The sequence below is a fragment of the Ictidomys tridecemlineatus genome, chromosome 8 (genome assembly GCF_052094955.1).
Source record: "Ictidomys tridecemlineatus isolate mIctTri1 chromosome 8, mIctTri1.hap1, whole genome shotgun sequence".
NCBI lineage: Eukaryota > Metazoa > Chordata > Mammalia > Rodentia > Sciuridae > Ictidomys > Ictidomys tridecemlineatus.
The window spans coordinates 43,897,935-44,186,292 of NC_135484.1; the positions used below are offsets into that span (position 1 = coordinate 43,897,935).

General features: G+C 35.2%; 2 protein-coding genes across 2 annotated transcripts; one reads left to right on the plus strand and one right to left on the minus strand.

Annotated features, from left to right (window-relative positions):
* Positions 1 to 62,765: 62,765 nt before the first annotated feature.
* On the plus strand, positions 62,766 to 223,571 carry Cep85l (centrosomal protein 85L). The gene is made up of 13 exons (XM_078019330.1): positions 62,766 to 63,217; positions 84,499 to 84,660; positions 116,698 to 117,485; positions 157,485 to 157,606; positions 162,273 to 162,390; positions 178,920 to 179,099; positions 192,804 to 192,956; positions 194,634 to 194,788; positions 198,458 to 198,575; positions 199,103 to 199,153; positions 211,571 to 211,678; positions 213,547 to 213,787; positions 218,933 to 223,571. The coding sequence occupies exons 1-13, from the start codon at positions 63,145 to 63,147 to the stop codon at positions 219,094 to 219,096; spliced, it is 2,433 nt and encodes an 810-aa protein (XP_077875456.1). The 5' UTR covers positions 62,766 to 63,144; the 3' UTR covers positions 219,097 to 223,571.
* On the minus strand, positions 121,455 to 131,688 carry Pln (phospholamban). The gene is made up of 2 exons (XM_005336092.5): positions 131,561 to 131,688; positions 121,455 to 123,254 (listed from the first exon to the last, which is right to left on the minus strand). Exon 2 carries the CDS (start codon positions 123,159 to 123,161, stop codon positions 123,003 to 123,005), a length of 159 nt encoding a protein of 52 aa, XP_005336149.1. The 5' UTR covers positions 123,162 to 123,254; positions 131,561 to 131,688; the 3' UTR covers positions 121,455 to 123,002.
* Positions 223,572 to 288,358: the final 64,787 nt, after the last annotated feature.

Sequence of the window (288,358 nt, forward strand, 5' to 3'; positions counted from 1 at the left end):
GTGCTAGTAATATAAACCTACCATATTTGAGCACTCACTGTATGTTAGGCACTGTACTAGTTTTTTTATACACATTGTCCAATTTTTCCCTCATAGCACCTTTTAAAAAATATTATTATGGCCAGTTCAGAGATGCTTAAAGAGAGTCTAGCAGAGGCTAAGTAACCTACTCAAGATCATTCAGTGGGATTCAGAGCCAATTCTGTCTGAGTCTAAACCCTGTGTGCTTTTGTATACCACAAGGTGTGGCTAATACTTTTTTAAAAATTCACATCAGGGGCTGGGGATTTGGCTCAAGTGGTAGTTCGCTCGTCTGGCATGCGCGGGGAAATGTGTTCAATCCTCAGCATTACATACAAATAAAATAAAGATGTTGTGTCCACTGAAAACTAAAAAATAAATATTAAAAAATTCTCTCTCTCTCTCTCTCTCTCTCTCTCTCTCTCTCTCTCTCTCTCTCTTTAAAAAAATTCACATCAGACCATTTATTGTTGGCTGCTGAGGGCCATTATCCTTCCAAAGTACCTTAGGCTTATGTACATTTTTTGGATACATATGTCTTTCCTGATGAACCCAAATTTTAAAAGTTTTGAGTAAAAAAGGGTTATTTTAAGTTTATCTTTGGGGGATATATACCCCTTTCCAATTCCCTCTTTTTGCTTTAATAGGTACGTTTTAATAGTTTGATGAGCTCTTTCAACTATGCCTTGTCCCTGTGGATTGTATGGGATTCCTGTTATATGAGTAATACCAAATGATGAGCAAAATTGTTTAAAAGATTTAGACGTATAACCAGGACCGTTATCAGTTTTTAACTGTTTAGGAACACCCACAGTGGCAAAATTTTGTAAGCAATGAGCTATAACATCTTTAGTTTTTTCTCCAGCATGAAGGGAGCCCATCAAAAATCCGGAAGAAGTATCAACTGTAACATGTAAATATTTTAATTTTCCAAATTCTGGCAAGTGTGTGACGTCCATCTGCCAAATATGGTTAGGTATCAGTCCTCTAGGATTGACTCCAAGATTAACTTGTGGTAAAAAGGTCACACAATTTTGACATTGTTTTATTATATGCCTGGCTTGTTCCTTAGTTATTTTAAAACGCTTTTGTAAAGTATTAGCGTTAACATGAAACCTTTTATGAAAATTTGTAGCTTCTTCTACAGTAGAAAAAATATGTATATCATGTGTAGTTTTATCTGCTAAATCATTGCCCAAACTAAGGGCTCCAGGCAATCCTGTATGTGCCCTGATATGTCCTATGAAGAATGGATCTTTTCTATCCCAGATTAGACTTTGTATAGTGGAAAACAAAGAGAAAACAGTAGAGGAAGGGGAAATCCTACCAGCATCTTCAAGGGATGTTATAGCATTAACTACATACTGGCTATCAGAGAATAAATTAAATACAGAATCTTTGAACATCACAAAAGCTTGTAGAACTGCATTAAGCTCTACCTTTTGAGCTGACTGTTTGGGAACTAAAAATGTAAAAGTTTGATCAGGGGTAACTACTGCAGCTGTACCATTATTAGACCCATCAGTGAATATATTTGGAGCATTCACGATAGGTGTTTTTCTTGTCATTTTAGGAAAAACTACAGGATGCTTAGACCAAAAAGACAACAAAGGATTAGATGGTAAATGATTATCAAATGAAACATTCGATTTACACATGATTATTGCCCAAGTATTTAATTCATTAGCTAACTCATCAATTTGCTCCATAGTATATGGAGTAATAATTTTATTGGGAGAAATTCCAAACACTGTCTTTGCTGCTCTTATACCTTTGAGTATTAATTGTCCTACAGCCTCAGGATACCTAGTAAGAATAGTGTTAGGAGAATAAGATAAATGTATCCACAATAATGGACCTTCCTGCCAAAATACTCCTGTAGGAATATTTCTTGTTGGTAGTACAATAAATAATAAAGGCAAACTTATATCAATTCTATCTAAATGCATATTTTCCATATATGTCTCAATAATTTTTAATGCCTTTCTAGCTTTAGGAGTTAACATTCGGGGTGAATTTGGATCTGATGGACCTTTTAGAATATCAAATAAAGGTCCCAACTCTCCTGTTGGTATGCCTAGATAAGGCCTTATCCAATTTATATCTCCCAACAACTTTTGAAAGTCATTAAGTGATTTGAGTTGATCTACTCGTATTTGAATTTTAGGTGGACGGACCATGGTTGAGGATAATAGAACTCCTAAATAATTAATTGGAAAATTTAATTGTACTTTGTCTATTCCTATCTCTAGATTATAATTTTTTAATAAGTTTGTAAGTGTGGCATAACATTCCAGCAATATGTTTTTATCTTTATGTGCCAATAATACATCATCCATATAGTGAAATATTTTTAGTTCAGGATTTTGATTTCTAAGTGGCTGGATTGCTTTATTAACATATATTTGACACATAGTTGGACTGTTAGCCATTCCTTGAGGGAGTACTTTCCATTCATATCTCTCATCAGGACCTTCATGATTTAATGCAGGGATAGTAAATGCAAAACGTGGACTATCCTCGGAATGAATTGGAATCGAAAAAAAGCAATCTTTAATGTCTATAGCTAAAACATGCCACGTTTTTGGTAAAGCAGACAATTGAGGAATCCCTGATTGAGCAGGTCCCATAATGACCATTTCATTATTAATTGCTCTTAAATCTTGTAATAATCTCCATTTACCCGATTTCTTTTTGATAACAAAAATGGGAGTATTATGGGGAGATACGGAAGGTTGTAAATGTCCTTCCGCTAATTGTTGTTTGACCAGATCATGGGCTACTTGTATCTTTTCTTTAGTCAGGGGCCACTGAGGAACCCACACTGGTCTTTCTGATTTCCAAGTAATTTTGATTGTCTCAGTGGCCCTTTCTGAAAATCCAACCCATGTCTGTCTGTTCCTTGATCTATTTGAATTGGCGCTGCTATACCTTGTTCTTGTTTTCCTAATCTTTTTTCTTTCCTGATACCTTGTCTAGCCCTAGTAGTGGGCACATTAGGATTGATGTTATTTGTTAACATCAAACCTAGTTGATCTAGGACATCTCGTCCCCATAAATTAATAGGAAGGTGATCCAAAACATATGGCTGTATAGTTCCTTCACATCCTTCAGGATCCTTCCAATCTAATACCATAGCACTTCTATGGGGATTAGTCGCCACTCCTAGGCCTCGAAGCGTTTGAGTGGCTTGTTGTAATGGCCAATGTTTTGGCCATTCTTGAAGAGATATGATGCTAAGGTCAGCACCTGTGTCCAGCAGTCCATTAAAGTCACGACCCTGAATATTTAGTTTTAACATTGGGCGAGAATCTAAATTTAAAGACAACATAGCCCAATCTACACCTGTGGAGCCTAATCCCTTGGAACCTCTTTCTACATTAAGACTAGAGAACTTATTATGTAGGCTGGGTAGTATTAACAACTGTGCTATTCTATCTCCAGGTGAAATTACTGATATACCTCCTGGAGAACTAGCTATAATTTTTATTTCACCTACATAATCGGGATCAATTACCCCAGGACTTATCATAAGTCCTTTTAATGTAGATGAACTACGTCCCAACAATAAGCCTACTGTTCCTTGGGGAAGAGGTCCTTTTACTCCTGTGGGAATGATTTGAACTCCCATCTCTGGAGTTAATACTGCTCTGGCAGAGGCGCAGATGTCCAACCCTGCGCTCCCTCGGGTTTGCCTGATGAGGGATTTAATGGACAATGTGTCCTGGGCACCACCCTGATGGGGTTGCTGGGTTCCTCCACTGCCCCGTATATTTGTGGTTGTGGGCCCCGGAGCATTGGGCCCCCCGGTCCGTTTTTTGGCAATGAAGCCTGGTGCCTTTCTCCACGATATCGTGGGTAAATACCTGATCCTTGTCCGTTTTTTGATAAGGGAGTACCTTCTATGGTGGTTTGAGAACGGCATTCATTAGCGCAATGTCTCCCTTTACGGCATCGTGGGCAAATACCCGGTATTCTATTCCTTTGATTTCTAGTTTTGTTAAACCCTCCTCTTATGGGGCAACTCCTTTTAAAATGTCCTGTTTGTTCACAATTATAGCATGTTTCTAGCCTGGCATCTAAAGCCTGTTGTACTGCAGCTGCCAAGACTTGCCCTTGTTCATTAACATCTCTACATAATTTAATATATGTGTTTAAATCTTCATGTCTCCATGGTCTAATAACCTCTCTGCAGCAACGATTTGCTTGGTCATAAGCCAGTTGTTTTATTAATGGCATTGCTTGTTCTGTGTCACCAAAAATTTTGGCAGCCGTTTGAATAAGCCTATCTACAAAGTCAGCGTAAGGTTCATTAGGTCTCTGTATTACCTTAGATAGCTGACCTTGTAAATCTCCATGTCCTTGTAAAGTCTTCCATGCCCTAACTGCGTCTGCAGCAATCTGTACATATACAGCAGGATCATATTCCATTTGTTGCCGCTGACCCTCATAAGGTCCCTTTCCTAATAACATTTCAAGACTTCTTTGAGGGTAACCGGCTGCTGCATTTCGCCTAGCTGTCTCCATGCAAAATTCCTCATTGGCAACCTTCCATAACAAATATTGTCCTCCATTTAGCACAGATTTACACATGCTAGCCCAATCTGCTGGCGTCATGTCCAAGTTAGTAATGGACTCCACCATGCTTACCGTGAAGGGGGCTTGAGGACCATAGGTTGTTACAGCCTCCTTTAACTGCTTCACTGTGTTAAATTCTAAAATACGGTGAATTCGCCGCCCTCCTGCCTGTTCAAATACAGGGCATGCTAATCTTTGAGGTCCTGTCTCAGGATCCCATCTATCAACTACGGGGTTTGAGGGCCACTCAGCTGTCTCCATCGGTGGGGCTGTTGGTTGAATTACACCCTCTGGTAAAACGGAGTTAGTGACAGCCTCTTGTTGTGGCCTTTTTTCTAATAACCCCTTTTCCTTTAAATTTTCTCCCTTTCTCTGACTAGCTTGAGAGACCTTCTCTTTTGCTTGACCTAAAATGTCTTCCTCCATGGTCTGAATCTCTAACAATTTACTTAACACTTTTTCGGCTTCTTTTTTAATAATTTCTAATCTTCTATAAAGATAACGCAATCCAATAAGATAACACAAAACAAAACCACAACTGAATGAAACAAAAACTGAATAAAAATTCACTGTATCAATTTTCTCTTTCTCGGGGCTAACAAACTTCAAACCTTGAGCCAACCATTTTTCCCAGTTTGCCTGAGAAATTTCTAGGGATAGGCAGCTTGAAACAAAAATGAAATAAATCAAAACAAGAACACATTGTTTTTTGAAATGGTCACCCATTCTCTCGCCTTCCCTCAGGGGGGAGCGATTTTACTCACCTCCAAATTTCAGACGTTCCGCGTACGGGCCACCAAAATGCCAAGGCCAATGTCTCGGCTTGGCACCAGAATCACGAGGCACTCACAGCTTTGTAGGTTCAAACAGCAATTCTTTATTCCAGCTCTCACACCACCTCCACCCAGGTCCAGGGGCAAACGCGTTCTCCCGTCTCCCGCACCAACAACCTACTCCACGAGGCTCTCTCCAAATCCCATTTTAATCTTACGAGAACTCAACGGGAACAAGCAGCAGGAACACCCTAATCCCGGCAATAATCTTCAACCGCCAACTTCCCTAAAACCCATTATCTTAAACTGGCAACGCCTTAAACTCAAGGAGCCGGTTACTTCCTCAAACCTGATCAGCTCTAAACCCGAATCCGCCTTGGTCCTTGAGCAAGGTCACCTTATTAAAGCATGCATGCAATGTTCCATCAAATGTCCTCTAAGCAGCATGGGGTACGCTTGGCAAGGAAATTTCGATGCGTCATTCCTACTTGGTAATGGCCCTCAGCAGTGCTCCTTTGCTATTTTCTCTGTCAAGGAGGGGCAGGGAGGAAAGATCTTTTTGTTGGTGTCTGTAACATATGCATTCTTTACAGAAGATGTAGGTCAAGGATAAGCACAACCTTCATAAGTATATTTTCTGCCTGTTATATATGGGAAAAGCAGCTTCGTGATGAAAAAATAGCACAATATTCTTTTGCTCCAAGTTCTGAATTTAATTATATTTAGCTTTGATTTTGCCTCTGGTGGAGTTGGGGTCATATGTTCATTGATTGCCACCCACAGATAAATTTTGTAGACAAAATCAGTTTATTTTCATCCTTATTCTGGTTATAAACCCTTTCCAGATCCGAAGGTTTCTCTTGTCAATGGCTACGTATTTTGCCAGCCTTCTATGTTCCCAAACTTGCTAAACCTTTTCTGGTATAATTTTGTCCAAAAAACATCACCAATGCCATGATTCCTTGCTCTATAGTGTTTCTCAAAGCCATTGGATGTCTTCGGCCCCATGGGTTCTGAACATATTGAAAAACTGATGTGACTCCATTTTTCAGAAACCAGCCTCTACCTCAGAGGAAAGCCTGTTCAAGGAAGGGGGCGTGACCCTTGTCCTTGGAAAAACCCACAGAGCACTCCTAAGCACACACCCACCCTGCTGAGTTGTTTATCTACAAATAACAGGAGAGATCTGCGGTGCCAGGTGTCCCTGACTCAGTTAGGCTAGGTGAGGACCCCTAGCAACCTCCTAGCAACCACCAATCAGCATGAGACAGGGAAAATACCTGGGATGCCAGATAACCCCAGTTTATGGTGGTTGATAACATGTTGGGAAACCATGTAGTTTAGCACGTACACCCCTTGTGGCTTAAACCAATCAGTTCAAAGAATTCCCCTCTTGGACTAACCAATCACCCTTACCCAACTTGTTCCTGCCAGTGAATGTGCTAATCAATGTTAAGAGTTGTTGTTTGACTTTCCCGTGGTATGGAATGATTTGCTGTGTGATGTTGTGATGCATAGAGTATCCCCCGCAAAACCTATAAAATCTCACTGAACAAAGGACTGGGATTGACTCCCTGGGAACGATGTGTTGGGAACAGTTGTGAGTCCAGGCTCAAGCTTGCAATAAAGACTCTTATGTGATTGCATCGGATTTGGCTCCTGGAGGTCTATTTGGGTCCCACGAATCTGGCATTACAATATGCATCTGGAGAATGGGTTAATTCAGGGTTGTTTGGCAAATGTTCTATCAGCATATTTCTCGCTCATTATCTTGTTTGCCTTACTGCAGACATCAAACCCTTTGCTGTTGTTCCCTCTTTGGCTGCCTTCCACCTCTGAGCCATTCTCCCTGGCATGTTCCATCCCTTTCCAACAGTGCTCCAGGTTGTCCACTGTTGTAAAGTTTCTCAAGAGTAGATGTGAACTCCCTGTTTAACAAAAGTCTTCAACATCCTTTTATCCCTTAGGCACTGAGTGATACATTACCACCAAGGATGGAAATTAAAAATTTATCTGGAATTTTATTTGGGTTTCTGCCCTTCTCCATAAATTTTTCAAACTTCTTTTGTACAAAAGTCAAGTCTCCATTCCAACACCTCACCCAGGTCAGGCCTGAGGGAGCGGGAGCCCAACACAGGGCAGGTTTCCATCAATGTCACACTCAGTCTAGGGCCATCTTTTAAAAACTCCTCCTCTTCCTTCCACACACTAGAAAAAGAAGATTATTTTCTGTGCTATACAATGAAAACTTCTCTTGCTTGATTTCATCAACCCCACTCAACAACTTTGATCTCATTCTTAAAGAGTTTTCTTTGCAGAAAATCACTAATTCTAAAAGTTGTGCTTAAAAAGAATTATTCCCCCTTTTCAAGCCTTGTTTGCATGTGGTGTGGCAAGGAAGGGTTTGAGATTTTTGGAAAGCAATTTCTGTCTGCGGATGACAGGTTCTGAGACTACTGGCCTGTAGTTAAGATTCCTATTAAGTTGTTCAACTAGGAAATGTTTATTTTTATAAGTACTTACTACTTGTTAGGCAAGTACTTACTACTTGTTGATATACTACTTGTATATCAACTTATCCTTAGAATAATCTTCAAGATGGATTTTTTTATCCACTTATTAGAGACAATGAAACCAACTCTCAACATGGTTAAGCTGTGTGTTCAAAGTCATCAAGCTACAAGTGTTAGAGCAGGATTAGTGCTTGGGTGATGTACCATTCAAGCCTTATGCTATTTCTTACTCCTAGGTGTTCAATGCCCAGAACTTGTGGTGGTTAGTACCCAGCCTTCTAATAAGAAGGAGGCAAAGCACCATACTGATGCTAGTGAGATCAACAGACTCACTGGAAATGTGCTACCTTGACCAGATATTAAATTCCCAAATGGATCTGGAACTATTTCTTGGTTTTTAAATCAGTTCCATTGTCTGTCTGTTTTTGTATAGGCTAGTACCTCACTTATTTTACTTATCAAAACTTTATATTTCAGCATCTTGTAGGGCTAATTCCTTCCTTATTACATTTCTCCTCTCAGATTTTTTCCCCATGTTTTCAAATCAGCTTATTTAATTCAAATCATAATTATAAAATTTATTATTTCATATAAAATTTGTAGATTAAATTGAAGAATTGACATCTTGATACTATTTTGTGTATTTCTTAGATTTTTCCATCTGTACTCGTATTCTTTTGTGTTTCTCAATATTAGTGTCTTCCATCTTTACTAGATCATAAAGCTTTTTATCACTTTTTGGATAATCTCCCTCTCAGTTTATTCTCTGTGCTTTTTTTTCCCCCTCTCTCTTCCTTACACAGCACATCTGGGCACACATATACCAGCTTCTTCATTTATAGAATCATGGAGGATATTTGAGAGAAATTGAATAAAAGTGTCCAGACCCTTCAATGATAGGTACGTGACAAAGTATTCTTTCTCCCTAGAAGAGCATTGTAATATGAAGCACTCAGGTGGTCATTGGCCTTATGATGGAGGAACTTTTGTCTGTTTTGTTTGTTGTGGTTTTCCAAGTACTTAGAACAGTAACTGGCACACAGTGGCACTCAATAAATATTTGTAAGAGTGAATGAATGAAAAACTCAGTACATACTTCACAAATCCTGTTGCAAGGCAGCTATGTTCACTACTAGACCACCAATGCACTACAAAGCCTGGTGAAACAAAGCCCTTGGTTTATGTTTTCTGGCAGCTGAAACCAACTCTGGCATTTTGTTTGTAGAAAATCTGTCGAGAAGAGAAGCGGCATAGAGAATACAATTATCTTCCTGTGTATGCCACACTTACCTGTTTCTTCATTAGCATATTAATAATAAATACAAAAGCCTTTACTGAAAGTCAACCTCCATATTCCTTTTTGCTTCTTAGTAGCCAAAAACCTTAAAATTCACACTTGTACAATAATGATTCTAAAACGGCATCCTGACAGATGGGCACTTCTTGGGTTGTCACAGGCCCTATGGAGAAAATCTAGTTGATGTGTGGGTTAAATCTCCAAAGAACAATGATCATTCTTCTGAACCATGTTACACAGCAAAGTGCTGGGTCTCTTCAGGGCTGCCGTGTTTCCTGGCAGTATGGATGCAAAGTATGTGCAGGAAACACAGCCACACTGTGGTTTTACACAGGCGCTCAGGTTGCCTCTTATGAATATGCATGATGGGGCTGGTGCTCTTGAGCTTAACTTCACCCCACAAGTCCATTTCCTGCCTATCATTTGAAGACGCTCCTTGAGGAGGTTTGAAAAAGTAAGTTGTTTCTCCAATTCTGGAGCATTTTACTTTTTTTTTTCTTCTTCTTCTTGTTAAAGATGACGACAAATTGCACCCTGACTTATTTTTATGTGCTGTGAGTCACTTGCTAGTCTTATTTTATAAATAATATTTTTCTGCACTTACTTAGAAACAGATGGGAAAGTGCAAGGAAACACCCTGTGGGACAGAGGAAAAGTGCCCTGGTCTGGATTGGTAGGATGGTGCCATTACTGGAGTCCAGATCAGCAGCACTGCCACAGGACATGAACAGATGGCAGATGCTCCTTGCAAAGCAGCAGTTAGAGTGGTTTTTCTTTGTTTTAGGAGTGGCTGTTCTCTTACTGTGAACTCTGCATACTCCTAAGAATGCAGAAAACAGGCTGGAAACTCTTCCCTATTATTCATAAAACAGGTCACTGGATCTGAAGGGTACTTGGACAGTTGGGAGCTTGCACACACATACCTGCTAATGGTTGTTACATGTTGTCTTTGTGAGAGGAAGTGGGGGAGGGGAGAGGAGCCCTGGCTCCTCTGTGAGCCAGGAGGCAGAGCTCCAGGGACCACGTGGTGAACAGCGTGCTCTGGGAAATGCCAGCCTGCATCCCCCCTCAATTTGGCATATAGACTCAATTCCTGCTTGACACACTTTACACAGCGGACAGGGAGTAGCAAGAGTGTCATCTCTGTTGGAGCAGTCATGAGTAAGGAACCAACCAAATGCAGGTTGCTATGCAGTTGTTTTGCTGTTGATATGGGAGCCATGCCAGGCAGTGCTTAGACTCTGGGAACATTTTCATTATTCTGTGGAGGTCCCAGCCTTTCCGTGACAGAACCTTGCTAATGGGTTTCCCTGAAATGACAATAGTTAGAGAGTAAGTGGACCTTGTAGATAGGCTGCCCTTGCTCCTCTGTGGGCTAGCAATCCCTTCTGGAGATCTGTTACCAAAGGGGTTGTCATACATCATCAACTTCTAATGAGCTGTTATGTTTTATTTTGTTTGTTTTTTCATGTTAGCCATTTTTTTCCCCTATATAACATTTGTGCTTTTAAAATTGCTCATCGCTCTCTTTTGGCATTTCAAGTCTATTATTTAAGAGCTGGTGGTTTCACTTCATTGTTAAATAGTGAAATAATGGGGTCAAAGTGAGGTTAACAGGATTTAGTATTTCAATTTTACTGAAGTCTTTCCTGAAAAATGGTGGAGGAAATGAATGGAAGAAGGGGAGGGAGAGTGGGAAAAAGTAGAGAAAGAGGAGGATGAAAGGAAAAAAATTATGCTTTATTCCTGGAAATCTTGAACAGGCGAGATTTGACTGAATCCAGTTTATGTGAGCTAAACTTTTATAATGCTCTTATGTCTTATTGATTCAACAAATACTTTTCAAGAAAGTACTCCATACCAGGCATTAAACAAACCATCATTTAGTCTGTTATTCTGTTTGTGAAAAAGCAAACCCCTTTTTCATAGTGCATCTCATATTCTGGCTCTACTTACATTAGAAAAATTAGAGCCCACACTGTAATCCCCCCAACTTGGAGGATGAGGCAAGAGGATTACAAGTTAGAGGCCAGCCTTAGCAATTTAGATCCTAAGCAACTCAATAAGACCCTGTCTCAAAATATCAAATAAAAAGGGCTGGAGATGTGGCTTAGTGCTTAAACTCCTCTGGGTTCAATCCCTGGTACCAGAAAAAACAGAACAAAACAAACAAAAAAAACCCCAGAGAACCTGTGACTTTAATTAACACAATTGTTTGATGGCAAGTTTATGTTTTCACCAGATGTGAAGTGTGCTTTATTTTGTAGTCATGTACATCAGCTTTTCGGTGAACTCTGTGGAGCTCCACCTTGGGCCCAGCTTACTTCCCTAGAACCTCTCTTGTGAACTCAAATTGCTTGTGCATGTACCTAAAGGTAGAGCCTGTGCTTTGTCCATCCCTGAAGTGATGGCAATATGGGACTTAATACTAATATTTTAAGCAAAAAAACATGTTGACAGAAATATCTTTGTTTAGGTATTCTAATTTTTTTCTTTTTTAAGTCCTACTTGTATGGCATTGGAGTCTAAGAGTTAGCAGGTTCATTGGTTGAAACCTATATGTATTTTAAATTTTCATAGATGTTCACAACTCTCTCCCATATTCCCACCAGTAACAGGTTTTATTGATCTTATAAAATTTTGATGGTTTAATAGCTATAAAGTAAAATCCCATTGTTTAATTTTGACACATAAAAGTTTATATTTCTTTCAATATATATAAAACACAAAAGTACAAAGCTTTTTTTTAAAACCTAAAAATTCCAATTTAAAGTGTGCTATGGAAATACTTAGGTATATAAATGAAAATAACTGCATAATGAGATCATTAGGGAATAGTTTATAATAACAACAAAAAAAAGAACTTTCATAAAGTAGTTTAGTAAGTTATGGCAATTCTTTAATATAGAATAGAATAAGAAGTTAAAAAGAATGAGATAAATCTATATGTATTACATGAAAAGATTTCAACATATCATTAAATGAAAAAGCAAGTCTTCAAATATATAATGCAAATTCCTACCCAAAGTATGTTATGTGTATATGTACGTTGTGGAAGAGAGTGACTTTCTTTTTGTCTTTAATCTTACAAACTATTATTTGATTCATGGCAACAAAGAGACAACAATTATAAAAGCTAGGTCTAATTCTAAATGCACTTTATTTTTATAATATGGGATATAAATGACTTTAGTTCTAGGCAGAAAAGAAAGCTCAGTAGGGGTAGTTCCCTGTAAGTTCAGCTATTTCTGATGAGTAACATGAGGTGCGATTTATTATCTATTGATCCTACCTGTATTAGCCATGTGTATGCCTTTCTACATTATTTAAAATGTGTTTTGAAAACGTTGACATCAATAGCCCCAAATCGTTTACACGTCAGATAGGAAATTACTGAGTCTGCAGTGAAAGCATTTTGGAGTTGTTATCTGTTGTATTTCCTAACTTCCAATATAATTTGTTGCCAAAGTGTATAACAAAATGACTTTTTGAAATCTTCACTCAACCTGATAAGCCAGCAATTAAATTCTTTGTTATTGTCTTTAATCTTACAAACTATTAGTTGACTCACTGCATCTTGTTCCTGGATCTCTCTATCATTTAGTTTTCTTCTCAGCTTATACCTACTACCTGAATTTAAAACTTAAGTTTAGGTCCAGGTGATTTGTTTTGTAGGGAAGTTTATTTCAATCTAAAGGAAGAAACACCTTTGAATATTTAATATCACCCCCATTAGATGATTTATTATGTAGTTTTCACTGGCTGTGTGTGTATGTACATGTCTGAAAATATTTTTATGAACTTAAACCCACAGAAATAAGGTCTGTATGGATGCATGTCAGGTTCCTGACAGGGCTTATATGCAGGGAGAAGGCCTGGCAAAGGGGGAGTTGAGACAGCCCACTTTTATTCCTAGTACTTCTGTAATGTGTGAATTTTTTAAAAAAGAGAATGTTTTCATTACTTCTGTAATATTTAAAAAGAAAATAACTAGATTTTAGCAAAAATCGATATTTTATATATCTCCTAGAACAATATACAAGGCGACAGCTTTTTGGAGTGTGAGGCTCCGCTTTAACTGCTAGAATTTAAGCTTCAGTTTCAGTCTTCCAGCCTGGACTCTGGGGACTAGGACTTGCCTGACTTTCTGTAGAGATCACTCGGGACCCACATGCTGCTAAAGTGGGCATTCAATAAATACTTGGGGAGTGGGTGAGTGAATGAATGAAGCTTTGAAAAAGTAGGTAAGGAGGAATATGACAGTGAAGTACAGGAGCGTGGCTGGGTAGCCCAGAGGAACCCATGCTTGGTGACATGGGGTTGGAAGATCATCCATGGCAGAGCTGCACTGTCTTTCCAGGAGACCTCAATGGCCTGGGTATACACAGGAGGCCATAAAGATGATTTCATTCAAGGATGGGGATTTGTCAGGCCAATGAGGGGCAAGGGGCTTAAGATACTAAGAGAGAGATGATGATGGGTCCTGGGTGCTCAAATAGGAGAAAAAGGAGCAAAGAGAGAAGGGAAACTAAGAGGGAAAGAATGCCTGGACACCACTCACCAAGCAGAAATCTGCAGGGGGTGTGAAGAGTCGCTAACTGAGAGCTGGGAGAAGAGGGGATTGTGATGGAGAGAAAAACATTGACCTATAGGATTCAGAGTGAAGCAGACCCAGGGGAGGAGGCGCTGACGGAGGTTGTAGGTAGAAAGGAGGAGGAGTTATTTGCTCTGAGAGGCCAAGAAAAATGAGAGGCCTCTAGGGCACTGGTTATATTACCAGTAGAGGTTTCAGGTGGAAGATTAGTCTGTTTTCTGGCATGGATGCCACTGTTTTCAGTGACAGGAAGCACTATGAGACTATAGACCATATTGATAGCATGGGATGGAAGACAAAAAAGAATTAATTATAAATAAATGTGGAAAAAAAAAGAAATTAGCATAACTTGGCAATGTTGACCAACCTCAAGAGAATGAGAAGTGAACGTGAAAGTAGACATTTTATACCATTCTCAGTTGTTTACAATAAGCAGGACATCAAATATAAATCCCAGGAAGATCATATACATGTTTCAATAGTTGAGATAAAAACTGTAAAATCATGTTAGAACTTTCTGAACCTCTCAGAAGACCTAACATCTCCTAGGGGCTGGATTCTAGAAGGAAAATCGTGATAACTTGCCAGTTGTAGTTCTGGTCAGGCATTCTTAGAATACCTTGGAGTGGGTTTTAGTCTCACAGGGATTCCACTTTCAGAATATCAGTGGATTCTGACAAAAAAAAAAAAAAGTTCTGGACCTTTTTCTCTACTGTCTGAAATACTCTGTCTGAAAGTACATGTTTCATTTCTGTTACTTTGCTGATGAACTTGATTCTTAACATGAAGAAAACAACTGTTCCTTCTCCTCTCCAGAAAATGAAACTAAAATATCCTCCTTATCTGAATATCTGTGTTCTCTGATTACATTTAAGGCAGTTTATTGATCACTTGTTACAGGCAGGCTCTGAGTCCTTCTTTCACAGAGAGCAGTACTCAGAAGCCAGCAAACATATGTACATGAAAGGCTGGGATACTATCAGCCAAGGGACTCCTAACGCCGCCCAATTAGTGCAGTGCTAACAGTGGGCAAAGAGCTGAGAGCAACTGTGTGGTGGCAGGCTTAGCAGGGAAGGCCTCTCAGGCATGGCATCCATGCACAAAGACAGAGAAAGAATTCACATCAGGGAGGGAAATTATTTATGGTATTGCAAGGGTGAAAGGAGATTTCTTCAAATCTTGTGGTATCTGTTCCTCTGCCCTAGTGTTTGGACATATGGAGCTACCATTCCCATTAAAGTATTAAAGCGTGCCAGCAGACTTGGAATCCATTAAGAACATGTTGTGAGACGGGCTGCCACACCTCCAATTATGCCTCCGGCACAAGCGCCATGTCAGATTGATGCCTGGAAAAGGACTTAGATTTGGAAAACAGCACAATAAATTTCTGTATTGTTTTTATCCTTTAGTTTGTGTAGACCACACTCAACATGCTGTTAGCAGCTTCCTCACAATTTGACAAGATGAAGGTCTGTAAGAGGGACTTGTCAGCTAACTTGATCCTCAATGGAAGCCTCTTACTAGGGAGGGCTGGATTTGATTCAGAGATCTATACAAGAGCCCTGAATGAGCCCATGCCAGGCCTCAAAACTAAATTTCAAGTATTTTCTCTTTCATTGTTTCTTTGGTAGGAATTATATTTCTTCCTGGCTTTCATAATTTGTGTAGCTCAAAGGGCACTTTGTGCTGTATCTCACAGCCTGGGGCAAGTTATCAATAAATCAAGAAGCCAAAAATCTAATGAGAGGAGACAGATGTGATAGGGGGCACATCCCCGAGGTATGAAATAGAACAGCAGCACCCTTCATTTTCTTTCTTTCTTTCTTTTTTTTTTTAATATCAGAAGAAGAAATGAGAGTGGAAAAGGGTGTGTGTGGGTGATGTGGTTTCTTAGCAACAGGGAAGCTTCTGGCTGATATTCTGAATTGAACAAAGAAAAATAGGACAGCAGGGAATGCATGAATGGGGAAAATATGAAAGGGAGGAAAGCATATGTGGTGGTGAGAGAGGTTAAGAGGAGAATGCACCGCAGAGCTTCGAGGGGGAAACATGAAAATGGATGTGGTAGGTATTTAAAAGCCAAAAGACTGTGAATTAAAAATAGTTGGGAAAAAAAAAGTAGCTGAAAGAAAGGTGAAAATAGCCATCAGGGTAAGAACATCTGCAGTGGAAGCTGCCAGGCAGATGGTGGGATAAAGTGCCCTAGTACAGAGAACACTCCACTTGAAACTGGGCTCTTTCCTGGTGTTTGAGGTCACACCAGGATGGACCTGGAGCAAGATGGCCAGAACAAACTCCACACCACTTAAGTCTCATTAGGGCCACTCAGAGAATGACTCAGGAGGCAGGGTAGCTACAGGGGTATTTTTATAACATTTTTTAATAGGTATAAACCCTTTGAGTGACCCTAAAATAACTTTAAGATTTTTAGACCACTACATCAGGTCTGACCCAAAAGGGAAACCCCAAGAGAACTGGATATACTTTAGGCAAGAAAACTTCTAATTCCATCTTTGATTTTTCCAAACAGATTATTACAGGGTCATAGCACAGAGCAGGTCAATAAATATTTACTCTGGATAGACGTGCCTTGAGATCTTCCCAGTGTCTTTGTATGGTGGTTACATGATATCTTGTAGGCATGCATGAGTTTATTTATATTCCATGGCAGGTACAGTTCTCTTCTATATTTGTCTCCTAAAAGGGCAAACATGCTTCCTGGCCCAGCCTCCACATGTTTTGATCCTTACCATGTGTAAATATTTAAAATTTGAGCATTTGCTTATCATATGCACAATTTTTTTCATAATTATGTCCATGAGGTATCTAATGAAACACAGATCAATAGAATATGATAGACTTATTAGGAATAATGAGATACAGATAAAATTAGATGCATATTTTAAATTTTATCTCACTGTTTCAGGGATTTGCTTATTAACAGAACCTTCACCTCTCCATCTTCACGATCCGTTCCCCAAACAACCCTCAGCCTAAAGTGCCTCCTACCATAAGGCATCCTACAAGGGCATGGAGTACGGGCTCATTAGGTATTGTAGTACTCAGGACTGGAATGGCATTTTCCCAATCTCTGCTCTGGGCTGTCATATCACATTTCATAGGGGTGTAAGAAGTTACTTAGGTTATCACCTCCCATACAGTTCTAAAATTTAGTTTTGTTTTTCAGCAGATAAAACAGAAAGAGATGAGGGAACAATGATAGTTGTGAAAGGTTTGGTGCATCCATTATCTATCACAGCATGAAACTTGCCTCAAAACTTACAAGTCTGAAATAACAGCCTTTTATCATTCATAGTTCTTGGGGCAGCAATTCATGTAGGACTCAGATGAGGTGACTCGTCCTGCTTCAGATGGAATTGATTGGGTTTACTTGCAGTTGCAAGCAATCTGAGGTTAAGGACCTGGGTACCACAATTCTCCTCTTCTTGGTCTCTCCAGCAGATGGGCTCAGGCTTCTTTAGTGTAGAGACCCCAAAAGGGCAGAGCAGAAGCTGCTCAGGCCTCTTGAGGCCTGTTTATAAGTCATAAAATGTCACTTCTGCAGCATTCTGTTCAAAGCAAGTAACAAGACCAGTGCAAATTTAAAGCATGAGAAAAAAAATAGGCTTAATATCTTGATGGAAAGAATTGCAAACAAGACTGTAACCAATTTAATCTACCAGATTCGGAAAGTGTCAACCTGCTTTGGAAGGCACAGGTGAATCAAAAGAAATACTTAAAGAAGTGCACATATTACTATTTTTACCCACTTTTCCCATTTAAACTACATTAGAGCTTAAATTGTATTATTGTTGTTGTTGTTGTTATTATTATTATTATTGGTTTCCTACCTCTATAAAAATGTCCTATGATTGATATTGCTCTTTGGATTTTAGAAGCAACATATACCACATTTTGTAGGATCCTCAGCTCTTTCTCCTAAGTAACTTGACAACTTTAAGTAGGGCTCAGAGGAAAACTGTGCAGCTGGTCCAGGCTGGAAATGTCCCACTTGTCCCTTAGGACCTAGTGGGACCAATGGTTCTCAAATTTAAATGAGTCTGTGAAAAGACTGATTATGAGGTTCAGAGAAAAAACATCAGGGTTTTAGAGCAAAGCTATACCTTCTTTAGTGAGCAGTCATTATTCTTTGGAGGAATAGCACTTGATTTGCGACTGGGACCTGAAGGTAACCAGGTGACCATGAAATGCAAGCTGTTTATCATGAACTGAAAGTTACCTGATCTACCCAGTTACAAAGTCAGAGGCATCCAAGTGGAAATAGTATATAAGTGAGTGAATCTGAGCAGGTCCTTAGAGCTCAAGTTTCATGTGCTGATGGCTCATCTTCCTAGTATTCCCGGTCATGCCACACTGCCACCTCTCCAATACCAACAAGTATACTTTTGTAAATAATTCTCTATTATCTACTTTGGTTAATGGGAGAAAAAGAAAATTTTAGCACAGCTTTATCTTTGAATAGTGAGTGGGCACAATAAAAAATAAACTCACAAAATATATTGTGATAGTCCATTCAGTTCCATTCAGTCCCACCAAAGTGAAAAGTGGAGAAGTAAAATTCTCCCAGTGGGTTAGAACTTTGCATGGCATATCATCTTGCCTTTTCCTGGAAATATACAGCCTAATAGACAGTAACAAATGGTTTAATTAGGTTGTGATGGAAGCAGAAAGAACAAGACCAGAGAGGACTGTTAACAAGTGGGTCTGAGAAGTATTTGCATGCATAAACAAAATGGGCCCTTGATATAAAGACATTTTCATTACATTGTCAATCTAATAGCCATTATTCTTTCTTGTGAATAGAACTTCAGTTTTGTATAGGTAGCCAAGATCTTCCCTGTGATTTCATGCATGCTAGAGAGTGGAATGACTATGTCTCTGCCCTAGCAATGAATCTAGGTATTTCTGGTGGTTCTATTCTCCTTATGAGTGGTTGACTTAGAAAGGGCTATGAGACCCCATTTTGGTCAATGAGATGTTTGAGGAAGTTTACTGTGGAATTATTTCCATGAGTTTCTTTATCACAGTAAAAATAGGAATCACCCCTTCTACAGCCTCTAGATGTAGTGTGTGAAGATGTGTTGTTTAGAATAGCTGTGGCTTTCTTACAACCATGAAATAAGTCAAGGTGATATGTTTGGGATGGCAAATCAAAAAGATGGAAAGAACCTGGATCCTTGATGCAGCTGCTGAACCATCTAGTCAACCAACTCTTAAGCTACCATAATACATGTGAAATAGTAAATGCTTTATTGTTTATACCAACTATCCAGGGTTTTAATTTCTTTGCAGCCAAAAATCTATAACACTCAATAAATAACCTTCTAGTGGAAGAGATTCAATAAGCAGGTGGAGAAGATGACTCACCTTGCACATGTTAGTCAGTGTCCTTCTCCATCTATCCCCATGTTCACTCTGTGGGCTTATGAACAAAAGTTTCCATAGAAACATAGATATAGATTATGCATAGACTCCGTGATATGGACCTTCCACCACCAGCGCTGACTGTCACTGCTGTATGTCCAACTTTGCTATAAGCAACAGTGAATCTTGAACTTTTGATATGGTATTATACCCAAAGGTACCAGCCAGTCAGCTGTAGGGCGGCAGGTTAATTTATTTATCTATAATCATAGAAAAGACAGAAATTTGTCCTCACTGTACCAGAAATTTTTGAGGGGTTTGAAATTTATTTTTCTGACTAACATTCCTTCTCGACACTTGCTAGTATAATCATCTGGGCATATTAAATATCTTATACACTGTGTGATCATTCCAATTTGCTCAAGAGAGTCCCAGTTTATTGCCATTGTTCTGGTATGATTAATAGCACAATTACTCTCAAAAGTGGATTACATTGTTCAAGTTCATTACCACCACTCAATATAAAAGAATGGAGAGGAAGAAGAAATTTTCAAACTAGTTAAAATATAAATATGAATCATACTTTACCAATCTAAATATATATATATATATTTATATATATATATAAATATATATATATAAATATATATATAAATATATATATATATTTCCTTATAATTTACCATGTGTGGAATGTTTGAATGACAAATTATAAATTTCCCCTACTCAAACCACCAGTATGGTATCTTGCAAACATTGCTTCTGATCTGAAAACCCATTTTCTAGTGGAATAAGCAGTAAAGCTTATTCTTATGACTTACCATATGTCTATTAAGCAGAAAGAGGTGGCTCTGAGACAAATTATAAAATTGGGATTCTGTTACATAGAAAGCAACATAGTTTCTGAACCAATGGTTTTCAAAACATAATCCCAAGACCAAGATTTTCAGCATTACCTGGGTACCTGTTAGAAATGCAAATTATATGGCCATGTCCTAGAGACTTTGAACTGGAAAGTCTTGGGATGGGCATAGCAATCAATGTTTAAGCCCTCAAGAAAATTCTGATGCACACTGAAGTATGAGAACCCCTACTCTTAAATATCAACCAACTCCTTGACCCCATAAGTACAATATACCTACCAATCAAGTTGTAGAATATCTCCCATTATTGCTTCAAATGATCCAGTTGCAGTAGTTTACCACATATTTTATATTTATATTTCCTTCTCATCCATGTAACTAAAAACCCTGCTATTTTAAAGAGAAGAATGTTTTTACCAAAGTATGAAACTGAAAATGTCATTTGGCCATGTTTGTATCCTCTTATCACTCAATAAATAGAAAAGAATGCATTATGCTGTTTACTTGAATAATTGACACTGTCTATAGAGAGTAAATGGGGTTGCTTGTAAAGATTAGGGAAAGGAAAGAGTATGAATGGAACAAAGAGGGTCTCTTAGGACACCTTCCACCCTGTCATATGAAACAATCACATTTCTTTAGGACAGTGCCACAAGATGGCCATTTATCTCAAAATTTGCTTCTGTTTCTGGATAATGGACACATGGTAAGACACAAGCTATAAGCTCTATTGCTTATTTCTCTGTAATGAAAGACTAAAAGAACCCTCCATACACAGGACCAGCTATTGGGCTCTTATTCCTCAGAAATAAAGATCTGGACCACTCTACCAGGCAAAAAACACTGACCAACTGAGGGTGAGTCCTGGAAGAAATGGGAACTTTAACTACAAATTTTTAATCATTGCATAAAGGTACACTATACATAGTATATATAGTATATACTCCTACTTTTTTCTTATGTACTATTTCATTGACTCTACAAGGCCATAAATCATAAGATGTACACTTATGTACTAGTGTTTACGCACACACACACACAAGTGTACACACTTCACATACACACCACCTACTGCACTATGATGTAATTCCTGCTTTTCACTTAGAATTTTTACTTCATACTTCTTAAGTATTTTAGATGTTTTTAGATCCAATTTCCATCATATATTACTCTATTGCACAGGTTAAAAGAAAAATGTTTTTAAAAGTCAGTGAAAATACAATACCATAATTGTCACTCAGATGTTGTTCCATTGACTGATTCCACACATGGTAAATTATATATATATTTAGATTGGTAAAGTATGATTCATATTTATATTTTAACTAGTTTGAAAATTTCTTCTTCCTCTCCATTCTTTTATATTGAGTGGTGGTAATGAACTTGAACAATGTAATCCATAGTTTATATCATAATGAATTTAAGTCAGAACTAGAAAGTGAATAGAAATCAAGTTTTTGAACTTGAAACTGGATGCAGTAATAAATTACATTTTAGTTCTTCTTTGGGGAGTATGTTTTGCTGTTTAAGATATATCTGCAGAATATTGGGCAGACATACTGAGTTAACTTAAGTAAAGAATATATGTAGCTGGGCAAGCAAAAGTGTGGACTATAGTGGTCTTAGGTTGTTTTCTTGCTTCTATTTGGGCAGTTCCTCATCTTATAAGTCTTGCTGGGAGTCAGAGCTCACTACTCACTGCAGAAACACAAAATGTTGGGTATTTGCTTTCCAGGTTGCCTTAGAATATGGGCATATGCTCTAGACTCAAACAATGGACTTTAAATTGGGAGCAAATTTTGCAAATAAGAAGAGGGAACACCTCAAGGATAGCATAGTCAGCCACATCCACAGTAGTAGCCAAGGTATAGCACCAACAATGTCAACTGTGAAAGCTCACCCTATTTGACACTAAGTGGCAGCAGTAGCAATGTCTACACAGGACCAGTATTGTGATGTGATTTTGGTTGTATTCCCAGATGCACTGCCTCTGAGCAAGGTTGTTATCTTTGACAATTTTTTGAGCTAACCAATATATTTCCAATAACTCTCTTTTCTGACCAAATTGAGCAGAGCCAAGTTGTATTATTTGCAGTGAGCTTCCTGGTTGACATTGATCTTCTGTATCAAATTATGAGATGTTGTTCTAAAAGAAAAAATTGCATTTTGTAGCAATAACACTATTTTTAGAAGTTTTACTTTTTGATGATATTAAAAGTTAGGAAGACAAATGTTTTTCCACCTACTAGTAATATTGTTTGGGTCAATCTCCAGCTGGTACACAAATAATTAAAGAGGAAAACATCTCTTTTTCAAAGTATAGAAATTTTTAAAAAAATATTTGACTCTATGAAATCCAAATCTCAGATTTAGAAATGGAAAAGAAAGGCAATGCCTTCCATGTTGTTTGTGGTGCTAGACCTGGCTTGTTATTGCTCTAGAGGGGCAAATAAGAGAAACCCTTTTTCTTACAAGGATTTAAAAATTTAACATTGAACTGGCCTTGAATGGAATGTAGTAATTTCAGCTGTTTTTCCAATCATCTCAGGTAGAGGTCTCTGTTTTCCTTCCACCTCATCTCAACAGTTGGGGACACAAGATTCCCACCTTCAGAATCTGTTTATGCCTATTTGTTAGACCCAATCCAAAGAGAATTAAAAGGGTTTAAATAGCCTTAACCTCACAATTTGGTATCCCATGAGCTGGGCATGTGTCTAGCATGTGTACTAAGGATGCTCTAATGTACAAAAAAGCCAAAGTTCAAACTTTAATGGATATTTTTTTCTAATGATTTCTATCCCTACCTCCAGCAAAAGTCCCACATGCCCCCTACTATCAAGGTAGCTTCACTTTATCTTATTTCCTCTGTAGTGGTACAGCTCACAGCCAGCTGTACCATGAGCCTAGGAGTGTAGTGGGAAGTTTTAATAGGTCTGTTAAAGAACCTGGGCATTGTTGCCTTTTGTATTCGGAAGGTTTATTTTTTTTTTCACTTCTGACATCTAGTTTTATGCTTTCATGTAATTGGTGTAATAAATAAATTATTTTCTTGAAGAAACAAAATCCAGATGCTTCAAAGTAGTGAATGAGGGTGAATCTCCTCTTGGTAGGGGAGATGGTACTATATAGTCTCAACCCTTAGCTCTGAATACTATCCTTGGAGATTATTTTAATGATTGTATTACCGCTGGTTTTGGAAGGCAAAGATTGGTTGTCTGCTTTCATTTTTTTGCCCCTTATATGAGTACACGGCTCTTTCTTGAACACCATTTAGTTCAGCTGAGACCCTTAGTGTCCTAGTTAAGTTTTACTAAAGGTTAGAATCAGCCTCCTTATATCAGAGAAAACATTCAGCATTTGGGTTTTTTGGATTGGCGTGCTTCACGTAACATTATATTCTCCAACTCCATCCATTTACCTGCAAATGTCATGATTTTATTCCCTTTTATTGCTGAGTAATATCCCATTGTGCATCTATGCCACATTTTTTTTTATCCATTCATCCACTGATGGGAATCTAAGTTGGTTCCACAGCTTAGCTATTGTGAATTGTGCTGCTATAAACATTGATATGGCTGTGTCCCTATAGTATGCTGTTTTTAAGTCCTTTGGGTATAGACTGAGGAGTGGGATAGCTGGGTCAAATGGTGGTTCCATTTCAAGTTTTCCAAGGAATCTCCATACTGCTTTCCATATTGCCTGCACCAATTTGCAGTCCCACCAATAGTGTATGAGTTTACTTTTTTTTTCCCACATCCTCACCAACACTTATTGTTGTTTGTCTTCATAATAGCTGCCATTCTGACTGGAGTGAGATGAAATCTTAGAGCAGTTTAGATTTGCATTTCTCTAATTGCTAGAGATGAAGAAAATTTTTTCATGTATTTGTTGATTGATTGTATATCATCTTTTGAGAAGTGTCTGTTCAGGTCCTTGGCCCATTTATTGATTGGATTATTTGTTTTTTTTGGTGTTTGCTTTTTGAGTTCTTTATATACCCTAGAGATTAGTGCTCTATCTGATGTGTGAGGGGTAAAGATTTTCTCCCAGGATGTAGGCTCTCTATTCATCTCATTGATTGTTTCTTTTAAAGAGAAGAAGCTTTTTAGTTTGAATCCATTCCATTTATTAATTCTGGCATTATAGGAATCTTATTAAGGAAGTTGGGGCCTAATCTGATATGATGGAGATTTCAGCCTACTTTTTCTTCTATTAGATGCAGGGTCTCTGGTTTTCTTCATAGGTCTTTGATCCACTTTGAGTTGAGTTTTGTGCATGGTGAAAGATAAGAGTTTAATTTCATTTTGTTGCATATGGATTTCTAGTTTTCCTAGCACCATTTGTTGAAGAGACTATCTTTTCTCCAATGCATATTTTTGGCACCTTTGTCTAATGTAAGATAACTGTAATTATATGGGTAGTCTCTGTGTCCTCTATTCTGTACATTGGCCTACCAGTCTACTTTGGTGTCAATACCATGCTGTTTTTGTTCAATTGTTTAAGGTCTTGTATAGTGATGCCATCTGCTTCACTCTCCTGCTAAGGATTGCTTTAGCTATTCTGGGTTTCTTATTTTTCCAGATGAATTTCATGACTGGTTTTTCAATTTATATGAGAAATGTCATTGGGATTTTGATCAGAATTGCATTAAATCTGTATAATGCTTTTGGTGGTATGGTCATTTTGACAATATTAATTCTGCGTATCCTGTTTTATCTCTTTATTATTGTTTATGTCTCCTTTTTTTCATATTTATCCTTCATTTTCCCTTCTAATAAGTCAATTTTCTTGGAAAATGCCCCACATTTTGGCAAAATGGTCACCAGCAGTTTTGGAGTTATGTTAAATAGCAATCTTAATAAAAAGATTTAACCTCTTCCTATTGGTTTTGAAGAAAATTACAAAACATGACTATGATTGACCTAGTCTGTATCCCTGAACCAATTCTGGAATTGATGGGTAGACTACTGTAAATTGGTCAGCCTGGATAATTTTAATATGAAATTTAAATTTACCAACTACTAAGCAAGTGTTAAATGATGCCTTGAGATTAACAGTCCCACCAGGGAGCATACAGGTATTCCCTGAAAGAAAAAACTTTAGTGCATTCAAAACTTAACAGATTTGGATATAATGTGGTATACTCGACATTCATTCTGAAGATATAGGTCCAAAAGAGCAGTAGAGTATTAGGGTTACAGTGAGGCATGGTACCTTGATAGGGTTTACATGCCAGACACAGAATTGGGAATCCCAAGTTACAAGATTGGTTCAGGCATAGCAAGGTGATGCATTGTATCATCACAGGCATAGAAAATGGTCTCCAAAATAGCAGGCAAGTCTCTATTCTAAATAAGATCAAATGCTAGTGTCACTTCAGACATAAAAAGTTGCTTTTAAGTAAACTTAACAAATCAGAAGCAGGGGATAAGGAGATATAGCTACACTTGGGACAAGAACCACAATTAGGTGACTCTACTGGAGGTGGGAAGATAAAGAGTGTGCTCTTAAAAGCAAACATAGTGTGCAAAGGTGAGAAAAATGTATCACTATTGTAATTCATTAATTACAAATACTCCAATGAATGAGTGGTACTCTTGGGACTTAAAAAAAAAATTCTGATTCCTTTGTTGTTCACATGTTACAATTGCCTTAGCCTTGAAGCCATACATTTGAGCTGTGTTAGTAAGAAAGAAGATATACTCACACGCACTGATCTGTTGTTCATTTTAGCACTGAGGTTACTAGTTGCTTGATTTTCCATTCCACAGGAAATCTAATGAAGTGAAGAACTCCTTAATTTTTTTTGTGGGGGGGTGGGCACATTCAGTAATAGAAATTGCTCCCTATATCCTTCCATTCCTAAGAGGTCAGTTCCTCACAGAACAGCCGAAATGACCTATTAACAACTGAAGGTTGAAGGTTTGAAAACAAACTAATGTCTATATATATGAATTGTAAGTTTCCTTAGCAAATAACAGCCATAAAAATTATGATATGTGAACTAACTTACAGAATACTATGGTATAAATTTGAAAACCCAGAATTTAATATGAAATAGTTTGAGCCTTAAATTCAGATTATTTACATTTTTCTAAAACTGCAAGTCATAGATCTAATCTGGCTTCCCCTGAGAGCAGAGGAGAAGACAAAGATGTGGCTTCAGGTCATGAGATTGGGAGGTGATTCCAAGAACCAAAAGTAAGGGAGTAGAGAGAATCAGGAGAAGAGAAGGCAATCCAAAGGATCTTATCTAAATCTCTACTAAAGGTAACGGGACTTATTTTTCCTGGAACATCTGGGAAGTATAAATGTCTTCCAAAACTTTCTGTTTGAAGAAAGAGTGGATGAAATACGGCTTCCATGTTGGTTGATGACTGACATTTGTCCTAGGGAACATAATGGCCCTGAAGAGCATCCCTTTCCACTACCATACTCACATTACTGATTTCAGAATATAGGAGATGCCCTGAGGCAGAAAACAGAAATAATTCTGTACCTGTGACAGGTGGTATACTGTCAATGAGAAGGTGAACTTGAGCTCTTAGGACAACTGTTATGGTTTAGATATGTGATGTCCCCCCACAAGCTCATGTATGAGGCAATGCAAGAATTTTCAGAGGTAAAATTATTAGCTTATGAGAGATGGGAACTCAGTGGATTAATCCACTGATATGGATTAACTGAGTGATAACTATAGGCAGGTAAATTGTGGCTGAAGAAAGTAGGTCACTGGGATGTGCCTTTGTTGTTTATACTTTGTCCTTGGTAAGCAGAGCTCTCTGTCTGCTTTCTGGTTGCCATGTCTGAGCTGCTTTCTTTGGTCACACCTTTCTGCCACAATGTTCTGCCTCACCTCTGACCCAGGGCTATGAATGTGGCCAACCATAGACTGAACCTCTGAAATCGTGAGCCAAAATAAACTTTTCTTCTAAATTGTTCCTGTCAGATATTTTGTTCACAGTGGTGATAAGCTAACTAAAGCAGGAACTCTCCACTGAAGCTGCAAGTAAAACAGAAGTGAGTGAAAAATATTAGCTATATGGTCCCAGTTATCTTCTACATCAAACAAACATACTTGAGGACCAAATCAGGCACATGACTTGTCATTGTTTGACCTGTGGTGCACTTGACTTAGCAATTCACACTGAATTCATAGCATGATCTAACTGATTTTTTGGAGATTCTAGAGGTAGAGCATAGAAATATTAAAAAGAAGGGATAATTCTGCTTTATTTATTTATTTATTTATTTATTGGTACCAGGGATGAACACAGGGGTGGTTAATCATTGAGCCACATCCCCAGCCCCATTTATTTATTTATGTGTTTGTTTGACAGGGTCTCACTAAATAGCTGAGCCTGGCTTTGAACTTGTCAATCCTCCTGCCTCAGCTTCCCAGGTTGCTGGGATTTCAGGCATGCACCACCATGCTCAGCTAATTCTGCTTTTAATTTGTACATTAATTTGAAAAATTAAAGAAACATCTCATGCTAGGTGCTGGAAATTTATTTTAAAAGATTGATATACATGTCTTTAGATTGTACTCTGGTTGGGGGATAGTAAACAATAAGTAGTTTCAGAATTTGAGTTGGCAAACAGAGCAAGGGAAAGTAATAGAAAAACATGGCTGCTACTTTAGATAGGGCACTCACTGAAGACTTCTCTACATGAATGACATTTCTAGAGATAACTGAATGAGAATCAGTTAGCCCAAAGAACATTAGGAAAGGGTATTACAGGCTAAAGGAATAACCGAAGAGCCCTGAGGTTAAAATAAGCCGTAATGTTTGAGGAGCAAAAAGCTCAATACAAGTGAAGTTGAACAGGAGAAGAGAAATGGTAAGAGGTGAAATGAAATGTAACCTGCAGGCTATGTCAAAGAATAAAGGCTTCATTCTCAGTGTGATGGGAAGCTCCTGGGAAATGTTATCAGAAGAGGGATGTGATCCTATATTCTGTCTTAAAAGTCCACTGTGGCTGCTGTGAGGGAAGTGTGTTCGTGCAGTTGTGGTCCCTGTAGTTGTAGAGCAGAAGATGCCTAAGTCTTTGTATGTTCTATGAACAGATAGATCTCTTGGCCAACAATTTGCATAAAATGCATGTAGGCGTCCACACAAAGACCACACAAGTGTTCTTAGCAGTATTGTTCATCATAGCCAAAAAGCTAAAACAACTCAAAACCAAAATGTGTTTATCCTCAAGCATACTGATTTCTTAGTTTCAAAAATGTAGAAGAGTGAGATTTTAAATTCCATTAAAATCAGCTGAAAGAAAACATGTACATCATAATGCCCTGCTCTGTGAATTATGAGGCTATGGGTTACTATTAGTCCTATCTTAAGGGAGATGGATACACACAGACATGCCATTCAGAGGTATGAAGAAACTTCAGCCCTATTGGGATAAGTACAGGAAGAAACAATACTTAGGCTTCATTTCCTTCATTATGAGTACACTCTTAATTTTTTGATATTTTTTACAGATATTTTTCAAAATATCTTTAAGCTTTACACATGCTTGTTAAAACCCCAATAATGAGAACCAAAAATCATGAGGAGCAAAAATTCCATATAGAAGTAGGGTGAAATTTATAAATGTAGTCTAGGGGAACTATATCTCAGTAGAAAGGGTTTTGTTTGATGTTTTGATTTTTAATTGCTGTTTTTTTTTTTTTTTTAAAGGGTGTGAGTTTGTTTTAGCTTTGGTCTCCACTTCCTGTGTAAATCCTTTAAGATGGATGTTTAGTATAGATATGAAATCATTGGGGGAAAACTAAACAAAAAGAATTTGTTATTACTAAAAGTTAAACATTTGTTTTCCACTCAGTGTTTTGAAAGGAAAGACCGTTTGGCAAGGCAAAAGGGAACTTTGGCAAAATAGGTTGCTTTGGGTCCTCCACCTAGGCTCCCTCAAAACAGGGCTCAGTGTTTAGAAAGATCCCTTTCCAGTGTGGAGCAGCCTATGAGCCAACAAATGCCTCTTTACTCTGCAGCTGACATTTGCAAGAAACAGCTGATTAAGTTTAGGGCATTTACTGAGTTGATTATGTTTTTGAATCCTGCCCTTTAATTAACTAGTATAAGGGTTATGAAACTAGGCAGCTGTAGAAGACTACACCCAGATACATCCCTTCTTATTTCAGTAAGAAAAAAAAAAAAAACTGAATCTACGGATGGACATTGATCTGTCACCATATGTTGACCAGAAAGTGTGATCGTTGTCAAACTCACCAGGATGCTGCACCGATTTACCAGCATTACTGTTGGAGTTGAGGAAGTAAAAGGAAGATTGGTTGCAGTCTGCCTTGGGGAAAGTTACTTTTCCTGTCCTCCTGGGCCAAATGATTCCGTGCAATGGATCTAGTAAAAGGCAAAAAGGGTTTCATATAGAAATGTATACAGTTCAGATCCTTTCACAAAAATGTTCAAAGGCAGGAAGAAAACTCCACCACCTTGGCATGAAAAAGGTTAGATTCCTCCCCAGACACTGGTTTGGATGTCTTCCCCAAAGAAAGCTGTCTGATGAAATTGCTGCCATCTTAAATGGCAAAACCACAATGCACTATGTTAAAAAGTAGTTATCAGATTTTTGTAGTCATAGTATGAGATCTCTCAAAATCATCTTGCCTGCATGCTTCAGAAATTTGCATACTTTTGTGATTCAGGATCAATGGCTCCTTGGAGGCCTCCAGGAAGAACTAGTCTACAACATCTCTTAGTAGTGACTTGATGGCTCCAACTTCCTTAATCTTAATGCCTGATAAAAATTGGTACTCTTTCAAATCCAGGCAATATTGCCCAGTTTTGATTGTTCTGTTGTTTTCCTTGTATTCACTGTGGTTATTATTAGCACTCTGGAACTTAAAAGAAAGACATAAATTTCTAGATCCACATCCTAGACATATTTCTGTATTGGAACACTGAACTCTAAAAATAGCATTTTGGTAGGAATTACTTGCTACTTAAGAGCAACACTTTAGAGCAAGCCAAGTGTGTGTGTGTGTGTGTGTGTGTGTGTGTGTGTGTGTGTGTGTTGAGGAGACAGGAGGATTTTTTTATTCTAGCTGGAAGTTTTAGGACATATTGTTTGAAATTTCACTTAACTGAAACGTAAGAAAATATGGCTAATTTAGCAGTAGAGAAGAGACACTGTGCTCCTTGTGCTTTAGATGACAAATTACATGTTTCCTTAATCCATGGTGAAACATCCCTTCTTTAAAATTTCTTTATGGAATTAAACTACGGACCCTGGAGAGGAAGCCTGTGTCTACCTACAGAGAGCCCCTGTTTCCGAATTCCAGTGTCTAGTATAACCTGGGTTCATAGCGTACAAAACCCATGGCTGGGAAGTAAAAGGAATAAATGAATTAGTAAACCTGTGTTTAGAAACTGCTGTGACTATGAAGTGAAAGACTTATTAAGTCAGTTTATGATATTTAGCTTGAAAGAAAAGCTGCTTGGTTTTGTTATCTAAACTCTTAGATTCAATACAATATTCTTCCTTGATCCTTTTTGTTTTCCTAAGAGCAAAAATTTTGAAGTGAATATTAATGTAGATAAAAAACATTTTAAAGCAACATGGTGTTAAGTGAAATACAGAGACAGGCATGATGGTGTATTACTATAACCTCTGTGATGTGGGAGGTTGAACTTAGTGAGACCCTGTCTCAAAGTGAAAAATAAGGGTTGTAGGTGTACCCTGGTATCAGTGATACCATGTCCCTGGGTTCAATTCCCAGTACTGCCAAAAAAAAAAGTTCAATGCAGTTTTTATATTAAAGTAAGTTTGATCTATATTTGAAACATATTTATAATGGATTGAATCTTTTTTTTTTTTTTTGTACCAGGAATTGAACTCAGGAGCACTTGACCACTGAGCCCCATACCCAGCCTTATTTTGTATTTTATTTAGAGAAAGGGTTTCACTGAGTTGCTTAGCAACTCAGCTTTTGCTGAGGCTGGTTTTAAACTTGCAATCCTCTTGCCTCAGCCTCCCAAGCTGCTAGGATTAAAGGCATACACCACTGCACCTGGCTGGATTAAATTTTCTAATCCCTCATCTGAGATATTCTTAAAATTCTGTCCCCAAATATACCAGTTATGTTGCAGGAAAATTTTAAGGGATATACAAAGTACTATTAAAAGAAAAATTGCAAGAATATAAAAATACAGCAACTTTAGCTATTTTGAAATCTGTTAAGTCTTTTTCTTGAAAATATTAACATTGGGTCTGATTACTATTCATAATGAACACATGGAGTTTCTTTTTATTCCAGATCCCTGATAATTAGTATTCTGACCTACCTAATTCCTTCTTTCTTAACTCCTGTCTCCCTCACGATTTTACAGATGAGCCAGAGAATACCTCGGCACCAAATGCTCTAAATAAAACCACAACACGGTTCCTGATTTAAAAATTAAAAAAACAAACCATGGCTCTGTTAATTGTAATTTTCTTGTCAAGAGGTATCAACATTTTTCAATTTTAACATTGACTGCATTCAGTTTTTTAAGGTCAAGAACTGTAGTTTTCTATGTTAAATTACTGGTAAGACACTGGCAACCAGTGAAAGTTCTTTATGGACTGGACTCAAAAGCTCTTGTGTACTGTCAATCCAGTATTCATTACTCAAAGCAAATGTCATATGCACAATAGTTCTGTTGTGGATACAGAACCAAGTTCCATTTCAACAACAACGCAGCGGTAAACTCCTCCTCATCTGGTCCGATACTGTGGACATCTGGTTTTAGTCAGGCATTTTAGAGTCATCTCAGACATCTTTATTAGCTTTGTTGGATCATAAGTTTTTACAGAAACCAGACTCTTCAGGAGCAAACTATTTTCCTTCCTATCTGCTACCTAGTTCTGAGTATGCATGACAATTTCACAATCTCTCCTAGTACCTGACTCATAAACTAATATTCTGATAGTTTTTCTCCTTAGAGGTAGAATTTTGATAGATTACCTCCTAACTTTTTATTTTCTCTATTTTCTAAATATTTTATACAGAGCTTTCATTAGTTTTTAGGAAGAAAATAAACTTGGGGGGGAAAAAAAAGAGTAGTGCCAAAGAGTGCCAAGTGTTATCTATGCCAGTGAAATTCTGATCTACTTTCCTGTTGCATTATGAAACTATTTCAGAAAGAATTTTACTTCTAATTAGAAATATGCAAAGTACCTCTTTTTCTGCAAGTATGAAAATGTTGTCCATATCTCTCTCTGCTCTGTTCCAATGTAGTTTAGAAAATGAGATTTCAAAATGTGTAGACAGGTGGTTTGCAGGCCACATCAAGCCCATGTCTGTGTTCTGTCTGATGACCACAAGATTTAAATTGAATTAAATATATATCCAGTGGACTCTTAGTTCTCCACTGGCTCACCGCACATTCAGGTAATTTTTGTGACCCCCTGAAGGCATTTGATTTTGACGCTTTTATGATGGAATTGAATAAGAAATAAATTGACATGATATAGTCATATGCCAGGCAAAACAACCATCTTATACTAAGGCTGTTATTCTGTTCTTCCATCTTGCACATGGAAAAAATGAATTTTTTGGGGGAAATAAGAAGCTATATTCAATTCAGAATCCACAGCCACATGCCTTGTGTATAACCTAATAATTTTCTCTTACAACTCCCTTTTTAATCCATTCTCAAAATAATATTCCTGGAGTGTGTGACTTACACTTTTCATCATTGTCATTTTTTTGTTGTTGTTGTTTTTAACTGTGTGACCCAATCCCCTTCAAGTGTTAAGGAAACAAAAATGGATACTGCTGAAGGTATTGTACTACCAGAAAGAGTGCTGACATGTAAATTAGAGCAGGAGTGTGAGAGTTGATACAAAAACGTTCTGTGGAAAGCAGAGGATGAGGATTGGGATTGTGCCTGGGAAAAAGTTTTTCAAAAGTGACAATGGAGCTGATTCTTGAAAGAAAAGTAGACACTCAGCTGGTGATCATGTCAGACAAAAGCATTTCAATTCAAAAGAAGAGCAAATGCAAAAACGTGGATTCAAAGGAAGTCTTGTGAAATTCTGGGAAGTGCAAGCAGTTTGGTTTGACTGGTCCACCAGAGAATAAAGAATGGGGAGAAATGAAATACACATTCATTGGCTTAATGGCTCATTTGTCTAGTGACTTGTTGTTTTAAGCATTAAGGATGTAACAACAATTTACATCCTTACAGGATTTATTGCACAGATTTCACAGTCTAATGTGGAATATAGAGTAGTAAGGAGGGAAAAAAAGAAAGTGTGGTGTGTGCTATGATAAAATAAGTCCAGAGGGCCAAGAAAGCCGAGGAGGATGTGTAGAGATAGATAAGTGTGTGGTAGAATTCCTGATAATGCTGTTCAATTCTACCTTTTGAAATGAAGAACTTGTTTATCTAGCTTCTGCGTGTGCTGCCAGAAAATAATCTGCAAAATATAGTATTGTCAAAAGCCATACTTCCTTTCAGAGATATATTGCATCCAATGCATGATCCATGAATCCCTGGCCCACTTGGTCCAACCTGGAACAACTCTGGATGGCCATTCCAGCTATAGAGCTACATATGCGGTGGGCTGAGAGGCCATTGTTGGGGCTGGATCACAGCTCAACTTGTACCTCTGCCCACCCCAGCCTCCTCCATTCTTTCACAGGTTTTGATCCATGGGGAATTCCCTAATGAATATTGTTTTAGGATGAAGTGTCATTCTATGTAACTTGGATTTTGTGCTGTAATCAAATAGAGCCAGAGAAGGTGTTTAGCAAGGAAACAACTTGGTTGTATGTATAAGTGTACGGGGGCAAAATTCAAGAAAAGGAGATTAATTAAAAGGATGCTATAATCATCCAAGCAATAAATGTTTGAATGTAAATAGAGGCAGTGACCATGGGGTGGAGAAAAGAGATGAATGAAATATGTATTTAAAGCAATATCAGGAGGATCTGGTGATTAGTTAATTATAGGTGGTGGGCATGGTTAAATCATCTAAGTGTCCTATGTCTTTGGCTTGGCACAGAGAATAAATTTTGGTGCCACTAATCAAAATAGAAAATATAGGGGAAGAAGCAGGGTCATCAATAAATATGACAAGTTTACTTTGGCCAGGTCAATGCAGTAAGATCAGGTGATGCTTGGCAGATGGTTAAAATTATGCATTAAGATAACAAAAGCAAGGTCAATGCTAGAGATAAAGGTTAGGGAATTGTCAGCATATATGTGGTAGTTAAATTCATAGTTGTGAAAGAGCTTAGGATGTCACTGTTCTGCTCTAAAATGGTCAGATCTCCATATTGCTTATGAAAGCAATTTCTGACTCCTCCAAATGGCATTCAGACACAAAAATGATGGTTAAGCACTATGGACAGTGGCAAGATTGCCTGTATCTCCACCCCCTCTTCAGCCCACTCTCATTAAATGGTTCCATCATCTCCCCTGTCTAGATTTTATGCCTTCCCTCCTATTTCTCTCTTGGACCATATCTAATGCTTAAAGCAACTGTGCTTAAAACCATCTGGTTCAAACTTTTCTCTTCCTTTCTCTTTTCTTCTCCCTTATTTTTTTAATCTGATGAAGAACTTGAGGCTTAAGAGGCTAAATGATTTGTTCAAAGCCACCTTCCCTGGCAAGCAACATATGTGAGACCCAGATTTCCAGGATCATGACATAACGCTCTACTGAAATAAAATACAGAGTAGAGAGACTCCACAGTTCTCCAAGCAACATATTTCAAGCTAACAGACATTTCTCAAATAAAGACATGCAAATGATCAACAGACGTGTGAGGAAATGTTCAACATCTCTAATCATCAGGGATTGCAAATTAAAACCATAATGATATATCATCTTACACCAATTAGAATGGCTACAATAAAAGGGTGAAAGATAACAAGTACTCATGAGAATGGGGAATAAAAGGAACCCTGGTGTACTTTTAGTGGGAATATAACTAGTACAGCCAAACAGTAAGTAAGGAAATTAGTTTAAAAACTAAAAATAGAATTATCATATGCTTCAGTAATCCTACTTTTGAGTATATAACCAAAAGAATTGAAATCTATCGTTTAAAGAGGTATCTGTACTCCCTCATTCATTGCAGTATTATTCATAAGCACCAAGATATAGAGACAACCTAAGTGCATGTCAATGAATGAATGAAAAAATAGTATAGAATACTCTACAGCCTTAAAAGAAGGATATTCTACAATTAACTATAGTATGGATGAATCTGGAAGACATTATGCTAAGCCAAATAAACCAGACATGGAAAGGTAAATACTGCATGAACGTATATGCAAATCTAAAAAGTCACATACATAACTTCAGAGAGTAGAATGGAGATTACCAGAGGTAAAGAGAAGCTTGGGGAAACAAAAAATATTGGTCAAAGAATCCAAAACTTGTTAAACAGGAGGAATAAGTTTTAGTGATCTATTTGCACACTAGGTATCTATTGTTAATATATATTTCGAAATTGCTGAAAGAGTAGTTTTAAATGTTTTTACCATACACACAAGAAAAATAAGTAGGTGAGATGATGGTTGTTAGTTGCCATAGTTTTATTATTCCATTATACCATACTGTATCCCATAAATATATACACATAAAAATACTTTCAAAATGACTAAAAATAGTAAAAAAAAATAAGAATTCTGATTCTCTAGATCTTGGGAAAAAATATTTTATTATTATTCATCATTTCTTTATAAGGTTAGATAACCCAAATCTAATAGACCATTGTTTTTTTCATCTTACTCACTTTTTATAATTTTCCTCAGAATTCTAAATTATTTTTGAGCTTGTCTTCATATTCATTGATCTGATTTTTGGCATTTTCTAATTGCTTCCGTTTCATTTTTTCAAAGCTTGTAGCATCATGTTCTTATATCTAAAGCAATCTTTTCTAATATCAAATTGCTTCCATTTTAAAATACCATGTTAGTTTTTTTGACAGATCTACTAGAATAAAATTAATTTACTACAAAGTTTACTCTTTTAAATCTGGTGGTTTTAGGATATCCAGAGTTGTGTAACCTTCAACACTATCTAATTTCATAACATTTTCATTATCCCCAAGGGAAACCCCATACTAATTAGCAGTCATTCCCTGTTTCCTCTCCGCTTCAACCCCTGACAACAATTAATCTACTATTTTTCTATGGAATTTCCTAGATATATGACATTTCATATATATGTAGAATAATAAAACATGTAGTCTTTTGTGTTTGGTTTGTTTCACTTAGTATAATGTTTTCAAAATAAATCTGTGTTATAGCATGTGTCAGTACTTCAGCCTTTTTTATTGCTGAATTATATGTCCCTGTGTGTGTCACATTTTGTTTATCCAATCATAAGTTAATGGACATTTAGGTTTTTTCCAACTTTTTAGTTATTATGAATAATGCTTGTATAAATATTGCTGTATGTATTATTGTGTAAACATGTTTTCATTTCTCTTGAGTAAATACCTAGGAATAGAATTGCTGGGTCATAGGGTAACTCTAACTTTTTGAAGAACTGCCAAACCATCTGCCAAAGTGACTGTACCATTTTATATTCCCACCAGCAATGTATGAGGGTCTTAACTTTTTCATCCTTGCCAATAATTTTTATTGTCTATATTCTTCATCATAGTTACTCTACTAAGTGTGAAGTAGCATTTTATTGTGGTTTTGATTTGCACTTACTTACAGAAAATGTTGAGCATCTTTTCATATGCTTATTGGTCATAAGCATATCTTCTTTGAAGCAATGTCTCTTTGGATTATTTAAAAATTGGATTATCTGTGAAGCTAGCCAATCCCTAAAAAACAAATACCAAATGTCTTCTTTGATATAATGAGAGCAACTATGAACAGAGCAGGGAGGAAGAGCAGGAAGAAAAGATTAACATTAAACACAGACATGAGATGGGAGGGAAAGGGAGAGAAAAGGGAAATTGCATGGAAATGAAGGGAGACCCTCATTGCTATACAAAATTACATATAAGAGGTTGTGAGGGGAATGGGAAAATAAACAAGGAGAGAAATGAATTACAGTAGATGGGGTAGAGAGAGAAGATGTGAGGAAGGGGAGGAGGGATAGTAGGGGATAGGAAAGGTAGCAGAATACAACAATTACTAGTAGGGCATTATGTAAAATTGTGGATGTGTAACCGACGTGATTCTGCAATCTGCATTTGGGGTAAAAATTGGGAGTTCATAACCCACTTCAATCTAATGTATGAAATATATGTCAAGAACTTTGTAATGTTGTAAACAACCAATAAAAAAAAGATGCTCAATAAAAAAAATTGGATTATCTCTTTATTGTTGAGTTGTCAAAGTCCTAGAAGCAAATCATCTTCTATTTATATGATTTATCTATTTATTTTAAATAATATTCTCTCATTTCATGGGTTTCTTTTGAAGCACAAAAGGTTTTGATTTTATGAAGTTCAATTTATTTACTTTTATCTTATTATTTGTGCTTTTGGAGTCATATATAGGAAGCTGCTATTTAATCCAAGGTCACAAATATTTATTTCCATATTTTCTTTCAAGAGTTTTACAGTTTTAGCTCTTACAACTAGGTCTGTGATTCATGTTTTATGTTTAAACTTTTATGTTAAAGTTTGCACATAGTGTGTATATGGTATGTTCTTTTGAATTTTGTTGATAACCCAGTATATTTCCAGTACTTGAAATCTTTAGAAATCTTTCTAAAGTTTTTTTTTTTTGTCTTCTTTTTGTTATTAACCATCTCATGGGTGAAACATTTAAATTCATCCCTTTGGTTAATTCTCCTTTTATAGGATTAAACTGAGTCTTTTTATCCAATAGATGCTTTATATATTTATTTACGGCATTCATGTTCATGAATGGATTCACAGTTAATGTCAGAATTGTTTGAGGGTCTTGTTCAAATGTTAAGTTCAGTCAGTGGGAGAAGGGAAAATTTTAAAATGTACCACAATTACTTTTAATAAATTTGGATTCTAGGTATCTGTGGCAGTAAGACACTACTTAGTATGCTGTCTGGGGAGTCCATGGGATATTGCTCTGTATTATGACTTAAATGTGAGGCATCCTCCAAAAGTTAATCTGGTGAGGATTAACTGGGTGGTAACTGAAGGTGGTTAGGGTGTGGCTGAGAAGGTGGATCACTGGGGGCATGATTTTATACATGGGTGTACCAGTTGCAAAATATATTTTGTAACTGGCAAGTGGAGTTTCTCTCTGCTTTCTGATCATCATTTGAGCTACTTGCCTCCACCACACTCTTCTGCCATGATGTTCAGCCTCATCTTAAACTCATAGGAATGGAGCTGGCTGTCTATGAACTGAGACCTCTGAAATAGTGAGCCCTTGAATAAACTTTTCCTCCTCTACAGTTTTCTTGTTGGGTCTTCTAGTCAGAGCAGCAAAAAGTTGACTAAAACACCCTTTGTGAACTCCAGTATTACTGGAGTCTTTGTAGATGATGGTAGGATTGGTATTTGACTCTCTCTGACTACCCTATATCTCACATTTGCTTCCAGACATAGAACACTGTAATAGAAATTCCCTAAAGTTCATAGCAGGCACTGATTCTTATCCCCCCGACCCCCTGCCTTTCCTATTCCGTTGGATATTCAGTGGTGGTTCAAAATACAAATTCAGATCAATATCTTGATTTAGAACCTTTCTTCAGCTTCTCATTTGGATGTGTTCATTACTGATTATGCTGGGCTTCCATCTAGTGACCCATATTTGCTCATGTTTTTATTTTCCTCACCTTTTTTAAAAAAAAAATTGTTGAATTTATTATTTAACTAGTACAGAAAAACATAAAGTTATCTATATTAACAGGACACTGAGAGAGAGAGAGAGAGAGAGAGAGAGAGAGAGAGAGAGATGTTTTTTAAAGTTTTTTTTTTGTAGTTGAGTATGAACAGAATGCCTTTATTTTTACTTTATTTGTTTATTTTTATCTGGTGCTGAAGATTGAACTCAGTGCCTCACACATGCTAGGGAAGTGCTCTGCCACTGAGCTACAGACCCAGCCCTTGGGTAATGTTTAAAGCAGTTTAAAAATATCTATCTCCTCATACATCTACCATCTCCTTAAGGTAAAAACTTTCAAAATTCATGCCTCTAACTTTTGGAACAGAATCCTACTTTGTTGTTATCTATAGTCATCTTTTTGTGCAATAGCACACCAGAATGTCTTGTTCCTATCTGACTGTGACTCAGTAACATTGATCATCTCACCCTAGCCTCTTATTTTATGTTTATGCTGAGGTTTCCTATACTCATCTGTCTCAGCTTCCCTGCCACCAACCTTGGTGACTGATTTCAAGCATTTCACTCAAATCAGGAAACCTGACTGTGCTTCCTCTGAAGGTCTTAGTACTTCCACATTGCCTGGCCTTTCCTTCTTCTCCTAGACAGCCTCAGTGACACCTAAGGTAGCCAGGTCTTTGTAATATAGAAGCACCTAACACACAGGAGGTTTTCTTTTTCTTTTCTTCATCCTGGGATTTTCCCCAGGGTTTTGCAAAAGCTAGGCAAGTGGACTGAAAACTACATTCTCAGCCCTTTAAATTTTTTTTTTTTTTAAATTTTGAAACAGGGTCTTACTCAGTTGCCCATGCTGGCCTCAAACTTGTGAGCTCCAACTTCAATCACCTGAGTATCTGGGATTACAAGTATGGACTTTGATACACAACATAAGATCCTTAAAGATGCTGAAATACCTGTTTCATTTTTATATTGCCCATTGCACCCTGCCTCGTGTAAACACACATGTTGAACAGATGTTAAAGGAAAAATTAACTTGAATATTACATCGAATCTTTGATTAAAAAAAAAACACCTTTCTCCTTATTTCAAACAACTTGAAGAAAGATAGGCTTTCTCCTTATATTTATAGATTTGAAATGATATAAGTGGTTATCAGAATTTGTACATAATACCTATCTAGAGATTACTTAGAATACAGAAATACCAGATCCTCAGCAAGTTTTAATAATAAAAGAGTTGTTTAGCTGGGAGCACTGTAATCCTAACACACCTGTAATTCTAGCAGCTTGGGAGGCTGAGGCAGGAGGATTGTGAGTTCAAAGCCAACCTCAGCGAGAGCAAGTTGATAAGCAACTCAGTGAGACCCTATCTCAAAATAAAACACAAAATAAGGCTGGGGATGTGGCTCAGTGGTTGAGTACCCCTGATTGCAATCCCCAGTATCCTCTAAACTGACAAATAAATAAGAGTTGATTGATTAGTGATGAAATTGCACTTTTGTCTTCAGTATACTAATTGAAATTAATATTTTTCTTACTTATACATTCTCACTTATTTTCCCAAAAGGATTTAAGGGAACTGACATAAATATATTTGATGTAACAATAGTTAACATAAAATCCATAATTTATAAAGAAATATAAAAGAGTGTAGGAAAAAGAAAATGAGCCCAGGAGGGAATTTCATAAACAAAATGTATAGGGGTCACATACAGTCCTTGCTTGTGCAGGGCCTCATATTTGGCTTTGACTTTCCCAAGTCATTTCAAGAGGTCCCTACCACAAGTTGAAAGGTAGTGTCTATAAGATTTACACCAACCAGTTGCTCAGGATACAAAATTTCTGCATTTACTGGAACCTGAGAGAAATTTCTCCAACAGGTTGCCACAAAGATTATACTGTAAATCATAATGACTACCATACTTACAGCCAACAGCACATTTCAAAGAAGTTGATTCTCAATATAGGCTAAGGACACAGTACTTTACACAGAAAATCAGTAAAATACTTTCTGATCCTATGGTATTCACAATACCAGCAATAGTCCTGTTGGTGGTACTAATGGGAACACAATCAACCTAAAATATCTAGATGGTTCCAACATAGCTCAACAGCCTCAAAAAAGTAAAAGAGAAAGAAGTTTATTGTAGCAGTCAAATTTCTTCTGTAATACTGCTGCATAACAACCAGTCATTATTATTAGAGGTTAAACAATGTAAATATTTATTTTTCTTGCTCAAAGGTTTGATTAGCTCTTTATTCCCTCATTCTTAAACTAGTGAGTATCCAGTATATTATAGACGCAAAAGTAGTAAGACCGCTTTTAAAAAGCTTCACATCTATTAACTTCAACTGGCCAAAACAAGACATGTAGCCACTTCCCGCATGAAGTAGGTGGGGAAATACATTCTACCTACTCAGATGGGAGATATTGCCAAGCCACTTGACAAATGTGTGACTCTAGAACAGGGAGAAAGTGAAGAATTGAAAATAATCTAATTATTACAGCCATAATTCTTTTTTATATTCTCCTTCATCTTTTATTTCCCATTTCATACAGTCATATGTCACTTAATAAAGTCTGAGAAATTGACTTTAGATCATTTTGTTCTTGTGTGAACAGTATAGAGTGTATGTATTTTTAAAAAAAAACTTGGATGGGATGGGTAGATTACTCAATGTAGCCTCCTGATGTGGTTAAAAAGATGTATGTGGTTGCTGCTGGTGTAACATGGCATACTGTATTACAGTAAACCTTTAAAAAAACATATATATAAAATTAGAAGGCATATGCTCTAAAATAAGGATAAAAAGTATTGTATGCTAAGTACATAAACCAGTAACAGCCATTTATTTATTTATTTATTTATACCAGAGATTGAACTCAGGGGCATTTAACCACTGAGCCATATCCTCAGCTGTATTCTGTATTTTATTTGGAGACAGGGTTTCACTGAGTTGCTTAGCATCTCAGTTTTGCTGAGGCTGGCTTTGAACTCCTGCTTCAGCCTCCCCTGCTTCAGGTCCTCCTGCTTCAGCCTCCCCAGCCGTTGAGATTATAGGCATGTGCCACTGCGCACTGTAGTAACAGTCATTTAGTATCATTAAGAAGCATTATGTACTTTTATGTATAGATATGCATAGATATGCTATACATTCATATGACTAGCAATGTAATGGTTTGTTTATACCATCCCACTACAGACACTCTACCACGTCAGGATGGTTACAACTTGGGTAAGTTTTCCTGTTTTGTTATGATCTTACCCGTGTACATGTGGCTCATCACTGGCTGAAACACTGTTGTGCAACACATAATTGTACTTCTAAGAATTGTACAGAGTTGGATCTGTAAGGAATTTTGCAGGTTGTCTAGGGTGATCATTTCACTTTACAGATAAGTTATCCAGGGGCCCATAGAAACTATGGGATTGGGCTAAGATCACACAATAAGTTTAAAGGTCTTCTATATGAACTAAATGCTATAACTTTTCTTCTACAGTCTACCTCCAAACATTCAACATAGAATTCTTAGTTTAGTTTGAGAGATAAATATGCAAGGTTCTGAGCTTCAGTTTTCAGAGTATAAGCCTGGATTGGCTGTGGATATGAAGACCTTTAGTAGTACTGTGCGGGGGAGGGGGGCTTTAAAATTTAGGTTCTGATTTAGAAAAATTGATTTTTCATAGAATGACTGCTCTGTGAGTATGGGTGTGGGGGGGGGCAGTGAATTTCTTAAAAAAATATTTACAGGCTCCTAGCTGTTGTTATTAAATAGGCAATATTTCCAGAAGGAAATGTTTGGTTTGTTTCCCAGTTGCTTTCCATTGTCCCCACATTTCACGTAACAGAGAATCAAATATAAGGAAGGGCAAGGGGTGGGTAGGTTGAAATGGGAGTGGAGGGTTGCCAGAGATGGAGGAAAGATATAAAATCGGCCTTTTCAAGCTGACTTTTGTTTTTTTTAAGTTTCCTAATCACCAGTGGCAATGTGTTTGGCTTGCTCCTCAAAAGCAGATCTGAGCTGGTTAGCAAGCTAACAGTACTGGAGGAGGGACTGTTTTGAGAGAAGGGAGCAGCTGTTCTTCTGGAGCTCCCCAGCAGACAGGGAGCCTCTCCATTACCTCAGTGTTCCTAGATGGTATTGCTGACAGCCCTTGTTCTGCTCTGTTTACTGTTCTAATTCCTAGGTCAGTTTGACCGGATATTATATTTTTTAAAAAGACATAAAATAGCTTAAGATAGATATTATTTGTTATTAATGTCCTGTCCAAGGCTGAAAGTTTCTTTAACATTTCATGCTTTTACTTCCAGTTTGTTTACTTCTGCAAATGAGCTCTCCTGGCAAGAAACTTGACTCCTGCAGATGATATTATCTTGGAAGAATGTAGGGCTAGGCTACGGGGTAGTTTTTCTGAGAATCAATGATCTGACCACATGCAATAAACAGAGCTGGGATAATTAGCAACCATTCAACATGAAAACAGAACAATAATTTAAATACATAACTTTAAAATAGAAATACAGAAAAAGATGCAAAATGTTTTGCAATAATGATTTCCCATCTTCATATTTTTGTGTTACCTTTATTTTAGCCTTAAACAGATGGTCCCCCAATTTCCAACTATGATCTCATTTTTAGCATAAAAACATTTCACAGAGCTTCACATAATAGTAGTTATACTTTTAGTAGAAGTTGACTAAGAAAGTATATAAGGGCAAAACACATTGCCATAAACTCAGTAATGCTTTTTATTAAAATCATACCTTATTGAACAAGAGGACATCTATATTCATTTTAAGACGGGTTGTACATATCAATGCAAGCCACCTTATGTAGGGTGGATAAGCATACCTCATGGGACTGTACGTCCTCTGGTAGTAATTTTAAAGCTCTGCAGACATCCAAGCAACATGAGTTGGTATCTAAAGTTTGTCTTTCATCTTGTGCCTGTCAATCTGGGGAGTTATCCCTTTTAATCATATCATTTGCTCTCCTGTCTACATGGGCACAGCAAACAGGACATATATAATGAATGGAGCCTAGTCTTTCTAAAAGTCAGAACATTGGAATTGGAGCCTTTTTTGATTATCTAATAATATAATTTCTGAGGAACTCAACTTCTTTGAGACTGTTTTACCTTTCATAAAACTAGGAATGGGGCTGGTGAGATACTTGTTTAGCTCAAGTCAGCATATCATTGTGAGGATAAATGAGAATGCATAGCACTTAATCATTTAAATAATAAATGTTGGCTGGCCCATCAATATTTTCATAGAATTTTCCCATTTGACCTGAGTGACTTCCATGCTTTCTAGGCTGATTGTGGGCAGCTGTAGACAGGAAGTGAGAGGTCTGAACAGTGAACAGGCTGGGAGGATGATCTGGGGTTAAGATTTACCTCTGTCATTTCTGTGAATCAGCTAACCTCTCCCGGCCTTAGTGAACTGAGAAATGGACCAAAATCTCAGAGGTGTTCACTTCTTGCAATGGGGCTCTTTATTTCCCCCTAAATGAAGTTGGATTGCAGATATCCAAAATATAAACCAGATATCAAAAATGATGCAGGTTTTTAATATGCTGTTTAAAATGTTTGTATGTGTGGTGGCACATGCTTGTATTCCCAGTGGCTTCGGAGGCTGAGACAGGAGGATTGATCACGAATTCAAAGCCAGCCTCAGCAAATGTGAGGTGCTAAGCAACTCAGTTTGAGACCCTGTCTCTAAAAAATGTATATATATATACACATACACACACACAAAATAAGGTTGGAAATGTGGCTCAGTGGTCCAGTGCCCCTGAGTTCAATCTCTATTACCACCCCCGACCCCCCACCCCCGCCAAAAAAGCTCATTGAGTGCAATTGAGGCCCTGGAAGTACAGCTTGGAAAAAACTGGTTTATTTCATGCTCAAGATCCAGTTCTACAAGAAGACGTCTTATTAAAGTGAGAGATGTTCCTGCCCAAATATTGCTTGTTATCATTTACATGGGACATTTTGCCCTGATGTTCAAGTCCCCTAAGGAAATGGAAACTTCAAGCAGAACTTGGAGTATAAAAGAAATCAAAGTGAGTTCTGTGTTCTCGAGAAGCAATGATGACCTAATTTAATGCCCTTCCTCATGTTAGTAATTTTTTCTCTAGAGACCTGGGCCAGAGTTGGGTTTGGAGGCACAGATCTGTAATCCCAGCTTCTTGGGAGGCTGAGGCAGGAGGTTCACAAGTTTGAGATCAACCTGGGCAATTTTGCAAGACCTTGTCTCAAAATAAAAACTTTAAAAGGACTGGGGATACAGCTCAGTGGTAGAGAGCTCCAGTACTGAAAAAATAACTAAATAAAAGGAACTAGGAGAGAATCTAAATACTTACCATAATCTCACCCTTTAACCTGCCTGTTTATGCCTTTGATAGAATTCCACACACCTATTACATGATTCTCCTCTGGAATTCAGGATAGGGATCATGGACTCAAATCTTTGAGTTTTCAGAGATTTAAGTATTTTTATAGAATTCTGGCCAGGTAGTCACCCAGGCTTTGCTTATCCATTTCCCCTGTCAGAGTTTGTCACCCTTGGAGATAAAATTATTTATCTTTTTCCAAAATAGTAATTCTTAGACATTTCTTACATTCACTGATTGAAAAATCTGACTTTCTCTAGCTTCAAATATCATCAAATGCATAACTATCTGGTAAATTAGTCCTGTGATAGCATGCTCTGAACTGCAAAGTCCCCACAAGCTTCAGGGCTACTAAAGATGAAACTTGGATCTGAAAGATTCATCTTTTCTCTATGCCTAATAGTATCTGACATTCAGAGGACATTCAGTCTTGAATGACTGACTGGCAGAATGAATTGAGTCAATTTGTGACAACTCATTCAATGGGAAGAACTGAATAACATGATTGTTTCTGAAAGCAGCCATTACAAAGTTTACCACTTGATTTGACACTGAGTAAATCTAGTTATAATGGTATAGACTCCCACAATGCCCCTGTACTCCAAGCACCCTCAGAAAATTTGAGTTACCAACCCACTCTTGGGTTATTTTCAGGGTGCAGTCTGCACTGTCACCCAGCAGCAGATCTCATTTCCAGCCATGGGAGAAAGTGAGGGGAGCTGAGGCTTGAGGATGGTGGAGGAGTACAGTTAATGATGAGACCACAGAGACACAGTCACCGAGGTTCTCTCCTGATCTTCCCCCTTGTTAGCTACGTGATCCTGAACAATTTACTAGCTTTGTATCTATAAAATAGATATCAGCTAATGTGAGGATTTTATGAGTTAATGCCCTAAAGCTTTTAGTGCTAAGCACGTTGAAAATATTCAGGAAGTTTTGATTCTTAAGCATTCATTCTGGTGTAGTGAAAAGAATAAAAGTTTTGCATTAGGCAAGCCAGGCTTTTAATTCAGGCCCTGGATCTTTTTCTTTAATTTCACTAAACTTGTTTGGTCCTGTGTAAAATGCGGATAATAACATACCAGTGGAACAAAATGCTATTTAAACTTTGCAGACTATAGGCTTCTGATTTCTAGGACTCGTAAATTTAGGAAAACACCTTTATGGGTATGAAGGAGGAAGCCTCAGGCAGAGAATAAATTGTTTTGCATAATAAAATAAAAAATTTTGAGCATCCCAGAGCTGAAGATGAAAGCAACAACACTAGGAAGTTCAATAAAATCGCCCAATTTGGAACTCTATTGGTAGCAATAGGCTTAATATCCGATATTAAATTATTTGTTACTTGGCAATAGAATGGACCACTGCTTACTTTTTCCCCTAAGTTAAAGAGCTGTTTGTTTCCCAGGTAGTCATATGTGGGTGATACATTGGGAATAAAGGGATTGGGGTGATGCTTTATAATCTTAGGTGAGGTGATAACAGCAAAAAAAGGAAAGCAAACACAGGGAGAGGTGAGGACAAATGGAGAATTTGGCCTGCTAAATAAAAAGAATGTGAAGCAAAGAAAGAAAGCTGGAGATGTGGGAAGAAACAGTAGATTTTTCACCAGCATGTGAAATGACAACTGGAAAGTTATATTTTACCCTGATCTTAAAGGATTAAAAAACCAGAATCAATTGAAGAACCTCAGTTCCCTGGCACTTGAGTTACATACAGACTCAGCAGGATTTTTAATGACAATTAAAGGTAATGGATGTAAATTCCCAGCACAGAGTAATCATTTGATAAATGACAGCTATCATCATTCATCCTGTTAATTCATATATTATTCAAGAAATATTTATCTAACCCGAGGAAGCTGGACTATGAGCAGATGGTACACGGTAGAGGCAGTGAAGTATATCAAGGCTGAGACTTTTCCTAACATCCTTCCTCTATCTTCCTACATCTCAGCCACCTGCCTGCCTCTTCTTTTTGTACATGAAAATATACTCCCTAAAGGAACGGTCTGGGCTTCCAGGAATGCTGGGGCTGTGCCTTGTGGAGAGCTCAGGCAGGCATGTGTTATGGTAAAGAATTTTGTCTAAGTCATATTCACAATTTAGAGAATGCCTATAGGCTGAAAATTTTTAAATTATTTCATTAATCAACTCACTTAAGGTAAGAGTGACAAACAGTGTTCTAAAAACATATAGTTATTTAACTTGTGATCCATTTTCCAGTAAGTGACTACCAAGATAGCTGGAGCACAAGAATAGGTAATGGCTTTGTTTTCCCAAGATGTAGTCATTGCCATTATTTTTAGATGAAAGATTTAGAGTCAGAAGCACAACTCATAATTATGTTGCTATGATTCTACAAGAAGTTGTTTTGTAGAATTAATTCAACTTTGAAAACTTTAAAGCCACTACATTTGCTGAAAAAAAAATCAGAAGATAAAAACTGGAAATAACATATTCCATGACATGCAGTGTTATGTTCCTGAGAACATCTTAGATCTTTCCACTTTGCAGCTTGCATGCCCCCTTCTCTCACCCCTGTCCTAGTCTCCACCTAGTTTTTACCCTGCTCTGCCAACTGTTGAAGCACACTGATGTCCTCTCCTCATGAATCATTCCTGTTGCCCCCAGCTTGATGGATTTTCCTGTCACTTCAGTGCTGATTTGTGTATTGTCTTCAACTTTTCTTAGAACTCTTTGAATTCTAAGTTTGTATTCAAGTTTACTTTCAGATGTGTCTCACTGTTTCCAAAGCAAGATTTGTGCTGTATGGTAATTTTACATTTCAAAGACAATATGGCAGATCAATATTATCAAAGAACTGGAAGAGAGAAGTAAAAAATTTAATCTCATTATCTTAATATAAATACTGAACTCCTTGCTTTAGGATATTTCTTCATGAACTTTTCTATGCTTACTTTTTCATTGACTTAATCTTAGAGGATATGCAATTTCATATCCTGATTTTTTTTCAGTTAATGTTACATCACAACCATTACTCAAGTTGTTATAAAGACTTTGACAGTTACAAAGGCTGCAAAATATTGACTATTTCTTTATAGTTAAACTTTTAGATTATATTACACTAGCATAACATTGTATTTGACATCTTTATGCATATATAATATATAGGTTTTCAGTGCATCTCTGCGAATATGTGTATTATATATTTTTAAAAATGTTTTTTTAGTTGTAGATGGACACAGTACCTTTATTTTATTTTATTATTTTTCATGGTGCTGATGATCGAACCAGTACCTCACATGTGCTAGCCAAGTGCTCTACCACTGAACCACAAGCCCAGCCTCTGTGTATTATATTTTGATATTTTTTTCTATCAGATAGAATTCCCAAGGGAAAATTACCGAACCAAATAATGTGATTTTTTTATGGTTTTAAATGATGTATTTTGTTAAACTGCTTTCTAAGGGAGTTGAACCAGTTTATATCATCAAAAATATATGAATGTGTCAGTTTCTTCCAACCATCATCAGAATTATTTCCTAAAAATGCAAACTTTCATATGAATGAAATGGGGTGATATCAGTTTACTTTAATTTTTTAGTATGACTATTTTAAGCATACAGAAAAGTATTGAGGAAAAAATTGTATAACCCATGGACCTGGCTTACCAAATCTTAACAAATTTCTAAATTTTCTAAATTTAATTAAAATAAAATTTTACGTATATTGAAATCTGCATACTCCCTTCAATTCCAATGTCCTCTTCACCTTCCTGTTCAGAGACAACTGGAATTTGATGTTTGTCATTCTTTTGCATTTCCATTTCGGTATGTTATTAAATCTTTGCTTGTTAATGAAATTGAATTTTTTCCCCTATAGTATAGCTAATATTAAAGTGCTCAGGTTTTAGAGTCAGGTAGAGCTCTTTGAATTCCTGTTCTGCTACTTGCTAACCACATCTCTTTAGACTGTTCTGTGCCTCAGTTACTTCATCTATTAAATGAAGATAGTAACAGTTCCTTTTTTTTTTTTTTTTTTGGTACCAGGGGAGCTTAAGCACCAAACCACATCCCCAGTCCTTGTTTATTTGTTGTTTTGAGGCAGGATCTCTCTAAGTTGCCTAGGGGCTTGCTAAATTGATAAGTCTGGCCTCAAACTTGTGATCCTCCAGTCTCAGCCTCACGAGTTGCTGGGTTTATAGGTGTGTACCTGGCTCTTTTCCTGTTCTTTATCAGGTTGTTTGAAGTTGAAACAGGCAGTGCATGTAAAGTTCTTTGCATATTACTCATCATTCAATACTACCTTATAATTTATTCTAGTTCCTTGTGTGAATTATTTTGTCCTTCATAGAAAGATGAGATTACCTGAATTATGAAGCATTCTTCAAACATGATCATATTAACTTCACAAATGGCTGTATGAGGCTGGGGCAGGAGGATCACAAGTTAAAGGCCAGTCTCAGTAACTTAGTGAGGTACTAAGTAACTTATCAAGGACTTATCTCATAAATTAAAAATAAAAAGGGCTGGGGATGTTGCTCAGTGGTACAGTGCCTGTGAGTTCAATCCCTAGTACAAAACAAAATAAAACAGAAACATCCCACAAACACAATGGCTGGATGAGCTTGTATTACAATGATCCCATTTGATGTCCAATCCTGAGTCTCTGGTGCCAGCACTTTATTCTTTGCATATATCTGTTGCAATTCTGCCAACTTTGAATTTAACAAGTCACTTCGTGGTACAATAGTAGTTTTAGTATTGACCTTTAACACAGTCATTGTAGAGAGACTCCAGTGTCTCTCTCACTTAGGATTGCTTTCTGAATTTTGTGTATAAATTTTTTTCTGAATATTGTGTATAAAAATATGTTATTGCTTCTGTAAAACTAAATATACTTATTAAGTCAACAAATAATGTTACTATTAATAACATCATATTTATATTGTTAGATATTAAGAATCTCATAGTATTTTACTTTTTTCTTACTTTTTAATAATCAAAGTAAAAATATAAAATAATTTCTGCATCCAGATTTTAGTTCATTAATGTGTCAAACCTAAACATTTTAACATAATCATAATGATCCTAAATATTTATTAGTAGTTTTATGAAGTAGGATTAAAATTTTATAAATCATAAATCAGCAAAATTTCCTTGTATAAGTAACTTCCCTTTAACTTTAAAAGAAAATTAATAATAAACCTCATCGGAATGTACTTGTAAACCATTTTTAGGACACCTTTTTAAAATTGTTTTCTCAAAGCACAAGAAAAAGTACTCTGGATATAAATTATAATAGACTCTTGAATGCATTAACAGACCATAACAATAAATATAAACTTTTTAAAAAGTTTAAAGTATTAAACTAAAAGAAGTATTAAACTAAAAGAAGATTTGAAAATGATATCATATGGTGATTATATTTTACTCAATTTATCAATATTCATTTTTTACTTGAATATTTTGACATCTCTCACTTTAAGTGACATTCTCCTGATATTTAAGAAAACCAGATTCAGAGGACTCATGGTGGGAGTTAATAAGGCAGTTAAAGACAGCAATACAAAGTTCCTGAGTGTGGTGGGATGAGGGACCTGAAAGGCAACATGGGAACAGAAAGTCTCCAAAGACTCAGGAAAAGTTTGTGCTTTGGACATGCAATCATGCAAAGGCAATGCTGAAATAGACACTGAAGTATTTCAGACACACATTCCATATAAATCCCACAAATCTAAGTCTAGTGTTTTTTTTTTTTTCTAATAGGAGAGCAATCTGGCTCTCCCCCCCCCACCCCAGAAACCCCGGGTTTGGGTAAGTGGCAGGATGAGTTACAGGGAGTCCACACAAACCATTACCTTATAAATGACAGTACAGCCCTTCTCTTGGCAATCTGCCAACACACTCAGCTACTCCCTGTAGCAATCCTCTGAGTCTGGCCTTTTGCCAGCATTTGAAAAGGGATCAAGGCTTGTGAACTCCCTGGTGGCTTTCCCTTGAGGAGTCTCCTTCAGCTGACACCTTCTCCAGGGAGGCTGGCAGTCACCTCAGCAGACAGCCACCTTGTAGTCTACAAGGTTTTCCTCTTATGGAGGTTATACCCACAGCCAAATGCCCGTATATATACAATCAAGCCATCTAAAGGAATTTCATCCTAAACTCCTGGATGAGAAGGCAACAGAAAAACTCCTGTGGCCAGACCCAGCTTCATGTTAGCAGGTAGATCTACTTAAGGGGTGATAATTACCTTTGCCACGGAAACCCAAAGATGCACATGCTCATCTGCTTGCCACAACTCATTTCCTCTAAGACATTTTAAGCCATCTGTTCTAAAAGTTGGTATGTGGGAAGATGGAAAATTCTTTAAAAAAAAAATAATGTGATAAAACCCCAATCAAAACTGAAGCAAATGCAGCATTGCTCTTCTATAATTTTCTGGAAAACAGCTTCAGGGAGTTAATCCTGCAGCAGATTCAGGAGCCAAGCAAATTTGGGGCCATTTTAGGGCAAGCCAGGGTGGGATTAGATGTTCCAGCCTGCACTGTTCTCCTAAGCCTGCTGAGAGCTGAAACTTAGATGTTGGGCCTGGGCCAGAACCAGACTGACCTTCAAGGGAGAGTGAAACAGGCAGCAGCACCCAGACAACTGCGGAGACAAATTCTCCTGCTACCCACCAATGCTAATCAAATGCTCCCCCTTTTTCCCAGTGTCACTATAGCTCCTTCCTGCTGAAATCATAGACCTTCCTTAGATTCTGAAAATAAATGCTAACCACCATGCTTTTTGGTTTTAATTGAAAAGTTATCTTTTAGCTAACTTTCACAGTAAGTGAAATAACTTGCCTAACTTCACTCAAGCTAAAGTTTGCTCTATAACTTTATTAGGAGATTATGTATAATGGCAAAAAATTTAATTAATTATCTTAAATACTAATTAAAGATTTTTAGAATATGCCAGTTATCAAAGTGTTATATAAATTCATCCAAAAGTTATATATATATATATATATATATATATATGGATCTTTTGTAATTTCTTTTATTTTGTTATCATTCATAGTATACGTATGTGTAAATTAATTTCAGATGCTTTGTTTCTTGTTACTTCATTTTGTTCTCTGAGGGCACTTATGATAATGAACCTATTTGATAGTCAGGTGGCTCTTCGTGTTTTTATTTTTCAGTTCAGTATCTGGTGATTCGAGGTGTACCAAATATTTAAAAAAAAGTCTCAATTACTATAATGAATCTATAGATTGGTTATTCTATCATGTTTTAAAATAACATTTAAGTCTTTTGCATTTGTAGAAAAAAAATCTATAATGTTATTATTTCTGGATTCACTTTTAGGCAGTAAGTTAAAAAAATAGATACCATAACCTAACATTACAAAATATTAGACATATTTAAGGAATACCTTGACTATGGGAAAACATAGGCCACTTTTTTTATTGTTGTTGTTGTTGAGACTGCATCTTGCTAAGATGCTCAAGTTGGACTTGAACTTGAGATTCTCCTGTCTCAGCCTCCTGAGTGCTGGGATTACAGGCCATGCAACCAAACCTGTCTAAAGATCAATTTTAGTTAATTTAGTCTACATTTGTCCAAATAAAGTGAAACACATTTTTTTCTAAAACACATCTTCAAAAATGTGTTTGGGACAAACAATGAAGCATCTATGTTCATCAAACAAATCCTTCTCAAGTTCAAGAATCAAGTTGACAACAACACAATAATCTTGGGTGACTTTCACACACACTCTCTCACCACTGGATAGATCTTTCAAACAAAAGTTGAACAAAGAAACTATAGATCTCAATAATACAATCATAACTCAGAGTTAACTGACATATATAGAATATTTTATTCTTCAACAAGTGAATACACTTTCTTCTCAGCAGCACGTGGGTCCATCTAATATGCTACAAAGCATCTTTGAGCAAATACAAAAAAGTAGAGATACTACCCTGCATTTTATCTGATCATAATGGAATGAAATTAGAAATCAATTAAAAAATAAAAACATAAAAATAAGTCCAACACCTGGAGACTAAATACGTTCTACTGAATGAACAATGGGTTGCAAAAGACATCAAGGAGGAGATTAAAAATTCTTAGAGGTAAACAAGAACATGGACACAACATATCGAAATCTCTTGAACATTATGAAAGCAGTACTAAGAGGAAAGTTCATTGCATGGAGTTCATTCCTTAAAAGAAGAAAAAGTCAAAAATAAATGACTTAACATTACAACTCAAAGCCCTAGACAAAGAAGAACAAATAAATACCAAAAGCAGTAGAAGACAGGAAATAATTAAACTTAGAGCTGAAATAAATGAAATTGAAACAAAAGAAACAATTGAAAAAATTGACAAAACAAAAGTTGATTCTTTGAAAAAAATAAACAAAATTGACAGACTCTTAACTATACTAATGAAGAGGAGAGAGAAAACTCAAATTATTAACACATGTGATGAAAAAGGTAATGTCACAACAGACACTACAGAAATATAGAAGATAATTAGAAATTATTTTGAAAACTTGTGCTCCAATAAAATATAAAATATCGAAGGCATCAAAAAATTTCTTAAGTCATATGATCTGCCCAGATTAAGTCAGGAAGATATACACAATTTAAACAGACCAATATCAAGCAATGAAATAGAAGACACCATCAGAAATCTCCCAACAAAGAAAAGCCCAGGACTGGATGGATACACAGCCAAGTTCTAAAAGACCTTTAAAGTAGAACTAATACCAATACTCTTCAATTTATTTCAGGAAATAGAAAAAGAGGGTACACTTCCAAGCTCATTCTATGAGGCCAATATCACCCTGATTCCAAAACCAGACAAAGACACCTCAAAGAAAGAAAACTTCAGACCAATATCTCTAATGAACATAGATGCAAAAATTCTCAGCAAAATTTTGGCAAATTAAATACAAAAACATATCAAAAAGATCATGCACCATGATCAAGTGGGGTTCATCCCACTTGATTCCTCATATGGAAATCAATAAATGTAATTCATCACATCAATAGACTTAAAGATAAGAATCATATGATCATCTCAATAGATGCAGAAAAAGCATTTGAGAAAATACAGCACCCCTTCATATCTTAACATCGTAAAGGCTATCTACACTAAGTCCTAAGCCAACATCATTCTAAATTGAGAAAAAGTGAAAGCATTCCTCCAAAAAACTGGCATAAGACAGGGAGGCCCTCTTTAACCACTTCTGTTTAACATAGTTCTTGAAACACTTGCCAGAGCAATTAGATGAAAGAAATTAAAGGGAAAACATTCAAAAAGAAGAACTCAGATTAGCACTATTTGATGATATTATGATTCTATACTCAGAAGACCCTAAAAGTTCCACCAGAGAACTAGAATTATTAAATTAATTCAGCAATGTAGCAGGATATAAAATCAATACCCATAAATCAAAGGCATTTCTGTATATCAGTGACAAATCCTCTTAAGGAAATAAGGAAAACTACCTCATTTATGATAGCCTCAAAAAAAAATACTAGGAAATTAACTTAATGAAAGAGGCGAAAGACCTCTATGATGAAAACTATGGAACCCTAAAGAAAGAAATCAAAGATCACCTTAGAAGATGGAAAGATCTACCTTGCTCTTGGAGAGGCAGAATTAATATTATCAAACTGACCATACTCCAAAGGACTACACAGATCAAAATCTCAATGGCATTCCTCATAGAAATAAGCAGTTATGAAATTCATCTGGAAAAATAAGAGACCCAGAATAAAAGCAATCAATTCTTAGCAGGAAGAGTGAAGCAGGTGCCATCAGTATATCAGACCTTAAACTATACTACAGAACAAAAGTAACAAAAATGGCATGGCATTAACACCAAAACAGACTGGTAGACCAATGGTACAGAATAGAGGACACAGAGACACAAAATTTACAATTATATTAGACAAAGGTCCAAAAATATACATTGGAGAAAAGATAGCCTCTTCAACAAATGGTGCTGGGAAAACTGGAAATCCGTATGCAACAAAATGAAATTAAACCCCTATTTCTCACCACGCACAAAACTCAACTCAAAGTGGATCAAGGACCTAGGAATTAAACCAGAGACCCTGCATCTAAATAGAAGAAAAAGTAGGTCCTCATCTCCATCATATGGGATTAGGCCCCAACTCCCTTAATAAAACCCCTATGGCACAAGAGTTAAAATCAAGAATCAAAAAATGGGATGGACTCAAACTAAAAAGTTTCTTCTCAGCAAAAGAAACAATATGTGAGGTGAATAGAGAGCTTAAATCTTGCGAGCAAATTTTTACCCCTCACACATCAGATAGAGCACTAATCTCTAGGATATATAAAGAACTCAAAAAGCTAAACACCAAAAATAATAATAATAATAATAACCCAATCAATAAATGGACCAAGGACCTGAATAGACACTTCTCAGAAGATGATATACAATTAGTCAACAAATACATGAAAAATATTCATCATCTCTAGCAATTACAGAAACGCAAGTCAAAACCACTCTAAGATTTCATCTCACTGTAGTCAGAATGGCAGCTATTATGAATACAAACAACATAAGTATTGGTGAGGATGTGGGGAAATAGGCACACTTATACACTGCTGGTGGGACCACAAATTGGTGCAGCCAATGTGGAAAGCAGTATGGAGATTCTTTGGAAAACTATGGAGTGAAACCACCATTTGGCCAGCTATTCCTCTCCTTGGTCTATACCCAAAGGACATAAAAACAACATACTACAGGAACACAGCCACACTAGTGTTTATAGCAGCACAATTCACAGTAGCTAAACTGTGGAACCAAACTAGATGCCCTTCAGTAGATGAAGGGATAAAGAAAATGTGGCATATGTACATAATGGACATTACTTAGCAATAAAAGAGAATAAAATCATGACATTTGCAGGTAAATGTATGGAGTTGGAGAAGATAATGCTAAGTGAAGCAATACAATCTCAAAAAAACAAATGCTGAATGTTTTCTCCGATATAAGGAGGCTGATTCTTAACGGGGTAGGGAGGGGAAGCATGGGAGAAATAGACAAACTCTAGATAGGGCAGAGGTATGGGAGGGCAAGGGAAAAGGGCATGGGGTTAGAAATGATGGTGGAATGTGATGGACATCATTATCCAAAGTACATGTATGCAGACATGCATTGGTGTGAATATAATTTGTATACAACCAGAGATATAAAAAATGGTGCTCAATATATGTAATATGAATTATAATGCATTTTGCTATTGTATATTAAAAAATCAATTAAAAAAAGCAATACCAGCCCAGGAGCTAAGGTAACAACCACAAGGGAAAAAATGTGTTTGGGACAATTTGATGTTAGAATTTTTAGGTATAAATGACTAAATATCAACTTATAATATTTATTAATCTATGCATAAGTTTTATTAAATATACCTATTAAGATTATTTGATTTTCCCTACTTTTATATTTAACAAAAATTTAGGATCATACAATGTTAAAATTAGTGTACAACATTTTAAGGTGATATTTTAAAAGTTTCTTTTAAAATACAGGCATTGCATTTTACAGATTAAATTTGTCTGGTTACAGTAAAGTAGCTAGTCTTCCAAACTTGCCTGAAGTTTTAATTTTCTTATGCTACTTAGGTTCTCCACAAAAAAATTGCTACATGAATAATTAATGAACACTTTTCATAGCATCACTCTGTTTTTTACATATTACTTTGAGTCAGAAAAAAAAAAGCCAAAGAAATTACGTCCCTCATGAACTTGAAGATTTTACTAGAATTGTATTTGGTTTTCTGAATATGTTGTCATACTTGTAAAATTCCAGACCTCCACTGATATCTTTGTAAAAGGACCTACTCCTTAAATTAGCCCTGATCTCTCTAGGGATTATTTTAGTGAGGTTAATTCTATTTACAGTTCCAGAGATCCCTACATTCTTCCACTGTGTAGGCAATATGCTGAAAATTCTTTGGAAAGAAAACTCACCAAAGTTAACAGAATGTATTGCATTAATTCTCTTCTACTGTCTAAGCTTTTATCACGAAAACTGTCCTAATGATTTAAAATTATTTTATGAAGCTGTAACCAATTAATTAGTCTTAACTAACTAATTAAAATCTTGTTGACCTCAATGAACTCAATAAGTTTTACAAGTTCATAATTTGCTCTTGGAAGTACTTTAGATAGTGGCAATTTTTTTTCTAATTGGGGCAGTAATTGCCAGGCCAGCCCAGTCAGAAGCTTTGAGGACCTTTTCCTGGTAGTTTTATTTGTGCCTGAATGGAGTTCTGAGCTCACCTAGACCTTCTATTCTTTGAAAATCTTGCCTACTTCTGTTCAAAATTTAAGGCACTTTTTATGTATGCACTTGTTCTCAGTCTATGTTGCCATATGCTCCCTTCCTGGGAATTTATCCTTGTATACTGTCCTCTCTCAGAAATATTTTCATCCTATTTAAAACAAATACAACCCCCCGCCCAACTCTTTTATGTCTATCTTCTTTGTTGATTGTGTCGGTTGGGTTACGTAGGAAGCATATGCTAGAATGGAGTGAGGAGTGTAAGATGTTTACTGGTTACCCAACCTGTGAAAGACCACAGGGGCAGGAAGCAGGATTGGAAAGGAAGGCTCCAACTACAAGGCAGATGCCACAAAGTCTCAGGCAACCCAATGAGGGAGAGAACACAGATTGAGGATTAGAAGGTTCAGCATTGGAAAGAATGGCCAAGTCTTCTCTCTGCACCATACTGTCATTGGTTGGGGATCTCTGGGAATAGTGCAGCCTCCACTCAGAAGCTGTACTTTTTGAACATCAGGTCTTTCTTAAAGGCAATTCAGACACATACCTCCAATATTGCCACTGCTCCATCTCTAAAATATTTTTTTAAGAACTCTGTTTATTCTACATTTTTATTGGTGCATCATAGTTGTATAAAATTATGTTGTTGTTACATATTAATATGCGAACACTGGATAGCAATATAATTTGTTCAATATTATGCATCACCTCTAAAATCTTAAACTTCAACATCCTATTCTCACTCTAAAGTCATATCATTCCAAGTTCATTCCCTTACACTGATTATATTTATTCTTTGATAGTGAAATGTCTACTCCCTTATTTTCTCCACTTTCTTTTTGCATTTCAGCCTGCTCTTGATTTCAGTACTTTTTCTAGATAGGCTACACTTCAGGTGCCCACTACTTCAACTCTTCTCTTGTTAACATTGTTAAGGACTTTGCCCCCCTTTCCTAAGTGCCTACACTGCAAAAATCCTGTTCATCTATCTTCCTTTCTCCTTCATACTCAAACTGCTAGCTGCAACTAAAGAAAATCATATAGTGCCACAGATTAATGTCACAGTTTCCAATCTTAGCTGAACCTTAAACACTACATTCTAGAATTAGGAACTGCTTCCCACATGGCATCTGAAGAAAAATTTTGTAATTTTTATTTACAACATGTTAAAGAGCATGATGGAAAAAGCCTGGGCTTTGGAGTCACATGAATCAGATTTGAAGTCAAGCTCTTTACTTCCCATATATCCTAATTTCACTTCTCTCGGTCTTTTTTCACAATCTCTAAACTAGAGCCAATATTAACTATATATGACAGTGAAGATTACATAAAATATGCAACTGGTTTAGTGCAATGTCACAAGTTCCTGAGCATATATATTTGAAGGTCTATTTTCTTCAATAACTACTACCACTGTATTCTACCGATAACCCCATTTTCCACTGAGTACATCTCTATCTAATTCCACAATATTTTGGACTTTTCAGTTATTAAACGATTCTGTTCTCCATCAGTGCTGGTTAGAGAGGAGGCTTTGTGTGTATGTATAAGTGTGGAGATGACAAGATTTGCTTTTTTGGCCTCTCCTGTATCTTCAAAGGAAGGCAGGCAGGGAAGAAATTGTCTCCTTATGTACTGTCAAGATTGCTGTGTCCTTTTCACTGTAAGGGAGCTCACTTCTTTTCATAGGCTGGATTTGAGTAGTTGGTGACCTCAATTTCTATGATAAGTGTATCAGTTAAGCAGTTCCAGTAAATATTGACAGTACTTTAAAGTTCATGTGCTGGTTGAATTCTAACTTTTCCTACCCCAACTTCCTATCTGCTGACGGGCTGCTTTGATATGTTCCATATCTTACCTACTTTTTCATTGGTCATTGTAATCTAACTCTGGAGGCAAAGGTACAGATGAGATGCATTTTCTATACCTAATAGGAATCAGAGTCTTGAGATGAGGTGTCCTTGTCTTCTTGGCTTGGCCATTACCAGCCAGCTACTTTCCCTAATTTTCCTCCCTTCATTTTGATAGAACTGGGAGGGACACCAAACCCAGTAGCTAACCAGACATCCACACAAGGAGTTTGGCATACAACCTAGAGTGAAGACTTCTATTAACTTTTTTCCACTTTGGGAAAGATTTCTGAACAGTTTACTATTTCACCATAATCCCCAGACTAATTAGTAATCCCGAAGGGTCAGGAAAATATTCTAAATAGTACTTTACTCTATTTTGATACGTGTTTAGAAAACATGATCTACAACTGATCTGGTCTATAAAATTGTTATTTTTTCTTACTGGTATTTAACAGAGTTCCATTACTTGATTTTATGGTAATCTGTATCCCAATACAGGTGCACAGATGTACTGTTCTATGTATTTCACAAATATTAACTCATTTAATCCTATAACAGTCCTAGGAGGTAGTCAGAGTTATAATCCCAAATTACAGATGAGGGAATTGAGCCCCAGATAGGTTAAATAACCTACTTGTCTCCTAATAACTATTGTATATCTAAATTGTATTTGCCAGGAATTCAATTAATATTTTCAAATCCATCTTCAAAAAAGTGTTCTATTTTTTCATTATTATGATTATTTGGGATTATAACAACTCCAAATAAATTGGGGTTGCATGTCATTTTTTTCTGATCTGGAAAAGGTTGTAAATATTGTACTTATATACCTGAATTATCTAGTTGCTGGAATTTTTCATAATCCTTTCATAAAATTTTTCTATCTAGTGGCAACCATTCTTTAGGAACTATTTCAATTGTTATTGCTTGGTTTAATTTTTCTACATATTGTTTACAGTTTTTTGATCTTTTATCTTTTAATTTGTTATATATGACACAGAATGCATTACAATTCATATCACACATATAGAGCACAAAGTTTTATTTTTCTGGTTGTATTTTTGATCTTTTATATTGTTAAAAATATAAAAATTTCTTGAGATTTTCCATATTATGCATGGGATTTTCTTCTGTTTTTAAAATGTTGCCACTATGCATTGTCATGCCTCTCTGGTTGTTGTTTGCCCAATCTAATAAATTTGAATCAGAAAAATAAACATAAGATAATTCAATTGAATCAGACCAGAGATTAAAATGTAAATTTAAGAGTTATGAATGATTTTTCACTTTAAAATAATGTCTTTGTGCAACATTTTAAATAGTGTTTAATATAGTTTGATATTAGATATGGTGTTTTTAGTATTATTTTCTTCTTGAAATCTAGTTTCTGTCTTTAAAAAGTCTCCTCCCAAAACATTAAGTACTTAAATTTCAACTGAGCAACCATACTTATAAATATGTAGATATACACAAATATTCAGTTTTATATAAATCACATATATGTAGGTATACACATAAACATATATTATTTTCATCACTTGTATTACTTCTGCTTAGTAGAACTGTTACCAAGATTGAGTTCCAACAATAATAATCTTTGCTTGTAAGATTCTCCTTGTAGTCTTAAAATAATATCACAACAAAACAAATATATGCCAGTTTCCAATATCAGCACTAGTAATAGGTAGTCCTTAGGTTATCTATCTTGTACTATAATAAATTTTAATCATTGAAATTCTGAGAAGCATGAATCTTTCCAAATATACATGATGCATAGACGTGGGGAAAGCACATTTCAGTACTCAGAATTCATATGATTGAAATGAATTTCTAATTACAGATCACTTCATCTATATAATATTCTTACTTACTATTTCAATGACCTTAATTGCATTAGCTCTTTATCCCCCAGTTTAACAGAAATACAAAAATTTTATCTTGGTTGCTAAGTGCCACAAAAGTAACATGTTTTTACTTTTTGCTCTTATTCTGTAATAGGTATTGACATACTTTATGTAGCCTCAGCTTCACATGTACTTCTTTGTGGGTAGTAACATGTCCTTCACATTGATAAAACATGTAGAAAACTTGAATGATTTTTCTCTGTTTAGAACTGCGTGGAAATTGGCAGTTTTTGAATTAACAAATGAATGTATTTTAAACTCACAAAGGATTAAGATATCTGTAATATTTCATACATTTCTTCGAACTGTATCAAAAAGTTTGGTATTTAATAAACACTGTGCCCAATGACTATATTAACTATACACCATGAAAAAAATGTATACTTGTATAGTGTTATAGTTACTGTTTTTAGTATTTTAACCTATCTCATTCAAGTGTCATATTAAATGAGCTAATACATATTTTAATAAGAAAAATGAAACAACTACATTCTTTTTTTTTTTCTTTCTAGTTTCTGTCATTTTCTATCATCAAAAACATTTGGCCCTTGGCCAACATCTCATGATTTGGAAGTTTACTGGAGGGAGACTAAATGTACCCTGGCAATCAGATAAACTGCAACACAGATGTGGTAAGAGGATACACATGTAAAGGTAATTTGACTTTCATTAAGTTTTAAGCGGTACTTCCCAATTGCAGCATCTTTAAGAAAAAATTACAAATATGAGGACTTTGCTAGCAAACTTTCAACAGGAAAAGCAGTTCTGGACTCAAAGCCTCTGGAGGTAGGGACTTAGATCCAGGTTTACCACTGATTGATCCCCCTCAAGGCAAAAAGGGCCTCTTACTGTGATGCTCGACCAGTATAACTCAAATGAACTATTCTGTACCTAAATACTGGTAGGATCATCATATTTTCAATGAGAAGATTTTAAAATAATAGAATACTGCATTTTTTGGTCCTTCCTTAGGAACAGTTCAGGAAAAAGGTGAAAACTGATCAGGAGCAGGCAGATGCTTGGGTGTAGGTGGCAAGAGGAAGGTTCTATCATTGATACTTAGGTGCCCTTTTGACTCAATTGCTTATCTGAAATACTGGGCGACTAGTTTATCATTACGCTTCCCCTTGAAATGCATTCCGTGATTCTAATTACCCTCAGGTCCTTTTCAACTTCCCTACCTTTTTCCTGTGTGGTAGATATTTTGATATCTGTCTTATATCTCTTTTTCCCTTATTAAATTAAATCACCAACCGAGGTGATGCAAGGGCGGGACCACGTCTCTCAGAAGGTTAGGAGAAGGGCGTGAGACATTACCCAAGGGAGGGGCCGTGGATTACAAGATAGAGCCCGGGACCAATTTAAGGCCCTCCAGTCGTCTGGCAGTGAACCGAGACTGAGAAGATGGGTTAAGGATGAGTTGCGGGACCCGCTATTTGCGGCAGAAAACGCAAAGCCGAGGAAGGGCGCCCGCCTGTTTGCAGAACCCGCCCCACGCCACGCACGCCTTAAGTCAGTCCCCTTGGCCCCGCCCCTACCAGGCCCCGCCCCCTCCCCAGCTCCGGCCTGGGCCTGGCTCAGGCTCAGCGGGCGGAGGGGGCGGAGAGAATCCGCAGCTGCAACTTCGTTGAGAGCCTTTGAGCCCAGGCGCAGCCGGGGATCGAGCTGCCGTCACCGCGGAGCCGCGGCTTCCCCGGCCCCGGCCTCAGCCCAACCGGCTTGGCCATGGCAGCTGCCGCCACTGCGGCGAATCTGGCCCCTGTGCTCCCTGCCCGTCGCTGAGCAGCCGTTAAGCCGCCAGCCCACCCTACTGCCGGAGCCGCCGCGGCCCAGGTTCGGCACAAGTTTCCGCCCCTGAAGAAGCAGGAGGCGAAAGCTGGAGAGGACGGACGCAGGGTGTAGGAAGCCCCTGGCCCACACGCCCGCGATGTGGGGCCGTTTCCTGGCCCCCGAAGCCAGCGGCCAGGACAGCCCTGGCGGGGCCCGTAGCTTCCCGGCGGGTAAGGAAGGGCACATCCCCTGGCTGGGTGGGGTGGGGGTCGCAGCAGCCTACGGTGCCTTGGGACCCGCCGCCGCTCCCTTCCCTGCTGTGGCCTTCCCCCGGCCGCCTGCCCGACGCCGGCGCGTGCCCGCGCCCGCCCTCCGCGTTTCCTCCGGCTGTCTGCTCCTGGCCCTGCGGGCTGACATCTGGCGGGCCATAGCCCCGCATCTCGGCAGACCATCCCCGCCGCTGCCGCAAGTCCGCACCGCGCCTTCTCGGGCCGCAGCCCCCACCCTCAACTTCCAGCTCGGCTCGGGTTGGGCTCTTTTGTCCCGCTTTCCTCCTCCCGTTCCCTTGTGGGCTGTGTGACCAGCGTGATAACGGGGCTTGCTCCCCGCTCAGAGGGACCGGGACTGGAAGGTCGCTGCGACCGTGTTGCGGCGGCCGGGGGGCGGGCGGCTCTGCTGTACCCACGCATCTAGCCGCTACTTGAGGGGGCGCCTTTGGGGCGGGAGGAGGCTGTTGGTGCTGTGGGCGTGGTGAGCGACCCCCGAGGGGATTTCGACCCCTGCAAAGAACATAGTCGCCGCCCGCAGCCCCCTCTGGTGAAAGGGGAGGGCGCTTCCTGCAAGATCCAGTGGATGTTTGAGCTGTAGGGCTGTTAATGGGTTTGACTCTTAAGGCCCCTTGGTTTGGTGCGTTCCGTGGGTGTAGGGGGCTGTTTGGATCCGACAGCCTTTTCATGGTTGCATCACCCAGAAATTATATCGGAGCCCCTAAGTTAGAATAAACCCTCCCCTAATTTGGCATAAAAAATAAAGCTTGGTTTGCCTGTGACCTTATCTAACGATGACAGTCCCTTCAGGCACTTTAATCTTAACGGAGTTATGAACCCCTTTGAAAAGCTGAAAGTTTAACAGACTTTTTGTCTAGAAAAAAAGAAAAGACCATATATACATACACAAAATTTCTCCTACTGATTCAGGTGGTTCTGGGACTCTTGTTAAGTAACCTTGTTCCACATAGCGTTTGAGCTTGACTTGGGTAACTTAGAGGCATTTTTATTGTATACATTTTCAGAGATATTATTTACAAAACCATAAAGCAAAGCAGCATTTAGAGAGGTCTTTGTATGATAATATTTAATGCTATTAAAAAATCAGGTACATTGCTATTGAAGTTTAATGCGGTTCTGTGATGGTTTAGGTATTTGGGATGTAATTTTTAAAAATTTAGGTATATAACATGCATTTTTAAAAAGCCAGAGTTATATTTGAAATCATTTTCTTAAATTTAGACCTACTTTTTAAAAAATACTTTTCCAGTAAATTTAATTTTAATATTTTTTAAAAATATTTTTCATTAAACTTAAATTTAATATTTTTCATTAGCGTGGCTTCAGTAAAAACAAACAGCATCAATATATGTAGGAGATTTTCTCTAAAATGTATGCAATTTGTCTTGAGAAGACAGTAGTTGAGATGTTTCTGATGCTTATCCAAGTATTCACAAATCCTGACATTAAGTGATTTGAGTGATGAAGAAGAGATTTCACTATCTCTAGGGTCTGGAGAGTAGTTTCCATTTATCCATATGTGTCAGATGTCATCTCTAATGTCTTTGTAACCTAACCTCTTAAAATGTATTTGTGAATAATGATAGGTTGTTTGAAGGTATATCACACAAGCGTTGTATCAATTTCCCATTGTTTTCTATTAAGAAAACATCTTACTGTTTAGAAGTTAAGTAATGAAGGACTGATGTTATATTGCAGTCTCTAGACATTCACTATGGCATAGAATATAGTGAAAGAGGATTATTATCCAAATTTCAGAAATTTGGGCAGTACATATTTACAAAAGCATTTATCTCAGCTTTGACAGTGATAAACTGTTGGTAAATCATAACATTGCCTTTCTAATGAAAAATGTTTTCAGCTATATGCTGGGAATGGATTATTTTTACAGAATTAATGAAATTATTTGTTTATTCTTATCCTGAGCAAACATATACACTTGAAATTGATTAAAATCAGTTTTTAAAATTTATACCTTACATGAACAACTTTTGGTTTTTATCAATTGAGCAGATAGTAAAAGTCAAAATTATGACTTCTGAGTTGATTGATGTGGATATCTTTTTTTTTTCTGAGAATCGGAAGAAAATTTATATTTTTGAAATATTGGTCAATATATCTTTTGATTAACTTGAGCAGTTTTAGGGCTTATCTGAAAACAAAGGAAATGAGTCTTATGATTGAATTTATCAGAAATCTATTGGGTCCTGAGGGCCACTGTGAAAGACAGTGATAAGTAAATAATTTCTGGTATTAAAATGAGTCTTTCTCAAAATATAGCTTAATTCTAGGTATCCTGAAATTGGTTTGTTTACACAAATAATTAGACTAACAGGAAAACCAAAGGAATACAGAACCAGTTTTCTAAATGGAGGGAACTTTCTTTTTAAGGAAATGACTGCAAAAGAACAAATAGGAATACTAATTGTGGTTTGGAAAGTACTGAACTTTTGGCCTTTGTTTTAATTTTGTTTTGGTTTTACCCATGGTTTATCAGTTTTATGGAGTAACCATGTTATAAAACAAAATGAATATTATGTTTCCATAGTAAGATCACATAAAAACCATCCTTTTTGGGCTGGGGATGTGGCTCAAGCGGTAGTGCGCTCGCCTGGCATGCGTGCGGCCCGGGTTCGATCCTCAGCACCACATACCAACAAAGATGTTGTGTCCGCCGAGAACTAAAAAATAAATATTAAAAACTCTCTCTCTCTCTCCTCTCTCACTCTCTCTTTAAAAAAAAATCCTTTTTTTTTCTGTTGACAAATATGACTAGAAGGCTAATTTTAAGTAGCAGTGGTTATATCTTTTGTGCATTTCAATGACTATATTTGAATTTACTCTGTTGTTCAAAATTTATACTAATTTCAAATGTGGATGAAGGATAGATGTATTTCTCTTGGGTTTTAGAAATCTAGCATGATATGGTGCTATTTTGAGTACTTATTAACATCTAGTGATATTGAATATGTTCCTTTTTATAAGTCATTTTAAAGCTATTAACATATTCAATCCTTAAAACATTTTGAGATAGAATTTTATACTTTTAAAGTGTGTTATAAGTGTTAGTAGGAAAGGCTTACTTGAGCTTTAAAAAATGTCATTTGTCCATTGGTTGGAGCTTTAAATCTACTTTTTTGTAGTTGATGCATTGCCATAAGGTATTTAGTGATGTCATAATGATAGTGGTAATAACTCTTAAGATTACATCTAATAATAAGGTTTGCTGCTGTGGTTCTGAATTAGATGGACCTAAGAGTACTACGGTAACAATGAAACTAACTTTTTAGCCTAAACTCACCTGGAAATGTTCTTTCATAATAGGCATTGGGGTAATGTCTTTTATGAAATGAATTTGATTAATAACTGGAATTTGATCACTTTGGCTTGAATGAAGCTAGTAAATTGATCTGAGGCCGATCAATAAATGGTGAGTTGATAATTTCTGTTGTCATGTTGTGAATATTTATGTATTTATGAACAGAGTCATGGTTTTTGTTACTGAAAGAAATGTATGTATGATGTACTCTGAGAAGACAATGAAGGCTTGAAGTCTCACAGATATAGTATTTTACTGATTTAGCTTAATTAGTTACCACAAATTGTGAATTAAAAAAAGAATGTGATCATACAGATAAGTTTTAAACTCAAATATATAACTGTGTTAAAGGTGATCATATTTTATACTTTCATAATTTCAGAATATTAAAGCAATATTCTAAGAAGCAATTTATTGTAGAAAGTCTTTTATTGGTGCATTATAGTTGTACAAAATTATAAGATTTGTTGTTACATAGTCTTACATGCACATGATATAATTTGGGCTATATCACTCCTTAGCATAAGATTATTTATTTTAAGAATGAGAATGATTAACGTAAAAAGAACATCAAATTGCTTTTTATACCAGTTTGTTGCTTTGACTTTCTGTTATTCTTTAATTAAAAACATTTATTGTGACTAGCATAAAGCTTGTCATCTTTTTAATGTGATTTATTCTTTTAATGAATATTAATTGTATGCCAGGCTTTGAGGATACATTGATGAACTAGAAAGATAAGATCTGTTATAAGGAAATTTACATTCTAGTGGAGAGGAAATGGTAAGCAAATAGATAATGAGAATAGTCCAGCTAGTAGAAGAAAAGGGAACTGGTTGGTATGACATAGGATTTCTAGGCAGAGCTACTTTGGGTAAGCTGGTCAGGGAAGACCTCTCTAAAGAGGTGACACTGGGCTGAGACCTGAGTGATGAGAAAGTGCCAGACATAAAGGGAGGAATGAAAGGGCTCCAAGGTGGAAATGAATTTGGAGAGTGTAAGGACTATCAAAACTAGTGAGTTGAGAGCTTAAGGAGTAGGAATGTGAGGTTAGGAAGGCCTGATAACAATTTAAGGCATTATAAGAAGTGAGTTTTATCCTGTGAGAGGAAGCTGGTTATGAAAGGGTAGGGGAGATGGCCCAGTTGTTTCACTCAGCACATTGAGTGTCTACCAAGAGACAGGCAGTGTTTTGTGCACTGGGGATGTGAACAGAAACAGAAATTCTCTATCTTTGGTGTTTATAGATCATTCCTAGCTGTTCTGTGGGGAAGCATATTGGGGCGGGGGCAGTGAACAGCTACAGGGAAGCCAGTTACTGAGCATTGCAGTTATTAGGTGAGAGATAATGCTTGGATTAAAGTGGTTTGATTAGATTTGGAGAGGAGGTTTGATTTGGAGCATACATGAAAATTAAAGCTGATGGGATTTACTGATGGTTTGGAGGTGGCAAGTGAGGGAATGAGGAATCAAAAACAACATCTTATCCTTCAGTAATTATATAATGATTTCTGAGTTGGGGAAATTGGAAGGGTGTGTGTGTGTGTGTGTGTGTGTGTGTGTGTGTGTGTGTGTAAGTAAAATAAGTGCAAACAGGGGTTCTGTTTTATTGTTTTAGTCATGTGAAGTTTTAGATCCTTAAGATTCAGGTGAGATTTTGAAAATTGGTTATACAAGTTTGGGTTCAGTGGGGGAGATCCTTAGATTGTGAGGAAGATATAGGAATTTAAAGAGTTACTTGTGCATAAATGGTTTAAAGATCTTAGATAAAATGTTTAAAGTTCTTGGAGCTAGATGCATCGTATGGCAAGATTATAGAGAAGACAGCAGAGAATATAAGAAATTGGAGAACTAAGCTCTGAGACACTAACATATTCCTGTTTCAGTAGAAGAAGATGACCCATTTAGAGAGACTGGAATGAAGCAGCCAGGGAGATAGGAGTAAAACCAAGAGAATGTGTTCCAAAAGAGAGGTGCCTAAAGACCGGAATGATAAAGAAGTTCTCATGCTTCCAAGAGGCCATGTAAGATGAGTCAGGAGGAAATGAATCAGTGCCACTGGTCAGCTTCAGTGAGAGGTTAAAAAGTATTAAACTGGCAGAGATCAACTTCATTGCATAGAGATCAATACATAGGTGCTCAATAAATGTTTGGATTACTGTCCCCCCCCCCAACTTTTTAATTGCTTTCTCTTTACCACATCTCAAGCTGCAGTGACCAACTGCCTGGGTTTGCTTATGACTTTAAGTTTTAAAACCAGAAATGTCCTGGGTTTGCCCAGAGTTGAAAGGTTTCCTGGGATGCCCTGTTTAGAGAGAGCAGTGTCCAGTCCTTGACAAGAGTGCTCTTGCCCAGAGCATCTGAACTGGTATGAACAGTGTTCCCTCCCATCAGAATAAAGGATTATTTTAGCCAGGGGACCAAACTTTTGACTAGTTTTATTTCATGCTTAAATTAACTTCCCAATAGACTGAGAATCTCTCCACCTCTGTTTTTGCTTCTTTTCAGTGATAATTTAAAACTTTATTAGGTAGTGCTAAATTAATTCTAGCAGTTATAGGATTTTAAGTTAAAGAGGATAAACTCAGAAACCTTGTCCTATGCCCTTCTTTACATAGTACATGTCTAGTGAACACAATTTGATTGCTTTGTTGATGCTACTTTGAAAATATTTTTTATATTAAAGTTTAGAGCTTTAAAATTAACTGCAGTTTTTAGTTATTCTTTAGGAAGAGCCAGATTGAAAGCTTTGGACTATGTTTCTCGTAGTTTATATTTTTCCACTATTTAGTTACATTGCTTTGGTAGAGGCAGAGATTGTGTGCTTAGTGACCATAGAAATTGTGTACTTCTTGTCTTGTTAGGACATTTCTGAAACTTTTTCAACAGTTTCTTATGGATTCTCTCTCTTTCTTTCTTTTTTTTTTAAAGAGAGAGTGAGAGAGGAGAGAGAGAGACAGAGAATTTTTTTTTTTTGGCAGACACAGCATCTTTGTATGTGGTGCTGAGGATCGAACCTGGGCCGCAGGCATGCCAGGCGAGTGCACTACCGCTTGAGCCACATCCCCAGCACCTCTTTCTTTCTTTTTTTGTCAGATAATCTAGAGTTTCACCTCTGGTTAGAACCTAACATTTCATGTCTGAGCTGATCTTTAGGTTTCTATGCAATTGGAGGAGCACAGCCTTTAGGAGCCCCTCCCCACTTCATGCTACCTGTTGTTTGACTGTTTTTCTTTTCTTCTTTTTTTTAAAAAGTTTTTTTTTATAGTTTTAGATAGATAAAATACCTTTTTTTTTTATCTTTATGTGGTGCTGAGGATCAAACTCAGGCCCTCACATGTGCTAGGCAAGTGGTCTACCACTGAGCTACAACTCCAGCCCATTGACTGTTTTTCTTGATACATTATGATTATCCTTCATAAAAGTGGCAGGTGTTCAGCAGAATTTTTAGAGTGTTACGACAATGAGAATGTTAATGTACACTTTGGCAGTAATGCACTGAAAAGCTCAACTAAAAATTAAGTTATTTAATTTTGAGAACTGAAAAATTCCAGATATTTATAATTTCCTTGAATTTATTATGAAATAGTTTAAGACTAATTATTTTTAAATTTTGCATTAAAATGTATTGTATGTGGTATGAATGTTACTAAGTATCAGGAAATAAATGGGTTATTCAGGGAAAATTATCCTATTCTGCTCTGGAGGTTAATGGCTACATAAATAAAAGCATTCATAGCATTCATTAGCTATCATTTGGGAAAATTCATTCTGATCTGTGTATTTATTTTCTTCTTGGTGATGATGATCCTTCTTAGTTTTGGCATATTTTGCTATCATGAAGAATTTTTTCTCTCTTTGGTGATAAGAAATAGCTACATTCTAAGACAAACCTTTCTGGAATACTACTTGGTATTACTCCCTTATATTTCTGGTGGTTTTATTAAAAACATAGTGTTTTCTGTTTACTGTATCTCATTTTAATAGTTTCTAAATAGAAACAAAAATTATGAAAAATTACATTTGTAGTTCTAATTATGCATAGCTACCAAAAAACTTTTATGAATATGGTATTTTATATAACTAGTAGATAGGGTCTTTGGCCTATCAGCACACTGAAATGAGCAAATATATAACTTTTTCCTGAAAGGAGATGGTCTTATCTATGTTGGTTGTATTCTAACTTTCTTGAGTTCTTTGTTATATTTAAGAAGTACCTGGTGAATATGTATTGGTTTGAATTTTTAATGTTTTCTCTAAAGGTAGACTATTCATCTGATCATTCTTCTTAATTGAAGTAATTTTTTTTTTTAGAGAAAGAGAATTTTTTAATATTTATTTTTTAGGTTTTGGTGGACACAACATCTTTATTTTATTTGCATGTGGTGCTAAGGATTGAACCCATTGCCCTGCACGTGCCAGGTGAGCGTGCTACCACTTGAGCCCATCCCCAGCCCAATTGAAGTAATTTTTAACTATAATCTAAACCAACCTACTTTAAGTCCCATGTTATAATAGAATTGAAACTAAGGAAATTCAGAATCATATTTGAATAATCTATTTTTATACTTTTTGTATTGCTTTATTTAATTTTTATTTTTAAATTGGTAAGTAATATTGTATAATTTATGAGGCACAATATGGTTTTTTAATTTATTATACAGAGTAGAATGATTAAATCAAGCTAGTTAACATATGTCTCACATCAGCTTATAGTTTGTGATGAGAATTTTTAAATCTTTTTTTTTTTTTTTTTTTTTTTTTAAGCAGTGTTTGAAATATGCTATACAGTTGTTAACTGTGGTCACCATGAAGTGCAATCGATTTTGGTGAAGTATACTTGTCCAGTGTAACTAAAACTTTGTACCTTTGATCAATGTCTCCTTTTTCTTTATCCCTTTCTCTACCCTTTTATATTTAGAAAGCCACAACCTCTGGTTACTGATTACTTAAATTTTATTTGAATTCTTAAATATAAGAAAACTAATTTGCTTAGATTGAGCTAGATTTTAACATTTATTTTTTTTAAAAATTATTTTATATACTTGTAGATGGACACCATGCCTTTATTTTATTTATTTATTTTTTTATGTGGTGCTGAGGATTGAACCCAGTGCTTCACATATGCTGGGCAAGTGCTCTGCCACTGAGCTATAGCGCCAGCCCCCTAACATAGTTATTTTTGTGTTTATGTGACAAGTAAATCTGATGCTACTAATCATATTTTAACTGAGTGGAGCCATACTGAAAGATTATTTAACATTAATTTCCAGTGTTGGAACCTGGTGCTATTTCATGATTGTTTTTTTCTTTCCTTTGACCTAGAATTTTACCTCTGGTTAGAACCTAACATTTCATGTGTGAGCTGATCTTTGGATCTCTATGGGATTGGGGAATCACGAGCTTTCCAAGCCCCTCCCCTTTATGCTTCCTGTTGTTTGACTGTTTTTCTTGATACATTATGACTGTCCTTTATAAAAGGGGCATTTTTGACACTGTAGAAAACCAATGACTCCTCATTTTTTAAATAAGTTGAGAAATTTCAACTAAATGTTCCTATTTTGTATATGCAATATCTTTATAGTTTTATTGACTTTTAGATGTGCCTTGAAAAACGTATTTTAACATAATGCATATCTGGGTGTATCATATAATTCATGGTGTCATTTAATTGATACTTTTTTTTAGTGGCCCATATATATATATATAATACATCTAAAAATTATTTTTTTTGCCTTTGAAAGTGTGTGAATTGTGTTGACTCCTGGTATACCCTTTCCTTATTGAGAGCTTCATTTGAAAAGCATTATCTTTACCTTTAAGGGAATTGATTTATTTTTTTCAAATGGAAATGCTAGGTGAAATATTACTATCAGATCTGATTTGAGTCATTTTTTTCCTCTTGCAGAGGGAATGATGAAGAGTGCATAGGAAGCATAGCTTGGCTATTTTCTTGTTTATTTGTACTTATATTCAGTGTTAGTATTGATTATTGGTATTTTTAATATTCAGTTTTTTTCAGCTTCAGCTTTCTCTGTAGTAATATTTTTAAGCCTCTAATTCATTCTGTGAAGGTTAATTTGGATACAACTACATCATATAATATGTAAAACTGTTTAACCAGGCACAAACTGCAATGCATTGCAATACTTAGATTAGTGAAGGAAGATTGCGCTGTCAAGCCCCTTGTGAGAAAAACCTTGCCTTCCTACCTTGGTTTACCTTATATGTATGAACATCATAATATGATAATACAAGTGAGGGCACTAATGTTAATCTGTATGTTAAATATTAGTAAAATTTAATACATTGTATTTTACTAAAAATAATTCTATAGACAGAGGTTCTTCTGGCAGCCTGATGGTAGATTTCCTTAGTATATATGTAACCACATTAGAGATCATTGTGGTAGAAAATTTGTATGCTTTTTTTTCCTCGGAATACAGCTGTTAAAGTGGTGACTATCATGGCTGGAGTTGTAGCTCAGTGATGGAACGCTCACCTAGCATCTGTGAAACACTGAGTTTGATTCTCAGCACCACATAAAAATAAATAAATAAAGTCATTGTGTCCATCTACAACTAAAGAAAAATATTCTTTTAAAAAGTGATGAATATCAAAGACATGGACATTGGATTTGTTTTTTGAAGGAGATAATATAGTTTCTAATGAGAAAAACTTTTAGTCAGAGAATCTGCTGATAATCCTTGATTGACTAGAAGGGAAGTCAGGTTTAAGACCTGTCTGGGTGACACTCTTTCTCAAAATAACAAGGGCATATATATGAAGGGAAAAAAGCAAGGTTAAATCTTTGAAGGGAGAAGTATTTACTATACTTCATGAGGAACAGAGGAATTAAGTTATGTGGTATTTGTCAGATCATTTTTTTCTTCTCTAATTGTTAAAGTTATGTAAATTGACTACACAAAAAGGCTTAAAGTGAAGGTAAGCCTTTCCATCTTTCCTTCTTGCCCGTCTTCTTTTAACAGTTTTTTTTTTCCTTTGGAAAATTTCTGTACATATATAATAGTATATGAATACATAAAGATACTTTAAAAGTGCCTTGCTCTTTTCCCTTCATATTACTTTGAATAATCCTATAAGATAGTGTCTCCTATGTAAGAAACTAAGGCATACAGGGACTAAGTGATTTACTTGCTGTCTCACTGTTAATAAGAGGTAGAACCCAGGTAGCCTGGTTTCACAATCTATATCTATTTCCATCAAGCTATACTATTAATTCTATAAAAAGAGAAAATTAAACTGATTGGAGTCACTTTCCCTGGAGATAAACAGTACTAAAATGGAGTGGAAAACTGGGATGAAGAATTTAAATATTTTTATAGTAATTTGTTTCTGCCATTTTAGCTAAATACTCTCCAGTATAGTACAAGATTTTCTGCTTTTTTTCTTGTTATGGCTAACATTAATATGAATATTTTCTTTGAGGTTTAATGTCTATGTTTTGTGTGTGAGAGAAAGACTGGCTTTTCCATGTCTTATCTGACCTATTGGGGACTAATTTATTAGGAACTTTTGCAGCTCCTTAAACTCCTCATCCAGTTCCTTACAAACACTAGTATCTAAGCAAACTTACCAAATCACTGCCTCCAAACAGTTCAGGCTCCTTCATGATTCCAAGTTGTTCCAACTGAAATAAAGTTCCTATATTTGTTATGAATTCTGGCCATTGGCTCTTCAAACCATTTAAAATTACTTTTTATAAAATACATTTTTAGTTGTTAATGGACCTTTATTTTACATTTAGTTATAGATGCACACAATACCTTTATTTTATTTATTTTCATGTAGTGCTGAGAATCGAACCCAGTGTCTCTGAAGTGAGCAACAAGCTGTCTACCACTGAGCCAAAACCCCAGCCCTAAAATTACTTTTTAAAAAGTTGCTTTGGTAAATATTTACTGGTCTTTAAATAGACACTTAAATGTATACTGATTTAAGGGTTAGTTTAAAATATCCTGGATTTTAAAATAAACAAACAACCTCCAAACAAAACCCTTGTTTTAATCCTTCTTCTGAAGGGAAGGATATTTTTGTAGCTCTAATTGTAAGGCTTCCAAAATTCTAATTTTATTCAGTGAACACTTATTGGGTACTCAGTGGTAATAATGACAACATTTATTAAAACTCTGCCTTAGTATGCAGCTCTGTGCTAGGTGCGGTGGGCGTGTATGTATATATGCGTACACACACACACACACACACACACACACACACACACACACACACACGGGTTGTCTTTCACTGTTCCCAGCTATAATTTATATATCTTAGTAAATGCTTTGATGAAATTTTGAATAATATACTGGGAATGAACAAATAAGTAGTTATTTAATGCCTGATAGAAGAATCAGTTAAGACAGTAAATTAAAACTCTTAAAGAAATTAGAGAAAGGAAACAGCTTGGAATCCTGAAGGAACCTGAACTGTTTGGAGATTGTGATTAGGTAAGTTTGCTTAGACACTAGTGTTTGTAGGGGGCTGGATGAGGGAGGTAGGAGTTGCAAAAGTGTTGGAGAATGAGGTTTTCAATTGGTGAAGAACTTTGCTAGAGTTTGAGTTTATGACTTTTGTTTAATGTGCTGTAGGGAACCCACAGAATATAGAAACAGGAGACTGATATAAGCATAATTGATTCTAAGAAGGTAATTTTGATAGAAAGGGTAGACCCTGGTTTGGGTGGAGTCTCAGCAGGAGGATTGCTTCCAATAGGTCATTATAGCTATGCCCACCAGAATATACAGCCTGAGATAATGCCAGTAGAGAGGAAAGATCTAATCTAGTCAGAGTACAATGAAGAGTTTCAGACTAATTAAATATATGGATTAAGAAAAGAGTTTTGTTGTTGTTATTACTTAGATTTATTTCTTCAGTTCTAGGTTATATACTGATATGTAGAAATGGGAGAGTTGAATGCTGCTGTCTGAACTTTGTCAAAGTTGCTTGTTAATATTTCAGAGATGTTAAAATGTAAAATGTTTGTAAACTCTGATAAATGGTAAAAGTGCTTTGATCTTTTCAATATTATTTTGTTGCATTTTATTTAAAATTTTTGATTACTAAGTTGATTTGAAGACCTATTAATTGTGGTAACTTATATTTTGAAAAACACGATTTGCTTTTATGATTTACATATTCAACTTTTATGTAAAATTATAAGTCAACATTGACAATGATGTTTTTAGTTTTTCTTAGCTTAGAGTTATCATAAACTATTCAACAAGAAAATTAGTTGTTATTCTAAATGCAGTTATAGATATATGTTGTGGAATACTTGATACTATTTGCATTTTTTGCTTCTAATAAAAAAAAAAAAACTTCAGGTCTGGGGTTGTGGCTTAGTGGTTGAGTGCTCGCTTAGCATGTGTGAGGCCCTGGGTTCAATTGTCAGCCAGCACCACATAAAAATAAATAAATAAAGGCATTGTGTCCAACTACAACTAAAAAATACATATTTAAAAAAAATTTCAGAAAGAAAAGTAAAATACAATAGATCATTTCTTCATTTGATGCCAGTTTTCCTATTTCAAATGTGAGAGTACTGATTTTTAAAACATTATTCCTGGGCATTCACTGTTCCACTTAAAACAGATGAAATTGGTATTGAAAAGTCTAACATACTGTCTTCCAAAGAGAAGTTCCATTGTGTAGTCTTGAGATCTTTGCTTTTTTCCCCCCATTATTTAGGAATATTAATTTTGGTAATCAAACCCATGTGGATAGACCTTCCATATTTTTTTTTTTAAAGAGAGAGTGAGAGAGGAGAGAGAGAGATAGAGAGAATTTTTAATATTTATTTTTTAGTTCTCGGCAGACACAACATCTTTGTTGGTATGTGGTGCTGAGGATCGAACCCGGGCCGCACGCATGCCAGGCGAGCGCACTACCGCTTGAGCCACATCCCCAGCCCAGACCTTCCATATTTAATGCAGTGTGTTACCCCTGTACAAATGGAAAAAAAAAATCAAGTTTAATCTTTCTAGACCAATATCTTTGCTGTTCTTATATCAGTAATTCTGTCTTTGTTCTATAGATAACAGTTTTATAGTTATTCAATTGCTTTAATATGGTATGACCTGGTAGGAAATACTTTCTTGCCTGAGATCAATGAGCCTTATTTTTTTTAAGTGCATTTAGCACATATATCTAGAAAACAAGTATTCCTATTTAAACAGCCTAGTCTTATAATGAGTTTGTGAGAAAAATGTTCTTTATTAAATCATTGGTAAGCATATTTCACATATAGTTTTTCTAGTTTTGTTTTTGGATTGACTTGTCTAGAGACACGGCAGCATTTTCATGCTATGAATTCCTTCAGTCTACACTAAAAGATTAGAATGTTATTTTGCTCATGTTTGTTATATCATCTTAAGGGTTTTAGGCACATAACATATTAGGACTTCATATTTATTTATTTTTTAATTTTTTATTTGTTCTACTTAGTTGTACATGACAGCAGAATGCATTGTACACAAATGGAGTGCAACATTTCACTTCTCTGGTTGTACACAGTAATAATGGCTTCTTTTTAAAAAAGTGATTATACTTAAAGGTAAAGACAGCGTGGATGAAATCAACTTGTACAGATAATTCTATCATTTGTTTCTGTCATTTTGGGAAGCCTGCATAAATTGTTATGCTTTCTTTAAAAGTTCAGCAAAAACATGATCATAATGATATTTTCATGTGTAAATTAAGCCATTTAATTTACTGATTTAAAAGGATAAGCTATTCTAGATGGAGCATGTTGTCCCCGCTGATTGATCTATTGGCTTCTCTGCTGTGAGTAGACTAGAGATCTGCTTCCTTTTCCTGGAGCTCTTGTGATGAGGATACCATCCTAGCAAAAGGAGGACAACGCTGGTCTTTTGTCAAGGTGTATGAGTTACCATGCTTCCCCAGGGAATCTTCTGTAGCTTTAAAAAGCTTCAGCATTTTTTCTTATGAATTAAGCTAATTATGATATTATTGAAAGACTTGAAGCTATCTCAACCAAATAAAGAAACAGTTTATTACAAAGTTTTTATTTTGAATTCATAGACTTTTTTCATTTTTATTCATAGATAAGATTATTTTGTGTACATTATAGTTTTGTGTTTCTGAACATTTTTAAAAGTTGTAAGTTGTTTGATTCTGTTAAGTTGTAAGTTACACATGACAGAATGTATCCATTTCAGTCTAGGTCAACTAAGATTAAGGTTGTTTCTCATTCCAGGAGAAAATATCTTCTAAGATTTCAATTAAGTGGTGCTTAAATAATAAGTAAATTATGGGCTTATCAATGGTGGTTAAGCATTTTCAAAAGATAAAATAATTTTTCCTGATTATCAAAGTAAACTAATTAATTAAAAGGAAAATAGAAGCACGAAAGTCAAAAAATCACCAGTAATCTTACCACCAAGAGAAAATTACTAGAAGTATTTTATTGTATTTCTTTCCATTTACTTTGTGCCTTTTTTGTTTGAATCTTCAGTATATGCTGCCTGCAGCACTAAAAAAAGAACTGGGTGGGGCACATGGCTTTTGCTCTCAATGGCTATCCCTATAGCCTAGGAGAATAGATACATAAACAGAGAAATTCAGATTGAGGTGGTGGGTTCTGAGTTAGACATAGGCAAAGAAGAATTCAGAACTCTTAGATTATATGAGATCTGAGGTTATTTGTGAATGTTATATGTTAGATTTTATTTCTTGCTATTTAGATTGACAATGTAAACTTTTTATACTTGTAGGTCCTCTTAAGCATTTTTAAAAATTTTGTTTTTATTTTTTTTTAAGTTACACATGACAGTAGAGTCCATTTTGATATATATCATGCATGTATGGAATATATCTTGTTCTAATTAGGGACTTAGTCTTGTGGATGTACTTAATGGTGGGGTTCACTGTGGTGTATTCATATATGTACATAGGAAAGTTATGTCAGATTCTTTTCACTCTCTTTCCTGTTATATGATAGTTGTCAGTAAATGGATGGAACTGGAGACTATCATGCTAAGTGAAGTAAGCCAATCCCAAGGGTGAATTTTCTTTCTGAAGTATAGAAGTTAACCCATGATAAGGTGTGTGTGTGTGTGTGTGTGTGTGTGTGTGTGTGTGAGTGTGTGTGAGAGAGAGAGAGAGAGAGAGAGAGAGAGAGAGAGAGAGAGAGAGAGAGAGAAGAATAGAAGTTCAGAGGATTAGCCAAAGGGGGATGAAGAGAAAAGGGGGTGAGGATAGGAATAGGAAAGAAAGAAAGAATCTGATATAACTTTCCTGTATGCATATATGATCACATTATTTTAATGACCTACTGCAAATGTTGGATTCTTTCTTTAAGGGTAATATTAATGGAATGAGTATAATCTACTTAAAGACTTATTGCCTATTAGTTCTTCCAATGTTTTTTTTTTCCTCCTTTTTTTCTGATATCAGAGATTAAACTCAGTGCCTTTGCATGTTAGGAAAAGGCTTTATTATTGATCAATATCTCTAACCCATTTTTAAAATTTCATTTTGAGATAGAGTTTCACTAAATTTCCTAGACTGGCCAAAATTTATGATCCTCCTGCCTCAGCCTCCAGAGTAACTGGGATTAAAGACTGTACCATAGCAATTTTCTGAACAAGTTGACATTATCTTTAGGAATATATTGGGAATATTATAGAAATATTGCATTGTTCTTTGTTTTTATATGTTTGCTAGGTTGGTTCCTGAAAAACATCATGTCTTTTGAACTTGTTATTTACCAGTGAGTCTGGATTTTTTTTTTCGTAATTTTTTGTACATCTCTGTTTTTCTCCTTAAGATTTTTCTTCCTTTGTCTATGGTCTGTTTGTGTTTTGAGGTTTGCATAAGTTATTTATAATTTTATACTAAGACTTCATATGCTATATTGACAAATACTTCTAGTATTTGCTTCTAAATTTTTTAATAGATAGGCAACAGATTGATGACTTCAAGTATTAATATGGTTGCTTATTTTTGTGTCCTTTTATTAAAGCTGGAAATACAAGCTTATAAGGTGGCAGCTCACTGAAGGGAATTCTGAGGCCATTTCCCTGAGTAGCTAAGTAAATAGGCTCAGCTTAAGATTTTTCAACTTTATGATGGTGTGGAAGTGATGCACATGTAGTAGAAACTATACTTTGGATTTTGATCTTTTCTTGAACTAATGATAAGCTCTTCTTTACTCTGTTGTAATGATGTGCAGCAACAGTGAGCTGCAGCTCCTCTTAGCCATGTATTTGCAGGGTTGTAAAAAATTGTTATTCCACTATGTTGTACTATGTTGCTAAGCTGTGCTGTATTGGTAAGTTAAATATATTAAATACATTTGTAACTTGTGCTATTTTTAATTTGTGATGAGTTTTTCAGGATGCAATCCATCACAAGTCAAGGAGCATCTATATTCTGTAATCCAAAGATAGAATTGAGTTTCTAGAGGGATGCAGTGGTAGTCCATTTATTTTGTGTAATTTCTTTTATATAGCTTTTTATTGGGAGATAGATAACAGATAATTGAGCTTGTACCCATAAACTTGGAGACCTTTTGTGCATGTGTCATATGAAGTAGACAATATTGAGCTACTATGAGGAAAATAGAGGACTGTGACCAATGTTCTCTTCTACAGAGAAAACTATATCCCCACTTCTATGTCTGCAGGTAAAGTTTGAATTTGCCTAATTTCCCCATTGTTGTATTTAGGGTTCTCTATCGAAACAGAATCAGTAGTATATAATTATAAGAACATAGCTTGTGAGTTATGAAAGTGGACAAAGTTGGCAAGATGGCCTAGATTTTGCAATGGTATATTTATAGTCTGAAGGCTGGCAGGCTCAACATTTAGGAAGAGCCTATGCTTCAGTTCAAGTCTGAATGCAGGAAAAGCCAGTGTTTTAATTCATAGGACATCAGGCAGGAAATTCTACTCAGGCCTTCAACTGATGGGAGGAAGCAATGGCATTATAAAGGGCAGTCTGATTTACCCCTTCTACTATTTAAGCATTAATCTCATCCAAGAACCCTTTTAGAAATGTTTGTCCAAATATCTGGGCTCTCCATAGCTCAGTCAAGTTGACACATAAAATTAACTGTGATTCATATTTGACATTGTCCAAGAGTTTCATACCATACAGATAAATGAGGTGAAGGTGTGTTGTGGGTTAAAGCATAGCATAACTTTATATTGTTCAAAGTAGTTACATTGTCTAAAAAGAAGATTTTTATTTAGTGTTTTTTTGTAGTTTTGTAAAATTTTTTATTAGGAATCTATTGAATTTCTATATTTTGATCTATAGCTGGTTCCTAATCTCAGAATAAATGTTGATATAATTGGAAAATTAATATACATAATTTCAGCATGTCCCCCCATAACTGATAGAATGAAGACTGTCAGTAATAATAACAACAACTAATGATGGAATGAACGTCTCCATAATATATTTGTTCCTTTAGCAAAACCTTGTAGTCAGTGTTAACATTTTGGTGTGGGGCTCCCTGAAAGCTCCTTTTTTCAAGCAGTGTATGTAAATGTACAACCTCTTCACCAACCATAGAATCTTCTTATATATTTAGCTATGCCAGTTTTTTTCCTGTATATATTTTTTATATTTGGATATCCTTCATGTTAAAAAAATAGGTTGGTACATCCTACTTTCATGTGTATATCTAAAAAGAACAAATAAACAAGTTGGTAAAAATAATTTTTAGCACTTGAGCATTATCAACCAATTTTAAGGTAAGTAGATAGTTTTGGGGCATTTATTTTAGGCTGTTGGGAATGTCCTTGGACTTTTTTTTTTAATATTTACTTAATATGTTTTTAGGATAAATTCCTAGTAGAAGACTTTGTTTATGTTGAAGTTTAGTTACCCAATTTTGGATTAATCTTTAGAAAGGTTGTACCAATTCATATGGCCACAAAAGTGTATAAACATTCTCCTCACTTTGATGATACCCATCTTTCAGATATTAATGCGGTAACTTAAAAAAATCCTAAAGCTGTATCATCTTTTCTACTTACTTCATTATTAGTGAGACTGAACATTTTTTTAAACTTTATTTTCCATTTATATGTCTAGTAGCCTATATATATATATCGGTTGCTGGGTATGTCCCTTGTGAGAAAAGACATGGACTGGCTGTCTCTCCTCTTTTTTACTGGTGCTGGGGATTGAACCCACAGCCTTGTGCATGTGAGGCAAGTACTGTACCAACTGAGTTATATCCCCAGCCCCTGGTTATCTCTTTTGAAAATGTTGTAGAGAGGACTATAAGTTGAAATATTACCTGATTGAAGTAAGCTTTTTAGTACAGATCATAGGCCCCATCCAGATCAGAGTTAGAAAAGATCTGGTGACAGACTATTTTCATTTGGTATTTTGTGGGAGTATTTGCTCAGATAAATTTTCTCATTCTGAGAAAGGCCTAGAATCTACAAAGTGTAAAGTGGCTGTTCTGGAACATAAAGTGGGTGTAAATGTCTCTTCAGCCAATTTTGAGTTCTTATTTTAAATGTATGTGGTTTTTTGCTCATGTACTTCATAAGCTATAAAACCCAAATTTAATTCATAAATTATATATGAGTAAAACTTCAAGATAATATTTACATGGCATAATTTTTATTAAAATATTACTGTCAGGAATGATATTATAGAAGTGTAGCACCAAATATATTATAGTTTTATTTTTAATTTGTGTATTGTGATTTTTAAAATTTTTTTTGATACTGGGGATTGAACTCGGGCACTCCACTGAGCCACATCCCCAGCCCTGTTTTGTATTTTATTAGAGATGGGGTCTCATTGAGTTGCTTAATTGCTAAATTTCTGAGGCTGGATTTGAACTAAGGAACAGGAGCTTCAGCCTCTCAAGCCACTGGGATTACAGGTGTATGCCACTGTGCCTGGCTGTATTTTGATTTTAATATTAGAGGATGACTATTTCTAAAAGTGTGGTAAAAAATAGTGTAATTAATTTTATGCACATGACATAGTCATTTTGTGATCCTTATATTTAAACTGTTTGAAGGCATTCTTTCTGTGCCGGTTTCTTTCTTTCTTTTCTTTTCTTTTTTTTTTTTTTTTTTTTTTTTTTTGTGTGTGTGTGTGTGTGTGTGTGGTGTTGGTGATGTTGAACCCAGGGCCTTGGACTTGCAAGGCAAATACTCTACCAACTGAGCCATATCCCAGCCCCTGCCAATTCCAATAGGATGTTTCTTGATAATTCTGTAAAACTTTTTCATTTCAAGTTAAAAGTGCTGAGTGATATCATTTGCTCTTTATGTACAGTTGAAAACATAAAACACAAATGGGAGCATTAAGATAGGTAATAACAGATCTGTTTTAAGGTAGCTATATAGATAAAGCAGTGTAGAAATTATGCCCAGATTATTATTCATTTTAAAGGTGGCTGTTCAAATAATGTATAATGTGTTTATTAGGATTTTTAAGGATTATCATTGAAATGAAAACCTAACATTCATTCGTACTTGTTATGTTCCTGGAGTAAATCTGTAGCTCCAAGTTGAGAATTACTGTGTTAGGTATCAGCAAAGATAGGTGCTTCTACAACATTTATATTAAATCCACAGATTTTAAATTGCTCTAATTATTATTTAAAAAAAACTTCTGTGTACTTAAAAAAAACGCTCCTTATTTTCTTATCCCTCCTGTTCCCACCCTCTTTCTGTCTTCTTTCTTTTCTAGGGATTGAACCCCTGGGTGCTTAACTGAACTACAATCTATAATCCTTTTTATTTTGAGGCAGGGTTTCAATGAGTTGCTGGGGGTTTCACTAAATTGCCTAGGCTGGCCTTGAACTTATGATCTTCCTGTCAGCTTCCTGAGACACATTGCTTAATTCTGTACATAACTTGTTTGTACTGGCACTGTTTTGAGTAGTATTATAGAAGACAGTAGAATAATGAAGTAAATAGAAGAATGGGTAAAACAGAAAAATGGTAAATAAAAGTAAAAAATGTACAAATGAAAATAAACATCGAAAAGACATAAATTAGCTAACAAAATAGAGATTCAGTGTAATTCAAAAAGACAAAATGAGATAAGTAGGAAAATACTGTGCTGTTAATCTTTTAGCAAAAGATAAATAAAGTCAATTAAAAGGGTTACAAAATAATTTAAAATTTTAAGTGATTATGTTATAGTAGGAAAAAATTTACTTTTTATCTTCCATGATGAGCACATTCTTACTTTTAATGTCATGCAATATGATTAATTAGACATTCCCTGAACTCCAATTTCACAGCTAATGCCTGTATATGGAATCACAGATGTCTTACTAATTCCTGATCAGAGGGCTGACATTTGAAGAAAGATTTAACATTTTTAATAGGACAACTATACATGTTTAAAAGTTCTGTACCTGGATATAGGTAGATTTAACATTTTTAAAAGATATCTGTACATGGTTAAAAGTACAATACATAGACGAGGTGTGTGGTAGCATGTGCCTGTAATCCAGCAGCTCAGTAGACTGAGACAGTCTCAGCAATTTAGTAAGCCCTAAGTTCAAAGCCATTCTCAGCAATTTAGTAAGCCCTAAGCAACTTAGTGTGACCCTGTCTTAGAATAAAAAGAGTAAAAATGGGCTGGGGATACATGGCTAAGTGCCCCTGGAATCAATTCCTGGTAAATTCAATACCTAGAAGTAGAAGTAGAATACAGAGTTCTTCAACCAGAGGAAACTACAGAATTAGCATTGAATTGATATGTGTGTGATATGTAAAGTTTTCCTGGCAAATTTAGAGCTCATTGATTATTTTTATTTTGAGCAGAAAAAACCCTATTATATCCCATGTGTATTTTTTGCAAAGTAAAACAAAACTGCTATCTCTTCAGACATGATATTACATGTGTTAATTGTGCATTTTTTCCTTTATAGGCCCAGATTATTATTCATCAGCATGGTTACCTGGTAATGAATCATTGTGGCAGGCCACAACTGTTCCATCTAACCATCGAAATAACCATATCAGGAGACACAGTATAGCTTCTGACAGTGGAGACACTGGCATTGGAACTTCCTGTTCTGACAGTGTGGAAGGTAAGCTAAAATTATTAGTATTTAGATATGAATTTGTGGAGATTGGTTGTGAATTGAGACTATTCAAGGGATATATTTTATTGTTCCAAACTAAAATAATAGTGTGTGTTTAATAATACTCATTGTTGCTATATATCAATTTTAAATTGTTTGTACGTTTTTCTTCCTTTTCTTAACATTTTATTCTTATATAATTGTAGGATTACATGAGTTTTAAGAAATAATATTTTAAGAAATAATATAGAGATTTCATATATCCATTCTCCATTTTTCACCAGGGAATATCTTACAAGATGTTATAGAATCACAACCAGGATAATGACACGGATACAATCAAGATATAGAATGTTTCCATAAACCAAATGTTGCCTACAATCACTTCTCTCTCTACCCCCTCCATTCTCATTTAACTCTTTAAAAGCAATAACCAATTTTCCATTTATAATTTTGTAATTTCAAGAAGGCTGTATGTAATTGGAATCATACACATAGCAATAACCTTTTGGAATTGGCCGTTTTCTCTGGAGATTTATCTAGGTTGTTGTGTGTATCATTAGTTCATTCCTTTTTAATGATGAGTAATATTTACCAATGGTGGGGGTGGTATTAGAGAGACCACACTTTAATTATTAACCCATTGAAAAACATCTGAGTTGTTTCCAGTTTTGGACTGTTATGAAAAAAGCTGTAAACATGTACATGGAGGTTTTGTTATGAAACATGTCTTTTCTCTGTGGTTAGTGCTCAGAAGTGCAGTTATTGGTCTCTGTAGTAGTGGTAGGTTTAGTTTCAAAATTTCCAATCACATTGTTTTCAGTATCATTTTCATCAATAATGTATATATATCAATGATCCAGTTTTCTCTATATTCTTTCTAGAATTTGATGTTTTTCAAATTTTAGCCATTCTGGTAGGAATATAGTAATATATCATTGTGATAGTGAGATATAATTTTTTAAAAAATAGACTTATTTTTAGAGCAGTAGAAAAATTTATTGAAGGTACAGATTTTCTCTATGTACTCTCCCATCTTCACACAGGTACAGCCTCCCCAAATATCAGCATCTCCCATCAGAGTGGTACATTTATTAAATTGATGAACTTACATTGATATCTGAAGAATCTGTAGTTTAGTTAACAGTTTACTCTTGGTGTATGTTCTCTGAGTTTGGACAAATTTATAAAATCATGTGTCCACTATTGTATGTATTACAGAATAGTTTCACTGCCTTAAGCATCTTCTGTACTCTGCCTTCATCTTTTGTTCCCTGCCTAACCCTAGTAGTCACAGTTTTTGTTGTTGTTGTTGTTGTTGTTGTTGTTGTTGTTTGTCTGTCTCTATAGTTTTTCTTTCTCCAGAATGTCACATAGTTGAAATTGGAAAATATAGCTTTTTCAGATTGCTTCATTCATTTAGTAATATGCTTTTGGCACTTATGAGTAAAGCTGCTATAAATACCCATATACATGTTTTTGTGTAAATATCAGTTTTCAGCTTCTTTTGGGTCAATACCAAGGAGCAGGATTGCTGTATCAGTAGGAGTATGTTTAATTCTGTAAGAAACTGCCAAACTATCTTTCAAAGTGGCTGTGTTATTTTGCATTTCCACTAGCAATAAATGAGAATTCTGTTGCTTCACATCCTACCCAGCGTTTGGTGTTTTAATTTTTTGGATTTTTTCCTTTCTCATAGTTGTACAGTAGAATTTTATTATTTTAATTTGAATTTTACTGGTACATTATGTGGAACACTTTATCTGCTTATTTGTCTCTATATCTGTTAAGGTGAGGCATCTTTTAAGGACTTTAGCCCATTTTTAAATTGTATTTTTTGTTTTCTTACTAAGTTTTAAAGGTTCTTTTTTCTATTTTGGTTAACAGTCCTTCATCAAATGTATCTTTTGCAAACATTTTCTCCTAGTCTGTGGCTTGTCTTCTCATATTCTTGCTATTGTCCATTGTCTTTTGCTCAGAAGAAGGTTTTAATTTTAACGAAATTCAGCTTATTAATTATTTCTTTTGTGGAACATATCTCAAGGATGTGATCTAAAATGTAATTTTTATAGACAAAGTCAATTAAATTTTTACTGTGAGTTTTCTAGTTTTGTGTTGTTTTGTGTCTGTGAGGTTTTTTTTTTGGGGGGGGAGGTAAAGGGTGTAGTTGTGCCATACTTCTTGGGTATTCTGTTACATTTTTTTTTTATTTTTTTTTATTTATTTTATTTTATTTTTTTTTTCTGTTACATTTTTAACAGTTTTTTTCTCTGTTTTTTAGAAGTTTCTGCCCACATGTTGTCAAGCTCAGAGATTCTTTGCTTAGCTGGTCCTATTCTACTACTGAGCCCATCAAAGGCATCTTCATTTGTATTAGAATCTTTATGATACCTAGCATTTCTTTTTGATTCTTTCTTTGTTCTTGCATGCTATTTACTTTGCCCATTAGAGTGCTTTGCATATTAATCATAGTTGTTTTAAACTACTGGGTCAATATCCTTGCCATATCTGGGTCTAGTTTGTTTCTTCAAACTATATGTTTTGCCTTGTATGTCTTATTCTTTATTTTTCTTTTTTATTTGTATTTTGCAAGGTATCATAACATGCTGAGTAATATGAACTATGGTAAATGATTCTTTGGCAATGTAATGGTAGTAAGGTATGAGGAGAGAAATGTTTTATAGTTTTATGATTAGGTCTCAGAGTTTTGATAAGTCTGTGCCCTAGGCTGTGATCTTTGTAAGTGCTTCTCAGGATTTATTTTTAAAAGTTTTTAATTTTGCAAATTTTCATCATTTTGAGTGGGAATAGCAGATCCTCATAAGAAGAATGAAACTCTCTGCTGTATTTCAAATTGGTTCCTTTCTCCGTCCCCTGTTGGAAGCATGAAGGGATTTTTCTCTGATATTCACTGTGAGAACCAGATCAAACCCCAGATAGTAAAATCTCACAAGTGTGGTGATCTTCCTATGATAGGGTTACGTTGGAATTTTTATTTATCAGAGTTGTCCACACTGAACTCTAGCAATTTGTCAGTTACAATTTAGGTTTTATATTCAGGTCCTGGTTTCCATGTAGGCTTCATCATGAGTGTTTTTTCCTGCAATAAGTTGTGATTCTGTGCTTACCTGTTGTTTTTATATGGGGGCATTTTGCCTTGTGACCTCAATTCTTTTTGAGATCTAAAAAGACTTGTTCCCTTTATAGTTCAGCTTTTTGCTTATTTAGGATAGAATAGTGCCTTCCATCCAAGGTGCTTAAATGCCAGCCTGAATTTTTTTTTGAGGTTTTTTATTTTAAATGCTAATCACTTGTTGGATGTGTTATTTGTGATTTTTTTCTTCCTTTGCATAATTTGTCTTTTATCTTCTCAACAGTATCTTTTTCAGAGTACAGGTTTTAAAATTTGAAGTCCAGTTTACCAATTTTTTTCTTCTTAAGGGATTATGGTTTTTAATGTCAAATTTAAGAACTCTTTCCTTAATCCTAGTTCTTGAAGGTTTTCTCATTTTTTCGTAAGTTGATGGTTTTCTCATTTTTCTTAAGTGTTTGATTATTTAATGTTTTGTATTTAAGTCCATGATTCATTTTAAGTGTGTGTGTGTTTAAGAATCTGTAAGTCCTCTTTACACTCAATTAATTTGCTAAAAGAAATCAAAACAGAAAAATTGTTACACTTGTGGTTCTAAGTAGCTTCTCATTGTGGAGTTATGTGGACAGTGTTTAATTCTTCCAGCAATGATGTGGATGACACATGTGGAGTATTGCTGACCAGATAGATTCACTCAGTCTTTGTGTCTAGGGTTTTGTTTGTTTGTTTGTTTGGTAGGTTGATTATATGGGGGTTGACTATTTGTATCCATGACCTTGGTCACCAGCTCTAAAATTAAATAGTCATGCTAAGGTCAGTTGCTTTTAGGAACCTTCCATAACTCCCATTATTAGCATAAACTGTATGGAGTGACCTAAGACCTCCGGGTACATAAAGACATACTTACTAGGCAGAATATTCCAAGAGTTTAGAGATTACCTTTTAAGAGCTGGGCAAGGGCCAAAACTTTGTTGGAATGTACAGTGTATGTACAGTGCATGTTGGAATGTACGGTGTATATTAAACTTTACAGTGTGAGACATGAAGTTTAGGTTTTTGCATAATGTTTTTTTTTTTTTTTTTGGTACCAGAGATTGAACCTAAGTGTTAAACCACTGAGTCATATCACCAGCATATTTACATTTTTTATTTGGAGATAGAGTCTTGCTGAGTTGCTTAGGGCCTCACTTACATTGCTGAGGTTGGTTTTGAGTTTGTGATCTTCCTGCCTCAGCCTTGTCAGCAGCTGGGATTATAGGCATGTGCCACCATGCCCAGCTACATAATTAATCTTTGTGTAGAATGATTACTGTCACTTCATTCTTTTTCAAAATTGTTTTTATTCCTTCTGGTTATTTTGTTTTTCTATTTAAGCTTTGGATTAATGAACAAAATAGGATACAGAAATATTTTTGAGAGCTTAATAGAAATTTTGTCTGCATATTGGTTTGAGGAAAATTGACATCTTTGAGTTATTTTTTGCCTATGAACATTATATGTTTCTCCATTTCATTTATATCTTTGATTGTGTTCACTGTGTTAAATAATTTTCCACAAAGATGTCCTTTTACTGAAATATTTTGTTTTTTTAAGAGTGATTGTAGATGGCATTGTACATCCAATTTTATTGTCAGCGTTATAGAACATAGAGAAGTACATTTAGAAATATCTTTTTACAATGTAGAAATACATCTGATTTTTTTTAACATTTATGTATATCCTGTCACCATTAGCTCATCTTTTTGTAGATTATTTGAGATTTTCTTTTGAGATGAGGTCCTGTTGTGTTGTCCAGGCTGGCCTTAAGCTCCAGGACTCAAACAGTTCTCCTGCCTTAACCTCCCAAGTAGCTGGGACTCAGGCATGCACCACTGTGCCTAACTTGGTATATATACTTACATCATCTTTAAATAAGGATGATTATCCTTTGAGTTGTGTGACTTTTATTTCCTTTTCTTGATGTATTGTAGTTGCTAGAATATCCAACAGCATGTTGAATATTAGTAGGAGTGGGTATTCTTGCCTTATTCTTGATTGTATAGGTATAAAATGTAGCATTTAATCTTTTATTGTTTTATTGTTAAATAACAGTAACACATTTTTAAACTGTAGGATTTTTTTATAGAGTATAATCTATCATTTTGAGGAAGTTTGCCTCTATTTGTAATTTCCTAATTTTTTTTTTTTATGTGGTGCCGGGGATCAAACCCAGTGCCTCATGCATACTATGCAAGCGCTCTGCCACTGAGCCACAATCCCAGCCCTCCTAAATTATGAATATATTTTGGATTTTGTCAAATGCTTTTTCTACATAAATTGATTTTTTTTTTTTTAAGCTTGTTGATATGGTGGTGGATTTCATTGTTTGGTTTTTCAGGTGTTACCAACTTTTCATCCCTGGAGGAAACTTCCGTTGGTCATTGTATAATTTTTTAAAATATTGCTGAATTCTATTCATTTATATTTTATAATTTTTTTCATGTATCTGTGAGAATATTGACCTGTAATTTTCCTTTTTTTTTTTTTTTTTTTTTTGGTATAGGGGATCTAACCCTCAGGAGCTCCTTACCATGGAGCTACATCTTCAGCCCTTTTTATTTAAAAAAAACTTCTTTTTTTTTTTTAAGATAGTTTCTTGCTAAGTTGCTTAGGACCTCACTAAGTTGTTGAGGCTGGCCTTGAACATGTGATCCTTCTGCCTCAGCCTTCTGAGTCACTGAGATTATGAGCGGGGCACTCCTGTATTTCTGGTTTTTTTTGATAACAGGGTTAACACTAGCCTTTAAGATGAATTGGTTAAGTATTCCTTACTATTTTATCGAAGAGTTTATTAAAAAATGATGTTTATTTTTAGAAAATATTTGATAGATTTTTTTCAGTGAAACCATTTAGGAGTACAGCTGAAGATTTCTTTTTTTAAAATTTTAAATTATGAATTTCCTAAGTAGATAGTGATTCAGATTATCTGTTTCAAATTGGGTGAGTTGTGGTAGTATGTTTTCTTGGATGAAGTGGTCCCACTGGTTCATTTTATCTAACTTGTCAAATTTATGTGTGCAGGGCCGGGGTTGTGGCTCAGTGGTAAGAGCACTTGCCTCTCATTTGTGAGATATGTTATTTGAGCCTCAGTGCCACATAAAATAAATAAATAAAGTTGTGTCCATTTTATTTGTATAAATAAATAAAATTTATGTGTGCAAAATTGTTCATAGCTTTCTGTTTTTTTCCCATAGCATTCTTTTATTATCCTTTGATACCTGCAGTCTCTGGGGATATTCTCTGTTTAATTTCTGATAGTGATAATTTTTGTCTTTTTTGTTTTAGTGTACCAGTTTGTCAATTTTACAGACCTTTTTAAAAAACTGTATTATAAATAGAACTTTATTTTCTATTAAATGACTCTCTTAGACACTGTTTTTGTAGCTGAAGGGAATAAGGTACAGGCTCTTTATTGCTAGATGGAGATAGAAGTCCAGGTTCCATACTTGCACTCTATTGACACTTGAGGGATAGGGGAGAGCACCTTTTTACTGCTGGTTGGGGATGGAAGTCTAGGTTTTGCATTAAACCACTGTCACCACAATGTGGATTGCTTTAACTGCTGGGAAATGATGAAAGTCCAGGCAGCCTACCTCCTTTGATACTACCTGAGTGTGTGTGTATATGTGTAGGTGGTGCTACCATACTGACGGGCCAGGGTGAATGTTCTGTCATCCTAAATGGCCTTTTAAACCATTATAGTAGACTTCTTGGGGTGCTTGTCAAAAAACATTTGACAAAATCCCAAAATATATTCATAATTTTAAAAGTCTAGGCTGTCCTTGGCTTTTGTTGGTATGGATGGAGAAAGGGTCGCAGTGTTTTCTGTGATGTTTGGCTGATGAAGAATAGTCATTGTATGAAGTTTTCTGTCTTATTAGTCTTCCTCTTTATTTGTCCTTTGGCTCATAAGAAGAGGGTTTTCTTGGGACTTTTTTGGGCAGTTCTCCTTGGCGAGGATGTGGGGAAAAGGGTACACTTGTACACTGCTGGTGGGACTGCAAATTGGTAAGGCCAATTTGGAAAGCAGTATGGAGATACCTGGGAAAGCTGGGAATGGATCCACCATTTGACCCAGCTATCACCCTCCTCGGACTATTGCCGAAGTCTGGCTTGGCACAAATCAGGAGCCACTTGTCAAAAAGAAACTAACTTTATTTTTAGAACTACAAACGCCAAACAAAACCGCTCCAGGGAAAAACCCTCAGAGCCCAACTGCCACCACCGGCTTCCACAAGCCTCTCTCCCACACACCAGCCTCTCAACCTCCCACAATCCTCCTGCTCTTGAGGCCGATTGGCTGGGTTGCGTGGGCAGAGCCAAAGAAGTCACCCAATGAGCAGCTCCGTGGAGGAGCCAATCAGCTAGATGTTGCTGGGGCCGCTGTGAGCCAATCATCAGCTGGCAGTCTGAAGGGCAGGGAAACAGCCCAATGAACATCACCGCAGAGGAGCCAATCAGCTAGATGTTGCTGGGGCCACTGTGAGCCAATCATCAGCCGGCAACTGGAAGTTTGCTGGCAGCTGGATCATCAGCCGGCAGCTGGAAGTTTGCTGGGGCCCCTTTGGCTGTGGCTCTCAACAGACTATTCCCTGAGGATCTTAAAAGAGTGTACTATAGGGATACTGCCACATCAATGATCATAGTGGCACAATTCACAATAACTAGACTGTGGAACCAACCTAGATGCCCTTCAATAGATGAATGGATTAAAAAATGTGGCATCTATACACAATGGAGTACTACGCAGCAATAAAAAATGACAAAATCATAGAATTTGCAGGGAAATGGATGACATTAGAGCAGATTATGCTAAGCAAAGCTAGCCAATCCTTAAAAAACAAATGCCAAATGTCTTTTTTGATATAAAGAGAGCAACTAAGAACAGAACAGGGAGGAAGAGCATGAGGAAAAGATTAACATTAAACAAAGACGAGTAGGGGGAGAGAAAGGGAGAGAGAAGGGAAAGCATATGGAAATAGTAGGAGACCCTCAATGTTACACAAAATTACATATAAGAGGATGTGAGGGGAAAGGGGGGGGAAACAAGGGAGAAAATTGAACAACAGCAGATGAGGTAGAGAGGGATGAGGGGTGAGGTGGGGAGGGGAGAGGGGATAGTAGGGGATAGGAAAGGTAGCACAATACAACAGTCACTAATATGCCATTAGATAAAAATGTGAGTGTGTAACCGATGTGATTCTGCAATTTGTATTTGGGGTAAAAATGGGAGTTCGTAACCCAATTGAGTCAAATGTATGAAAGATGATATATCATGAGCTTTGTAATGTTTTGAACAACCAAATAAAAAAATATATAAAAAACTTTTGCACTTAATTATTTGTACAACCTTGAATAATTTCTCACTCCTTTGAGCCTATTTTTCATTTCTAAATTGGATATGATAACTTATTTATCATGAGGATTTCATAACATGACTTTTAAATTGCTTGGCATAGTTATTTGCTTAAGAAATGATCTTGTTCTCCTAACCTGCACCTTTACTTTTTTTCAGAAGTCTTTCCACTCAATATTTTCCTTCTGAGGATTACCTCAGATAAATAAATAGGGATACTTAAACTGTCACCATCAACAATTTTGTAAATTCTGCTTTATTTTGAATTTATTATTTATTTTTTTGGACAGGGCTGATGTGTACTGAAGTGGTACTGAATGAAACAGTGATATACACACACATACATAAATATACATACATACATACTCCACTGTTGTGTGTGTACATATACATTTTTATACACTGTATATATTATATATATGTGTGTATATATCTGTATCTATATATAGATTTGTAGAAATCTCCATTGTTTCAATCAACAAAATTGAATGTGTGTGTTTATATTTATAACTCTAATCAGTTTACTGTTCCTCTTTTCAGCAACTGTTTTTTTTTTTTTACCTGATATTTCAAAGGTTTAAATCTTTTTTGATGTTTCTTTAGAGAGAGAACTTTGTCTTTGCTATATTCCCAACGCTGGTATTTATACTGTATGTACTATTCTGCTTTAAAATTTAAAACTCTTCACTTTGTTTTTATTGGAACCAGGAATTGAAACCCTGGGACGCTTAACCACTGAGCCACATCTCCAGCCCTTTATTTTGAGACATGGTCTCACTGAGTTGCTTAGGGCTTTTCTATGTTGCTGAGGCTGGGTTTCAGTTCACAATCCTTCTGCCTCATCTTCCCCAGCCACTGGGATTACAGGTATGCGCTATTATGCTAGACTTTCTCTTCATTTTTTACTTGAGAATTTTATTGTAATCTCATCTTGATAGTCCTGAGTTCTCTCTTGCGGTGGGTTTCTGTTTTTACTTTTCTGTCATTTCACTAGATTTTGGAAGGGAGAGAATATACTTCTTTGCACTTAGCATTGATATTGAAGCAGACATTCTGTCATGTTGGTATAAAAGGAAAAAAAATGAGGAGGAAAAGAATTTGAAAAGCGATTGTATTTAATGCTTGCTGCTACTATTATGTATTTCTTCTACTCCTTTATCCTGATTTATACAAGTAATACATGCAAATTTAGAAGCATATAAAAATTAACATGATTCTAAAAGCATATTTGTATTTGAAATGTTGAATTAATGATTTTAAAAATCTGAATCTATTTAGAATTATATAATTATTGCTTTGTTTTCTGAAGTCTTCAGTGTTAGTAATTTGGCACATTCTTCTAGATCTTTTGTCATACATTTATTCACATATAGTATTTTAAATAAAATTGATCATCTCATATATTTTTTATATATTTTTTCTTTTTTAGCTTGTATATTGGATTATTTTTTTTCTTTTTAAAAATTTATTTCTTACATACATGACAGTAGTGGAGTGCGTTACATTCATAATTATTCATTCACAGCACAAATTTTTGCAACTCTGTATATAGAGTATGTCCACACCAAATTGTGCCGTTATACATGAGCTCTCTTATTTTTTTTTGCATACAATTCTTAATATACCTTATCTCTGTTTGTATATAAGGTATGTTGACACCAAATTCACATCTTCAAACATGTATTTTGTATAATGATGACCCTCTCCTTCCACCATCCTAGCTATTCCCCTTCTTTCTCCCTTTTTCTCCCAGCCCTATTCCCTATCTAGAGGTAATTTTCCTCCCATGCTCTCCCTCCCCTACCCCACTTTGAGTCACCCCACTTATATCAGAGAAAACTTCCCGCATTTGTCTTTTTGTGATTGGCTAACTTCACTTAGCATAATCTTCTCTAATACCATCCATTTCCCTGCAAATGCTATGATCTTATTCTTTTTTAATGCTGAGTAATATTCCATTGTGTATAAATGCCACATTTTAAAAAATTCATTCATCCAATGAAGGACATCTAAGTTGGCTCCACGGTTTAGCTATTGTGAATTGTGCTGCTGTAAACATTGATGTGGCTGTGTCCCTGTAGTATGCTGTTTTTACCTCCTTTGGGTATAATCCCAGAAGAGGAATAGCTGGGTCAAATGGTGGTTCCATTCCTAGCTTTCCAAGGAATCTTTCCAAATTGGCTGCATTAATTTGCAGTCCCACCAGCAGTGTATGAGTGTACCTTTTCCCCCCGCATCCACACCAACACTTGTTTGTCTTAATAATAGCTGCCATTTTTACTGGGGTGAGATGATATCTTAGAGTGGTTTTGATTTGCATTTCTCTGATTGCTAGAGATGATGAACACTTTTTTGTATATTTGTTGATTGATTGTATATCCTCTTCTGAGCAATGTCTGTTCAGGTCCTTGACCCATTTATTGATTGGATTATTTGTTTTTTTGGTGCTTATCTTGTTGAGCTACTTATATACCATAGAGATTAGAGCTCTATCTGATGTGTGAGGGGTAAAAATTTGTTCCCAGGATGTAGGCTCCCTGTTCACCTCACAGATTATTTCTTTTGCTGAGAAAAAACTTTTAGTTTGATTCTATCCCACTTGTTGATTCTTGGTTTTAATTCTTGTGCTATAGGTGTCTTATTAAGGAAGTTGGGGCCTAGCCCCACATGATAAAGATGAGGGCCTACTTTTTCTTCTATTAGATGCAGAGTCTCTGGTTTAATTCCTAGATCCTTGATCCATTTTGAGTTAACTTTTGTGCATGGTGAGAGATAGGGATTCAATTTCATTTTGTTGCATATGGATTTCCAATTTTCCCAGCACCATTTGTTAAAGATACTATCCTTTCTCCAGTGTATGCTTTTGGCACCTTTGTCTAATATAAGATAGTTGTATATTTGTGGGTTAGTCTCTGTGTCCTCTATTCTGTACCATTGGTCTACCAGCCCCTTTTGGTGCCAGTACCATGCTGTTTTTGTTACTATTGCTCTGTAGTATAATTTAAGGTCTGGTATAGCGATACCACGTATTTCACTCTTCTTGCTTAGAATTGCTTTAGCTATTCTGGGTCTCTTATTTTTCAAGATGAATTTCATGATTGCTTTTTCTATTTCTATGAGGAATGCCATTGGGATTTTGATCAGAATTGCATTGAATCTGTGTAGTGCTTTTGGTAGTATGGTCATTTTAATAATATTAATTCTGCCTATTCATGAGCAAGGTAGATCTTCCCATCTTCTAAAATCTTCTATTTCTCTCTTTAGTGTTCTGTAGTTTTCATTGTATAGATCTTTCACCTCTTTTTGTTAAGTTGATTTCCAAGTATTGTATTTTTTTTGAGGATATTGTGAATGGGGTAGTTTTCCTCAATTCCTGACAAATCAGATGATTTGTCACTGATATACAGAAATACCTTTGATTTATGGGTGTTGATTTTATATCCTGCCACTTTGCTGAATTCACTTACTAGTTCTAGAAGTTTCCTGGTGGAGTTTTTTGGGTCTTTTAGGTATAGAATCATATCATCAGCAAATAGTGTTAATTTAAGTTCTTTCCTATAGTTATTCCTTTAATTTATTTCATCTGTCTAATTGCTCTGGGCAATGTTTCAAGAACTATGTTAAATAGAAGTGGTGAGAGGGCATCCATGTCTTGTTCCAGATTTTAGAGGGAATGCCTTCAGTTTTTCTCAATTTAGAATGATGCTGGCCTGAGGCTTAGTGTAGATAGCCTTTACAATGTTGAGGTAAGTTCCTGTTATCCCTAGTTTTTCTAGTGTTTTGAACATAAAGCGATGCTGTATTTTGTCAGATGCTTTTTCTGCATCTATCAAGATGATCATCTAGTTCTTATCTTTAAGTCTATTGATGTGATGAATTACATTTAGTGGTTTCCATATGTTAAACCAACCTTGCATCCCAGGGTTGAAGGATGCATCCCACTTATCATGGTGCATGATCTTTTTGATATGTTTTTGTAGTTGATTTGCCAGAATTTTATTGAGGATTTTTGCATCTATGTTCATTAGAGATATTGGTCTGAAGTTTTCTTTCCTTGAGGTGTCTTTGTCTGGTTTTGGAATCAGGGTGATATTGGCCTCATAGAATGAATTTAGAAGTACTCCCTCTTTTTCTGTTTCCTAAAATAGATTGAAGAGTATTGGTATTAGTTATTCTTTAAAGGTCTTGTAAAACTCAGCTGTATATCCGTCCGGCCCTAGGCTTTTCTTGGTTGGTAATCTTTTGATGGCTTCTTCTATTTCCTCACTTGACTGTTTAAGTTGTGTATATCTTCCTGGCTCAATCTGGGCAGGTCATATGACTGTAGGAATTTATCGATGCCTTCACTATCTTCTATTTTATTAGAGTATAAGGTTTCAAAATAATTTCCAATTATCGTCTGTATTTCTGTAGTGTCTGTTGTGATATTGCCTTTTTCATCCCGTATGCTAGTAATTTGGGTTCTCTCTTCTCTTCTCTTCTCTTTTTTCTCTTCTTCACATTCTTCCAGATCTTTTGTCATACATTTATTCACATATAGTATTTTAAATAAAACTGCTCATCCTATTTATGTTTTATATATTTTTTTTCTTTTTTGGACTCTATATTGGATTTTTAAAAAATTAGCTGTTACTATAAAATTATTCACATGATCTAATCCAGATCAAATCACTCAGGGCTCCTAGAATTGGTTTGTTTTCCAAGGAGACTGAACTACTGAGGTAAGTATAGGAATGACTACTTTTGGCAGGTTTCCATGAGAGTCTGTTTTTCTTTCTTTCTTTTTTTTTTTGTGTTGGAGGGAACACAGAGAATGAATAAAAGTCTTCAGTCTTCCTGCTAGTTTATAATATATGACTAAACAACAACTCAAGAGAATAAAACAAAGCCTAGTGCTCCTTATCTATTTTCAATTTTATAAATTATGACACTGCATTATTCATATAAAATAGCATCTGTGTTCATTTCTTAAACTCCATAAATTCTTTATCCATACCAGCAAACTCACTTATTGTTTCATGTATTAACAAAGAACTAGGTGGGGTTGTAGCTCAGTGGTAGAGTGCTTGCCTAGCATGTGTGAAGCACAGGGTTCGATTCTCAGCACTACATTTAAATAAAGATCTATTGACAACTAATAAAAATATTTAAAAAAGGACTAGGTGAAGTTCAAATTTGAGGGTAACAGTCATAACTAATAGAAGTTAACAAAAATTTAATACCTTCACATTGACCCATTAAAGGAAAATGTAAAATCCATGCTCTTTATCCTGATAAAATTACTTGGTAAATTATTCATTCAGTGGTGTTTGCTACCAATAGCATTAGGTTTGGGGCTGGAGTTGTAGCTCAGTGGTAGAGCGCTTGCCTCGCATGTGTGAGGCACTGGGTTTGATTCTCAGCACCACATATAAACAAATAAAGGTACATTAATAACTAATAAAAATATTTTAAAAACATATTAGGTTTGAATTGCAGGCTCTCCACCTCTCAGGAGGGTATAATAGACAGTATTCTGTAAGGTGATTCTAGATGGAATCTCAGAGAATAGTTTGTTGCTGGAGTAGTACATACCCACATGAAAGTGAGTGATTTATTGCAGGTAGGAGAATATGAGTGTACCAGTCTTTCATGTACAAAGTTTAGTTGGAAATAGAGTATTCAGGAGGAAAGAACCCTTTTTGCCACAAGTTTCTTAAGTTTGACTGATCTTTCCAAATAATGTTATTATGCTTATATTATATAATTCAGATATTTAACGTATAATAGTAAATTTTGGGTTCTAATTCATTCCAGTTCTTATTTCTCTTTGTCTGCAAAAAATGTAAATTTAATTTTTTGAGTGTATATCAAAGTACATGGAATAGTATTTATTTGGATTTCATGGTACGTTACTTTAAAAGTGCATCTGGAAGTTAGTCATCCGTGAATAAACAAACTGGTGGCACTGTCTAGTTAGATTTTCTCCATCCTGTCGTTTAATTATAAGTTATGTTCCAAGCAGTGTTCTTTGGCCACTGCAAAATCTTTTAGTATCCTATGAATCTGAAAAACAATAGCTTTTTTTTTACTTAAAAATTACAATCTGTAGATTATTATTGAATAAACTAATAGCAAAAATAAATGTTCTATGAGTTATAATTATTCTAGTTTTCCAATAAACATAAATAGTGCTGCTTCTCTCCTTTACAAATCTGGAACTTTTTCCTTTTGTTTTGGTATCAGGGATTGAACCCAAGGCATTTAACCACTGAGCCATCTCCCTAACCCTTTTTATTTATTTTTTAACTTTTGAAACAAGGTATTGCTAATATGTTTGGGGCTTCCTAAGTTGCTAAGGATGGCTTTGGACTTGTGATCCTCTGAACTCAGTCTTCTGTGCTGCTGGGATGTGCTGGCATGCCTGACTTTGATCTGGAACTTCTAGTGGTTCATTCATGTATTAACTTACTAAATATTTATTGAATATTTACTGTGTTCTAAGAACTGCAGAATTGCAAATAAGATCAATGTAGAAGAGAGGATTATTTAAATCTCAGGAGGGAAGGTGTTCCAGTACCAGAAAATATTCTAAAATTGCTAATGAGTGATTTGCTTTTGGCCATCATATTTTGAAATTTCAAGTAATGCTAAGTGAAGGTGTGAGATTTTTGTATTTATAAAGATGTTGAGACAGTAATTTATTATTAATAGTGATACTTTTTGGCTGTGTTTAAATTTGTTCATGGGGTTCCAATACCAGGGGGTTCCAATGAGAGTTGGTATGTGCTACAAAGATAGATTTGTCCACAAGATCACCAGATTGTAATGTATCTACCCAATCACCAGTTATTTCCTAGTTTTCTTTCTCTGAGTCCTGGAGGCCAAGGGAATAGTTGCCATTGACACAGAAATTAGTTTGAGAGGGAGTTGTTGAAGTATGCAGCACTTGTGTGGTTCTAGAGTTGAGTGGCTAAGGATGTAGCAAGAGGAAACAGGAAATGTAGAACTGTGAGGCAAAAACAAAAAAGAACAAAAAACCATTAACAGAAAACTTGGCTTAGTTGTGTCTGTAACCTTCCTCAGGATAGTATCTGACTCTGTATCAATAAATAGCCTTATGCTATTTTTTTTTCTCATCAGCATTTCAGATGCATTTTACTTTGAATGGTTGAACTTTTCAAGCCATATCTTAGATCTTTCTTTAAGTTACAAATAACCTGGTTGGAGATTAGAAATGCCACCTTATTTGTTTAAGCTTCTCATCTGGCTTTATATAAACATAAAAAGGTTTTTAGGGACTGGAGTTATAGCTCAGTGGTAGAGTGTATACCTAGCACGTGTGAGGCACTGGGTTCTATCCTAGCACCACATAAAAACAGATAAAGGCATTGAGTCTATATACAACTATTTTTTAAAATATTTTAAAAAATATTTATTTTTCAGTTGTAGTTGGACACAATACCTTTATTTTGTTTATTTATTTATTTTATGTGGTGCTGAGGATCAAACCCAGGGCCTTGCACGTGCAGGTGAGCGCTCTACCACTGAGCCACAGTCCCAGCCCACAATTAAAAAAAAATATTTAAAAGTTTTTTAGTTGTGAGTAGTTATTAAGAGACAGTGTACAAAAATAGCCCCAAAATTATCTAGTTTGTGAAAAGTAGATTTCTATAATTATTTAAAACAAGAATTTTTTCTGTCTTAATAAGATTTGAAATAACATCCTGAGATGCAAATAGGAAAATATAGCCAAGAAAACAAGATGGTTGAGAATTCTGATTAGATAAAATGAGAACTACAATTTGCACAGAATTATATACAATTGTTGTTATGGTTAGTTGCTTAAAGAATGGATAATTTTTGCTGTATGGAAACAAACAGATTTCTTACTATCATTAAGATATAAAGAATAAAAGTAAGCAGTCAGGATAGTACACTTTTCATGATATTGATACTTAGGAAATTGTCTTAATGTTCTTGACCGTTATTTTTGTATTAATCTTCATTGTAGTCATCTTCAGACTGTGCAGCTATCATAATCCCAAAATAGGAGTTAAAATTTAGTTGTGTCCTTATAAACATTTAACTAATTTTTAAAAAATTCCAATAATGTTTGTTTTTTGAGTGGATTGCACATACTGTGACTGCTATATATTGGTGTATTTTTTAAAAATCACATTGTACACTTTTTTTCTTCTTTTTTATTTGTTGTTTTTATTTTCACATGAGGTAAAATGTATTTTCATATAATACATTCATGGAGTATAACTTCCCATTTTTGTGGTTGTACATGATATACATGATGTTGCACTGGTCTTGTATTCATATATGACATAGGGAAATTATATTTGATTCATTCTACTGTCTTTCGTATTCTCAGATACAGAAGACCCCACACCAAGGTACATTATTATGATTTTCCATTTCATTCTGTAGGTTTGGGAAGTTTTCTGATTTAATTTCATTGAAAAGATTGTGCATTCCTTTGGTTTGTATCTCTCAGCCTTCATTTATCTCAATAAATCTTAATTTTTTTTTCTTGTCAGTTTATCCCATATTTTTGGCAGTTCTGTTCATGGTGTCTTAACATCTTTTCTCCATGGTCACTGCCCCATTTCCCTCCACTCTGCCCTGTACAATCTGGTGAATCTGCACTCTCTCCCTTGGACTATTGTGAATCAGCATCTGCCTATCAGAAAGAATATTTGGCCTTTGGATTTTTGAAATTGGCTTATATCACTTAGCAGGATAGTTTACAGTTCCATCCATTTACCAGCAAATGCCATAATTTTATTCTTTATGGTTGAGTAATATTCATTACATATACATTTTGTACATGTATCATACCACATTTTCTTTATCCTTTCCTTTGTTGAAGGGCACCTAGGTTGGTTCCATAGTTTATTGTGAATATTGTGAATTGAGCTACTATAAACATTGATGTGTCACTGTAGTATGCTGATGTTAAGTCCTTTGGGTATATACTGAGGAGTGGGATAACTGGGTCAAATGGTGGTTCTATTGCAGGTTTTCTGAGGAATCTCCATACTGCTTTCCAGAGTGGATGTGCCAATTTGCTGTGCCACCAACAATGTATGAGTGTACCTTTTTCCCCACATCTTCACCAACATTTATGGTTACTTGTATTTTTGATAATTGCTATTCTGACTAGAATGAGATAAAATCTCAGTGTAGTTTAATTTGCATTTCTCTAATTGCTAGTGATGTTGAACATTTTTTCATATATTTGTTGATTATTTGTATTTTTTTTTTGTGTGTGTGTGAAGAGTCTATTCAGTGCCCATTTGTTGATTGGGTTATTTGTTTTTTTATTGTTAAGTTTTTTGAGTTCTTTATATATCCTGGAGATTAATGCTGTATCTGAGGTACAGGTGGCAAAGATTTTCTCCCATTTGGTAGGCTCTTTGTTCATATTCTTGAATGTTTCCTTTGCTTTGAAGAAGCTTTTTAGTTTGATATCCTCTCATTTATTGATTCTTGATTTTACTACTTGTGCTTTAGGAGTCTTGTTGAGGAATTCATTTCCTAAACTGACATGATGGAGATTTTGGCCTGTTTTTCTTCTAGTAGACACAGAGTATCTGGTTTAATGCATAAGTCCTTGATCCACTTTGAGTTGAGTTTTGTGCAGAGTGAGAGATAGGAGTTCAGTTTCATTCTGCTACATAAGGATTTCCAGTTTTCCCAGTACCACTTGTTGAAGAGGCTATCTTTTCTCCAATGTATGTTCATGACACCTTTATGTAGTATGAGATAACTATTTATGTGGGTTTGTCTCTGTCTTCTATCCTACACCATTGGTCTTCAGGTCTGTTTTGGTGCCAATACCATGCTGGTTTTGTCAATCTACTCTGTAAGTATAATTTAAAGTTTGGTGTTGTGATGCCTCTTACTTCACTTTTCTCACTAAGGATCACTTTGGCTATTCTGGGTCTCTTGTTTGTCCAAATGAATTTTCATGACAGTTTTTCTGTTTCTCTGAAGAATGCCATGGGAACCATAATAGGAATTACATTAAATTTATACAGCATTTTTTAAAATATGGCCATTTTGACAATATTAATTCTGCCTATCCAAGAACATTGGCGATCTTTCCATTTTCCAAGGTCTTCTGCAGTTTCTTTCTTTAGTGTTCTGTAGTTTTCATTGTAGAAGTCACCTCTTTTTTTAGATTGATTGCCATGGTTTGTGTTGTGTATCCATTGTGAATGGGATAGTTTTCCTCATTTGTTTTTCAGTTGATTCATCAGTGGTGTATAGGAGTGCAATTGATTTATAGGTCTTAATTTTATATCCTGTAACTTTGCTGAATTAATTTATTCTATAAGTTTCCTAGTGGATTTTTTCGTTTTGTTTTGGTATTCTAAATATTGAATCATATCATATTGAGTTTTTCTTTTCCTATTTTGTATCCTTTTGATTTCATTTTTCTAATTGTTCTGGCCAGAGTTTCCAGGACTATGTTGAATAGAACCAGTAAAAGAGGGCATCCCTGTCTTGTTCCAGTTTTTAGAATTCTTTCAGTTTTTCTTAATTTAGAATTGTGATGGCCTTTGCATATATAGTTTTACAGTGGTGAGGTATGTTCCTACTATTCCTAGTTTTTAAATGTTTTGAACATGAATGGATGCTGAATTTTGTCATCTGCATCTGTTGATCCTGTGATTCTTTTTTTTTTTTTTTGATTCTTGTCTTTAAGTCAATTGATGTGATTAATTTTGTTTATTGGTTTCCATATGTTGAATCTTCCTTGTATACCTGGAATGAGCATACTTGATCATGGTTCACTATCTTTTTAATATGTTTTTATATGTGATTTGTCAGTATTTCATGAAGATTTTTTTGCAGCTATATTCATCAGGGATATTAGTGTGAAATTTTCTTTTCTTGATGTGTCTTTGTCTGATTTTCGTATCAGGGTATACTAGCTTCACAGAATGAGTTTGGAAGTTGTTCCCTCCTTTTGATTTTTTGAAATTATTTGAGGCGTGTAGGTGTTAGTTCTTTGTAGGTCTGGTAGAACTCAGCTAAGAATCCATCCGGTCCTGGGCTTTTCTTTCTTGGTATGCTTTTGATGGTGTCTTTAATTTTAGTACTTGAAATTGATCTGTTTAGATTTTCAGTGTCCTTCTGATTTAATTTGGGTAGGTCATATATCTTTAGAAATTTGTTGATGTCTTCAAGGTTTTCTATTTTTATTAGAACATAAATTTTCAAAATATTTTCTGATTGTCCTCTCTATTTCAGTAATAACCTTTTTGATATTTCCTTTTTCATTGCGAATTTTAGTAATTTATGTTTTCTCTTTTCATTATCTTGGCTAAGGATTTAACAGTTTTACTATTTTTTTTTTCAAAGAACCACCTTTTTGTTGATTTTTTTTTGGGGGGGGTGGGGTGGGGTTGTTTGTTTTTTCCAGCTCTCATTTTAATCATTTTCTATCTTCTGCTTATGGTACAGATTTGTTCTTGTTTTCCTATGGCTTTGAGATGTAATGTTAGGTTATTTACTTTTTGACTTCCTATTCTTTTAATGAATGAGCTCAATGCAGTGAACTTTCCTCTTAGCACTACCTTTATGGTGTCCCAGAGATTTTGATATGTTGTGTTGCTATTCTCATTTACCTCTAAATATTTTTTTATTTCATCCTTGATTTCTGCTGCTCTCCATTGGTCTTTCAAAGGCATATTATTTAGTCTGCAGGTGTTAGAGTAGCTTCTATTTTTTATTTTATTGTTGATTTCTAATTTCATCCCATTATGATCTGATAGGATACAGGGTATTATCTCTCTCTGTTTTTTTGTATTTGCTAAGAATTGCTTTGTGGCATAAGATATTGTCTCTTCTAGAGATGGATCCATGTGCTGCTAAGAATGTGTATTGAGTCCTTGATGAATAAAATATATTCTGTATGTCTGTTATGTCTAAATCTAAATTATTAATTGTATTTTTCAGTTCTATAGCTTCTTTTGTTTACAGATCTGTCCTATCCAGTGGTGAGAGAGGTGTGTTAAAAGTCACCTGATATTGTTGTTTGATTCTTGAAATTGAGAAGGGTTTGTTTGATATATGTAGATGCTCTATTGTTTGGAGCATAAATGTTTACATTTGTTATCTCTTGTTAATATGTAATTCTCTTAAGCAGTATGAAATGTCCTTCCTTGTCCCTTCTGATTAACTTTGCATTGAACTTCATCTAATATGAGGATAAAACCCCCTGCTTGTTTATGCGATCCATGTGTATGATATATGTTTTCTCATCCTTTTACATTCAGTCTGTGGATTTCTTTTCTAGGAGACAGCATATTGTCAGGTCATGTTAATCTAATCTGCCAGTCATGTCTTTTCATTGATGAGTTTAGACCGTTTACATTCAGTGTTATTATTGATATGATTTTTATTCCTTGTCATTTTTATTTATTTCTGGCTTTTAATTTGAATTAATTTCTCCTTTGATTGACTATTCTTCTAGTGTAGTTTCCCCCCTTGCTGGTTTTTCACTTTTATTTTTCATTTCTTCTTCATGAAGTAGAGGATATTTTGTATAGCAGATTTTCTAGTTGTGAATTATTTTCACTTTTGTTCATCATTGAAGGTTTTTATTTCATTGTCAGTTCTGAAGCTTAATTTTGCTGGGTATAGTATTCTTGGATGGAATCCATTTTTTTTTTTTTTTCCAGAGACTAGTACATATTGTTTCAGAACCTCCTATCTTTGAGTGTCTGGGTTGAGAAGGCAGCTGAGATCCAGATTGGTTTTCTTCTAAATGTGACTTGTCACTTTTCTCTTGTAGTCTTTAAAAAAGAAAAAAGTCTATCCTTACTTTGTGTGTTAGGCATTTTCATAATAATGTACCTTGGTGTGGGGTCTTCTGTATCTGATTTTCCATTTCATTCTGTAGGTTTGGGAAGTTTTCTGATTTAATTTCATTGAAAAGATTGTGCATTCCTTTGGTTTGTATCTCTCAGCCTTCATTTATCTCAATAAATCTTAATTTTTTTTTCTTGTCAGTTTATCCCATATTTTTGGCAGTTCTGTTCATGGTGTCTTAACATCTTTTCTCCATGGTCACTTTATTTTCAAAATGATATATTTTTGTCTTCATTGGTCGAAACATTGTTTTTCAAGTTTTCTAGTCTGTTGGTGATGTCTTCCATTGAACTTTTAATTTGGTTTATTGATTCCTTCATTTGGAGGATTTCTGCTTGATGATTTTTCAGAATCTCTGTCTCTTTGTTGATCTTTCATTTCCCATATTTTTCTCTGTGATATCACTCCTTACCTCATCCTTTACCTTGCAGATTAGTTTAACTACATACATCCTAAACTCCTCCTCTGACACATCTTTCACTGTAGTGGTGATGGATTCTCTTATTAAAGTACCTTGGTTTGTTTGGGATGATTTGTTTCCTGTGTGTGTGTGTGTGTGTGTGTGTGTTTACCCATCTAACAGTATAGATCTGTGGCAGTAGATCTTCTGCCCTGTAGACTTATAGTTTCCCTGAAGGTTTCTAGTACCTCACCGTTTAGGAGACAAATAATAACAGCCACCAATGCAAATAATGTACAGTGTTAAACCAAATAGTTCCTGCTATGATGTCTACAGTGTTGTCACAATAAACAGAAATGATATCATCAGTTATTGCTTACAATAAAAACAGTAAGTTTGTAAAATGGTTTACAGTTTCAAATAGTGGACATAGAACAGAAGTGATATAGTATGTGATAATTGTGAGGAGGAGGAGAGAGGATAGAAGTAAAAAAGGAATAGTGAAAGAACAATAGAGATTGGCTGTTAGAAGAAAAGAGAGAGATTCAAGGGAAACAGATGAGAGGAAAAAATACATAAAGTAAAAATTTCAAAAATTAAAAAATAAAAGAATGCCAAACAAAACTGAAATACACTAATCAAACTTACTTGTTCTCAAAAAAAAAACTGATCCATAAGTGGTTTAAAAAATGCCAGAAATGAGAAAATAAAAAAAGCAAATATGAATATATATATAAATATTCATCATTATGTATAAATATGTCCATGAACCATTAACATCATAATTAAGCAGAGAAAATAAAAAAGAAAAAAAGAAAAGCTGGGGATGTGGCTCGAGCGATAACACGCTCGCCTGGCATGTGCGGGGCGCTGGGTTCAATCCTCAGCACCACATAAAAATAAAATAAAGATGTTGTATCTGCCGAGAACTAAAAAATAAATATTGAAAAATTCTCTCTCTCTCTCTCTCTCCGCTCCCCTCCCCTCCCCTCCCCTCCCCTCCCTCCCTCCCTCCCTCCCCCCCCCCCCCTCTCTCTCTCTCTCTCTCAATAAAGTCTATCTTTTAAAAAAAAGATCTGGAGGAAAAGTTAAAAGAATTTTCTGTTGGAGTTCAAAGACTTGCAGCTTCCCTTCTTTGGAGTTGTCTGGATTATAATGCTTGCTCCACTCTCAGGGTGGGGTTGATAGGGTGAGCAAAGCAATCCTGGAGGCGGAAATCCTTGAGTAGGGGTATAGGCTTAGGTAGACTCCAGGCTCTTTGCTGAATGCCAGTTGGCCTGGAGAATCTCAATCAGTGCACCTCTAGGGCCTGGCAGTTGCCAGTCCACTCTGGAGGACTGCATTCCAGGGTCTCCCCTGTGATCCATTCATGTGGTAGAGAAGCAAGTTTTTAGTCTACTAAGTTGTCTGCAGACCCCAAGTTTCTTGGTTTGGGGTTCTGTCTCCAAACTCCGTTTCTCCCGCTCCTGCCCTTTAGAATTCCTAGCCAGGTAAGTCTCTCCCAGCTGGTCCTGCAAGCAGCCAGATTAGCAGGGGAGGTGAAGAGCCAGGTGGGTTACTGTGGTCAGTAGTCTCCTGGGTAAACTGTTCTTCATGTTTGGTTTTCTCCTGGGCACTTGGCACACTCTGTCATGCAGTGTGGGTTTGCCAGACCTGTATTGCAGGCCATAACTCAGGTATGCCTTGACTCTGCTTCCTCAGCTGTACCCCCCCCCCACCCCCCCACCCCCGAAGCTGCCAAATGGGTTCCTTTTTCTGTCCTCTGCACATGGTAGGATGAGATGTGGTTTCTTTCCCATACAAGGCTGTTGTGCTGCGCACCTTTCAGTGTAATCTGGCAGTATTTTTGATCTTTTCACTCTCTGTAACTAAACACCTTTTAGTCCTCCAAAAATGCAGGTTCCTTTAATTCCCTTATTCCTCCACTGTGCTCTGAGATTACAGCTCTGGGTGGCCTCCAGCAATGGCAACACTGGAGGTGCTGGTGATTTCTTCTTTATTTTATTATATTGAACCTCCTGAGTCCCCTATCAGCTTTGAGTGTCCAGTATTAAATGACAGTAAATTCCTCCCACTTTTGTTTTCATTCCCCCACCTTGCTGAGAAAGTTGCCTGCCGACTTTCTTGGTTTCATGCCATGGAGCAGCCAGGAAAGCGATGTACATTTTACACTTTCTATTCTGCGTTTTTTAGGTTTTTCTTCTGGTCTTTCTTGCCTTCTTGTTTTTCTTCATGCAGTTTTCATTCTGGTTTGTCAAATGCAACTTACAAACTATTACTATTCCGATTTTAGAGATGACTTTATTAAGACATACTTCACATACCATACAGTACACCTACTTGATATATACGATTTAATATTTTAAATGCACATTCTTGGAAATATGCAATCATCACCACAATCTGATTTTAGAGCATTTCTATCACTTTCATAAGAAACCTATTAACTCATTTCTTATACCCTCCTCGTAGTCTGAAATAATCCCTAATCTTTCTATCTCTAGAGATTTCTTTGTTCTAGGCTTGTCACTATCTGATATGTGGTCCTTTATGACTGATTTCTCACTGAACATAGTGTTTTCTATCTTTATTCATGTTGTACATGTATCAGGACCTCATTTCTTTTTATTGCCAAATTATTCACTGTATGGATAATACATTTATTCATTCATCAGTTGATGGAAATTTGTGTTATTTCTACCTTTTGGTTCTTAAGAATAATGCCTCTGAATATGCTTAACATGTTTTGGTGAGGACATTTTCATATTTCTTGGGTGTATTCCTAGGTATGGAGTTGCTAGGGTTATATGATAACACTAACATTTTTGGGAATTGCCTGTTCCCTAAAGGGGGGCAGGCAGCACCATTTACATTCTCACCAGTAGTCTGTGAGGGTCCTGGTCTCTCTATATTCTTGTTATCTGTCATTTTGATTCTGGCCATCCTAGGAGGTGTTAAGTGCTATTTGCATTATGGTTTTGATTTGTATTTTCCTGATAAAAAATGATATTTAACACCTTCTCATGTGCTTTAATAAGCCTTTTGTAATGTCTTTTTTGATAATGTCTATTCAAACTATAACCATTTTTAATTGAGTCATTTTAATTTTTTTGAGTTATAAGAATTCTTTAAGTAATCTAGATAAAAGTCTTTATCAGATATATGACTTGCAATAATATTCTCCCTTTTTTTTAACTTTGTGATGTCATTTGGAGCAAAAAAAACTGAATATTGATGAAGTCCACCTTACCTTTATTTTTGTTATTGTTGCTTGGGCCTTTGATATTGTATCTAAGAAACCATTGCCTAACTCAAGGTCCTGAAGATTTACACCCATAGTTTCCTCTAAGAGTTTTATACTTTTAGGTATTATATTTAAGCCTGTGATTCCTTTACGTTCATATTTGTAGAGTATGAGGTAGGGATTCAATTTTATTATTTTGCCTTTGGTTATTCAGTTGTACTATCTGTTTAGTCATTAGTATAGAAATTTGTAGAAATAATATACCCTGACTGTGTAGAATGATAATCATGATCCTTAATGCTAATCACAGCAGGTTTTGAGTTACTTGCCATAGTTGCTTAATATTTTGGTTCTCTTTTTTAACCTAAAAATTAGATGTTCTTTTTATTGTTTTATTCAGTCATTGTTATTCTTGTAATTTTAAAAAGAAACTAGAGAAATTTTAGCAGTTCTTTAATAAGTCTGTTGGCTCTGAGTTCTGTTTTAGCTTAGCTGAAAATGTATTTTTACCTCAATCTTTAAATATGGTTTCCCTAAAAAACAATTTGGGAGGTCAGATATTTGCTCTTAGTCCTTTGAAGATATTAGTCTTTTGTGTTCTGGATTCTGTTGTTACTGAGATATTGGCTATCATTCTGATAGTTTTTTACGAAATAGTCTGCCTTTTCTTTAGACTCACTTCATTATCTGATGTGTTTCAGTTTCTTTATGATTTTTTTTTGTTTTGTTTTGATACTTGGGATTTAACCAGAAACATCTTACAACTGAGCCGCATCTCCAGCTCTTTTTATTTATTATTCTGAGAGAGGGTCTCACTAAGTTGCTGAGGCTGGCTTCTCTCAAACTTGTGATCCTCTTTCCTCAGCCTCCCAAGTTGCTGGGGACAAAATGTGTTGCACCACAGTGCCTGGCATCTTTTTGATAAACTTTAATCCTGCTTTGTTAGGTATATAACAGTGAAAAGTAAGAGTTTTATTGCAAACAATATGTTTGTATTGCTTTTTAAACCTAGTACAGTGCTTTATATGTAATACATTCTCAGGAGATTCTTTAGTTGAATTATTGTTAAAATATTTTCTATAGCTCTTTTCCTACCAGAGTTTGGTTTGGAATATTTTAAAATATTTACCTAAATGTCATGAGCCATCCATGGGCTGTGTGTGAATTGTGTTGAGCATAGTATCTCCTGAGGGGATAGGTCCCGCACTGCAAACTTCTTGTTAGAGAGTGATCACATGATGCAGATGAGCCTCTCCCTCTGGCTTTGCCTAAGATCCCACACAGCACCTGAGATGGGTGTGACTTGCCAAGTCTGCTGACCACAAGATATCTCAAAGCAACCCTTGAAACCTCATCCTTGCCTCTTGAGTCCATGCTATAAAATAAAGAAAACATGGTGTGTGTCTCCTTCCCTCCCTCTCTCTCTCCCCTCTCCGCTCTCCCCTCTCCCCTCTCCCCCCTCCCCCCTCCCCCCTCTCCCCCCTCTCCCCCCTCCCCCCTCCCCCTCTCCCCCCCTCCCCCTCCCCCCTCCCCCTCTCCCCCCTCCCCTCCCCCCTCTCCTCTCCCCCTCCCCCTCCCCCCTCTCCCCTCCCCCTCCCCCCTCTCCCCTCCCCCTCCCCCTCCCCCCTCTCCCCTCTCCCCCCTCCCCTCTCCCCTCTCCCCCCTCCCCCCTCCCCCTCCCCCTCCCCCCTCTCCTCTCCCCCTCCCCCTCCCCCCTCTCCCCTCTCCCCCCTCCCCTCTCCCCTCTCCCCCTCCCCCCTCTTCCCTTCCCTCCCTCTTCCCCCTCCCTCCCTCCTCCCCCTCCCTCCCTCCTCCCCTCTCTCCCCCCTCTCTCCCCCCTCTCCCCCCTCTCCCCTCTCCCCTCTACCTTCTTCTTAGTTTAATGTTGCAGCCAGCCGTTTAAATCCAGTTTGTCTCATCTGTGCAAGTCACAGTCCACAGTCGAGACCTAAAGATATAGGGAATACTTTGAAATATTAATTTATTAAGAAAAATGGGGGAGTTAATGTGGTATGCTTTTTTTCCCCCTGTATGATATGGTATGATCATGACATTAGCAGGAAAGGGGAAAAAGTTTCATGAAATTATAAAACTTAATCATTGTCTTTATGGTTAGAGTTACCATGTTTTTTAAAAAAGCAAAATATTTGTCATAATATTTTGTATTGTGATAAATATATTAAGCTATTAAATTTTAAATGAGAATGTTTTGATACAGGATTATATAGTTTTCCAATTTTTTTTTTTTAATGTGGTGCTGGGGATGGAACCCAGTGCCTCACACATGCTAGGCAAGTGCTTTCCCTAGTTTCCTAATTATTTTTTTAACTACAAAGACTTATGATTTATTGTTATCATATAGATCTGTTGTAGGCTTTTCGCATTTAATTCCTTTTTACAAGAGAAAGTATAAAGCTGAAAAGAGTGTGGAAGGAAGGAAAAAAGGAAGGATAGAAAGAAGCTGTATCTCAATATTTAAGAGAAGATAGAATGAATGTATTCACAATTAAGAATTTGTGAACCTAACAGTAAAACAGAAGGTTGGAATTTTGTTTGGAGTTTAGAAATATGTTACCTTAAATATAGTTCATTTATATTATCAGGTTATTCTGGTGTCCTTTTCTTATATTCTTTCCTTATTAGCTTAAATTTGTCTGAAACAATTAGCTTTTTTCTACCCTGGTGAATACTACAGACTCTGTTCTTTGGTTTTTATAAGGACTATTTTCTGCTCTTTTGAGAATTCACTGTTATAACTTAAATGTGGGCTAGATGCTATCCTAATAATTTTTTACTTAAATTAGTTAAACTTAAAGAAACAACAACTAGTTAACTTAAAGCACCTTATGAATTGCATTGCATTTACCTCTAACTGTGGTTTCTTAGGGCAAAGTAATATTTTTGAAGTGTTAAAATTAGCATTTTATGGACTCACCTCTAAGATATGATGGTCTCTTTTTTCCCCAGACATTTATGTTGTCAAATTCTTGATTCCCTGTTCATTTTTGCTTTTGTATTTGTGTGTGTATTTGTGAACGGACTAAGCTTTGATCCTTAGTTTTGACAATCATACTGTAGAACTCAGATACTGATCATGATTGAACTGGGGATATGATATTTAAGTTTGAAGATTTCAAGATGATTGGTATTAATGTGGATGAAATAGCAGAATCACTTTTTAAAAAATGGTATTTCTTGGGTCCTTTTCTATTACACTGAATCTAAATTTCTTCATGTAGGTCACCAGATCCCAGTTAGTTTTTTGTTTTTAAATTTTTTTTCAGTTGTAAATGGACACAATACCTTTATTTTGTTTATTTATTTTTATGTGGTACCGAGGATCGAACCCAGAGCCCCACACATGTAAAGTAAGTGCTCTACCGTTGAGCCACAACTCCAGCTCCCCCTCCCCCAGTTAGTTTTTTGTATAGCAAAATTTGAGAATTTCTAATAAGGTATGTTAATGGAGTAAATTTTGTGCTCAAGGTAATATTCTATGAATAGCATTAATCAATCACATTTGTAAATACTAGTCTGGGAGTAAATACTAGTCTGATATGGAATTTATCACTAATTGTTGATTTTTATGTGCATTTGGGAAATACAGAGCTACTGAAGGCAGATGGGAAAGTAGTGCACTATCACATCTAAATAGCAGCTAAGCCTGATAATGATTATGGTCTCAGTGCTTTTAGCTGTAACATGGAAAATAAGACAGTCCCTTGATATATTATTCATTCTTTAGTTACAGTGTTCTTTGAGATACAAAGCCATAGAACATCTTTGCAAAAGTTTGACCAAATGGTAAAATTATGTTCCTTTATAGAAATTAATATAAGACATTATATAAAGTAACATGTGAAAGTACTTTCTCTTTTTGACATCCTTTCACTACATAAGGGTTAATTTTGTTTATTAAGTTTTGAGTATACTCTTCCAGACCTTTTCTCTGCTCATGCACATATGTGTTTATATATAAATATATGTGCATTCACATAAACATGTGCATTCAAATATACATATTTATCTTTTAAATATTGATATATACATATTGTTCTTCATCTCCAAAGTTCATAACAATTACATTTTCTTATCATTATAGTATATTAACAGCCTTTAATAATTTTATGATTGTTGTGGGGAAATATTTTTGCTGTTAGTGAATTTAAACATTTTTGTCTTCATTTTTTTGTTAAAAAATTCAGATATTTTTAAGAGGCTATGGTGATTTTAAGAAATATTCTTTTAGTAATGTTTATACAAACATATTTGTAAAATATAATAGTACTTTAATCTATTAATACAAATTTGCCATAGATGTTTTTTCTTTTTACATTATACTCTAGACTTTTGGGAACATTTGTCCTATTTCTATTGTCTACTTTTTTTTTTCTGATTACTATGATATTCTGTTAATCTATCAATTCTGTTAATCTATCGGGTTGTCAGCTGTTTTACTTTAATTCATTCTTTACTACAGGAATAATTTTCTTTAGTATAGCTTTAATCATGGCATTCATTCCTTTGTTTGGAAACTTTCAGTGATATCATATTTATTGCTGAACAAAACCTCTTTCCTAGCAGAGCATTTGAGATTTGTACAGTTCTACTTCATCTTTACCTTTCAAGAATTACCTTGAGCAACTTTCCTTGAATCTTACTTCATATTGTAGATAATTTGTTTTCCTTCTTTTAGAGTCATATTCTCCTGGCATCATACTTTTATCATTCTTGTTCTTAATCAGCAGCAGAAGCTGAGTGGCTGATTGAACAGTTGAGGAATTTATTTAAGGGTACTTGGTACTTCATTGACTTTCTGGGAGGATTGAATAACCATGCTTTAGGTTAAACTTCCTGGTAACATGCCTTATATCACACCAAAGAACAATTATCTTTCTGCTAACCAAACACTGGAAGAATCTACTAGTGCTGCTCAACTGCTGCCACTTATTATTTAGGAAACATGATTTTGTGCCCACTGTGGGGCCTCTTCTGGTGCTGCCTTTGTGGAAAACTGATGCATTTGCTATTGCCTATACCAGCTATGAAATACTAACTCTACCTAGAGCCTATTTTTTTCAAACTGAAGTGTTTTGCAGGAGCTTCTGAATGTCTTTATCGTAGGTGCAGGATGTATTGGGAATGTGAGTTCTAAAATTTATTTTGGGAGTTTGAACTCAAAATGTGAGAACTTTCCAAAAAAATGGAAAGACTGCAGAATCTGATGGGCACCCTTTACACATGATAAATTCACTCTGATACTTTTGCTCATATCCCTCCATTTGTAATATGTTTCACTTTTTATCTCTAGGTGAACAATTTCTGTGCAAAGACCAATTGGAATATCATTTTAAAAATTAATCTGCCTGGCTCATACTCATCTGAATTTTCTTATACATTATAAACATTTATTTTACCTTTATTTCTTTAATAAAACAATATCACAGCACAGAAGTGGTATTTAGATATACTCTGGTATAGGAGACAAACAGATATAGAAATATATAGAATAAAATGTGAAAGTAGCCTTTTACCATTCATGTCCAGCCTCCCACCAATTCAGATTTGCTGTCCCATTTGTAAATATGCCCTGATAACATTATGATCTTTGACTTTAATTTGGTATATATAATGATGATTTGGCTCTTTATGATAAATTCATTGAGTGTAGAGACCTTTTTGTTTTCTGGTCTTTCTTTCTTTCTTTTTTTTTTTTAATATTTATTTTTTAGTTCTCGGCAGACAAACATCTTTGTTGGTATGTGGTGCTGAGGATCGAACCCGGGCCACATGCATGCCAGGCGAGCGCGCTACCGCTTGAGCCACATCCCCAGCCCTCTGGTCTTTCAATAGTAAAACTATTCATATGTGTAGAGTAGTAGATATAGGGACTTTTGAAATAAGGCAATAGATATTCAGACATTTTGAAAGTAAAAATTTACAACTTGGCATTTAATGAACATAAAGAAAAAGACAGGCATTGGAGTAGATGCCAAGATTCTAGCTTGGGATTGTATCATTGATGATACATTTAAATGATATTGGAAATGTCGGAACTACTCTGTCTCTGCAAATTTTTCCTAGACCCTTTCTTATTGTAGGAGCTCCTTTATTCACATTTCTGAATTAGAGTTGGGGAAGGTGCTAAAAAGTTCAGATTTGCCATAGAGTTCTATAGTTTAGGAGAGACTAGAAAATACCACCTTCACCTCGAGTTGTGTCTGAGACGTAACTGTTAGAGTATAAGTAAAAACTCTTAATGTGGAGATGAATTTTGTTTCTTTTAAAGGCACAATACTTTGATTAAATAGGATAAATATGGAAATGTTTCCCAATCATTTTTTATCCTTACTTATACTTTATTATGTAAGCATATTTAGAAAATGTTTTTAAAGTGTGTTAACATTTCTGATAAACCTGAAGCTATAGTAAGAATTCCCGTTTCCTTATTTTTGAGGAAGTACTGAGAGAGAGATTTAGGATTAGGAGAGAGAAATATTGAATCTTGAAGGAAACACCCACAGGTCACTGAGATACAGAAAACACACTTTTAAATATTGAGCAACATGTCTTTAGCCCATGCCCTGGTCCATGCTCTTGTAAAATGAAGGAAACACATATGCACTTTGAAAACTGGCATGAAATTCTGCTACCCTGTCTTCACCTTCCATACAGCCTCTGGTGCATCTCTTCTATAAATATTCACCCCAACCCAAGTCAGGGCTTCTTCCTCTTGAGATAGCCTGCACTCTCTTCTGAGTATATCTATCTTCCTAAATAAACCTCTGTCTATTACTTTGGCTAATACTGGAATTCTTTTCCATTACCTCTGCCAAGAACCCAGTGCTCCTGAGTTGAGTTCTTTCTCTCCTCTGGGAACTCCTTGGACCCTCTCCGGAGACCTCTCTTCTCCCATGACAATACCTCTGAAAAAACATGATGGGAAACCATATTCAGATTTCTCTCTAGCATTTTGCCTTTTATCTTATTCTCTTTTATCTGTTAATTGTAACTAATTTGGCAATCTTTTCTCTTTCCAGATCATTCAACTTCAAGTGGCCCGTTATCTTTTAAGCCTAGTCGATCACTGGTTACTCTTCCCACTGCCCATGTGATGCCGTCTAACTCCAGCGCTTCAATTTCCAAACATAGGGAATCATTAACATCAGATGGCTCAAAATGGAGTACAAGCTTCATACAGACTTTGGGAGACCACAGTACAGGGGAGCAGGACTCTTCACTAGACATGAAGGACTTCCGGCCTCTTCGGAAATGGTCATCTTTATCCAGACTCACTGCCCCAGAAAACTGCAGCCAAGGTAGCACTGTACACAAGGAAGAATTGAGGAATGGTTTGGAAAAGACAGGGAGAGGCAAGACTTTAACATCACAATTAAGGACTATTGGGCCTAGTTGCTTACATGACAGTATGGAGATGCTTAAGCTAGAAGACAAGGAAATAAATAAAAAACGGTCATCAACTTTGGATTGCAAGTATAAATTTGAGAGTTGTAGCAAAGATAACTTCAGAGCCTCTTCCTCTGCTCTTAAGAGACAGACCTTAGATATGACATACAGTGCCTTACCTGAGAGCAAGCCCATTATGACAAGCTCAGAGGCTTTTGAATCTCCAAAATATTTAATGCTTGGTCAGCAGGCAGCAAGTGGAGTTCCCATTCAGCCTTCTGTGAGGACTCAGATGTGGCTTACAGAGCAGTTAAGGACAAACCCTTTGGAAGGTAGAACTACGGAGGACTCTTATAATTTAGCTCCTTGGCAACAACAGCAAATTGAAGAATTTCGACAAGGAAGTGAAACACCAATGCAGGTAAGGCTCAAAACCTAGTATTTGCTTCCCTCCAGTGGATGTTGTGCACTTTGCAGGAAGCATCACAATCACTGATTATTTTGCCTTTTCTGTCTTATGGAAGCATAGAAGTTATAAATTTGAAAAGTTTTGCGTTGATTAAAAAAACTTACAAAGAAATTAGAACTAATTAACATGAAAAACTTAAAATTTCTACCTTAGTCTTTTCTTTCTCATTTGTTAAGTAGGCATAAAAATAAATAAAGCAAAGCATATATTCTAGGAAACTTAGAAACAAAGAAGCTGACACGGTATGATAGAAAGTTGACTTGGGATTACTAGATCTTGGATTTTATTTCTGGTTTTATCAGATTTAGAACCTGGATGATTTTTAACCTATTAATTTCTCTGGGCCTCAGTTCCTTCGTCTATAAAATGAGAAGGTAGAACTAAAGTCATTTTTAAAGTTTTGGTTACAGATGATATGTGTTTAGGTTTATAAATCCAGATATGCTTTTTTTTTTAATTAGAAAAATCAAGTGATGGTTGTTTCTTAATCAGCTTAAGGAAAAGGCTTTATGGTCATATAATATATAAAGAAAAAGTAGTTAGAGTCCCTAATGGGTCTACAGAATAACATATAAATGTATAAATTTCTTGATCTGGAAATGTCAACTGGGAATTTTAACCAGGAAACCAATTTTCTAACATAAATCTTGTCATCTACTTTTTATTACCAGAATTTTCTGAAATGAATTCTATCAAAAATTACAAAATTTCCCTAGAGTTAAAATTTTAAATTACTATTCATTACTACTAACAATAAAAAATGAAGAATAAAGTTCATGTAAGAGTAAAGAGATCACTTATCCAGGAAGATTGAACCCAGGTTATCATTCCTGGTAGGCCATTTTTTATAATCTTGATATTATATATATTTAAACCACATAAACAATGCATCATTTGGATGTTTAAATTACAAATTTTAAAAGAGTGCTTTAGCCAGATTTATTTGTGATTTATTCAAGTGATTAGAAAGATAGGATACCTTACTGTTCAAATACTATAACAGTTTTTAAATGTTTGTGATTATTGAAGAACAAGGATCAGACAGTTGTCTTTCTAGCAGGTGTCTTTACATAGAATTGGAGCTGTTCATGGGGATGAGTATACATACTACTCCAAACTGAAATACAGGATGATAAAAGAGAAATGTAACTGACAAAATTGGGCTTTTTTAAAGGAATGAATATTAATTTACTTATCCTTTTATTCTTCTTGGAGGAACGTCTGCTTTACCCAAGGTTTTCTCTAACTCTGAAGCAATATAGAGAGGTTAGGGAGATTGGAAGTGTATTGTGGAGAGAAATTTATTTTTAAATTTCCTTGCACAGGGGCTGGGGATGTGGTTCAAGTGGTAGCGCGCTCGCCTGGCATGCGTGCGGCCCGGGTTTGATCCTCAGCACCACATACCAACAAAGATGTTGTGTCTGCTGAGAAATAAAAAATAAATAAAGAAAAAATAAATAAAAAAAATAAATTTCCTTGCATATATTGGAAGAATGTAGCTATTATTGCATGAAACGTGTATGTGTCTCAAAGTTCCCTATTTCTTGATTAACCTTTTACAGGATGATCTCTTTATATAGTAATTTTAAATTTGAGAGTGGAATGATGAATTCAGGTAAAGAACACTAGATAATTCAGTTGCAATTTATGGGGTATGGGTGAGGTGGGGAAAAGGGGTACTGGGAATCAAAATGGTGTCATGCATACTAGTCAAGTGCTCTACCATGGAAGCTACAATCCTGGCCCTTCCGTTACAATCTTTGAATCACTGTTTCTCTTCTAATTTCTTTCATGGTCTACTACAGAGAAAGATTATTAATTAACTTCTCTTTGGTGTCTCCAAGTATTATCTTTATTTTACATATTCTTCTCATGATTATTTCTTAAAAATCTCTTTGAAGCTTGATTGAATTTACTTTTAGTGTAGTTTTTACATAAAGTGAACGACCTTATTAAGGATCAGTCCATCTGATAATCAGGATTTTTTTCAGTCAAAACTGCTCAACTCTCACCATGGAAAAAAAATCTTCTACATCAAAGAAAAAGAATTTGGCTTAAAGTCATGATCTGATAACACAATAGATTATATAAAATTTTGTGGCAGCTTTCAGAGTGTTGATCTCATTTGCTCTTCACAGGTTTACTATTCCCCAAAAGTTAATTTGTAATAAGGAAGGCTTGCTCTCTTTAGGACTTAATCCAGAACAATTATTGAGTCAGCCACACATACATAAGTTCATTGATTTTCTTGATTCTTGCTAAGTCATCTTAGAGTTGAGGTCGTATAGAATTCAGAAGCATATCCCTTTATGAATGAAGAGAAGCCATATATGCCCCCATTTGGATTAGAATATAGGGCTCCATATGCAACTTCTACCCCTAGTCTTTGGTTCTTTTCTTCTCTAGTCCATTACTCCCCACCCCGCCATGACTGACTCTAAGTATTATGACAGAAGAAAAAAGCAAAATCTTGACTTTTTTTAGGGAAATATACTTCCCTTTCCTTCCAGTGCATTCCTTAGTTTGGAGATAGAGGGATATCTGTTGGGTTCCTACACATCCACAGTGGATCTCCCCAACAGTAGTAAAGTAGTGGTGTATTATAGTTTAGATATTAGGTATTCCCCAGAAGGTTATGTGTGAGAACAATGCAAGAAAGTTTTTTGAGGTGGAATGATTGGATTATGAGAGCCTTAACCCGATCAGTGTGATAATCCCCTGACAGGGATTAACAGGGTGGTTAACTCAAGGCTCGGAGGGTGTGACTGGAAGAAGTGGATCCCTGGAGGCATGCTTTTGGGGTATATATTTTGTATCTGGCAAGTGGAATCTCTCTCTCTTTCTCTTTCTTTCTGCTTCTTGGATGCCCTTGTTCCCAGCTGCTTTCCTCTATCAAACTTTTCTACCACAGTGTTCCACCTCACTCAAGCCCTGAGTAATGGAACCAGCTATCTTGGCTAAGGCCTCCAGAATTGTGAGCACCCAAATAAACTTTTCCTTCTCTGAAATTGTTCTTGTCAGGTCTTTTTGTTTATCCCTTTTTCTTTTTATATTCCCGGAGATATTTTGGTCTTGAAATCATTAAAAAGTGGAAGATGAAATTTTGTGCTTATTTAAATCATAAAGTGACTTGCTACTAATCAAAATATTCATACCTGATTTCAACATATTTTATTGGAGGTTTTTCTCCTATATAAATAAAATAATTTGACAAAATGACCTAAAGGATAACCTGGGAGTGTTTCATGTATTTTATTACATTCTTAAGTTTTCTTATTTTTATTTTTTATCTTTACATTCTATTTTTTTTTTACTATCTGATATAATCTTGGTGGATATTAGGGCATTTCCTATAGATGGGATATTAAATTATGACACATTCATTAGCTGATTTTATATACACATAGTAATGTGTTTGATTTTCTATTTGTCACCTTTTCTATATAGTTTGGCGTATAGCCTATTTTAAAATGTGTGGCTACTTAACATACAAGTAGATCCATTTTGAGATTTATCATATTCCCCTTTGTTAGAAAAATCAAAAATAATCAGGAGACTATTAGAGCATAGCAATTCACTACCTGATATAGGTCTGCCCTCTTGTGTTTATACTAGGAAATTGTTTATATTTTATTTGGGGAAAGTCCCCTCAAAAACCCTCTAAAGTATCAAAACTATTTATAATTAGAACATTTTATAGCAAACGTCATTCCTGAATAATGGAGCAGTTTTACTGAGTTAAAGAATATTCATTTTAAGATAGGTGATTCTGATTTATTTGCATTAAATATAAATTTTTAACCAATGAAAATATGAAAGACAGCATTAAACATTCAAAAATTAGTCATTTTTGTGTCCTATAAATTTAAGATTAGAATTCATTCCAAAGGAGAAAGTGTTTGAACATTTAGGACTTAAAAATTTTGGCACTTTAGTTATAGATGGACACAATACCTACCTACCTACCTTTCTTTCTTTCATGTGATGCTAGGCTTGAATTCAGTGCCCCTCACGTGCTAGGCAAGCACTCTACCACTGAGCCACAACCTCACATTGTTTTCTTACAGCTTGCTCTTTATATAACATGATAAAATGAGTTTCATTTAAAGAATAGGATTTTTTTCCTACATTTTAATATAAATTATAGTATTCTGAAATCTTTGAAGTATGAGTTGTTAATTTTTATGAAAGAATAAAGAACAAAAATAATCTTTATTTGCATTTTACTGAGGTAAAACTCCCACAGTTAATAGTTTGAAATTGATGTTGTAATGAACAATATAATAAAGCACATAGAACTTGTCAGTTGAAGTTTTCTGTTTTTTAATATCAGTATAGCTAATTATAGAATTTGGATACTGTTGCATAGGTAAATTCTGAGACCAGTGAAGTTGAGGTCTAATATAGGATTTATATGTTTTCTGGCTAGTATGAGACCCTTTTACTGTCTTCTCCTTAAATATTTACAAACCCAAACTGTTCCCCTTTCTATCTCCAGTACTTCTCAGGATTCCAAGAACTTAAAAGCAGTGTCTTCTTCACTATTCAGCCAACAACACTTGTCAATATTGATGTTTCAAATTCTTTTAGTAACCATATTTTGGAAATTTTAAGCTCTCATGATTTTAAGAATATACTATGGAAAGTTAGATATTATAGCTCAAATAATTTGCAACAGCTTTAAATTAGTTAGACTCTATGAGTATTAGTAATTATGGGAATCATACTATGAGATGTTAAGTTGATCACTAGTTCCTATGGCTAACTTACAAGTCGTAGAATTGTATAATTATTGAAAACATTAAGAGAAATTTTATTTATATAAGATTATGGTCTTACCCTTATTTGATTCTCCTACACTTCAAAACATGTTAATATAGTATAGAAAATAATATAACTATTTTAGAATGTAGGTTCTGACAAGGAGTTACTACCAAGACTTCTGTATAATAATGATGTAGTGACAATAATAATAATAGTAGTAGTAGTAGTAATAGATGTGAGGATCAGTGAGCTATTTTGAATAATAATACTTCATTTGTACTATTATTTTGGCACTTGTAAAGACCTGAAAAATACTTACAAAGAAGCTTTTACTGTGCAATGTAAATAACATTTGCCCCAAATTGTGAAGCTAAAATTTTATATATGAAGTGATTTTGTTAGTAGGGCTATTTCAAAATTAAACTCCTACTTCATCCTCAGAAAAGATTTAGGAAAGAAATTTATAAGCCATTTTGAGGAAATCAACAGTTACATTGTACACATGTATAGTCAGTTTTGAAAATGAAGCCCTTTTCATGTTTACAAGATCTAGCAAATACATTTACTAACAATTTGTTTTAATCTTGACCTTTTCATAAAGAAATTCTTCTTCTTGGGAAGCGGGCCATATTGTTTTCCCCTGTTCATGGGATGACATTTTAAACCAAAGTAGTAAGTTGCAGATCTGGAGTTTGCTGCAGAACTTCAGAGAAGCATCACGATGATGCAAATCAGCAAGAGACATATTAAGATGAGACAGAAATTGATAAACAGGTTCTGGAAATTTTGACGTGCTTGTTGAGGCATTTCAATAGTTGAGGCTCTTCTTATAGCAGAGCGAGTGAGATATTGGACTTTCTCCATGATGCCAGGAGGCAGGAAGTCAAGTTTTAAGCGGTCAAGAGAAAGATAAAAAGCTGGCAGCCAATCTGAGGTAACCGTCTCCTTTTAGGTAGCCTGGAATGTAAAAATAGTAAATAGATTAGGATCATATGTATAACCTGTTCTCTGAATAGGTAAAACACATTTGCATTAATTGTTCTTTTTCAACACTATATTTTGTATTTATAACATCAAATCTATAATGTGTGTATATGTCTGTGCATACATGTGTTTTTGTCTTTTTGGTGGGATAATATCATTACAATCTCATTTGTCTTTGTGTTTGGATTATGGTACAGCTTGTTTTGAGCTATTCCTTTGGGCAAAAATTCTTAAGTCTGTTTCTCTGTAAATATAATTGATACATATTAAAAATTCCAGAGCTAATCTCAGGGAATAGAAGTACATTTAAAAGTTATTCTTTAGATCTTAATTTTAGTCTGAAATATATTTCACTTGTTTGGCATTCCTCTTTAAGGTTTTATAGCTTTATACTTTAAATGTCATTTCAACAAAATTTGTTATTATGTACTGAGGACTGTCAAGCACAATAGGTTTAGTAATTATTATTATCTTACTAGCTACCATGGGCAATTCTGTTCACAAATGTCTTGTACTTATGAGCAATGGTTTATGTCAAGCCCTATTTCAGAAATCTCACAATCTCTTACTGCTTGTGGGGCCTAAGCTTTGATAATAAAAATAAAAATATATCAAACTAAGTATGGGGCTGGGGATGTGGCTCAATCGGTAGCGCGCTCGCCTGGCATGTGTGCTGCCCGGGTTCGATCCTCAGCACCACATACAAACAAAGATGTTGTGTCCGCCAAAAACTGAAAAATAAATATTAAAATTCCAAAAAAAAACTAAGTATGAATTAATTGTCCAGATGTAATGAGTAATAACATTTGAGAATTTTCTGTTTTCATTCAGAATCCTTATGTCAACTTTTGGGGTGGGAGGGGTACAGGGGATTAAAACAGTGGCACTAAACAACTGAGCCACATTCCCAGTCCTATTTTGTATTTTATTTAGAGAGAGGGTCTCACTGATTTGCTTAGGGCCTTACAAAGTTGCTGAGCTGGCTTTGAACTGGTGATTCTTCTGTGCCACCCTCCTGAGCCACTGGGATTATAGGTGTGTGCCATTGCGCCCAGCCCTTCTATGTCAGTTTTGAAGTAGGAAAAAATTAAAATTTTTAAGAAAATATAGCCAACTGTCCGGAAATGATAATGGTTAGCATTTATTGTCACATTATTGTTAACATGTTATTACTATATTGCCAGGTTTCATTTTTCACTTGGTTTCTAGACATTCTGGGAAAATCACCTAGAGTGCCATCCTAAACCTGATAGAGGCATATGCTAAAGAGAGCAAAGCAGAGAATGATGGAACAGGGAAGACATATATGAGGCACATAACTAGTTGGACTTTGGCATTTGGTTTTTTCAAAGAAACCATGTAGTATGTGGTAGTTAGATTCTGTAATCTTCAGTACTTTAAATTGTATAACAGAATGGGCTTCCATATGACTTGAGTCTCTGTCCTCCATCATAGTATAGAGCCATAGTAAGGAGTTATACAAAGCCAAATTTTATCAAACTTTATTCTCTTAAAGAGTTGACAACAACTTATATTTTGTCTAAAATACATTCTTTGTTGTTCAATGCAGGTAGCTAAACTTATCCGTAATATTTCCCACTTGGAAAATAGCAGCTTAAACTTGGCATATATTTAATTATTTAATATTTTCATCTCCAGATGAAAGCAGAAGTAGGGGGTATTTTCTTTTGTTCTTTAAGAAAATGTAACTTTATGTTATTTCTGCTTATATTTATTTTAATACCTAGTGGATTTATTGTAGTGAATTACTGTAGACCCAAGTGAAATTATACTATTAGGAAATCATTGGAGGATTTTCTTTATTCCTTTATATATATATATACATAATATATAATCAGAATACAGTTGAGAAGAATTAGCACTGATAACTTCTATTTGAACTCACATATTTTTGTGGAATTTCAGGGCTTTTAACTGGTCTTAAAACATCAATTTTTAAAAATTATTTTAAGATAAACAAAAATTGGGAAAAGAGGGAGCTAGCTAGCAGTTTGTCATAAAGCATATATAAGGAATCATCCCCTATTCTGACTGAAGAATGGTACCTTCAGTCACATGAAATATGTCATGTTTCCATAAATACTATATTTCCTTTAAGGATTTTTCATTCTTTGCACATGTTGTTCTGCTTCTGCCTGTAATGCCCTCAACCCCTACCCCTTTCCACCTTTTGGTTTTCTGCCAGGCAAACTCCAGTTGATATTTAAGGCCTAGTTTAAATATCATTTCCTAATAAAACTTTTCATTATTCATTAAGGTAGAATTGGTGATCACCTCTGCTGGTTTTTAGTAGGACTTCAGTGTATTTGTTTTTAAATATCTGTCAGTTTGTGTCTGTAAACTCAGTTTACATATTAATATCTTCAACTAGACTTTTAGTTAATAACTAAAGTAACCATGTATTCATTTTGTATCTTAGCACTCAATGCATAATTGGCACTATTTGATTAAATCAATAAAGTTGAAGATTTTTTTGACTAAAAAATTTAGAAGATTCTCAATGATCAGATTAACCAATTAGAAAAATAGAATTCAATAATTAAACTTGTAAGCTCTAATATGTTTTTCAAGTCTCCGCCAATCACAGATGAAGAAAATGAGACTTAGAGGATTTAAATCTATGTTTATGTATGGTCTTCTGATTAATACACTATTAACTTGAACTAGGCTTTGTGTAAAAAAAAAAAATGAGTTTTTGGTGTTTGTGAAATACAAAGAGTTATACCCTAAAGAGATGAGCTCTCTACTTACAAAAGTATGATTAATATATTTTAATAATTTATTGTTTTTGTAGTGCTAGGGATCAAATTCAGGGCCTCATGCTTATGAGGCAAATGCTCTACCACTGAGCCACATCTTCAGTCCTTAATTAATGTATTTTAAAGATGATTTTAAGATACTGTAACAGCCAACTATTATTGAGGAAGAGTTTGGTCCTGGAAACAAATAGTGCTTGTTGAACTTAGACATTTAATGTCATGATTTTAAAGTGATATGTAGTAACTTTTATAATCTTAGGCTACAATTAAATTTGCTTTACATGCTGAAATGTTAGTGGTACATATTTTATTTGGAGGGTTCAATTTATTTTATAGTATTATAATCTGATGTGTTGTTCTAACTCTGCTGAACTTCTAAAATCTGCATGATAATAAATAAGCCACTTTTCATCCCTAGAAGATAGGGCTTTCTTATATATCTTGAGAATTGAAAGACTGTGTATGAGAACTGCATATTTGCATTTTTTGAATTATCTGATTTCTACATTACAATTTATGGCATAGTTGTCAGGTGTTTTTTATTATTATTTTTTTCTGCACCGATTTCTCTCCTATAAGTTTTGAAATCTTGCAGTCCTCTTTTTTTCCCCTTAATTATAGCCAAGCTATTAATAGCATAATATTTAATGGAAGGTGTGGAAAATGGCTTAATTTTATGTTATTTGATCTTTTTAAAGCATCTCTATATGATAATCAGATTCTGCTGGGACATTCTGAACTTGCATCTGGCTTAAATGGTCTAAGGGATTGAATTTAGTCCCTTGTCATCTTTATTGTAAACATGCACAGAGCCCCCCTCCTTTATTAAAAGAATGACTGTAGGTATATATTGGGTGCTTTGTGACAGAAAGAATATTTGCAGGTGCATTTAAAGATTAATCATCCAATCTGGGTGCAATGACACATGCCTGTAATTCCAACAGCTCAGGAGGCTGAGGCACGAGGATCACAAGTTCAAGCCAGCCTCAGTAACTTAGTGAGGCCCTAAGCAATTTAGTGATCCTTTTCTCAAAAACAAACATACAAAAAAAAAAAAAAAAACCAACACTTTTTTTTTTAAAGTGCTGGGCATGTGGCTCACTGGTTAAGTGCCCCAGATTAAATCCCTGATAATATTCCCTGCCACCGCCCCCCCCAAAAAAATCCACATCTTAGTATTGTAGTACTGAAAATATGTGAATTACTTGATAGAAGTTGGTTTATAGGAATACCAGATCCTTGTCTCTTGAGTTCCATGTAAGAAACAGGAAAGTACCCACAGAGTATGTTGTTTGTATGTGAGATCCATTAATATTCTAATATTCTAGTATAGGAAGGGTATAACTAACTTTTTACTCTTCTTTGGGGAATTTATCAAGTCTTTTCTCTTTTGCTCAAAGAAGGCATTGGAAATTGAGAAAAAAAAATTAAGTTCAAGATAGAGTTTTATGATTTTTTTTTAAATTGAAAGAAGGAAAGATTCAGCTTTCTGAATCTATAAGCTGATTCTAACTGGTTATGAAAATAATTATATAAACATAAAAATCAATATATTCCTTAATACTAACTTGACCCCCAAAATGCAGTGTTCCTAGCTTTTAAGCTCTGCCTTGAGGACAGTTCATTAAGCTGTAGCACAGAGAGAGATTTCCCTCTGAAATTGGCATGTGGCTGTTATTTTGTCTTCATTACTTTCAGTTCTTTACCTGTTGAAATAATGTTTTACAGTTAATTCACTTGCATTAAAATGTTCCTTTTAACTATGTATATGTGGAACTTTTTTAAAGGAGAGTTGGAGAAGGAATTTGGGAGAAGTTTTAGGGAATGATGATTGGCATTTAATAAGTATATCCCAATTAATGTGAATGAATCTAATTTTTTTTTTTTAAAGCCCAGAAGATGGAGTACACTTTACAAAGCACTAGAGGTCCTCAGTTGACTGTGACTATACTGAAGTGGAGATGTACACCCAGGCTTTATTTTTATGTGTTTATTTGGTAATACATGCTTCAGAATTATGTAGGGTAAGAATATTGATGAATTATTTCTGGAGGTGTCCAGAGAGACTGATTCTTATCTGATACATGCCACTGTAATTTAGGATTATTTTCTTGATTCTCTGACTCCAAGTTTGCTCCTTTGCCAGTACAAGCAGCATTCTGTCAATTCACACTTCAAATGAAAGTGAATTTTATTCATAAATAAATGAAAGGAAAATTTCACCAGTGTGAGCAGCACTTGGGAGGCTGATTCAGGAGGATCCCAAGTTCAAAGTCTGTTGTTTAGCAAGGCCCTTGAACTTAGCAAGACCTTGTCTCAAAAAATAAAATGACGGCTTGGGAGGCTAAGGCAGGAGGATTGTGAATTCAAAACCAGCCTCAGCAAAAGGGAGGCATTTAGTGAGACCCTGTTTTAAAATAAAATACAAAATAGGGCTGGAGAGGTGGCTCAGTGGTTGAGTGCCCCTGAGTTCAATCCTCAGTCATCAGTCACTCCCTTCTAACATAAATAAATAAATAAAATGGGCTGGGGATGTGGCTCAGTGGTTAAGTGCCCCTAGATTCAATCCCTGGTATCCTCCTCTCCAAAAAAAAAAAAAAAAAAAGCAAGGTTCCTTTATTCAAGTACTTCAAAACAAATGGACTTGAATATTTACATGGTAGAATAATTGAAACAACAATGAAATTGAGGAAAACTAAGGATATAATATGGGAGTGGAATAAACTATGATTTTTGTGGAAAGTTTCTTTTATTTTTTTGAACCCAGAGTCATTTTACCACTGAAGTGTGTACATCTGTATTCCTTTTTATTTATTATTTTGAGACAGGGTCTTGATAAATTGCTGAGGCTAACCTTAAACTTGTGATCCTCCTGCCTCAGCTTCTCAAGTTGTTGGGTTACGGGCATGTGCTACTATACCAGACATGTGGAAAGTTTTGATAAAAATTAAGCTGGATTATAGGTATCAAGCCTAAATGATTTGAAGGTATGTTTTCATCCCTTAAACAAATTAAATAACAGGAAACTTGAATTTGATTGATTTAATTTTATTTGTGTTATTGTTTTTCAAAGTATGTGTGATAATTTTGAATTTTTCCTACTAGTGTTTATTGCATTATAACTAAGGACATCTGTAACTTTAAAGATGATTTGTAGAACATATATTTAGCTTATTAAAGATAAAATGTATAAATTAAATTTAAATGAAATGAAGTGGTTTTAAATTAATAGAAGTTCATATTCTCTTAGTTTGTCTGGTAAAGGCCATTTGCAATATATATCACTTTCTATTTGTTTTGTCAATGTCTTGATTTATTATTGTCATGTTCATTAGTGTATAGTGCATATGGTTTAGAGTCAGAACCTAGACTCTTGCCAAGGTCTCTCTATTCATAGTTTTGTGAATAGGGGAACCTTTAATAGTTCACTTTTTTGCATCTGTTTCCTAAATTATGAAGGAGAGATGCAATACAAAACCTAGAGAATTAGGAAGATTAAATGAAATATGTGTCCACAGTGCATTTAAGGAAAGTCTTTTTCAATAATAAAGAATGTTTAAACTCACTATCTTCTAGAATTACCATCTGTTTAAATAGGAAATCTATACTTTGTTTTCAATTAAAGTTTTAACATATGACATTATTTAATATATTACATAGTAAATACATTATATAATACATTTAAAATACACTATAAAATTTTAAGACTATAATTTTAGGATCTTTGTTAAATATACTAATTTTTTCTTGAGTCGTTTTATTTAAGCAGCTGTTCTACTGTCTCCAGTCAATAAGATTAATAAACAGTGTGTAACCCAAATACAGTTATTTTTCTGTATGTCTAAGATCCTATTAAAATAATTTTGATATGTGAACTTTAGGAAATGATAATGATGTGATTTTTTTTTGTAAATAAGCCAGCTCTGACACCTGTTTTTAAAACTTAACATTTCATAATTTACAAATCTTTCATATTTATTCCATTTGATTTCATTCAACACATTTTAGCACATACTTTTTAAAGCACATGTCTTTATAAATGATGACAGTATGTGGATGATACCTTAGAAATGCACTAGTTTGGACACTTAGTGTTGTCAACATTTTAAACTGTTAGTGTATATCAGACTTACAGAAATTATATATACACTAACAGTAACTTTAATAGAATTTCTGCTCTTTGTCTACTTTTTGGAGTAATGTGATATGAAATTCTGTTAAGAGTGAAATAACTCAACAAATACCCCGTTTACAGTGTGAGAATGTAATTTAAATCGTATTTGAATACAAGTACATAAATATGCATATACACTTGTGCTGAGTTAGTTATATAATATACCAAAGGAAAATATTTTATGAATATAAATATATTGAGTGGCAATTAGAGTGCTTCAGTGGTAGACAAAAATTATGAATACATGTTTTCATGTGTTAAGCTGCTTATGGGATTATGAAGTTTGTATTTGTCTCGAGTGATGGAATTAACAACTATCATAGGAATTGAGAATTCTAAATGTAGATTTTATTTGATCATATAGGTAAAATATAAAAATAATGAAATAAAATATATAATTTTTCATATGCTTTGACAGATTTAAGGATGAGGAAACATTTGATTGTGGCATCTCTATTCCTAGGTATTATTTTTCTTTTATAAATTTATTGGAGGAATCTGAGAAACACTGGAGTATAATAACTTGACAAAAGTATATTAATAGGCAGAATAAACATTTTATCAGATTTGCTCAAATGAGACTTAGAATGTTTAGGTACCAAACATTTTTAAAATGTTGAATTATTATTCTATAATTTCAGAAAAACTTTTATATATGTTTATGACAAGTGTTTTAAAATTTTTAAACTTGTTCTTTATGATATAGTATTGAATTAAATAGAAACAGTTCAATTTATTAAAGCCTGGAATTTTTAGAAGTCTTTATTAACAGTTAACTGGACTTTATAGAGAGGAAAAATCTTCAAGGTCATTTTAAAAGTATTGTGTATTCTTAAGCTCTATTTTATTAGTATCACTGTAAGAAATCATAACAATATTAGAAGAGGTATTGTGATAATGTGCATGTTGTCACACAACTTTTGATATTATTCCAGATGTAAATAGCTCACTATATTTCAGCAGAATAACATATAATAAATTAAGCAATTTTTTCTGGTATAGAAAAATTAAACCACCCTACTACCAAATAAGGTAACATAATTGGAAGATTCTTAAATTGGCAGAAATTCACTCAAAAAGCAAAATATAAGTGAAAGTTAAAATAACAAGTCAATAACCAGTATCAAAAATGAATGTGATGCTTTTCAAAATTAAGTCTCATTTTCACTGTCACAAAATGGATAAACAATTATTTAGAAAGTAAGCATTTTTGTCATAGCAAACATTTTATTGTAACTTAAAACTGAAATATAGAAAATATGATTAACACTTTTTAAAAGTTCAAAAAGTATGAATTATAAAAATCAGTGAAGTCTGTTTCTTACCTTGGTTTCTGTGGTCATCACAATAAAGAGTATCAACTTGTGTGAAGTCTTATGGGTGTTTAGCTGGGAGGTTTTCTGACTGTTACCAGGTTTATGTGAAGGGTTGGAGTAGGTGGAGGAGAAAATCTGTTCTAGGGAGGCCTTATGATGTCACACAGGAATTCCGAAGTTATGATTGGTTAGTCATAGTCATATCACAACCAACCTTTAGAACTTTATTTATCTTACTTTAGGTATAGAAAGGTCATTAACACTTAGTGCTTCATTTTTTTTTTTAATTTTTAAAAAATATGTGACGGATACATAAAAAAAAAAATTAAGCAAGCTGGGGCAATAGGAAGCTGTCCTTAAAAGATTTTGTGCATCTCAGGCTTAGATATAATTGTATATTGATGGTAATGACTTTTAAGAGTTAAATAGTTATTGTAATAGGAATTTTAATACAATGAGAATGATAATACAGGCTTCAGTGAAACAGCTTTCATTAATTTTTTTTTTTTGCTGCTCTTTCTTTAATATTGCAGCTTCATAATGGTAGCTTCTAGCAAGACAAAAATGTTTTTACAGAATCAAATTTTATACCTTTTCCTAACTTTGTTATTGTGCTTCATATCTATGTGTATGGGGGAGGGAATGTACATGATAAAACCAGGCTAATAACTGTTTTTGGTTAAAAAACAAAAGCAAAAACACAGCTTTATCTTAAGAACTAGTTAAATTATGTTTTTTTAGTTAGCAGTTTAACAATGTATTTATGAATAATAATTCCCTATTTAAACTGATATGTATCATCCCAAGAAAAATAACAATTTAAAAATTTAAGTATTTAAGATTTTTTAAAAATAACTGCACTAAATTACCACAAAATTCTACTACATTTTTTTTAAAGCTGACAAAATAATAAGGGTAACTTAATAGCAAAAAATAATTAAAATAGCAAAAAATAATTAAAATACCTGTAGATTCCTAATCAGTTGCATATAATAAGGCTTATGTTTATGTATGATTTGCTTTCCTATAAATTATTACATATGTGAAATTTTATTAAGTATAATCTTTTAACTACCTAAGATAGTTAATCAGTGAGAAAAGAATACTTTTGAGGAGGAAGGTATCTTCTATTTTCTTTTTATATAATTTTATTGTTCTATATATTAGATTTACTTAGCATATTTGCATATTCTAATTTTTAAATTTCCTCTTTAATTTTGGAGAAACTGTTTGCATTTAAAAAATTTTTAAATGCTTTATAGCAGAGTGAACTTAGCCTGCATTACTTTCTTGTGGGTAACTAAAACGTGTAGCAGCAGCTGCTTGTGTGTCCTTAAATGGAGATGATCTTGGCTTCTTCCAAAGAAAGATAAAATCCTTCTCTTGAGCAAAACTCTTGTTATTTAAAGAATCAACTAAAGCTAACAGAAAAATAATATTGCAGCAAAGATCCTCTGTAATCATTGCTAGGGAAAATTTGCAACTTAAAAGTAAACCCCATTGTACAAATAATGTTTGACACTTTGCTCAGTGATTTTATTACAACCATTTTTTTCCTTTAATTTTTACATAGTAAGGATTTCTTATTACTCTCAGTTGTCAGTAGTGACTTATAGTTTAAAACCTAGAAACCTAAAGTGGCTTGTAACAATTTTCATACATGGTAATGGACAGACTGAGAATTCAGATCTAGATATGTTTACTTATAATTCCTGATAGAGTGGCATATTGTAGGTGAGAATTCAGATCTAAATATGTTTACTTATAATTCCTGATAGAGTGGCATATTGTAGGAGAGATCATTATTTGGATATAGCTTTTGTGGAATAGCCTGTATCAACTAAGAAATTCTTAAGATAAACTTAGAGGAATTATTGAATACTGTAATTATTTTTCAAAAATCTGCTTTAAGTTTGCCGGCCAATTACAATTGAAGTTGAAAATGAAGTTTAGGAGATTGATCATTGTTGTGAAACAACTTATTCTAAGAAAACAGAATTGGTAATACTAAGTTGGATCAACCAAGAAACTGCTATAGCCTGAATAAAATATGTATTAATTATCTCACCTTGCAAGTATAATTAAAAAGCATATGTGGGTACATACCTGCTCTAGAAAGACAGGAACTGTGCATGTGTTACTTGGAAAATGGAATAAAAAAATTTATTTTTTAGATTTGCACAAGGATGGGGAGCTTCTATGTTTACCCTTTTCTTTGGGTTAGCTGGTGATGGTGATAATCGTGGTGGTGATTTCCTGTGGAACTCTAGAAAATGTTATACTTTAGTTTTAACCTGATTGCACAAACAAAACATTATATATATATATATAATTTATATAAATAAATATATGTTTATATATATAAATTATATACAGATATAAAATACATATATAATAGAACTATTGGTGAGTTGTAGTGTATTCAGTAGGGTGTTCCTCAAAATTAGGATGTGTTTAGATGTGTTTCGTCAGTCTTCATTTGGAATTGTGCTATCATTTGTATCTAGTTTTAGTCACATCTGCCCAATCTGTGGATGGTACTGTTGAAGGTTTAATGACACCAAGTATATATAGTGATTATCAGAGATCCTGTAATACAGTGTACATATGGTACTAATACTTATTCTGTCTTTCCATTTAGAGGATGGATTCTTATGGTGGAGTTCAAGAGTTCTTTGAACTTAGAAAGGAAAATAATTGCATATTTAGTCTTAGTAAGCTTTTAAATGAAATTGTTTCTTCCATTTTGAAATAAACCAGAAACTGCAGAACTGTTAGCAGTACATATGACTCACCATAGAAATTTCAGACTTGGGAGGTTGAGGCAGGAGGATCACAAGTTCAAGGCCAGTCTATTAGCAACTTAGTGAGACCCTGACTCAAAAATAAAATTAAAATGTTGCTGGGGGTATGGTTCAGTGGGTTCAATTCCTAGTACCACATAGACAAAAAGGGCTGAGGATATAGCTAGTGGGAGGATGTTTGCCTAGCATGTACAAGGTCCTGGTTTCAATCCTCAGTACTGCACAAACAAACAAATTTCAGTGTAATTTGTTTCCTTTCTAGTCCACTACATGTTATTTATTTTTTAAGAAGTTTTATCTGAGAACAGTTTTAAACTTACAGAATTATTGCAAAGATAGTATACCCTAGGTATTCTATACCCTGTTTATCCTGTTGCTAGCATCCTACATAAATATGGAACATTTTTCTCAATAATTGTACCAATGTTGCTATGTGTTTTAACTAAAGTCCTTAGTTAATTCAGATTTTCCTAGTTTTCTTTAGTGTCCTTTTTCTGTAATGGGATCTTATCCGGATACCACATTATATTTTAATATTTTTGTCTCCTTCAGACCCCTTCCTTGGTTGTGACAATTTCTCAAACCTTCCTATTTTGATGACTAATGGATTTAAAGAATATTAACCACATATTTTTGTAGAATGTCTTCTGGTTGGGATTTATCTGATGATCTTCTCATGGATAGACTGGTTAATATGTTTTTGAGATGAAGGTCAGAGAAATAAAAGTGCCATTTTCATCACATTATTTATCAAGGGTATATTCTACTAAATTAACCTGAGTTACTACTATTGATGTTAACCTTATCTGGTGGCTGTGTACAGTGTCTTTCAGGTTTCTCCATTGTAAAGTTGCCTTTAGACCCCGCTTCTTTTCTATATTGTACTCTTTGGAAGTGGAATAGTATTGCTAGGTTTATGGCTGCTCCCCCGAGATAAAAGACGTATTAACAAAAGAAAAACATACAGATTTAGGTAAGCTTTGCATGACAAAGGAGCCTTCATGAGGAAATGAAGACCCAAAGAAACGGGTAAACTTATGTTTAGGTTTGATGACAAGATACTCATGGAGAAGTATGATTGGACAAAGGGCAATCATCTGCTGGTAATAAATTGAGGGAAATTTAGCAAGAACTCTGTTCAGGTTCTTCTCTGTGTCTTCAGAGATAATAATGTTCCTTTTCTTTTAGGATAGGGAGAACATCTATCTAATGAGGATCTTATGATTTGTTTGAGGAAGGGTGGGTGTGAAAAGGTCACGAATGACCTTCACAGGTTACATGATTGGCCTCAGGGGAGATAGATGAGAGGGAGGTGAGAGTGACTCTCTTGCTTCTGCTGTTTACTCAAATGTCAGGACACCATGTTTTAAGGTAATGTCTTAAACACCATGTACATAGATCATACTTATGCTCTACTACCTTAAGGATGGAGTATCTTAAAAAAAATATTTGGAATCTCATTTATTTTATATACATATTAACATTCTGAAAACAGATGAGTAGGACTCAGCAGTGTTTCCAAAAGGTCTGTGCCACAAAAAAAAGTAAAGAATTCTTGTATTAGAGGCTATTTCTGTAGTTTTATGAGACAGCCCTAGATTGAGTTTTCCGAAAGACTGAGATATTTTCATGTTGGTATTTTAGGCCTATCTTTCTTGTTTTGTCTGTTATCACATTCCTTTGTGTCCTTTGATCTGGCTGTGTAGAACTCCCTGTGACCCTCTGAACAGGTTACTGTTCTATTTTAAGCCTTGGTATTTTTTGTAGGAATGTCTTCCTTATCAACCCTATCCCCATTAAAGTTTATCTCTTCTGTGAAGCTTTCCCTGTCTTATGCCATACAGTGTTGGCAAACTATAAATTCTTCAATTCAGTAACTCATTTGTGCTTTGGTTTTGTTTTTTTTTTATGGTACCTTGTGTAGATCTGAACCATAGTGATTCTTTAATACTCATTGAATGAAGGATTGAATAAGTTAATAAAGTAGGGATAGAGAAAGATTGCCAGGTGGTTCTGTGTTATCCTACAGAAATATTAGGTACAGTTCAGAAATCCTTCTCAACTTTAAACTCAATATGATGAGAAAGAGGGGGGGAGATGAATGATTAGGACACATAAGAGTAGAATAATCAAGAAAATATTTTTTTCTCTCGTTGTTTTAAAATATAAACATATTTAAAGATTAAATGTGAAGGGAGGTCATACTGTAAGTTCATGCTTTCCTGAACTGAGCCTTTTTAAAAATTAAGGTAATTTTATTTCATAATTTGATTCATAATAGTCCTTGGTACTTATAATTGTTAACATTGATCTGTGATAGTGTGAATTTAATTTTAATTTTATTTTTGCTAATTTAGTAACAAGCCCCTGTGGAACCATCACCCAAAGCCAGTGTACTGACAATAACTCATATGTAACCATATGATCTTGCCATGTTCTCCCTATTCTCCTCATTCAAGAAAATAGTTATTTTGGTTTCTGGATTAATTTAGGTTTTTTTGTTTTTATATAGTTCTGAGACATTTTTTGTTCCCTATAAGTGTTTATATTCTTTATGTAACAAATATCATGAGTATCTAATGTTTTGCACTGGGTATTTGAACTCTCAATTTGTAGTGGTATGTCAGGTAGTCAAAGAAGCTTTAAGGTAGACCAGTTTTTCTGAGAAGTTGAATTAAATGGTAACTAAATTAAACCATTATTAATATTTAGACAGATAAATAAGAGTAACATGCAAGCTTTGAATGATTTTTTTTTTGTGTGTGTGATTTAAAGTATTTGAGGGGATGACATATATATACCTGCAAGAAAGATGTTACCTAAGTCTTTAGGGTACTTTTCTATTAAAAGTTTGAGAATTTCTCCCTTAAATTTTATAGCTGTCTAAGTAAGGATTAATTGAGAAAAACTTTCAAGCAAAAATGAGAATGAGAATAGTGGTCTAAGACAGAAAGGATAAGAACTCCCTCCTTAGGGCAAAAGGGAAAAGATAATAGGGTTTTTCTTCAAGTAGAAAAAAAAAACACTCCAGATTATTAAGATTATTTGGAGGAAGTGAGTTCACTTTTAGAATTGATTTATTAAATATAAATGAAGACCCAAACATTTTATTTTTTTTATAACTGTCTGAATTCTAGGCAGAATTTCTTTTCTTATTAAATATTCCAATTAGAAATGGGGAAGATATATCAAGAAAGGCCAGACAGTTTAAAAATGAGAGTTCATGTAGTTTTGGACAATTTTTGTAAAATTTATAAAACATATCCTAAGTAGTAGAAACACTACCGCATGCTGATACTTGTTTATCAGTATACAAGTAATATGGAAATAAAACTTTTAACATTTGAAAGTTTCCTATTTGTGCAGTTTAACACCAGAACAAGGAAATTCAGACTTGAGTTAAATGAGCACATATAATAAGAAGCAGTATGACTTATGGCTTCTAAGAGAACAGCATATTTTATACAAAGAAAGCTGACAGAACCAAAGCCAAAATAAGAAAAAGAAATGTACATACCTCATACAACAAATTTAACAACAAAAAACTAACTAACCCTCAAGTCTCTAGAATATTTGCTTCAAAATATTCTGTACAGGGGCTGGGGATGTGGCTCAAGCGGTAACGCGCTCGCCTGGCATGCGTGTGGCCCGGGTTCGATTCTCAGCACCACATACAAAGATGTTGTGTCCGCCAATAACTAAAAAATAAATATTAATATTCTCTCTCTTTCTCTCTCTCCCTCTCTCACTCTCTCTTTTAAAAAAAATATTCTGTACATCATGATTCTCTTTCATTAAGAATATTCCAACTCAATGGGTGTGATGGTGCATATTAAATTTGACATCTTCCTGATTCCAATGGCTCAGGAAGATATCAAATTTAAAGCCTCAGGGACTTGATGAGGCCCTGAAGCAACCTAGTGAGACCCTGTCTCAAAATAAAATATGAAAAAGGGCTGAGCATACAGCTCAGTGGTTAAGTGCCCCCAGGTTCAATTCCAGATACATACATACATAAAAACATTCATACATAAATGTCCTGGTACCTGAATAAATGAATATGTAAATAAAAAGAATATTCCAATTCAGTTCAGTGTTTAAATATGTTATCGTTGTATTTGACACCAAAACTTCCTTGAGCCTGTGCATTCGATTGTTTGTGGTGGTACTGTAACTTATTTTATTATACAAAATTGAAATTTTGGTTTTCTCCCTTTATCTTTTACTGGACTCCCCATTCAATAAGAAATCAAGTGCAGATTATGAATATAAATCTTTGTTCCCATAGTCTTATCAGCTGTCCTTTGAACTTTTCTAGAAGTGTATTAACTGTTTCTCACTTAACTTTCTAGTCATTCTTCACCCTGATATGCAAGTTGTTTTTTTCAAATGCAAATTTGATTGCTATATTTGCTGAGAACTTTCCATTGTGTTAATTTCTCCTTCAGGACTAAATACCTTAACTTTATATACAAATGTCTTTTCCTCATGTGGCTATTGTCATTTATTCCTACCATAATGGTTTGATATCTGCAGTTATGTGTTGTTATATCTAGAATCAGTTCCTTTTAAAAATTCTTCTGTAATGCTTTTATTGTTCAGAAATAGTTCTGATTTTTTGTTTTTGGTCTTTAGTTACATAAGTAATAAGTGAACATCTTGTAATTCGGAAAAGTCTTAAGTTGCATGGGGGACTTTCTGCATTTTCTAGTATGTTTTCTTTGTCATGAATGTCAGGAATAGAAACTATTTTTTTAAAAGCTTCCCTACAATACTTATCCCTTAAAATTCTATTTTTAGAGTCAGTGGATATTTAAGAGAATTAATTTTCCACTACAAGTGAACTCTTAAAAGGATAAATTGAAAAAATAGAGATGAGAGAATAAAGTCCCTCAGAGATTTTAGATAAAGTGATTCCTTTGCTCTTATCAATTGGTCCTGAAAAACTGAGATTTTACTTGCACCTAGTTTCTTTTAATTTGTCCACACTTTGACATATGATGTTGTTTGTCCCTCATAGCTTTTTAATCAGTTGCTGAATTTCAATTGTCATTCTTGTCTTTCTCTCACTTGCCTTCCTTGATGATTTTCACAATATTTAAGTGAGCTTTGTTAAAATACTTAAGCATGTGAATTTCCTAGAAGTCAGTTCTTCATTGATTTCTTTAGTCAAATTACCAGTTACTAGTTGCTAGTTAGTGTACTAGAATAAGTGATACATATCCTTGCCTTGTGTATTTAAATTTTAAAAAACTTATTTTAAATCCTCAAAATAGTATTTGCATTTAAGAATGATTATTCTTATTATGTTTTAATTTTTCATGTGATTATATAATAAAAATGTATTACAAATTGTAGTGACTTATTTTTAGTATAAAAATGGTATTTTTGAGTGTTATATGTACTATAATTTGTTGAATTACTCTCACTAGGTATTAGATTATGTGTAATTTTTGCCATTAAAAACTGTAAAAAAAATACTGTGATGAACAAGAGTTCAATTTCTCTGTCTTTGCCTCTGGGGTCTATAAAGTTTTCATTACTAAATGTTAGTTCTTAAATGAGTTTCAATGGGAGATTTGTATTTGAAATCCGAGTGTTAGTTGGTTGTATCTTATTTTAGATGGAGTAACTTTTTTGACAGAATGAATTAAGTAGTTTTTTGTTTTGTTTTGCTTTTTTTTTGTGTGTGTGTTTTTGTGAGGATAGACTCAGACAATAAACAACCAGAAACAGAACTGGTCCATACCAGCAACCAAAGGAGTCATATTTTTAGTTGAGATCTGTGAGCCTTTTGAAATGTGTGCTTGCACTAAGAATGGAGAAAGTAATAGTACCTTAATTTAGGTATGTGCTTTTATTTGAAGTCTTTGATTATTTCAAGAGAATTTCTAAAGCATAATTGCTGCTCTACTTTAGCTATCTTGTTTGTGAAATATTAGTACAACTGACCCTTGATTTTTCAGCAGAAAAGGTTATACAGATAGATTTGGGATATGGGGTTCGTATTATAAAACAAGAGATATAAATCATGTTCCAGTGGGAAAAATTTTTAAACCCACTAGACATTTAACTCTATACCAGCAGTTCAATTAATGTACTGGGAGTTGTACTTGTCTTTGATAGTTTACATAAAGCTGTATTCTTCATTAACCTGCCTACAAATTTAAAAACTTACATGAAACATCATCATCTGTTATTCTCATTTGCTGTTGAGGTGGATATAGATAGAGGGGGGTTCTAGGACCAGCCCTAGCATTAAGATCAAGATAATACCTTTGGCAACCCATTTATTAGGCTGCTCTGTTAAAGTATTTTTTTTTTACAAGTCTGTTCTTTAATTAGGGCCATGAATATCTAAAAAGTTTATTGTTGACTCTAGCATTAGGACATTGATTTTTAAAAATCTAACTTGAAAAAAAATAAAGTATCAAAAAATATAGTCTTGGATAATTATGAATCTATGTAGTGCATGTGAATATTAGAGAATCAAAAAGCATTTTTGAAATGTTATACTTCCAATAGAATACAGTATGGCCACTGAAGTCTGTCCTTCAACTTCATCTACTTTATACCAAACTGAAATTAGTTATACAGATTAATCTAAGATTCCCTGGGTCTGACAGAAATGAAACTAGACCTCAAGGGCCTGAAAATATTTTTTTTTTTCCAAATAGAACTCTGTGGACTGATCTTTGAGCTATAATCTTTAAAGGGTAGATTTCATTTCATTGTATGTATCACTGCTGTGAAAAAGTCAAGAGATATTTTTCACATAAGTGCATATAATTATTCATAATGATGGGACTTGTTACTTATTTGTGTGTGCACAAATATAACATGACAATAGAAATTTTAAGTACTAATAACTTGGGGGATGCTAACCTTCTACAGAAATCTCCACAAATAAATTGGTATTTAGTAAATATTGTCAGGTATTGTGCTTGAGTATAAGGGGATATAAAAGAGTAAAATCTAATTTATGGTGATACAGATTAAACTGGGAAAGAAGCTGCTGTTATAATTATTATTAAGTCACTCTAATTATAATACCTCTCTGTGCTTTTGGAAACAGTTTGGGATTGTCTTAAAGTCTGAGAATATACCTGCAGAATTCTAGGTGTACTTGTCCTGTTTTTGTTGACTGTAAAGGGCCAGATGTAGACTCTGGGGATTAAAAAAGTGCACATGAAATGTTTTGACAGTTTTTCTAGTTTAAAATAAACTCTTTAGTTTTTAAAGAGTGAAATTAAAAGAAGTAGAAACAAAAATAAACTGGTACCATGCACAAAGTTAAGTATCAACAATCAACTTGCTTCTATTTTATGTCCTAACCACACAGGGAGCTATTTAAATTCTATTCAACAATTCTATCCTGAGAAGAATTCCCATTGTTGACTTAACATTTTTAAAACAGTAAACATATAGAAGAAAATGGTAATGACACATAATTGCAGTAATGAAAAATAACCACCATTAATAATTCATCTTGTATTTCAGAAAAATTATTTGATATGTGTTTAAATAATGTATGGAGTACTTTGGTCCCAGAGCATTTTTATTATTTTTTTCTATTATCTCTTAATAGACAAATAAGGCAAAAATTCATAAATTGTTAAAACATTTTTATAAACTGATTTTTAAAAATAAATGTTAACACTTGTGTTACAGTTCTGATTTCATAGAAGCTAGTTCTACACTCTTTATACATTTGTTATTTATAATATTGGGCAAGATGCAAAACAGACCCACGTTTTATTAAATACTTCAGTGTGATAGATTTCATAGTAATCTATTTCATGAATTATCAATTATATCCTTAATGGTTTTTCTTTCTTTTACTCAGTTTCACTGCTAGTTATTGATAGCTGTTCAGTTTTTTCATTACAAGGCATCTATTCATTAAATTCTACTGTTAGTATATTTTATCTTAAGTTTAAAAACTATATTAGATCAATGAAAGTTGTGGAAAAGGCTACATTCTATTTGTTTTATAAGTAAAATTCATGATTGACTTTAATTTGAAGGCTTAAGCTTCATTTGTTTTACTTAATCTCTATGGGTTTGGTTAAGGAAAGTGATTTATTCAACACCCTCCACCCCAGTACTGGGGATCAAACCCAGGGCCTCTCACACAGGCAAGTGCCCTACCACTAAGATAGTTGTTTTACATTTTTTTCTGAGACAGAGAGAGTGTTACTAAATTGCTGGGACTAGCCTGGAATTTGTGATCCTCCTGCCTCAGCAGGGATTACAGACCTGCACTACTGTATGTGGTTCTCAATCTTGGCTATATCATTTCCCTCCATCAATTTTGCATTCTGACTATAATGAAATCATGTTTCATGGATGGATCTTTTCATTGTTGACATTTTTAAAAGCATGATAATGCTAGCATGTAGACAAAACTAAATTGATTTTTATTTATTTTTTTTAAGAGAGAGAGAGAATTTTTATTTTTTATTTTTAGTTCTCGGCGGACACAACATCTTTGTTGGTATGTGGTGCTGAGGATTGAACCCGGGCCACACGCATGCCAGACGAGCGAGCGCGCTACCGCCTGAGCCACATTCCCAGCCCCCTAAATTGATTTTTGAGAGGAAAAATATCCCCAAGTAACAAGAGTTAATAATAATTTAGTTGCTTTGCATGATAGAAATCAGAAATTCTTGTAAGGTTCTCTTTATTTTCATATACATATAAAATATACTTTAATATAGGAAAAAATATATTTCTTAATAGTTTCTTTTAATCATTTTTTTCAGGATCTTTTTATCCTTGAAGTCACTCAATATATTTGATTTTTTAAAACTTCAAAAAATAATTTGAGGATAGGAGAATATTATGGAGTTAGTTTAAAAAATAAATTTAATGAGATTATTAAAAACAGATCTTTCTATAATTCAGATTTTTAGGATTCACATTAAGACTTCCATTTATAATGGAGCACTGAGGAAGGGATTACTGATAGAATTTTTAAGGTTTTTTTTGTTGTTTTTTTTCTTTTTGTTTAGAGAAAATATTTAACAGTGTACTCCACAAATAATAACACAGGCTTCATTAAGATACATATTTTCTGTTAAATGCCTAGTTACTTTATTAATAATATAATTCACATTTTTTGATTAATGAAATTTTAAGTTCTAAATTATTCATACTTTATTTTCATCTGCATTAATGAGCTTTATGAATTTATTTACTTTTGGGTGAGGTACATAATTCTTTTACCAAAGGTACTTGTAGAATATCTCTTCAGATAGACTGTTCCAGGAAACAGGAAGATTTACTGTGTTGTTTGACATGTTGTGAGTGATGCATGAGCTTGAGGACAAAGGCAAATGAAGGAGAGAGAGATAACAAACTCAATGATTGCAGAGGTTGTATTCCAGTTAAGTGTGGTAGCACTGGATCATCTAAATTTAACAGTATTTGTCTGGGCCAAGGAATTTTGAGCTATTTTCAACTGCACTATAGTAAACTTTTGTTAGAAGCATGTTTGGCCATTAAGCGACATATTTTGGCAACTCTTCATAGCATCTGGGTCTCATCTAAGTATCATGTGTTTGGGATTGTTGTAGATGGCCACTCTCCTTGTTCAATTATGAGAGTGGAACTGTATTTTCCAATAAGAAGTACCTATACATGTCTTCTGGATCTATAAATTTATAAGGTTAGGACCTACATATAAAGAGTTATGATTCTTCTTTGGCAAGTAATTAATGTTTTCTGAAGAACAGTGTGTCTTGTGCATTTTTAGATAAAACATCTAAATGAAGAATTATCTCCTTTCCCTGAGTTTGGCAACTACCAGACAGATCTATCAAATGATTACTTGTGTCTTTATTTTATCCATATAAATTTTGAAATATTACCTTTATGAAATTATTTGTTCTTTAATTTGCTGACAGTTACAAGCCTTTATAATTACCTTTGTATATTTCATGTTCATGCAAAAAGTTTTATTATTTATAAGCTATAAATGTAAATCTATATTCATAAGTTTAAATTACATTCTCCTTGATTACTTATATTGGCTACTGTCAAGTTAGAAACCTGATTGACTACTTGAAATTCTCAGAAGAACAGCATAACAAGAAGTTTCTATTTCATCAGCATATGAATTTGATATATGTTTTTCTATCAAACAAGCTAGGTTTTCTGGAATTTGTTAAAAATATGCATTTTAGTACCGTATATACCACGAAATATGTCTCTTGGCCAGGTAAGAGTTTATTGAATAGAAATTCTGTTTTCTTTTTATTTTGAAAATATATTTTCTTTTTTAAAATTTTATTGGTTGTTCAAAACATTACAAAGCTCTTGATATATCATATTTCATACATTTGATTCAAGTGGGTTATGAACTCCCATTTTTACCCCATATACAGATTGCAGAATCACATTGGTTACACATCCACGTTTTTACATATTGCCATACTAGTGACTGTCGTGTTCTGCTATCTTTCCTATCCTCTACTATCCCCGCTCTCATCCCCTCCCATCTTCTCTCTCTATCCCATCTACTGTAATTCATTTCTCTCCCTTGATTTTTTTCCCTTTCCCCTCACATCTTCTTATATGTAATTTTGTATAATAATGAGGGTCTCCTTCCATTTCCATGCAATTTCCCTTCTCTCTCCCTTTCCCTCCCACCTCTCGTCCCTATTTAATGTTAATCTTTTTCTCATGCTCTTCCTCCCTGTTCTGTTTTTAGTTGCTCTCCTTATATCAAAGGAGACATTTGGCATTTGTTTTTTAGGGATTGGCTAGCTTCACTTAGCATAATCTGCTCTAATGCCATCCATTTCCCTGCAAATTCCATGATTTTGTCATTTTTTAGTGCTGAGTAATACTCCATTGTGTATAAATGCCACAGTTTTTTAATCCATTCATCTATTGAAGGGCATCTAAGTTGGTTCCACAGTCTAGCTATTGTGAATTGTGCTGCTATGAACATCGATGTAGCAGTATCCCTATAGTATGCTCTTTTAAGATATTCAGGGAATAGTCCAAGAAGGGCAATAGCTGGGTCAAATGGTGGTTCCATTCCCAGCTTTCCCAGGAATCTCCATACTGCTTTCCAAATTGGCCACACCAGTTTGCAGTCCCACCAGCAATGTACAAGTGTACCCTTTTCCCCACATCCTCACTAGCACTTGTTGTTTGGTGTCACTTGTTTCATAATGTCTGCCAATCTTACTGGTGTTAGATGGTATCTTAGGGTGGTTTTGATTTGCATTTCTCTGACTGCTAGAGATGGTGAGCATTTTTTCATGTACTTGTTGATTGATTGTATGTCCTCCTCTGAGAAGTGTCTGTTCAGGTCCTTGGCCCATTTGTTGATTGGGTTATTTGTTATCTTATTGTCTAATTTTTTGAGTTCTTTGTATACTCTGGATATTAGGGCTCTATCTGAAGTGTGAGGAGTAAAGATTTGTTCCCAGGATGTAGGCTCCCTATTTACCTCTCTTATTGTTTCTCTTGCTGAGAAAAAACTTTTTAGTTTGAGTAAGTCCCATTTGTTGATTCTTGTTTTTAACTCTTGTGCTATGGGTGTCCTATTAAGGAATTTGGAGCCCGACCCCACAATATGTAGATCGGAGCCAACTTTTTCTTCTATCAGACGCAGAATCTCTGATTTGATATCAAGCTCCTTGATCCATTTTGAGTTAACTTTTGTGCATGGTGAGAGAAAGGGATTCAGCTTCATTTTGTTGCATATGGATTTCCAGTTTTCCCAGCACCATTTGTTGAAGATGCTATCCTTCCTCCATTGCATGCTTTTAGCCCCTTTATTGAATATAAGATAGTTGTAATTTTGTGGATTGGTTTCTGTGTCCTTTATTCTGTACCACTGGTCCACCTGCCTGTTTTGGTACCAGTAACATGCTGTTTTTGTTACTATTGCTCTGTAGTACAGTTTGAAATCTGGTATCGCTATACCTCCTGATTCACACTTCCTGCTTAGAATTGCTTTAGCTATTCTGGGTCTTTTATTTTTCCATATGAATTTCATGATTGCTTTATCTATTTCTGCAAGAAATGCCGTTGGGATTTTGATTGGCATTGCATTGAACCTATAGAGAACTTTTGGTAATAGCGCCATTTTGATGATGTTAGTTCTGCCTATCCATGAACAGGATATATTTTTCCATCTTCTAAGATCTTCTTCTATTTCTCTCTTTAGGGTTCTGTAGTTTTCATTGTATAAATCTTTCACCTCTTTTGTTAGGTTGATTCCCAAGTATTTTTTTTTTTTTTTGAGGATATTGTGAATGGGGTGGTTTTCCTCATTTCCAGTTCAGAAGATTTGTCGCTGATATACAGACATGCCTTTGATTTATGCATGTTGATTTTATATCCTGCTACTTGCTGAATTCATTTATTAGCTCTAGTAGTTTTTTGTAGACCCTTTTGTGTCTTCTAGGTATAGGATCATATCATCTGCAAATAGTGATAATTTAAGTTCTTCTTTTCCTATCTTAATGCTTTTAATTTCTTTTGTCTGTCTAATTGCTCTGGCCAGTAAGAAATTTTGTTTTCTAACTACCTGAGAAAATAGTGTATTACTAATGGGTTATAGGGGAGAGGTTATTTGAATATAAAATACTTTCTTCATTTCCATTTTAGGGAGCAAATTATCCACTGCCTTAATAGAAATCCTCTTTGTTCTCCTAAGGTATTGACAGCTCTTAAGAGCCAACTTTTGTAGGTTGTTATCAATTTTATTCTTGTGTTCTTGGTGTACATTATTTTATCTTGCCTTTTATCTCATGACTCTTTGCAGTTGTAAGATAGCACTAAAGTGATGAAGAGATAGAAAATCATATCTGTACAGTTCATTCTGTCATCTACAGTGTACCTCGATGACCTGAGTGTTTTCCTTTAGGAAATACGAGTAAAATAAAGTGCAGATTTCTTGTGGTTATTATATGCTTTGTTTTTGTTGAAGCCTGACATACAATCAATCGCATAGTTTTATTAATCTTAAATGTAATTTTAATGTCATTTTTATTTCATACACACATGCTTACCTGATAACCACTGTTCAAGAAACAAAGTTTCCTGGGCTGGGAAGGTGGCTCAAGTGGTAGCGCACTTGCTTGGCATGCGTGCAGCCCGGGTTTGATCCTCAGCACCACATACAAACAAAGATGTTGTGTCTGCCGAAAACTAAAAAGTAAATATTAAAAAATTCTCTCTCTCTCTCTCTCTCTCTCTCTCTCTCTTTAAAAAAAAAGAAAGAAACAAAGTTTCCAGTGCCCATTAAGCTTAATTTGGGTGTCTTAGTCCATACAGCAACACCCTATATCTCATCTGTTTCCACTGTTCTCACTTTTATTATCAAGTAAACATGATTTTGTCAGGATTCTTTTGCTTAGTACAGTGTCTCTAAATTTGATCCATGCCATGTAGTATAATAGGTCTGTTTTATTGCTGTGTAGTATTCTATTTTACACATTTACCACAATTACTTATTCATTGCTTTGATTGTTTTAAAGTTACTATGATAAGTTCTTTCTGCTTCCAGTATTGTCAAATGGAATGCATATAAATATTTACCTAGAATTACTTGTGGGAAAATAAATTTTATTGAGTTATTAACAAAAATATGCATTTTTACAAAGTATGCATTTTATAGGACTAAATGATATATGCATGGAATTTGATTACATCTCTTCTTTCCAAAAGGTTTCCTATAATTTTTTAATGATCTTTTATCAGTATATAAATCTTACACCCAATTTCTTAACTTTTTATTCCTGAGCATTTAATATTTTTAATTCATAATGATCAGAATTTTACATTACCAATTTTTATTGTAAGCATATAACAATATGATTAAATTTAAAGTATTTATCTTGAATTGTACAGTCTTGCTAAAAGTTGTTTACTAGTCCAGTAATATTTTAAAAAATAGTCTATTAATGTAGTGAGCCTGCATTCATATGTATGTATGTGTATATATATATACATATTAGTTGGACACAATACCTTTATTTTGCTTTATTTATTTTTATGAGGTGCTAAGGATTGAACACAGGGCCTCTCACATGTGAGACGAGTGCTGTACTGCTAAGCCACAACCCCAGTCCCCCTGCATTTATTTTTACATACTAAACTGAACTTGAATTTCTGGGATATACCTCTCATGCCATAATATCTGTATGTCTAAACCTAGAGTTGTTTTCATGATTTTTGTTCATTTTTTTATATCTATGTTCATGAGGAATATTGACCTATGTTGGAACTGCCCTTCCGACAGAGGTTGAGGAGAATCACTAGACCAGCTAGTGAGTGTCTCTGGCTGAGTGAGAGGGTGAGCGACCCGCCCACCACCCTGCCTGGCAAAAATCACACCGAGTTGGGAGTTGAGTCAGCCAAGATGGCGCAGCAACTCAGTTTATTGTGGAGGGAGAGGACTTATTTAGAGAGAGGAGAAGGAGCGGGGGACAAAGGCAGGGGCCAATCAGAGATGGAGAGTCCCCCAGGTTGGGGTAGCCCAGGCACCCCAGTTACAGAAACAGAGCCCCATTACCCAGTTACAGAAAAAATACCCCATTAGGTATGTGTGCCCCGTTGCTGGGGAGTTATTCTTTGTGTTGCAGAAGCCATATCTTGGGGCCGTTCAGGCACATATATGGAAGCCATTTCTCAAGCTCTAACTGTCAAATACATGGAGAATCACAAAACCAGAATCACAAGACTGGGGATTTCTTTTTCCCCAGCGATTGCACTTCCATGGTCAGCAGAGGTCCCAACAATTCCCCCTTTTTTATTTGTTTTAAAGCGCCAGTGGGTAAAGCCCCTGTCTTAGGTTGTCCGATACTGCACATGGTTCTTACCCGTCATCGGATAAGCTGACCTTAAGGCGTCAGCCCCCTGTCTTAGGTTGGTACCATTGCAATTGGATCTTACCTGTCATTGGCCTCAGGAGATGATTAAGAGGAGGGACTTGCTGGACCCCTAAAAGGCTATGGGTGTTCTGTTTGTTGAGTCTCTGGTATTGCACCTGAACAGTCAGGAGTTGAATTGATTCTATCCTACTTTGAATAAATTGAATTATTAGCAATGTAGGGCCCAAAGGTAAAGAGTAGAAGCAGCGAGAGAATGGGCCCAAGGAAAGGTAAGAGGTAGGGCAACCACCCATGTAGCCCCGTCCAGAGAAAGTTGGCTTGTAATTCTTTTCTCCGCTTCTCGAGATCTTCTTGTAGCCATTTTACTTTATCTTGGACTATTTCCGATCCTCGATGGGTTGGCATAAAAGCAGCATTCTTCCTGTAAGAAAAGACATAATCCTCCCTTCTCAGCAGTTAAGAGGTCAAGTCCCCTGGGATTTTGTAAAACCACTGCAGCTAGGGAGTCTAATTGTGCTTGGAGGTCCAAGATAGTACTTGCTACAGCTTGTAAGTCATCAATCAGTTGTTGGGATAAAATCTTATAAAAGTGGAAAGAGATCTCTAGCCCTGCTATGCCGGTTCCAGCCCCAGTGATTACTCCGAGACTCAAGATCAGCGGAAAAGCTTGGATAGCTTTCTTAGTTTTTCCCCCAATGTGTTCTAATGTAGGGACAGGAAGGCTCTGATTATTAGGAACAATTGTAACGTCAGGCAACATGATGGCGAGAGCACAGAGTCCAGTCCAACTTTGTGGGAGAAAGGTTAGAGCTTCTCCACCACACATGAAAACGGTACCATTAGGAGGGCAGAGTTGGGTACCATTAATGGTATTATTGTGTTGACAGAAGGAGTAATGTATCTGGCCAACATCTATATTATTGGAATTATCAGGAAAAGGATCAGATCTAAAACATGTGACCAGAGGAGTAAAAGGAGACAAACAGACTCCAGACGACGGGGGCAGGAATAGGCAATAGGTCTCAGTTAGTGAGGAGTGAATAAGAATAGCATTGACCTGTAATGGACCTGGTTTTAAGCAAAGCCAGCAATCCTCTACTAAATTGGGATTTGTTGTGTTAAGCAGCAAGAGGGTGGCTTGTAAGATAGATTGTGTTTCAGGGTCAAGAAGTAACTTTCCCCGAATTGCTGGGAGAACTAGAGGGTGGTAAACAGGAGGACCCTGGAGTTCAATTATTTTTTCCATAGTTTTCTTTACCACGTAATCTCCGGCTAGGTCTTGTACCCCACCGCCATCTGACATTCCTATGAGCGTCCAGCAATAGGTCTTGGAAGGGGAGTCTGTTAGCCAGGGACATGGAATGGCTCTTGTGTTGGAGTTTGGCTGGCCTGACCAGTATCTGGTTGAGTTTTGTTGGCATAACCTTGCCTGATCATAGCAAGAGGCAGAGACATAGGTATAGGCCTTGAAGACCCCTGAGGGTGAGCAATCCTATGGGCAATTTGGGGGATCCTTTGTAGCTGGAGTAACAGAGGTAACCTTTGGGGCCTGCCAGCAAACATTGGATAAGGCCTCTAGGGGACAACCTGCTTGTTTGCCCTGTACAAGGGTAACTGCTATTCTTCCATTTGAACATGTCTTAAGAGTAGCATAGCAATTAGAGGGGGGAACAGATGGTAGGATAGCACAAGCTGTACAGGGGTTGCCCTGGATGCTTTGTAAAAGGGCTTTAGCTTGATGTGGATCACCAAATCCAGCGTTGATCATCAGAACACTTCTCGGGAGCAGGAAAATTAATATCGTAAAATTCATCTTGGGTCCTGAAAAAGAGAAGAGAGAAGAATATCCTCAGAAAGCAAAGGCCTTCTGGGTTTTCATTAGTCTCATTGGGGTCCCCTGCTACGGGGGGGACAATATTTGAGGTCCCTTGTAGGGACCCAAATAGGCTTTTGTTCAGTAGTAGGAAAACCACAGCCGAATCCTCGTCTAGCTGTAATAAGGGAATCTGGGCTCCTCCATTCCCCTGTAAGGGGATCCCTCCATCGGACTTGGATCATTCGATATGGGACAGTTGTGGTCCAATGTTTTTGGAAAGGTGAGAAATGTTCACCTTTGGCCAAATTTAAAGTATTGAAAGTAAACAGGGCCATCTTCAGCTGGAAGTTTGTCAGCTGATCATAGGTGGGGGGGAGTGTTCCCCCTTTTTGTTTTATTAGTTGAGACTTTAGAAGATGATTATGTCTTTTTACAATTGCTTGTCCCTGAGGATTATGAGGGATTCCAGTGATGTGGGCAGTGTGCCATTGTTGAAGGAACCCCTTGAAGGTTTTGCTAACGAAGCATGGACCATTATCAGTTTTTACTTGATTAGGAAAGCCAAGAGTTGCAAAACATTATAAGAAATGACTTATGGCATGTTTAGCTTTTTCTCCTGCATGGGCAGTAGCCCAACATGCATGAAAGAAAGTGTCCACTGTTAGGAAGATATACTTTAGTTTTTCAAAGGAAGGAAAATGTGTGACATCAGTTTGCTGGAGATTTTGGGGTCTTAGACCTCGGAGATTTACTCCGCTGGTCTGGAGTGGGGGGACCTGCAAGAAGGGGCATGATGACTGATTTAAACTCTCCTTTGATATCTGATTTAATTTATTAAGTTATGTTTAGTTTACAATTTAAGAAAAAATTTTAAAATTTTTGTCTAATGTGTCTAAACTTACATTTTAATAGGTGTTTATCATGTCAATAGGGACAAAATCTTAGCTCACATCAGTATAGTCAAATTAGGAAAATAGCTTGAAATATCCTTGAATTAATCAGTTAAAATGTAGCCCCCCTGCATTTATTTTTACATACTAAACTGAACTTGAATTTCTGGGATATACCTCTCATGCCATAATATCTGTATGTCTAAATCTAGATTTGTTTTCGTGATTTTTGTTCAGTTTTTTTTATATCTATGTTCATGAGGAATATTGACCTATGGTTTTTATTTTTTCTTAACTTCTTTATCTGGTTTGGGAATTAGAGTACCTCCTAATATGAGTTGGGAATTTTTCTGAGTTTGTCTAACATTGACATTAATTCTTTAAACAGTTAGTAGAATTCCACAGTGAAACTGTCTGAATTTTGTTTTAGAATACAAATTCATTTACTTTAATAGCTTATAGGACTATTGAAATTACCTATTTCATATTAGATGAGTTTGTGTACTTAGTATTTTTTGATAAGTTTATCCCATTTTATTAATGAAGTTACTGAATTTATGTGCATGGTAATTTTCTTACTATTCTTTTAATATCTTGTGATCTGTAGTGATTTTCCTGATATTGGTAATTTGTTTTTTTCTCCCCCCACCTCCTAATGAAGTTAGAGGTTTGTCAGGTTTTTCCCCCCACATTAGTTTTTCCCTATTATTTTCTGTTTTAAACATCACTGATTTCTGTTCCTAGACTTATTTTCTCCCATCTGCTTGCTTTGAGTAGATTGTCTAGCTTCTAAAGATGGAAGCTGCTTAGACTAAGGCTTTTCCCTTTTTCTAATGTAGGTACTTACTGCTAGAAACTTATCTTTCTTTACTGCTTTAGCTGCATCACACGCATTTGATATTTTCATTTTTATTCAGGTCAGTCATATATTTTTAGAAGTATGTTATTCAGTTTCGGTGATGCCAAAAATGGTATTCTTTTGAATTTTCTGTGTCCACTTGAAGTTGTATTATTGTTTTGAACTTTTAGTTTATAATATGTTTCATTGTTATTCAAATCCTGCCTTACTACCTTTCTTGAAAGTTTTATTTTTGTTGTTAGAAACTATCCATTAATTTTTTACTTGACTTTGAGATTTAGACTCATTTTTTCCAATCCTTCTTATGATTATTCAGATATTATCATAATTATTCCAGAGTTTCTTTTGATAATTTAAATTTTCCTAGACACATGTCCATTTCATCTGAATTTTTAGATACTTTGATATGCTATATACCACAATACAGTTTTGAAGTATTCTTTGCACTAGTTTTAAACATGAGTACTCTCTTTAATGTGTGTGTAAAGTGTTGCAACTATTCAGCTTTCTTGTTGTGAAAGCACTCAGATAAAATGTAGAAGAATGATCATGAATGCTTTCTTTTTGTACACTGAATTTTTCATTTTTATAATTTTGTGTTACAAAATTTTTTTAATTTAAAAATATAAAATCAAGTTTAATTTTCAGACCAGTGAACTATATTTGACAAACCATCTTCTAACTAATCTATTTCAGAGACATGTACTAAAGTGGTCATTACATTGTAGATTTATTTCTCTATTTTTAAATCATTTTTCCTTTGATGACATATACTCTTTAGATATATAAAGATTTGTGGCTATTTTATATTTTTGGTACTTTTATCTTTAACCAATATTAAAGTTTATTTTCATTTAAGGATTTTTTTTGAGGGGCTGGATTTTATTATATCCTAGAATAATATTGCCACTTTTCCTTGTCTTTTGTTGATGTTAACCAATCCTGTGCAGGAACATAGATTGCAAACCCCAATAATACCTGGGTCCACTATGGGAAAAAAAAAATTAACTTTTATTTGGACTTCCTTTTCAGTAACTTCTAGTGTGAAGGTTTTATGGCCAACTACCTTCCCTTTCCACGTAGTAGTGTAGCAGTTTTTATTTTATGCAAAAATCATAAAGACACAATGGTTGCCTTGCTTTTTGAGACTTCACATTGACTTTATTTTAAAGTGTAAAAATTTGCCTTTAAGTCTACCTCAATGTTGGAGTATGTGGCTTTGTTCTCTTTCTTGTGATTATTCTCACAAATCAGGGTAAACTTTAGTAAGAAAAAGGTTATCATAAAAAGATGGCTACTAACTTTGATATTTCTTATGTATTGTTGTCTTCCTGATTATAGGGAAAGGCAACCTTTTTCTTTATTCCTAATTGCTAATTTTCATAGTTCATTTTGCGTCCTTTTTATTTATAAAGGGTATGGATCAAGACAAATCAGAATAAATTTTCATGTATATTCATGAAAGTATTTGGCAGGAACTTTATCAGTCCATCCTGCCAGTGGTTTAAGTGCTCTAAAACCAAGTAGTGTTGTCAACTGTCTTCCTCTTGCAGACCTACTTGTTTCTTCTGTTTAATCCCTCTTTTTTTAAATGCCAACTAGTGTTTAAAACAAAACAAGTAAAGGTTTTTCTTAAGGGAGTTGTAAGCCATGGGAAAATTTTTAGCCAATCACTTGTGGAAAGTATTGTCAATGCCTTCTTGAGGAGATCATCATATAGTGCCTAGGTACTTTTCTTACTGAAAATCAGTATAAGCTGAATAAGATGAAGCATAGCTTCAGGTAATATGATACATATCTTTGTTGGTAGGTAGTAATCAGAAATGGAGGAAGCTTTTTTGTGATTTGGGAGGGGGTATCATAAATCCTTAAGCTACTTCAGAAGTTTTTGTTAGGCATGGTAACAATATACAAAATCCAGTACTTCAAACATACATGTAAATTAGTATTTGAATTAAAGTTAATATAATGTAGTTTATACTTTACATATTAATATGTGAATAAAATATGCTTATTTTTAGTCTCCAATAAATTAAGTAAATTTCTTACCATATCATTCTACATATTTCTATATATCAAGTTGAGTTTTAAAATTGCTGATACTTTTGTTACACTTAATTTTTGCTAGTTTTATTAACCTTCTGCTTGAACCATAGTTTAGCAAAAGAAATTTCATCAAATAACTTCCTAGTAAATTGATAGTCATTAGAGTTTAAATAAGTAGAATATTTCTTTTATAATCAAATAACCATTTTGTTTATAATGCTGAATTCTCTCTTAGCTTCTAAGAACAATTACTTTCAAAATTTTTTTCCCAGTCCTTATGACAAAAGAAAATTTGGAATACCTAAGGCAATTTGGCTGTAGTAGAAGCAATAACAACAATGCAGTACTTTGGAGTAGGCTCTATTTTGTTGGGCTGTCTGGGTTTGAATCCTTGCTCTGCCAATTTAATTACAAACTTATAGGTAGTGTTTTGTTTTGTTGGTTTTTTTTTTTTTAGTGAGAGAGAGAGAGAATTTTTTAATATTTATTTTTTAGTTTTCAGTGGACACAGCATCTTTATTTTATTTGTATGTGGTGCTGAGGATTGAACCCAGCGACCCTTGCATGCTAGGTGAGCGTACTACTGCTTAGCCACATCCCCAGCCCAATAGGTAGTGTTTTGATGGGAGGATTTTGGAGTGCTGACTTGTGTGAGAACTAGACAGAAAATATGCTATTTATGGATGGATATAAAAGTTCTCTTTTTACATTGGAAAGTAGCTCTCTTTTGTCAAACTATGGGGTATTATGAGGGGTGGAATAATGAATGGAAGGACAATGAGGGGGTTTGGGCAGCAGTGAATTACCAACCACAATGAAAGTACTAAGTATTTCATTAACATATATGGACATATTTTGGTCCATGCTGGCTGAATATCAGCCCTGGTTACATGTTAGGTAAGGAGAAGAATAAAATTTAGAAGCAAGATCTTTTATTAACCTGTCCTTAAACTTGTCATGCTCAGAATATCTTTTTTGACAGCAATACATAATATCTCTCCTGTTACTGATTTCTTAGTCTGTTTATCCTATTTCATGCATGAAACATCCTTCTCAATATTACTTGATAGTTATCTTAAAGTGTTAATAATATAGGACTGATTGATGTCATATTATTAGTAGGTTACTCAGAATTAGGCCTTGGGCTGGGGCTGTAGCTCAGTGGCAGAGCACTTGCCTAGCATATGTGAGGCATTGGATTTGAGCCTCAGTACCACATAAGATAAACAAAGGCATTCTGTCCATACACAACTAAAAAAAAAAACTTAAGGCCTATTAGGCCTTGTCAATAGCTTCTTTGAAAAATAAAGGTTAAAAATATTACTGTAGCAGTATCACATGCCCATAACTCCAGAGACTGGGGAGGCTGAGGCAAGAAGATCTCACGTTTAAGCTTGCCATAGAAATTTAGTGATACCATCAGCAACTTGGCAAAATAAAAAATAAAAAGACTGAGGATGTAGCTCAATGGTAAAGCACCACTTATGTTTTTATTTGACTTAACAATTGCATTAGGTTACTTGAGCAGCCACACAAAGTATCACAGACTGGGTGGCTTAAACAGATATTTATTGTATCTCTCACAGTTTTGGAAGTCACAAGTTAGGAATCAAGGTGTTAGCAGATTTGTTTTCCTTTTGAGGACCGTGCAGGAAAATCTGTCCCATGTCTTTTTCCTAGTTTATGGTGCTTACTGGCAATCTTTGGTATTCCTTGACTTGTAGATGTATCACTTCAATCTCCTCTTATGTCTTCATGTTCCATTTCTGAGACTCTTAGTAAATAGTCTCCCCTCTGTGTTTGGGTCTAAATATCACCTTTCTCTGAAGATGCATTGTGTTGGAGTAGGGCTCATCCTAAAGACCTCATCTGAAGTTGACTCTAATCTACCTGGACCTAAATAAGGTCACTTTCTGAGGGTTTCTGGTTTAGGATGTCAACATAATCTTTTGGAGTGGACACAGTCAAACACATGGTACCTATATGAAAAAAAAAGTTTCACTGGTAGAAATTTGAGTATGTCTGCCATATTGCTTTTTATTGTTTTACTTTAAATATCTGAAATTTTTCTTAAATTCTAAGTATATTTTTTCTAAATTCTATAATTTGTACTGGAGACTAGTAATCATCCAAATTATATCTGGGTACTAATCATATTTTCTGTGGATATATGTACTACCTCATTAAAACATGCCTGATTTTGAAATTTTAATTAAATGATAAAATATGATGCATGACAATTAGAAGTCAGAATACTATAAACATTGCATTTATTTTTTGTGGTAATCTTTGTAATGTGTCTAGTTGAGCCATGATACACATTCTTTTATTGTATTACTTCTTGAAGCAATAATTAATCTCTTATTTTTAGAAAGCTTCTACATTCACAAGGTGATGAGAGACTCAGATCTCATATATGGTATTACATTAGCCAGACTAAATGTCCTGTTGTCATCAGGTCTTCATTAGACTTGTACATTTCCTTGGAACTTTATTGAAATTCTTTATTATGTTATAATCACAAATGTGATATCAGATAGTCTTTAAAAAATCAAAGAGACTGCTCTAGTTTTGAATGAATATTGTGAAAATATTAAAGGTATGTAAATATTTCATTTAGAAATTTTTAGTATACTAATAGTATAAACATGTTTGTTCAGGTTTTGACTGGATCATCTCGTCAAAGCTATTCACCTTCTGGCTTTCAGGATTTCAGTAAGTGGGAATCCGTGCTGAAAATAAAAGAAGGACTTCTAAGACAGAAAGAGATTGTAATTGATCGGTGAGTCTGTTTTTTATTTACTAAATATTACAGGTATATAGAAATGTAGATTAATGAAACAAATACATTTGCACCCACTACTTTAAATTAGAGAACTACAATTTACAAAATTCATTGATGGCACCTTTGTCCCTCTCTAGTCCCCATAAAGGGGAAAGCAAGACTTCTCAGAACAGAGGTTTTGTTTCTCACCTGCTGGTATGCCTGATTTCTATCATCATCTTTATTCACTTTAGTGTTAACTTATTATTCGGAAAGTTCTCTCTGTGTTTTTTATATATGTAGCAGGTTAGTTGCAAAGCTAATGAATTATCAGAGCTACAGAATATTGTCTTTTGTTTAACATTTAGGGACTATCAATTTGGAAAACTACTTAAAAGTCATTATTTCCTTTAATGTATGTTAAGTCTGAACCACAGAAACTATGAAAATGATGTTTAAAGTTAAATAACTTTTTATCTTATGGAAGTTTTCTTGGACATACCAAAATTTTTGAATGTTTGAGTACTAAATCTCTGAAAAATAAATTAATTTATACTTAGTTTCCTGATTATTCTGAGCAGTAGACTTTAATGTTACTTGATTATATTCTCTTTGACATATATTGGCTCTACATCATTTATGTATACTTTTGGGATAATTAAGTGTGTATTGTGGTAATTGGGAAATAGTTTGAGGAAGAATATTTTTATCAACCAGCAGCTTTTGTTTCTAAAGTAATATACTAGCATTTAAAAATAAAAATGTTTGTAAAAATCTCCATAACATTTATAGTGCTTAAAAAAGAACTAAATATTATTTTTTGAGGAAATAGATTAAACTAATAGACTTCAAAATATCATTAGTTAGACAGAATTACTCTGGGATGGAAACCAGAGTAAAGGTCCTGAACTTTATAATTTGGGATGTGGTGTGGTTGATCATACCTTCCAAATCTCTTTTCTAAAAATTATTTGCAAGATATTATTTTTGAAAATATCAGGTTACCTGCAATTATGAGAAAAATGTGCTTTTTTATCCTATTTATGCTCTTTAAAATAGATGGTTGGATAATTAGGTCAAATCCTTTGAAATAGATTGTTGGATAATTACGTCAAAGTGGGATAAAAGTTTAGGAAAAATAACTGTGCTCCTAAATGTGCCCCATTTCTTGAGAAAACATGTATAGTTTAATTTCAAAAACAACTCATAAAAACAAGAAACCTAGTTTATTATTTATTATATTTGCCATTGTAAATATTTAGATGATTCTGAATGAAGTGCCTGACCTTTTGCACTTTGGTCTACTCATCTGCCTCAGTTAAAGGACTTTCACCACTTAAAAATTAAGTTTTTGAAGACCATCATTTTAAGCAACTCTCCTCTTCCATCCAATTTTATAGCATGATGATTAAATGAATGAATATATGTAAAGGAAAACTAATATACTACCTGATATATGAATTTGGAAGAGTAGCAAGATACAAGATCAACATTCATAAATCAATAGCTCCTTATACCCCAACAGTGATTCTGCTGAGAAAGAAATCACGAAAGCCATTCCATTCACAATAACCTAAAAAAATACATATACTTGGAAATTAAGCTAACTAAGGAGGCGAAAATTAAAATGAAAATTATAGAACATTGGAGAAAGAAATCAAAAACTACCTTATAAGATGGGAAGGGAGGATTAATATTGTCAAAATGACCATATTACCAAAAGCACTGTATAGATTCAGTGCAAACCCTATCAAAATACCACTGACATTTTTCACAGAAAGAACAATCCTAAAATTCATTTGGAACATTAAGCAACCCAGAATATCCAAAGCAATCCCAAGCAAGAAAAATACTGGAGGCATCACAATACCTGAACTCAAATTACACTACAGAGTTACATTAAAGATCCAGCATGGCACTGCCATCAAAATAGACAAGAAGAGCAGTAGAATAGAATAGAAGACACAGAGTTGAACCCACATACTTAACATCTGATGCTTGACAAAGATTCCAAAATATATGTTGGAGAAAAAAAAACTCTTTTACAAATTGATTTGGGAAAATTGGATATTTATATGTAGAGGAATGAAATTAGATCTCCATCTCTCACCCAGTACAAAAATCAAAGCAAAGCAGCTCAAAGACTTAGGAATTAGAGCAGAAGCTTTGCAATTGCTAGAAGAAAACATAGGGTCAACACTCCAACATATTGGTACAGTTACCAACTTCCTTAACAGGACCCCTAAAGATCAAGAAATAAAACCAAGAATCAATTAATGGGATGGGATTATAGTTTTATGCACAGTAAAAGACATGATTAAAGAGCATGAAGAGAGCACCTATAGAATGGGAGAAAATCTTTGCCAGCTATTCCTCTGATAAGAATTCAAAAAGCTTAATACCCCTCCAAACTCAATAAATGGGCAAAAGAACTAAAAACAAATATTTCTCAAAAGAAGAAATGCAAATGACCAATAAATTTATGAAAAATGTTCAACATATTTAACAATTAGGGAAATACAAATCAAAACTACATTGTGATTTCATCTCACTCTAGTCAGAATGACAGTTATCAAGAATACAAATGATAATAAATGCTGGTGAGGAATAGGTACACTCATAATAGCTAGTGGAATTGCAAATTAGTACAACCAGTCTGGAAAGAGGTAAGGAAACTCCTCAAAGAACTAGAAATGGAACCACTATTAAGACCCCAAGTATCTCACTCCTTGATATTGTACAAAAGAACTAAAAATCACTATATTATAGTTATATAGTCACATTAGTGCTTGTAGCAGCACAATTCACAATAGCTAAGTTATAGAACCAGCCCAGACGCCTAGCAATAGATATAGACTAAGAAAATGTGGTGTATATAAGCACAATGGAGTTTTACTTATCCATATAATGAAATTATGGCATTTTGCAATAACAAGATGAAACAGGAGAAATCATGCTAAGTGAAATAAGCCAGCCTCAGAAAATCAAGGTCAAATGTTTTCCCTCATATTTAAGAAAAAAGGAGATTGTATATCATTAAGATTTAGGGAAGAGAGCAGTGTAGTAGAAGCAGATTAAGGAGGAGGAAGGAGGGACAAGAAAGGGGAGAAAATGTGGGATGAATTTGACAAAATTATGCAATGTCCATGTATAAATATACTACAGGGAATTCCACTTTTATACATAAATAAATGAAAGGAAGACCAGTAAATTTGAGGAAGGAGAAGAGGGGAAAGGAAGAAGGAAGAGAAAGAGGGTGGAGAACCGGGGACTGAAATGGGGTAAATTAAATTCCTTGTGTGTATAAAATCATACATTGTCAAAATGAACCCAAATATTATACATAACTTTAATGCACTAATAAAAAAACATAAGTTGAGAAAAAGAATTTGATATCTGTCACAGCAAAAATAAAAAGTTAAAAAAAATTTCAAACTTGAGAGCTTTTAAATTTTAGTTCTTTAAAGCACTTCTCACTTTTCTTATTTCAGATGAGAAATCTGGTCTCCTCTTTACCTTTATCTCTCTAAATGAATTTATCTTTTTCCCCTCTAGTTACTTGTAAGATTTTTACCACTGCTTTTAAGCCACTGATTAAGGTGTACTTTGCTATAGTTTTCTTCATGTTACTTGTGCTTTGGGTTCACATGCTTTCTTTTGAAATCTGTTGATGCCTATGGTTCGTAGCAAATTTGGAAAAATTCTGATTCAATATATATAAATATTTTTTGGTGTTCCTACCTCACCTTTTTAAATATTTTCTTGGAGGATTTTAGTTTTATGTGTATTTGGTCTCTTATAATAGTATCCCCTAGCTCTCTGATAGATTCTGAGATTTTAATTTTTTTTTGTTTATTCTGTGTGTATTTCTCTCTCTCTCTCTCTCTCTCTCTCTCTCTCTCTCTTTTTTTTTGGTATTGGGGTTTGAACCAAAAGGTACTTATCTACTGAGCCACTTCCCTGCTTTCTTTTTTTAATGTTTTATTTTGAGACAGGATCTTACTAAACTGCTTAGGGCCTTTTTAAATTGCTAAGGCTGACTTTGATCCTTTGACCTCATGATCCTCCTAGAATGGTAATTGGGTTGGGTGATCTTTATAAAAATAGCTTTCTCCCCTGACAATGAGATTATCATTATCAATAACTTTAATTGGTATAAACCATTGAGTAGATTTTGGATGAATGAAAATAACAATTTTAAATAATGACATTTCAGACTAGGAGGTAACATTTATTATATTAGGTAGCAAGAAGAAAGAAAGCAAAGCATGATGTTAGAATTTAAAAAGAATATCTATGTGGGCTGGGGATGTGGCTCAAGTGGTAGTGCGCTCGCCTGGCAAGCGTGGGGCGCTAGGTTCGATTCTCAGCACCACATAAAAATAAAGATGTTATGTCCACCAAAAACTAAAAAATAAATATTAAAAAATTCTCTCTCTTTTTTTAAAAAAAGAATATTTATTAAAGACCACATTCTGCACAAGTACTAGAACTACTCCATAGTGTGCATAAAATAAACTTTAATTCTGCATATTAAAAAAACTAAACAAATTCTCTCTTATGGTTTTTAAAATTTATAGTGCTTTTAATATCTCATGTAAAATTTTTAAATACTAAAATTGCTTTTAACTGTTTCTTAGAGAAGAACATTCTTTATAATATGATCTCAATTTGTATTTTATAGGCAAAAGCAACAAATCACCCACCTACATGAGAGGATAAGGGATAATGAACTACGGGCACAACATGCCATGTTAGGGCATTATGTAAATTGTGAAGATTCTTATGTGGCTAGTTTGCAGGTAAGTCTACAGAGGATTTTGTAGTTGTTGTTTAATAGTAAATTGTATTAATAATATACCTAGCTTATAAAATCAGGACATTTTAAATGAAGGTTTTAAATTAGTATATTTACCTGGTTCATATTTATATGTGTGGCAAAAGGTGTCCAACTATAATCTTCCTTTTGTCCAGTTCATCCCACATACAGCAGAAGCTATTGTTACCAGTTTCTAGTGTATACTTTCAGAGTTGATACATATAAGCAGATGTAAATATATTTTATGTCCTTGTATTTATAAGAAATATCAATATGGGCATTGGCATCTTGTTTTTTCCCTTATATTATTTAAAATTGTATAAAATTCAGTTATTATTTTCATATCACTACATAGATAACACTACTTTTCTTTCTACTTTAGAAAAATAGCATGCTTTTAGTCAGTCTATTTTTTGTTCACCAAAATTTGGGTTATTTTCTGTTTGATCTTTAATAAATGATACTCTCAATAGCCTTTTATAAATATTCTTTGAGTCATGTGCAAATATTTTCATAAATTATTTTTTCTTTTTAAGAACCATGTGTTTTCCTAAAACTGAAAACTTTTCTGATAAGACTTCTCAGTGTTTTATGAAGTTTGTAATTTTTATTGATATTGTCAAATTGCCATTCAGGAGAGCATTATGTATGACTTCCCCTCTTCTACTTCCTGCCTCTCAGCCATACTAACAGAATATGTTACCAAACTTTTGGAATTTAGTGATGTTAAGCTTCTTTTTATATATTAAAAGATTGCTTCATATTTCTCTTTCTTTGAATTATCTTTTCATATTCTTTGCTCATTTTTCTGTTAGGTTTTAGGGGTTTGCTAATTGTTTTTATACAAACAATATACATAAAAATAAAAATTATGTATAGAAGAAATTAGCCTTTTGTCTGTACTTTGATTGGAAAATATGTTTTTCCAAATTTGTCATATTTTCTATTTATATAATCCTGTTTCTTTTTCCTCCATTTTTTTCCTACTGTAAACTCAAATTCTAATGAGTATTTTTTAAATAACTTCCACCTTTACAAATGAGCCCGTTTAAAAATCAATCATTAAACATCCCCTGTGTTAAATTTTGAGGTGACAAAAGTGAAGAAAAGTTTCTGCTTTCGTGGATCTTAGAATTTACAGAGGGAGGAACCATATGTGAAAGCACATTTATTCATTCATTCCCCCCCACCCCCGCAAAAATACTGTATTCACTAGGATAAAGCTGTATCTAGGCCCTGGAAATGTGAATGTTGGTTTTCCCTGTACTAATAAGGATCTATGAGACCCTGTAACAAAATTTATCTAGCTGAAGGGCTATTTTCTCCAGTTGTTACTTTTTAAGAGTTTTCCTTAACACTTCTTTTTGTTTTTATATATAAACTTTATTGACACATTTATTCCCCAAAAGGGGGGAGGTGGTGTTTTTATTGGGATCAAAAGTGAGGTCTAATTTAGCTTTCTGGTGATATGTACTTCTATTTTTTTTGGAAAATTTGGTCCTCTTTGTTAAGGTTTTATTCCTAGATTTTTTAAAAAAAATTACTTGAAGTGGAATTTTTCCTTCATTGTATCTTCGGTATATTACTTATAAATATTAAAGACATGGAATCAGAAAATATTGAAGAACAAATAACTGTTGGATTTACCTGAGGCAGAGGCATTTAACAAAGATTCCAGCTTGCTTTCTATACTTAAGTTACTAATAAATCAAAATACTTCATTTATATATGATTTCATATGACTTTAATCACATAATAACAAGCTTCTATGGTGTTGTACTGAGATTAATAGTATTTTTATGCTGTGTATCTAGTCTAATTTGATTTGTTATTGGTAATTTTAGTAGAACCAGTTTATTTTATAAATCAGTATTCTAAATAAGAGTTTTTCTTGAATTATGTGGTTATATTACCAAAAGAATGTAAAAATAGGTATCTGAGGGCTAAAAAAAGATTTTTTTTTTTTTTAAAGCATAACACTAGACCAGTAGAGGGCTTTCCATGTTAGTCTGCAAGGTCAGATAAAACTATCTGTAGGATATGGAAAAGGTGTTGCTAAAAATATTAGAATTTTGAATCACATAGAGAATTGAAATATCATTAAAATTGATTTAAAAATGTCAGAACAGTTTATAAAAGGTAATATAAGAAAAATACTAAGTGGGTATAATAAATATAGATGGTAAGCTTTTTTCTATGAACTAGATATAGAAATCTAATAAAATGGCAAAGGATAGAAGAAATAAGGTGATAATAAAACATTTCTTTAGCAAAATAATTTTTACCTGAGATCTTAACATTAATTTTTTATGTATAGAATTTTCTGTATTTCATAAAATTTTTATTTTCTGTTTCACAAAATTTTTGTTTCATAATTTGAATAATTCCATTAGTACATTTGAAAAACAAAGTTAGACTTCTATTCTGCATATTCTAAAGTGAAGTCAATTTGTAAAATTTATAAAATTTTATTAATTTATAGATGGAAAACATTCTTTAAGTAATTTCCATTTGACTATTAAAAACTTAATAAGATTATAATTAAGATGTCTCCTTAAAAGTAGATATTACTACACATCTCATTGCTGGACACAAGAACCATGTGTTTTCCTAAAACTGAAAACTTTTCAGATAATTTTTATGATTGATAGAGAGCAGTTTATACTTAGAAATTTTGGGTTAAACCATATTAAGTTTAAATCTACATATTAAGTTTAAATCTACAGTTAGAAGGTCTTATGGGAAAAATAAATATGAAGGAACTGTTTTTTCTTTTGTTGTTGAAGAGGTTTCTTTTTTCCATATACATGTATACCTTGAAAATATCAACTTAATGAAATGTATTTTTAAACTTTATTAATGAATTGTTCTATCCTTTTTCTTTCCATTTGTGTCATTTTCTTCTATTTTTCATTTATTTTTTTTCTGCTACCAAGTCCTTTGGTTCTGATAAGCATTTAATAAGTAAGTTCCACCTTTACAGACAAGCCTGTTTTATAAACCATTAATCATCTAATGTGTTAAATGTTGGAGGCACAAGTGTAAAGAACAATGTATATCTTCATGGATCTCAAATCCTGTAGAAGGAGACTATATACAAAATTTATCCATTTACATTAAAATTATTTGTATTCACTATGGAAAAGATATTATTTCAGCTCTAGTAATATAAATGTGAATAAATTTGGTTTTGCTTGAAAGAATGTGTACTCTTAAAAGAAACAAAGGCAAACAACAGACTATTGTCAAATGTTGGAAGTACCCAAAGTGGTTATATATGAAGTTCTGTGAGAACACCTACTGAGAATGTATAAATTAATCTTCCAAAAGTCAGAGTAGTCTCACTGTTGGAAGTGATATCTAATCTGAGAACCAATGAACTAAATGAATTTAGCCAGGTGAAAGGAGTAGCAGAACAGTGTTTGAGGCACACTGTACAAGATGTGAAGAGGCCCAGAGGAGTGAGGGGAAATGAAGCATTTGGGAAACTACAAATTATTCTGTATGGATGAAGTTTAAAATGAGAGAAAAGTAGTCTTAACAGATGTGGTTGAAGAGGTAAGTAGAGGCCACATGTTATCAAAGACCTGAGACAGTAAAGGGCCTATCTTTCTCGGGTTTGCTGTATTAATATTATTTAACACCCTCTTTTACTCTCCAAAGTATCCAAGTTTGGTTACTTTGATAGCATAATGTTGATTATATTTAAGATAGATGGTACTATAGATAGGGAAACCAGTCAGGAAGGTAAATCAGAAGCCCAAAGGTTTAGTAAACACCCAAATTTTAAAACAGTGCTCAGGATGAAAGGAAGAGTATTTATTAAACATGTTTGACCAAGTATAGTCAAATGAACCAGATGTAGTGACTTATTTATGTGATGAGTGATAGATAATGATTGCCTATTATCTGATGGGACAGTTATTTATAGTATCAGTGATCACAATGGAGACTATTATGTTACAAATAGGTTTAGATAAGAAAAATAATTAAATTTTCATGTTGTCAGTTTTGGGTTGAGAATGATGTTGATTTTCATGATTGAAGGTCTGAGCCAGAGGTGAAAGATTTAGGTGTCCTTAGTTTAAGTGTGTGATGGTTGAAGCCTTGTGCATGATTATGTATTCAAGGAAATGTTTGTGCAATGAGAAGAAATGGCATCTGGAACTAAAGGCAGGGAAGAACAGTAGTTTGGAGGATAGTAAAAGAGCACAATTTGTGATGAAGCCTGGGGCAGGGGAGCTATGATAGAACTGAAGGAAAGAAAGTATTTCTCCACAGAGAGGAAGTGATTGTATGTATGAAATTTAGAGAAGGTAGATAAATGCTGAAAAGATTGTTACTAAATGTAGAAATTAAAACATTCTGACCTTAGATTTCTTTATGATTAATTTTATGTAAAATTTCAATTATAATTTGTCTTGCTTACAGAACCCATTTTTGTGGTGCAGATTTTTTTCTTACACAGTTGATAAAGTATAGTTTTCAAGTCTCTGGTTCATATGTGCTTTTTAATTTTCATTTGGTTTTGTTTTCAGGCAGGGGGGAGGAGGTTACACTAGTGTAAGAAGTAAAATTGGAATCTTTGATTATTATTTCTAACCAGCCATGTGTCCTGTGTAACTACTTCTCTGAAGATTTTCACTCCAGAAAAAGTAGACTTCAAAGCAAGGAAAGTTATTGGGAATTAACAAATGGTCAATATTCTAAAAAGACAGAACAATACTTAAGATGTTACGTAATTAACAATAAGATGTCAAAATACATGAAAGAAAAAACTTATGGAACTACAAGAAGAAATAGATAAATCCATTGGTTGAAGATTTTAACAACTTTCTATAAGAAATGGAAAGACCCAAAAGGGAAAAAAAAATTCAAAGAAGATAGCCGATCTCACTAATCACATCTACCAACTGGATGAATTGATATTTATACACCACTTATTCAACAGCAGCACCACACATTCTTTTCAAGTTCATGTGGAACATTTACCAAGACAAACAACATTCTGAGTCTTAAACACACCTTAATAATATTGGAAGATAAGAAATTATCTACCTACTATGGTCTAATTAGACCACAGTATAATTAAACTAGAAATAAAAAACAGCTCGTAAATTCTAATATTTATAGATTATACAACATATCTATAAATAATATGTGGGATAAAGAGGAACTCTTATGAAACAATTAAAAATATTTTCAACTAAATGAAAATAAAAATATAATTTATGAAAACTTGTGAGATCCAAGTAAAGTAATGCTTGAAGGAAATTTATAGCATTTAACTGAATGCATATATTAGAAAATGAGATCTAAAATTAATCATCTAAGACTGAACCCTAGGGAATTTGAAAATGTAGAAAAAATTAAATCTGAAGCAGAAAAACATAATAAAAATTAGAGCAGAAAGCTATGAAACTAGCAATAAAAATGAATTTGGTTTAAAAAATTAAAAATGTTTTTTTAAAAAGATTAACAAAATTGATATGCCTTTAGCAAAGCTAATTAAAAAGGAACATAATTATGTACATAAAACTTGCTAACCTTGATGAGATGGATAATTCTTTGAAAGACACAATTGCCAAACTCACATAAGAAGAGTTAATTTCTAGGGCTCTCTTTATAAAAGAAATTAAATCAGGAAGTAATAACTTCCCAGTCAGAAAGGACCAGGCCCAAATGGGTTCATTGGTAAATTCAAACATTTAAGGGCTGGGATCTTGCTTAGCTGCAGATTGCACAACAGCATGTACAGGGTCCTAAATTCAGTCCTTGGCACTACCACCCCAAAATTTAAGAAAGAAACTAACTATACCAATTCTTTACAGTTTTTGTCTAGATTACAGAAAAAGAGGTATTACTTTTCTCTTTCTATGAAAACTGCACTTCCCTAAACCAAAATAAGACAAAAACAAGACAAACATTACAAGAAAGTAAAACCAGAGACCCCCCCCCCCAAAAAAAAAAGGATTTTCTTAAGGATTATTATATTTAATTACAGGTATTATATAATGTTCTACTACATTGTTTAGAATGTATTATTGATCTATGTTTTAATAAAATCTAATCCTTTTCATTAAAAAGAACTTGCAAAATAATCATAAAATATTAGCAAATCAAAGCTATAATGTATAAAAATAATTCTATATTATTACTTGGTGGGATTTATCCAAGATGTGCAAGGCTGGTTCAACTAATGTACTTCATCACAACAGACTAAAGAGGAAAAAGACCACATGACCATATCAATAAATGCAGAGAAAGCACTTTACAAAATCCAGTGTCCATTCATGATTAAAAACTCAGAAAGACCTGGCATATTGGTGCCCACCTGTAGTCCCATCACTCAAGAAGTTGATGCAGGAGTCCAGAAGTTGGAGACCGGCATGGACAACATAGTAAGACTCATCTTAGGAGGGAAAACAAAAAAATTAAAATAAGACTCTGCAAACTAAAAATATTAAAGAAATCAATTAAATCTATAGCTAACATGAAACTTAGTGGGAAGAAACTTAAAAGGTTTCCTACTTAAATCAGAACAAGGAAAGAATGTTTTCTCTCCACACTGCTTTTCATACTGAAAGTCCTAGCTCATTCAATAAGATGAAAAGGAAAAAATAATAAATCGAATTATCTTTGTTCATGGATGACATGAGCATCTATGTAGATTATCTGCAAGAATTGACAAAAAATAAAAACTCCTGGAACTCAGGTAATTTTAGCAAAACCATAAAATGCAAAGCAAAACACACAAATCAATCAACAGTGAACAAATGGAATATAAAAATTTAAAACTTATTATCATTTATATTAGCAAAAAAAGTAAACCTGATAAAATATGTGCAAAATCTACATGAGGAAACCTAAAAATCTCTGATGAAATATGCATAAAAACAAAATAGAGGTAGTCTTTGTTTATAAATAGGAAGACAATATTGGAAATTATTATGTCAGTTCTTCCCAATTTGATTTACAGACTCAATACAATCCCAACCAAAATCTCACCAAGTTATTTGGTGGACATCAACAAACTAATCATAAGGTTTATATGGAGTGGTTCAGAACAGCCAGCACAATATTATAGGACAACAACAAAACTTAGGACTGACAGTGACTCAAGACTTATAATAAAACTACAGTAATAAAAATGGTGTAGGATCAATGATAGAATATACAAACAAATCAGTGGAACAAAATAAAGAGAACAGAAATAGACCCACATAAATATAGTCAACTGATCTTTGACCAAGGAGCAAAGGCAATACAATGGAACAAAGGTAGTCCTTTCAACAAATGGTGCTGGAACAAACAGACATGCATATGCAAAAAAGAAAAACAAAAGCCTGAGTCTAGACACAGACACAGAACTTACATTCTCTACAAAAATTTACTCAAAATGGACCATATACCTGAAACTAAACCATAATAGTAGAAAACTTCTAAAAAAAAATTGCAGAAAACATAATGATCTTGGCTATAGAGATGACTTTCTAGATACAGAAAAAAAGACAAGATCCCTAAAAGAAATAATAGATAAACTGAACTTCATTAAAATTAAAAATTTCTGCTCTGTGAGAAGCAGTGGCAATAGAATAAGAAGACAAGTCACAGATAAAAGAAACTATATGAAAAAGATACATCTGATAGAAAAGTATTATTCAAAATATACAAAGAACTCTTAAAATTCAATAATAAAAAACCAAATAAACCATTTTAAAACTGAGCAAAAGATTTGGAACAAGCAACTCACTAAAGAAGACACACAAATGGCAAATAAGCATATGAAAAGATGTTCACCTTGTCCTTGAGGAACTGTTAATTGAATTAACCAGGAGACTCCTCTTTACAGCAGAATGGCTGAAATACAAAATAATGTATTTTGTATTAATGACAATAATGGTGAGGAAGTGGGTTAACCGGGCAATTTTAGAAAGGCAAAAATGATACCATTTGGAAGATGGCTTGATAGTTTCTTACAAAAACTAAACACACTCTTACCAACGAATCCAACAATTGTGCTCTCTAGTATTTATCCAAGGAATTGAAAACTTAGGTCCACACAAAAATTGGCACACAGATGTACAGCAGCTGTGACAGGATTAAATATATATTTGGTCTTCATCCCCATTTCCTGACATATTGCTCTCTTAAAACTGTGGAAATCTCTGGAATGTTAAGAATGTCTTTTGTATGATAATGAGGTTAACTGTGGCTGGTGGACCTTAGATATCTTCAGGAGGGGATCTGGTCACTGGAAAGTTCAGGGCATAATTAGAAGGTTGGGATTTTCAGTCCCAACCCCTACCTCCTGGGAAGAGAAAGGGATTGAGTAACCATTAATCACACCTACATAATGAATCTTCCTTATAAACCCAGATGAACTGAGTCCCGAGAGCTTTCAGATAGCGAATCATGTAAGAGGTTCCTGGTGGGTGCTTGGAGAGGTAACTGAATGCCTCCAGTAACTCCCCACCCCTTCTTGCATACCTCCACATAAATATTATCTGGAGTACAGATATCTAGTTGGTGACAACTGGAGAATATGTAGAATTAATTGTTTGACATCTGGGGAACCAAAACCCATATAGGTGTATCAGAAGTAACTGTGCTGTGTGAAGAGTAGAAAGTAAGAACTTCGGTTTTTCTACATTACTACAGCACCTTTATTCATAATTGTCAAACACAGAGATGTCCTTTAATTGACAAACACAAAGTTAAATGTGAAAACATTACAGATGGTGGAATATTATTTGGCACTAAAAAGAAATGAACCTATCAGGCATCAAAAGATGTGGAGGAACCTTAAATATTACGAAGTGAAAAAAAGAAGACAGTCTGAAAAAAAGACTGGCTGAATAATATGTACTATATGTTTCCAATTATGTGACATTTTGGGAAAGGCAGAGTTATGGAGGCAATAAAAAAAGTTGCCAGGTTAAGGGAGACTGGGATTTGAATAGGAAGAATACAGAAGATTCTTAGAACAGTAAAACTACTCTGTATGGTACTGTGGTGGTGATTACAGCCAGGATACGTGATCATATTTTGACACCTGATACTATATGGTGGATACATGTAATTATAAATTTGTCAAAACCCATAATGATGTGCAGCATATAAATGATGGGTGCTTAATGATAAGTATGTGTCAATGTAGGTCTTGATTGTAACAAATGTACTTTGAGGTTTAGAATGTCCATAGTGGAGGAGGTTGTGGTGAGGGGAGACACTGGATATGGGAAACCTGAACTTTCCACTCAATTTTGCTTCCCATTCTAAAAAATACTTACTAATTTTTAAAAAATTTAATACAGGTGTTTCTACTATAAAACAACATAAACATGCCTGGAAAAAAAACAATACACTAAAATTAATAGGACTTACCAAAAAGTGAGGATCAGGGTGTTTCATCAAATCTATGCAACTTTAAACTAGATCACTAATGAAAAACTGTGACTTGGGGGGGAAAAAAACCATTCTGGACAGATATTCTGTAGTTCCCATTCATAGCTGAAAAATCAATTTATTGTTACTTATATTCTTGATAATTCCATTCTGAATGAAGTGAGAGGGAATCTCAGTGCAGTTTTAATTTGCATTTCTGTCATTGCTATAGATTTTGAACATTTTTTCATATATTTCTTGGCCATTCGTATTTATTCTTCTCTTCAGTGCCTGTTCAGTTCTTTTGCCCATTTATTGATTGGGTTATTTATTTATTTATGGTGTTATTTGAGTTTTTTATGTATCCTGGATATTAATGCTCTGAGGTGCAGATGGCAAAAGATTTTTTTCCCATTCTGTAGGCTTTCTCTTCACACTTGATTTTCCTTTGCTGTGAATAAGCTTTTTAATTTGATGCCATCCCATTAATTGATTGTTGATTTTATTTCTTGTGCTTTAGAAGTCTTGTTAAGGAAGTCAGTTCTAAGCTTATATGTTGGATTATTGAGCTTATATTTTCTTATAGTAGCTGAAAGATTTCTTGTCTATCACCTAGGTCTTTGATCCACTTTGAGTTTTGTACAGGGTTAGAGATAGGGGTTAAATTTTATTCTACTGGGCTGGAATTGTGGCTCAGGGGTAGAGCGCTAGCCTAGCAGGGCGGGACCCGGAAAGATTCTCAGCACCACATAAAAATAAAAGATCCTCCCTCCTCCCTCCCTCTCTCCCCCCCCCCCTTTTCTTAAAAAAAAAAAAATTCATTCTACTATATATGGATTCCCAGTTTTCCCAGCACTAATTGTTGAAGAAGCTATTTTTCTCCATGTGTTTTTTTGACACCTTTGTCTAGTATGAGTACTGTATTTATGTGAGGTTGTCCTGTGTCTTCAGTTCCATTGGTTTTATGCCTGTTTTGGTGCCAATACCATGCCTTTTTTGTTACTTTCTTTGGTTTTCTGTAGTTTTCACTGTAGAGGTCTTTCACTTTCTTTTGTTAGATTCTGATTCCTCAATTTATTTTTTATTTTATTTCTTTTGAGGCCGTTGTGAATGGGATGGTTTTCCTAATTTCTCTTTCAGCTCATTTGTTGTTGGAGTATAGGAACACAATGATTTCTGAGTATTAATTTGCATCCTACTACTTTGTTGAATTCATTTTTAAGTTCTAGAAGTTTTCTGGTGGAGTCTTCTAAATATATAATCATGTCATCAGCAAACAGAGATGGTTTGAGCTCTTCTTTTCCTATTTGTATCCCTTCAATTTCTTTCTTTTGCCTAATTGTTCTGGCTAAAGTTTGAATAGAAGTGGTGAAAACCAAGACAGCATCCCTGTCTTGTTCCTGTTTTTACAGGTTATGCTTTCAGTTTTTCTCCATTTAGAATGATGATGGCCTTGGGTTTGTTATATAACTTTCACAATGTTGAGTTATGTTCCTTCTATCCCTATATGTTCTAATGTTTTCAACATAAATGGATGCTATCTTTTGTCAAATGCTTTCTGCATCTATGGAATAATCATGTTATACTTGTCTTTATGTCTTTTTATGTGATGGATTACATTTATTGATTTCCCATATGTTGAGCCATCCTTGCATTTCTTTCTTTTTTTTTTTTTTTTTTTAAGAGAGAGTGAGAGAGAGGGGGGCACAGAGAGAGAGAGAGAGAGAGAATTTTAACATTTATTTATTTTTTCTTAATTCTCGGCGGACACAACATCATTGTTGGTATGTGGTGCTGCTGGGGATCGAACCCGGGCCGCACGCATGCTAGGCGAGCGCGCTACCGCTTGAGCCACATCCCCAGCCCCCCATCCTTGCATTTCTGGGATGAAATGCAAGGCAATCCTGAGTGTGTGCTGGCCACATAGTACACTATCTTTTAAATATGATTTTATATGATTTGCCAGTATTTTATTAAGAATTGTTGCACCTATCCCTTCATCAGGGATACTTTCTTCCCTTGATGTGTATTTGTCTGGTTTTGGTATCAGGTTAATACTAGCTTCATAGAATGAGTTTGGAAGGTTTCCCTTCTTTTCCTATTACATGGAATAATTTGAGGAGGATTGGTGTTAGTTCTTTGTAGGTCTGGTAGAACTTGGTTGAAAATCCATTCAGTCCTGGACTTTTCTTTGTTGGTAGGCTTTTTGATGGCTTTTTTAGTTTCATTACTTGAAACTGATCATTTAAATTTTGTCTATCTTAGTTATTCAATTAGGGTAGGTGATATGTCTCCAGGAATTTGTTGATGTCTTCAGAATTTTCTAGCTTAATGAAGTATAAATTTTTAAAATATTTTCTGATTATTCTCTGTATTTCAGTAGTGTCTGTGACCTGTTGTACCTCCATTGGATCTAAAATATGACCCTGATTCAGATTCTTGCATGGAAAGTCTGAAATGCAGAGGGGAAACCATAGCTAAGGTGATCAGTGAAGCCATGAAGGCTTTCCCTGCATTGATTGAACAAGGAGATGGATTTTCCCAAGTTTTAAAGATGCAACCTATCATTCAGCTCCAGAGGATCCACCAAGAAATCTTTTCCAGTTGTAGAAAACCAGATGCTAAACCCAAGAGCTTTATAACACAAATAGAAACCACACCAATGGAGACTGCTCCCAGGAAAACCCTTCAGAGCCCAACTGCCACCACCCGCTTCCCACAAGCCTCTCAACCTCCCCCACTCCTCCTGCTCTTGAGGCCCATTGGCTGGGTCGTGTGGGCGGAGCCAAAAAAGTCCCCCAATGAGCAGCTCCATGGTCTCAAAGGGTGGGAAAACAGCCCAATGAGCATACCACAGAGGAGCCAATCAGTTGGCAGCTAGAAGTTGCTGGGGCCGCTGTGAGCCAATCATCAGCTGACAGCTGGAAGTTTGCTGGGGCCCCTTGGGCTGTGGCTCTCAACATCTGTGCCAATAGTTCTTTTTCATCACAGATTTTAATAATTTGAGTTTTTTTACTCTTTCCTTTGGTTAGCTTGGCTAAGAGTATCAATTTTGTTTATTCTTTCAAAGAACCAACTTTGTTTTGTTGATTTTTAAAATTGTTTTTAAAATCTAAATTTCATTAATTTTGGTTCTGATTTTATTTCCTGTCTTCTGATTTTGGTGTTGATTTGCTCTTCTTTTTCTAGGGCCTTGAGCTGTAGTGTAGGATTATTTATTTGGTATCTTTCTGTTCTTTTAATATATGCACTCAATGCTATGAATTTTCCTCTTTGAACTGCCTTCAAAATCTTCTCAGAGATTTTGATATGATATAACATCATATTTTGATATGATACAACTTATCAAAATCATATGACATACATATCATATATATTCTGATTTACTTCTAAGTATTTTAAAAATTTTGCCCCTGATTTCTCTTCTGTTATTCATTCATCATTCAATAGTATATTATTTACTCACCAGGTAATAGTTTCTTTTTACCTTACCATTGATTTCTACTTTCATTTCATTATGATCTAATAGAATGTGAGGTACTATTCTCTATTATTTTGTATTTGCTAAGAATTTCTTTTTGGCCTAAAATATGGTTTTTTTTAGAAAATATTCCATATGGTGCTGAAAAGAAAGTATATTCAGTTATTGTTAAAATATTCTATATATTTCTGTTAAGTCTAAATTGTTCGATTGTATTTTTTTAGTTCCATAGTTTCTTTAGTTTTTGTTTGGAAGATCTATAAAGTGATGAGAGATGTTAAAGTCACCCAGTATTATTGTGATGTGGTCTTTTGTTTCTTGTTATTGAAAAGGGTTTGTTTGATGTATGAATGTGCTCCATTGTTTAGGGCTTAAGTATTTTTGATTGTCATTTCTTCTTGTTGTGTGATTCCTTTAAGCAGTATAAAATGACCTTCTTTGTCTCTTCTGATTAACTTGAAGTCTACTTTGTCTGATATGAGACTAGTAATCCCTGCTTGTTTACGAGATCCATGTGAATGATATATTTTTTTCCCATATTTTCACTTCAGTCTGTTGATGTTTTTGCCCATGAAGTAAGTCTCTTAGAGACAGCATATTGTTGAGACTTGTTTTTTTAATCCAATCTGCCAGCCTATGGCTTTGGATTGATGAGTGTAGACCATTTACATCCAGCGTTCTTTTTGAGATGATTTTTATTCTCTGTCATTTTGACTTATTTCTAGTTTTTAATTTGAATTAGTTTCTTCTTTGATTCATTCTTCTTCTAGTATAGTTCTTCCCTCTACTACTCTACTATTTTATTTTCATGAAATATTTTATTGAGTATGTTTTATAGTGTAGGCTTTCTAGTTGTGAATTCATTTGTGTGTGTGGTTCTGGGGATTGAACTCAGGGCCTTGTGCATATGAGGCAATTGCTTTACCAACTGAGCTATATTCCCAGCCCCTTGCGAATTCTTTTTTATTTTTGTTTATCATGAAAGATTTTACTTCATCTTCAATTCTGAAGCTTAATTTTGATAGGTATAGTATTCTTGGTTGGCATCCATTTTCTTTCAGAACTTGGTATAAATTATTCCAAGACCTCCTAGCTTCTGGACCTCCTAGCTTCTGGATTGCTTTACCTCTAAATATGAACAATCATTTTTCTCTAACAGTTTTTAAAATTCTATCCTTATTCTGTATGTTAGGTTTTTGTAACGATGTGTCTTGGGATGGGTTTGTTGTGATTTTATATATTTGGAGTTCTGTATGCCTCATATTTGATTTTCCATTTCATTCTTAAGGTCTGGAACATTTTCTGATATTATTTTGTTGAAGAGATTGTACATTCCTTTGGTTTGTATTTCAGAGCCTTTATTTATCCTGGTGAATCTTTAAAGATGGACTCTAATGTTATCCCAACTTTCTTGAAAATTGTGCTCATGGTCTTTTAATATCTTTTCTTTAAGAATAACTTGATTTTCAAAATAATGTGTTTTGACTTTGTTACCCGAAACTCTATCTTCTGAATGGCTTAATCCATTGTTGATGCTTTCCATTGAACTTTTAATTTGCTTTATTGATTTCTTCATTTCAAAAATTTCTAATTGATTTTTCTCCAGAATCTCTATCTCCTTTTTGAAATATTTTCTCTGTTTTACTTCTCATGTTATCTTTTATATTGTAGATCAGTTTAACTAGTACTTTGTAAATTCCTTCTTTGACATTTTCCCCACTGTGGTGTCAATGGAGTTCATTGTTGAGGCATTCTGAGTTGTTTGGATGGTTTTTTTCTCTTGCTTTTTCATATTGTTTGCTGCTTCAGCTCCAGAGTTCCTACCCTAAGAACTTAGTAATGTCCTGTTGGTTTCCATTACCTCACAGATTAGGGGAGAGAAATAATAGTAACAAACCTTGCAAACAATATATAGCTTTAAGCTAAACACTTGGTTCTTACTATGACATCTACAATATTAACTGGTATAATGAACAGAAGTAGTAGGATTAGCAATTTACTAAAACAGTAAGAATCGTATTGTGTCTGGCATAAAATCAAACGAGATGTTATCTATGATTTCTGCAGCATTGTTACGTACAGCATGAATTCAGCATTAGTTTTGGGAGCAGATGTTATATAAAACAATTATTGCTCAAAGATTTTAAGACTAGAATTAATTAGGAAATAAGAGATAGGTGGGTTGAAAAGAGTTTGCAATTTCAAAAAGTGAACAAGGAAAATAAAGAGGAAATGTTGGATGTGGTAGTTATGAGGTGGGGGAGAAAATAGAAGTAAAAAGTGAAAGGAAGAATGTAAGAACAATAGAATTTGACTGTCAGCAAAATAAAAGAGAGTAAGAGGAGCAAGGGAAACAGACAAGTGAAAAACAATTTAAAACAGTCTAATCCTCAAAGACAAAGTAGTGACAACCTTCAAAAAATTCTAGAAATGAGAAGATAAAAACAAAAATGTGTAAATGTCCATGAATCACTCACCACACACATGCACAAAAGAGAATATGGATGAAAAATTAAGGAATAATTTCCATGTCCATTAACAAAATAGTCAATGAGAAAATATGGTAGCTGTCTGTGCCCAACTGTCTTTCCATTTCTTCTTGAGATATGCACCAAGTACAAGAGTAGGGGCAGCAGGCTATCAAATCCTTCCCCTTTTTTTTTTTGTTTTGCACCAAAGTACCAGTTGAAGTTCACAAATTCTCATCTTCTCTTTGGTGGTATGAAGTAGGGTGGGATGGGAAATTTGTCAGCTCCACTCCCAGTGTGAAGTCACTGCTAGGTTCTGTGAGACGAGTTCCTATAGGTAGAGCTCCCAAAGATGGAGCTTAGGTCTAGTGAGGCCCCACTTGCTTTAATGAATGGTGAGCACTTTGGAATACCAAATCAGTGTACCTCTAGGGTGCTGATCTTTGCTGGGATACTGTACCTCAGTAGTCTCCTTAGGATTCCACTGAGGGGGAGGGGAGCCAGTCCTTCAGCTTCTGTTGCCTGGAGAATCAGCCTTTACTGGCTTCTTGGGCTTTGTCCCCAAGTGTGGTCATACCTGCCCATTAAAATTCCTGAACCACTTCAGCTGGTTCTGTGAGTTGCCGGATTCAGACAGAGGAAGGAGCTGGGCTCTCTATGGCCTCTCAGACTTGTATTCTCTTGGGCAAAATAGTCTCTGCCTATTTTTTCCATTGGTTGTCCCAGTCCCAGTCTCATGGATCCCAGTTCCTGGTTCCTGTCAGTGCTACTGCAGTGTGGATGCCTCAAGATAGTTCCTGCCTCAGTTCTCTGTGGACAATTGGGAAAGACAAGGCATTTTTCATGTACCAGTTTATTGTATCGTCCAGCCTCTGAATCGGCCTAGGGCAGGCTGCTCCTGCAATCCCAGGTTTTTCAGTACTAAGATCATCCTTTGTATTTCTCAGTGACTTCCTTCCTTCTGTGCTAATGCCACTGCTCCCCCAAGCAGCTTGACTCCAGTGTTGTCCCTTTTCCTTGTTAATGTTCCCAAAATTTCTTAGTCTCTGAGGCACTCTGACTGTCCATTATTGAGTTTTAGCAAAATCCTTCTTTCACTCACCTCACAGAGAAACAGTGTGTCCCCTAAGTAAACTTTTAAAATCTTAACTGCCTACTTTTTTTCTTTCCCAATAGCCACAATATGAGAATACTTCACTCCAGACTCCATTTTCAGAGCAGTCAGTGTTGCATCCCCAGCAAGAGGAACTTGAGCAGAAGCTTGCATCTACTGAAAAAGAGGTTTCACAGCTCAATGAATTTCTCAAGCAAAGAATAAACCAATTCAGTGAAGAGAAGAAGAAACTGGAGGAAAAGGTGTGCATTTTTTAAAAAGTTGTATTATTAGGTCAACAGCATTTCTTCAACATAGAATATTTGTCATGCCAGGTTACATTTATATTAAAGTATTTAATGTTGTACCAACTTTTGGGAAACACTGTTTACTTGTAAAAAAAATTATTTTCTTGCGGTATAAAAATACCTCTGTAAGGCAGGGGTTGTAGCTCAGTAGTAGAGTGCTTACCTAGCAGGTATGAGGCACTGGGTTCAGTCCTCAGCACCACATAAAAATATTTTTAAAAACTCTCTGTATATGATACTTTTCTAATTAATAATGAGATCTTTTTTAAGTCATTTCCTTTACTAATAACTTCCTTTTCGCTGGTTGAGTATTTAATTCTTCCTTGTCATATTGAACAGAAAGCATTAGAAAATGAAATGAAGTTGATCTTTCATTCATAAGGACATTTTTCAAGTTAAAAAGCTGATGTCCCTAAAAGCCAAATACATACACATGTACACACACATACTTAGTTGACCTTTCTGCCTTTATTATAAGTAATTTCACATATTTCATCACATTCCATTATTGTATTATTAAAGATCAAGTAGAACACAATAAATCTTCAATTTATTGAAGAGAAACAGCACAGATTCTTTGACTGCTACTTAGTGGCAAAACTGTTTTTTTTTTTTACTTCAATCTTGATATTCCCAGCTTATTATTTTATTAAATGAGCCTTCCATTTAAGTAATCTTGGAGCATCTCATGATTTATGCAGGCAGACTGCATAAACTCAGTTGATAACTTTGTGAGTATATGTGTGTCCATCATTTACACATGAGTTGAAATTTTCATCTTCCCAAATTGATAAAAATTTATATTTTCTCTGTTTTTCGGCTGTATGATATCTTTCTTGGCTAATCTAAAAGTACCTTAAATACCTCTTTTTCTTTTCTGTATTTGGGGAACATCATAGAATACACCACACAATCCAAGGGAATAAGGAAATAGTCACTGGTTATGTGTGAGAGGAATTAAAATAGTCTCTTATTTGAGACTTTAATTTAAAAATTGTCATGAATAAAGATTTTAAATACTTTTTTAGGTTTTATCTAAGTTTTCTCGTATTTTATTCATTGTGCTCAGTGCTTAATAAAATAAATTTATACACTTTCTACCTATTTGATGTCGCGTATTAGGATGTCTCATAGGTTCTCCAAACTTTTCATGTCCAAAGCACAGTTTTTAATTTGCCTTCTGACTGCTCTACTTCTCTCAAAACAAAATTTTCTTCAGTGTTCATTTCTATATATTCATTTACTCATGCTGGAAACTTTACAAAGTCTAATTAGGAAGCTTGCCTCCTGAATATATATAAAATCTTTCCAAAATTAGCAGTGTAGTATATAGTACAGTATTATTCATCTCATGGAACTGAAGTTATGTAAACATTTCTCCCTCCCCCAAACCCCTGACAACCACTGATTGAACTCTTTTTTTTTTTCCAGTCATCTCATATTAGTGGAATCATACAATATTTGTCCCTCTCTAACTGGCTTATTTAATTTAGCATGATTTTCTCCAGATTATCTGTATTTTATAAATGGAAGAATTTCTCCTTTTTTTGAGCTTGAATTATCTTCCACATTTATTTTATTTAAATGAAATTTATTTTTAACTGAAACATTAAAACATATCATTTTTCTTCTCATTCGTTCATTAATGAATATTTAGGTCTTTCCCACATTTTTTATTATGCTTTTGTTGCCTTTGCTTTTGGTGATATATATAGAAATCATTACTGTAAATAATGCTGCTCTGAACATGAGAGTGCAAATATCACTTTTATTCCTCATGTCAGTTCTTTTCCATAAATATCCCAAAATTGGAGTTTTGGATTACATATTTTCTTTTTGATTACTGTTTTTCATAGCAGTTGTAGTTGGACACAATCCAGCACCTCGCACGTGCTAGGTGAGTGCTTTACTGCTGAGCCACAGCTTCAGCCCTAAGGGTTAAATTTTTTAACTTGATATCATCTTTTTATTATTTTGCCTGTGCTTTTGGTGTTGTATCCAAGAAATCATTACCAAGTCCAATGTCAAGAAGATATTCCTGTGTTTTCTCCTGTCTAGTCCTATATTTAAAGTTTCAAATCAATTTTGGGTTTATTTTGAATTTTTTTTGTGTGTGTGAAGTGCAATAAAAAGATCCAGTTCATTCTTGTTCATGTGGATATTTAGTTTTTTTGACACTACCATCTTTCCCCATTGTAGATTTTTAGAATCTCTGTCAAAAGTAAGTTGACCGTCTATATATGGGTTTGTTCTGTTCTGTCCTGTTGGTCTGTATGTCTGTTTTAAAGCTATTACCATATTGAAGCTTTTTGTGATAATGTGATGGAATCTGAGAGTATGATAAACTCTGGCTTTGTTTTTGTTCCAAATTGTTTTTGTTTTCAGGGTTTTTTATGAATTTTTGAATTGTTTGTTTTCTGTTTCTCTGAAATATGCCATTGGTATTTTTGTATGAATTTTATTAAATGTGTAGACCACTTTGATTGTATGGACATTTAGGTAATAGTAATTCTTGCAGTATATGAACATAGGATGTCTTTCCATTTACTTATGTCTGCTTTAATATTTTTATTGGTGTTTTATAATATTAAGTAAGTCTTTTATGTCCTTGGTTAATTTTATTCTTTTTTATTATTCTTGATATTATTGTAAATGAGATTTTTTTTATATACAAGTACAACTGATTTTTGTATGTTGATTTCACACCTTGCAACTTTGTTGCATTTTTAGTTCTAACAGATTTTTTAGTGGAGTCTTTAGGCTAAAACTCATGTGTGCAAACAAACATTTTTCAATTTAAGATCTTTCTGATTTGGATGCTTTTTTATTTCTCTTGCCTAATTGCTCTGACTAGAACCTCTAGTACTGTGTTTAATAGGAGTGGCAAGAGTGGGCACCTTGCCTTGTTCCAGATTTTTTTAAGGTAAGCTTTAAATTTTCACCATTTTTAGTATGACAATAGCTATGGGCTTTTCATAAATGTCTTTGTGTGTATGTGTTAAGGTAAGTTCTGTTTTAGCTAATTTGAGAGCTTTTATCATAAAAGTTGTTTATTTTTGTCAACATTTTATACATCTATTGAAATGATTATATCAATTTTATTTTTCATATTGATAATTCTACCACGCGGCCTGTGCAATGGTTTCATTAATGAGGTTCTAGGCATAAAGTTAATTAGAAGAGATCGAAATAAAAACACAGACTCAGTTACCTTATTTCTATTGCTAGGTCCGAGACTGCCCAGCAGGGCAGCGAGGATTACTAGCAGGAGAGAGAGAGAGCGAACATGCCTGGAGTAGCCTTTTATTGGGGAACAAGAGATTCAGGGGAGAATTCCATCCAATGAAGGTTGGGGGGGGGCTGCACTCCAAGGTCAGGGTCAGTGATTGGGTCTCCGGGGTCAGTGGTCAGGCACATCCCCACACGGATGGGCTCTCTCATCAGGAAAGGGTCGGGAAAACTTCGACACTGCCAAAGTGCCTCAGGCCCTTAACGGGAGTCACCCAATCACGTGTTAGAATGGCTTCCCACAGATAATGTGGTATATATCACATTAATTGGTATATATCACATTAATTGGCATATATTGAACCATCATTACATGCCAGGGATAAATCCTGCTTAGTCATGGAATATGATCCTTTTAATGTGTTGTGTAATTTTGTTTAATAGTTTTTTATGGAGGATTTTTTAATCTGTGTTCATTAGGGATTTTGGCCTGTAGTTTTCTGGTAGTATCTTTATCTGACTTTGATATCCTGCTAATGCTGGCCTCATACAATGAGTTTAGAAGAATTTCTTCTTCTGGTTTTTTTTTTTTTGTTGTTGTTAATTGGAATAGTTTAAGAAGGATTGGTATTTATTATTCTTTAAATGTTTGGTAGAATTAACTGGTTTTGGGCTTTGTTCAGAGGTTTTTTTGTTTGTTTATTTTTTAACTAGAAGTAGTTAAGTTCCTTGTTTATCATTGGTCATTCAAGCTTTCTGTTTCTTCTTGATTCAGTTTTGGTAGATTGTATGGTTCTATAAATTGTCATTTCTTCCATGTTGTTCAATTTGTTTATAATGTTCATAATAGTACCTCATGATCCTTTTTATTTCTGTAGCATAAGTATAACATTGCTTTCATTTTGATATTATTTATTTGAGTTTCTTTTTTTTTTTTTAAAGAGAGAGTGAGAGAGAGAGTGAGAGAGAATTTTTAATATTTATTTTCTAGTTCTCGGCAGACACAACATCTTTGTTGGTATGTGGTGCTGAGGATTGAACCCGGGCCGCACGCATGCCAAGAGAGCGCGCTACCGCTTGAGCCACATCCCCAGCCTATTTGAGTTTCTTTTTATCCCCTTAGTTTTACTAAGGATTTGTTCATTCTTTTTTTTCTTTAACAAATCCAACTCAACTAGTCTTATTGGTTTGTATTGTATTTTTTTAAAATATTTTTTAGTTGTAGATGGACACCTACCTTAATTTTTCTTTATATGGTGCTGAGAATAGAACTCATTGCCTCACCCATGCTATGGGAGTGCTCTACTACGGACTCACAACCCCAGTCCCTGTTCTATTGTTTTTGAAATCACTATTTCTTCTAATTTTTGTTATTTTTTCTTTCTGCTGATTTCATGAGATAAAAGGTAATTTCATTGAGATAAAAGGTAGGTTTCTTGTTATAGAATTTCTTCCTTAATGCAAACATTTTAAAATATAAACTTCCCTCTTAGTAGTGCTTTTGATTCATAAGTTTTGGTATTTTGTTCTTTCATTTTGGTTTATTGGAGATATTTTCTAATTTCAGTTTTAATTTCTTTTTAACCCAATGATTATGTAAGATCTTGTTTAATTTCTACATACTTAAGAATTTTCCCATTTTCTACTGTTGATTTTTAGTTTTATTGCAGTGAAATTGGGAAAGACTTTGAATGATTTCAGGGGTTTTTTGTTTGTTGGTTGGTTGTTTTGTTTTGTTTTTTTCTATACTGGAAGTTAAACCCAGGGATGCTTTATCACTGAGCTGAGACTGGGTCTCACTAAATTGCTGAGGCTGGCAATTGTGATCCTCCTGCCTTCAGCCTCCTTAGTTGCTATTATTTCAGGCATGCACTTCCACTTCTGGTGATTTCAGTCATTTATATTTTTTAAGTCTTGATTTTGTGACCTAGCATAGTCTATATTGTGGAAAATGTTCCATGTGCACTTGAGAAGAATGAGTATTCTGCTGTCATTGGGTAATATGTTTTGTATATATCTGTTAAATCCCTTTGGTCTATTGTGTTGTTCAGTTTTGCCCTTATTCTTTTTCAGTTGGGACTATCCATTATTGAGAATGGGTTATTGAAGTCTGGTAGTTATTATCATATTTCTGTTTATTTCTACCTTCACATTTGTCAATGTATTTATGTGTTACTAAATTTAGGTGTTTTGGTGTGAGGGGGAAATTATATATTTTTAATGCTGTTGAATTGACCTTCTTATCACTATATAATGACTGGCTTTTCTCTTGAGAATTTTTTTTTATTTAATATCTGTTTTGTCTGATACAAGTATAGATATTGTTGTTCTCTTTTGGTAGCTAGTTGCATGGAATATCCTTCTCTATTCAACCTAAGTGTCCTTACATCTAAAAGATACTTTAGATAGATACTTTGTATCTTATAGGTAGAATATAGTTGGATCTTTAAAAAATAAATTTAGTTATTGTATATCTTGATTTTGGAGTTTAATCAATTTTACATTTAAAGTAATTATTGATAGGTAAGGACTTAATATTACCATTTTGTTAAGTTTTTGTTTTTGTTATAGTTATTTCATCCTTTTCCTCTCCTGCTCTCTGAATGTTTTGTTGATTTTGTTTTTGCACTGGTGTATTTTAATTCCTTTTTCTTTTTATATCCATTATAGGTATTTTCTTTATGGTTACCAGGGATTTGCACATCACATATTTCTAATAGTTCTGAACCACTATATATTTGGTCTTTCTTTCACACACTTTGTTCACTTTGTTATTGATATCTCAAATTCCATTTTCATACCATGTATACAATAACATTTTTATATTAATAGTTAATTTTAATCATTTTGCCTTTTAAACTTTTGTATTAGAATTAAAAGTGATTTACTCACCACTGTAACAGTATTACATTGTTCTGTATTTGTTGTATATTATCTTTACCAGTAAATTTTATGCTTTCCTATACTTTTATGTTACTGTTTGTCATCTTTTTATTTCAATTTGAAAAATTCTTTTTAGCATTTCTTTTAAGTCATGCCTGGTGGTAATGTATTCTTTGTGCTTTTGTCTGGGAAAATCTTGCATTTTTTAAGGGACAGTTTTGCATAAATACCATTCTTTGATTTGTTTTTGTTTCTTTTCAGCATTTGAAATGTAGCATTCTATTTCTCTTAGCTTATAAGGGTTTTTTTGTTTGTTTATTTGTTGAGAAATCTGCTGTGATAGCCTTATTGTTTTTCTCTTACTATTTTGAAAATTCGCTTATTAACTTTTGACAATTTTATTAATGTTTTTTGGTATGAATTTTTTTGGGTTAACCATATTTGAGATTTGTTGGACCTTTTAGATCTTCATTTCCATTCCCTTTTCCAGATTTGGGAAGTTTTCAGCTGTTTGTTCTTTGAATAAACTCCCCCCTCCCCTTTTTTTCTCTTTTCTTTTTGAGATTCACATGATGCATATAGATTGGTCTGCTTGATGTCATTCCACAAGTCCCTTAAACTCTCTTTACTTTGAATGTATCATCCCACTTTCATTCTCTTTTCTTCCTTTAAAAATTTCTAAAAAGACCTTTCTTTCATTTGTTTGTCCTTTCTTCTGCTTTTTCTAACCTGCTATTAAAACACTTTTAGTGAATTTTTGAGTTCAGTTATTTGTATGCTTTGATTCCAAGGTTTCTGTTCAGTACTTCCAAACAGTTTTTATTTGTTGAAATTTTCATCTGCTCATACATTATTTTTCTGACCTTATAGAGCATTTTTTATGTCAATTTCTGTCAACTAATTCATATAACTTGGTTTCAAGATAATTTATTTATTTTTTTCACATTTCTTTGTTCATCTTTTGACTTTGAGTTGGTAATTAATGAGTTGGTAACTATGTAATTAATTAGTAAACTGCTGCCCCACCATTCTTCATTAATTGGGCTCATATGGGAAAACACCGTCTGGTCAGCCTAGCCAGGGATTTGGGGGCTTTTCATTCCATTGTGCTAGTCCAACCTACTTTCTTTGTTCTTATCATTCCCCAGGCTTCAAGGTTATGCTGGGTCTCTTCATGGATCTAAAACAAGAAAGACTGTAGCCTGACTCTTGGGCAGCCTTCTGAAAAGTTGAACTGTTGGATTTTCTATCTAGTACTTCTCTTCTTAGAGAGAAACTTGGATTTGAAAATTTTTTACCCTTGTGCTGTGTACTGAGCTGAAAGAATGGACTGTGGGGCTGCCACCCTAAACCAGTGTTGGATCTCACTGGTCCCCAGACAACTAGAGTAGAATATGTCCCACTAGTGCTCCAGAAGAGGCAAGCAGTCATCTAGGCAGCTCCTGGGAAAGTTGGCGTGTTGACTGGCTAGTCAAGTATTTCCTTTCATGGCAGGTTTCCTCCTAATTTTACCGTGCTGTCCTGAAGATAGGGATGGAGAGAAGATGTCTCAAATTCCTCTACCTGCTTTATATGGGGCTGATTTCACATTCTCCCAGGGTACTGAAGCTTCTCAATTGATTTCTGGATTTTTTAGAGAATGTGTATGTGTGGTATTGCTTTGTTTTTGTCTTGTTGTTGAATCGGTGTATTGGTAGAAGCAAAGAGAACCCAGGACTCACTATTCTTCCATTTTTCTGATGTCACTTCCAATTGTCTTCTAAATAAGTCAGTTTTTCCCCTAGCCTAATTATATAGCTTTATGCTCTGCCAATCTTACTCTAGAAAAATGTGGTCTTAATACACTGTGTCTTACAGTTGATCAAACAGGTTAGGCTTTTGTTTGTAATCTGATGCCAGAAACAAAGTAATCATTTTCCTGGTAAATACTTGACCTATCTTCTCTCACTTCCAAGTTACCTAGTCATTTTTTCAAGTTTCCTCTTAATGTTTTCCACCTCTACCCCTCCTTTTATATGTATATAGCAACTGGTTCTTTATTGAAGTCACAATTTGTAACCATTATTTTTCCATCTTTCTCAATGGAAAAATAATGAAGGCAAGGATTGTGTCTGAATGTGTAACTGAATCACACCCAGTACTACTGCAGTACCTGACATACTGGATTATGCTCTGAAGTAAGTTGTGCCAAGAGAAGAGAAAACAATGAAGTAGTCTCAAATAGAGGACTATGGATAGAGCAGTGGGATAATGTCAAAGTGTCAAAGAGACATAGAGAAAGGTCAATGACAGATACCAAGATGGCAGTTACTCTTAGAGAAGGAAGAATCACTTCTTTGTGAAACAAGGCAATTAAGAATGCCAATGTATAAACCAGGGAAACATAAAGAGAAGGGATGAGTATCAAAGGTAGTGTTTGTGTCAGAGGATGTAGAAGACTTGAGCTTTTTTGCTTTTGTTTTTTAGTATTTATTTATTTATTTATTTATTTATTTATTTTTGGTAGATGTAGATGGACAACATGTCTTTATTTTTTATTTGATTATTTTTATGTGGTGCAAAGTACCTCATGCATGCTAGGCTACAGACCCAGCCCCTGTTTTTTGTTTTTGTTTTTAATTAAGATGAGTTCTTTCTTTCTATTTATATTTCTATTATAAATATATTCTATTTATATTTCTTTCTATTTATATATGTTAGCAGAATGCATTACAATTCTTATTACACATATAGAGCACAATTTTCATATCTCTGGTTGTATGTACAGTGTATTCACACCAATTCTTGTCTTCATATCTATACTTTGGATAATAATGATCATCACATTCCACCATCATTAATTACCCCATGCCCACCCGCTCCTTCCTTCCCCTCCAATCCCTCTGCCCTATCTAGAGTATGTCTTTTCCTCTCATGCTCCCACTCCCTGTCCCACTATGAATCAGCCTCCATCCATTTACCTTCAAATGCCATGATTTTATTCTCTTTTATTGCTGAGTAATATTTTTTTTCACTTCAGACATCTAGTTTTATGCTTTCATGTAATTGGTGTAATAAATAAATTATTTTCTTGAAGAAACAAAATCCAGATGCTTCAAAGTAGTGAATGAAGGTGAATCTCCTCTTGGTAGGGGAGATTGTACTATATAGTCTCAACCCTTAGCTCTGAATACTATCCTTGGAGATTATTTTAATGATTGTATTACCGCTGGCTTTGGAAGGCAAAGATTGGTTGTCTGCTTTCATTTTTTTGCCCCTTATATGAGTACATGGCTCTTTCTTGAACACCATTTAGTTCAGCTGAGACCCTTAGTGTCCTAGTTAAGTTTTACTAAAGGTTAGAATCAGCCTCCTTATATCAGAGAAAACATTCAGTATTTGGTTTTTTGGATTGGCGTGCTTCACTTAGCATTATATTCTCCAACTCCATCCATTTACCTGCAAATGTCATGATTTTATTCCCTTTTATTGCTGAGTAATATCCCATTGTGCATCTATGCCACATTTTTTTTTTTTTATCCATTCATCCACTGATGGGAATCTAGGTTGGTTCCACAGCTTAGCTATTGTGAATTGTGCTGCTATAAACATTGATATGGCTGTGTCCCTATAGTATGCTATTTTTAAGTCCTTTGCGTATAGACCGAGGAGTGGGATAGCTGGGTCAAATGGTGGTTCCATTTCAAGTTTTCCAAGGAATCTCCATACTGCTTTCCATATGGGCTGCACCAATTTGCAGTCCCACCAACAGTGTACTTTTTTCTTCTACATCCTCACCAACACTTATTGTTGTTTGTCTTCATAATAGCTGCCATTCTGACTGGAGTGAGATGAAATCTTAGAGTACTTTTGATTTACATTCTGTAATTGCTAGTGATGATGAACATTTTTTCATGTATTTGTTGATTGTATATCCTCTTCTGAGAAGTGTTTGTTCAGGTCCTTGGCCCACTTATTGATTGGATTATTTGCTTTTTGGTGTTTAGCTTTTTGAGTTCTTATATAGCCTAGAGATTAGTGCTCTATCTGATGTGTGAAGGATAAAGATTTGCTCCCAAGATGTAGGTTCTCTATTCACCTCTCATATTGTTTCTTTTGCTGAGAAACTTTTTAGTTTGAGTTCATTCCATTTATTGATTCTTGATTTTAATTCTTGCACCACAGGAGTCTTATTTAAGGAAGTTGGGAGTTAATCCCCCATGATGAAGATTAGGGCCTACTTCTATTAGGAATTAAACCAGGGACCCTATATCTAAGTCTTTGATCCATTTTGAATTGAGTTTTGTGCAGGGTGAGAGAGATGGGTTTAATCTCATTTTGCAGCATATGGATTTCCAGTTTTCCCAGCATCATTTGTTGAAGAGGCTGTCTTTTCTCCAATGCATGTTCTTGGCACCTTTGTCTAATATAAGACGAGTTCTTGAAGGGAATCTAGAAAGTAGGTTCATTGGTTTAAAAAAAAATTAGATAAACAGCACTTAAGGCCCACACAAGATTGGATCACATTATTTCTTTCTGTGTATTTACTTTCTGTAACTGTGATGAAGACTTATTCTTCCAGAGAAAAACTTAATGTGAATAACCACAACAATAATAATAAAAATTACCCTTTGATGTACTCTTTCTTTTATGAGCCAGAGAGCATGTTAATATATGTTTATTATATTTTTTCATTTCATTCTAATTTTCATAAAAACATTATGAGGTATATATACTGTATCTCCTTTTTAGAAAGGAGGTAACTTGGGTGGATATAGCTCAATGGTAGAGCATGTGCTCAGCATGCTTAAGACCCTGGATTCAGTCTCCATCACTCAAAAGTGGAAAAAAAAATTCTTAAATAAAAAATGAGGTAACTGAAGCTGAAAGAAAGTGAAATAATTTCAAAACAATTTAACTCTACAACTGATATGTTGGTTCTAATAATGACTTATATTAAAAATAACTTATAGGAAAATGTTCTCTCATTAACCTATTCAGTTTTAATAAATTAAAATAGATAAAAAAAATAGACTTTTAAACTTCTCTAAAGTATGGCCTTGCTCTTAACTCCTAGGAGTGATTTCAGTATTGGATCATACCTCTTTGAAAGGAAGAACTTGCCTTTTAAAAGTAAATTAGTTAGCTGGGCATGGTGGCTCATGCCTGTAATCCAGCAGCTCAGGAGGCTGTGGCAAGAGAATCACAAGTTCAAAATCAGCCTCAGAAACTTAAAGAAGCCTTAAGCGACTTATCAACACCCTGTCTCAAAAAATAAAGGCCTGGGGATGTGGTTCATTGAAGTACCCTGAGTTCAATCCCTGGTACCAAAAGGAAAAAAGAAAAATATTTATTAATGATCCTTCATTTACCTGGAGTTCAGATTTTAATAACCTTTGTTAATCTGAAATAGTACAAAACTTGGCAGTTGAAACAACCCACATAAAATGGAGAGCTTCTAATCAGTTGGAAGGACTGAAAAAAACCAACATCCCATGATTATGTGTGCTCATATGTGATTAACAAACATCAGAGAGTGTTGGCAGAAATTTGTGAACAAAGGCAGAAAAGGTTGATAAAACAACAGAGAAGACAGTTGGATAACCAAAAAGAAAAAAGAAAACTAGGGCATCTGCATGCAGACAGCATAGATGACCTATTTCAGTAAGTGCTTTTTGAGGCATTGTTATTTAAACAACTAAGATTAAATCAGAGAACATAGTAAAAATAGTCTTGTTAGTTATGTTTACTTCTGAACTTATTGGGTCCTCTGGCAAAAGCACATTTTGTTGATAGGAAATTCAAGTACAGATTGAATTTAAGAGAATATCTGATGATGAATCATATGGAAGAATTATAAAGTCATGGGTTTTTAGTCAGATGATTTAGATTTGAACCCTACTGACTCAGTGTTTTGTCATTAAGTCATTAAAGATCTCTGGGCCTCATGTTTTTAATAAGAATTATATTGTCAGCAGTCTGTGAGTTTATCTAGTTTTGGTTTATTTATTCTTAGACCACAGGTTAGACTGTCACATCACCAGCACTCTCACCATTAATCCTAAGAAAGCCCCAGTAAATGAAAGGGTTTTCTGTTATCAGGATCTTCTTACCCAAAGTAAAAATGGACCGTAATATCACAGATGAAATCAGGAGACCAAATGATCTGTGATTAATTTTTCCAATTGGAGTTGTTTCAATAAAAACAAAAATTTACATTCGACCTGCATATTCTCATATCAATAGAGCAGTCTTTGTTTATTTTGTGTTAATTTGAAAGTTGTAAAAACTGAAAGAGATTAAGGTCAGGAAGTAACTTAACCACAGGAAATTGCATTAGGTAAGACATGAAAAAGAAGCTAGGCCAAGTATCAGTTTTAGCTTTACCAAAAGTTCAGTGAGTAATCCATTATAGTACTACTCAGTTTCCCTGGAGAACATGGAAACATCTATAAAAATGCTTCAGAACCCTGCTAAGTTTCTATAAAAGCATTAAATAGAACACTGGTAAATTTGAGTCCAGGAATTTATCTTTGAGGCAATAGTTTTTGTACACATTTTATTCCTAATTGATCTGAAATATGAAAGTATGAATATGAGATGTAAAATTTGAAATTGGCATATTTCAGGTTGTAACATAAAAAGTTATTACACAAAAATTTGAGGTTTAGCTTGTACAAGTTGGGATTTCCTGGAATAATGTACAATGTGTGTTGTACAGTAGATGTGTATTTAATTAGCACAATTTATCAGTGCTAAAGTGACATCAGTGTAAGGCACCTTTATGTTTTCTTTTTAGAAAGAAAATGTGCTAAAAATTTAATCATGACACAGTGCATTAGGAATAGTCTTGATTAAGATGTGAAATTGTTCACACCTAGGGTCTTATTTGTTCCTAAGTATTTGGTAATGTCTCCTGGCTCTGGTTGCATTGCTTAGACCATAATAGGCAATTCTTTTGAAGATTTGTTAGTAGCAAAACAGCTTTGATTACTTTATATGTCTTCTTCCAGGAGTTCACATAAAGCATTTGGATATAGCTTTGCAAAAAATAAATTGGAATTATTACTCCAGAGACAAATACATCTGTGACTTTATTTTTGTGCTTTTCTAGATATGCAGTAACTTTTTAAAATTCCAAGTTGAACTGTGATGTTTTCAAAGTTATTTTAAATATCCAACATCCTTTAGACTCAAAACATAGTTTCAACATGAACTATGAAATGACAACTGTTACACTATTGAAATGACAAAGATGTGAACAATCTTGGCCAAATTTGTATATATGTAGGCAATAAAAACTACTTTCTTACTGCCACCTGACTGCAATTTATAGGATGCTACCCTGGTAAAAGCAAATAAAAAAACCCAAAAGTCATAATTACAGGGATATAAAAATTTGAAAAAAAGTGTGAATCTTATAATGAAATAAGGTAAATCTTAATTGAGGGTGGTGGTGGTCTCCACTCTAACCTAGAACTATGGATAAATTCATTGATGCCCAAGACTGTAATGTTTGTTTTGTTAATGACTCAAAACCACTGAAGATTCATAATCTTTTTTCTTTAGCTAAAAACCAGAGATAGATATATCAATAGCCTGAAAAAGAAATGCCAGAAGGAATCTGAACAAAACAAAGAAAAGCAGAGAAGAATTGAGACCTTGGAAAAGTATCTGGCTGATCTTCCAACTCTAGATGATGTACAAAGTCAGAGTCTACAGGTAATATGAAATAATAGTCTCGTCTTTTAAATTCCATGAAAGCACAATTCTTTAGAAATTTCACTAATTATAAATTACTATTTAATTGCTGTTTAAGGATCTAGTTGAATCAGAAACTTTGTTCATCCAAGCATGAATAGAACTCTCATTGTTAAATAATATGTGGTTACATTCCTCATTAACCTATGTGATAACCCTCTCACTTAAATGTTCTACTGTAAAAGGTTGTTTCTAAACCAGTCTGATAAACCTGCCCCATAGATACTCATGCATGTACACGAATTCTGAATTTCTCCAATAATCTCTGCGATTCAAGACTCTTCACAGCATTCTTTTGAGTATCTTTCTAGATGTTTGTTTTCCTCATTCTTCTTAGCCTTTCCATAAATTATTCCTTAGACCTTCATCTGTCTTCTGTTCACTCCCCTTATTTCTGTTTTCCTTTTATAACAGTACCTTAATCCAAAGTCTTCCTGTCAATTCTGGCGAAGCCTGCCTGCCTAAATCTTACTTATAAATCCATAAAATCTACTCTTCAATTTTTTTCTCAAAGGCTTCCTGAGCAGGGTTCCTCAGTTTGGTACTATTGACAATTAGGAGTAGAAAATATTTTTCTTATAATGGTCTGTCCTGTGCATGGATGGATGTACACTTTTTGCATTTGACCTTCTGGCCTCTACCTACTAAGCGCTAATAACACTGTTCCCTCCCCTCTCTCCAAATCCAAAAATGTTAACAGACATTTCCAAATGTTCCCTGAAGATAAACATCACTCCCAGTTGAGAATCATTGGTCTAATCCATGGAGTGCCATTATTCTGCATATTCTCATATCTATAGAGCAGTCTTTATTTTGTATTAATTTATAAGTTGTAAAACTGAAAGAGATTAAGGTCAGGAAGTAACTTAACTACAGGAAGTTACATGAGCAGAAACAGAGCACTATAAATTAAATAACATGAGATGACACTATCTTACAACATTAGGATAGCTACTATCAGGGTCTTGAACAGATTACAGTGTTATTCATAATAGTCAAAAGATGGAACCAATGCAAGTGTCCATGGGTGGATGAGCAGGTAAGCAAAAGATTGTTTATAAATCATGTATACATAGAGTGAAAAATTACTTATCCCTATAAAGGAAGGAAATTCTGGCATATACTATAAACTGGATTAATCAGAAGATATTTTACTGAATGAAATAAATCATTCACAAAAAGATAAATCCTGTTCTAACTTATATGGGGTCCAAGAAGAGTCAAATCATAGAAAGTAGAAAGCTGATTTCCAGGGGATAGAGTAAGGTATGGTTTGGGGGAGTTGTTTATTGGGTATAGAGCTTAAATTATGCAAGGTGAGTTCTGGAGATTGGTTGAACAACAGTGTGAATGTACTTAACACACTTAGAAAGGGTTAAGCTGGTAAATTTTGTTATGTTATCTTACCACAATTCTAAGTAAAAATCCTTCTGTCTTCTAGAAATGCCTAATCCCATTCTCTTCTCCACAGTCCCATTCTCTTAACTCTCTTCCACTCAAAGGAGAGATAGTGTTAAGAACTCTAAATGAAATGTAGATAGCATAATTTTAGCAATGTGTTAATCCTTGAGAACCAGTAGTAATTTCTAATAGAAACATTTAATATTTCATGTTATGAGCTATAAAAATTCTCCTTAGCTTCAGGTCCTAGAAGAAAAAAATAAGAATTTACAAGAGACTTTGCTAGATGCAGAAAAAAAGCTTGAAGAGATCAAAAAACAATGTCAAGAAAAAGAAGCCCAGTTAATTTGCCAGAAAAAGAAAGAAAAGGAGTTAGTATCTTCCGTTCAGAGGTAAGAAAACTTTCCAAATCTTTTTACATTGTTTTAAGTTATTCATAGTTCATCAAGCATTTCATTTAAAGTATATTCATTTATAATTATTACTTTATTCTTCTTCTTGTAAATGGACTGTTAAGAAATATAATTTCAGTCAGGCGCAGTAGCACACACCTGTAATCCCATCGACTTGGGAGGCTGAGACAGGAGAATTGTGAGTTCAAAGCCAGCCTTAGCAACTTCGAGGCACTAAGCAACTCAGTAAGACCCTGTCTCCAAGTAAACTATAAAATAGGGCTGGGGATGTAGCTCGGTGCCCTGAATTCAATCCCCGGTACCAAAAAATAAAAATAATAAAGTATAATTTCACTGGAACAGATTGTTTCAGATGTGATTTAACATTTTGAAGCAATATACCAACATCTTGCCAAAGGTTTAGATGAGATTAGTAAATAATGAACAAACAAAAACAAAACACAATTGAAGACTGAGAATATAATGAAAGTCCTCTGTTGGCTTTGTCAAAACTTAAGTAAAAATTCTAAATAACAAAACAATGGGGGCCAGCAAAATACTTACACTGCATTCTTTAATAGGCGATGTCAAAAAGGAGGTAATGGACTCCTATTTCACCTTAATGCAAGTAACAGAAATAGCAGTTTTGACATGTACCTTCCAATTCAACTCAAATATCTTGCCTTATATGATTCTTTTAAATTAATACAGCTAGAAATACAGTGAATATCATTTGTATCATATTGAAATAGAGTGACTATCATATTCAGAATGTGTGGTTAAGCTTGGAAATTAATATTGGATTCCTAGAACACCTAGAGAACTACTATATGCCTAAAGAATAATTTTCTTTCTTATTTAACTTAAACCTTAATGTTTTAGTCAGATTTATCACCTCTGTGACTAAAAGATCTGACCAGAACAATTATAATGGAGGAAAGGTTTATTTAAGGGCTTATGGTTTTCAGAGGTCTCAAACCATAGACGGGCCGGCATCATTCCTCAGGGCTCCTGGGGTAAGGAGGAACAGCATGGTGGAAGAGTGTGACAGAGGGAAGTAGTTCATGGTTGATCTGAAAGCAGAGAAAGAAACTCTACTCTCCAGATATAAAATATATGTCCAATAGCCACGCCCCCATTTAACCACCTCCAGCCATACCCACCCACCTCCAGTCACCACTCAGTTAATCCCATTAGGGATTAATTCACAACACAATCCTTTCTCCTCTGAACCTTCTTGCATTGTCTTACATGTAAGCTTTTGGGGGATACCTCACATCCAAACCATAATACTTAATATCAACTATAAATAGATAAAACCATCCTCAAGAATAATATTAAAAAGCAATAAAAAAGTAAATGTAAGAAAAACATTAAAGAACAAACTCTGTTTTCAGCTTTTAAATAAAAAATCTATCAGATTCCTTATCGATTCCATGTTAATATTGCTTTGCTACTTCTTTCAAAGTCTTGAGTATAGGCTGGCCTGTTTTTTTCCTTGGTTTTAAAGTAGAAAAGTCTCTGATTTCTGAGATAATTCAGTCTTCAGTCTTCCTGATGACAGCTCAAAAAAAAAAAAATCACATATTTTAGATTCTACCTTTATTTTTTCTCCTATTTGATGCTTTTTTTTTTTGCACTTTAATTTTCCTCTTTTATAACCCCATATCTTATACCTAATCTTTAGTCTAAAACACCTTCATGAGATGGGATTGCGGCTCAGCAGTAGAGCATTTGCCTAGCATGTGCAAGGTGCTGGGTTCGATCCTCAGCACCACATAGAAATAATAAAATAAAGGTATTGTGTCCAACTACAAATACACCCACACACACACACATACACGTACATACACCTTCATAATCTTTGCTTATATTCAACCATATAGCTTTTTCTTTCATCTTTATGGTAAAATGAAAGCAATGTAGTTGTTCTAACTTATAAAGCACCATGATAACAAACTTTAAGCTGTGTATTTTAAGAGCAGAATTAACAAAATCTGAAGATAATCGAATATTATCTTGTCACATTGTGTGCTTTTATATATTTATATGATTTTAAATTTATATGTGCTAGTATCATCTTAGAAAATTTCTCTTGCTTTCAAGTAGATATAAAGAAAAAAAGTTTGTTAATATTCTTCAATACTTGTATGGTTTTGGTGTCACATGACTTTGGGTCCAGAACCTTAGCTTCCTCAGCCATGTAATAGTCCTTAAATTTCAAAAGAACTTCAGATATGTATGTGATCATGAATTATGTCATATTTTTATTTATTTTATATAATATTTCTAAGTTTCTTTTTTAACTCTTAAGAACTTTTGGAATTTATAAATTGAGAAAATAGAAATTAAAATTAAAATATGTGGTAATTGTTTTCTCTGCTTTTCAAGAGAATTATTATTTTTTGAAATCAGCATCTATATTTTCTGCACATATAATATGCATGAAAAAACTTACTTGCTATTTATGAGAACACAGTACATTTTTTTCCCTTCTGCATTCCTGGCTTACTTTTTAATTTGAAAGACTTCAATATTTTTAATGAATTTTCTCTCTCTTGAAATGTTACAAGTAGATGGAAGATAGTGTCTTGACATTGAATTGTGTGTCTTGACATTGAATTGTGAAAGAACTTATTTTGAAAGAGAAATTATTTTTCATTGATAGATTGAAAAAAAGTATTTTTATTATAAGTAACAGTGTATTGCAAAGCAGTAGACTACATGCTAATACATAAAACTGTCTCTTGCCATTATCAATTTATAAAACATGTCTGAAGTGCTTATTGTACCATCTAGGATTGTCAGTTCTTTGCAATCTAAATATGGCATTGCCTGCTTTTGGAAGAGAGAAAGCTTTAGACACCCATAATACATGAAAAAAAGAAAAATAATGAAAATATTAAAACCTAAATCATAAGAAATTTCTCTTTTAGGACTCTGCTACTAGAGAATGACAAACTAGAGTTATTTCTAGTTTTCACGTAGTTGTCTTTGTTTCGATTTTGGTCATTATTGTTAATGATATGATTTCTTTTAACCTAGACATTACTGTTGTTCTGTTCTCAAGGAGAGTATCTCCCATGCTGCCCCTTTAACCTTTTATTTTTAATGTGCCAGAGGGGCTTCCTTGTTTACTCTTTGCCATAGATAGCATGATAAACTTGCTAAGTTGCAAACATAGTGGAGTGCTATTCTTATGAATGCAGGAGAATGTAATTCTGTACATTTAGGCAACAAAACTATCCTTAGAAGCAGACTTTTGGTCAACTTAGAAAAAAAGGGCAAAAGATGTATATGCATATTCATAGTCTCCCTGTTGCAGTCATCTTAGTTGAAAAGCTGTGATTTTAGGGAAGAAAGAATGAACAGAGTGTTAGAGAGCTCACATTTGGATAATGAAGAACTTTACTGAGGCCTAAGGATGTCACATACTAAGTAACTCTGGTCTTAAATTTTCCTTTTAGAGAAGGTGATAAGCCTCTAGCTAATGGGCCTTTCTTATTTGTATAAAATAGATAGTCATATACTTTCTGTATGTCTTGATTGTTGCTTGATTAAAAATGTTACAGACTCTTAAGATGGACAGCATTTATTTGAAGCCATCAGCCCAAATAAGCAAATAGAGCTGATTTTTGTCATCTAATTATGTTTTTCTAAAACACACAGTTTGCAACAAAAAGTAGAAAGATGTCTTGAAGATGGAATCCGCCTTCCCATGTTGGATGCAAAACAGCTTCAGAATGAAAATGATAATCTGAGGGAACAGAATGAGGCTGCTTGTAAGGTCAGTAGATGCATTTGATAGGAAACATGAAATCAGTACTATGTGAGTATGGTTTTTTATATATATAGATATATAATTTATAGCCATTTTTTGTGAGTTGTGATTTTGTTGATATTTAAATAGCTTATAAAATTTTGAGTTTGAATGTTTGTATTTGGAAAGAAAATAACCATTTAAGCAAGTGTAAAAATTTAATTGAAATAAATGACAAAGCAAAGATTATCTTTTTCTTTACTAAACTGTTCAAAGTGTGTCTCAAAGTTATTTTTATAAGTTGCATAGAGAAGAGTTTTATTGAGAACTACAGGAAGACTTTTGTCATTTAAATATGTGTGATCTAAGTCATATTGTTGTTTAAAGGATACTTATTATGAAAACTTTTGTAAAATTTATAAAGACACCTTTTAAACAAATTTATAATTTCCTGTGCCTTTCTTTGTTTCATCTTGAAATACTGGTACTTTTAAAAAGCAGTGTGGGAAAAAATGAGTTTATTCACTAAGACTGATTTATTTCCTGTGTTTTAGATAATAGACAACCAACAAGATGAAATTAACAGAATGATTCTAGAAATTCAGGTAAGAAATATTTTATATTATTTTAATTTAGCTACATGCTGACCTAAAAGTATTAAAACATACATGTGTTTGTATGAAAAGATAATTTTACCTGAGGTAAAGTTAAATTTTTTTTAATATTAATCTTTTTTTCTCTTATTATTTTTATTTTTATTTTGCATTACAATTCTTAATACACCTTTATACCACAATTTATCATATCTCTGATTGTATATAAGGTATGTTACACCAAATTCATACCTTAAATATTAATCTTTTAGTTTTTTAGAAAGAAATTTTTATTTAATAAATCAGTTTTTCCAAAATTGTTCTCTGTTCCTCACGTCTTCCTCTCTTTTTATTTGGATGTAGTATATCTCCACGACTTTGAACATATTTAATTTAGATCATCTTAATCAAGTAGTTACAACCATGAACTGTTTTTGTCCAATTATTTGATCTTCATACATTATTTCTACCTGAAAAGGCATACAGAGCCCCATTCTGTCTATCTTATGCTCTTTATCTCCATCAGATTTTCTTCAGAGTTTTATAATGAACTGCCTTTCTCTGCCCCATCCTTTAAATATTGTTAATCCTGCAAGCATTTCTGTGTCTACTCCCTGGTATTTCATTAATTCTGCCTAATGTTTTTATTATTCTCTCTTATTCTAATTGGCTTTCCTTATTTTCTAATTACACTCTCCATCACTATTGTCTCAGCCCTGTGATGCTGTTTATTGTGATACATCTCAAGTACAAAGATAATCTGGTAACTCTTATCTGTGGAATATCTCTATTATCTGTGGTCAAAACACTAAATTCTAAGCATCAACACAAAATCAGCCTTCATATTGCCTCTCTAACTGCCTACCCTCAGTATTCATACCATTCATATGCACATACATATGATGATTCAGTAAATCTTAGTTCTTATATAGTTTCCTGAGAGTGTGTCCTTTTTGGTATGCTCATCTGGCAAATATCTACTCAACTTTCAGGATTCTGCAGAGCATCATTTTATAAAAGCTTGACAGATTTTTGCTACCTCTTAGGTAGCACTGCCTGCTCTCTGTTTAACTTTTGCTCCCCTTCCTAATAATTTTATATATTACTATTTCTACAGTATCAAACTATAACACTTTATTTACATATTTTAATCTTTTTTTTATTAGTTGCTCAAGACAGTACAATGATCTTGACATATCATACATTTGATTCAAATAGGGTATGAATTCTCATTTTTCCACGTGTACAGATTGCAGGATCACATTGGTTATACATCCACGTGTATATATACAGCAATCCTAACCTTCTAAGTTTCTTGAGAATGGAGGCTATGGTAGCTCATCTGGAGATTTTGACCTTATCAGAATGCCTGACACATAATACACAGGTCCCAAAATTTGGAGACTAAAAGGATTTTCATTCTTTTACTCATTTGCCATGTATTTACTGAGCTACTGTAACCTATTTTCCAGGCACAGTTCTTGTCATATGTGATTCATCAGTGAACAAAACAATTCTAGTGGGAAGAGTTGGAAAAATGGAAAATGAATGTCACAGGCTATTAAAGCTTTTTCTGTTAAAAACTTGTTATTTAATGGACTGTGGATGTGGCTCAGTGGTAGGCCTGTCATGCATAAGGCCTTAGTTCAAACCCTAGCACTGAGAAGGAAAAAAAAAAAAGTATTTTTTTTTAATTAAGTAGACTAGAAGGCAGTGACAGAAAGTGCTGCATTTCATAATGTGGTCATATAGTTTTTCCAAAAGAGGAAATATTTGAATATATCCAGGGGGATAGCATGCTAGACAAAGAGAGCAACAAATGTTCTCAATGTTGCCTAGTGTGCTTGCTTCAAGACCAGCAAGAAGGCTGTGAGCCTGGAGTGCAGGGATAGAGGCAGAGAGATGAGAGGTAATGCTGAAAAGTAACCTGGACCAGATCACGTGGGACATATTTATATTTTAATCTGAGTGTGATGAAAAGTCTTTGGGTAGATTTTATGGAGTAAATTTTTAGTTTTATACCTTATAATTCTATTATTCTTTTTTTTTTCTTTTTTTCTTTTTTTTTTTTGGCAGGAAGGGAGGGGAGCTCCCGGGGATTAAGCTCAGGGGCACTTGACCACTGATCCATATCTCCTGCCCTAGTTTGAATTTTATTTAAGAGTCAGGGTCTCACTGAACTGCTTAGCACCTTGCTGTGTGTGTGTGTGTGTGTGTGTGTGTGTGTGTGTATGTGTGTCTGTGGTGCTGGGGATTGAACCAAGGGCCTTGTGCATGTGAGGCAAGCATTCTATCAATTGAGCTATATCCTCAGCCCCAGCACCTTGCTTTTGCTAAAGCTGGTTTTGAATTTGAGATCCTCCTGTCTCAGCCTCTTGAGCCGCTGGGACATAGCACCCAGCTTATAATTCTAAAACTCTTTAAATGAAAGTAAAAAAGGTAAATGGTTTGCATGTCAGAAATACATATAGTCTTCTTTGATTGTCTTTTGATAGTACTACATGATTATCAATTTAATTAAATATCAGTCCAGTTCAACAAGTATATGATGAGCCCAATGGACTAATTTACAGAGGTTATGACCTTTATTTTATAGTCTTAAAAACTGGAGCTTCAAATTTTCCATAAGCCATTAGAATCACAAGATTGTTAGGTTCTCTCAATCATAGTTATCTGACTTCTTATAGTACATAAAGAAATTAATTTCTACGTCATATTTTCCAAGAAGTAGATCTAATGAAAGTTATCTAAATTAGGAAAAATCAACACATAAACCTTGGCAGGAAACTTGGATCAAAAGACTGGTAAGATTATGTTGGTCACATACTATCCCCTTATGTTATAGTGTTCAGTATATGTTTATATTAATTCAAATGTTTTTTTATCTCATTTGTGAAGGTATTTTAATGTAATTACTCCCGTATATTGTCTTTGGTAACATATATGTCATGATTATTTGCAATTAATATGTAGAACCATATGTAATTTTATGCCATTGAATCTTTGATTATAAAATGTTTAAGCAATCATCTTTTATTTCTTCAAACTACTTATAGAATTGAAATCAAATTAATGAGTACATTTATTTCCAAATATTTGAGCCCAAACAATATACTCATTAATTCTGTTGTCTTATTATTTGGAAAAATAGCTTTTTCTTTTCTCTTTCTCTATCTACCTACCTACCTACCTACCTATCTATCTATCTATCTATTTATTTATTTATTTTTACCTTACCAGTTCATTTATCCATTTTGACCATGTAGGCCTATAGATGATAGTTTTCTTTCTTTTGAATTGTTTATTTGTTCTTTTTAGTTATACATGACAGTAGAATATATTTTGATGTATCATATATATGTGGAGTATAACTCCCCATTTTTATCATTGTACATGATGTGGAGTTAACTGGTCATTTATTCATATATGTACAAGGAAAATCATGTTCGCTAGATGATAGAATTCTTATAGACACAGACAATAACATTGATTATGTGATATAGCTATATTTTTCAAGATATGATTTAAATGACAAATTATAGATGGTGACAATTATGATTCACATCTCTTTCCTTAATTTTTTAAATTTAAATTCATGGAGTTTTTTTGGCCCCTCATAGTTGAAAAAACTAGGTTTTTGTTTGTGTTTTTACTTATGACCTTTTATAAACATGTATACTTTGTAAAAACCTGAAAAAAATGAACACTAATTATTTCTCAGGCATTTCAAGTTCTAAAAAGAGCACTTTGACTTGAAAAAGATTTATTGTGTTGCACTGTTGTTAATGAGCATAATTAATAGGCATAGTATCAAGTTGGTAATCTCCTAGAGTAGTTGCCTTTAAGTAGCTAATTGTTAAAACTGCCTCAGTTTTCCTCATCTGTCTACTTAAAGGATGGTGAACCTTATACCTATGTAGATTATGATGTCTTTCCCATGTGCTTTACTGCTGATTTTTAATTTCTTCAAATTCCTATATATAACAAAATACTATGGAATTAATAATAGCAGAGAGCTTTATGTTATTTTTAATATAAATTATGCATTTAGCTATCCCTGCAGTATTAAATTCATTGTAAAATCTCACTGCCATTATAGTTTGAATGGTCTTTCTTCCTAACGGTAGTTGGACATTGTTCCATTTTAGAGTGTTTAGTGAACAAAGATAGCAGGTGTTCTTGTTTTGCCTGTGTACAAGTATGCGTGTATGTGTGCGTGTGTGTGTGTTTTACTGGAGATTGAACCGAGAGGCATTCTACCAGAGTTACATCCCAGCCTTTTCATTTATTTAAGACAGGGTCTCCTCTTGCTAAATGCCCCAGGCTGGTCTTGAACTTGTGATCCTCTTGCATCAGCCTCCTAAGTTGCTAGGGTTATAATCATGTGCCATAGTGCCCAGCTACATAGATTTGAGTTTTGCTTTTTACTGCTTCTTTGTGCCCCCGTAAACTACTAAGACCTGATTTGTTCAGTGATCATTTTACTGATTTGGAGTACTGTATTGCTTTGGGTATTAGGAAGTTGTTCTCAGCAGTTTAAATTTAATCTCAAAAGGGAAAAATAAAATCCCATGCTATGTACATTTTATGTCCAATTTTGTAGGAGATTAAAAAATGAGACATTGTTTCATAGTGAAAATTCTGTGTTTAAAGTATAGCTATAGTTTACTACCTCATATCAGATCAAATGAATACTTATCTGGTATAGATTACAGACAAGTTTGATTGACAGCTTTGTAATTTGGGGAAAAATTGGTCTCCTACCACTAATACTAAATTTGTTGTTGAATATATAAAAAGTACTTTTTTATATAGAAGTATATGCTAAATTTGAAATTGAATTGAGTGTTATAAAATACAAATTTATGTACTATTTTTTCATCATTGAGATAATTGTTAACAGGCATGAATACTTTATTTACTCACTGATCTTTTAGAAATTGTGCCTTTCTTTATGTTCTTGAAATTAGTATAGCTAAACTGGCTTCTTCTCCTAAAGGCTTTTTTTTTCTTCTGTCCATATACAATACAAAAAGATATTTTGCAATAGAACCTTCACTGTCATTTCCATAAATGTTACATTCAGAATGTGATTGAGTTCTACATTTGGCATTACTTTCCTTCCTATTTTTTCCTCAAAAGCACATTTCACCTTTATAAGCCTTTTTCTTGTTAGCTGTTATCACTGTCTTGTATATTTGTAATCTTTTGGCAGAGGAGATTATAGAGCAAAATGTTTCAGAAATGTGTATCTGTTTTCTCTAATGTTAAAGTGTTTCCTCATTATAAGAACTTATATATTTAAATGGTCTTTCTGAATTGACAGCTATCAGTAAATTATTATAATACCACAAAAGACCAGAATGATAGTTCAGAAGTCATTAAGACTTGTTATTCTTAATAGGAATGATTGTAGCCAACAATTTCAAAACTGTTGACAGTGTGTTCAATTTATATTAAGAAGTTTCCACATTCTCAGAGGAGTCTGTTTTTACCACATGTCTCATAAGCCTTCATCTACTAGATTTTCTTGGTGGAAATATTGGGAAAATGCATTATAAGCCAATAGAATGCCTTATGGATAAAATATAATACCTCGGGCTGGGGTTGAAGCTCAGTGGTAGACCATTTGATTAGCATGTGTAAGGCACTGGGTTCAATCAAACAAATAAATAAAATAAAGGTATTGTGTCAATCTGCAACTAAAAATAGTTTTTTAAAAACATAATATTTCTCACCTAAATAAATATCAATTTCTTTAATGTTGTCTTATTGTATAAAGTTTATCTCCTTTATTTTGTTATTATACTGTTGTAATATGTCCTAAGATGAAGTTTTTTCTTCCTAAAGTTTAATTTTTACAAAACTTACATGTTAAACAGATTTTTGATGAATGAAAAACTAAAAATATTCTCATTATATTATTAATATTTTTTGAAACTACCAACCAAAAAATGTCCTTACTCTACTCCTTGTTCTTATAAAGAACATGCTATAGTTTTTGCATAATTATGTCAGAAAAATATGTAAAGAGTTTATGTCTTTAACTTCTGAAAAATCATTTGTTTGAAATGGGGAGTAGCAGGGAGGGATACAGTTCACTTGAATTGTGAAAGAATGTACTTGGACTTGTTTATAGTATGTCAAATCTATATGGATGTTCAAATTATTTGGAATCCTTTTTAAAATATATTTTTCTGGGTCCCAGTTGTGAACCTTAATGAATCACTATCTCTGGGATGAAGTTTGAATTATACATTATACTGCCAAGTTCCCTAGGCAGTCCTTAACATAGCCAGGGAGTGGTCCTATTTCTAGAGTTCTCAAGTTTTACAGTCCTCATTGTGTTTGGTGGACCACGGAGTGGGAACTTCGTGGTAAGACAGGCTTAAATAAGAATAAGGTTTAGTTTCTTAGACACCTGGGTATGTTTTTGAGTACATATAAGCTGTTTTGTTAGATCTTACTTACAAACCAGAACATAGATCAGAAGCTAGATGTAAAGAAATTCAGGCAGATTATTTTTTCTTTTTATTGCTAATTTTTCATATAACAATTTTATGATATAATTCACATAATATTTTGTTCTTATATTTATGATGTATGCTTCAGTATTATTAGTATATTCACAGATATGTGCAGTGAAGACCACAATGAATTCTAGAACATTTTTATATTCTATAGGAAAAAAATCTCCATAGATTTGCTTATTCTGGACCCTAGATATATCCAGAGTCTTATGTGTTTATTTTTCTGACCCATATTTAGCTAGTAAACTCCTAATTTCCAGCTGATACCATGTACTATGGCATAATTTGCTTTACAGACTAATTCATTCTGGCTCCTTTGAGGACTAGTTACTTAGGTTAGTATTTGAGATTTGTTCTTACTCCAGGAGTATTTTCCAGCTATCTTTTTCTCTTTGGGAAAGTAACCTAGTCTGAAGAACCCATAAATCTAAAAGTAGTCTACCACATGCCTGTTGCCACAACCTCCAGTGTTTTTGAGAATGCTCTTAGGCTTGAATTTCTCTATAAAGTATATTGCAGTTGAAGTCAGTTCATTATAGATACCTTTGGAACTCCCTGTTCTATGGCCTGCTTCTCCTCAGGCAAAATCTCTTTAAGCCAGATCAGTGGGTGTGGGGACAGTGGCAGTCTTCTGAGTGACACCCTTACTTTAGGAGCTGAATAGTCAGTGGAGGTCTACTGGACAGCATCTCCCTTATCTCCTTAACTTGCTTGGCCCAGCATGTAACACTCCTAACCCCATTCCCCACCCCACGATCTGGGGCAAGAACAATCAGGACCCCATTATTCTTAATGGTGCCACACCCCAGGTAAAGCCTCCATCCCAACTGATGATCTGAGTGGAAGAAAGGAGCCCCCACATTTTGGCTGTTCATGCCTGAAATATGTAACAAGGGGCAGGATTATAAATATTGATGTCCTTTCCCTTCTGGAAAGATAGTTCACCTGGGAGCCGAGCAGAGAGGGAACCCTGTATTATTGAGCGAGAGTCTGGGGTGGAAGTTCTATCTCAAGCTATGAAAGAGGGATAGGATGAGTCTTGTTTTGCAAATCAGTCTTTTGCTTTCCTGATTTTTCTCAAATAAATATCTGTTTCTTCATTTGCCTGCAAGTCTGCAGAGTTTCTCATGCCCATTGTGCTGAAAGCAGAACTCTCAGGCAATTGTTTTCAGAGTTATATCAGAATGCAAAATGACAACTAACTGAAGAAAGGAATTAGAGCTGTAGACGATCTTAGATTCTTATAAACAGGAAACTAAAAAATGGCATTTGCATAATTCTTGTTTGCTTTTTCAGTTTTTACAAGTATTTTGAAAATTTACCCACAGGAATGAAGAAAAGGGTTTTTTTTTTTTTTGGTGGGGGGAGGGATGTGTGGGGGTACTTGAAATTGAACCCAGGGCCATATCCCCAGTTCCTTTTTATTTTGAGACAGGGTCTTGCTAAGTTGCTTAGGGCCCGCTGAGTTGCTGAGGCTGATCTTGAATTTGTAATCATCCTCCTTCAGTCTCTCAGGTTGCTGGGATTATAGGCATGTGCCACTGTGCCCAGCAGGAAAAAGGATTTAATATTTGCCCATACTTAGACCAAAGTGAGAAATAAAGCTTCTGGTGCCAAGCACAGTGTTTGTTAAGGTGGCGGTGAAGTAATGATATCACATGTTACAGGAAGTCTGCTCTCTGGTTAATATTTGTTATCTCTAAACTTCAGTCACCTTAAAAAGTAAGAAAACATATTTTTTAATACATGGAAGAGCTGAAAGAGGTTACAACTAAGATTCTAATTCATGTCCTTTTGACTTCAGATATTTATGTTCTTGACATTACTCTTAATTCCTCAAAGTGAAAAATTCCAAAAGAAAAGCAAAAATGCACCAAAAAAGTGTTGTCTGATTCCTTCTTTATGGAGGCTCTAATGACAAATCATTTTAAATGAAAGGTCTTTTCCCATAATGATTTTTAAACTGCTGCACATCAGAAAACCACGATCTTCTGTGGAAAACACCTTTAAATTCAATTGCCCTGAAGTATAATTGGGAAATTTTGTCTCCAAAGTGAAATGTATTTTTTAATATATTGCAGTCTGCACTATGATGGTGGTATTAGTAGTTCCTTGAGCACAAATAAAATGCCTCATCATATTTTCTGTTACATTTGTTTTAGGAGCTTTATAATGAACAGTCTTTATCCAGTTTGGCATTTGGCATAGGGCCTTGCACAGAAAAAGATGCCCAGTAAATATTTGTTAAATGAGTGAAATAGCCTTTTTATTAAAACAAAAAACAAATTAGGTATTGACTGATTACTTTTGCATTGACTCATTAGTTTAGTTCATTCAATAATTTTTTCTGAGATTGTACCACGGGTCACTTTTCTAGGGGATAACTAGTGAACAAAACAAGCAAAAGCCTTTGCTCACAAGAAAATTCACCCACTGTGCTGAATTTGGAAACTACTCATTAATAGCTAATCTGCCTTCTCTGTTCTCAGTCTAGAAATCTTAGAATTATTCTTAGCTCTTCTCTTATCTCATATTCACACCTTCACAGTGTATCTAGAATCTGGTTGCTTCCAGATTCGCCTCCATTGTCACCCTGCTCTAAGCCATCTTTGTTTCTCATCTGTTATTTCTTCCTGTTTCCATCCTTCTCTGCCCACAGTCTGTTCTCATCTGTCTGAGTGATCCTATTGAACAAAAATCAGAATACATCATGTGTCTACTCAGAACTCTTCAACTGCTTCTTAGGACTTAGGAGACCCTACCCACTCTGTTTTCCATGCTGCCTTCATCTCTGACCCTACTATAGCTCCACTGTTCTTAGTATGCTGGTTGTCATGTGTTTGCTGTTTAGCAAACACACATCTTCCCTAGAACCTTTGCACTGACTAAAACACTCTTTCAAGATATCTGGAGAACCTTCTTTCTTATTTACTTCAGACCTTTGCTTAAGTGTCACCTTTTCCAGAAGCCCTTACTCTCTAGCCTCCTTAAGATTTTACAATACTCTATTTATTCTCGACAGTAGTAATCAAATTATAACACACAAAACTATGTTATATTTACTTTGTTTCCTTTAGTCTTTTTCTACCTAATAAAATATTTGTGAAGGCCAAGAGCTTTGACTGTTTTGTTCACAGAATTGTGTTTATATGAGTAATTGCGTAATGTAACTGTAAAATTTGAGCATATCTGAACATGTGCATATATTTGTGTATATGTGTGTTGTAGAACTAATGTTTTTTTTTCCTAAGTATTTCTTGTTGTGTGTATAGAGTAGATAAAATCTGCTAGCTAAGGTACGTCTGGCTTTCCTTCATTTGAGCTTTTTGTATATGGGTCATTCCCAAAATATTTGACATCAAAGCAGTCTTAAAAGTATCTTCAACTTCAGAAATGAACATAGTATATACCAGTAGGTTAGTAACTTAGCAGAATTTTTAAAAAATATTATTTACATGGGAATTTAAGAGATATAGACATTTGAACTTAATTCAAATTTTTAATTTTAATAAGCCCCCATATGTCTAATGAATTATAAACATTGTTATTTTGAACTTCACAAAAATCAAATATTTATTTCAGTAAATAATATAGGTTATTTTATTTAAGTGTACTGTGCCACCATTTTGAGCAATTATGTTTTTAAAATCTTAAAGAGACCTCAAAAACTGTTTTGTTAATAACATGCATTATTTATTCTTGATAGAATAAAAAACTGAAACTTCTATAGAGTTTTTTATCTTACAGATAAAATGTACAAACTTGGTATTATGGATTTATATGTCAAAAAATATGTCTTTGCATTTATAAAAACTAACACCTCTCAAAAGCTTATAAATAACATAAAATCATGTTAAAATACCCAAAAGAAACTACTTACCAAAACCTCCTCTGTTGTTAAAGGATAGAATGGTTACAAAAAATCAACAACAACAAACCCCTACAACAAGCCAGGTATGGTGAGGCATGCCTGTAATCCCAGTTATTTAAGAGGCTGAGAAAGAAGGATGGAGTCCAGCCTGGGCAATTTAGCAAGACCCGCCCTCAAAAATAAAAAAGTGCTAGGCATGTAGCCCAGTGATGAGTAGTAAATAAATAAAATAAGAAATGTTATTATGTTTTTACATGAACTTCATTTTGGAGATGTAGTTTAATAATCAGACTTTATTCTATTTTGTCTTAATTTGAATCTGATGAGCCCATAAGTATAGTTTTTTTTCCTCCCTTTATCTTCAAATCCTAAAATATATACTTTTTCATACAATTTAGGATAAAGAGGTAATTAATGTTTTTGTGGTGAGAGGTTGCTGTCTGACAGCTCCAACACTCATTCCTGGTGTTATCCTAGAAATGGTACAATTTGAACCTTCTAGGAAAAGCTCATCTGTGAGCTCTTTCCCCTGTTAAGGGGTTTCCTGATAAGTACCCTTAAGTACACCTAATCTTACAAGTTAACCTTGATGTTATTTACCAAATCCAGTTTTCCTTCTTTTGACAAATAGCACCACTGCCAAACACTTCTCCTTTTCTGATGAAGAAGGCTGCCTGTGTCATCCATCATCGATTTAAATTTAGCCTTACATAGAAACATGAGTCACTAGCTAATTATTAGTTGCATTCAAGGTGACTCTGAATTGGTTGAAATATAACACACCATGAGCTTTTAAAGAATTATATTATGACATTATGAAAATATCCCTCTTCAGTTCAGTTTTCAGTGTTAAGATATGAGTTTTAGAGTAGTTTATCTATGATGCTTTTCTAATATAATTCTAATAAGCAGCCACAAAATTTAAGAAAATTTAGTTTGAATTCTGGATTACAGCCAAATCTTATCAGGTCATAAAATCTTTGCAGGACAAATAATTCTCCATATGTCATTGAATCAATGAATTATGAAGGAATTTTAGTGTCTAAAAATATACGAGAGTCTCATATGTCTGCATGTTGTGAATTACATTTTTGTCACATATAGAACTTTTTTTTTTCTTGGAAGAAAATGTATTATTACATGGTTTTATTGGTTTTTATGCAGCTTTTGAGTTTTTAAAATATATTTTCATTATTTAGAGTAAATTAAATTTGAATGTCTATTACTAAGAAGTCTATATTTATCCTTCTCTCTCGTCCTTGGTGATAGCTGTCTCTCTTATTCCATCCAAAGATAATGCAGAAAAAACTCTAATATAAATTCTATGAATTATGTTTTGGGTAGTCATTATATTGGAGTATTTTGACTTGAGAATAAATACAGACCTGGAAGGAAAAAAAAGATATTCTTCCCTGGTCATGTGTTTGTTGATTTTGTGGTCTAACCAAAGGAAAAAAGCTGATAGAATACCTAGAATTTATGGCAAGGTTTTCATTAGTATAAGATGAAAATTTGGATTAATCAGCTCAAATAATCTAAGTACTCTAAAAATGTCCTCTATGTAGCCTTGGTCAACTCAGGGTTTTCTTATAATAGTATCATATCTAGATGATTTGTAATTATATAAAGGAGTAAGAAAGAGTTTAATTTATTGAAGACCCCCAATAAATTTATGGATTGAGATCAACACCATGTAACATAGTTAGTAAACAGAGAAGGGAGACTGTGCTAACATATTGCCAATAAACAAAAAAATAAGAATTATTTGTCATGTAACATTAAATAACAACTTAAATTTGATGTGTTTTACACAGATTAAACATTTCCTTATGAAGTTTTTTGTTTGTTTTTTACTTTCTTCTTGAAGCCATTCACTCTATAAGTAATGAGTCATTTTTAAAGTAAAGATTTAATCTTCTCAGAAACTAGGAAGGGGAAAAAATTGAAATTATTCAGACTCAATATTCCTTGTTACCTGTATGTGTGTTAACATGCTTTGCTTTACAATTTTTGTTTTTATTGTTCTAGTCAATGCAGGGCAAACTTTCTAAAGAAAAACTAAACACACAAAAGATGATGGAAGAACTGGAGAGGAAAGAGAGAAACCTGCAAAGATTAACAAAAGCACTGCTTGAAGTGAGTAGATGAAATTCAGACTGCCTTGAATGGATGATTCACTACCTATTTAAGTTTAAGCCAATGCTTATTTTGATTTTGTACATATTAATTAATAGAAAGTTTTCAAGGACTTGACTATGATGTGCCAGTTAATTAAATTCATTAGGTTTCTTATGAAAATCAAAAACAAATTTATTTTTCTTATAGTTAAATCTATAAAATGGTATTCTAAAACAAAGCCAAATGCTGTCTGAACATTTGGTCCCAAAGTGAAAAATAAATCAGGCATAAATTGAATATAAACAAAATTACCCTTGGGCTGGGGATATAGCTCAGTTTATAGAGTGTTTGCCTTGCACACACAAGGCAATCCCCAGCACCACAAAAAAACAAAACAATATTACCATTGAAAATCCTTAAGGAAGATGCATTGTTGGCAGTTCATCGTCAGAACAGATCATGCTTTCTCATTTGAAATAAAGATTTGACCTGTATGTAAGGACCTATTATACAAAAAAGTACATATTTTAACGGTCATAATTATATTTCATCCATATATATTTAAGAATGCATCTCCAAAAGTTAAGGTAAAGATATGAAATCCATGTCAAATTCTTCTGGTGTGAATTTGCAATGTATGATTATTCCACTGTTAAGTGACAAACTGATTTCTCTGGGTTAAGGTTATGGCCCAGCCTGACTTTTTGCATTGTAAAGTTATAGGCCTTGCAAACAGCAAAGGATCTGTGGGACTGTGTGAATATGCAGTTTTTCAGTACCCTTTCTCCATCATTGCCTAAAGTATAAGATGATTGAAAAATGGTATAAATGGTTATTCTGAAAAACAGCTCTAAGTGGACAGCTAATTAAACTATTACTACTACTACTACTACTACTACTACTACTAATTTTTGTTTTATATTATTTTCTGGAGTGCTGGCTATTAAACCCAGAGCCTTGCACATGCTTGACAATCCTCAGCCCTTTAAACTTATCTTTTTTGGGATACCAGGGATTGAACCCAGGGGTGCTTAACCACTAAACCATATACCCAGCCCTTTTTAAAAAAATTTGAGACAGGTCTCACCAAGTTGCTAAGGCTGGCTTTGAACTCCTCCTGCCTCTGAGCTGCTGGGATTACAGGCACACACCATCATGCATATCTAAACTTAATTAGCAGTATTCAGGATAAGGAGGTGATAATTTTGGATATAAGGGTAGCAGTTTCTGGATATAATAAGTCAAGAGTTAATATTAATGCTTCCAACTCAAATTTAACAATTCAGAATTATTGAGTTTTTCTCCCATCTTTGGTTTTGTATTTGTATTTTTTCTATTAAACTGAAATTTTTTGTTTCTGTCAACATTAATAACAAGCTTTTTTTCTCAATATAGAAAAATTCATTTCAAAGTAATTAAATAACTATTGCCATTAACAGTAAAAAATAATAGAATCTGGCCTAATGTTTCTTTGTGGATTTTTTTTGTCCTTTGAATAAATTTTATTGTAGAAAAATATATACACAACCAAGATGTTCATTATATAAGAAATTCTAGAACCTAAGGCTGTTTTGGATATAGGTTTTTGGTTTTCTCTCAGGTTTATCTTAAGGCATCAGAGGAACTGTGTCCACAGTTATATATAAATATAATATAATATAAATATATTAATATATATTTTTTATAATTAATATATATAAAATATATATTAATATATTTCTTTTTCACATTGCACATATGCAGTTGAATTTGGTTGATATGCATGTAATATGACATGCATTCTGATAATATAGACTTGTTTATAGTCTTGGAGAAAAAACATTAAACCTATATTGCTTTTGAGTACTTTTCCTCTAACAACTCTTTTTTTTTTTTTTTTTTTTCAGCCATTGCAGAACCAAAGACAAACAGAAGAGACATGCTCTTTATTGGATCAGGGCGAGGAAGCAGACCAATCTAGGCAGCAAACAGTTCTTTCTAAACGGCCACTATTTGATTTGACTGTGATTGATCAGCTGTTCAAAGAAATGTCCTATTGTTTGCTTGACTTGAAAGCATTGTGCAGTATTCTTAATCAGCGAGCTCAGGGCAAGGAGCCTAATCTTTCATTATTACTGGGAATTAGATGTAAGTGCCTGATGACTTGTCTTTATTTTATTGCTTAACAATTAGAAACCTGTCTTCATTAATCAAGAATTTCTTACTGTCTTTTTTCTGTTTGTTTTTGTTATTTTCTTTCATACTTAGGTTTATAAGTTTCTGACTCAATTTATGGGTTTAGTTATACCTGATTACATAACTTACAGAAGTGAGCATTTCATGGTTGATATGGACTTCCCCCTTGGCAGAATGCCTAGATATTTTTCCTATACCAAATCTGTAAATGTGTTTGTGGAGTAGAAGTAGGAGTGAATTCCTAATTACTCTTCTATAAAAGTAATAATTCTGTTTGTTTTTATGGTGGTTGTATGATAATGCCCAGCCATGTATTCACTGGTAAAATGTTAGATAATACTTTTTCCTTGATACAATGTGTGTTACATGGCAGTTGCTTAATGTGAGGACCAGTACTTTCAAATGAGCCAGCTTTCACAGCCTGCATACTTGTTGTCTTTGCCGTTTTCCATGTGACACCCACCCACTTTCTGCCTCAGTTCTATCTTCCTCAGTTCTTGTGTGTAAGGACTGCCACAATAAAATCCTAGTATGAGCCTTCCTTTTTTTGCTACTTTGGCAGGGATGTTTATCTCTACATATGGTTCCAAATTAGTAGATACTGGCATGTATATTCATTTTTAATAGAAAAGAAATAGACTTTAGTGAAAAGATAAGAACAGAAAGAACAAAACCACAAATAAGGCTTATAAATAGACTTGTTATATTCAGTAACTGTCTCACAGTATGGTTCTTATGTGATCAAAGTAAGGACTAGTTCTTTCTCCAGTTTCATTAAAAAGATTCCAGCATCTTATCTCATCATAATTATTTTGACAAATCAAATAATGCTTTTAATCAAGTATATCACTTGTTAAGTGAAACATGTATCTGTATTTAGCAGTGTCAGCAGGATTTTCTCTTCCATTTCATAGATGTATGTACACATGTGTAGGTATTTAAAAAACACTTCATGTTTTAAGTATATTCACTTACTCAGCAAATACTTATCCGATGCTTTCAGTGGTCCAGGTAATAAGTTAGGTGCTATTACTGGAGATGAATTGAATACATTCCTTGCCCATACATTAAACAAATTATCTGAGCATCGTTGTAAGTGTTGTAATGGAGACATGGACAAAGGACAATAGGAGCACAAGGGAGACAAGCAACTAAATCATCTACATGGGAATGGCTATGAATATTCCTTGGAATAGCTGGAGTTTGGTATGTATCTTGAAGAGGAAAAGGAGAAAGGTTGCCAGGTGAACATGAGGTGGCTTAGTTAGGAATGATCTCTTGGAAGCAAGAAGTAAAGGCTCACCCACAGAAGACTGATTTTTGCCTACCATTTTAGAGCTGTTCCCCCTTTCAATCATTTTGTAACCTACATTTTTTTAATTTTTTACATAAATGACAATAGTGGAATGCATTACACTCATTATTACCCATATACAGCACAATTTTTCTTAACTGTGTATAATACAAAGTATGTTCACACCAAATTATGCCATTATACATGTACTCTTTTTTTGCATTACAATTCTTAATATACATATATACCACAATTTTTCATATCTCTGTGTATAAGGTATATTGACACAAAATTCAAATCTTCATACATATGTTTTGTATAATGATGACCATCACATTTCACCATCCTTGCTATTCCCCTTACCCCTAACCCCTTTTCCCTAACCCCTTTTTCCTATCTAGAAATAATCTTCCTCCCATGCTCTTCTCCCTACCCCACTTTGAGTCACCTCCCTTAAATCAGAGAAAACATTTGGGTTTTTGGGATTGGCTAACTTCACTTAGCATAATCTTCTCAAATGCCATCCATTTCCCTGCAAATTCCATGATTTTGTTCTTTTTTAGTGCTGAGTAATATTCCATTGTGTATATATGCTACATTTTTTTAATCCATTCATCCACTGAAGGACAACTTGGTTGGCTCCACAGTTTAGCTATTGTGAATTGTGCTGCTATAAACATTGATGTGGCTGTGTCCCTGTAGTATGCTGTTTTTAGGTCCTTGGGGTATAGTCCCAGAAGAGGAATAGCTAGGTCAAATGGTGGTTTCATTCCCAGATTTCCAAGGAATCTCCATACTGCTTTCCAAATTGGCTGCACCAATTTGCAGTCCCACCAGCAATGTATGAGTGTACCTTTTTCCCCACATCCTCACCAAAACTTGTTGTTGTTTGCCTTCATATAGCTGCCATTCTGACTGGAGTGAAATGGTATCTTAGAGTAGTTTTGATTTGCATTTCTTTGATTGCTAGAGATGATGAGCATTTTTTCATATATTTGTTGATTGATTTTATATCCTCTTCTTAGAAGTGTCTGTTCAGGTCCTTTGGCCCATTTATTGATTGGATTATTTGTTTTTTTGTTGCTTAGCTTGTTGAGTTCTTTATATACCCTGAGATTAGTACTCTATCTGATGTGTGAGGGATAAAATTTTGCTCCCAGGATGTAGGCTCCCTGTTCACCTCACAGATTATTTCTTTGCTGAGAAAAAACTTTTTAGTTTGAATCCATCCCATTTGTTGATTCTTGTTTTTAATTCTTGTGCTTATAGGCATCTCATTAAGGAAGTTGGGGCCTAGATCCACGTGATGAAGATTAGGGCCTACTTTTTTTCTATTAGATGCAGAGTCTCTAGTTTAATATCTAGATCCTTGATCCGTTTTGAGTTGAGTTTTTGTACATGGTGAGAGATAGAGATTCAGTTTCATTTTGTTGCATATGGATTTCCAGTTTTCCCAGCACCATTTGTTGAAGTGCATGCTTTTGGCACCGTTGTCTAATATAAAATAGTTGTATATTTGCGGGTTAGTCTCTGTGTCCTCTATTCTGTACCATTGGTCTACCAGCCTGTTTTGGTGCCCAGTACCATGCTGTTTGTTACTATTGCTCTGTAGTATAGTTTAAGGTCTGGTATTGTGATGCCACCTGCTTCACTCTTCCTACTTAGAAGAATTGCTTTAGCTATTCTGGGTCTCTTATTTTTCCAGATAAGTAACCTACATTTTTTACTATAGCATTTGTTAATGTTTTCCATAATATGGTAATAGAGCTATCGTAATATGAACAAAAGATTCAGGAATCTTACGTCTTTCACCCCATACCCTAATGTATTCTTCTTCCAATCATTAAAGTTCAAACCTGGAATCCTTACCTTATATTTATTTGGTATTGTGAAAATTTGACCAACCAACTCTTTTGCCAGAAGCAATGTATTCATTTGAATTTTTATCTCGTGACTCCTTTGGTTAGCTGTTGATTCTGCTCCCCACACTCCTTAAAACTCTTATTACCTTGGTTTCCATGACATCATTCCCTAGGTTCTGCTTTTGCCTTTGTGACTGCTCAGTGTCAGTCTTCGATGGATTTCCTTACTACTTCTGTATTAGGGCTTCCAGAAACTTTTTATTGGTGGTTTTGTTTGTTTGTTTTTCAATAACATTTTTTTAATGAAACCAATACCCTTTATTTTATTTGTTTGTTTTTTATATGATGCTGAGGATCAAACCCAGTGCCTCACACATGCTAGGCAAGCACACTGCCACTGAGCCACAACCCCCCATCCCCTTGTTGTTGGTTTTTTTATTTCTTTTTTTAATTTAATCCTTTTTCTGCATAATCTTATACCTGCCCTGTTATTGTTAAACCTTTTCCACCAAACAGATGTTTATCTCTTTCCCTGCCTAGAATATTTCTTCTGGGCTCCTTGTAGTTCATCTGTGTGTATTTGAGAACTGGCTGTTTCATAGGCATTAGAAACTCAACTTGGCTTAAGCAGAACCCATCTAAACCTTCTCTTTGCAGTGTGTAAGTAGTGTCAACATTCACCTATCACCCTAGCCCAGATTTTTTACTTCACTTTGCTTTTTCCTTCATCTGTGAACTCCCCAAGCTCTGACCCTCACCCAAATTGATGATTTTTTTGTTGTTGTTCCTTACAAGATCTTTCATCCCCGTACTATGTGTAACCCATTTTCCTCACAGTCCTTTCCCCAGTCCATTTTTCATATTTTTTCCAGAGTGATCTGTCTTCTAAACCTTGAATCTGGTATTTCTAATACTTACTCTCCTCTGTGAGAGAAATAGCACTGCCTACCTTGGTAGGCTTATTTCTTGTCATTCTTCTCTCATGATTTGTACTGACAATTTTATTGAAGTTTGTCAGATTATTTCAGACTCTTTAATTTTCTGCCTCTATACTTTTGTTCATTCTGCTTTCTTGGCCCACTTAGTCAGTATTTGATATTTCTTTTGTTAAGGCTGGTTATTCTCTTCCTTTAGTGCTTCTGTAGCTTGTAGTTCAGGTTATCACAATACTCACTGTGCTCAGTTGTTTATGAAATCATGTGTAAAGCATTGAGAATAAGCCACTGACCTGCACATCTAGCATGACCCCTGGACTCAGGGCAAATGTCCATTTAATGTTTGTTAAAATAACAGTTATCTGACCTTATGTCTTTAATAAACTACTAGGACTAATGAAGGTAGAAGGAAAGGTTTATTTCACAGTCACTGGCTCTGCTTGATTTTAGGTTGTGACATGCTCACAAATAGATACTGGAGTAAGTAAGTAAAAGCTAGCTGATTTACTCCTTGTTACTGAGACTTTGGGCAAAGCTATCAACTTGATTCAGTTGTTTGGGATTATAGGGCCCCAAACCTCTATATATTTTGAAAATTAATATTTGCATGCCAATAAAAACCCATTTTGAAGTCATAAAAATTTAAACTACTTCCTCTGCAAATGATTTCTAGATTTTATCAAAAGGAAAGAACTGGGTTCTCTAGTTGAACTTGGAAAGAGACATTTGATTATGTTGTTTTTCACTTTTGGAACATTGTCATCAATAAAATACGTTGAATTTTATGTATTGCTATATGAATTTAACACATCTTAATTAACAAAAATTTTAAAGGACTAGGTAGATAATACCTATTTAAATATCAAATGATGCATAGTTTAAATCTGAGCCTCATTGATATTCAGTGCATAATATTATGTTTCCATGATGATTAAGATGAAAATCCTAAAACGTCTTTATTCAAAGCAAAATGAGTCATTCTTCTGTCCATTTTTTATTTACACAGCAATGAATTGTTCAGCTGAAGAGACTGAAAGTGACCACAGCTCAGAAACACTTGCTAAAAGACTGTCAGATGTGTGCCAGTTACGAAGAGACATTGATGAATTAAGAACTACAATATCAGACCGCTATGCTCAGGACATGGGAGATAACTGCATAACCCAGTGATCAAGTGTTGGTCCCACAGCAATAATGACCCATTGTTAAAGCTGCTGAGTTACAGTTCTTCATATTTCTTTTTAAGAGTTACAATGGAAAATTGCAAGTGACATACCACTTGCACATAGGTTGTCTGTGGGTGTGGGTGTGGGTGTGTGTGTGTTGATTTGTTTAATTGAGGGAAAATAGGAATGTGAGGAGATTTTTAAGGGGCTTATCTAATCAGGCAAAATAATTATCATTTGAAAAATGTGATAAAGTCAACAAGAAAAAGCAAATTTCCAAACTACTGATTATAGGACCAATTTGTGAATAGTGCCCTTCAGATAAAGGGACAGATTTTGTTTACTTCTGTAGGTTTTATGTGTTTGCATATGCATATGTGTTTGAGGTTTGTGTGTATGTGAGTGCTTTTAAGTTCACATAATTATAAAGATTTCAAGCATCAAATCAAACCTTCTAAGAAAGGCACACACTGTTTATTCTTATATTTTTTTCATATGGAAACTTGTGTTGTATTTTGATATTTTCAGGGGCTAGCTGAATAAGAGTTCCAACAGTAGGCAAGTGTTTAATAGAAGTGCAGCAGGCAAAACTATTTGTGATTTAAATAATCACTGAACTGAGATGATGAGGTTCTGGAGTTGGGATAGGTCAGCTTTTTCTCCAGAGTGATTGTAAGAGTGTGAAGTACTGATGAGATAATCTTTTTCATCAGCACTATAATTTATACATTACAAGAAAGTTTAACATAAGTTGAAATTATTTTATCCTATCTCTTACTACTTATGGTTTTTTGTTTATATATGGCAGTATAAACAAAGCCATATATAATTAATGCAAACAAGGCCTCAGATCATTGTTAAGCAAAGATTGTCAGACTGACTCTGGAATGATAGTTTATTTATCAAAGTCTCAGCATTTACATTTTAACAGTTTTGTACCTGTTTTAATTTTGCAACTACAAAAAAGCCAGCTCTTTATCTGAACTAACACTAACATAAAACAAAATCTAAACCTAGATGATAATTTTATTTCCTTTTATTAGATATATTTCATTAATAACAGGGATTGTTATAGAATATGAACTTGGCTTGGTTAGTTATTCATCTGGAGGACAGGGTATTAGTATGAAATAAACTGATTTTTAATAGACATGCAACATGTAAACTTCTAAATGAATGTTATCTGTTTAGTTCTTCAGAGCATTGATCATATTCTTTTGAATATACTTAGTTATGGTAAACTATTGTCCCCTATAAATTGGTTTGATTTTTCAATATTGTCAGGGTTTACTTAGGCAGGACTAAAGAAGTGGGGAATACGATGTGTAGATCAGTTAGGATGATATTGTTTGTTTGAGAGCAGATCATATGCCTGTTTTCTTGCCAAGTATATGTATACAAAGGCTGCTCCTAGAAAATATTTTTTTTTCTGTTCTCAACAGAGAAAGCATAATAGAGCAAGGCATTCAAGGAGACACCCAGGAAAACTCTATTTAGAATGTTGGCTTATTTACAGCTCTCACTAAACTGTTACATGATTCTAGTTCAACACTTCACTATAATACACTGTAAGACATCACATCTCCCTTTCTTTCAGTGCCTGAGTCCATGCTGCTCCTCTTTATAGGATTTGGCCACTAAGAAATCAGTGCATTATAGTGATTCTGCATCCTAAGGTCCCTGACCTCAGAAAGGACTTAGTCACTATAAGAACTTGGTTTCCTAATGTATTCATTTGGTTTTTAGTGTTAGTTCTTCAAAGACAATCAAAAAGTAGTAAATTTGTACCAAAAAAAAAATGGATGCAAAGAATTCTGCCTTACAAGGATTAATATCTGTGAAGATGTCCCTTTACAGAAAAGTGGATCATAATATCTGCCACAGTTCAGCCACAATTGCACCCAATAACATTTTCACATTCTCTTTGAATAGAATTCACACCTTCCTACCATGATTTCAAAAATAAGGCACCCTTGGGTCAATGGGTTCTTACTTAAATATCTCCTAAGTTTAATAGTTTATGTTGTGGAGTTTTATGGTTATTATTCTTTCAGGCAGAAAGAATAATAACCTAGCCTGGTTGGGATGAAATGATTTTTTGTTTTAGTAAATTTTCTTTCTTAAACTTACAAAATTTAATTTAATTAACATATCTTAAGGTAAAAAAATATAACAGGAACTTTTGCTGATGTATTTCACTTTGGAAAATGTATACTCTTGTTTTTAAAAAGCATGAAGATATGATAGTTTAAGTATAATCTTGGATTATAAAATATAATTTCTTAGAGTCTGAAGTTTGTAAATGGGCCTAGAAAATAAGTAGAAATTTTGTAAGGGATTCTGAGAAAAAAATGAAACTAGTAACATTCTAATTAGGCAGCTTTTAATTTTTAATTTTTATTTTTCAGAAAACTTCCCTTCCTCAAGACACCCACACCCTCTTGTGTTAGAGCAGTCAGTAATAATATTGGTGTCACATTAAAAACAAATGTTTTACTCTTAGGTCAGCTAAGACAGACAAATAGCAACACTATGGTGTCTTGCCCCAGAGTGTTCATAGAAGTTATTACAGTGATACATACCTGAAATGGAAATTAATTTAAGTTTTAAAGTCAGTCTATTTTAAATTTTCTTTAGATAATTAAACCTCTTTTTAATTATGCTTTTGTGTATTATTAAATGCTTATCTTTTTAGGAAGTGTCATAATTGATCTTTTTGCGCTTTGAAGTAAAGCCTGTTCCAACTCAGTCATATTCAGCGTGGATGAATATGACTCCATAACAGATCCACTTTGGCTGTGCACATAACAACATTAGCTGACTCAAGGGCACAAAAGCTGTTTTCATTTGATGTCAGAAAAATACAAAAACTTTAGATTGTTAATAAATTTTTAATGGCCTGTAATTTTTAAGAAGTGTTTAAGTATTGACTAGGTAAGATATGCCTGAACTTATTTTTAAAAATATGTGGCCCCATTTTATATTTGAAATAGGATTTAATATTTCAATTTAGCAGTATTATATCTTAGTGAAATTTATTTTGGTTGTGACAGTTTATTAAACTGAAATAGGCTTTCTTTCAGTAGCTTGTTAAAGACAATCCCAAGGGCTGGAAAGTGTTGCTAAAATGAAAATTGTACATTTCTGACTTACTAATAAGCTTACAAATTAATGTTGTCATTGTGCAAAACTCAACAGGAATCTTTTAGAGAATGTTTTTAAAGAAACTACTTTAATGGGAAAATGTCCTTTAAATATCAGTAATAGTTCATTGAGTCACAGTAACTGAACACCTGGACTGTATTTTTACATAGCACAGTTCAGCTCAGGCATAACTTAAGTTTGGATTATTAGCATTCTGTTATTTAGATTTCTATCACTGTAGATATATAATTACATATGTAAGCAATTCTTATAACCATGCTCACTCAGACTGCCAATAACTGTAGCTCTCAGAGCTAAAGTTAATTCATTTTGTTTTCCATTTTCAAGTTATTTTCAGTGTTCACAAAACAAGAGGAACTATTTTCTATTTGTTATAAAAAGTAAACTTCCAACTTTGCCCCCAAATGCCATTCATAGTAATTGCCATATGATTATATCACACATTTAATCATGAAGGGGAAATATTTGGGAATTTTTTCTTATTTAAAAGAAATATTGAATACAATATGAATGGTTTCAAATCAGTAAGTCTTTAGGAGCACTGTTGCAGCTGCATTCAGAGAACCTTTTGTGCCTTTTTGCCTGCAGCAAGTGTTCATTCTATCTCACATGAGTTATGAGTTATAAGAATGGTGATGATTGTTGCACCTTGTTCTTTAAATAGACTTGATTAAGGACTTTTTTTTTTTTTTTTTTTAAGCAAGGAACGTTTGTCATTAGGAAGTGGATGCCTTAGTGAACATGAAAGGAAGTATCACGTTCTTGGAGCCCAGCCTCCCTGTATAGTGTGAGGAATTCCTATAGAATGTATTCATTTGTTGTGTATATGTATGTACATAGATATATATGAGTAGTTATTTAAATATATAAATGTAAAGTTCAGTGTCATGTTGGTGTGATGGCAAGAAGTAGTAAGGTGCTAGGTGGTTACATTAAAAGCACAGCTGAGTGCATAATCAGTCACTGTGACTGGTGGTTTTTGTAAACTAGGTTCAGTTTTTGAACCATCCAAAATACCTCATGTGTAAATACAGTGTTCATAACTTAATTAAAATACAGTTATTGTAAAAAAGAATGTGAAGCCACTGGCTGGCTTATGCCTTCTGACCTATCACTTTTGCCTCCTTTTTTAAAGGGGTTGTTTTTGGTTTTATCTTTTAATGGGGTTTACAGCTAGAATTTTGAAAGCCAAAGCTCTATTTATTAAACTAAGAAAAAAGTTTTCAATGTTAATGGCTAGTATTTTTCCACTGGATTATTGTTTGTTGATGTTGGAATTTGTATTTACAGAGAAATAAATTTTTTATAAAAAGATTTATGTATTCCTGCTGCCTACTGTTAATTGAATGTATTTGAAACTCCAGACTCCCTGTCCTGAATTCTCAATGATAAGAATATGCTGACGTGACTTTTAGGTAAAAGCCTTCTATAAATACAAGAGACCCTTTGACTAGAATATGGAGACTTCTGCCTCTTAAGTCTGTCTTATAAGCTTTTTTCTCAGGCTTTCCTATGAAAGGTATGGAGATTTTCTGATGTCAGGAGTCATAAATACAAAGTTACACTTGTATACATTTCAGATAATTGTGCTATATTCATCTTATGAATTTCTAAAATTCATGTTTGTTTAAATTAGTCTGATTTTTGAAAAATCAGTTTTTCAAAAAACTCTGGCTTCAGTTCTTCACATTACTAAAAGGTTGGATTGGTGAGCCAAATTTTTTTTTTTTATTTTCCTCATTCAAATCAGAGGTTGAAACTTTACTGAAACATGTACAAATGCAGCCTTAGTGTGGACCTTGACTTTGAGCTTGACGTTTGCTAGACTAGGCCCAGAGATGGCCTGTGATGGTACCTGAGGTTCTTGATCTGAAACAAAGGCTGGAGACTTGCTTCTGGTTAATATTTAGATCAGCAGCATCTTTTTCCAGTTCAGATAACTTGGCATTGCTCTCAGAGTGTTTAATAAAGCCTTTCTTTAAATTATCAGGAAAAAGATACCTTTGGAAATCCTGCATCAAGTGTCATAGAAATGGGGTGGAATAGATAAAATCCTAGAATATTTCTAGACAAGTAGTTTCTTTTTCAAAATCAAAGATTATTTTTTAATCTGTTTTTATTTTTTAAAAAGATACTTTAATGGGGTAATCAACACAAGTTTTTGGTGGGGTGTTGATTTTGGTAATATTTTGAGCTTTTTTAAAATGTCTACTCTCAATATTCCAATGAAGTAATAAAATCACAAGGAGAAAAAAAAAATGTCAGCTTTCCCCAAACAGATACATTCTATCTCAAAAAAGGAGACTCATTTTAAAATATGATGTGAAATGTTAGTAATGGCACAAATGCCCAGAGTATTGAATCAGTAAAACAAATAGTTTACAAGAGGAAATTCCAGTTTCAGAAATGAAATCATGACAAAAGATTTCTTAAAAAGAATTTTTAAGTGCTGTCCTTGACCAAGAATTTGGTGTGACCACCATAAAAAAAAAAATCAAATTTAGTCTGCCTATATTTTTATCTAAACATAGCCTTATTCCATCTCTTGATTCCTCCCTAAAAGAAGTTTTGAGCTAAACATTTACCTATACCCTGTAACAAGGAAATTCTACTCAGATGTTCACTTGAGATAATTAAAAACAAATGCTTAGAGACTTTATTTAAATGAACATTTATTGCAGTTTATTTCATATCAAAAACTGGAAATAGCCCAGGGTCTATTAGTAAGATTTCTTGACCAAGCATTTAAAAAGAACTTTTTTTCCCCCACAACTTTGGGTTCTAAGAGTCATTCATATGCTATGTACTTTTTTGGTGAACAAGAAAAGTTGAGACTACCTGCTTATCATGGCCACTTGTGTTTACATTTCCCTGTGGAGTATTATCCTTTGTCATGATGCCAACATGTTCCATGATTCCACAACTCAGGTGAAGCACTTGATCTCATCCTGAAACAAACCTTTTGTGCTATTTGTTAATTATTCAGGGGCTCATCTCATACCAGACTTCAGCAATAAACAGGCACCTTATCACATAGAGGCATGAAATTTTTGTGAAATAATTTTCCTCTGTCTCTTACTAAGTAAATCTCCACACTTGTGGAACCAGGCCATAGACTGAGACATAGTTATCTTGCAGCTCTAGCATTTCTAAAGCATAGCATTCTCATCCTGTTTTATTCTAGTTATATAGGTTTTAGTAAGGGCAAATCTAAGGTCTAGTATAAGAGGAACAAAATGCCATTTTTTAAAATAAATGCAATTGCATCTAAATTTGAGAAGACTTATGCACAAGTCTGGAGAAAAATAATAATACAGTGGGTATCCCATTTAAACAAGGAAGCGAGTTATTTCTTATTCCTTCACTGACAAAAGCATTTAGTCATAAAACAAGTGGTTAAAGTTGTTTAATGACCCATGATGATTAAAACACAGCACAGTGTGTCTTCTCTATATTATCATCATTATTCTTTATTAACCAGCACTTGAGCACATGCCAAGTAAAAGGACCTTGCATAAATTATGTCTACTCATCCCTAAATATAATATCCTATTAAGTAGGTGCTATTATTATCCCACCTTAGAGATTGAGGCACAGAGAGGTGACATCTTGACTAAGCTGGAACAGCATGTAACTCCCTCCCAAACCTGCTCCTTCACTGGGCTGCAGTATATCTTGCACCTTCATTCCAAGAATACTTTCTAGTGACTTATTCTCCGTCACATCCCATTTGTATTCATTTCCTAATACATCTGTAACAAATTACCACAAATGTATTAGTTTCACAACATCTATTTTACATTCATTCTAGAGGTCAGAAGTCCTAAGTGGATGTCGGCTAAAATCAAATTATTGTCGGCCTGGGAGCGAATCTGTTTCTCTGCCTTTTCTAGCTTGTAGAGATCACCAAATTCCTTGGCTTGAGGCTCCATTCTTCCATCTTCAAAACTAGTGATATTGGGCCGAGTCCCTCTCACGCTACCATTTCTTTGGTTCTCTTCTACCTCCCTCTTTCCCTTTTAAGAACCTTCTGATTACATTAGGCCCATCCAGGAAAAGTCCATATTTCAAGGTGAGCTGATTTGTAACTAAGTCAGTTTTCCATTACTATAACAAATACCTGAGATGATCAGCTTATGAAAGATTTATTTTGTCTCACAGTTTGGGGGTTTTCAGATCATGATTGATTGCACCATTGCTTTGGGTCTATGGTGAAGCAGTGGATGGGAGAAGTGTGAAGTGGAGCAAGCCATTTGCTACATGGCAGGGGAGTGGAAAGGGAAAGAGGAATGGGTCGAGGTCCCTGTATCCCCCTCAATGACATGTCCTCAGTGACTAGAGGACCCTTACTAGGCCCCTCTTTAAAGGTTCTACCACTTCCCAACAGCACCAAGGTGGGAACTAGACTTTTAGGACCCTTAGGAGACATTTCAGAAGACCCAAACTCCAGCACTAATGTTAGTTCTCTCTGCAACCTTTATTCACCTTTGCCATGTAATCTAATGTACTCACAGGTTCTGAGGATTGCAAGGCAGACATCTTGGGACCCATTATTCCATCTTCCATAGCATGTCTTCAAACAGTTGCTAACTCTTTTTAAAAAGTCTAAATTAACTGATTTTTTTTTACATCTAAATTATTTCCATTTCCCTTGCTCTGAGACCCAAATTACTATAACCTAGATGTCAGATATTTGGAGGTTTTTAGCTTTTAAAAAAAATTTAATTGGAGCTTACAAAGCCACATTTTAAGTTATATCATTGATGAGTCAATGAGTAAATACCTTTTACTTCACTCAAGAAAAGACTTGTGATACCCCAGATTTAACTTCTTCAAAAAGAAAAGCAGTGGTGGTGCGGGAGGAGAGCATTAAAGTTTTTGCAAAGAATTTGATTTTTTTGTAATATTGATATGTGTTATACAGTGAAGCACAATCCATATTTTTTAAGGTATATAGAGCACAATTTTTCATATCTCCGGTTGTATACATAGTATATTCACACCAATTCCTGTCTTCATACATGTACTTTGGATAATGATTATTAATTATTAATGATGGTTGAATGTAATGATCATCACATTCAACCATCATTAATAATCCCATGCCCCCTCCCTTCCCCTCCCATCCTTCTGCCCTATCTAGAGTTTGTCTATTCCTCCCATGCTCCCTCTCCCTACCCCACTATGAATCAGCCTCCTTATATCAGAGAAAACATTCGGCATTTGGTTTTTGGGGATTGGCTAACTTCACTCAGCATTATCTTCTCTAACTCCATCCATTTACTTGCAAATGCCATGATTCATTCTCTTTGATTAGATTCAGGTTAAAAATTTTTAACAAAAACTGAGTGCTGTGTTTTATTTCTCATTTATCATATTAAGTATATACCATTATTGATGAGGGTAAATTTTCTTATATTGGTGAATCTGAAACACCTTTGATTTTAACAGTCAAATGGAGAACAAGTGGTAAGGCCTTGATCTACGGGAGGTACAGAGTTAGAAGGATGACATCTGTATAATCTAATGTACTCACAGGTTCCTCAAAAGATCCAGATGAAGCAGCTTGCCCTGCTCCAGTTATGACCAAGTTCCACCTAGAGAGCCTAGAACCAAGGCTAGAGCTGAGACTGGATAACTGAGTGAGGCCCACTGAGTCTGGAGCATTGCCTTAAGATGAATCCAGCTAAGCCTTTCCCTGGAGACTGGCACTAAGGTTTGAGCCCCACACAGCAAAGCCAGAACCAAGAACAGAGGTACCATCTCAAACCAGGTGTGCTCTGCGATGCCAATGCTTGTGAAAGGCTTTCTTCCCAGATCGAGAAGAAGCCTATTCTCAAACAGAGAACAAGGAAGAAACTTGATGAAAAGCAAATTAAAACAGGATTTGACAAAGTCACCACCATAAAGCATATCCAAAAGCATCATCTGTTCCAATGGTGTCATAGATTGTGTTTTTCACTGTAACAAAATGCCTGATACTGGGTAATTTATACAGAAGTTTTCTTGGCTAATAGCCTAGAAAATGAGAATGGACCTGACACATGTTCAGCAGCAGGTCAGGACTTTCTTGGTGCATCAAAACATGGTAGAGGGTATTGCATAACAAAACAGAGCAAACATATATCAGCTCTTGGCTCTTCCTCTTTTATAAAACCACAAGTCCCATCATGAAGACCTGAGCCTAATGAATTTATCTAATCCCAATTATATTGCAAAGGTCCTCTCTCTGAATACCATCAATATGAATTTGGAGAGTAAGTTTAAACATGAGTTTCAGAAGGGCATTCCAACTATGCCAGATAGGGCTGATTCTGATTCCCTTTTCACAGCTTGCTATGTATATCAACTCAGTGATGATATGGCCAACCTTACAAAAATTAATAATGCTATTTTACTTGGTAGAATATCATGCAAAAACAGCAGAGGATACTGATTACCAGTGAGGTTGTGATCACCACTCTGGGCTGGCTGAAGGAGTTAACTAAAGAAAACCACTTTCATTTGTGTAGCCTTCACCTGTTCAGTTGCCTGATGATGGATGAGACTGACAAGGGGTTAAACTGGGCCATTTTGTTGAGTTTTTTCAGTTGCTAGAGATGCTCAGTTATTATTTTTACAACCCAAAGATACAAGTATTTGTTTTTCTTCCATGCCGATCTGGGCACATCAAGCTCCTACTGAATCCTTAAGAAGAACATGGACAAGAGAATGGACAAACTGCCAAGCCTGATCTCCTCATGCAGAAGGACATAAGGGGCAAGCCCAAGGTAATTGCCCTTACAAGGAATGAGGCTACAGTGGAGATATTCACAGATCAAGATCCACTGTACTGGAGCTGGGGTTGTGGCTCAAGTGGTAGAGTGCTCGCTTAGCACCTATGAGGCACTGGGTTCCATCCTCAGCACCACATAAAAATAAAGATATTGTATCCACCTAAAACTAAAAAATAAATAAACAAAAATATCCACTGTACTTTGATGAGAAAGGCTTGTATCTGTACTAATTCCTGATGCAGTGTTTAGGTTGCATGTTACTGTGTGCCAACAGCATCACCTACATGGAACACCTCTCTGGACTCCTCAAGTCCTGAATATCATGCTGCTGATGCTGCATGTCTGTAACCACCAGAAGGAGAGGCTCAGAACTTTGATCCAGGTTTGGAAGTCCATGTTATCAGGGCAACAAATGTGCAGGCAGACTACATGGACATTTTCAAGGAGCAAATGCATTTTGCTCAACTGAGAAAGCGGAACACTGAAACTTGCAGGCTTACTCTTGGATTGAGCATGCAATGGTGGCCTGAAAAATGAGCTGAGATATATAAGGCAGGAAAAGATGATCAGCAAGAGGAGTGTTGGAGAAAAAAGCAGATAAAGGTCTTGAAACGGTGGTACCATTTGTTTGTATTTTCATCCATTGTTTAAATATGGCCTGAAAACCAAGTATTCACTTCAATCTCGTGAAGTGACCCTGAAGGGAGTAAGAGTAAAGGAAAATGGTAGTTTCCTTCAAATATTTTTTTAGTAAGTTTATATCATTAAAAGGTGTAGAATTTTGTTGACTCTTCATCAACTGAGGTGATTGTGTGCAAATTTTTTTCTTCATTCTGTTAATACGATTATTACTTGATTTTTGTATTTTGAACCATCCTTGCCTTATTGGAATAAATTCCACTTAGTCATGATGTATAATTCCTTTAGAATTTTGTTGAATATGGTAAGTTAGTTGAGACCTCTTCTGACTTTCTAGTACTTTAACTTTTATTTTTTTTACAGGAATTTTACTAGCATACACGAGGAATGGATTTATTTTTGTTTTTTTCCTGATTGAATTGGGTTTAGCTCTTTGAATTTATGGATTGATATCTTTAATTCACCTTGGAAAAGTCTAAGTTATTATTCATTTAAATATTGTTTTGGCCTCACTTTTTCCTCTCCCTCTGTGTCTCCACTTATATGTGTCTTCCATTAAAAAATTTTTTTTTGTTCTTTTTAGATATACATGACAGAAGAGTATATTTTGACATGTTACACATACATGGAGTATAACTTATTCTAATTAAGATCCCATTTTTGTGGTCATACACCTTCCATTTATATTCCCTATGTTTTTGCCGCGCTTTTGACCTTTCTTCATTCTGAATTTTCTCTTCTGATTGATCTTCAACTGTTTCTTTCTTTCTCTTAGCTATATTAACTATCTGTAAAATCCATCTGAGTTCTTAAATCAATTATTGTATTTTCCCACATTTTTCATCTATACATTATAGTTGTACATAATGATAGGATTTGTTGTTACATATTTGTACATGCAAATAATATAATGATTTAATTTGGCCAATCTCACTCCCCAGCACTTCCCACCTCCCATCTCTTGGTCCCTTTCCTCTGTTGATTTCCCTTTGATTTTCATGAAGTCTGCTGCTACCTTCCCCCCACCTTTTCTTCACTAGCATCTGGGAGAAAACATACAACCCAAATTAGGTGCTCTTCAACAGATAAATGGATAAAAAGATAGAATATCACTCACCCTTAAGGAAGAATGAAATTATAGCATTTGCAGGTAAATGGATGGAGCTGGAGAATAACATGCTAAGTGAAATAAGCCAGTCCCCCCCCCCAAAAAAAAGCCAAATATTTTCTCTGACATGCAGATGCTAATTCATAATGAGGGGTGGGCTAGGGAAGAATAGAATTACTTCAGATTAGGTAGGAGTGAAGGGAGACGAGGAGATATGGGTGTCAGAAGGATAATAGAATGAATCAGACATTATTACTCTATGTACATATATAGCTATATGACTGGTTAGATTCTACATCATGTACAACCAGAAGAATGAGAAATTATTTTCCATTATATATGATGTATCAAAGTGCATTCTACTCTCATATATAACTAAAACAATTTTTTAAAAATAAGTATTGGTGATTAGGGAGCTCATGAAACCTGCTGATTATTCTTTTAACACCTAACAAATAAAATGTTTTTCTAGCTTATAAAAAAAAGAAGATACAAACTCAATACAGTACAGAGAGTCTAAAAGACTCAGAAATTTGGGTATAATAAACAAAGAAGAAAGACAATATTGGAGCCAAGCCAAGCAGCAGCAGGGGGTGCTGGCTCATCACAGAGGCTGGGAGAACACAGAAAGAAAAACAATGGATAAAATCAGCTTGCTCTTAACTGATCTAGAGGCTGTACTGTGCACTGGTGCTTGAAAAGTGCCCTGTCTTTCCCAACTGGCTGCAGAGAGTGGATGTGGAATCATCTTGCATAGCAAACACTGCCACACTGTCAGGGCAAATGCTTACCATGGGGCATATTAGGTATACCTAATAGAATGTAAGTGAAATAGGCACAGACAAGATTGTACCTAGAAGGATTCAAGTCAGAAGAGAGAAGGGGAGTCCAATTCTTCTTTGACACCGGCAGCTCATGTGACCAGCTGAAGCAGGTCAGAAATCTGAAGAGGTGGTATGAATATACTCAGGGATGAAGCCTGGGAAGTCTGTGTTCATGAGCAGCAGAGTGAGTGACAAATTGGTTCCCCTGCCTCAGGAGTAGAATTCTTGGGAGGCTTCCAAGATCCAGACTCCCAACAGAAATAAGCAACTGCCAGGTCCTAGCACTAAGTTGATCTAATATCCCCAGAACAGACACCACTCCACAAAGCCCCTGGGGCCTGATTAGATCTAAACCCTACTGCCCAGAACTCTCCTTACAGAACTCTGCAGCAGCCCCACCTGGGCGTGCATTGATCTGGTTTCTGCATACAAAACTCTAACTGACAGTACTTCCCATCACATCCTACTTAATACTGGTTGCAAGGAAAGGTGAGACTTATTTGAAAGAGCTTCAGTCTCAGGCCACTCTAACTGGCAGCGTGGTTAGCAACACGAAGAGAAAGAGATTAACAACCCCCAACCCTTGTTCTCACTCTTAGTTCACAGCTCAAGAAGAAACTGAAAGAAGTAAGCTCAAGCACAGACAGTGACCAACTATTTTTGACAACTATTTTGATCACCACAATGGAAAAAAGAATCTTTTTTTCTTTTTTCTTCTGTTGTTGTGTGTGTTGTGTGTCTGTGCTGATTGATTTGTGGACATATACACATATTTGTTTTTTTTCTCATTTTTAATATTTTTAAAATGTAGTTATTTGTCTTGTGTGTGAATTTTGGTTCAGTTTTATATTGCTATTATTATTTGTCTGTTTCTCTTCTTTCTCTTTCTCACTTCTTTTGCTAGTAGCAAAATTCCATTTTCTTTTCTTCACCCTTTACAATTTTTTTCTTTTTCTTTCTTTTCTTTTTTTTTTTTTTTTTTTTGGTACTGGGATTGAACTCAAGTGCACTTGGCCACTGAGCCTCATCCCCAGCCCAATTTTGTATTTTTGGGTTGCTTAGCACCTCACTTTTGCTGAGGCTAACTTTGAACTTGTGATCCTCCTGCCTCAGCCTCCCGAGCCACTGGGATTACAGGCGGGTGCAATCACACCCAGCTCACCTTTTACTTTTTTACTTCTTTTTTTTCACTTCCTATCTTATAACCATCACATGCTAATCTCTTCTGCATTCTATTATCTATTGTGTAGGCCTATTTTTTGCTATAGTGTGGAATTTAGTAATTGTTAAAGAGACCCTATACCTTTCAAAGCCAAAATTCTTTGTTATGTGCCCCTTCATGGGAAAATTTTTCTGACCCATGCTCTAATTTCATATATGTTATAAAGCTCTGTTCAGCTTCTCCTCCTCTGAGATCTTCTTTCCAGAAGTGTTAGCTCTAAAGGCAGATGGGGGCTGGGCATATAGCTCAGTTGGTAGAGTGCTTGCCTTGCATGCATAAGGCCCTGGGTTCAATTCCCAGCACCACAAAGAAAAAAAAAGTAAGATATTTAAAGGGAGATGGGATGTGGGTGTTCCAAAACCAGGTGCCCTCTTTTAGCTTTTGTCCTATTAATAGTTGACTTATAATTTTTTTAGATGATAAGCTCTCTGGTGTCTTTGAATAAACTTTTTCCTCAGTATTTTCTGGTTGTTTTCTTTGGAATTGGTGACCTAAATTTTGTAGTTTGCTACAACAAGAAGCCAAAATATATATTTTTTTAGTTTTTGAAAAAAATTGTTCTAATTGGCTATACATGATAGTAGAAGGTGCTTTGACACATCATACATAAATGGAGTATATTTAGCTTCTCATTCTTATGGTTGTACATGATGTAGAATCACACCAGTTGTGCAGTCATATATGCACATAGGATAATAATGTCCAATTCATTCTACCATCCTTTCTACCTCTATACCCCTCCCCTTCCTTCACCCCCCTCTGTCTAATCCAAAATAACTCTATTCTTTCCTAGATACCACCTTCCCACTGTCTTACTGTGAATTAACAACCACATATCAGAGAAAACATAAGGACTTTACATCCTTGAGATTGGCTTATTTTGCTTATCATGATATTCTCCAGCTTTATCCATTTACCTGCAAATGCCATCACTTCATTCTTCTTTAAGGCTGAGTAATATTCTATTGTGTATATGTACCACATTTTCTCTATCCATTCATCTATGGAAGGACACCTAGTTTGGTTTCATAGTTTAGCTATTGTGAGTTGAGCTGCTATAAATATTGATGTGACTGTGTCACTGTAGCATGCTGATTTTAAATCTTTTGGGCATAAACAGAGGAGTGGGATATCTGGGTCAAATGGTAGTTCCATTCCAAGTTTTCTGAGGAATCTCCAGCAGGATATAAAATCAACACCCATAAATCAAATGTGTTCCTATACATCAGTGATGAATCTACTGAAAGAGAAATTAGGAAAACTACCCCATTCAAAATAACCTCAATAAAATAAAGTGAAGTACTTGGGAATTCACCTAACAAAAGAGGTGAAAGACCTCTACAATGAAAACTACAGAATGCTAAAGAAAGAAATTGAAGAAGACCTTAGAAGACCTCCCATGTTCGTGAATGGGCAGAATAAATAGTGTCAAAATGGCCACACTCCCAAAAGCTTTATACAGATTTAATGCAATTCTTAGTAAAATCCCCAAATCCTTATTAATCATTTCTTATAAAACATTTTTCAAGTTTTTAAATGAATTTAGCCTTAAAATGGACACTCAACCCTTTTGTTAGTTAAAACCTGATTTTCCAGGGATAGTCTTTTGGTATCTTCAACCTGATCCAGTGGTTTACTACAGAGATGCAGGATGCAGTTGTTCCAGAATTGTCTCCTATACTTACAAGAACTGTTTATCACCACATAAAAATGACTTCCTTCTAGACTATTCCAAAAACATGTTTACCTCACTAAGTTCCATCCCTTTCTAATCTACCTGCAGTTTTGCTTATGTATAATCTTCAAGTCCCACCCAGGCTTTCAACACCTTCAACGAGTCCCCACTTTCTACTAAGGAAAACCTTAATATGTCACTCATTGTCCATTTTTAAATTTCATTGTTTAAAATCCTATCTTTAAGTTTTTCTTTTTCTGATGTACAGTGATCAAATTAGATCCTCCATTCTGCTAAAAAAATATCAAATTATTTTTAGGCAATTTAATGTTTCTTTTCCTCCTCCATTTTTCTTTCTTTTCTTTCTTTCTTGAACTCAGGGGCATTTAATTACTGAGTCACATCTCCAGCCCCTTTTTTTTTTTTTAATTTCATTTAAAGACAAGGTCTCATTGAGTTGCTTAGGGTCTTACTAAGCTGAGGCTGGCTTTTAACTGGTCATCCTCCTGCCTCAGCCTCCTAAGTAACTGAGATTACAGCCATGCATCACTCTGCTGGGCTCCTCTTTATTTCTACTTTTCAAAATTCAATGTAGGTAGGATTATGCTTAATCATATTTCCCTTATCTTGATATACCTGAGACTATCTTGCACCTAGTGCACACTAAATGAACACACTTTTCACTGGAAATAAGAGTTGAGTTCTAAAATATTTCCTTTAGTAATTTAACTTTCTCAACATTTATTTTTTTTTTTAGTTGTGGTTATTTATTTTTATGTAGTGCTGAGGATCGAACCCAGTACCTCGCACGTGCCAATTGAGCGCTCTTCTGCTGAGCCCCAGCCCCAGCCCCCCTCAACATTTCTTTAAAGAAACAAAGATTAACTATTTTGCACTGTGGTTGTCAGTATTTTGTTTTTGTTTTTATTTCTTCCACAAGTGTTCAAATCTTTACTAAAAGTAATTGCTAAGATTACTGAAGTTATTTCTAGCATTAGGAAGCTAAGATAATAATCATTGAATAATGGCTCTCATCAATGTGGTATGGAAAGATTTCTTATAAGAGTTTTAGACAGTTGAATAATTTAATTCCACTAATTTCTATTGTAATTCATTTAGCAAAGCAAATCATGTTACCCACTATCTGATAATACTATAATTTTTGGCATTTAGGCTTCTTTCTAAGTCATCTTATTTCAAGGATATGGGTAATTTTATGAGAGAATCTTCATAAATACACTCAACTTATTTAAGAATCCAGAGGAAAGTGTATGGAAAGTATATTTGAAAAGATATATGCTTTAATATTTCTTGAGCTAGACTAAAATGTTCGATTTCCTATTGTGTATAGAGAGGAATAAGCATCTTCTCAAGCCTTCCCATAAATGTCTTTTGTGCAGTATTTGAATCTGTGATAAAAATAGTTAAAGTCAGTTTGTCTCTTTAGACAGTTGCCCTCAATAATGTTGGCAAATGGCAGGCAGTCTATAAAACATTAACTAAATGTTCAGATATCCCCAGGGGCAGGTGTGGAGAAAGAATAAGAGTTGTGGTGGAGAATGGACAGTGGATTAATAGAGTATGTGTAAATTGAATATGATAGAAACACCAGGATTGGTGAACATAGTGGGATAGAAAGTGTCTTTATCTGATTTTCAGTTCAAAATGAAATAGTTTGTTATGGGTTAGATCATAGTTGTACCCCAAACGCTCATGTGTAAATCAATGCAAGAGAGTTTAGAGGTGAAATCATTGGGTTAGGAGAGTCTTAATCAGTGCATTAATCCCTGGTTAATGGGATTAACTGGGTGGTAACTGTAGGCAGGTAGTGTGTGGCCGGAAGTGAGTCCCTGGGGGCATGCATTTGGTGTATATATTTTGTCCCAGGTGCATACTGGAGGGTGCATTCCCTTCCCTATTTTTCCCTTACTTACTCTGTGACATGTAAATTATGAAATTATTGTTCAGAGATAACTATTTCACTGTCAGCAAGCAGTTAATTATTTTTAGAATTATGTTGTTGTCAGTCTTGACTCTGATGTAGTAATTTGCAAAACAAGCCAAATGCATTTTTATTTTCTATGACTCTATCCCAGCTTTTCCTTTGCCATGGAATAGATCTGGTCTGGAAAACTTCATAGCCAGAACTTATCAAAAGTGGGCACAAGGGGCTGGGGTTGAGCTCAGTGGTAGAGTGCTTGCCTAGCATGTGCAAGGTGCTGGGTTCAATTCTCAGTACCACATAAAAATAAAGAAATAAAATAAAGGTATTGTATCCAACTACTGCCACAGTCTGGCTGGGCACAATTCAGGAGCCACTTGTCAAAAGAAACTAACTTTATTTTTAGAACTACAAACACCAAACAAAACAGCTCCTCAGGGAAAAAACCCTCATAGCCCAACTGCCACCACCGGCTTCCACAAGCCTCTCACCCCCACACCAGCCTCTCAACCTTCCACAATCCTCCTGCTCTTGAGGCCGATTGGCTGGGTTGCATGGGCAGAGCCAAAGAAGTCCCCCAATGAGCAGCTCCGTGGGGGAGCCAATCAGCTAGATGTTGCTGGGGCTGCTATGAGCCAATCATCAGCTGGCAGTCTGAAGGGCAGGGAAACAGCCCAATGAACATCACTGCAGAGGAGCCAATCAGCTAGATGTTGCTGGGGCCGCTGTGAGCCAATCATCAGCTGGCAGTCTGAAGGGCAGGGAAACAGCCCAATGAACATCACCGCAGAGGAGCCAATCAGCTAGATGTTGCTGGGGCCACTGTGAGCCAATCATCAGCCGGCAGCTGGAAGTTTGCTGGCAGCTGGATCATCAGCCGGCAGCTGGAAGTTTGCTGGCAGCTAGAAGTTTGCTGGGGCCCCTTTGGCTGTGGCTCTCAACAAACTACAACTAAGAAAAAGAATTTTTTTTTAAAAAAAAAGTGGGCACAATAGAGAAAAAAACAGTACATTTAATGATCTTGAGCTGTCATTCCATCTATGCAGGGATTAATGCTCTCATTCAAGATTGCTATCCTAGGAATATATAACAAGAATATGTAAATTGACTTAAATTTAATCTAATGGTTAGATTCGATTTCAAGCAAAAATTGAAGGCTGCTTTCCAACTTGAAAATGGTGTTTTGTTTCATACTTCTGTGAAAGGGTAATTTTCCAAGAAAAGTAACATTATGACTCATATGAATATAAACTGAACATATGTCAAAGATTTTATTTAACTCATTAATTAAATGAGGGAACTGGAGACACTATTACAACTGATTCAAAAGAGAATCCAAAGAACAAATACATTTATAGGTCAAGAATATTGAAATGAATTTGCAGGACATGGTAAAACCGACTTTTCATCATGTGGGAAGGAAAGTTAATTGAACTGCTAGGAGACACAATTTGCTAATCGATGGATAAAAATCATAAGTAGACAATTATTCTGATACCAGTTACCTACAATTTACAAGTTGTGAAATACCTGAAAGGCAGTAAAAGGCTTAAATCTGATAGCCTGGAAGAGTGTGCTCAAAACAATGCTTAGTTTTCTATTGAAGATACTCAGTATTGGGCTGGGGTTATGGCTCAGTGACAGAGCGCTTGCCTAGCAAGGTGTGAAGCACTGTGTTTAATTGTCAGCACCACATATCAATAAATAATAAATAAATAAATAAATAAATGTCCATTGACAACTAAAAAGATATTTTTTAAAAAAATGAATTTTCTCTGCTTCTATTTTCCTTTAGGTTATAAGGCATTTGTATCACCAGACGTTATTGAGGCTTAGGGGCATAGGAGACTTTTATAAATTCTTAAAGAATGCAAGCCAAATAATGTGACATTTCCTCATCAGCTCCTGAAAATTAGACAACTGTATTTTATAATTCTATTCCAATTTCAATGTCATAAACATATTATGTTGAGATTGCTTCTTTAGGAAAGCTAACTTTACTTCACTTGGCTGCTTTATTTGCTACTTTCTGGAAGTATGCCTCCTTAAGTTTTTTCTCACTATTGACTTCATTATTTTGCAGCCTATGATCATATTTTTGAGCTCATATATCTGATATATCAACCAATAAATATGTAAGAGCTCTCTTCCCCTTGATGAGGTAATACATTCTATCACTAGTACATCATATAGTGTTTGCTGTTTTCTCTGGATTCTTCATATAGATTTAGGTGTTATAATTAAGGATAAGAAATTGAGACTAAGGGAATTCTGTACAGATAGACCTTGCTGAAATAATTCTTATCTTTAGCCTCCATATATAATTTATGTTCTCATAATTGCTTCTTTTTGTTCAATGTAGTACAAAAACATCTGGGTTTTGCCATTTATTGGGTCTTTATTTCTTTTTATTTTTTTTATTTTTTATTGGTTGTTCAAAACATTACAAAGCTCATGACATATCATCTTTCATACATTTGACTCAAGTGGGTTATGAACTCCCATTTTTACCCCAAATACAAATTGCAGAATCACATTGGTTACACATCCACGTTTTTACATAATGCCATATTAGTGACTGTTGTATTCTGCTACCTTTCCTGTCCCCTACTATCCCCCCTCCCCTCCCCTCCCATCTTCTCTCTCTACCCCATCTGCTGTTATTCAATTCTCTCCCTTGTTTTTTTTCCCCTTTCCCCTCACAACCTCTTATATGTAATTATGTGTAACAATGAGGGTCTTTATTTCTTTATGAGGGTTCCTGTGTCACATACAGCTTATATTAAATAAATGTGTAGATTGATTCTCAGGTTGTTGTTGTTTCTCTCTCTCTCTCTCTCTCTTTTTTTTTTTTTTGAGACTATTGTTAATGGGATAGTTTTCCTAATTTCTCTTTTGGTTGATTCATCATTAGTGTATAGGAATGTAGCTTATTTGTACATGTTAATTTTATATCCTGCTACTTTGCTGAATTCGTTTATGAGTTCTAGATGTTTTCTGGTAGAAGTTTTTGGGTCTTCTAAATGTAAAATCATGTCATCGGAAAATAGGGATAGTCTGAGCTCTTATTTTCCTATTTGTATCCCCTTAATTTCTTGCTTTTGCCTAATTGCTCTATCTGGGGTTTCATGCATTTCTCCTGTTAACCTGTCTTATGTCCATTTAATTCTCAAGTCTAAATGAAAAACCCTAAGAAAGCAGAGGTAAAATTTTGTCTCCCCTCCACTTACGTTTTCCCAATTAATAGTTAAATGTCAGTGTCACCAAAGGGGGTCCAAGGAGGTCCAGGAACTTGTTATATGGGACAGAAAATAATTTCATCATGCATCAATTATTGAGGAAAAGGACTTATTTAGGAAAGCTAAGAATACATTCAAGGGAGAATGTGGGCCATCTTGAGAAGGAGAGGCACTTTTGGGGTTCTTAAACTCTTAAAGAGAACTTGGTGAGGGGTGAGCATGGGAAGGAATGTAGGAAGACACTAGTCTAGTGATCACAGAAGGGCTTATAGTGACCTGGCAGTTCTAAGGATCCTAACATTGACATCTTCTTCATTATCTGATCTATAGATACATTGTGAAAGTACACATTATAGGTTTTATGTCTTGCTTTGTTAACTTAAGACTATAAGTACAGATTTATAGATTTCCCAGAATTCAGGAATGTCAGGTCAGGGAAAGAGAACTGACTTGGGGAATAAAGGTAGAAGGAACTTCAGCACAAGGCCTTTTGAATAAAGTTGTAGTCTCTCTTTTCCTTCCCCTTTTCACCTTCTTCCTACCATTGTTTATTTATTTACTTACTTATTTTTTGGTACCAAGGATTGACCTGAAGGATGCTTAACCACTAAGCTACATCTGCAGCCCTTTCTCATTTTTTATTATTTCTCTAAGTTGCTTAGGGCCTTGCTAAATTGCTGAGGCTGACTTTGAACTTGTGATCCTCCTGCCTGAGCCTCTGGAGTCATAGGTGTGAGCCACTGAATCCAGCTTTTCTATCTATTTAATATTTTTTTCCTATCCTATCTCATTAACAACATAGTGCATCTTTCATTTGAGTCCTCATCCCCCTTTGGATGGGCCTAGAAATTGGGGGCTAGTGGGGTTCAGGGAGAGTGAATTCTGTCTCTGTATCCATGCAGGACATTGGAAGGCTGGCTAGATCCTAGGGTTCTTGCAGCAGCAGGACCACATCTGTCAGCCAGATGCTCCCATGGCCCATAGGCCTGGAGGGAGATTGAGTCACAGGTTACTGTCCCTCCCACAGAATATGGAATTCCCCTTTGAAGTCTGTGTTGTCCTCTCCAACCAGCAGATTTTGGTCTGAGCCACTCTATCAGAGACTAACATGGGATTGAAGAAAAAATAGGTTGGAAATATTTTACTCTTTTCCCAGGGTAGTGGGTACTTACTCAATTTTCTGAAAAGATTATGACTATGTCTTCCTGTTTTACTTATCATTTTTGTTACTCTGACCAAAAGACCTGACAAGAACTTCCAGGATGAAAAGTTTATTCTGGTTCATGGTTTCAGAGGTTTAGTCCATGGTCAGCCTCTTCATACTCTGGGTCCAGAGTGAGGCAGAACATGAAGACTGCAGAGCGTGACAGAGGAAAGTGGCCTAGGTCATGGCACCACCGAGCAGAGAGTGAGAGCTCTACTCACAATGGATAAAATATAAACCCCAAAGGCACACCCCAGTGACCAACCTCTTCCAGCCACACCCTACCCACGGTTACTACCCGGTTAATCCATATCTCTGCATTAATTCAGTGTTAGGTTACAGCTGTCATAGTTTAGTCATCTGACCTCTGAACATTCTTGCATTGTCTCACACACGAGCTTTTAGAGAACATTTCATATGTAAACCATAATACTTCCTTTAGTCAAAAAAGAATTAAATATTAGTTTTTAAAACATTATCTCACCATTCATTTCATTTCATAACAAAGAATGACTATACTTGTTCAATTGCCCTCGACAACAGTAATATATTTTAAAAATACGTTTAAACTTATAAAAATTATATATCCTTAACTATATAGTATTTAAAAAGACCATGTATCTTCAACGTTAAAGGTGAAAAGTGACATTTATTAGTCTGACTTGCTACCATGATGATGTGTCATATTGTTTAGTTTGGACCAAGCACAAAATAGAGGTAACAGTAAAAATTTTTAAATATTCAAACTTGAAAAGAGACCCTAACCTAATCTGCAAGGCAAAAATGAAATCAATAATAGCTCTCCTGTTATAAGAGAGGATAGGGATGAAAAAATTCAGGAGGTACATGGAAAAGCCAAGGAGAAAAAACGTGACACTTACATATAATAATTGGAAAACTCTAGGTGATAGATATCTTTGGTTATATCTGGCATCCTCACAAATTTCAATCTCCAAATGATTCTCCCTGATGAGCATTCTGGGAGTGAGCACAACAGTCCACTCATCCTGTTCATTTCTTCCTTCTGTTGGAAAAGGATCCAATGATTAGTTATATGTTACTGGTCAAGCAGAATTTCACAAGAGAATAGGTACATATTTGCTTTAGAAATTATTAGAGTGAGGATAATTCATATTTGAAACTCCAGTGCATGCATACTTAAAGAGTCTAGCTATTGGAAATGTACAGGCCACCAGTGTAAACTGTGTAACTACACTCCCCTGGATTCCACAAAAGAAGCTACCATTAAATTGATAACTGTAGGAAAACCAATGTTGATTTATAACTTAAAGGCAAGAATAGCACCATTGAAAACAAACAGTTTAAGAGAACACTGATGATATACAATAAAGTGTATTTTCCTAAAAGTGTTGAGATTCCAACTATGTATGTGTATTGTTTTCCCCTGCTAAGATGTAAGATCTGTTAGAGCAGGGAGTTTTTGTTCTGTTCAAATGTACTCCCAATCCTTAGATCAGTGCCTGGCACACAGTAAATGCTTCATAGTAGTTGCTAAATGAATGAAGGCACTTTGCATAATTACCAACCACTGCAAGACAATAAAGCCTTCTCAGTAAGAAATAAGCAGTATGTTGTGGTTTGGATGTGAGGTTTCCCCAAAAGCTCACTTTATTGTATATCATCAGAAGAGATTAACTGAGTGGTAAATGAAATGGCAGGGTGTAGCTGGAGGAAGTTATTCATTGGGGGCATGGCTATGGGGAATATATTTGTATCTGGTGAGTGGAGGCTCTCTGTGCTTCCTGATCACCATGTAAGCTGCTTCCCTCTGCCAAATTATTTTGAAAACCTATATTCCAATAAAATAGAAGATAGTGAAGACATCAATAAATTTCTTAAGTCATATGATTTGCCCAGACTGAGTCAGGAGGATACATACAATTTGAACAGACCAATATCAATGGATGAAATTGAAGAAGCCATCAAAAGACTACCAACCAAGAAAAGCCCAGGACCGGATGGATGGGTATACAGCAGAGTTTTACAAAACCTTTAAAGAAGAATTAATAGCAATACTTTTCAAGTTATTTCAGGAAATAGAAAAAGCGAGAGCTCTTCCAAATTCATTCTATGAGGCCAACATCACCCTGATTCCGAAACCAGACAAAGATACCTCAAAGAAAGAAAACTACAGACCAATAGCTCTAATGAACCTAGATGCAAAAATCCTCAATAAAATTCTGGCGAATCGGATTCAAAAACATATCAAAAAAATTGTGCACCATGATCAAGTAGGATTCATCCCTGGGACGCAAGGCTGGTTCAATATACGGAAATCAATAAATGTTATTCACCACATCAATAGACTTAAAAATAAGAACCATATGATCATCTTGATAGATGCGGAAAAAGCATTTGGCAAAGTACAGCATCCCTTTATGTTCAAAACTCTAGAAAAACTAGGGATAACAGGAACATACCTCAACATTGTAAAAGCAATCTATGTTAAGCCTCAGGCTAGCATCATTCTGAATGGAGAAAAATTGAAGGCATTCCCTCTAAAATCTGGAACAAGAGAGGGATGCCCTCTCTCACCACTTCTGTTCAACATAGTTCTCGAAACACTGGCCAGAGCAATTAGACAGACGAAAGAAAATAAAGGCATAAAAATAGGAAAAGAAGAACTTAAATTATCACTATTTGCGAAAGACATGATTCTATACCTAGAAGACCCAAAAGGGTCTACAAAGAAACTACTAGAACTAATAAATGAATTCAACAAAGTGGCAGGATATAAAATCAACACGCATAAATCAAAGGCATTTCTGTATATCAGCGATAAAACTTCTGAAACAGAAATGAGGAAAAACACTCCATTCACAATATCCTCCAAAAAAATAAAATACTTGGGAATCAACCTAACAAAAGAGGTGAAAGATTTATACAATGAAAACTACAGAACCCTAAAGAGAGAAGTAGAAGAAGATCTTAGAAGATGGAAAAATATACCCTATTCATGGATAGGCAGAACTAACATCATCAAAATGGCGATATTACCAAAAGTTCTCTATAGGTTTAATGCAATGCCAATCAAAATCCCAATGGCATTTCTTGTAGAAATAGATAAAGCATTCATGAAATTCATATGGAAAAATAAAAGACCCAGAATAACAAAAGCAATTCTAAGCAGGAAGTGTGAATCAGGCGGTATAGCGATACCAGATTTCAAACTATATTACAGAGCAATAGTGACAAAACAGCATGGTACTGGTACCAAAACAGGCGGGTGGACCAATGGTATAGAACAGAGGACACAGAGACTAATCCACAAAGTTACAACTATCTTATATTTGATAAAGGGGCTAAAAGTGAAGCCAGATTTAAAGTTAGGTAGTCAGTGTAGTTAGGTAAATCGGGTCTAATACCGAGTGAAATCTAAGATGGAGGCCATGCTGGGAATGACTCAGGGAAAATGCAGGACAATTCATGGAATGTCAGTGAAGTCCTGAAAAGGCCCTAGGCCAAAGTCCACCTGGAAGAAGTATTAATGAATAGCCCCCAGCAGATTTGAAGATAGCCCATCACAAAGAAGTGATAATGAAGTCCTTCCTGCTCAGACTACTTCTTTGGCCCACCTGTGTCCCACCCCTCGGGCCTTCCAACCTACATTCCATCACTGAAAGAACTATAAAAAGGGGAAACAACCACACTTCCACGGATTCCACCTTTTGGGTCCCCTTCTTCCTCCGGGAGAAGTCTTTTCTGCTGTCCTTTAATAAATTTCTAATTTCTACTCTGACCTTGCCTCAGCGTGCTTCTTTGGTGTTATTCTTCAACATCGGGGAAGCAAGAACTCGTCACCGGTCAACAGCGGTAACAAAAGCATGCAATGGAGGAAGGATAGCATCTTCAACAAATGGTGCTGGGAAAACTGGAAATCCATATGCAACAAAATGAAACTGAATCCCTTTCTCTCACCATGCACAAAAGTTAACTCAAAATGGATCAAAGAGCTTGATATCAAATCAGAGACTCTGCGTCTGATAGAAGAAAAAGTTGGCTCCGATCTACATATTGTGGGGTCGGGCTCCAAATTCCTTAATAGGACACCCATAGCACAAGAGTTAATAACAAGAATCAACAAATGGGACTTACTTAAACTGAAAAGATTTTTCTCAGCAAGAGAAACAATAAGAGAGGTAAATAGGGAGCCTACAACCTGGGAACAAATTTTTACTCCTCACACTTCAGATAGAGCCCTAATATCCAGAGTATACAAAGAACTCAAAAAATTAGACAATAAGTTAACAAATAACCCAATCAACAAATGGGCCAAGGACCTGAACAGGCACTTCTCAGAGGAGGACATACAATCAATCAACAAGTACATGAAAAAATGCTCACCATCTCTAGCAGTCAGAGAAATGCAAATCAAAACCACCCTAAGATACCATCTCACTCCAGTAAGATTGGCAGACATTATGAAGTCAAACAACAACAAGTGCTGGCGAGGATGTGGAGAAAAGGGTACACTTGTACATTGCTGGTGGGACTGCAAATTGGTGCAGCCAATTTGGAAAGCAATATGGAGATTCCTGGGAAAGCTGGGAATGGAACCACCATTTGACCCAGCTATTGCCCTTTTTGGACTATTCCCTGAAGACCTTAAAAGAGCATGCTACAGGGATACTGCCATATCGATGTTCATAGCAGCACAATTCACAAACAATTGCTAGACTGTGGAACCAACCCAGATGCCCTTCAATAGATGAATGGATAAAAAAATGTGGCATTTATACACCATGGAATATTATGCAACACTTAAAAATGACAAAATCATGGAATTTGCAGGGAAATGGATGGCACTAGAGCAGATTATGCTTAGTGAAGCTAGCCAATCCCTAAAAAACAAATACCAAATGTCTTCTTTGATATAATGAGAACAACTATGAACAGAGCAGGGAGGAAGAGCAGGAAGAAAAGATTAACATTAAACAGAGACATGAGATGGGAGGGAAAGGGAGAGAAAAGGGAAATTGCATGGAAATGAAGGGAGACCCTCATTGGTATACAAAATTAAGAGGTTGTGAGGGGAATGGGAAAATAAACAAGGAGAGAAATGAATTACAGTAGATGGGGTAGAGAGAGAAGATGTGAGGGGAGGTGAGGGGGGATAGTAGGGGATAGGAAAGGTAGCAGAATACAACAATTACTAATAGGGCATTATGTAAAAATGTGGATGTGTAACCGACGTGATTCTGCAATCTGCATTTGGGATAAAATTGGGAGTTCATAACCCACTTCAATCTAATGTATGAAATATGATATGTCAAGCGCTTTGTAATGTTGTGAACAACCAATAAAAAAATTCTCTCTCTCTCTCTCTCTTCTCTCACTTTCTCTTAAAAAAAAAAAAGTATGGGCCAATGATCTGAACAGACACTTTTTAAAAGAAATATAAATGTCCAATAAATATATGAAAAAATGCTCAGCATCTTTAGCCATCAGAGAAACAAAAATCAAAACTACAGTGATATCTCATCTCATCCCAGTTGAAATGGCTATCATTAATAAGGCAAAAAATAAATGTTGGTAAGGATGTGGCAGAGAAGGAATTTATATATCCTGTTGGTGGGAATGAAAATTAGTTCAGCCACTATGGAAAAAGCTTGGAGATCCTCAAAAAGCTAAAATTAGAACTACCATATGAACCAGCTATCCCACCCTGGTTATGTATCTGAAGGAAATTAAATCAGCATACAAGAGATACCTGCATGCCTTTATTTATTGTGACATTCTTCATAATAGTCAAGATATAGAATTAGCCTAGATGCCTGTCAACAGATGAGCGGATAAGAAAATTTGATGATATGATATGGTGTGTGTGTGTGTGTGTGTGTGTGTGTGTGTGTGTGTGTGTAATAGAGTATCATTTAACCATAAAGAAGAATGAAGTCATGTCATTTGCAGGAAAATGGATAGAACTGTAGTATTATCATGTCAAGTAAAATAAGTCAGAAACAGAAAGACAAGTATCACATGTTTTCTTTTATACGTGGAAATTAAAAAAAGAAAAGATGACCTGGAAGTTGAAGAGGGACCATTATTAGAAGGGAAGGGGTTGGGGGAGGGAGTGAGAGTGGAGGGCAAGAGAAAGTAGAAAGTAGGGTGGATATGATCAAAGCTCAATATATGCATGCATGGAAATATCATATGGAACCCATTAATTTGTACAATTAATATGTGTTAATAATGATAATAATAATAAAATGTGGTCCATGAACCATCCATCTATATCACTGAGAGCTTGTTACAAATGCAGCTTCTCAGACCCACTCAGACCCACTAAACCAGAATCTGCATTTGAACAAGATCCCCATGTAATGCATATGGACACTGGAGTTTGAGAAACTGCTTCAAGTGCTACAGTTACTGCCATAGAATCAGTCAGCTCTGATTCTTCAGCATTACACTTAGTCAATTCTAAATAGAGACAAATGTAGACATCTAAGTGGGTCAGAGTGAATGGAGGGGTTAGTCTGTCAGTCAGGAAATATTTACGGGGCACATCCTCGGTGCCAGTCACTATAGGTGGCCCACCGGCAGCCTTCGGTGTATCTATCTCCCTGTGCTGTATGAAGCTCTGATTATTACTCACAGAGTGTTGGAGTTGGTACCTTCAAGATGATATTGTCCAACCCCTCTGTTTTGCCTGTAAGGAAGCTATGGTTGTGAATGACTCAGGACATACAGAACAGAATTGTGATCCAGGTCTTGTGACCTGGACTTTGTTTACACCACTGTTTATTCTTTCTCTGTATATAAAACTCAAGAGAAAGGTCATTTGTTGGACCCCTGTACATACAGAGCAGATGCATAAAGTGAGACAGCTTATGTTCAGAAGGCCTAAGTAGAAGTGACATGGGTCACTTGGGAGTGACTTTTTTTTACATGCTTCTATAATGAAAACTGAGGCAGTATTAGAAGGGAGAGCTCAAATGCAGGTCATTTTTTGACAGAAGGAAGTGGGTGGAAGGAGAATATTCTAGGCGCCACAGTTTTCCCAGAGATGAGGCAATAGTGGTCGTATATGAAGAAAGTTAAACAGTTCCATTTGGCAGGAGATGAAGAAACAAGACTAGATTGTGAGGCTGGGTCACATCTTGGAGAATGTTACCCTAAGTAATGGATAGGAAATTGCTAAAGTTATAAATAGTCCTTAAATCCCTCTGAAATTATTTCTTCAAAGCCAAACTTTATCTTACTTCTTTGGCTCATAGCTTGAGAAGGAGAAGTTTTTTCTTCTATGTTATTGGTTTCTCCTTCCTGATTAGTCTCCCACACATTTACCAGCCATTTTTGTTGTGCTGTTGTTTCAAGATGGTAGGTGTGAGGGTCTCACTAGGTTGCCCAGACTGGTTTTGAACTTGTGGGCTCAAGAGATTCTCCTGCCTCAACCTCCTAAGTAGCTGGGACTATAGGTACTATACTCCCAGCTTCTATGAACCATTTTAAAATTCCATTTTGTCATCTTGCCTACTGACCCCCAAATCCTGAGAGCCTAAAAGACAAAGCTACTTAGCTTGGCATTTCGTGCTGTCTGCAATCTGGCTCTGATTTCCCAGTTTTCTTCTCCATGACCTGCTCTTGATCTTTCTTCTCTAGCCTAGCTGCAGAAGCTTGTGTATAGTTCTGCCTCATGGCCAGAACCCAGCTGGAATGTAATTCCTCTTCTCTCCAGGTTCACGGGTTTCATTTTCCTTCTGTGTTCAGCCCCACCATCCCTCTCCTCCAAGCTTTCCCTGACTAGCCAACTATCACACTCAGCCTCCTTTCTCTTCTTCAAATCCCCTGCACTCATTCAGCCACCTGTCATTCTTTCATTCATCTGAAATTCATTGGATGCTTCCTATGTGTAAGGACCTAGGAAGATAAGTCCCAGCATTGAATGAACTGACAATCTGGAGGGGAACTAGACAAACTTACTCTAAAATACAAGGGATACAGCAATAGCAGTAAAACGGATTCGCACGAAAGCTCTTAGATCAAATTAGGGAGAAAGAAGGAGGTGAGAAAGAAGGAGAGAGAATATGAATGAGTGAGAATGTATTTTTGGAAGCAGTGATTTCCTGACTCAGCTTTGAAGGATGAGCTGCAGTAATAAAATGCTATGGGATGGAGGAAGGATCATACGATCGAGTGGTTAATTTGAAGAAACACAAAAGCTCACCTAGCACATATTTGTCAACAGTGATGCTCATGGAAATGTATGAATTGCTCCATGCTTTTATGAAATATTTTTCTTTAGTCCAGTTGAGCAGCATGATTTTTTTGTGACTAGTTAATTAGTTCTAGTTACACTAAGCTGACAACTGGAAAGACATTAGAAACAAACAAATACTAAAATTCTTTCATGCAATGAACTCTTCCAAAGCAAAGCCTGTGTCTTCACTAAACCACAGATGACTATGATGGATTACTGTTGCCTTTTTACTCCTCTTCAATCAACAACTAAGATCATGTAGTAAAACCACATTCTTTAAGCAAATATTTATTGCATACTGTATCAGACTCCTCTTATGTACCACTTTGGTTCCTCTCTTCCTCACCTGTTTTTCCCCTAGGTACAATGAGCCCATTCTGAGCTGCTTGCTGCTTTTCTGTTGACCACAGAGAGACTCTGGGGTCCCTGTGCAGTCCTCATGCATGCATAACTCAGAAATGCAAGGGGTACCAGCAGGAGATGGGGCTGGTAGATGAGCTCTCTTTTTTCCCCCCAGTGGTTTGACTTGAACTGTATTTTCTGTGGATAGCAGAGGATGATCTCATGAGATGGAGCAAATGTTTATATTTAGTTCTGTGAAGTTTAAAGAATGGCTCTCCCATCTGTCTCACAAGCCCCTTATCCTCACTTTTGTTCCCCCTGGGATTTCATTTACTGCAAAGCAATTGAACTTAAAGTTTTCATCTCTAACTTTGCTTTCTGGGGATTTCTGGTTAAGACCAGCAGTTTCTATGTGCTAGGCACTGTTCTAAGCTCTCAGAATATAGGGGGAAAGACTAGAGAAGGTTATTGCTTATGGGCTCTTTTTATGATTATCATGAATGTGAAGACACAAATTGTATTCTCTGCATCCATGTAGGCATTTTATATTTGAAAGGTAGTTCTCCAGTTTTCTCTGCTAAAGGAAAAGATGGGATGGGGGAATTTTAAAACTGAACATTTAATAAGCTACATATTGTATAATTAGAGAATATGGAGATTTGTAATGAAGAATAAGTAGAAAATAAAGACAGTGGGCTTCACAGAATAAATTTAGGTTCTGTGGTCTTAAGTTTTCCCCAGAATGTATTTTATTTATGTTTCAGTCGTAGATGTATCTTCCTGGATTTCTACCCCAATCCCAGCTCTCATTCTCTTAATAATCAACTCTCCTTTCTAATGCTGAAGTTAAAAACTTGTGTGTATTCCTATAAAGCTGTACATTTCTCTGCAGAGATATGATAAACACACCAGAGGTGTATGATCATTAGATCACGTTTTTAAGAAAACTGAGCATCCATTCAAAGTTAAATCTCAAAACTAAATGTCATTTTTATATATTTTGAATGACTGGTGGCTTAGATTTCACTATTTCCATGTTAATGGTTTTATGCTTTCCTTTAAGGATGGGAAATTTCCAATGATGCAACTATTTTTATTACTGAAGGCTTTGAAAATTTGTCAAAGGGAAGATATTTTTGTTTTATTCATCATTTTAAAACATTCTGCAATGAAGCACAGGTGCCATTATTTTTTGTTATTCCGGAACGAGTTTCTGAAACTCAGAAATCCTATTTTGATCTCTAGAATGTTTTAGAACTCTTCCATCTCATCTGCATCATCCCCACCAGCTCCACCCCCTACTTTCTCCCTGCAAACAAGAATTGTTTCCACTTCTTAACTTGGCAAGTCCCTGTATGAGCATGATCAGTCATTCCCCACCATAAGCACTTCATATTCCCAGAGATTTCATCATCCTGGAGTAGATGGCCATGGTCCAGGTCACCATGAGAAAGAATATCGTGGATGTGCTGCTTAATTTAACTGAGCTGTTGTGGTGGAAGCAGTCCCTGGTGACTGCTCTCTCAATTGTCAATACCATCTCATCATAGGTTCCACAGGCAGGTGATCATCATGAGACAGGAGGTATCATGCAATCAGACTCCCTAAATTTTTTCTTAGGCAAATATACCATCAATATAATAAAGATTTGAATGGCTCATCTCTAGATAAAAATAGGCAGTATTACTTTCTTCTTCCTGGCGTCAGGCCTGGATTTTGATGCCCATTTTAAATTCTGGCTTCTATCAAAAAAAAAAAATCAATCATCTTGCAAAGAGAAGTGCTTTGGCCTCTCAGAAAATAGCAGGAGGCTCTACTTACAAAAGAAAAGATGAAATTGCAGTTGCCACCTTAGGATCTAGCATTTAATAGAATAATTTTTGGCAAGAATTTGGCTGATTTCTATCGTCTCCAGAAATGTTGTTTTCTGGGCCTGTTTTATTCTTAGCTGAGACCCCACTGGTTTTTGCATCCATCAGAAGTCAGGGTTCTCAGTCTTTTGGTTTCTTGAAATAAATTGGAATTGTGGTTTTATACCAGGAAATATGCTTTCTGCATTTTTTTTCTTTCTGGGAAGTATAAAAATGAGATGCAAATAAAAGTTAAAAGCTTCCACTGGTTTTTAATACCACATGAACAGTTCCTGCAGAAACAATAAGGTTGTTGACTTACTGTTTATCGGTGACTCTCATTGTCCTCTAACAGTCATATGTCTGCACAATGCCAGCTTCAGGGCAAATTTGTCTAAAGGGTCACATTTTTAGAAGTTGGGATAATATGGGATTAGCTTTCTACTTTTCAGCAAAGGAGGGCTGGATAGCCTTGAGGAAAGTTCTGCTTAGCATTGCCCTCAATACTAAGTTCTGGTGGTGAGCCCCTGCCTCCATGTGCCATGTCCTAATGACTTTCAAAGGTGAGGCTGCATCTAGGTCCCAGAGATGGAAGCTCTAGTAAAGTGCCTGGCAGGACCAGAGCCCACCTAGATCTGCTACACCAATCTCTCTAAGCATTTGTCACGGTCACGCCTGCCTTTGTGCTCTCTACTAGTCTGTTTTTCCCATGTTAGTTAAACACTTAAACCTGCGTTTTCTGATTCTATTCTCTCAAATTAAAACACTACTGTGTAGTTTATACCCTTACAAGAGGTTTTGTTTCCACATTGGATTCGTCTCTTTTCTTCACCAGGGTAAATGCAAGGACTGGAAATTTTGCCTCTTTATATCCTTTTATTCTCTCGTTCCCTAACAGATAAAAAGATGGCAATCTGGCCAGAACTTGACATCTATTGAATTTGGACCAAGACTGTTGGTGGGAGAGTAACTGTGGCCCAGAAGTAAGATTCAGTCTCCATACACTCATTTTTTTTTTCACTTCCTTTTCTACATTTCTAGGTCCAGGAAGAAGGGTTTCTCTTCTGCTTTCTGTTTACCAAGCAGTAAACATGCCTGAATGGTACCAAGGTCTTGGAAGGGTCCTGTCAGGGGCTGGGATAAGAGGATTAAAAATCTGCTCTTCAAATGCACCCTGGTTTCTTTAGGCAAGTCTGAGAGTGCATGGATTCTAATAACTGGATTCAGTACAATACTGAGATTTCTGCACAGACTGGAATAGATGTGATGTGTTTCAGTCAACACTTTGCCAGAGTGTTCTGCCCTGGGGTTTGTAGGAGACTTTCACAGATTTGAAAAAAATAATCCTCTTTATTATTTGGCTTATGGTATTTGGATGTATACTCTATTTATCAGATCTTAGTGGTAGGAAGTTATGAGTCTTAGGATCTTGGCCCCAAATAGGTCAACTTGGTATTCAGCATGGCCACCATCTGATTCTGAGGGACCCCATCATTTGGAGACTTCTTTCTCTGGATCCTATGTCAGAATCCCAGATTCTAATGCTGGTGGAGTTCTTGCTGATTTAATTTAAGCACAGCAATGAACCAAAGGGGAATTGAAATTCCAGCTTTAATAGTGATAAAAATGCATTAGAGAAGGAGGTTTGGGCCCAAAGCTGACTTAGGATGGAGTTTCCCATGTTTTCCTCATGAATTAAAGACAACTGGGCCAATCGAGAGGGGAATCTCTAACTTACCCCCAGTGATAGGCTAAGAAACCACAGAATGGCTAATCCTCCTGTGGGAGAAGAAAGGACCCAACTCGGGGGCCTACTGTGTGGGTCTAGAAGTATAAATACCTGCCGTGTTTGGTCACAATTAGGTTGAAATCAAGGAGAGACAGAGCAAAATGTGTCTTGCTTCTGCTTCTCCTGGTGTAATAGACCAGTTGGATTAGGCACCTCTCCCATGGGAGGGAGCAAGTAGGGAATCAGAGAGAAACTACTGACCCCTCTGAATAGACTTCAGTGGTTGTATCCTCTGTAGGCTCAATCAGAAGTCAGCTGCTCTCCTCATTGTGGAAATAGGAAGATTGGGGAAAAACTTTATACCTATAAAAATAATATTGAAAACTATTTTATGTAACATGGAAATGATTTACAACATTTAAAACCATTCAAATTACCTAACTAATAACAAATCACGTAAGTTGTAAATGTACAGGTTAATGAATAATGTAAAAGCCATACATCAGGAGCCCCAACCATACCCCACCCATCCCCAAAAAGGAGAAAAATATACTGCCAGCACCTCCAGATTTCCTTCTGGTGATTTTGTCCTTGGTCACTAGCTGAGTTGGAACAGAGTTCCCTGAATTTTCTTTCCTGTATGGTTTGAGTTGTGCTTTCCAACAAGGGAAATTTCCATAAAATTTGGAAAGAATAAGTGAAGAAATATCCATTTTTGTGCTCTGAAGTGGTGCAGGGTGTTGGGCATTGTGGCAGCTCGCCCGTGCCTCATACATCTGCCAGCTGGCCCTGCTGGTACCCAACAGCATGCAGACTTGCAGAAGCTCCAGCTCCTGCTGCCTTTTCTGACTTCTCTGAGACCTGGTCCAGGTGTGTTGGAGTTTCATAATAAAGATACCAGCTTCTCCCAGTAGGTCATCTACTCTGTAGAGTTTGGAAGCAATTAGAGACAGACTCAGGTTCTAGTTTTTCCTCGAGGATTTCATTTCATCTTTGTGCACTTCAGTTTATCCCTGTTCTCATCCACTTTATGTCTAGCTCTGACTGCCAGCCCTGCTGATCTATAACTACTGCAAACCCACCACCAGACACAAAATGTAATGTGCATTCCCTACAACGAGCCCTTTATTCCACATCACTCAGAGTGGTTCTGCTTCTCTAATCAAATCCTGACTGATACTAAATTTGGTACTGGAAGTATTTTCAAAGGAACAAACCCAAAGGATTGAGTTCTCTGAATCGGTTCTTGGTTATCTGGAATACTGCAATAAAGAATTTGGGGAAAGAAAGTGACAAGTTTAAGGCTTTAAATTCCCATGTTAATACATAGAGATAAGGAAGTAGAAAGGTCTTATTGTGCCCTAAGAAAAATCCCTCTTATAAACACAGGACCAAGATTTCTGAAAACTGAACTCAAAGTTTAACTTGATAAATGACTAAATTACAAGACAAATTGGATAATCAACTTTGGCGGGGCCCTGAAAATTTGATGGGAACATATAGGAAGATTCTATTGAAATTTAGGATGTTAAGCTCCTAAATTTCACCAAGCCTCTCTTTTGCCAATAGAAGGTAGCTCTTCCTCTACTTGTCAGCTATAGAAGGCAAAAGAAGCAGCAGTTGCTTTGAGGAGACAAGCAATCTTCCTTAGGATTCACCTCTACCACAGCTCATTTTTTATTAACCTAAATAATAAGACATAGTGTCTGCTAGTCCCCCAGTAAGATACAAAATGTGCCCTAGAGAGATGTCCAATTCACACATTAAAAAAAAATCAAAATATTTCCAACTTCTATCGCCAAAAATCTGGGATACATGCATCTGGGATGGATCTTAAGGGTGCTGGATCAGGGTGAAGAAATGTAATGTTTGAAAGGAATTTGTTGATGTAGGTTTACCAGGACAATTTTGAATTCCCTGTCTAAGCTCAAATTTTTGGGAGGGACTCCAGCTATTCAGTTCTAGATTTGTTGTTGGAATAGGAATAGACATATTCGTTAGCTAGCAGAGACCCAAAATGTGTTTTGTGTCCTGTGTCCTGTGAAGTGAACTGTGATGTGAGGAGAGGCTAAATGGATGCCACTAAAAATACCTCTCCCTCCTATGTAACAGAATAACAATACCAATATATTTTTGTTAGGATTTCAGACATTAGTGCCACTATCCAGATTTTGGAAAATTTACCTAGTGGAGTTCTACTAAATCTCCATTATTTATTTGGTTTTTGAAGAAGACAGATGGATCTTGGAGAATGATGGTTGATTATCAAAAATTTAATTAAGTGGTAACTCAAATTATAGTTGCTGTCCCAGATGCTGCTTCATTTCTAGAGCAAATCAACTTGTCCCCTGAGCATCTAGATGGCAGCTATTGATCTGGTGAAAGCATTTCCCTCTATATCAATTAGTAAAAGTGTCAGAGCAGTTTGCTTTCAACTGATAGGTCTAGTAATATTCAGATGCTTCTCTGTATGGGGATGGGGTCACATCTTGATAGTTAAAAATATCATAAGTTGAAAATGCATTTGATGCACCCAACCTATTGAACATTATATCTTAGCAATGCAGTGTTCTGTGGAGCATTGATTGTTTACCCTTTAATCACATGGCTGGCTGGGAGCTGCAGCTTGCTACCACTGCCCAGCATCTTAAGGGAATATTATGTTGTGTGTGGTTATTGCAGTAAAAGACCAAAATTTAAAATTAGAAGTAAAATTTCTACAGGATGCATTTTGCTTTCCCACCATGGTAATGTCTAAAAATCATAAATCTAACCATGGTAAGTCAGGTATTTCTCTACTTTCACTATCTGATCTTCAGGACATAACAATTTTCCAACCCTAAGTCAAATCTGGTCCATATGGACCTTGATCATTGCTGCTTGCCACAGAAATGAATGAATGGATTAGATGATTGCTATTCAATTACATTAAAGATGCTATGCTGACAGGATCTGGTGAGCAGGCTCTAGCAACTGCTCTAAAAATCTTGGAAAGGTATACATGTGACAAAGGGTGGGAAATAAATCCCACAGAAATTCAAGAATGATCCACCAGATCTGATGGTGTTTGAAGTACCTGTCTTCAGGGATGACAGGGATGTTGCAGAAGCTTTGGCAAACCTGCATTAGTTGAATGACAGTACAGATCTTAAGATTTGGGGGCTGGGGATGTGGCTCAAGCGGTAGCGCGCTCGCCTGGCATGCGTGGGGCCCGGGTTGGATCCTCAGCAACACATACAAACAAAGATGTTGTGTCCGCCAAAAACTAAAAAATAAATATTAAAATATTCTCTCTTTCTCTCTCTCCTCTATCTTAAAAAAAAAAAAAAAGATTTGGAGCAAAGGTATGCCATCCTCTGAAGACAACTATTTTCTCTTGAGAACCGGTCTGTGGCTTGTTTCTAGGTGCTAGTAGAAACTGAACACCTGACCATGGGCCAACAAATTCCTATGAGACCCAATTTTCCCAACATGAACTGGACATTTTCTGACCCACCCTAGAATTTGACACAGAGAACAGCATTCCAACATCAAATGAAAATGTTACATTAGCCACTAGGCTCAAGCAAGTCCTAAGGGAAAAATTAATTTTCATGAACAATTATACCAATAATCCCAAATTCGATGGTTTCCACTCCTGCTACATAGCCTTTTCTCTCAACCCCCACAACATGACCTCAAACACAGGCCAAAATGGAAGAGAAAAATCTATGATTTGCAGATGATTGGGCATGATATTCTGACTCTACCAAAGGTGAAGTCTGTGGCAGATGCCCCTCATCTCCATGGGATGATCCTGAAGGAGAGTAGTAGAAAATAATCCCAGTGAGCAGAATTTCGAGAAGCACTCCTGAATTTTGACTGGAAAGAAAGATGGTCACAAGATCAGTTCTCCACTGATGTTGGTGGCTAATGATTTGTCTGGATTATCAGAAACCTAGGAGCAGTAGGATTGACGGTGGGGACAAGGTGGTCTGGGAGCAGGTGTACAGATGGATCTCTTTAGATGGGCATACTGTAAAGATACTTGTAGTCTCCTTAATCTAGTACGACAGTGCCCTTCTTTTTTCTGTTTTTACCTTTAGAAGCATCCAGTGAAGGGCTTATCTCCTCTTTTCTATCCTAGCTTGGCCCTTGAGATTAACTTTTCACTTTAGGAAGTTATAGTTTTCTTCGCATTTTTTTTCTCCACGATTATGTTTAAGATTCAAACAGTTTTTATGCTTCTCTTATTTCTTTTTGATTCTGTAAAGGAATAACTGCCTAGAGATAAGAATTGTCTAGAATAAGCTTCCAAAATATCCTCTTTGGGATATGATAGCTCCACTGGCATTTTTTATTCCTTCAACTCAAATTGCTGTGTGTACCCTGTACCATCAAGGATCCATTCTTCTTAGTCTATTTATTTTTTAAAATAAAATAAATTTTCTCTGAACACAGGAAGTTTATAATCATGTTTAGTGTATGGTAATTAATTTAGAAACCAATTGAAGCAACATGGTAGAGATGATTCTAGGTGCCTATGGTCAACCCATTTCAGACCACTTCTGTCAAATTTTATCTTTTTAACAATTTTATTATAATTAGTTTACATGACAACAAAATTCACTTTGACACATCATACATAAATGGAGTATAACTTCTCCTTCTTCTGGTTGTATATGGTGTAGAGTTATATGGGTCTTGTAATCATATATGGACATAGGGTAATAATGTCTGATTCATTCTACTATCCTACCCCGATATCCCCTTCCTTCCCTTCATTCCTCTCTATCTCTACCTCTATTCTTCACTAGCCCCCTGTTTTTGTGAATTAGCAACTATCAGAGAAAACATTCAGCCTTTGATTTTTTGGGATTGGCTTATTTCACTTAGCACGATATTCTCCAGCTCCATCCATTTACTGGCAAATGAAATCATTTCATTCTTCATTAAGGCTAATATTTTATTGTGTATATATACCACATTTTCTTTACCCATTCATGTGTTGAAAGGCCTCTAGGTTGATTCCATAGTTTAGCTACTGTGAGCAACTATTAGCTACTGCTTTAAACATTGATGTGGCTGTATCACTGTAGTGTAAACTGAGGAGTGGGGTAGCTAGGTCAAATGGTGGTTCCATTCCAAGTTTTTGAAGAATCTCTATACTGCTTTCCATAATGGTTGCACCAATTTTCAGTCCCACCAGCAATGTATGAGTGTATGTTTTCCCCCAACATTTATTATTGCTTGTATCTTGATAATTGCCATTCTGAGTGAGATGAAATCTTAAAAGTAGTTTTTTTGTGTTTTTTTTAGAGAGAGAGAATTTTAAAATATTTATTTATTTATTTTTAGTTCTCAGTAGACACAACATCTTTATTTTTATTTATTTATTTATTTTTATGTGGTGCTGAGGATCGAACCCAGCAGCCTGTGCATGCCAGGCAAGCGCGCTACCGCTTGAGTCACATCCCCAGCCCAAGAGTAGTTTTTATTTGCATTTCTCAAATTGATAGAGATGTTGAATATTTTTTCCTATATTTGTTGATCAGTTATATTTTTTCTTCTGTGAAGTGTTCTATTCCTTAGTCCATTTATTGATTGTGTTATTTGTTGTTTTTTGTGTGTGTGTGTGTATGTGTGTGTGTGTGTGTGTGTGTGTGTGTGTGTGTGTTAAGTTTATTGAGTTCTTTATATATTTTGGAAATTCATGCCCTGAGATTTTCTCTCATTTTATAGCTCTCTCTTCAAGTTATTGTTTCCTTTGCTGAGAGAAATCTTTTTAGTTTGAATCCATCTAATTTATTGATTCTTAAGTTTATTTCCTGAAGTTCAGGAGTCTTGTTAAGGAAGTCAATTCATAAGATGACATAGTGAAGATTTGGGCCTATTTTTTCTTCTGTTTGGTGCAGGGTCTCTGTTCTAGGGCTTAAGTCTTTGATCCACTTTGAGTTTTGTGTGGGGTGAGAGATAAGGGTTTAATTTCATTTTGCTACATATGAATTTCCAGTTTTTCCAGCAACATTTGTTGAAGAGGATATCTTTTCTCCAACGTATGTTTTTGGCACCTTTGTCTAGTATAAGATAACTGTATTTATGTGGGTTTGTCTCTGTGTCTTCTAATCTGTACCATTGATTTACATATCTGTTTTGATGCCAATACCATGCGGTTTTTGTTACTATGGCTCTGTAGTGTATTTTAAGGTCTGGTTTTGTGATGCTTCCTGCTTCATTCTTCTTGCTGAGGGTTTCTTTGGCTATTCTGGGTTTTTCCAAATGATTTTCATGATTGTTTTTCCTAATTCCATGAAGATATACTTGGAATTTTATTATGCTTTTGGTAGTATGGGCATTTTGACAATATTAATTCTGCATATCCTAGAACATTGGAGATCTGTCTATCTTATAAGGTTTTCTTCAATTTCTTTCTTCGATGTTCTGTAGTTTTCACTGTAGAGGTCTTTCACTTCTTTTATTAGATTGATTCCCAAGTATTTGTGTGTGTGTGGGGAGGGATTATTGTGAATGTGGTAGTTTTCCAAATTTCCTTTTCCAGTTGATTAGGAATGCATTTGATTTATGGGTGTTGATTTTATATTGTGTTATTTTGCTGAATTTATTTGTTCTAGAAGTTTTTTGGTGGAATTTTTTTTGATCTTCTAAATATAGAATCATGTCATTGACAAATACTGAAAATTTGAGTTCTTCTTTTCCTATTTGTATCTGTTTAATTTCTTTCTTCTAATTGCTCTGGCTGAAGTTTCAAGAATGATGTTGAATGGAAGTCGTGAAAAAGGGCCTCCTTGTATTGTTCCAGTTTTTAGAGGGAATGCTTCCAATTTTTTCTCCATTTAGAATGATTTTGGCCTTGGGTGTAGTATAGACAGATTTTACAATATTGAGGTATGTTCCTTTTATCCCTAGTTTTCTAGTGTTTTGAACATGAAGGGATATTTTATTTTGTCAAATGCTTTTTATGCATCTGTTGAGATGATCATATGACTCTGTCTTTAAGTCTATTGATATGATGAATTACATTTATTGATTTTCATATGTTGAATCAATCTTGCATCCCTGGAATGGACCCTACTTGATTTTGGTGCATTATATTTTAATATATTTTTGTATGTGATTTGCCAGAATTTTACTAAGAATTTTTACATCCATGCTCATCAGGGATATTGGTCTGAAGTTTTCTTCCCTTGATGTGTTTTTGTCTGGTTTTAGTCTCAGGGTGATACTAGCCTCATTGAATGAGTTTGGAAGAATTCTCTCCTTTTCTATTTCATGGAATAATTTGAGTAGTATTAGTGTTAATTCTTTGAAGGTCTTGTAGAACTCATCAGAGAATCTGACTGGTCCTGGGCTTTTCTTTTTTCTTTTTTTCTTTTTTTTTAGAGGGAGAGAATTTTTTAATATTTATTTTTTAGTTTTTGGCGGACACAACATCTTTGTTTGTAGATGGTGCTGAGGATCGAACCCGGGCCACACGCATGCCAGGCGAGCGCCCTATCGCTTGAGCCACATCCCCAGCCCTGGTCCTGGGCTTTTCTTGATTGGTTAGGTTTTTAATGGCGTCTTTTATTTGATTGTTTGAAATTGATCTGTTTAAATTGTGTATGTCCTCCTGATTCAGTTTGGGTAGGTCATATGTCTCTAGAAATATTTTGATGTTTTAAGATTTTCTATTTTATTGGAGTATAAATCTTTAAAATGTTTTCTGATTATCTTCCATATCTCAGTAGTGTCTGTTGTGATATTTCTATTTTCATCATAAATTTTAGCAATTTAAGTTTTGTTTCTCTTTTTGTTCATTAGCATGGCTAAGCGTTTATCAATTTATTTATTTTTCAAAGAACTTTTTGTTTTATCAATTTTTTGAATTATTTTGTTTGTTTCAATTTCACTGATTTCAGCTCTGATTTTAATTATTTCTTATCTTCTACTGCGTTTGGTGTTGATTTGCTCTTCTTTTTCTAGGGCTTTGAGATATAATGTTAGGTCATTTATTCATTGATTTTCTATTCTTTTAATGAATGAGCTCAGTGCAATGAACTTTTCTCTTAGCACTGCCTCCACAAGTGTCTCAGAGATTTTGATATGTGGTATCAGTGTCCTCATTTACCTCTAAGTATTTTTTATTTTTTCCCTGATTTCTCCTTCTATCCATTTGCCATTTAGTAGCATATTATTTAGTCTCCAGGTGTTAGAGTAGCTTTTTTTTAAAATTTTATCATTGATTTCTAATTTGATTCCATTATGATCTGATAAAGTTCAGGACAGTATCTCCATTTTTTTTTTTTTTGTATTTTCTAAGAGTTGCTTTGTGGCATAACATATGGCCTATTTTAGAAAACAATCCATATGCTGCTGAGGAGAAAGTGTATTTGCCCATTGAGGGTGAAATATCCTATATATATCTGTTAAATCTAGATTATTATTTGTATTATTTAGTTATATATTTCCTTTGTTTAGTTTTTGTTTGCAAGATCTATCCAGTAGTAAGAGAGGTAAGTTAAATTCACCCAGTATTATTGTATTATGGTCTATTTGATTCTTGAAATTGAGAAGGGTTTTTTTGATGTATGTAGATGCTGTGTTGTTTAGGACATAAAACTTACAATTGTTATGTCGTGCTGATGTATAATTCCCATAAACCATATGAATTGCCCTCTTTCTCCATTCTGATTAACTTTGGCTTAAAGTCCACTTCATCTGATATGAGGATGGAAATCCTTACTTGTTTATGAGATTCATGTCAGGGATATCTTTTCTCCTATCCTTTTGCCATCGTCTGTGGATATCTTTGCTTATGAAATGAGTCTCTTGGAGATGGCATATTGTTTTTTTTTTTTTTTTGCAAGAGCAAAAAGTTTTATTTTTCAAACAGAGAGAGAAAGAGAGAAGAAGGACTCTTCTTCAGAGGAGAGGGTCCAAAGCTGGTGTCCTCGAGATGGCATATTGTTGAATCTTCTCTTTCAATCCAATCTGCCCGTCTATGTCTTTTGATTGATGAGCTTAGGCCATTAACATCAAGGTTATTATTGAGCTATGATTTGTATTCTCATTTATTTTAGTTTATTTCTAGGTTTTGATTTGACCTAGTTTGTCCTTTGATTGACTATTTCTTTAGTATAGTTCCTGCCTTTGCTGGTCCTCCCCTCTTTTTTTTTTTTCCATTTCATCTTTATGGAATATTTTTCTAAGGATGTTCTGTAGAGCAGGATTTCTAGCTGTAAATTCTTTTAACTTTTGTTTATCATGGAAGTTTTTTATTTCAGAGTCAATTCTGAAGTTTTATTTTGCTGGGTATAGTTTTCTTGGTTGGCATCCATTTTCTTTCAGAGCTTAATATGTTATTCTAGGACCTTCTAGTTTGAGGGTCTGGGTTGAGAAATCAACTGAGATCAAAATTGGTTTCCTCCTATATATAATCTTATATTTTTTTCTCACAGCCTTTAAAATTCTATCCTTATTCTGTATGTCAGGTATTTTCAATATAATGTGCATTGGTGTGAATCTGTTGTAATCTTGTATATTTGGGGTCCTGTAAGGCTCTTGTATTTCATTTTCCATTTCATTCTTTAGGTTTAGAAATTTTTCTGATATTATTTCATTAAAAAGATTGTGTATTCCTTTGGTTTGTATCTCCATACTTCATGTATTTTGATAAATCTTTGGTCTTTTCATGTGATCCCATAATTCTTGGAATTTCTGTTTATGATTTCTTACAATCTTCTCTGTGTGGTCAACTTTATTTTCAAGAGTGTATATTCTGTCTTCATTGCCTGTGTTGTCTTCCAAGTGGTCTAGTCTGTTGGTAATACCCCATATGGGCCCTTCCAGCCTTCCAGCCCACGGTAGCCAGCCCCATTAGTCCCTGCATATTTCAGGACTTACAGAGCTGGGGAGAGCCCAACTCCCTCTATCGTTTCTAATCTGTGTTCACCCAGGCGAAATTCTCTCAGTTTCTGACTTTTCATTGGATTGCTAGGCTCAGAGAAGCTCAAACAGATTAGTTGCAAACTCACCAATCTGGGTTTCAGTTTCCATCACTCCGCCATGCTGTGGGCCCAAGATGGCTTCTGATTACAGAAGATTGATAAACCCTGGTGGAGAAGTGTTTTTGTTTTTTAAACCAATTAATGAGTCAAGCAGTTTGTGATTTGGCTAGAGCAGACTACCCTCCAGTCTCAGGATTTTTCACTCTAAGCCTTAGGAAGATGTCATATTCCCTCTGTTTGAGTTCTGGGTAGGTGAGCTAGGAGAAATGTTGCCTCTCACTATTCTGCCATCTTTGCTTCCCCCACCCCCCACCAAATTTCATCTTCATTCCCTTGGTATAGTTAAAAAAAAAAAAAGGTGGAATGGAGCAGAATTTTATCCTTGCATAGGAACACAAAAGTCCTGAACAGCTACCAGAAGACTATAACACCACTACTCTGATTATCTCCTGTCTAGGCAAATATCAGCCATTTTATAGCTACATCCTTGGTTGACAAGTAAGTTCTAAAAAGAATTTTATCAAGAATTTTTTGACTTATGCCTATCTTTGTATGTTCTGATGGCCCTGTAAAAAACTTTATTAAGTAGGGACCTTTTCCTTTGAGGTTCGTTAAGAAGAGAAGCTATAGTTCTGGTCTAAACTCCCAGAAAGATCCTCTCTCAAACCCAGGAGTGGTTCTTTCTCCACACAAGAACATATTTCTTCTCACCCAGTTTGGTTCTAGAAAAGTCTGTCTTGATTCCCAAATGAATCCTTCTTTCTAAACACAGACTGGGTTCCTGAGCCTTCAGATACCAAGCAAAGCTATAATTAATACTGAAATCCTAAATCTTGTGGGGCCATGCCAACTAATCACCTAAACTCCAAGCATACTAAATGTAAAAAACACTAAAATACTAAATTCTATGAGTGAGTATGAATTTTCCAGGTCAAAATGCCTTATGTTGGTACATAGGGTGCTACTCACTCAGCAATGACTCTATTTCAGGGTTCCTAATCAACACAGCAAAAGGAATTTGGAATGTACCATATAGCAGTTTCAGCCCTGTTGGTAGCCTCCAATAAATAGTCTCAGATAGTTGAATTTAGGCTCAGTTAGAATGTCAGGCCTTGTTCCCTTCCCATAGGAAGAGTTGTTCCTACAGGGCATACATATTTTCTACCCCTTCATACAGGAAACATGACTATTCAATAAATCAGTGTTTATTGAATTTATTCTCACCCTGGTCACCACAGTAAATATGCATCAGCTCATCTCAGTCTTCCCAGATAGATTTGTTTTTATTCCAATCAGGAAAAACAAGTAAGGGGACAGAAAAAAATATCTAGAAATATTTACTCCATGGAACTATAAAAGGGGAGGATATTGTTCCCCCAACAGATTGTCCCTCAGCTCCAACAGAGATGAGGACAGTGCTCCTCTTCTTGGATGTTGTTGTGGGTAGATGTAAAATATTAGAAAAATATTTTTAAAACTTCCAAAGCCTAAGAGGTTTAGCTGTTAAATTCTTTTGCAAATAGCCAATGGATTAACCTTTTCTAGCTTATTTTAAAGCAGGAGAGGATATTTATCTTGGATGGTTCCCTTGAACCCACAGTCTTAGAAATGAGATTTCTGGTTTACACAGACATGAGTTCAGATCTCAAGGTCAAATGGCACACTGATGAGCTAGAATGAATTTATTGAATCAGCTTACTCTGCCTTACATTCAAGGACATGGTCCATATGCTTTTCTCACAAAGAAAACTGTGGGTTACTCCACAAAACTGCTGAATCACCATATTGGTATGGATGAACACACAGCCTTCAGGGGGCAACTCTTCTATCAACAAAGATTTCTTGAACAATTTTTTTACTATAGGCCATATGATACTGAGATAAGTCCTGGGGATACATTGTTAGGTATTTCATCGTCCTTAACTTTTGCTGTACTTTGTATGTGGAATGCCCGTGTGTTGAAGGGTTGGTCCCCCAGGAGGTGGTGGAAGCCTTAAGAGATGAAGCCTTACTTTGGGTCTTATGCGAAATCCTTATACAATTGGGGGTGTGCCCTAGAAGGGGACTGTAGGGTATTTTAGTCAGTTTTTTCATTGTTGTGACCAAAAGTCCTGATAAGAACAATTTTAAGGAGGAAAAGCTTATTATGAGGCTCAAGTTTTCAGAGGTCTCAGTTCACAGACTACAGATTCTATTCCTTGGGGTCTAAAATGAGGCAGAACTTATAGTAGAGGAAAACAGCTGAGAACATGGCAGCAGGAAGAACAGAAAGGTGGGGGCGGGTAGGGAGAGAGAGACTCCCCTTACCACTAACAGAATGTAAACACCAAAGGCATGTCCCCAGTGACCCACCTCCTCCAGCCATCACCTACCCACCTGTAGTTCTCACCCAGTTAATCCCATCAGAAAACTGATGCACTGATGAAGTTAAGGCTCTCATAACCCAATCAGTTCACCTCTAAACTTTCTTGCATTGTTCCACACATGAGCTTTTGGGGGACACCCAATACTGAAACCATAACATGGGGGCTTGGCTCATCCTCCCCCCACCTGCCTCTCTCTCTCTCACTCTCTCTCTCTCTCTCTCTCTCTCTCTCTCTCTCTCCCCTTGTTTCCTAGTTAATGAGGTAAATGGGTTTGCTCCACAACACAATTTCTGCTATTGCTATCTGGCACCCTTAGCCCAGGGCCAAAGTAGTAAGCCCACCTGATCTTGACTGGAACCTCCAGAACAGTGAGTTAAATAAAACTTGGATCTTTATAAATTAATTATCTCAGGTACCTATTTCTTGATAGTAATGCAAAGCTGACTAACACATTTTTTTTAAACTTTGGATCACCAGTAAACACACAGTAGGTTTTTAAAATTACTAAATGTGTAAGATTATGTTTAGAGAGAAAGGTTAAAAAAAAGGGAGCGAACTTAGAGGGAAAATCAGTAGAGTAGATGAAGGGAACTGAGGAGGAGGAATGAATGTGACTGAACTCTCATCCATGTGCATGCATGGATGTGGCACAGTGAGATCTGGCATCAAGTGTATCCAAAAGATATATATATATATATATATATATATATATATATATATATATATATATATACCATTTTTATAATACAATACTTATTCTCTTAAAAATACAATCTTTTACATGTGCACAAAATTCTTGTTAATAAATACAATAAGAGGTCTTTTAAGACCATCTCCTTAGTATACAGATCTGACCATGATATAGATCAGATTTCAATTCTCCCCCCATTCATCTCAGTCACAAATTTGTTCTGCATGAATATGTCATACTTTATAGCATATAACAGAAGGACTCATGATAAAAAATGCTTATTGGTCAGCTAAGAAAGAGAATATATTGGCTCCTGTAGCCCCTTAGAAACAGCTTTAGATGGTTGAGCTTAGGCTCAATTGGAATGAGATCTCTTATTTCTGGGAACTCTAAGCTGAATCTGGCTTCAATTAAGCTTGCAAATAATGTCACTAGGGTTTTGTTTCCCTTCATCCAAAGAGGGAAAGATGGCCAGTGGCATCAACTGTCCAGTCAACTCCAAAATAGGTCCTTAAAATCTATGTACACTTTGAAATAGCGTGATTCTTATTCTGTTAGGTAGCAGTGCAACAGTAAATATTGGAAACAACTAAAAGTTGATAGAAAAATGCCCTGATTTGTACCATTTGCCAAATTCTAATTTCAACTGGACAAACTCACATCACTACATACCGACCTGGGAAGAGATGCACAGTAAACCACACATCAATGTCAGTATTTCTGCCCCAATGATACAGTGCATATATAGATGAAGAGGGTAGAGCATTGATAACAGTGAATATAGTAGAATGACTAGTAGACTGAACTTTGAATAATTAATATGCACCAATTTAAAAAAATGAGTAGGAGGTAAAAATGGTGGTGATAGGGAATCTGCCTTCTCCTCTCACAAATCCCCAGCCTGACCTGAGCAGGGATGATGTTGCCATACCAACAACTCTGCCAAAGCCTTGATAGCCCAGCCCAAACCGGATGCAGCAACACTGCTGCTTCATGTTTTCCAACATCAGTTTATTCAATAACTCTTAATAAAAGGGTCACAGAAGTTGTAGTTAGAAGAGATTTTTATACTCACCCAGTCCAATATCCTTTGAATTATAGAACCAGAAACTGAGTTGAAAAGGTAAAATATTTTGTCCATAGTCACAGAGGGTATTAAATCATTATCTGAAGAACATATATCATTAATATCTTTAAAGGAAAAATTGTCTGTAAATCTAAAATGATACCCCTTGGAAAATGCATTAAATAAATCTTTAAGTAACTGGAGAAAAATAATTAGGGAGTGATGATGTTTGAGTATATATTCCATTTTCTTCACCTATAATGTACGGAATTGCAAGTGTATATCATATACTTCTAAAATAGTGGTTCTGATACCTTGGCTGTGGTTGCCTCGATCTTCTGATTTCCAATCCACACTCTTTCAGTTACTTCCTACTTTAGGTAGTTTATGTATTTGCCTAGTTGAATGCAGGTAATTTTGATTATCATCAGAGTTCTATACTTGATAGGACAAAGTGATTTTCCCTCCTTTCTATTTTTAAATACAAAGTTAAGAGCTATTTTCTTAACTCATAACAACTCTTTTGTTGTCTACCAGGAAGTTTATCTTTGCTGAAAGAGGAGAGTAATTTTTTTATCATTTACCAATATTCTTTTAAAGTTTTTAAAAATTTCACACAAAACATATTCCCACCAAGAGTAGATAAACACAAACCACGTACTATTAAATGAATCAAATAAAATTTTAAAGGAACAAAAAAAAAAAAAAGAAAGAAAAGTCACATCACCAGTTAAAACCAAGAATTCCGTATAGAGATGGCAATAAAAAAAGAATCAAAGCAACTTGCTGTGGAACCACTCTTCAAAATTCAAGGGAAGAACGTGTGCAAGTTCAAAGACTTGCTAACAAGCAGCTTCTCTTCCTTTTCCAGGGAAGAGGCCAGAAAGAGGTCAGAGAGATTTTATTTTGCGTTTGATCTACCTCCGAGATAACATGTGCTGCAAATTCCTGTAGCCCAAACGGATAGGCTGAAAGCACTCAGAGAAAGAAGAGCTTGGATTGCCAAATGGGTTATTTTTAGTTAATATGTGTTGGGATCTAGAGTGTACAGGAAACTAAAGTGAGGATGAGAGATACTCTGGTGTAGAAGACAACTTTCATCTCTGACCTTTTGGTGACTCCCACACAACTTGCAAGTTGCACCAAATCACTTTCACAGATAAACCAGAAAGTGTGGGGTTTCTCCCTGTTCATAGTCAGTGATTTCTTTAGAGAGAAAATGTATAAATCGTGATCTCACTTTGGGAGTCAAGCGCTAACATCTGGAACACTTGCTCTCTGGGCAAAAGAATAATGTCGCAGGCAACATAAATACAGACAATGGAGATACTTCTCTCTAATTAACTCACTAGGGTTACTTTGATTGTAGAGACCAGTGTTTAACCCAGTTTCCCCACGAGTGGTGTGGGTTTGGCTTTCCCTAACGTTCTGTTTATAGCTCCTCAGTGTGTTGTTTGGGAAATGATGATGGAATTATAAAGATAGCTCGGTGACTTCATCTAAAACAAGAGGGACACAAAGATGTGGCTCAAGAATTAGAAAATTCCCTTTAAATTCAGATGCCATCTTAGGAATGGGAACAACAGTAGCCCAGGAAACAGGCTGCTCCCTTCTGACGGGGAAATGATTAGCTCCGTGTGTTCAAATGAATTTTTCTGCTTCAAGAATATAAATGCTCCTCATCTCTAAAATTACCATGATATGTATTAAAGAAAACAAAAAAACACAAAACAAAAAAAAAAAACACCACCATAGTTTGTTAGGTCTTTAAGAAATCCGTGAAGTTAGCTTTGTTTGTTTCTTTTTTTTTTTTTTCCTGGTACTAGGGATTGAACCCAGGAGTGCTTAACCACTGAGCCACATCCCCAGCCCCCACTTTTTTAAAAATATATATTTTTTAGTTGTTGATAGACCTTTATTTATATGCAGTGCCAAGAACCAAGCCCAGTGCCTCACACATGCCAGGCAAGTGTGCTACTGCTGAGCCCCGGCCCCAGCCGGATCCCCGGCCCCTTTTTAATATTTTATTTAGAGACAGGGTCTCACTGAGTTTCTTAGAGCCTCATTAAGTTGCTGAGGCTGGCTTTGAACTCATGATCCTTCTGCCTCAGCCTCCTCAGGTGCTGGGATTACAGACGTGTGCCACCATGCCCAGCAGAAATTAGAGTACTGTGAAAAGGAAAAGATGACTGTTTCTGAGACTAGAACATCATCCTTATACATCCCCTTGCCTTTCATTCAGAAGAATGTTTCTGGATGGAAGTTACCTGTGTTTTCCTCAGCTCTGAGTGATGAGGTGTTGAACAGAATTCCACTGAAGTCTGCAGATATCAGTCTTGGAAACACTGTGAGGGTGAGGAAACGATACTTCTTGCCAACTGTAGGTGGGAGCTTGACACTCCAATAAGCTCAGAATTGAACTTACTGGTCCTTGGGCATCAAAAAGAAGGACAAAACAAGGGAAGAAGTGGGACCATTGGGGAAAGTATGGGACTATCATTTGATAAAGGACCTCCCTACTTTGTATATCCAAGGGTAAGAAATAAAAAAGTTCAGGCACAGGGAAGGAAGCAGGCAGATGCCCAGCTGTGATATAGGGAGGTGACACACAAGGGATCCCCTGAATTCATCTCTAATTTCATTTTCCATTCTCCCATGTTCTAAAGACCAGTGGTTAAATGAACGTCTTCCTTTTTTTCTCCAGGTTTGCTCAGGATGGCTTAGGGAGTCCAGTCTGGCCAAGTCCTGGGAATTAGGCAGTGAACTTTTGTGTCAGGAGGTCATTTGTACCAGAAGAGATTCTGACTCTGTCTTAGGAAGGATGTGACACTAGGACCACTAAAGAGAATTTAGAGAGGATGAACTTAGACACATTACTATGCCATAGCAAAGTGTAGTGTCATACCTTTATGGGGACTTGACTATAGCCAGACCTACAAAAGGATAAAGCAGAAATGCATATGTACCATTAAGCAAGAATTCTTGTGAGTTAATGAGATGAGATCCCTGAGTACTAGCAGCATAAAGGGTGAGACTCTTGTGACCTTATGATTTCCTTTTTCCATACAGATCTTCAGGAAGTAGAGAGGGATCAGCAATTGCTGTCACACTCACTTGTATCATCTGACTCATTTATTCAACAAAAGTGTGTAAGCACCTGCTATATGCCAAGTGCTATTTTAGGAACAAGGAATGGAGTGGTAAACAAAATAGGCAAAACTGACATAGGTTTTACATAGTGTTGTCCTTGAAATGACCTTCAAAAGCAGGACAAAGCAATTAAAAATTTTTGATAACTATTTGTGTGAATAATAACTACCCTTTATTGATTGCCTGCTAGAAAGTAGTCCCAATGTTAGACAGTTTCTAACATTTTTCTTATTAGATGTGTGGAATAATCTTATGAGTTATTACTATGTTATACTGGAGAAAACTAAGGTGTTTTTTTCCTGGTTCAATCAGCTGACCTGAGAAGAAAATCAAGAACTTTTATTAAACTCCAAAGTCTACTTTTATCTGCTATATCACATTACACAAAGGTATAAATCACTGTGGGTAAATGCTGAAGAATGTCAGAAAACGTTGAAGCAATTTACTTTCATCCAGTTACATGTTCATACCATTTAGAAATAAAGCTCCCTATATAGCAACAAGATTTTTTCCCTTAAACTCTAAGGTCTATTTTATAAATAGATTACTGCCCACATTGTTACTACTGCTAGTAGTTAGTTCCTGGAATTCTCCGAATTCACCCCAAAATACAGTCCAAAATATGGGTTAACTTACAGCATGAAAGAAGAGCCAAATGCTTATTTAAATGTCAATTCTGTGAATGTCATTTTAATCAAGGTATTTGAAATCCCCTTATCAAGATTCTCCATGACATCTCTCATAATTAGTAAGAGCTCTGAGCCAATAATGTGGTGGTGGAAAAAATTGAAATCGACTGCATATCACTGAAATATCATTAATAAAAATATCAGACTGTAAAATCGTTGAGAAATGTAGCCTTCCAGCAAGTCGACTTCTATGAACAAACCTCCATAGAGGTTTTATTTTTACCGCAGGCTTCACTTATTTGATGTCCTGGCAACTGAAAGAGGGCTGACAACTGCACAAGAATAGTTATTTCTTGAGATGATTCCTCTCATCATTGTACTGAATGCTCACAGACCTTCATCGGGAGGATTGTGCCTGGAGTCAACAACTTTCAGAAGAGGTCCAAAAATGAAGCCAAAGGCAAAGTTTCCCCTTTCTACTTTGGCAAACAGCATTTCATAGATGAAAGTCAGTGTGTCAATGAGGACAGTTTTCCCCCAAGTCTCTCAGAAAGCTGGTTTTGCACATTGCCTCTGAGTCTCCTCTACTGAGGAAAAACTAACCTTGGTTGGTACATTCCACAGAGTGGACCCTTTGAAATTTACCTTCCACATGCAATCTCATTCATCCAGTATCATTACTCTTCCATTAGAGCCAAGTAATTGAATCTTAAAGCTGTTAAATAACGTGCTTAAGGTGCTACACCTAGGAGGTGAAGAGATCAAGATTAGAATTGACTTGAGTTCAGCCCCCAAATTTAGACTGTTTTCATAGCACTGCTGCTTCTCAGAGAAATTCATTGGCTAAGCAAGGAAGGATATTATGAATGCAAGAACGACCTAATTCTTTTATAAAATGCACTCAGAAATGCTGTTTTAAAGACATACCCTGAAGATTTATTCTCTTCTAAAAGTAAATATATTTCTATTAGTGTAGTTTAATAATCCTGATTGTTATGAGGGAAAAAAACATTTCTCAATTTTTGTGATTTCTCATTTTCCACCTTGTTCTCTTGGTTCCCTGAGGGAAGAAGGTGAGCACAGGGAGATTGCTGAGAGCATCCTATCTGGTGGGCTACTGTGGGAAGAGAAATGTGTTGGAAGACAAAGGGACCCTGACCTCTCTTCTGATCTGCTGGGTCACTAGTTCTCATATACATTGGGGCTCACATGGCTTTTGCAAGCTGTATGTGCATGCAGCCCTCCACAAGTATTCCTCATGAGAAGAGAGATCAAAGAAAATCCTAAATTCTCCAGCTTCTGGAGGGCCAGTTTAATTCAGTGGTGAGAACTGTGGAATTTGTGGGGTTTGGCAGCTCTGTTGTGGCCTTAGGCCTAAACTATGGTTCTGACACAATTTGTGAAGATTGTGTAATAATTTGAGAGAATCTGACCTTCATTTGGCATTGGTATTTGCATTTTATCTATATAATTTCACTTTATTTTTTTAAAGGATTTTGGAGTCATTTGTTCTTCACTTTATTTCCCAACCTACTTTTAATTCTTTCCACAAAAACATCTCTCCAAAAGTTAACCTGTAACCACTTCTTTTGTCCTCCGGGGCCATCACCCTGCTCTGAGCCACCATTGTATCCAGCCTGCGCTAATGGAACCTCCCAACTCATCTGTTTCTGACATTTCCCTCATAGCAAGAGTGAGTCTTTTGAAATGTTGCTCCTCTACCCACATTCTGGAAGCCTTCTCTTTTCACCAGAACAAAAATTAAAGTCATGAGGTTTGCTCCATTTCCTCTGTGACTCATGACTTACTTGCCAACTCCCTTTGCTAAATGAGCTCCAGCCACTTGGGCCTCCTTGATGTTCCTTGAGTATCCTAGACATTTACCCATCTCAGACCCTGTCCTTTCTGATGCCTCTACCTGGAACACAAATTTCCCTAGACATCTATATATCTAGCTCCCACATCTGTAGGTCTTTGCTCAAATACTGCCTTTACATTTACCTAGACCAGCTGACTCAAAATCCCCCACTCCTATCCTTACCATCCTCCTTGATTTTGTTTTCTAAAGCATATTTGCTACATACATAATTTATTATTTCAAGGGCTTATTGTATGTCTCTCCAAATGGAATATAAACTGTGTGTGTTTTGTTCATTAATGCAGCCCAGTGCCTGCAACAGTGGTTGAATGAGCGAACAAGTGAATGTACACGAAACTTTAAATTTCCGTACTTTTTCTACTTCCTTCCGTTTTTAGTTACAAACCAACCTGGTTTTTTTTTTTTTCTTTGCTTGAGCTCTCTCTCTCTCTCTCTCTTTTTTTTTTATAAAGACATGCTAAAAACAGCAAGGAGCAGGCTGTACACACAAATATCCATTTTTTTTAAGCACTTTCCCTAGAGCTGTTGACTCAGTAGGTAGGCTATTGTGGGCAAATGTTTTGCATATATACAAATGATTCTAACTTTCCAGCCTGTAATATCCATTCTTTTACTACTCAATGCCTGACTTTGTAATCACTGCCATGCATATTAGATTTTTGTTATAATAATAGCACCCTACTTTATTTACCTACTTCTGCATGAGAGAGAGCAACTGTAGTTTCTATAACAAAGAGACTTCAACATAGAGTGGCTTGACAATCCAGACGTGCATCTCTCTTATAGCAATTTGGAGGTGTTTCAGGGTGATGAGCGGTCTGCCCTGTATATCACCCATGCCCCTGGGTTAGCAGTGGCCCTGTTTTCTGCAAGATCTGGCTCCTGAGCTTGCTCTAGTCATTACCATCCCAGCATGTTTCACCAGTGAGAACTTATAGCCACCTTCTTTTGTTCAGTGAAACTTAGGAAATATGTAGTCCCTGCTGGAAAATGATATCACAACCATAACCCTATTACTATGGAAGGAATCAACTTTCAGCCTTTGCACAGGTAGGTATTATTTTTGATGGATTGCTTAATTATTTAAATTCACATACCATAAAACTCACCCTTTTAAATTACAAGTGGTTTTATGTATATTCTCAAAATTGTGAAGTCATCATTGCTAATTGCAGAGACTCTTCATTATCACAAAAAGGAAGCCTGTGTTTATTATCAATTACCCCCATTTCTCTATCTCCCCAACCTTGGAAACCAGGAATCTATAGCAGAATGCATTGCAATCTTATCACACATATAGAGTACAATTTTTCATATCTCTGGTTGTATACAAAGCATATTCATACCAATTCAAGTCTTCATACATGTACTTTGGATAGTAATGATCATCACATTCCACCATCATTTATAATCCATTCTTCCTCCTTTCCCCTTCAATAACTCTGCCCTATCTAGAGTTCGTCTATTCCTCCCATGCTCCCTTTCCCTATCCCATTATGAATCAGACTCTTTATATCAAAGAAAACATTCGGCATTTGGTTTTTTGGGATTGGCTAATTTCACTTAGCATTATCTTCTCTAACTCCAAATGTAAATGCCATGATTTTATTCTCTTTTATTGCTGAGTAATATTCCATTGTATATATATGCCACATTTTTTTAATCCATTGATCTATTGAAGGGCATCTAGGTTGGTTCCACAGCTTAGCTATTGTGAATTGTGCTGCTCTAAACATTGAAGTGGCTGTGTCCCTGTAATGTGTCTTATTGTTGAGTTATAGTAGTTCTTTATTCTGGATACAGACCCTTATCAGATATATGACTTATATTTTCCCCTGTTCTGTGGATTGTCTTTTCACTTTCTTCATAGTGTCCTTTGAGGTAGAGGAGAACAATGTGACGGAGATGTTAAACAGCTTGTGCAAGATCACAGGTGACCATAATTCCCAGTCTCCCTTGTAGTTAGTTTTGAGCCATGAGATTGGTTCTAATCCATGCAGTGAGAGCGGTAGGAAAGGTGGTGAGGGCTGCACCACTTCCAGGTCCAGTCCACAACAACTTGCTCTGTGTGGTTGTCATACTCTTTCCCCATCTTGGGGCCCTGAGATGGTGACAACTGTAACACGTCAGTGTAGTCATCAGCATGGATCTCAGAAATGGGACCTGAATGCCTGACCTGACCTGAATGTCTGCCTTGAACTATTCCATGAAAAAACAAGCCAACTCACTGCTGGCTCTTTGAGCCACTCAGTCTTTGGGGTATGCTCCTGACTTCAGCATGGCCTTCTTGACGAACACAGCGGGTTGCCATTTTGTTAAACGCAGGGCTGAGTGCTTCACTGCTTTTCAAGGCAGGAAAAGTTTTCAATTTTATAGGTTGTCAAAATATATATTCCTTTAAATTCTAAGTATGGGTTCTAATTCTTCCCTTAGGAATACCCAGAATAAATTCCGTATTTTTCTTCAGAATAAGTCTTCAGAAATTTGACCAGACCTTAAGGGCCACCAAGTACTCCCGCCTTCAGAGACGGCTTATAAGTGGTTTTGTTTTGTAAGTTCACAAAATAATTGCTAGAAAATAACCTTTCATATTTCAGTTTATGAGAAAGAAAAGACTCTTTCTTTCTCCTAATATAGTCCACATCTTGATGTTTGCTATCATTTTTTTTCTTCTACTGTTATATTAAGGCCAGGGAGAATGGAGTCATGGAAGAAATTTTCCTCAGACAATTCTGATTCAGTTGTCTACTCCTTTCAGCCTTTCCGTCCAAACTGACTCAGAGAAATCTGATGAAATTGAGGTATCATGGGACCCAGGATCCAAGTTGTCTTTATATTACTGCTGTACTCTTGAAGAGACAGAAAGAAAAAGGAAACAAGAAAGGGTCAGCAATATGAACCAGCTACTGAGCAGAAAAACAGCTTTCTCAAGATCCATGAGGAGGGAACTGGCATGGGATTGAGAATACTGGGAATGGTTTGGGAAGCTCTAGAGAGTTAGCAGATCCCTTTTTACCTGGCAGGATCACTTTCCCTAAACATGATTTCTAACCAGGACTTTCTCAGGTCTCCATAGTTGCCATATACTCATCTAAACATGGCTGGCCAGTATTTGGCTAGTTGCTCATTCTCTCCTGATTTTAAATACTTCAGTTAAATACCTTTAATTTGATGTCATTGAAATGGTCCCCTGGGAGGCTAGAGTTGTGGCTCAGTGGCAGAGTACTTGCCTACCATGTGCGAAGCACTGGGTTCAATTCTCAGCACCACATATAAATGAATAAAAACAAAGGTCCATTGACAAAAAAAAAATTAAGAAAGAAAGAAAGAAAGAAAGAAAACAAAAGAAAGAAAGAAAGAAAGAAAAAAGAAAACAAAAGAAGTGGGTTCCCTGATTGGTATCATCAGCTTAAGGATGTTTGATTCCTGCTTGATTCTTATTCCAACACTGTTACTAATGTATATTGCTGGTTTGAGGTTCCTAAGTAGAATATGGATTAGTTTTCATCTAAAAAGCTCATCCAAACTTGAGAGGAAGGCAGGTTCACTAAGTGCCTTGGTTCCTTAAAAGTAGATTTTTTTATTGGCACAGTGGGGATTTCAGCCAATCAAATAGACTGAGCTGCCAATGCAAGGCACCTATGTAGGATTCCTCATGGAAAAAGACAGTGGGAGACCCAGTGAGATAACAAATAAAGTGAGCTGTATTCATTTCTAGACTGACCACCTGCTGAAATTTCCTGGAATTTATCAGCTGAAGGCATTAAGTTGGGAATATTGAACAGAGTTTTGGACTCTATTGGCTGAGAAGGATAATTGCCCTTCTTCTCTCATCCATCTTCCTTCACCATAAACTCACTTTTTCATCCTGCTTTGGCATGTCTTTCTTCTCTCCCTATTTGTCATGGTGCCCCAAAAGGCATAGCAGCACTGAGAGCAGCTGGGGCATCTGTGTACCATATTGGTTCCAAACAAGAATACAAGTTACTGACACATTGCCATTCATGTTCTATGTGATCGCTCCTGCTTCCATTAGTGATTGTAATAAGTCCCTTTGAGGTAGGAAGTTTCATGCACATTCATGCACATTCTGAAACATACAATATACAAGTAAAAGAAAAGCTAGAATGTATTTCCCAACAAAGGCCTGGGGTTAAGATATAAACAGTTCTTTTGTCTAAAGATCAGGAATGTTGTCACTTAGTAGTCTTCAAAAATAGTATCAACTTCCTTCCTCCTCCCTCTTTGCTGTCCCTGTGAGATCTACAAGAATCTGTTGGTCTTCCCTAGGGTACTGTCAAGAAGACAGTAGGAAAAGGATACAAAGTTGTTCCTCTTTCAGAAGGTCAGAAGGGATAGTACACCCCCCAAGTGTACTATCCCTTGCCTTGTAAAGCACAACTCCAAGTGCAAAAAAGTTGCCCAAAGTTTGGCAAATGAACTTTTAGAATGACACAGTTCTCTTTCCTTGAAGGAGAGAAGACTTTGTTCTCTTTAGGCATGGATTCTCCTTCACGCTCTCTAATAACTAGTCCTTTTCTGACTTTAGTTTCTATTTTTTTTTAGGTGTATATAAAAAATCACCTTCCACTTATGATAAACCTCTTCTTGCTTTTGAAGGTCTCTTTCAATAGCATATACCTCCAATATATACTCTAGAAATATCTTACTGACTTCTCTGATTTGTACTCTCTCAGAAAAAAAAAAGTGCTATTTGTCTTTCAGTTGCCCATTTTTTTCCTTTTCCGAAAAAGAAAAAAAAATGGAGGGAGATATGTAACTATGATTAAATGCTATTCCCTGAAAAGATAGGCCTAGAGTTTTGCCTCTCAGTTCTGATTCTTTTCATCTGTGGAGGCATGGGTAAGTCTTTGGACTTCTGAGAAGCCTGGGTGAGAAAACCACAGTATGGACATTCAATCATTAGTCTCAACTCAATGTGTCTAGGAAAGAGTGCTGTGATAGTAATTGTGAGTGTGGGGGGGATAGTGTAGAGGCAACCTGACCCATGGGAATGCGCAACACATTTATTAACTTTAAATGCAGAAATATGGAAAATATGTTCCGACATCCTCTTCTGGTTCTCCACAAGATTCTGAGATAGTCTTTCATGGAATCATGGTGCAGGAAAGACATTGGCCTCAACTAGTAGAATATTAGCTCCTAAGAGGTAAACTGATGTGAATATCAGTGAGTTCCTGGCAGAGGCTAGATGTGTGCTGGGGGTTCCTGAGACCATGGCCAGCAGTCTTTGCCTCTCCCCTAACCAGAAAGTTTGCCTTCATGTGATAGATGCATTTTTCTCTAACCCAGTTTACTTAGCACTTTAATCTTCCAGTTCCTTTTAAGTTACTTAAGTTTTTGAGGGAGCCAAATCCTTCTTCTTTCTAGATATTCTGAAAGATAGTAAAAAAAAATTAAAAGTTATACAGTGGTTTAAACATATCTGACATCTCAACTTTCCCCATTTTGCACTCAAATTCCCATCCATATCATGAATGGTCTGACAACACTCTATACATCCTCTTATTATAGGTTGGCAAGCTATAGATCATGGCTAAATAAGGCTTTTTACGTGATTTTAAATAAAGTTTTATTAGAACACAACCATACTCATTTGCTTGTGTATTGTTTATAGCTGCTCTCTGATAGTGGATGAGTTGAGTGATTGTGACAATTATTGGCCTACAAATCTTAAAATATTTGCTCTCTGGCCCTTTAGAGGAAAAGTTTGCTGTCCTTTACCTTGGTACCAACTTCATTTTTCTTCAAATTTCTTTTATATATGTACTCCAAGAAACTTATTTTCTAAAAGAGCCTTATTTATTTTTCTAAAACATTTTAAAAGTATTTGCTCATTTACTTTTACCTTCATAAAATGTAAGGTTGAAAATTTGAAAAATATGAAAAAGCACAAAGAACATAACAATCAGTTGTAATCCTACCAGGCCAAGATATTTACTGCTAGTCTTTTACTTCTTTTGTGAGAATTCAGTCTGCCAAGGCAGGTCAGCCCCTACCTGGGCATCATAACTACCTCTGTCTTGGGTAATCAATACAATTTATAGCTGAGTTTCAGGGTAGGAAATATAAAAAACTTAATTGTTCTCCACAATATAATGAAAGACTTTCATCATATTTTTTTAAAAAATTTAAATGTCCTGGAAGGAGGAGAAAGAAGATTAAATGGAGAAGCAATGAAATCGAGAGGCCAAGGGACATTAAAGAAGAGAGATGGTAAGGAGGATTCAAGGTGGTGGGCTAAGAAGGCTGTATTCCTAGTTGCTTCATAGCTTGGGATCAAGTTACAAGAGTACTTTTTCTCTGCAAGGTGGGTAAAAAAGGGATTTCATTAAAACTCAATATTTGACAGTTGGAGTGTCTTAAAGATTCAGAAATTTGAGTACATTAAACAAAGAAGAAATATTGGAGTAAGCTGGTTACAGCAGCAGCAGTATTAGCTGTGCTAGTTCAGCACAGAGGGACAGAGAACACAAGAGAAATACAACAGACTGATTTAGTATGGAAAAACCTGAGATCAGAAAAGCAGGCTGTCCTTAGCTGATCCAGAGGCTGCATTGTGCACTGGTGCTTAAAAGGTGCCCCATGTTTCCCAACTGGTCATAGAGAGCTGGGGTGCGAGCCATCTGGAGTTGGCCATGCTGCAGATGCTGCTGTGGGAGCCAGGAGATCTGAGCAAACATAGCTACACTGTCTTGGCAAGTGCCTACCATGTGGCCTAGGTTTACCTAGCAGAAAAGGAGTGAAACAGGCACAGAGAATATTTTAACTAGGAGATTCAAGTCAGAGAAGTGAAAGTGAGCCCAACTCACTTGCCTAGTTTACTCTGGTGGCTCATCTGAGACTAGTTGAAGTAGGTCAAGAATCTGAACAGGCATGTGTGAACACACTCAGGGACTAAGACTTGGAAACTTGGTAAGGCTGTATTCACGTGCAGCAGAGTGGATGAAAGATTGGTTCCCCTGCCCCATGAGAATTCTTGGGAGGTTCCTGAGACCCAGATTTCAGCAGAGATCAACAACTGCCATGCCTAGGGGTGAGTTGATCCAATCTTTTCAGATTAGACACAACCCACCAAAGCCCCGGAAGGACTTCACTCATATAACTCTGTAGTGGCCTTACCCTGGGAATGCATTGATCTGGTTTTTGCAGACAAAACTCCAATTGATAGTACTTCCCACCCCATTCCACCTCGTACTGGGGAGAAGAAAAACAGAATTATTTGAAACAAACAGCTTCAGAATTAGGCACCTCCAACTGGCAACACAAAAAGAGGAAGAATAAACAGCCCTGAGCCCTTGCTATCACTCTAAGTACCTAGCTCAAGAAGAAATGGAAAGATAGTAAGACATAAACAGTGACCATCTATTCTTGTCAACTATTTTGATCTCCTCAGTGAGAATGATTCCTTAATTTTTTATTAAAAATTTCTTTCTTTTTTTCTTTGTTTCTACTTTTTCTGTGCTGATTGGTTCATGGACATATATACATACATATTTGTTTCTTTTTTTCTCATTTTTTAAAAATGCAACTATTTTTCCTTGTCTATTGAGGTTTAGGGGTTTTGATTAGTATTTTTTTGGTTATTTTGTATTGTTTTCATTTATCTGTGTCTCTCATTTCTCCCATTTCTCTTTCTCTTTTCCTCTGCTAATATCATTTTAAAAATTATTCTCTTTTTCATTCTCCTTTTATTTTGTTACTTCTGTATTTTCTACTCCTTTCTTATTACCATTACATGCTACGTCTCTTCTGCATTCTCTGTGCACTTTTTGAAACTGTATACTCTTTTCTACCTTCCTTTCCATTTTCTTTTCTATCAATTAACAGTATTTTTAACATCTTTTAGCATTCATTGGTTTGTATAACTCCTGCATCCACCATTTGTGCTGTTGCAATTATTACTGCTGTTGATTACATAGGTGACACCTATTTTTGCTTTTATATCAGATATAGTTCATGGCTACTTATCATTTTTGCTTTTTGGCAATTTTTGAGTCTACCATTTCTCTCTCTCTCTCTCTCTCTCTCTCTCTCTCTCTCTCTCTCTCTCTGTGTGTGTGTGTGTGTGTTTGTGGCAATTAACATTGCAGCTGTCATAGTAGGAACCAAGTATTTATTTTAATGCTGTGTATTATTTGCAATGGTTATTGCTATTGTCAATCTTCAGCTATGCTTTAATACAAAAAATAGAAGAGAGAAGAACCCAAACTAATGACCAGGCCCCAAGTAGAAACAAACAGGGTGAGCCCCCAAGTCCCACCTACAGGTAGACATCCACTTTTATAGCAAAATCAGAGAAAATAACACAAAGGTTGTGAACAGCACACCTTGAAGGAGTCTCAATTCAGATCACACTAGGACACTTTGATAAGTGAAGACTGTGTCTGAAAAAGGTCTAGCCGTAAGAGTGGAAGTGAAAGCCCTTCCAACCCTATATAGGACTATAAGAAGTATGAAAAAATAAGCTAACATGACACTCCCTAAATTTCACACTTCAACAGTAAATGACCTCCAAAGCAAAAGTGTATAAAATATAAGAAAAGGAATTTAAAAGAATCATTATAAAAATCATCAATGAATTCTAAGAGAACACAGAAAAATAACTGAGTAAATTAAGGAAGTCAGTACAGAATATGAATGAGAAATTCAACAAGGAGATAGAAATATTAAAAAAGAATCCAACAGAAATTTTGGAAATGAAAGACATAATAAATCAAATAAAATGTTCAGTTGAAAGTCTCACTAATTGAGTAGACCATGCTGAAGAGAGAATCTCAGAGCTGGAAGACCAAGCAGTCACTCTTGAACATTCAGACAGTATTAAAGAAAAAAGTAACCATGATAAAAATATATAAAAACTCTGGAACACCACAAAAAAGATCAAATTAAAAAATTATTGGTATTGAAGAAGGCTGAGATGCAGGCTAATGGAATGGATAAACCCTTCAAAGAAATAATAACAGAAAAAAATTTTAAACCTTCAGAATGAGATGGATATTCACATACAGGATGCATTCAAAATGCAAATAGACAAGATCTAAAAAGAACCTCTCCATGATGTAATTAAAATGCCTAACATAAAAGTAAGAATAGAATTTAAAAAGCCTCAGAAAAATGTCAAATCATATTCAGAGGTAAGCCAATCACTTCTGATTTCTCAGCACTAATCCTACAAGCCAGGAGGACCTTGAATGATGTATCAATCAAGGCTGCTAAATCCAGCATAACTGTCATTCAAAAGTGAAAAGGAAATAAAAACACTCCAAGATAAGCAAAAACTAAAAGAATTCATGAAATACAGAAGCAGCACTACAAAACTTACTTAGAGAAATGCTGCACATGGAAGAAATAAAAAATATACCTCAGAGCTCACAAAAGAACAAATCTCATTTGAAGGGTAGATAAACAAATGAGAAGAAGGACCAAGTTAAATAAATAAATTAAATAAATAAATCAAAATGGCAGGAATTAATAAATGACATTGAATGTACATGGCCTCAACTTTGCATTAAAAGGCATAGACTGGAAAAACAGATTAAAAAATAAGTCCCAACTATATATATATATATATATATATATATTTTACAAGAGATGCACATTACAGGCAAAGATATCCATAGGCTGAAAATGAAAGAATAGAAATTGATATACCATGTGAATAGAGCCCCCAAACAGGCAGAGATAGCTACTCTCATATCTGAAAAAGCATATTTCAAATCAAAATTAATCAGAAGAAACAAAGCTACTTCTTATTGGTATAGGGAATAATCCAATAAGAAGATATAACAATAACAAATATTTATGCCCCAAATATGAGTACAAAAAAATTACATAAAAGAGAAACTACTCAAAGATACATCCAGTACAAAAATACTGGATGATTTTAACACACCTCTCTCACCATTAGATAGTTCATCCAGACATAAACTCAGTAAAGACACTTTGTAACTGAAAAATATTAAAGATCAAATGGACCTAACAGATACCTATAGAATATCACACAACAACAGCTCAATGTCTTCATTCTCAAGACTCATGGAACCTTTTCCAAATCAACCAAGTTGGTTTAATTCCAGAGATGCATATATGTTTCATCTATATTTTGGATGGAACTAGAGATCATCATGTTAAGTGAAATAAGTTGAACTCAGAAGGTTAAGGATCTTATGATTTCTCTCATATATGAACGCTAGAGAGGAAAAAGGAAAAGAAGTGGGGGGAGGTGTGTGTGAATCTCCTAAAAATCAAAGGGAGGGCTGGGGATGTGGCTCAAGCGGTAGAGTGCTTGCCTGGCATGCGTGCGGCCTGGGTTCGATCCTCAGCACCACATACAAACAAAAACATGTCCGCGGAAAACTAAAAAATAAATATTAAAAAAAAAATTCTCTCTCTCTCTCTTAAAAAAAAAAAAATCAAAGGGAGATTGGTAAAGAAAAGGGACCAAGAGATGGGAAGGGAGGAGGGAGGGGGGAGTGCCAGGGAGTGATACTGGTCAAAGTGTATGTTATGTTGTATTTTTAAATGTTATAAAATATACACAAGTCACAGAATGTATATGTGTATATGTGGTCTTGGTACATGTAAACTAGCTTCTTTATGCCCTTCTCTTCCTACAAAATAATAAGTCACGGTTCTGATTGCTATTTCTGGAAATCTTGTACAAGAGTGTTAGGTGGGAGGTGGACAAAGGGAAGGGCTCTCAGTTCCAGCTAGGGCCATCAGCCTCCTACTCCATGCTCTACCTGAAGACCATTCCTGTCAGAGGAAACTAGATCATTTTACAGTTAAGGGGAGGAAGCTGGAGGACTACAAGAAGAACGCATGGAGAAAAAGTCCCCAATCTTGGGCATGTGCAATAGCCGAAGGGACTGACCTAAAGTCAACTCATTGCTAGTTAACATATCAGTAGTGTTGTAGTGAGTTCCCCGCACTGTGCATTTTCCATGGGAAAAAGAAACTTACACAAGGACAGTAGAAAAGAAATGATAAAAATTTCATCTGTCAATCAAGGTGCCAATCAACTCCAGATTCACCCAGGGGAGAAGGGGGAGAAGTAGCTCAGCCCAATAAAATCGATCTCCACTATGTAAACAGGGCCTTGAGCTACTTCTCAGCTCAGCCCACTCTAGTCTGTTTTCTATGACTTTCAATAATCCTCTGCCTTGCCTGCCAGCCTCTCCCAGCTCACTCAATTCTTTGCTCTGGTTGCCAAGAATGTGGACCCAGATCCCATAGGACCCCTGCCCTTTCCTTATCTCCTACCTAACAAGAGAATACAAGTTGTTTAGCTGTCTTCTGGAGGACAAGAAGTAAGAAGGAACAGATGGGAAGGGGTGATGTCATTCTAGAGTATGGACCTTCCATACCCTAAATGCCAGTTTGAAAACTGCTAATATTTATTTTTCCTTGAAAAATAAAATTTGTGTATACTTATCATTGAATGTCATGTTTTAAAAAAAGAACATAGTTTTGATCGATGATCCTTTCTAGAGGTTTGTTTAAATCTTAACACTGTTCAAATTTGATAAGCATTTGCAGACATTTCATATCTCTAAAATATACTAAGCAAAGCATATCTTTTCTTTTTTTAACTTTTAAAAAATTACCTTTTTAATAGAGAGCCCAGATATAAACCCACACATTTACAGACAAATCATCTTTGACAAAGATGCCAAGAATACAAAATGGAAGAGGACAGTCTCTTCAATTAATGATGCTGATAGAACTGGATATTCACATGCAAATATAATTAGACCCTTTATCTCACACCATATATAAAAATCAATTAAAACCAGAATTAAAAAATTAAGACTTGAAATTGTACATGCACTAGAAGAAAATAGAGGATAAAACTTCTTGACATTGGTTTGGGCAAAGACTTTGGTTATGACTCCAAAAGCAAATACTAGTCAAAGGCAATACATCAAACTAAAAAGCTTATGCACAGCAAGGGAAACAACAGAATAAGGACAATTTAGGGAGTAGGAGAAAAATATTTGCAAACCATATATCTGATAAGGGATTAATATCCAAAATATATAAGGAACTCAAATGACTCAACAGCAAGAAAATGACACATTTTTTAAAAAAATGAGCTAAGGAGTCTGAATAGACATTTCTCAAAAGATGCCATACAATGGTCAACGGGTATGTGAAAATACTAATTATAATACTAATTATTAAGGAAATGCACATTAAATGAGATAGCATCTCATACCTGTTAGTATGGCTATTATCAAAAAGACAAGACAGATGTTGGCAAAGATTAGGGGAAAAACTCTTTTCTGACTCTCAAAGACTAACACTGGATAGAAGTCACACACTTCCAGGTCTGTCTTAGATGAAAAGGAAATAGTAAAACAAAACAAAGCAAACCAAAAAACAAGGAATAGTGGGCCCTTCATTTGCTATAATCTGAGGTACATCTGTTTCTCTGCCAAAGCTTGTGATCTACTTATATATTTCTGCCAAATGAGATGAATTTCTGTGAACTAAAGCACTACTCCCTGTTGAAGTCTCCTGAGAAGGAGCAACCCCTTCACATTAGCTCATCATGACACTATCTGAGCAAAAGCTTGCCAATGGCTCCCTCTCCTCTCAGATAGAGGTAAAATCCTCTCCTGGGCCTATGTGGGTTTTCACTGCCCAACCCAGTTGAGAAACAGCAGAGCACCACTGAAGGGCATCCTTTCAAGTCAATGTCAGCTCCCAGCACCTGTCCCTCATTCCCTGACAGCAGAGCCACATCCTCTGCTGCCCGGAGATCAACTGCATTTCACCAGAGCTCAGTAAAGTCCCACACAGCACCTACTCATCTGGCCTGTATTTTTTCCTTCTTCCTTTATGAGGGAGCATATCAATCCAGCACATCCCATCTCCCACACACCACACCCACAATTTTCTTTTCATCTCATCTCAGCTCTTAGAGGTCACCTTTCCCTACACAGCCTGAACTGGGGCACCATGCATTCCATGGGGCATGGAATGAGCTCTGTTCTTTCTTGCCTTGGTACATTTGTGCATGTTTTCTTTGACTGGAATGTTTTTCCTACCCTTGGATGTCTGTAGAACTTACTCGACCCTAACGACGATTCTCAAACACCATCTCAGGCCTTTCTACATGTGACTAGTTACCCCTGCGTCTGTGTTTCTTCAGCAGCTTGAGTATACTTCTGCAGAATTTACAGTGCTTGAGGTGTTTGTTGTCATAGTTCATTTTGTCTTTCTCTCTAGATTTGGTCACAGAACAAGGATCATAATCATCTTTGTAACTTCAGAACCTGTAATAGTGCCTGATGTCAAATAAATAAGAACCATTTAAATCAAGATAACATATAATCCTTTAACAACACAGGTGGTGCTTTAAGTTATTAGCAGTCTAATGAGAAATGCTTTCTTATAGCCTCTGTGGGTATTGAGATATAAATAAAGTCTTCACTTCAAAATCCAAGTTAGAAAATATCCGACCCAATATGTCCACTGACCTCCACATTTGTAGGTCCCTCTGGGCTTATTTATGTTACTCTTGAATATCTTACAGAGTTTTCAAACAAAATGCCCCAAATCTGAATTCTGGAGTTCATTCCCCAGCCCTTATCTTTACTTTTTCCCATTTCAGTTCATGGCAACTTTATTATTTTAATCATTAAAAACAGATATTTTGGAGTTGTCCCCGGCAATTTTCTGTTATAGTCACAACTAGTGCATTTAAGAAATCCTGTTGGCTTTTCCTTCAAAATGTCATTAATGCTGCCACTACCACCTTGATCCATCATCCTTGCTCCTGTTTATTGCAAGAGGCTCCTAACTGGCTTTCCTGATTCTATTCTTGCCTGCCTCCTAGCCTTGTCTTATAGTCTATCTGTCACACAGCACACAGGCGGTCCTTTAACACATCAGGTCATATCTCTTCTGTGCTCAAAACTCTCCAATGACTATTGGGTTTCCTGCTGTTCCCCATTCCCTCAATGGTGCCTGGTGTAAAATCAGATTAAATATTTGCTGACTGAGTAAATGAATATTTAAGCCTTAGAATAAAAAACAGATGCCAAGAAGTTGCAATTTATGATGTTGTTTGCTCACCTAATACATATACAATGTTATCGTAGCACATTTTAAAAATATAATCAGTGTTTTTAATTTCACCAAAATAATCTGGATAATCTTAGTATCAAGCTAATCTCTTTTTGTGTAGCAATAAATTGACCACAAAATAACCATTTGGTCCTGGCTGGTCACACAGCTCACAGGGAGTAGGTTTCTTCAGCGTTGAGAGGGAGGAATTGAATTAAAAAAAATTTTATCATCTCTTGAAATTCAAAATGTCTATAGTGTGTGTGTGTGTGTGTGTGTGTGTGTGTGTGTGAGAGAGAGAGAGAGAGAGAGAGAGAGAGAGAGAGAGAGAGAGAGAGAGAGAGGGAGGGAAGAATGAATGAATGAGGAAATGAGAGAGAATAGGGACTGACTTGCTTTTTTCTGAATAACCCTTCATTGCACCTGGTTTGCAATATATAAGTTAATTTTATAGGAGAAACCTGAGTGGAATCCCTGGGAGAAAAATTCAGGCCTGGTAGAATGGGGAAAGAGAGCAACTCTCAGAGAGACAGGACCAGCAGCCTGAAGTGAATGGGACAAGGAGGAGGGCACAAAGAGGCAGGCTCTGAAGACTAAGTTCCTCTATGCCAACCTATGGCCTTTATGTCCCTTGAGACCCCACTCAGGGGACTGAGTTAAATGTCCTTGACTTTGGAAAGTAATGTCAGGGAGTGCATTTCCAAGTGCAGTGCATTCACACTATTCAGGAGATTATGTTTGTACAAAAAGCTGTTTTAACACTGAGGTTGTCTGCAGTACTTTTCTCAGAGGTATATTTAGACAGGGAGCTAATATAAGATGAAGTCATGGGTGTTAACTTTTTAACAGTTTTCTGAGTGATTGAGTAGAAAGGATGCTCACCCACCCTTTGGGTAGAAAATTATTTTTTTAAAATCGCATAGAAAAATGATTAAAAACTTCACCTTTCAACATTTTAACCTTAAATTAATTTTTCAAAATGTTTATAGTATAGGTTTTGGGTTCAAAACTTTATACCCTGCAATTATTTGTGGGTGACTTTTAAATTCTTCATTTAAGAATGGGAACATTGCCTTCTTATATAATTTTAAACTTTAATACTGTCAGTTTTCATTCATAATCAGAAGATAGCAAATGGTGTCCAGAGCAAGGCAGTTCCAATTTCTCAGCTTCAGCCCAGCCACTAACCTTCATAACACATTGTTCAGAACAATTTTCCAACTCATTGACAACATTCTCCGGTTTCTGCCGAGTGATTTTGCAAATTGCTTCCATCATCTTTGCTCCAAGTTCCTCCAAACAATGTGCCTTCAATGAGTAAGCAAACACTTTGCTGCTTGTTTATATCATGCCCAGTACCAAAGTTAATAAAGTTCGAGGATCACTAGAGCTTGAAAAGACCAGATCTAGATAGACCCATTTATAGAATTGTTTGTCTTTAATTACTAATGGAGTGAATGATG

What these genes read in the sequence shown, in the direction of transcription:
- Cep85l (XM_078019330.1), top strand. Translation starts at nt 63,145, where the DNA reads ATGTGGGGCCGTTTCCTGGCCCCCGAAGCCAGCGGCCAGGACAGCCCT. An exon ending in CTGTTCTGACAGTGTGGAAG is followed by an intron (nt 84,661 to 116,697) that starts GTAAGCTAAAAT and finishes TTCTCTTTCCAG; the next exon opens with ATCATTCAACTTCAAGTGGC. An exon ending in AGAAGAAACTGGAGGAAAAG is followed by an intron (nt 179,100 to 192,803) that starts GTGTGCATTTTT and finishes TTTTTTCTTTAG; the next exon opens with CTAAAAACCAGAGATAGATA.
- Pln (XM_005336092.5), bottom strand. Translation starts at nt 123,161, where the DNA reads ATGGAGAAAGTCCAATATCTCACTCGCTCTGCTATAAGAAGAGCCTCA.